At 37.7% G+C, this 288,358-nt stretch overlaps 6 protein-coding genes and 2 pseudogenes across 18 annotated transcripts in view; 4 read left to right on the forward strand and 4 right to left on the reverse strand.

Annotated features, from left to right (window-relative positions):
* Positions 1-31,961: 31,961 nt before the first annotated feature.
* On the reverse strand, positions 31,962-49,792 carry LRIT3 (leucine rich repeat, Ig-like and transmembrane domains 3; the record flags this gene model as incomplete). Its single annotated transcript, XM_081304707.1, has 4 exons — positions 31,962-33,043; positions 34,421-34,726; positions 45,220-45,692; positions 49,677-49,792. The coding sequence occupies 4 exons, from the start codon at positions 49,790-49,792 to the stop codon at positions 31,962-31,964; spliced, it is 1,977 nt and encodes a 658-aa protein (XP_081160833.1).
* Positions 49,793-53,934: 4,142 nt separating this feature from the next.
* RRH (retinal pigment epithelium-derived rhodopsin homolog) lies at positions 53,935-118,353 on the reverse strand. Of its 9 annotated transcripts, none has more exons than XM_081303080.1 (14): positions 118,200-118,353; positions 110,563-110,702; positions 80,270-80,368; positions 79,727-79,946; positions 78,388-78,542; positions 77,685-77,744; positions 74,680-74,824; positions 72,827-72,892; positions 64,684-64,874; positions 62,965-63,064; positions 62,292-62,445; positions 61,096-61,264; positions 56,427-56,605; positions 54,057-55,004 (listed from the first exon to the last, which is right to left on the reverse strand). In XM_081303080.1, exons 4-14 carry the CDS (start codon positions 79,932-79,934, stop codon positions 54,890-54,892), a joined length of 1,542 nt encoding a protein of 513 aa, XP_081159206.1. In that variant the 5' UTR covers positions 79,935-79,946; positions 80,270-80,368; positions 110,563-110,702; positions 118,200-118,353; the 3' UTR covers positions 54,057-54,889. The 9 variants fall into 9 exon arrangements, 8 of the variants coding, with proteins under 8 accessions (XP_081159210.1, XP_081159206.1, XP_081159205.1 ...); XM_081303079.1 differs by lacking the exons at positions 110,563-110,702; positions 118,200-118,353 and adding exons at positions 95,530-95,589; positions 95,839-95,888; XM_081303078.1 differs by lacking the exons at positions 110,563-110,702; positions 118,200-118,353 and adding an exon at positions 80,588-80,946.
* CFI (complement factor I) lies at positions 88,031-127,278 on the forward strand. The gene is made up of 13 exons (XM_081303085.1): positions 88,031-89,758; positions 98,928-99,207; positions 101,185-101,338; positions 103,997-104,178; positions 106,333-106,446; positions 106,790-106,900; positions 111,976-111,996; positions 114,343-114,378; positions 116,183-116,286; positions 116,458-116,561; positions 121,087-121,367; positions 125,066-125,170; positions 126,771-127,278. The coding sequence occupies exons 1-13, from the start codon at positions 89,702-89,704 to the stop codon at positions 126,986-126,988; spliced, it is 1,767 nt and encodes a 588-aa protein (XP_081159211.1). The 5' UTR covers positions 88,031-89,701; the 3' UTR covers positions 126,989-127,278.
* A 1,231-nt stretch (positions 127,279-128,509) lies between these two features.
* LOC308654701 (COMM domain-containing protein 8-like) lies at positions 128,510-130,803 on the forward strand (annotated as a pseudogene). Its single transcript has 2 exons — positions 128,510-128,828; positions 130,600-130,803. The product of its transcript is annotated as a COMM domain-containing protein 8-like (transcript).
* Positions 130,804-139,506: 8,703 nt separating this feature from the next.
* Positions 139,507-155,771, forward strand: PLA2G12A (phospholipase A2 group XIIA). Its single transcript, XM_081304271.1, has 4 exons — positions 139,507-139,874; positions 150,779-150,855; positions 151,821-151,986; positions 154,646-155,771. Exons 1-4 carry the CDS (start codon positions 139,670-139,672, stop codon positions 154,762-154,764), a joined length of 567 nt encoding a protein of 188 aa, XP_081160397.1. The 5' UTR covers positions 139,507-139,669; the 3' UTR covers positions 154,765-155,771.
* Positions 155,772-163,108: 7,337 nt separating this feature from the next.
* Positions 163,109-176,141, forward strand: CASP6 (caspase 6). Of its 3 annotated transcripts, none has more exons than XM_081302986.1 (7): positions 163,109-163,401; positions 168,620-168,662; positions 169,534-169,680; positions 170,164-170,240; positions 171,512-171,687; positions 174,339-174,495; positions 175,515-176,141. In XM_081302986.1, the coding sequence occupies exons 2-7, from the start codon at positions 168,634-168,636 to the stop codon at positions 175,754-175,756; spliced, it is 828 nt and encodes a 275-aa protein (XP_081159112.1). In that variant the 5' UTR covers positions 163,109-163,401; positions 168,620-168,633; the 3' UTR covers positions 175,757-176,141. The 3 variants fall into 3 exon arrangements, with proteins under 3 accessions (XP_081159112.1, XP_081159113.1, XP_081159111.1); XM_081302985.1 differs by lacking the exon at positions 163,109-163,401 and adding an exon at positions 163,534-163,647; XM_081302987.1 differs by lacking the exons at positions 163,109-163,401; positions 170,164-170,240 and adding an exon at positions 163,417-163,647 and having other exon boundaries at positions 171,564-171,687.
* A 113-nt stretch (positions 176,142-176,254) lies between these two features.
* Positions 176,255-288,358, reverse strand: part of MCUB (mitochondrial calcium uniporter dominant negative subunit beta) — a 117,133-nt gene continuing 5,029 nt past the window's right edge. The window contains 8 exon segments of the mRNA XM_081302984.1: positions 176,255-177,054; positions 177,056-177,106; positions 178,292-178,408; positions 178,950-179,153; positions 180,357-180,517; positions 207,533-207,637; positions 212,025-212,195; positions 212,811-212,886. Of these exon segments, the coding sequence (XP_081159110.1) occupies positions 177,028-177,054; positions 177,056-177,106; positions 178,292-178,408; positions 178,950-179,153; positions 180,357-180,517; positions 207,533-207,637; positions 212,025-212,195; positions 212,811-212,886 (912 nt within the window). The 3' untranslated portion in view covers positions 176,255-177,027.
* LOC308654066 (torsin-1A-interacting protein 1-like) lies at positions 266,166-267,942 on the reverse strand (annotated as a pseudogene). The gene has a single exon. The product of its transcript is annotated as a torsin-1A-interacting protein 1-like (transcript).

Below are 288,358 nucleotides of genomic sequence, written 5' to 3' on the forward strand. Positions count from 1 at the left end.
TCTTGGTTTTATTTCTTGAGCTTTAGGGATCTTATTGAGGAAGACAATAAGATATAATTTCAAGGTTTCTGGTCTAATTTCTAAGCCTTTGATTCATTTTGATTTCATTTTTGTGCAGGATGAAATATAGGATCTAAATTTATTCTTCTCCTATATATACATCCACTTTTTCCAGCTCCATTTACTAAAAAGGCTATCTTTGAGATAAAATATTTGAATATGTGATATGTTTCTAAAATTTCAAAAAATAAGAAAAATTATTAAATTATTTTTATTTGACATTCCTAGCCTGACTTCCAATTATGATGAGATTAATTTTTTATTAAAGTAAAATTTACCTAAAGTGAATAGATTTTAAGTGTAAAATCTGATGATTTAACCAACACTTCGATCAAAATACAGAACATTATGCTCCAAAATTCCCTATGCCACTTTCAGCACATCCTGCCATTAGGTAACTATTGTTCTTATTTTTCTCATCATAGATTTGCTTTGTCTGTTCTTGAATTTTATAAAAACACAATCATACAGTATGTTCTTTTGTGTCTGGTGTTCTTGAAATTCATCTGAGTTGTTTTTATCAATGCTCCACTTCTTGTTGCTGGGAAGTATCCTTTTGTATATCTGTTATCATGTTGATGGACCTCTGGATTGTTTCCAGGTTTGGCTCAACAAATGCTTTCATTTCTCTTCAGTTAATACCTAATAGCTGGTGCATGGGGTAGGTATATGTTTAACTTTATAAGAAACTGACTAAAGTTTTTCCAAAGTGACTGCTCTATTTTGTATGCTCTCCAGCAACACAGATGAGTTTCAGTTGTTCCAAATCCTCACCCACATTCTTAATTTTAACCATTTTTGTATGAGTGACATAATATCACATAGCAACTTTAACGGACCTTTTAGGATGACTGTGGTGTTAATCAACTTTTATATGTTAATTGACCATTCGTGCATCCTCTTTAGTGAGACAACTACTAAAAATCCTTTACACCTTTTTTATTGGATTGTTTGACTTTTTGTCATCATATTGCTCATAGCAGCTCTTTGTATAAATTCTATATTTTAATCCTTCATTGAATCTATGTATTATAAATAGTTTCTCCCAGTTTGTGTTTATCTATTCATTTTCTTTAAGTGTCTTTCTAAGAGCAAAAAATTTTAATTTTAATGAAGTCCAATTTATCATTATTTTTTCTTTTGTGGTCAGCATTTTTTGTGTTCTAACAAATCATTGCCTACTCTAAGAGCTCAATGATACTCTCCTAATTTTTTTTCTAGGCACTTTAGCATTTATGTTTAGGTTTGTAATTCATCTTAATCAATATATTAATTATTATATTAATAATTATATTATATTATAATTAATATGTAATAATTATGTATTATATGACATATAAATAATGTATTATATTTGAACATATTATAATGTAATGATACATTATAATATAATTAATAAATATATAACAATTATATTAATATATTAATAATATATTATATTCATTACAATATATTATGTAAAGTTCAAGTTAATTTTTCTCTACGTGGGTATCCAATTGTTCCCAAGTCATTTACCACGAGTTTTCTTTCCTCCTGAATTGCGTAGACCTTTCTCTATTGACTATGCTGTTGATTGTCTTTTCACATGTTAATTGATCATTCATGGATCCTCTTTGGTGAGATATCTACTAAAATCTTGAATTGTTTTGATCCTCTTTCTATAATATCACCTGACCATCTATGTATGTATTTGTTTCCAGACTTTACCATTTAAGTGCTCTATATCCCTTTATATCAATACCACATTGTCTTGACTCTCATTGCTTGGTAGAAGCCTTAAAATCTGCTAGGTTACATCCTCCAGCTTTGGTTTCTTTTTCATTATTTTTGGCTCTTCTTGGTTATTTGAAATTCCATATAAACTTTAGAATTAATGTGTTAATTTCTACCAAAAAAAGTTTTTATGAGTTTTGATTGGGATGTCTTTGAATATATAGGCCAATTTTGGGAAGAACTGACATCTTAACTATATTGATTCTCCCTATCTATGGACATATTATGTTTCTTCATTTATTGAGGTATTCTTTAATTTCTCTCATTAATCTTTCTGAACTGTTGAGTGTAGAGCATTACATATCTTTTGTTAAATTTATTTTATTTTTTGTTTTTGAATGCTTTATAAATGGAATACTTTCATCAATTTTATTTTCTAATTTTCTGCTGGTCTCCCAGACAAATAAAATTAGGTTTTGCCTATGGGCCCTTATCTCTCTACCTTGCTAAGTACTTCATGTTTAGAGTTTGTTTGGTAGGTTCAAAGTCTAACATTTCTCCCACGATATCCAAAGTAAAATAAAAATGATGGGTTATTCTTATCAAGCTTTTTCAAACACCAGTCACTTTTCAAGAAAAGTGCATTCAGGACTCACCACCAGGAAGAATGAAGAAGGAAAATCTATCCTCTAAAAAAGTAAGCATTAACCCCAGTTTATGGAAAGTAAATCTGAAATTTGAAAACTTAAACATCTTGCCTCAAGTTCTCACAATTATTAAGTGATAGAAAATGACAAATCCAAGTCTATGTGTCTCCATAACATGTACTTAAACCACATACCCCTGGACTTCTTTTATTTCACTAATAATGCTAAAAGCACATTCCCCCACGCCTGCTCCTGAGACCAGCCTGCCAGCAAGATAAAGTGGGACTTCTCATCCATTCTTCTGCTTCTTACCAATTCTTTTGCTGTCTTTTCTACATTTCAAATTCTGTATCTAAGGTATCCCTGTCTGCTGGTGAGTACCTAAGTAGTGGTGTTTAACCAATGAAGTAGTCTTCAGTGATCCATAAACATGTGCCAGCAGATAATAAGAGGAAGTCATTAAATTAAATAAATAGATGTCTGGTCTTCAAGGAAGTGTCTGTCAGAATTTGAGACAGGGAAATAATATGTGAGTGCAAGAAAACAACTCCAAGAATGAATGCAGGTAAGAGTCTTATTTCTAGAATAGCCAGTAAATAGCATTATTTTAAATTCTACACACACACACACACAAAATTAAGAATACTAGAGAAAGAGAGGAGAAAGGAATTTAGCCACTTTTGCTTAGACCAACAGACATCCTGGGGCAGTTTTAAAACCCTGGAATCCAGACAAATAAGTAGCTCACCTATTTGAAATCTGTGTTATAAAAAGAGTCTGTCCTTTCTGAAGTCACCTGAGGCTCCAGTTTCTGTGGGCGCATTCACATATCCATCTTTGCCCGTCATGAAATCCATCTTGGTTCTTCTAAACCAAGAAAAACAGAATAGTGCAACTCTGGTTTTATGCAGATGAGACTTCTTGTAGGTAGAACTATAATCTATATAGAACTATAACCTATATCAGATTCCTATTGCTTTTTAAAAAATATTTATTCTTAAGCTTTAGGTGGACACAATATCTTTATTTTTTTTACATCTATGTGGTGCTGAGGATCGAACCCAGTGCCTCACGCATACTAGGTGAGCACTCTACCACTGAGCCACAACCCCAGCCCTCCTATTGCTTTATTATGAGGAAAATTACATTGTTTTCAAGAAGTTAGAACCAGTTGTAATTCTGATTCTTAATGCCCTTAGATGCAGGAGATGATGAAATAAAATGAGGTTCAACATGTGAATACACAAGTAGAATTATAGCCTCAGCCCTTCTAGATATACACTAAGGCTGAAATATTTGAAATTCTCATACCCAAGGCTTGGGCTACAGCTTGTCCAAAGTGTAAATTCCAAAACAAGACATTTACTTTACAATTATTACCAAAATGAACAGAACAGAGGTTTGTGACTGCCTGGCTCATTCACAACATGACAGGCTTTGGCCCAAGTCCTAGACTATACTCTGATTTGGTAAGTTAAAAAATGATATATTTTGCTTCTCACTATCTGATAAGTGGTTAGTTTTATATAACACAATATTGGTCTTATATCAAAATAAGTCTGATGTTTAAAAGCCAGATAGCATTTCATATATACCTTTCAGCAAGCAATTTGGTAACACATTTCAGAGCCATAAAAATATTTATAGGTGTTGACCATTTAATCTCATTCCTGGAAACTTCTCTCTAAAGGAATAATCTCTACACTAAAAAAAAAGAAGTTATAACCATACAAGTATGTATTGTAATATTATTCATGGTAGGTAAAATTAGAAACAGTTTTTATTTACAATTACAGAAATGATTAATAAATTGTTACAAAAATGTGATATTGTTACTAAAATGGAAATGTTTGCCACAATATTAATAGAAAATATCAAATCTTGTCTCCCCTGTGGTTATAGTATTTATTATTTTTGTATATGGCTAAAAACATGGAAAAATTGAAAAAGTTATTTGATTAAATAGATTATGAATTTTTCCTTTTTGATTTTTTTTTATTATTTACAGTTGTAATTTTCAATGAGACTTCCTAAACCACCCACTGACCTTCCAGGAAAGAGAATTTTGCTCAGTTCTCTATTAACCTTAATACCCTGCCATCAAGTCTGCTACCCAGGACTGTGTACCTCCTGTCCTCCATCATCTGATTCAGTAGTTCTCAACTTCATCTAACTCAATTTCCCTCTGACATCCTTAAATGATATTCACAGATGATTTACTTCTTACCCATATATATATTAATTATATATATATATAATTAATGTAATTGTTAATTACATTATAAATGAGAAATTATGCAGGAAATAAAAATATTCTTATCAATATATAAATATTTGGTCATGTTGTAGTAGTAGAGACATATTAAGGGTGTCAAAAACCTACTCACATAGGTGAATCACTGTGAATTAAAAAGTTACCAATAACAGATAAATTGAATTAGTTTCCCAAATACCTTTAAAGGTATTGTCATTGTTAAAATCCAGTGGCTGGATTTTCCAAAATGGTGAACAGCTCTCAGAGCAGTTCTAAACAAATCAAAATGCTTTCTTCAACTAACATGGCGTCTCATTAAAAGAGTCATTGGGCATAGCAACATGCAAAATGTACTTTGTTTTTATATGCAAAGAGTTAGGCTCTAGGTTTTAGGGATTGTAAATTATGACTGCATACTGAGACCACCTGGGAACCATTAAAGGTCCTGTTGCCCTGGTCAATAAGTGAAATCCTAGTGTGTGGAGTGAGACCCAGGCATTTGAGTCCTTACATCACCAGGAACTTGTTAGAAATACTGACTCTCAGGCCCTACTCCAGACATACTAAATTAGAACCTGCATTACATAAAGATTCCTGAGTGATTCATGCACCTATTAAAGTTTAAAGAAGGCAGGTGTAGGTCAGATAATTACAAAGCAAGGGTTCTGTCAGCCTGAATGTCCAGCAGAGTATTCAATGGCTGTGTGAGGTTTGGAAAATTCCCTATAGTGTGTAAGACTTTCTAATACATTAGGACATCTAGCATTCCTGTCTCCAGCCCAATAAATGCCAGTGTCTTAGTTTTCTGTTACTATAACTGAGTACCACAGACCAGATAATTTATAAAGAAAAGGAATTTCTTACAGTTCTGGAAACTGGGAACTCCATGAGCATAGCACCAGCACCAGGTGTGAGAGCCTTATTGCTGTATTATAAATATAGTAGAAGGCATCACATTGAGTCTGAGCAAGTGAGCTAGTTTGGGTCACTCTTCCTTTCCTTATAAAGGCACTAATGCTATCATGGAGGTCCCACCTTCATGACCTCATCTGATCCTAAATATCTCCCAAAGGCCCCACCTTCACTTATAGTTCTTATATGGGTTTGGGAATTAAATTTTCAACACATGAAATTTGGGAGACATTCCAACCATAGCAGGCAGCTATACCTTTTCCAATCTTTTTGATCACTGAGAGCACCTCCAAATTCTCAAAGATACTTCTTCAAGAGTTGTAAGTATTAACCCAGGAAGAATAACCCTATTATTTTAAAAGGTCAAGGTTATTCTCTTTGTTTGCACTCCCAAACTGCCTGATTCTCCCTTAACAGTAAAACCATCACCTCAGAATTCCATAGTTACAATCTATGACCACTTCACACCCTCTTTAAACTCACAGAAATTCTTAAGACATATTCCTCAATCTATCCTTTATTTACTCAACAAACGTATTGAAAACACTTCATATGTGTTTATAGTTATTGAGTTAATGTCATTCACTCAACAAATATTAATTTGGGCATTTCACTATTCTAGATAAAAAGATGAGCAAGACCCAGTTCATCAGTGCCTTACCCAGGAGGGAAGAAAACATGCCCCAGAGACTGCAATATAATAACATAAGAATGGTAATGAAAATGTATTTTTAAAGTTCTCTGGAAGAGAAGAATGAAAGGATAAAAGAACATTTATAACTACTGACATCTGGTAGCACAGAATTCATGTGTCCAAAATTTTGAGAACTTCCCTTTCTCAAAAAAGAAAAAAAAATGATTTTAAGAGATAAATAGGACACGGCAAACTTTTTCATAATAATTGGCTCAGCAAAACTATCCTTCAAAAATAATATAACAGGCTGTCTATCCTTATGGAAATAATTCATGTTCTCCCTTGAATGTGTATTCCTTGATTTCTCCCAAAAGACATCTCTCCCTTGAGAGGTCTCCCCTGTATTCTTCCTTGAATGTGCATCTGTTTTCCTAAATAAATTTGTCTAAACAAACAAGTGAACAAACATTACAACAGTAAAAACCATTCCAGGTGAGGATATGGGGAAAAAAGATACACTCATACATTGCTGGTAGGACTGCAAATTGGTGCAGCCAATATGGAAAGCAGTATGGAGATTCCTTGGAAAATTGGGAATGGAACAACTCTTTGACCCAGCTATCCCTCTCCTGGGTCCAAAGGACTTAAAAACAGTATACTACAGGGAAACAGCCACATCAATGTTTATAGCAGGTCAATTCACAATAGCTAAACTGTGGAACCAACCTAGATGCCCTTCAATAGATGAATGGATAAAAAAATATGTGGCATATATACACAATGGAATATTACTCAGCAATAAAAGAAAATAAAATTTGCAGGTAAATGGATGGAGTTGGAGAAGATAATGCTAAGTGAAGTTAGCCAATCCCCCCTCCAAAAAAAAACCAAATGCTAAATGTTTTCTCTGATATAAGGAGGCTAATTCATAGTGGGGTTGGGAGGGAGGAGCATGGGAGGAATAGACGAACTCTAGATAGGGCAGAGGGGAAGGGAGGGGGCATGGGGTTATTAATGATGGTGGAATGTGATGATCATTATTATCCAAAGTACAGATATGAAGACACGAATTGGTGTATGTATACAACCAGAGATATGAAAAAAATCGTGCTCTATATGTGTAATAAGAATTGTAATGCATTCTGCTGTCATATATAAATAAATTAATTAATTAAAAAAATAAAAATAGAAGTTCCATTTAAAAAAAAATTCCAGTCAGAGGAAGAGTTTTACAATTTCAATAGAACCCAAAGTAATAAAACTTCTTTATTCTAGCACTGATGAATAATTTCTCTTTAAATGTCAAGAGCTTGGGTATTGGTAATTGTTAGTAGAAAAAAAATTAAAAAGAAGACTTTTTAAATTATTTACCTGTCTCTAGCAGACTCATACCTAAACTACTGAAAATTCCATCTGGAATTAAGACTTCATAGGTAAGGATGCTATAACCTTGTTCAAGTCAAGTCAAGTTCAAGTCAAGAACATACACTGTTTAAAAATTGAGATATTAAGATAAATTCATTCTCCAAATGATGCATGGTTAAAAAATTTGAAATATTTACTTTGCCCATTTTTGGCAAATTAAGTTTTATCCAACACACCACATATTTTCAGTAGGAAGTGAAACATGGAGCCTCAGTTGGACAGTTTTTCTCAGATAATTTTTAAGGAAAGAAGACATTTACTTAATATAAAGATTAAAACTAGCCATGTATTAGTGAATACCTTTTCGTAACCTGTTTTACCTGATAATTTTCAATTTCTACCTTACTTAGGTAGTTTCCCTTCCGTCTGTTTTTTGAAATATGTGTGTAGATTTATTCAAGCATTTCCTTCAAAAGTCCTTTCAAGAATATCTGGAGTTCACTCACTACCATGAGTCGTCAAAATGAGACTTTCATCACTTCCTGTCACACTTGTTTGTCTGATAGCATTACATGTTTCTCTTTTCTTCTAATAAGTGTCCAAGTGATATCATAATGTAATTATGAATTTTTAAATAAGTCTTCATGTGGAATGCTTCATGTGTAGCAAGCATTAGATATATAAAAACAGTTTTATCTATATGTAGTCTTCAACCAGAATAGCCAGAAGAGTCCTTCTCTTGGGTCTCCGTTCTCTGAAGAAAAAATAAATGCCTAGAGTTGTAATAGCAATAGAATATGTAGGCCTCAGAGGTTGATCAAGTCTGGGTTATATTAGCATAGGAAGTAAAGGAAGAAGGCAGGGCTTTGGGCTATAAATTAAAGATTTTTACATTTCTGGAGAAAACATTTAAATTTTTCTGTTTAAGCAATGCATTAATTGTGCATATTAATGGGGCTTCATGTGATATTTTGATACCTGAATACAGAGTTCACTAATCAAACCCAGCCTGCCTTTTCCAGTCCTCCCTCCCCAGTACCTTCCCAACTTTTAATAACCACTATAGTGTATTCAGGTCAACTTTTCCATTTTTTTAACTTTCACATCTGGGAGAGAATAGGTAGTACTTGTCTTTCTGTGTCTGGTTTATTTTACTTAACATAATGGCCAATCCATTTTGCTGCAAATGACAAGATTTCATTTTTCTTCATGACTGAAAAATATTTAATTCTGTATATACAAAAAACCCCATATTTTAATCCCCCACATTTACTGAGAGTAGTATAGAATTAAGTGAAAAGCTACAAATAATTTTATCACTGATAATTCACATGTCTTCTGGATTGATAAAACATTTGAATAGCCTTTGCATTTACCTGAAGGGATTCGTATAGTTTGAACTGTTCTTGCAGCACTATGGGAATCAGGTTCTAATTCCTGAGCCAGAGAACTTCTTTACTCTCAGGAAAAAATCAACCACATTCATTAACTCATGATCGCATAACTGAGAAAGCTTGTGCTAGAAACAGAACCTGAATATTATAAATTTCCTGTTTCCTTTTTTGAGTCCCTAAAATATATTACTGCTTGATGACTGGCTTATTTTTATTTAAAGTTCATTATCTCGGAGAAAGCTTCTCCAAAATGCTCCTACCAGATTCCTAATACAGAGACAATGCCTGGAATGGCCTTCAGCCTATCTTGGCCAAGTAAATAAATGAATGAATAGGAGGTTCAAGTAAAAACAAGTGGAGGAAAATATCTTGCTCTGTGTGTGTGTGTGTGTGTGTGTGTGTGTACAAACATAAGTATAAATACTCTCAAAAAATTGACCCACCAGCAAATAGTTTTCAAATACCCAATAATAGCAAAATTCTCCATGAGGCTGATGGTAATATAAAATACCTTTCCTTCCTGGAAGTCATAGCTCTGATATAGCATCAATCTAAGGTAAAACCCCAAACTCATATTTGGAAACTATGAGGAATCCCCAAGGAGAATGGAGATAAATCACTTCTACCCTAGAAGAAAAGGAGGCCAATTGGAAAGGGCAGCGAGAAGCCCTGTGACCCCACATAACCTCTCAGCTGCCCAGGGAATGAGGCCAAAGTGTGGCTCTCAACCTCAAATGTCACCATGGGAGAGAAAGATTCTAGAGTGTGGCATCTGAGTCCTGGAGCCAGGGACGCGCCCTATTTTCAATCACAGCTGTCCATGCTGTTCTTGGATGGGAGGGACAAAGAGGAGGCCAACTGAGAGCAAAGTCAGAGGACTTTGGCTAAGGTCGGAGGAGTGAATTTGGTGGCTGGGCTCACCATCTGAACAGATTGATCTTTACTAGAATTAATTGATTTTAAACTGGAACTTCATTGGATGAGGCCTTGTTCCTATGTTTTTTCCAGCATGCTACACAGCTTGGGGGCAATTCACACTTACTAATTGGGTACTCAACATTCACCTGGAAGTTACTGATTATAAAGTTACCAAATCAAGAATTAGAGAACACTGAGCTTACCAAAATCCATAACCTAGTGTGGCCTATAAATAAACATGTTGTTTTCTGAAATGAATAAAGGAAAATTTTAGCACCTTACAGTCTATTTTCAGTGCCTTTTTATGTTCCCAAACATCCACCTAATTGCATTCCTGAGAAGCGTGACTTTTCTAGGGCACAGAAAGAATGGTATTCACAGCTATTTCTCCAATCACATTTTCTACCTAGTGCCAAGAATGTCCAGTTGATCCTCAAGGGAATGTGTCTCACCTGAGATCCCCTTGGGTTGCATGCATTAATTTTATGCCATTAAGCAAAAATTCTGTTAGACATTTAGTCCAGCAACTCTTCAGCAATTTCTAGTTTAACTCTCAGCTTTGAGTAATTCACATGCATGAAAGTGAGGAAGCTGTATGCCCACAGTGTCTCTAATATGGCATATATTGGCTCACAAGTGGGATATGAAGAAGGAGAATGAAAAACGACTGCATCTGTGTTTAAAATTTTGTTTTACAAAGTCTTAAAATAGTTACCCATTTTGACTCTGTAAGGAAATCACAATAAAAGGTGATACTTCTAAGGTAAAATAAAAAATTCACTACTGGTAAATTTCTTTGAAATTTTTAATGAGACATCAATTCTTCAATTCTCTTAAATTCATTGTGTAGATTCATAAATGTACCTAGAAGGTTGTACAGATTTTATCAATCCAACACCAATGCCTTAGTGGTTTCCTCAGAACAACTGATGACGGACCAGAGATAGGAGAGTTTTAGATCTGAAATTTAGAAAAACATTAGTTGAATAATGGTTAAATGATAACAAAAAATATGAGATTTTATTAGGAAGCTCTAAGGGAGTGGTTTTCAGCCTTACCCGGGTGCTTTGTAATCACCTGGGGAGCTTTTGAAATTCCAGACAGCTAGGCCCTGACAAATGAAATCAGACTCTCTGGGGTCTGGATCGGCATTTTAAAAAGCCAATGAGTCCAATATAACATGCAAGGTTAAGAACTCTGCTTTAGGGGAGAAACTGTACCTGCAGCCAGTTATCTCATTCTCCCTAACTTTTTTTTTGTAAATGTATAACATTTTAAGCATGAATACCCCGATCTTTCCATAGTTACAAGAAATATTTTTAAGTTTACAAAATTGATTTCATTTAGTTCACCCAAATTTAGCATTATATTGGCCCTCTACTTCACACCATGCATAAATTAAAGTTGCATATACATTAAACACTTCAAGGGAAAAGTAACTATGAAAAGTTCAGAACATATGGAGAATGTATATCCAATTTTGTGATGAGGAGACTTTCTCAAGCACAGAAATCATAGACATGAATGTGAACTGGGCTGCCTAAACAATTACTCAAAACACCATAAATAAAGCAAAAAGACAAAGGGAAAAGAAGACCAGAGTATTTTGAGATATATATATTGCAGGTGACTAGTTGATACACTTAATAATTAAATGTTTTTATAAATTAAAAAGGCAAAGATCACCAATATAATAGAAAAATATGTAAAGCCCAAAAGTAAGCTATTCACAAAAGAAGCATAAACTATTAAGTTATATGAAAAGATGCTTAATCTCAGCAAAAAAAAAAAAAAAGTTCAAATTAAAAGGAATGTTTGACCACTGACTGAATTGGCAATTTTTTGTAATGTTCATTTATTTCAATGATATGAATATACACTATTGGTATTCAATCTTTCAGATGAGATTAGTTTAGAAATACATATCATAAATTTTGAATAAATAGAGTTTGATTCCAAAATTCTGTTTCAGGAACTTTAACCTGTGAAAAAAATTGGAAAAGTTATCAAAGATGTATAAAATGTAATACTCACCAGAGTATTTTTTATAATATAAAAGATAGAACAACCTCATTATTCATCAGAAGAAATTTGATTAAATTAATACGGTTTGTCCTTGTTAGAGAAAATTATACAGTTATTACAAGGAATGAAGTTGGTTCCTATCCATTGACATGGAACAGTGCCTTCAATATATTGCTAATTTTAAAGCTGGTTTCAAGAACAGAGCCAGTAGCAGGGAAAATCCTCTGGTAATTATCTTCACATTGACACACCAAATAGAAGCTATTCACCCAAAGAATCACCTTCACAAGAGCTAAGAAAACCAGATAAGAAATCATAGTGCCTGCTTTTAATATAACAAAATGAAAAGACAAAAAGATATATTAAAGAAGGCAGGAAGAAAAGAGTTGCCTGAGTCACCTCCTCCCCAACCCCAAGCAGCCCAGCATGGATACTCAGGAAGGGAAGACAGGCTTAGGTCCAGGTCTCAGACTTGAAACCCAGTATCAGGCCAGCCATGGTGAAACTCAGTGCTGGGCACAGACCCATGACCCTTACTGCCATGCCAATCCCTATGGACTTAGCCTTGGACCTGGAATCCAATACTATTCCTTCTCCAACCTCCAATGGCAGACCCAGGAGCAGGACTCCACCCACTGGGGAGCAGGACATGATAGCTAGCACAGGTTTTTGTCTCAGAGTACAGTGCCAGGACCACTGCAGGGAGACCCAACACCTGATAGAAACTAAAGGCCCCACAAGAAGGTCAGAGCTCACAAATAAAGGTTCTAAACTGGTTCCAGCATCAGATAGAGTCTTGTTTGCTGATGGGACTAACTCAAGTTTCTGCCTGCACTATTACCAATATTGGAGAGAGCTGGGGCCATACCCACCTGTCCTGGGACAGTGCAGGCCCTTGTGGCTATGAGACTCAGATGTAACCCAGTTTAACATTAGCCTTGGTAGCCAAGAGACACCACCCAGTCCCCCAACATGGGGTAGGCACAGCAATCTCCAGGCCAGTTCTTTCCAGTCTCTAGACTTGCTTGAGCACCAGGCAGAGGTTTGTGCTCCTTTGGGACAGACACGTTTCATTCTGCATCCCTGTCAACTGTGGCATAGGCCGCAGTGCACCCCTGAGACTGTGCAGGTCCTCGTGGCTGTGAGAATCTGAGACCCACCTTAGTGTCAAGCTAAGGGGATGACTGCATTCACCAATACCACCCCAACCTTGAGCAGCATAACATGGTGCATAGCATAGCATGGACCTCATTTGTTGGGGAAAAGACAGGGTAGTAAGCACAATACTTTGCTCTGGAATTGTAGTGCTGGTCTGTAAAACCTAATGGGAAAATCCTAATGGCACCCAGTCCACCTGTAGACTGAACCTTCAGTGCCAGGGGAAGACATATCACCTCTGCTGAAATCCTATCCCAACTAGCATTGCCTGTGACTGGTTGCCGTAGTCTTGGGCCACAAGACCACCTCAGGATAGAGCAGTGTGGGATTTGGTTCTACCCCAGTACTCTACTAGTCTTAGCAGACTGTGGTTTCAGGGTATTAACTTGGCAACACAACCTGGTGACCACAAGTGTAACATAGGAGTCTGGTACTGATCCATCCAGGGTGATCCTGCCCACATCTTGGAAGATTCCTGCAGTGCCTGACCACAGGCTGGTAACAACTGTAGATGAGGCTTGTGGGGAAAGACTGTTCTTTCTAGCCACTCTTCTGGTTCTTTCCCAACAATACACCAACAGAATATTTGGGACAAACCAGACCCTGGATTGCCCTCTCTTACCGAAACAGTGACAACACATCCACAGAGCAGACTCTTAGCAAATCTGGAACGGGGCATCATCCAGTCCTAAATTAGTGGAAGTGACTATAGGCTCAGAGAAAGAAAATAAGCAGTCTGCTTAGAATTTCTGGAAACACAGGCACCAAAAAGGCAGATGAAGAAGACTAGAATAAATACTCAATCCTCCAATGCCCAGATGACGTCGCATGTCAACAAGCACCAAGACCTTTCAGGAAACCATGATCTTACCTAATACTCAAAAAAAGATACCAGAAACTGACCAGGTAGTAATCAGTATGAGAAAACTCTCAGAGTTTTCCTTAAACAGCTGTTTTAAGGAAACTCAATGAGCTTGAAGAAAACACAGAGTAACGTTTCAATACTCTATCAGGGAAACTTAACAAAGGAACAATATTTTAAAATCAAATTCTTGAGCTGAAAAATAAGCTCAGTGATATTAAACATGCTATACAAGGCATGAATAGCGTAAAAGATCAAACAGGAGAAAGAATTACTGATACTGAAGACAGGATATTTGAAAATGCACAGTTGGAGAAGAAGAATGAAGAGGAATTAAGATAGCTTATGGGAACTTTGAGATGGTATTAAAGCAAATATTTGCGTTACAAAGGTGAAAGATAAAGAGAAGTTTCTCAAGGCTGTGAGAGCAAAGAAATAGCTTCCAGGGGTGTCTCCATTTGCCTGACAGAAGACTTCTCAGCAAAATCCTCAAAGGCCAGGGGAGAGTGGCATGAAATTTTCACAGTACTGTAGGGGAAAAGCTGTCAAATGAGAATACTGTACTCAGCAAAGCTATACTTTAGAAATGAAGGAGTGATAAAGACATTTTCCAGACAAACAAAAACTGAGAGAATATATCTCCACCAGACCTGTTCTACAAGAAATGCTAAAGGAAGCTCTTCAAACTGAAAGAAAGAGACATTAATGGGCGAAAAGAAAACATGGGAAGGTATAAAACTCATTGGTAGAATGATTATATAAACAAATTCAGAATGCTGTAATATTCCAAGTATGGTGTCTCCTATCTTTTGTGTGGAGACTAAAAGAATAAAACAATCAGAAGTAACAACTCCATTAAAATGTTAAGAGACGACACAGAAAGGTGTTAAAAGAGATATCAAAAATTCAAAATGAGGGGAGGAATGGAGTACAGGGCAGAGTTCTTATTAATGAATTTTCTCTTTCTTTGTTTCTGATCTGATCTTTATGCTCATGTTGAGTTGCTAACATCACAAAATAGCTTGTTATAATAAAATGATTTTGGAAGCCTCATGGTAACCACAAAGCAATGATCTGTACTTGAGAAGCCACAAATAATAAGCAAAATCAAAACACACTGCTTCAGTAATTCACTTAACTACAGAGGAAGACTAAGAGGGGGAGAAAGGAAGAAACAACAACAAAACTCAAAAAGATGCTCCGTAATGGCCATTGTAAGACATTACCCATTACTAATTTCCTTGAATGTAAATGGATGAAATTCTCTAATTAAAAGACACAGAGTGACTTTATGGATGTTTTAGTCAGCTTTTACACTGCTGTGACCCAAGGACCTGACAATAACAATTTTAGAGGAAGAAAAGTTTATTTGGGGGCTTGTGGTTTTAGATGTTGCCGTCCATAGTTAGCCAACTCCATTCCTCAGAACCTGAGGTGAGGCAGAACATCATGGCGAAGGATGTGGCAGAGGAAATGACTCCAGGAAGCAGAGAGAGAGAAAGAGAGCTCTACTTTTTTTTTTTTTCAGTTGTCACATTTTATTTTTTGTTAATTTAGTCATTTTAATAATTTTTTTAGATGCAAACTATTATTTATTTACTTATTATTTGTTTTAATTAGTTACACATGACAGTACAATGATCTTGACATTTTAATAATATTTTTCAAAATTGCATAATTCCCAATTGAGGATATCAAAATATTTTCTAATGAATGTATCTATTAGTGTATTCTTTTTGCTTTTCCTTTTTAAATTTTAGTTTTTTTATATGACAGCAGAATGTATTAAAATTCATATTACACATATAGAGGAGAGTTCTACTCTTTAGGGACAAAATATATACCCCAGAGTCATGCTCCCAATGACCCACTTCCTCCAGGTACACCCTACCTGTAGTTACTAACTAGTTAATCCCTATTGGGAGATTAATGTAGTGATTAGGTTAAGACTCTTATAACCAAATCATTTCATTCTAAGCTTTCTTGCATTGTCTTACACAGGAGCTTTTGTGAAACACCTAGTATCTAAACCATAAAAATGGATAAAATAAAAAAAAACCAACTATGTGTTGCATATAAGAAATCCATTTCACCTCTAAGGACATTCTTAGACTGAAAGTGAAAGGGTAAAATAAGATATTCCATGCAAATGAGATCCAAAAGTAAAGCAGGCATAGCTATATTTACATCATATGAAATAGATTTTAAATCAAAAGCAGTAAAAAGAGATAAGGCAGGTCATTATAAAATAATAAAGGAATCAATTCACCAGTAGCAAATAACAATTCTAAATATATATTCACCCTATATCAGCACATCCAAATATCGAAAGTAAAATTAATAGACTTCAATACAATCATAGTTGGTACTTTAAAACGCTACTTTCAGCACTGGACATACCACCCAGACAAAAAAATCAACAAGAAATATCAGAGTTAAACTGCATCTTAGACCATATGGACCTAACAGACATGTATGGAACATTCCACTAACAGTTACCAAATAAACATTTTTCTCATAGCACATGGAATATTCTCCAGAATAGATCATATGATAGACCACATAAATTTTTAAAAATTAAAACTTCTGCCCATAATGTAATATATCTACAAATCAATAACAGAAAATGTAAAATATACAAATACTCAGAAATTTAGTTCCTTGTTTTGAACAATAAGTGGATCAAGAAAGAAAATTTAAAATTTCTTGAAACGAATGAAAATAGAGACACCTACCAAAACCAGTGTGATATGCAAAAATAGTAGGAAAAGGGAAACTTATAGCAGTTGGTGCCCACATCAGAGTAGAAAAATCTGAAATAAACAACTTATTGCTCCTCAAGGAAGTAGAAAAACAAGAACAAACCAAGCCCCAAATTAGTGGAAGGAAATAAACAATAAAAATCAGAACAGAAATAAATGAAATGGAGTCTAAAAATACAAAAGATTAACAAAAGTGAGCTGGTTTATAAAATTGGCAAACTATTACCTAGACTAATAAAATAAGCGAAAAGGGAGGCATCACAACTAACATCACAGAATACAGATGATGCTTAGAGATTATTGTGGCAACTACACTGCAAGAAATTTGATAATCTATAAGAGATAGACAAATTCCTAGATACATACACCTTACCAAAAAATAGAAAAACTGAGCAATCCAATAACAAGTAACAAGATTGTATCAGTAATAAAAAAAAGTCCCTATCAAAGAAAAGCCTAGTATTAGGTGGCTTCACTGCTGAATTCTATGAAACATCCAAACAAAAACTAATACTTATTTTTTTTAAATCATTTTTAAATCTAGAAAAGGAAAGAGTTCTTCCAAATGCACTTTATGGGACAGCTTTATCCTGACACCAAAACAAGATAAGAACATACACAAAGGAATGGAAAGCCACAAGCCAATATCCTTTCTAAAAAAAAAAAAAAAAAAAAAATTAAATTGAAGATGGACACACTACTTTATTTTGTTATTTATTATTTATATGTGGTGCTAAGAATTGAACCCAGTGCCTCACACATGCTAGGCAAGTTCTCTCCCACTGAGCTGCAACCCCAGCCCAAGTCAATATCCTTGATGAACAAAGACATAAAAATTCTCAACAAAATACTCAGAAACTGAATCCACTGCACATTAAAAAGATTGCTCATCATGGTCAAGTGGAATTCATCCCGATAATGCAAGTAGTTCAGTAATTCAATAAGTGTAATACATCACACTTATGAAGGGCAAAAACCATATGGTCATCTCAGTAGATACAAAAAAAAAGCATCTGATAAAACTCAACATCACTTCACACTAAACAATTTAAAGTATAGAAGGAACATAATTCAACATAATAAAAGTCATTTGTGTTTCTCCTGTTCATAGATTAGGTTTGAACTGTCTTTCATCTGAATCTCTTTCTCTTTTAACTCCAAAGGTTTATGGAAGGCTGGAGCTACAACTTCATCTTCATTTTCATGGAGAAAGCTACAACTCATGTTGGGTCTATTGGATAAATCATTGTTCTTCATTTGTACCCATTCTACTCCACCTATGTTTTCTCCTTCCTTCTTTTCTGTCAGAAGAGCTCTTGTCATGCTGAGTTTCTTAATTGCATGCCATGAAATTCTTAATATTGTGTAAGCATTAATCCTTAATTCAGTGTCCCCTGGAGCCAAATTAAAGGTACATTCAGTTTAACATGCAACGAGCTCCTGGTGCATAAAAAGTACTGGCATAGAAGCTTTGGAATAGAGAAAGGATTTGGATTTCAAGGCTGCAAGAGCATAGGATCTATGAGAGTATATAAATGGATCCATCAAATGCATCAAATTGTTATGAGATATAAAGAGAACCCCTCCCCATTGAATCCAAGGCATTCAATGATAGTCTTCATGAAACAGAAAAAACAATCCTAAAATTTTTATGAAAATATACACACACAAAAACCTGGAATAACTACAGCCATCTGGAGCAACAACAACTACCTGACTTGAAAATATACTACAAAGACACAGTAATTAAAACAGCAAGATTACATGTAGTCATCAAATAGCAATGTCATTTAATGCAATATTATTGACATGAAAACAGACATATAGACCAATGGAACAGAACAGTAAGGTTAAAAGTAAGACCATGTATCTATAGCCAACTGAGTTCTTACAAAGGTGCCAACAACATGCATTACAGAAAGGATGGATTTTTCAAAAATTCTAGAAAAATTGAACATCCACATGAAGAAGAAAAACTAAACCCCTGTATCTTTTTAGTTGCAAAAATCAACTCAATATTAAATAAAGACTTACATGCAATACCTGCAATCAAGAAATTACTGAAAGAAAACAAGTGGAAAATGTTTTAGAACATTGGAGTGGGCAAGAATTTTTAAGACAAGATCTTAAAAGCACAAGAAACAAAAGCAAATATAGACAAATGGGATTACATCAAACTAAAAAGCTTTTGTACAGCAAAGGCAACAATCACCAGAGTGAAGAGCCAATTTACAGAATGGGAGAACATATTTGTAAACTATCCAGCTGAAAAGGGGTTGATATCCAGAATATAGAAGGAATTTTTAAAAATAGCAGAAAAACAACCTGATTGAAAAATGGGCAATAAATCTAGACATTTATCAAAAGAGGACATGAAAGTGGCCAATGGGTACGTGAAAAAGTGCTAATCATCAGGGAAATGCAAATCAAAACCACAATGAGATATGATCTCACCCCAGTAATAATGACTGTTATCAAAAAAGACTAAAGATAATAAGGGCTGGCAAGGATATGGAGCAAAAGAAACCCTTGTATGATGTTTCTGTAATAGTAGTACAACCATTATGGAAAACAACATGGAGTTTGCTCCAAAAAGTTAAAAATAGAACCATCATATGACCCAACAATCACATTCCTGGGTATATATCCAAAGGAAATGAAACCAGTAAATTGAAGCAACGTCTGCCCTCCTACGCTCATTGAAGTGCTGTTCTCAACAGCCAAGAAATGGAAGCAAATTAAGTGTTCGTTACCTGACGAATGGACAAAGTGGTACATATATACAATAGAATATTATTCACCCATAAAAAGAAAGATATGTTGTCATTTCCAGCAACATGGATGGAACTAGAGTTCATAATTATAAGCAACAGGAAGACATATCACATGCTCTCACTCATACAAGGAATCTAAAAAAGTTGACCTCAGAGATGTTGAGAGTAGAATGGTGGCTACCAGAGGCTGGCAAGAGAGGAAGAGTTTGTCAATAGGTACTAAGCTACTGGTAGATAGGAGCAAGAAGTTCTGGTTAATATTGCATGGTATGGTGGCTTTGGATAACAATAAGGTACCATCCATTTCAAAAAACTGGAAGAAATGATTTTGAAATTTTTTACCATAAAGAAATGATAAATATTTGAGGATATAAATATATTTAACCTGATTTAAATATTTTGCCATGTATACATATATAGAAACATTACATGGTACCCCATTAATATGTGTCATTTTTATGCTTTTTATGTATCAGTTGAAATAAATTTTAAAATATTTAAGATGGAAAAAAATCTGGTTTCAAAATAATATGTTATAATTTCACTTCAATGTAAAAAAGTTGATATTTAAAATTAAAAGTCTGGAAAGCTATATACAACTTGTTAATGGTTATTATCTTTGAGGAGGCAAATAGACAAGATGATCTTTTATTTTTGACTAAAGTATATGCATTTCCAAGTTGCTTGAAAAAAAAGTATGCATTACTTTTACAATTATCAAACACAATAATGTTGTTTCCATTTGGGGGGGAAAATCTGTAATATTCTAGCCCAAGTGCCTGCTCCCTAGAATCCTTGGACCCCTTTTAAAGGAAGTGGATACTGCTAATAGCCTCACTGTGGGGACCACAATTTCAATAACTGAGCCTGACAAAGGTTGTCAAATTTTATGGAATTAAATCAATCACATGCTTTTGAGCCCTTCTCTGTGCTCCTTTGTATTCAATGGAGAATTAATTATAAAACTTATATAATCATTCATTTTTGTACTACAAAGCAAAACTGGTATTTGTGACTGATTTTTAAAAGGAGACCAGCATTATCTGTCTTTCCTTCTGTAACCCACAGTAATATAAATGATGAATGAATAAACCAAGTTATTCTATCTAATTACTGACTAAAAGAGGCCTTGATTCTCTTGGTGGGGAAATAACTGATTCATTTTATTATTTTATTATTCTTTGTAAGACTCTTTCCTGCTATTAAGTAAAAAAGATAATAATTGATTTATACTACTTAAATATATTAGTGAATATTTGAGCCACAAATCTGTCATCTCTGAAAGGGTGTCCTTAGTCAGCATAATAATGCATGTCAAACAACCACATGTTGTTTTGGCAAAGTGACAGAGAGAGTCACTTCTTTTGGAGAGTCTGGCCTCTAAAACATGACCACAGTCAATAAGCTTGTAACCATACATTAAGAAATCTATTTGAATCCCAAGAAAGAACTGGAGGACCAATTTGTCAAGGAGCAGGCTGTCATAAATGCACACACAGATAAGTACACATATTTAAAGAAGCCAAGAAGTTGGGACACACCCCAGGAGCAACACTTTGAAAATAAAAACCCCAGGTGTCCAATTTTGCAAATGTGCAAATTGTTAGAGTGAAATACGATTCTGCTGAGGGTAAAAGGACATTAGGATTGGCAAGGGTGTGAGGGAGGGGATCGAAAGGAGCCCTGAGGAAAGAGAATTCAATGAATTTGAGTTTGTAAGTATTTCCCAGGGCTAAAAAAACTACTCCATTAGTTTAGAAGAGAACCAGCTGCTATGTTTGGATGTTGGCTATTAAATGACATAGATCATGTTTAAACAAATACCAAAAGTGCCTGCTTAAAGGACTCATATTCTTCACATTGTCTTCCCCCACATTAAAATAGTCTAATATTCTAATAATATGTATGCCAAGTGGAATTCTATCTAAAGATGCCCTTTCATTGCATTAATGTCAAAATCAGTTTTCAATTTTCACTATTTCTTCGTCAGTATTAGTCTTTCTTTAACAAGCTGAAGAACCCACCACTTTTGTTCATTGAGGTGCCAATGTTTCCACCAGCAGACACTGAATATCTGAAAAATGATCATAAGTACAAGCTCCGCCAGTCTGAGCAAAAGCAGTTTCATAATAGATTTCTGTCGGTAATCCATAGATGGGACTTTAGCCAGGTTTTCATTTCCCACCTTCATTTTTTAGTTTTTCATCTACTATTTTATATATTATTTTTACTTTTCATACTTGAGAATAATTTTAGACTTACAGAAAGCTGCAAGTGAATTCTAAAATGTACTTTATACAGATTCACCAGATTTTACTACATTTGCTTCAATAATTTCTCACTGTATATGTACGTTTAGAAAATAGGTTGCATGCATCATGATACATCATGCCTATTTGTTTCTTAGTATTATGTGTGCATCTCCTAAGAACAGGAACATTGACTTTAGTCTCTTACATAATCTCTGTACATTCTATTAAATTCAATAAATTGAACATTGATATACTTTTACCTAATCAACTTTCCTTATTCCAATTTTCTCAGTTATTTTAATAATATCCTGTTTGGATTTTTCTACTCTAGATTGATAGTTTGTTATTTCATCCCTAGTCTCCTTTAATCTGAAACAATTGCCCGGTCTTCCTTTACCTTAAATAACAGATATTTTTGAAGAGTACACTCCAGTCATTTCATAGAATATTCTTCAACTTGCATTTGTCTATTTCCTCCTAATTAAATTCAACTATTACATCAACAGGCAGAATACTATGAAAGTGATACTGAACCATTCTCAGAAAACTACATCCAGAGGCACATTGTATCTGTTGTCTCTTCATCTGTGATGTGGATGCTGCTTTCCCATTAAAAGATTGTTTTGCTTGTCTGTTGTACAGTTGCTATTTTTTTTCCTACTGCAATAATGAGCAATCTGGGGAGGTGAGCATTTGGAGAAGCATGTAAATATCCTGATCCTCCTCAAACTTACCCCCTAGATATGTCATCATTGATGGATCTTGTCCTAACCAATCGTCACCACACTTCAAAACCATCTCATTGATCTACTGCCATCCATTCCTCCCTCCATTTATCTTTTTACATATCTATTTGCATATTGCCTATTTTTAGTAATGACTCACAGACTCTTATTTTATTCAGTGGGTTATAATCTCTTTCTGTCTTATCTCTATGCTCAAATTTCCCCAGATTTAGCTAAAGGGAGTCCCTTCAAGCTGGTTTCAAGAGGACTTTTGACATTGCCCACTTCACTAAGCACTTCCTTACGTTCTGTCACTACAAGATGTTTCAGGTTTAATTTCTGCCTTTCCTACCACAATCTAGAAATCAGTTACTTCTATAAGGAAAGCATGTTCCTTTTAGTGGAAAATTATATTTAGAAAGCAAAATTTAGGTGCTTGATGTGCTTATGACCATTGGAGTATAATTGCATCTAGCCCTTTCCAAAGTAGAACTAAAAGGGAGAAACAGCGCAGGTGATAGACAGATGATAGACATTAGAAGAAAAAAAAAAGAGTTCATATCCTCAGTTCCAAGTTCCAGTACAATTTCACAGGGCTCTTCCTTGCCTTTTCCTGTCCCATACTTGTATCTTCCTTCTTCCTCAGTAAAAGTCCTGGTTCCAATAATATCAACACATTTATTCATTTGCTTAACCCTAAGATGGTCATTAAATAATTTCAGAATTGTGACACGGGTGACAGCTCAAAAAAACAAATCAATGAAAGATATTCAAGATTTATTTGTGTGGTTTGTTGTTTTTGTTGTTGTTCCCTTTAGACTGAGGGTATATCATTAATAGAAGAAGGAGGAGAAGGAGGAGGAGGAGGAGGAGGAGGAAAGAAAAGAAAACTATATTCAAAGTTATTCAACTAGTTACTTCTAGCAAGATGAATAAACTTTTTCTTACTCCTATTCAACTAAAGCCTCTGGACTTCATATATAAAATAAACCCAAGAAGCCTGAAAGGTGGAGAAAAGAAGGCAGAACAGCCAGGGGAACTCGAGACCCAAAGAACAACATGATGGTGAGTTCCCTAGGTTTTCTTTGTGCGGCACATGTTCTAGACTCAATGCTGAACAACCCAGGAGTGCCAACATGCACAGACAACAGCAGCAGTGTGCAGGTGTGGATGTGAGGTGTCCCTCAAAACTCCTGTGTTGATGCAGCACCATTTGGAGGGGATGATTAGATTATGAGAGTTGTAACCTGTGTGGTAACTGTACATAGATGGGGCATGGCTGAAGGAGGTGGGCCACTGGGACATGCCCTGGAAGAGTTCATCTTCCCTGCGGCCTCTTCCGCTTTCTGTCTCTGCCTCCTGACCCCACCATGAGCTGAGTAGCTTTCCCTCACTGAGCCTTTTGTCCACGATGCTCCACCTCATCTCAGGCCTAAAGCAAGGGAGCAAGCAGAGTGTGGATTGAACCTCTGAAACCCTAATCCAAAATAAACTTTTCTTCCTCTAAGTCATTCTCGTTGGCTATTTTGTTCACAATAACAAAAAGCTAACTAACACAAACAGCAAAGGATAGGAAAAGGTCAGCCTAGCAAGACAGCGCTTGGACAATAACCACTTTATTCAGCCAGATACCACAGAAAAACTGGGGTCCCACCCTTAACCCAGGCCTGCAAAGTCCAAGCAGGGAGCTGAGATTTCACCCTGGCCAGGCTCTGATGAGATGCCCTCCCCAACTATAGCTTCAAGTGAATCCCAATGATCCTAAAATAATAATTTTCATTAAAAACAAAAATGAATTATTCATATTATTTCTTCCTTTTTCCATTTGATACGGAAGTACAACTGGCGTTTATTTGTTTTCATTTAGTTTTAGTTTCAATTTTCCCATGCTTGAGGTCTCAATATTAATTTTAAAATATGTAGAACTTATTCTTTTGTTGAGACCATGGGGGAATTCTTTCATATTGCTGGAAAGAATGCAAAATGGTAGGAGAATTTGATAGTATCTAACAAAATTTCATATGCATATAGCCTTTGAACCATCTATCCTACTTCTGGAAATTTACACTAAAAGTAGACCTTGAACAAATTAAAAATACATAAAATTATTTTTTCTAGCATTATTTATCATTACAAATTTTTTGATATTACCTAAATGCTCAATATGGCAAATTAGTTGAATGAAATATGAGACACAATAGAATATCCTGATACTGAAGGAAGGTGTCCATAAATGATGCCAGGTGATTTTTCAGGATATATTGTTATTATTCAGTAATTCTGAAATTTTTGTTTACATTCTGGCTTTCACCTAAAAGTTTGTTTAATGAAAGTTTTTTGTTTTGTTTAAATTTCTTTCTTTTTTTAGTTATTTTTAAAATTTATATATGACAGTGGAATGCATTACAATTCTTATTACACATATAGAGCACAATTTTTCATATCTCTGGTTGTATACACAGTGTATTCACACCAGTTCATACATGTTCTTTGGATAATAATGACCATCACATCCCACCATCATTTCTAACCCCATGCCCACTTCCTTCTCCTCCACCCCTCTGCCCTATCTAGAGTTCGTCTATTCCTCCCATGCTCCCTCTCCCTACCCCACTATTTCCATGTGGGAGATCTACTTAGCAAATTGAAGATGGCTATACATCGATACATTGTCTACTCTTCTCTTATCAAGAGGTACAATCTACTTACCTTGAGTAAGCAAGTTAAGTAGATTAAGTTTGGAGATTGAAACTGAGATGAGGAAACATGGGGTCTGCAAGTGCATAGTGGACTAAGAATAGGTGATGTAAAATCTCTAGACCAACTGGCATTCAGTGAAGAGCCTGGAGCCCACCTAAGCCTAAACCCCACCTCCAGGAGTTCCACTTATGGGATTACCTCTCACTAAAGCAACCCCACCCTGAGGGTGGAGCAAGCATCAAACTACAGCAGACCCCACCTAACACTGCTGAGAAGACAAGCTGAGAATATTTTGAACTCCATCAGAAACAATTCTTTAACTTTTCACTGAATTTTTCTTTTCTCTGTTTAATTTTGACCTTAATGGTTCATGGACATTTATACATATTCATATCTGGCTTCTTTTCCCCCTCATTTTTAGCATTTTTGAAACCAGTTATTTTTCATGGATCAGTCTTTTGATGGATAGGATATTTCAATTTTGTTTTATATTCTTTAATTTTTATTTTTAATATTTAAATTTTTACTTTATATATATTTTCCTCTCACTCATCAGTTTCCGATGATTCTCTTTCTCTTTTCTTATTCTAACAATCTCTGTTATTCTTTCACTCTTCCTTTTTTTCTTCTATCTTCTTTCCTCCTCCCTCATAATCATCACATCCTACATCAATTCTGTTCTCTCCCTGTCTACCATTTGAAATTGTAAACACTTTTGCAAACTTACTCTTGTAAGCAATAACTGAGCATATCATTTCTGTTAATTGTGACAACTTACATTGTAGATGTCATAGCAGGAGCTATTTTGTTTAATGTTGCATATTGTTTGCATTGGTTCTTTTTATTATTTTTCTCCCCCTAAATGATGAGATACAGGAAACCTTCAGGGACACCACAAGTCTATAAGGTAGAAACTCTAACCACTTCAGATCCACACTGTTAGATGGGTAAACATGTAAACAGCATGAAAAAACAAGGGAAAAAATTGCTCCAAACAAACCAAGATACTTCAATAATAGAATTTATCAACACTACAGTGGAAGAAATGTCAGAGAAAGAATGTGGAATGTACATAGACTGATTTTCAAGGTAAAGGATGATGTAAGGAGTGAAATCAGTTAGAAAATAAAGGAAGTGAAAGATCACTTCAATAAAGATATAGAGATTCGAAGAAGGAGGAGGAGGAGGAGGTCGTCCTCAAAATGAAGGACTAAATAAACCAAATTTAAAATTCAATAGAAAGTATCACCAATAGACTAGACAACCTGGAAGACAGAATTTCAGTAAATAAACCAAGTTTAAAATTCAATAGAAAGTATCACCAATAGACTAGACAACCTGGAAGACAGAATTTCAGGCAATGAAGACAAAATATATAATCATGAAAATAAAGTTTACCATGTACAAAAGATGTTAAGAGACCATGAACAGAACTCTTAAGAAATATGGGATAACATGAAAAGACCAAATTTAAGATATATCAGGCTAGATGAAGGCTTAGAGATACAAACCAAAGGAATACACAATATTTTCAATGAAAAAATATCAGAAAAATTTCCAAACCTAAAGATTGAAATGGAAAATCAAATACAGAAGGCTTACAAGACCCCAAATATACAAAATTTCAACAGACCCACTATATGGCACATTATCATGAAAACACCTAACAGACTAAATATAGAATTTTAAAGGCTGCCAGAGAAAATGACAGGTTGGATTTAGAAAGAAACCAATCTGGATCTCAATTGACTTCTCAACCCAGACCCTCAAAGCTAAGTCTTGGAATAATATATACCAAGCTGTGAAATTGCATTCCTAAACATCAGTGATAAATCAACTGAAAGAAAAATAAAGAAGATTATCCCATTCACAATAACCTCAAAAAAATATTTGGGAGTCCTTCTTTTTTTCCTTTTAAAATATTTTCTTAACTGCAGATGGACACAATATTTTATTTATTTATTTATTTATTTTTATGTGGTGCTGAGTATCTAACCCAGTACCTCACACAATGGAATATTACTCAGTCTTAAAGAGGAATGAAATTATGGCATTCACCAGTAAATGGATGGAGCTGGAGAATATCATGCTAAGTGAAATAAGCCAATAACAAAAAACTAAAGGCCGAATATTTTCTTTGATATGTAGATGCTAACTTACAATAAGGGTGAGGGAGCTAGGGAAGAATAGAGTTACTTTAGGTAGAAGGGAGTGAAAGGAAAGGAAGAAGTATAGGGTAGGAAGGATAGTAGAATGAATCAGACATTAATACTCAATGTACATATATAACTACACAACGGTGGGATTCTACATCATGTACAACCAGAAAAATGAGGAATTATACTCCATTTATATATGATGTATCAGTGCATTCTATTGCTATGTATAACTAATAAAAAAGAAAGAAAGGCATACTATCATGGTGAGACAGGAATTGGTGGCATCCTCAGAACGATCTGCTGGGACTGAACTGCATCAGCAGAGAGTTAAGTCCTGTGTCCAATTAGGGGACAGACCAATTAGGGGAGATAATGAGAATGGGGTTCAGTTGTGGATCTAGGGCAGTCTCACCAATAATAAGAGGAAAGCAGTTTAGAGAGTAAGCAGGACTGGACTCTAAGGACTAGACAAGCAGCAAAGGTTGGTGAAAGCATACCTAGCAAGGGTGAAGTTTGGCTACTCATGGTGGAACTTGTTGGTGACCTCAGTGCCGCGTGATCAGTGAATAGTCTAGAGAAGCCACAATTGGATATGTAATGTCAGGCCACCTGGAACAATGAAAAGAAGTGAGCATTCTGGGGCTAGGAAAAATGGTTACATGGGGACATGAAAGGTGGTAGCAGGCATGGTGTTAAGAGTGCAGAGCAAGAATGCCAGCCAGAATGGAACAGAAAGACCCGGAGAACTCAGAACAAGCAGTAAGGTGTGGGACACTATGTGCACTGGAGATGAGGTCACAGACAAGAGTTTGAGCTTGAAGGTTAGTCCAAATAAGCTGAAGTTTCAAACCTTTTCCATCCTGGATGGCTGCTACACACCATTGAGCCTCCAAGCGTTTCCAGGAGGTACATACCATAGAAATGGTATTTACCCAGGAAGTGGCTACTGGGTAAATACACAGAAAAGGCCTTACCAGGTAGAGATGTAATCAGAGTTGGTGGGAGTCTGCGAGGCCATCCCTGGTACAGGATGGTGATGGATGTTAACAGGGAAGGTGTCTTACAGAAGGTGGAAAAGTCAGTTTTCAACCTGGGAGGATGTGAAGCATTCACCATGCACCTGACAGAGCAGCAGCCCTCATGACACTGATAGGAGGTGCACAGGCAGCAACTGGTCCCAAGTGTGTCTGTGAGGTGAAGCCATAATAGCTCTTCTGCATGAGCAAATCCTTGCAGACTGGAAAGACTTGAACTGGGATCAAGGGTTAAGATGATTGTTGCAAAAGTCATAGCTTGTTTGGGGGCCTCCCCATGTGCCCCTGTCCTGTGGGGTTGGCAGTTGTATAAACCCACAACAGTTGCCCAGTGTCTCAGTTGCCCTCTCCCTTCTTCAGGTGTAGGTAGCCACTTTCAGCCCTTGATACAGGAGGCTCATGCTAGATTGTGCTATTCACCAGGCCATGAGCTGCCATGGCAGCAGCATACAGGAACAGCTTGTGTCTGTTCCCAACTCTGTGCCCAGAGCTCCATCTGATTGTGCTTCGTGGATAAGCTTCACAGGATCTTCACCTAAGGAACTAATCATACCATCTTTGGAGATAGCTTCCGGCTATTGTCTTTCTTGGCCTGTGAGCTATAGAATACTTCCTGCCAGGTACGTATGATATCGCCAGGCAACACCTCTGTATCAGGACTTAGAGTGGACTTTGACATTTCCATCCAGGTCAAGAAGCACAGGTCTTTATGGACTTCCATGCTGTCTGAGTCTATTCTTCCTTATCCAAGGCCATTGTGTAGGTGGCTGCTGCTTTCTTAACTATGGTGACTGGCAAGGCCAGAAGTATCCCAGCAAACTCAGGTTGTCATTCCACAGCCCTTGAGCCTCTGGATCCACCAGGCAGAGTGACTTGGGCATGTAGTTCCAAACAGACATCCTAGGAGTTGTCACACACACTGAGAAGCCACATTGTCTCATGGAGAGAGTTTAAGGGGACAGCCGTGATGTGTATTTAATGATTTTTTTTTAACTTCACTAATGCTGTTAGTCCAGGGGCACATGGGGGATACTCCTCTCATTCTCCCATTGGAGGACATGCAACAGGCAAACTTTCTGCAGATAAGCTTTACCTTAGCCTTCTTGGTCTGTGGCGTTATGGTGCCATGATCCTTCTGAGTGAGGAGCTGGAACAGGAGACAAACCAGCTGGCCACCAGTGCTTCAGGTGGGATGTCTTCCTGCACCGCCTTCCTCCTCGAAGGCTGTCCTCCTCCCTGGGGCAGGGAGCCAGAACAGTCTCAAGAATAATTTGGGCAGGCTTTATCTGGTGACAACCTCCACGATGTAGGCACAGACAAAATGCATGGAGAAGAGCATAATAGACAGAAAGCAGAACAAACCCCCAGGCCCTCTGCAGAGCAGTCCTCAGGGGAGCACCCAGTTTCTTGACCAGAGCCAGTCCCCAGTAACTGTCTCCCGATTTTCCCACAGAAATGACTGTCCTTACTCAATCACCTCCTCAAATCCCATCCGCATTGTCAGTTTTCATGTTCAAGGGTCTCAGGTGGTCCTAGTCAGCCAGGTGATTTCCCCCCTCAGGCCAAACCAAGTCAAAGATGAGTCTCAGGCACAGTCTGTTGCTCAAGCAATTTATTCCAGCAACACTCCACAAGATGCCCAGCGGAGCAGGCTGGTCGCATGGGCCAGATACAGTCATGGGGTCAGATGGCAGACTAACTGAGAAGGTTTCTATTCAGATTGTTCTCAGAGTATAGGGGATCCTTTCCCCTTTATTATATCTGTATTCAATTGAGACCAATTAACATGGGTTTCTTTCATAAAGGGAGTTTCAGTTACTCTTATAAGGGTCAGCTGTTTGCTAAGATTCATGAGAGTTGCATGTGCGCTCAAGTCTCCTGGACTTCTCCAGAGCAAGGGGCATCATATTGCTAAGTGACACACTGTGTCATACCTGCAAGATGCCTGAGTGAGCCTTATGGCTTTCATTAATCATATTAGCCACAATCTCTCTCATGGTATATGCTACATTATGAAAAACTTCTTTAAAAAAACCGAAATAAGCCAGGTACAGTGGAGCCCATCCATGATCATAGAGACTCAGGAGGCTGAGGCAGGAGGATTGCAAGTTTGAGGCCAACCTCAGCAACTTAGTGAGACCCTGTGTTAAAAATAAAAAGGGCTGGGGTTGTGGTTCAGTGATAGAGCACTCCTGGGTTCAATCCTTTGTGCCACACACACACACCAAAAATAAAATAAAATAAAGCTTAAATCTTATTTATAAAGTCTCTTTCCTAAGTATTTATTGACTTACTTCAATTTCTCTGATATTTTTAATCTAGAAAAAAAGCTTGACCAAATGAATCTACTAAAGCTTCTTTTTCAAAATCCTAAAATATCCTCTTGGGATCTAAAAAAGGAATTTCAAGAAATAGTTAATAATTTCAAAGCCCTTCCCTTTATCCAGAGAATCAGAATAAAATGTGGCAAAAGACAGTGTATGGTACTTAGCCTATCTGTACATCTTCAGACAAAGCAGAAGTTTAAAAAAAAAAAGGAAGGGAAGAAGAAGGGAAGAGGGGAAGACAAAGAGAAAATAAGAGCAAATGGCCAAATATTAAAGAGATTGTTTTAAATTTAGCACATTATTTTAGAACACCCACATGATCTACTCGTAGTTGTGTTAAAATCCAACAGTTATCATTATTTAGAAATGGCTTATTGGTCATGATCCTCTTTTTCCATTTGTTTTTGCTGATACTAATATTTTAAGCACAGGGGGACTTTTTTTTTCACATGAAATATGAACACCTCCACAGCAGTACAGTGCATATGATAACAACAGAAAGAACCCTCCCTCTCCACTGAGGTGGATTTAAACCCTAGTGAGCACAAAATTCTTTATGATCCTATGCTCACACACTGACTGGGTAGTGGCCACAAATGTCCACAGCAAATGCCACAAAGCACTTTGTACATGAATGAGCATCAAGGCATAGGTGATTATACTAATCTATTTTCATTGCTCAAAAAAATTTTAAAAATGCAGAGTTCACTTGTTATAACTATTTTCACATGAATTGAAGAACTAAAACATCACACTAAAATCATTAAGTACCACCCTAAAAATTATTTCTGTGAACATTCTCCACACAATAAACATCAATATTATTTGTCTTTTCCGTTAAGAAGTCTCATAATATTTTTTTGAAAAACACATTGGAGGGCTGGGGATGTGGCTCAAGCGGTAGCGCGCTCGCCTGGCATGCGTGCGGCCCGGGTTCGATCCTCAGCACCACATACCAACAAAGATGTTGTGTCTGCCGAAAACTAAAAAATAAATATTAAAAAATTTCTCCTCTCTCTCTCTCTCTCTCTCTCTCTCTCTCTCTCTCTCTCTCTCTCTCTCTCATACCTCTCTCTTTTAAAAAAAAAAGAAAGAAAAAGAAAAACACATTGGAAAACACTTCCATTTGGGATATTTTATATAGTATATGAAAAGCTGTCCAAAAGTCACCCAAACAGAGGGTCAACTAAACCACTGGATGCTTTATTTTGTAGCTCACACATACCTGAGCTGCAAAACCTTAACAATAATACTCAGGTTTAGAATTGTCACTTTTAAGAAGTCATCTAAGATTCCACACTTGACCTAGAACACAGCAGCAACTTTTCTGAATCGTCTCTGTGCCTTCTTGTCCAGAGATCCCCTAGACTTTGAGACCTGGGCGACAGGGTCTCAAATTGGATATAAGTCTCTTTTGCCAAATCATCTTCCCAGAAAGATTCTGACTTACATTGCAGTTTGCAAACTTTATACAATAAAAAACAAATTAACGGCAAGACAATAACACAGGCAGTACTGGTCACCACGATGAGGAAAGACCATTGTGAATCACCTTCGTCGACACTGTCAGTGGAAAATGTGATGCACTGGTCCTTCTGGGGAGGCACTCCTTTTGGACAGACACATGCCACGTACTGTCTTCCAGGCTCCAAGCCATCTAGGGTTACTTGGTTCTTGCTGGGGTCTGCATTCAACAGCAGCAGATCCTTCTCACCATACTTGGAATATAGCACAGTCAGCCCAGAGCTATGTGTGGTGTTAATGGTGTTCCAGGTTAAGGTCACACTCTCTTTCGTCTCGATGACCACCCTAAGGTCTTCTATTGTGGCATTGGTCTCCAGGGGCATTGCTTGATCCAACAATGCCAGCTCTCCTTTCTTATTGGTACTGGCAGGAGGAAGCTTCTCCACCTTTACTTTTCTTTTCCCATCTGGTCGGAGCTGGAGCGGCTGCCTGCTGGCCCTGGTGATGCTTGCTGAAATTCGAGGTGTGGTTGAAACAATGGAGACAGGAGACAAAGAGGAAGAAGCAACAGAGGCAGGAGACAAAGCAGAAGTAGAAAAAGAAGAAGAAGAGGAAGAAGAGGAGGAAGAGAGAGACCAGGGAGATAACAGTGATGAAGGTGTGGATGTCAGTCTTCCAAATTCCAGCTGCACCTCCTCCTCAGGCTGATCTCCAGTTCTCCTTTCCGAAGTGTCTGATGCTATGGTGGTTGTGACAGTGCCAACCACTGTCACGGTAACCACAGCTTCTGACATCCCAGCCAAATTTTTGGCCTTACATTTGTAATCCCCAGCGTCCTTGTAAGAAATGCCTGTCAAGCTTATTATGGACCATCTGACTCCTTCCTCTGGAGACTCCTGAATTACTGGAAGAAAACAAATATATGCTCTGAGAAAAAAAGAAAAAGGAAAAATTTGAGCAGTCATGCCAGCTAAGAAGGAAACAACTACCTGTTTTATATCCATCCCTCTCATATAAGTCAAGAAGTAAATGGTACTTTACAAGTCTCTGATGGAGGCTAATGACTCTGCAGATGGTTTTTATGAACTCCAGGACCTGCCAGGTGCTGTGAGATCTGTATGGGGGATGATATTTTATTTTTAATTTAATTAAATTTAAATTTTTTGGTACTGGGGATTGAACCAGGGCTTTGAGTTGGCTAGGCAAACACTCTACTGGAAATTTGAATTCTAGCAAACTTTTGTTTACTAAATAGTATGTAATTTTAGATAAGTCCATTAGTGTCTTTAGACATTTTCGAAAAAAAGAGGGTAAGATGGTGATCTTAGAGGTCCCTTCCAATTTTAAATATGATTCTATAAAATGTTTATCAAAAGACCTCATTTAAATATTGCTCAACATATTTTTTTAATTGTAATAAAATGCATTTATCCACATATCCAGAAGATAGTCCATCATTCAGGGTCATGGAAGAGTTGTCATTTGTATTCTAAATCCTTTATATTTAACTTAGGCAAACCAGTAAGCTATAGATGCTTTTGCTTGCAGAATAATATATAGTTTTTACAAAATTATAATTTTGCTTTCCTAAACACTAAAATCTAAACATATTTCCATTCTGTTTTGATTTTAGAAGTTTTCTGAAATATACCAATAGCCCAAAAGTTAGGTCACCAGTTTAAACTGTGGGCTCTTTACTAGTTATTTGAGGAATTTGAAGCCTTGACTTTTGTGATCCATCAGGTTTCATTATTTAGACCTCAATTTTAATTCATTTTGAAGCGTTTCAAAATTATATACCTTTAATCATCAGAATATCACTAAGTCACTAAAGTATGGGTTTGGAAAGATCTGAAAAGTCTAGGTAATCAGCATTTCTAAAATTTATGCTTTTGCCTCATAATAAGGTTTCCATTTAATTTATTTAAATAATCATTCAAAAGGATACTCTTGTATGAAAATCATTTTAAAAATTTTTTTGATGGTTTTACATTTTCAAGTGAGCCGTATCCTAAATGATAGAGCAACAACAAGGGCCTTATGTCCATCCACTGGACTTCTACTTAAGAAAAAAAAAGATTAGGTTGTCTAACTTTATCTAGATCAAGATAATCTGAGAAATATATTAATCAATAAATAGCACCTTTCAAATCCCTTGCATCCAACAATTCTCATGTGTTTTATTAGAGTTAATCTGCCAATTTCAAATTATACAGGAACATGAGATTAAATTCAGACTTTTGCAAACTCCTGGTTTCATAGGGCTGAATGAAGAAAATACCTGTATAATTAACTGGTGAGCTGTCAGATCTGGTCCATGTGAGCCGTGGGGTGGGGTAGCCAGTGGCATCACACCGCAGCAGAACATTACTTCCCAGAGCTGACATGATTTTGGTGGCCGAAGTCATCACGGATGGCTTCAGACACTGTTCCAACTCAGCCTTCTGAAACAAAATCCCTGAGAGGTGCTCAGGGTCACTACACACCATCATTGGGTCAAGAAGCACTATGGTCGGATCAGCAACCTTTGACAACTCAATTATTTTGGAAATGTGACAGTCACAGAACCAAGGGTTGTCCTGCAGACCTAAAACAGAAGGGAGAAAAGGGATAATCAATGATATTCTGACAAATTCAGATATCACAGCTTCTTGAGAAAGGAGGTGTCTATAGTCTCTCTAATAATAGAAGTGCTTGAGGGACCAAATACAGTCAACTGGATATCAGTTGTGCCCTACAATTCAGCGACCTTGAAGAACACATCTTGTCTGTTAGTTCAGATCATTAATTATCATAGTTTATATTTACTGAGCATGGACTCTGTTCTGGGTTCTACTCTAAACACTAACCTGTATTATCTCATTTAATCCCGATAATCCTGACCAAGATAGTATTATTATTCCCATTTTAAAGATTAAGAAGCTGAGTCACAAAGAGACCAAATAACTTGGTGGTTGAGGTCATCCCTACATGAGTGGTGATGAAGTGAAGGGAGATGCAGGCCAAAATCCTTGACCAAGATTATTCAGATTAGAGCCAAGATTTGAATCCAAGTATCTGAGAATACTGTTAATACAGTGATAGAAATACTTCTAGGGTAATGTGAAAGTACTCATAGCACCATATAGGGGAGAGTCATCTAACTCAGCCTGGAATATGTCATGGTTTTGAGTGATTTGAAGACATGTTGAGGTAATCAAATTTTGTGTAGCAAAACCATAGTGTGAAATGCAGCCAGTGGTAGGAGATGAGACTGGAAAGGCTGGAAAGGGCAAACATATGACATGGCCTGAGGGTCAAATGGAGACTCTGTGAGGTGTTTGCTCAAATCTCTCTTCAAGAGAGAATCACCTACAAGGAATGCAGTTAGATGACCATTTCCAGTTGCAAACACCTTTGGGATCTGCTTCAGCCTTCAGAACTGTTAGCAGAATTCTTTTGGCCTCCCAGGAACTTGTTAGTGAGATCTTAAAGGAAGTGAGGAAGAAGTTACTGGAAACAAGACAGTGGATCCTTGCTTTGGAGTGGCAAAAAGTGACACGTTTAGCAACACTGTCACCTGTGGTAAGCATGAAAAGCAGAGTACACACTCAATGAGAAGAGTGATGTACCAAAGGATAGTTCCACAAAACATGCTGAAACTGCTGCCTGGTAGCTTCTTGCTGGTAAAATGCAAAGGAAAAACCACAGCTAGACAACTGTTAATGAATAAGAACCAAAACTGTTCCCCAATCCCAGCCTCTCCAGAGTACTCAAATTAAGAAGTGAGTTCAGAGCAAAAACCAAATTCAGGGTCAGACTACAAAATTATTTACTGAAATCTCAGATGGATCTAAGATGTGTTTCAGAGCACTACGGCAGACAAGTCTCTCTGAGGGCCTCAAGGGTGATGTCCTGGAATACCCTCACAGAAAGCCCAAGACAGAAAAGGCTGCAATGCAGAGATTAGTGATCATAACGATTTACTAATGGATTGTGGAATATAAACAAGAAGACAAACTGTAATTTAAAAATTTCTACCCAGGGTGGAAATTTAACTGCTAATTTGTGCAGTCTATATTTCTGTTTATGCCTTTTGTTATTATAGTAGCAGTTCATGACTAGATTATTTTTCCGACAGGATTGGTAAGGGTTTTCTTTTTAAAATCTTCTATTCTAGAAGTTTGCTTTTCTTCCATGAGCATATAACCTTGAACTTTTTCCTCTTGCAATAAGTCCTGTGAATCAATGACTAATTAATTAATAGTCATTTGAATTCTGTTCTCTTAAGTGTTGATTCTTTCACCCAGTTTAATGCCACAAGCAGACTCTCTAGTTTATTTTTATACTGAATGACTAAGTGTGGCTCTGAAACCTAATGTCTGGACTGAAATCCCAGTTCTAGAAAGTTCCACAATAGTGGAAGGTATCTAACAACCTCTCTCAGTCTCATCTATAAAACATATATAATGGCAGTAATTCATTCATATAGGTGCATGAAATTTTAATTAAATAATTCGTGTAGTTTTCTTCAAATGATCATGATAAAAATCTCTGTAAACTTTAACCAATCTTGCTAAACAATACTTAAAGCATCATGTTAATATGGTTAAAATTTCAAACTCTAAATAAGCAGTAAATTTCACACAGAGAAAAACATTTTTTACATTCTAGTCCACATTTTCTTCCTGAAAACAAAGAGACCTAACTTATGAAATCCATACCTATATTAAAAAACAAAGTCCTAGTGGTGATGTGACCTGATAGATACTGAAGCACCTAGAATAATGAAGTCAGTTAATAGACATTCAAAATCCCACTTCACATTGTAAAACACTAAAAAAAGAAATTGAAAAAGACCTTAGAAGATGGAAAGTCCTTCCTTGTTCTTGGATAGGCAGAATTAATATTGTCAAAATAGCCATAGTACTAAAAGCAATATACAAATTCAATGTAATTCCCATCAAAATACCAATGACACTCTTCATAGAACTAGAAAAATGAACAGTCCATAAATTCATTTGGAAGAATAAGAGACCCAAAATAGCCAAAGCAATTCTGAACAAGAAGAGTGATTCAGGAGGCATCACAATATGTGATCTTAAATTTTACAACAGAGCAGTAGTAGAGCAGTAGTAACAAAACCAGCATGGTATTGAGGCAGAAAGCTAGACCATCCATAGACAGACAGGATAAGAGTCTCAGAGAAGGGAAAGAAGGAAAGAGATCATGTCATCCTGGAAGAGGACATTGGGCCTAGAGAACATCTTATTGCTGCCGCTGCAGCTTCAACCACAATGGTGCCTTCTTAGCTAGAACACCTGTTACTGTTCCTAACAGCTCCAACTACAATGTCTATTCTTTATCCAGCAGGATTCTGAGCCCTAACAATGGCCAGCCACAGAATCTACCCTTACCTTTTTTCAATAGACGTGTCCAACCATGAGGTTGGACTCATGTTCTTAATTATGTAAATAAGGGATTGAATTTATGCACTTATGACTGCCTTATTAAACTCAGACCTTGAAGAGTTTGATTGGTCCCTCATTAACAGGGTCCCTCATTAACAGGGTCCCCACCAATCACCTACACTAGGCATCAGATATGCCTTTAGAAGCCCCCAGGCAAAGAACAGGCTGTGATACCCTCCCTTGGGATTCCTCTCCTACTGTGGGAACCTATTTCTGCCTTAAATAAATCTTATTACTCTACTCTCTTGCTTCTCTGAGGATCTCATTCTTTGAATTCAGGAGATAAAGAACCCATCTGACATCTCCATGTAACAGTACTGACATCAAAATAGACATGAAGAACAATGAAATAGAAAACACAGAGTCAAACCTACAGACTTACAGCCATCTTTACAAAGATGTGAAAGATACTTTACAAAGATGTCAAAAATATAATGTTGGAGAAAAGATAGCCTTTTTAACATATGGTGATAGGAAAACTTGATATTCATGTGTAAAAGAAGGAAATCAGATCCCTCTCACCCTGCACAAAGGTCAAATCAAAATTGATCAAAAACTTAGGAATTAAACAAAAAATATTGCAACTGCTGGAAAAAAAATATAGGGCCAACACTCCATCATATAGGTACAGGCAACAACTTCCTGAACAAGACCCCTAAAGTCAAGAAATAAAACCAAGAATCAGTAAGTGGGATGCCATCAAATTAAAAAACAAAACAAAAAACTTCTTCACATCAAAGAATTGATTAGGAGCATGAAGAGAGACCTAAAGAATGGGAGAAATCTTTGCCAGCTGCTCCTCTGGCAGGGGATTAATACCATAATATATAAAAAACTCAAAAAACTTTTAACATCAGTCAGGTGTGATGGCACATGCCTGTAATTCCAGCAGCTCAGGAGGCTGAGGCCGAAGGATCGTGAGTTCAAAGCCAGCCTCAGCAAAAACAAGGTACTAAGCAGCTCAGTGAGACCCTGTCTCTAAATAAAATATAAAATAGGGCTTGGGATGTGGCTCAATGGTCAAGTATCTCTGAGTTCAATCCCTGGTACCCTTCTCCCCGAAAAGTTTCGAAAGGTTAAAATTTTTGAGTTTTCCATCAATTGGTATTGTCAGAATTATGATGTAATTAAATTAGTAAGAAGTCAATGAAATGAAAATATGGTTCCCCTCTCACAACTGATCAGTTCTCAAAGTGAAGATCCAGTCACACACTTGCTCACTGATTTAGGAGAAATAACACTATTGAGAAGAAGAGCACAGGGGGCAAAATGACAAGTGCCCTTCAAGCAAAGATGTGTTATCCTTGCACTTAAGAGGATGAAAAGAAATATTTTAAGGTAGATAAAAATAAATCAAAATATTTTAGAACAAAACATGTGTATACCCACCTTAATATAGTAAAAATTCAGAAATACAGTACAAAAAATAGTTATATCAAAATAAAAGGTGAATTAAATTTTATATGTATACATTTTTGTCAACCTAAATATAAAATCTCTGTTCACCATAGCAATTTCATTATTTGACTTTAAGATTAGTTTCTAAGTCTGCCAATGAGAACATCAAATAAAATTAATAATAATTATGTAGAATAATAGATAATAATTCCATAGAATGCCTTAAATTTTCAAGCCACCTGGACTTATTAAGATAGATTTTTTCTTTGATAATACTAACAAGAAGTTAAAAAATATTATTTCCTCTGTGGAAAATATGGCACTTGTCAAGAACTGTAAAGGCTCTAAGAGATTATTTTGGTTCAAGGAATGCCAAACCCACTGCAGTTTGTCTAAGACTTCCCTGATATGAGCACTGAGAGAACCACATTGTGGGAAACCCTCATAGAAAATAGAAGGTGGCTTGGCCACAGTTCATAGATCATTCAGTACTGGAAGAAACCATCATCTTAGTAAGCCTGCCAACCCTTTGCTCTGGAGAGAGGCTTAGCTCTACTTTCCAAATCTGTTTTCTTAACAAAAATCCTTGCAAAGACAGTGCAGAATAAAAGGCAATGTTAGTATCTACCTCTGCTCACGAGACATGAAACAGTCTAGAGAGACATGGAAAGTTATCTCACAACAGCACTAAACATCTAAGGAAGGCTCTAACTCAGTCCTTACAATTGCATGTTGTGAAGATGAGAAAACCAAGCTTTGGGAAGGTTAAGGAATCTGTTCAAGGTCACACAATTGGGCAGCCAGGATTTGAACTTAAGTATCTAGATTTTAAAGCACCTGCCACACAACCTTGTTATGTCTTATGCCACCACGTTGTTTTGTAGCAACTCAGGGAGACAGTATTGTTCTTCCAATTTCACGCCAGAGGAAACCAAAGAACAAAGAGATCACTACTTTGACTTTGTAAGTGGATTAAAGTCCTGAATAACTCCCAGACTTTTTTTTTAGCCTCCTAATCTAATTCTTCTTATATCATAACCCATCTCTGTCACCTAAAAACATGGGTGGCAGCTGTAAGTGCTATAATCTACAAATAAAAATTATCCAAGCAACAGCACCTGAAGTAAAAATGTCTATATAGAGAAAGATTCAAGAGCTATAACATTAACAGTTTCATTCATACTTTGGAACCAATATAAAAATGTGTTAACAGGGCTGGTGATGTAGCACAGTGGTAGAGCAGTTGCCTAGCATATACATGAGGGCCTAGGTTCAATTCCCCAGCACTGCAAAAAATAAAAATGGCAAAAGTATGTTAACTATGAAATAAAATTCTTTAAAAAATTAATTAATGTAAGCCAGGTATAAATTTTTAAAAATATTTTCAAAAATATAATATGTATATAACTATCCTAATTTTAAAACATCTAAGGTACAATTTTTAAAACCTGAATAAAAAGTAACTCAGGAACTGAACACATTTATTAGTTTTTTTTTTCTTGTGGGGACAAAGGTACAGAAACTCTATAAAGTTAAATTGTTACTTGTACTGCATTCCTTCAAGGTAGTACACCAGCTACAATCACAATAATTTGAATTAATTTATTTATTTCATATAACTGTTCTTGGATGGGACAAGTGAGCTTTGATTTATTCCCTTTCTAAAAGAGTAATTTTTCTTGGATTAAAGTGGTTGGATTGAATATGATGTGTGTGTGTGTGTGTGTGTGTGTGTGTGTGTTTATAAAAAGTCAGGAATAAATTCTTGTACAGACATAAGTCCTTGAAGGTGAAGATAATGCCTTACTCAGCTTTGTGGAAACAGTTATGGTTAGCAATTGAATGGGAAAGGAAAATCTTTTCAATAGACGATGCTGGAATAACTGAGTATCTGTTTGGAAAAAATTAATAAACTTCAACTCCAACCTCCCACTAGCCTCAAAAACTATTTTGAGATGGATAATAGTCATAAGTATAATATAAATACTGATTACTAATATAAATGTACAGGTAAAAACTGAATATAAAAGCTAAAACTATAAAGAAAACAGAATATCTTCATCATCTTGAGGTAAGCAAATATTTCTTAGATGGTACACAGAAAGCACTAACTGTAAAAGATAAAACTAACAAACTAGATGTCACCAAAACTTAAAAGACTTTCTAACCAAATGCTCCATGAAAAAGTGAATAGACAAACCAACCTTAGAGAAAATAGTTATATTCCTTATAACTGAGAAAAGACTTGCCTTCAATAGTAAAGAAAGATAAATAATCCTAAAAAAATTAGACAAAATTCATGAACAGGTATTTCATAAAAGAATATATACAAATAAGCCAGGCACAGTGGTGCACATCTGTAATCCCAGAAACTAAGGAGGCTGAGGGCAGGAGGATTGCTAGTTCAAAGCCAGCCTCAGAAACTGTCACAAAATTAAAAATAAAAAAGGACTGGGGGACTGGGGTTGTTTCTCAGTGGTAGTGCACTCATCTGGCATGTGTGAGGCACTGGGTTCCATCCTCAGCAACACATAAAAATAGATAGATAAATAAATAAATACATTAAAAAAAAGACTAGGGCAGTGGTAAAGTGCCCCTCGGTTCAATACCTAGAAATCCCTAGAAATATATATACTTCTAAACTAAAATCACAATGTGATACTGCTTCCTGAGCAACTTGCTTAGGAATAGTTATAGAATAACTAATATGAAAAAGACAACATGAAGTATTCAGGAGGATATGGATCAATCAGGCTGTCCTAAGTGCTAATGGGATTGTATAAAGTTATGTAACCTTTTTGGAAACCTGGAAGTTCCTTAAAAGGTAATACCTATAGCTGTTCTATAACCCAGAAATTTCAATCTTAGAGATTTATCCAAGAGAAATGAAAACATGCCACAAAAACCTTTGCACAAGAATGTTAACAGAAGCCTAATTCATAATAGCTCCAAACTAGAAACAGCTCATGTGTCCAACAGGGAGGAAGGCTGAACAATGGATTCATTCACACATTTGAATACGATCCTGCAATAAGGAACAACTGATATGTGCAACAACACAGATGAATCTCAGAAACATGCTGCTGGGAGAAAAGAACCCCAGCCCTGGAATGCATGCTGTATGATTGCATTTCTATGGCATTCTAGAGCAAGCAAAATTAACCCATGGTGATAGAAATCAAAATAGTGACTGGGATGAGGGGAGATTGACAGGGAAGGGGCTCAGGGGAAATTTCCAAGGGGATAACAATATTCTCTATTATAAAGGTGTGCGTTACACAGGGTAAACATTTACCAGAATTTACCAAATTATACACTTTGATCTTGCTTTTCACTGTATACAAAGTATATCTCAACCTCTTAATTAAAAATTATAGTTTAAAACTTAAGAGCAATGTCTCTGGAGAGGGACTGTGAATTTGGAGCTTGACTCTATGTCCTCACCAGCTGTAAAAAGAGGGTGTTGGTAATTAAAGACACCTTGTGGAGCTCTTCTGAGGGCTCAGCAGATGTATGGGAGGAGAGCACCTAGGAAGGTGGAGACTTAACAATTTGAATTTGTCTTCTGCAGTTCTAGCAAAGATCCTAGTGAAGTGCCAGCCATATGGACAGAGAGGGATAAGTGTTGCCTGAAGTAAATTAATGCCATCTTAAAAATTTCTGTGGGAATACTCAGGCTGCCACTGCCCTTCAGGCAAATTCCATCATGAGTAGAAGAAACCCATGTTTACCACTGAAAAATCTGGGCACCAGTAAAAAACATCCAATAAAGTATTTATGCCTTCTCCAAGCGCAGGTTTTTTCCTTCAAGATAAACGGTGGTAGGCCTTACAGAAGATGCTTGTGTAAATATTGGCTACAACTTAAGAAAGAGACCATGGAAATTTACTTGTATTACAAATCAAAAAATCAAGTTTAAAAAAAAGTCAAGTGTTCATGGTTCATTTAAATGTTTACTTGCAGGACACTCGTTTATGGTTTTTGTGGATACATGAAAGAACAATTTTACTAAGTTGATATTTTCACTCATGTTGAAGAGAGCAACTGAAAAGCCTGCCCCTGAGGTTTTTTGTTTGTTTTGTTTTTAATTAAATAAATACATGATTTAATGAGATCCTTTAAGTGATGTGTTTATGAGGACAATAACTTTGGTATTATTACATACGTTGTATTACAGAGGAGTGGGGATGGGGTGGTCCCTAGGACAGGCAGTGTTCACACCTCAGCTTCCCCACCACATGGTGCATGAACTTGGTCACGTGGCTTACCTGTGTGCTGTTTGTCTTCATTTATAGAATGAGGAGGAAAGGGTACTTCCCATGGTGTTAATAAGGCCAGAAGAACCTACTTATGTTAAATATTAGAACTAGGCCTGCCCTGAGTAGCTCCCTCAAGACCAGCTATTACTATTATTATTGCAAATAGAACCTCCATCTACTAACCATAATAAGGGTAATAAAAAATAAAAGCAGGACATAGCCCACTGGAAATTCCACAGGGCACCTGCAAAGATGTAATTGGTACAGGCAAATAGTAAATTCTAGAAAATCTAGACCAGTTCTTATCACTATATTTCAATAATGCAACTGGAAGACTCACATACTGTGGAAGTGACAAAAAAGCTGAATAGTGTCTTTACAAGACACTCCTACCCCGTCTCTTCTGTTATGCTAATCTATAAGCATAACTTCAGAGACTGTGCACTCCATCTTCCAAAGAACTGTCACATAAAATATCTCATTTCATTCTCATCATAGTCATGCAAGCAAAATAGAGTCAGGTTGAAATCCCCATTTTCCAGGTTAAAAAATGAGGCTTTTGTGTAATTCATACACATCAATTAGTCTTCTCTTGAGAGGTGACACTTCTATTCCCTGTGTAACATAGCGAACATGGCTCCGCATATTTCATACAACTTGCTATTTATTATCATGGTTATTATCATTATAAAAGTAATACACAGGGCTGGGGTTGTGGCTCAATGGTAGAGCACTTGCATAGCATGTGCGAGGTCCTGGATTTGATCCTTAGCATCCCATAATAATAAATAAATAAAATAAAGGTATTGTGTCCATCTACAACTAAAAAAAATTAAAAACTTAACTATATATTTTATTTCAACAAATCTGGAGCATGTGATACTGGTCAGCAAGGCTGCATGGCACACATTTCATATCTTTGTTGACAAGACACTTCACTGACCCAGAAGTTAAATACAACCACTTCTACAGTTATGAAGACATAAGCTGGGAATTGACAACTTATTAGGTGAAAAGTATAACAAAATTTTGACAAATCAAACTGCTTGATCAAGGCTTCGGGCTTATGTCTCAAACAAAAATATATAAGACTTCATTGCCAAAAAAATACCCATGAGAAAGGCCTTTGTTCATTGTTCTCAATCAGGCTTTCACCACGCCAATGAAACAACTGGTGTCTCCACATTTCTGGAAACTATTCTCCATAACTAATTTAAGTACTGGCTCTCTCCCACTCCTAAGAAGCCTGGAGAAGGGTTGAAAAGTTAACAGAGTAGAAGGTTGAATGATCTCCAAGTTTGGAGATCAGTGTGTTCACAAGAGTCAGGGCAGATGGTAGATTATGCCTCTCAACTTGAAGCCTGTTTAATGAGGCTCATTCTCCCCATCACTACACACACACCCCCACGCCCCCATACACAATACATCTTGCAGAGGGAAAATAGCTAGATCGAGTTTAGCTGATAGGGAACTATTCTATTAAAACTGTGGAATGGGATAGGAAAACTTAGTGGAATGAAACTGATTTAACTCTCCTATGTACATATATGAATATATCATAGTGAATCTCACCATCATGTACATCCACAAGACACTAATTTAAAAAATAATAAGTAAATAGCAGAAAGATCAGTAAAGGGAAGGGAATGGGGTGGGAGGAAGGGAGGGAAAGGGGAAATACTAAGGACTGAATTAGAACAAATTATATTTTATGCTTCTATAATTATCCATAGTATATTCTATTGTCATGTGTAACTAAAAAGAACTAATTTCTAAAAAGTGCAAATAAAGGCTGGTGATGTATCTCAGCAGTAGAGCAAATGTTTTGTATGTATGAGGCCCCAGGGCTCCGTCCCCAGTATAACACACACAAATGCAAATACAAAGAAACCAAATCCAGTAGATTCTGGACCACTAAAGGAATGTGTAGCAAGGTATCTATATATGAAAATCCCAGAGACTTATGAGCTCACCAAGAATAATTCTTCTTGGTAAAAGATCTGGGCCTCTAGATGGTGTTGTAACTAAGTGAGACCAGCTCTCCAGGAAATCGGGCGGCAGTGTGGTTAGTCTGTTGCTTGATAAATCCAAGTAGGTGAGGTTCTTCAGATACCTGACCGCCTCATTTGGCACACTGGTGATTCTGTTATTGTGCAAATCCAGGGTCCTCAGGTGGGGCATGTCCCGCAGAGACACCCAGGGGAAGTTGGCCAGAGAATTCCCGTCCAGGCGCAACTCATGCAGCTGCTTTAGGTTGTAAAAGCTGCTGGGGTCAATGCTGGCCACAGAATTGTAAGCCAGCCAGAGGTACTGGAGCTCCACCAGGTAATAGAAGGCCTCAGCTGGAATTGTGCGGATGACGGTTTTTTCTATGCGAAGTTTTGAGGTATCCACAGGGAGGTTCATGGGGACTTGGTTCATATCCAGGTCATTACATAGCACCAACCTAGTGTCAAACAGTAATGCAAGATTACAATCAAAGAATGTTGTCCATGTTGTTCCTGTTTTGTAATTTAGTTATGGTTTAGGGCAATATGTGGACCTTTATTATCATTATTCCATGGATAATAGGAAAAGATACTTCGTCTTTTTAGTATATAGTATTTGATTTATACTAATTAGATCTACTGAATCTATTTTCTATATTATTGTATCAATTATGTTACTTATGTCTGTGATGATCAGTTCTTCAGCACTCTGACCAAAATACCTGACTAGATCAACTTAGAAGAGGGAAAGTTTATTTTGTGTTTCAGAGATTTAATCCATGGTGGGCCAACACCTAACTCTGGGCCCAAGGTGAGACAAAACATCATGGTGGAAGGATGTGATAGAGAAGTGCTGCTCCATTCGTGACTGCTGGAAGCAGAGAGAGAAAGCGAAAGGGCCTCAAGGAAGGATGAAACACTTCAGGACCCACCTTCTCCAGCCATGCCCCACCTGCTTGCAATGACCATCCCCTCAGTCCACTCAAACTAGCATGGACTGATTGGGTGACAGCTCTTATGATCTAATCATTTCAGCTCTGCATATTCCTGCATCAACACAGGAGCTTTAAGGGGACACCTCTTAGCCAAACCATAATAATATCTACTTGAGATTATTTTCTTAAATTCATTCTCAGTTTTTTCTACATCATCTTCCACAACTCATTTCTATTGTTTTTCTATTTTTCCTGTACACTTCTTGTATTTTGACTTTATGAATATTGATGTCATGATAATTGGTGCTTAATCATAAATATTACATATTTGTTATTACTTATTTTTAAAAAAATTAATACAAGGAGACCTCAATAATTCCTACTCCAAATGTATCAATTTTTCATTCCCTACTTGGTTTTCACAAAATACATGTTCATTCTGGTAAACCTGTTCATTAACAATGCATTGTCTTCTTCATCTTTACCATTATGACAGCAGCAACTATGATGCTACATCATATGAAATGACCATTTTTGTAGTAAGTAATGATCAAATATCAGCAATTTCATGTGGTCTGACCTTATTTTTAATGGAGTTATTTCCATGCCAGGGCCTGTGCAACTCTATTTAACCATCACAACAGCCTGCTCTGGGCTAATCTTGGTTCAGTTCTAAGCTCTGTCATCTCCTCTATAGCCAAGGAAAGCCTCTTCATCAGACCCACAGCCTCATTTTTCCATATGGCACTATTACAATGATTAATTTAAAGAGATGTAAAGGTGTTGAGGGTGTAGTTCAGTTGTAGAGCACTTGCCTAGCATATGCAAAACCTTGGGTTTGATCCCTAGCACTGCAAAAACAAACAAAAAACCAAACAAATAAATAAATAAGATACAAAATTCTACATCTTTCTGGATACAATAAGCACTCAGTAGGTATTTCTTTTCTTTTTTGTTCTTTTCTTGACAGGGTCTCACTAAGTTGCAAAGGCTGGTCTCAAATGTGCCATCGTCCTGCCTTAACTTCCCGAGTTGCTGGGATAATAGGTGTGTACCACCATGCCTGTGAAGTCTGTCTCTTAACCACAGACTCTACTACCTGTCTGTCATCAGCATCTCCAGCCTTGAGCCACACAGAGTGATCAGCTCACACTTTCTTTGTTGTTCTTTGAGCTCCCTCAATAGATGTTTTCTGCTATTAACAACAATCCAATTTTACATCTAAAATAACAGAGGCCCAACAACATTAGGTGACTTTCCAAGGTCACCCAGCTAGTGGGTTACAGAGCCACCTTTCACACCCACTCTTTCCACCTCCAAAGTGCACGTCTTTAGGAAATGGTCCATGTTAAAAGAATACCCTGTTAAAATCATAAACTGACCCTATTTGAAAGGATTACTTTGTGGGGGGTATCAAGTGTTTACATAACCTGTGAATGGCTTTCCACCTAAGGAATAAACCAGAAACTGAATTATTCCCTTTGGCACTCTCAAACATAAGTGACCTTGAGCAAGTCACATTGTGGTCTTGTTTATTGGCACAAGTAAAACAGGCATAGAAAAACAAGTCTGTCCCATGAGTTTAAAGTAAGAGGAATTTGAGAACCTAGATTCATTTAAGCCTGAAAATAAAGGCCATTTTTCTTCCATCATATATTCATCTGAGTTAATAATAAATAGCTTTGCAAAATGTCATCTAAATTATGATATGCTATATATTTAGTAAGTCAACAATAAAATGGCCACTTAGTAAAACACATTAAATCAGTTCATTGTGAAAGCCAGCCTATAACCTAAACAGAGGTAAGAAGAACAAAGCAACAATATCCTGAGCATCCTCTCCTTTCTAAAACCTTAGGAGAATAACTTGTGGAATCATTAGAATTCTCTAGGGATGCCTGTTACTCATCTCTAGTTTATTTTATCACATATTCCAGTGTTGTTTTATTTCACAATAATAGCAGTCCTACCCAATGAGTATTTCAGTGTGCCACAATAGAAAAAAGCCTAGACAGGAACCCACAAGGCCTAGCATCTCAATCAACCACTCTAAATCGGCAACCTAGCACAAGTCCTTTCATCTCTGTCAGTTTAAATTCTGTACTTATAAAATGACAGAGGATCTTAATTAGAATAAGTTGTATTCCATGTATGTACAATACGTCAAAATATACTGTCATGTATATCAAAAAAGAACAAATAAAAAATAAAATAATAAAATGATAGGGGTTGAACTAGATTACTTGTATATATCTTGCCAAGCATTATTATTATTATTCTGTGCTTTTTGTAAAAGCCTCTGGTAATGAGGCCACTTTGGGGAAAGAAACATTTCTATGATAGTTTTATAGCTAGTACTCTGGTCTGATCATTAACTATTGCATATACTTGGGCAAATAGGTCTTTAACTTGTGTTCTTTTCATTGTCTTTAACCACCTTATAAACATCTCAAAAAGATACCATGAATTAGTTAAATAAAGCTAATATGTTAACAAGACAAACTACTCACAAATATGGTTTAATTATTATTATTCTTTGGTTAAAATGGTGCTGGGTTTTTTCTTTCTTTTTTTATAGTTAATATCTTTATTTTATTTATTTATTTTTATGTGGTGCTGAGGATCGAACCCAGTGCCTCACACATACAAAGCAAACGTTCTACCTCTAGCCACAACCCCAGCCCTGGTGCTGTTTGTTTTTTTTTTTTTTTAAATAGATTACTTTGTTTAAGAGACTCACTCACTGCTTATTTCAACCACCAAATCAAAAATAATCTGATTTTATTATTAAATACCATTTCCAAAACCAAAAAAGATCTACTTCATTTAGCTAATAAAGAGTTCTGTTTTGCATTTAACTCATATCTGAAAGTGTTTGTTGTCCATAAATTCCTTTTCTTACTGCACAGGTAGATGTTAAAATAACCTTGAGATTAAATAACTTCAGTGATGACCTATAATCATTACCTTGTCCATTTCATTAGTCAAAATGAAAAATTCTAATTATGAGCCTCTCTGGCTTCACATTTATGATTATTCTTTCTTTTATCCAGTTGTTGGCATGAAGAATCATCAGAGGAAACAGGGAAAACACCCTGGCAGCCAATGACATGCCCACATCCCACAGGTTTCCCAGGGGAGCCCTCTTCGACTTTCTAGAATCAAGGCCTGAGCTCTCTACACACACTTAAATGTCTCAACCTCCTGAAAGGGACATTTTATGAATATGAGTGTAGTGAATATTTTTGTAACACATTGTGTTTGGAAATTCCAAATCATGTGAGGCTTTTGAGAGTTACACTGCTCAAAATGAGAATAATAAAGCAGTGGGTGATCAGTATTAACACAATTAAACTAAAGTGTATATAAATTAAACCTTCTCTGATTTCTTTTTTTTTTTTCCTTCTCTGATTTCTGAAAATAAATTTGCTTTCAAAATAAGGCTGACTTGTTTGGGCTTTTTTCTTGGAATAATTAGAACCTTTAGTAGCAAGGAGAGGAACATACCTTGAACCTGAGTCGTCATCTCTGCCACGAAGATCACAGGTGCACTGAGAAGGACACGAACACCTCACTACTTCCAAAAAGCTGAGCACAATGCACAGATGTGCAAAAAGAAGCATGGCTTCTTCCAGAGGTAATTTGAACAAAAGGTAAAAACTAAATCCTAAACATTCAGAAACTGGTGTTCCAGGAATGCAAGCCGTCATTTAGCAACAGCAGATTACAAAGGATTAGCTGAGATCTGTAGTTACTTAACCTTCAAGTGTATCTTACAGGGAATCAATAGACCCAGACTTTGAATATGGTTTTATTAGCAAAGCTACACATTCTAAGGAGAATAAAATAAACCTGCCAGGACAATTTCAATAGTTACCCATATCTAAATTTGCGAGGAAATACCCAAATTAAGTGTCTTTCCTATCGATACAATTGTCAGTACAATTTAACACCATTAATGTTGAAAAAAAAAATTCAGTGTTAGGTTGAAGGTATAGCTCAGTGGTACAGTATTTGCCAAGCATGTGCAATGCCCTGAGTTCCACCCCAGCACTAATAATAATAGTAATTCAATGTCTTAGCAAAAGCTAGAATATTCTGTAGCTTATTTACATGTGCATTATAAATATTTTTTTTGCATTTGCTTTTAACCATCATGTATAACATCGCTTTGCAAAATTTAGTTTTAAAGATAGAAGCCCTGGGCTGGGGATGTGGCTCAAGCGGTAGCACGCTCGCCTGGCATGCGTGCGGCCCGGGTTCGATCCTCAGCACCACATACAAAGATGTTGTATCCACCGATAACTAAAAAATAAATATTAAAAAAATAAAATAAAAAAAAATAAATAAAAAATTAAAAAAAATTAAAAAATAAAAAATAAAAAAATAAAATAAAATAAAGATAGAAGCCCATGGCATAAAATTGATTTAAAATAGACATCAATGTTTCCACATACTAGTTATCTGCAAAAACAAAGAATAACAAATCTTGGTCATATATTTTTTAGGGAAAGCTCTTCAATCTACCCCTGATGTTTCAGAAATGAGTCTCCAGTGAAAGTGTGTCCTGAGAGTCTTCCAGATCATCTCAGTGAGCATAAGGTTTATCCCAGCATGTTTATTTTTAATGAAGGCAATAACCTCTGTTCAAGAACATATTTTATTCCAAGCTAGTTTCCCAAGTTTGGGGCATCAAAACCATATTTGAATATCACTCTTCATGTCTTTTAGTAATATTAAACTCTAGCAGAAAATAAAAATCTTATTTAATTTAAAACTCCATCAACATCCACAAAATGAAAAATCTGCAGGGACAATCAAGGATTTAATCTTCATATCACATGGTTCTGTCCATCACCTTTAAAGCAAAAACTTTGAAATAAATCAGTTATACAAAACAAGAATATTGTAGAAAACATTACTGAAAACTTATATACATATAGGGAAGGGAAAGGAAAAGTTCTGGTGACTAAATTAGAACAAGATATATCCCATGCTTCTATAATTATGCCAAAATGGCTTCTACTCTCATGTATAACTAAAAAGAACTAATTAAAGTGCTAGGAGCCACAAGCAAATATACGATGTATGGCACCTTTGGTTGTAAAGTGACGCCAGCTAGCCACTGAGATGATTATGTTAAGATTTACATTCATATGGAAATTGGACTCCCGCTGTTCACCTTGGCCTGCTACCGGACTCATGTTACGGACTCATGTTACCAGACTCTTGGAGAGTTCCCATTGGTTGGGGAAGGATAGTAGGAGGGAATTCCGGGGGAGGTCCCAGGAGACCGGCGGTTCCGGTTCCGGGAGACGCGCGGTTCTGGTCAGACGCCCGCGTGGGAGGACCGGTTTTGGCTTGCTGGCGCTGAGAGTGTTGGCGGCTTTTTCAAAATAAAGTTTTGTTCCTGCTTGAGTGGCTCGTGATTCTGTGCCCAGCCAAGACTGCGGCATTAAAGGACTAGGGTTGTGGCTCAGTGGTAGAGTGCTCACCTAGCATGGGTAAGGCACTGGGGTTTGATCCTCAGCACCACATAAAAATAAATAAAAATAAAAGCATTGTGTCCACCTAAAACTTTATATATATATATATATATATATATATATATATATATATATATATATATTATATATATATATATATGAATTTTAAAAAGAATTTACATAGAAATAGTAGAGTCTGAAAACTTTGCTAAATTAAACACTGATTTTCAGATTCTGTACAATTCATTTATTCATCAAATATGACTTCCTCTGTACTAAGCTAAACTAAGTATTAGGGGGCACAAAGATGAGTAAGCACAAAGAACTCACCTGATTAAGAGAGGCAGAGTAACAAAGAAGCACAAAAGATCACCAAACCCAGCCTTTGCAGGTCAGGCAAGACTTCCTATGGTGGGTGGCACCTGAGCTGCCCCTATGTGGTGCACACTGAGATATTATGAGAAAATCAGGAAAGAGGCACTGCAAGTAGAGGTAACAGCAGGAGCAAAATGGGGGAAGCAAGAAACAATATGGTGTCCTCAGAGAACTGCAAGCACTTTCTGTGGCTCAGGCCCAAGATTCTGAAGCAGGAAGTTAAAAATGAGGGGAAAAGATAAAGCTGGAGAGGTAAGACAGGACCCCGGTTATGGAGCAAGGGACTTAGATTCCCTCTGAAAGAGCTTACACTCAGCCTGTAGGTAAGGCTTGGGAGTGACACATTAGATCATCATTTTAGGTGGAATTTTATGGCCACCGAGTGGAGGAAAGGTTTTGACAGCAAATGAGAAGCGAAAAGGAGGGTTCAGGTGGACAGCTGTGGTAATGTCCAGGTGAGCAACCCTGTGGCTCCAACTTGGACTGCAGTGCCAGTAATGGCACAGAGCAGCTTCAGGAAACCTCAGGAAGACAGCAATGAGTAGGTGTGGCAAGGAGAAGAGGAAGGGATCCAGAGTCAAACCCATAGTGTCCCAGTGCTGGAGACATAGTAATAGGTGGTACCTCAGACTGAGTTTTTGAGGACCAAAGGAGAAAGAAATGGTGGTAGGTAGAGCTCTAATTACCAAGTGACCACATGGGGCTTTCAAGGATGTTATGACCTACATGGAAGCAAAACATGCCCAATTGAGAATGGAAAATCTGTTTAAATATAAAACATCAAATTATAAACTTAGAGGCTAAAGGAGCTGTGTAATCAAACCCAGAGCTTCCTCATCTTATATAAGAAAATAAACTGATAGATGTAGTATTAAAATATTATCACATTGTTGAAGTCCTTTATGCTTAAGGCACCATTACTCTTTGTTTATTGCTGGAAATGAATCCAAGGTTTTACAAATTGGAACTCGGAATCAATTTTCTAAACAAATACTGTCTCAGCCAATTAACGGCTCTGTGACTTTGGACACAGAACCTCACTGGGCTTTTTCTATAAATGGCTCAGCTATAGGAAACAAGCAAAGAACTACTGGTACAAAGCATCCTGAGCTCTCTAAGAACATTAGACATTTTAATTTGGCTATTGGAGAAAGACAAAAAGCTAAAAAGTCTCTTTGGGGCCATATTGAAGAGGGTCCTGAAAATCTAGCTGAGAGCTTTATACATGGAATCCAATAGAAAATGTTTGAGCTGAAGATCTGAGGGATGGAAATTTTTCTTTTGAAAAGATTAGTTATGAAATTAATCTATGGATTGCAGTAGGGAAAGCTGAAGAGTAGGGAGATAAACTATGAGGTTGTTGTTATTTGTCTTTGCTATGCTGGGGATTCAACTCAGGGCTTTGTACCTGCTAGGTTTCACTCTACCACTGAGCAACATCCCCAGCCTTTGTCTAAAATTTTATTTTGAGCCAGGATCTTACTGAATTTCCCAGACTTGCTGTCCTTGAATTTGCTGTCCTTCTGCCTCAGGTTCCCAAGTAGCCTGAGATTACAGTGTGTGCCATCACACCTGCCTCATCTAGCAGACTGTCAAGGAAGTTTACTATTCCATATACACGGAGAATTGTATATATAAAACTAATACCACGTTTTACTTAGTATGCAACCAAGGGAGCTAGACAATTTACAAAAAGAAAAACAAATCAAGATAAGAAAATACAATAAGTAAAGCTACATAGCTTCACTAGCACTTAAAGAAAGATGAAATATAATTTATAGTAGATAACCCATAGTTGAAAAATAAAACAATATAGCACCATCAGCATTTGGTGAAAAATGCAGTTACACACTGTCAATGCAGTGTAAATTAATTCTTTTCCAGACAGTAAGCTAGCCACAGTAATATTATTTTATGTTTGTATCCAATAACTCAAGTCTGGAGAAACACTCAAATAAAAATCATCTCTCAGAGAAAAAAAAAAAGATATTTGTAATAAAATGTTCCCAATAGTGCATCCATGAAAGTAAAAACTGGAAGCAATTTAGATGGCCATTATTTAAACAATGGTATATTGTGCTATTATTAATATTCATTTAAAATGACAAATTTTACAAATTCATTCAGCATTCAACAAATATTTATTGAGTGCCTACAGAATGGATCTACATGCTAAGAATATATCAAAGAACAAATGTACAAAAACTCCCACTCAGATTGAACTTGATTTTAACAGCAAACATGGAAACACATATGCAGGAAAATGGTAATTAAAAATTGCAAAATACATAACAAAATGAACAGATATCACATTGCTAGATAAACTATATATTTGCAATGATCAACATGATTTGAATATAAGTTTAATGCTTATTTGATTATTTTTGTTAAACAATGTTGTCAATAATTGGTTCTAAGTATTTAAGTTTTAAAATGATAAAATGGTTTCTATTTTAGATTTAAAAGTCCAACCACTCATTTCAGTAATAATTTATTGAGGATTGTAAATTATTATTATTAATTTATTATAATATTAAAACAGTGGCTAATGGAGAACTAAGGCAAGTTGTAAGTCATCAGTCTGGTGTAATGAATGTCATGATAAGAAGAAAGAAAAGCAACAGGATTTTAATCTCATATATCTAGATGCATCAAAGGAGCTGAGGAATGAGTTCACGTATAAAAAAAATAGAGACACATGCACTATAACCGCCAAGGCACAAACAGAACAATGAGCCAGTCTAACAGGACAATTACTATGTCTACAGTTGATCCAAATGGGCTTGTATTTAAAATAAAATTGAAGTAGTAAAAAAAAACCACAACTACAATGCTTTGCCAGTGTGATTTTCTCTTATTTCAGATTCTTCCAGAAGCCCGTGGGCTTTGAGATACATCCATTGGTAAAACGCTTGTCACAGGCATTGCTTGATGAGTCTGACATTTGAACATGGCAAACATAGCCCTCCGAAACCTATAATAAGAAAGGGAAAATCTGGCTTTATTCTACAGGGACCTAGAACTGCTGAAGCATTTTCAAACACGACTAAGGTGGCACTACTATGAATTGACATTTCCAAATATATTTTCTGCCTACGACTTTAGAATCTACTGTTGGGAGTCTTTATAAATGTATAGAGTATATGGTACAAATAAGATCAATTTTGCACTATTAATTGAAGACACTGAATAAAAATTAACAATTATGAATATTTAAAATAACACTTCAAATGTCAAGTGTAATGAGTTATTTATTTGAACTAAAGATGTGTGTTTCATGTTCTTGAGCAAAGGCCAGTTCAATTGAGGTAGGTGGGGCTTGAGTCGGAGGCTTGAGCTCCAAAAGAACTACTAACAGATTCTGAATTTAAATGTGCTTTTTATTCTTTTGATGTGGTCTGTTTGGTCTTGACTTTTGTATGTTCTTTGACATACCTGCTGCTGCAGCTGTTCTTCCTAGCATGTGCATTAATACATGTTTTAATAGAAGCAGCACTGGATCCAATTACCTGACCTCCACTGAGATTTTCTGGCCAAATATTTAAGCATAGTAGATTGGTTCATCATTCAGCACTAACAGGAAATTAAGAAATTAAAACTTCACTGAGGAGTCAGGAAAGGAACTCCTTGCTGAAAGTCTCAAAAAAAGGGAGGAAGGAAGAATTCACTATTACCCTAGATAACTAGCCACTACCAATGTCCTTTATGTTAATACTGGATATTTCTCTTGCATTTGAAAATGTTTTCTGTCTGGAAAGTATAAAACTATGCTTTCTACTAAAAATAAGGGCCAACATTGCCTGGTCTATTTTCTGGTACTAGAATCGTTCTTTCCTTTGGAGACCACTATTCCATGTATTTCGAGGGTTAACCACCCCAAACCAAGCTGACCAATGACCAACTAGGGAATTTTATGCCAGGAATCTCTGGGATAAAGCTTGCCTTGGAGGATACCTAGCTGGTAGAATTTGAGTCTTACATTGCCAAGATCATCTCTGCCACCAAGTGGGAAGAGTCTGTCACAAAACTCTGGGCATTTAAGGTCATAGATGCTGCTCTGGTTGCATAAGCCAAATAACCTTACACTAGATTTTGTCAACTCTTGAAAAGTTTTAGAATATTATCAACTGCCTTTTTTTGTTTCCTGGTACTAGAGATTGAATCTAGGGGCGGTCTACAACTGAGCTACATCTCCTGCCCCCTTTTTAAATTTTATTTTGAGATAGGATCTCTCTAGGTTTCATAGGCTGGCCTTGAACTTGCAGTCCTCTGGCCAGAGCCTCCCGAGAGTCTGGGATTACAGACGTGGTCACCATGCTTGGCTTCCCTACTACTTTTTAAGCATTATTTTTGTGTCAATTTTCTTTTATTCAGAAACAATTTAGAGCTAACTTACCTTTTATTAGCAGCCACATAAATACAAGGGTTGTAGAATGTAGATGATTTTGCAAACAGTGGAGCTATGATGGCCATTGAAGGAGGAATCTTCTTTGGGTTACCAAAAGAAGCCCATAAGCACACAATGGAATAAGGAGACCATGCCACCAGAAACATCAATATCATTATCACAGACATCTGAAAAAAAAATAGGTATTTGCTAAACGAAACATCTAAAATATTTAAATAGTTAATATATCTAAAATAGCATAAAAATCTACCTGTTGGAATTGAATAAGTTTATGTTGTTGATGACAAAGGAAATAGCTGTTTTTAACAAAGGTGTTCTTAACAAAGGTGTCTGAAGTCATCTATGTTAACTAGAGCCTGAAAAATAGGTACGTTCATCAATATATGGCACTGCCTTTAAGAATGGTACAGGCATGTGAAGGATGACCTCTTTCTTATGATGTGCTCAGGAGAATACAAAAGATGGCTTTGATGAAAGATGAAAACCCACTCCAACATACTTCAGGTAATTGTGCTATGAGCTCCTGACATTACTTTTTCTTCTCTCTCTTTTTCTTTCTCCTTCCTTTCTTCCTTCCCTCCCTGCTATTAGTTTGGATCTGGAATGTCCCCAAAGGCTTATGTGTTGGAGGCTTGGTTCCCAGCTGGTAGCACTATTGTGAGGTGGTAGAAAACTTTTAGAGTGTAGGGCCTAATTGGAAGAGGTATGTCACTGAGGTGTGCCCTTGAATGGGTATATTTTGTCCCTGGACCCTTCCCCCCCCCTCTCTGTTTTGTTTTCTGGCTACTGAGAGGTGACCAGCTCTGCTCACCACATGTTCCCTGCCATGATGTTCTGCCTCACCACAAACCCACAACGATGAAGTCAAGTGACTAGGGACTCACACCTTAGAAAACATGAGCCAAAATAAATCTTTTTTTTTTTCTTTATGTTGAGTTTTTTTCAGACATCTGTCACAGCAACAGAAGGCTGATGAAAACACTTCCTCACTGTGCTTATCAGCTAATCAAAAAAAAAAAAAAAAAGAAACTTTCTAAACTAAATCTGGAAATTAAAAAAATAAAGTCCTATCTTGAATTTAGTGGATTTTACCATAGGTCATTTGAGTTGAATATATTTTACATACAGTACAGAAATTTTTGTAAAGAAGCTCCTTTGCATTTTGTTTAAATTAAAAACATATAATTTTTACATTGCTCCCTCCTGATTGCCTACTACAATAAAGAAACAGATTTTAAAAGACATAAAAACTTGTCAGGACACAAAATCAGAGATTAGATAATTGTTTGTTTGTTTGTTTGTTTGTTTTAACGGAAACAATAACTGTTGGACGAGTGGCAGATTACTTACCAGGCATGAAAATGATTAAAAAATAGGAAGAAAAAAATTTTTTAATAGTAATGAGAGAAGCCCAAATACAGACTAATCCATTCTACAGAACTATAGAAGTCTAGTATTCTAAGGTTCCAAAAAGCTCTGAATGTAGGGGTGCACATGGAACTCAAAACAGGAGAATTGGGGGCGGGGGCTGAGGTTGTGCCTCAGTGGTAGAGCACTTGCCTTGCACGCATGAGGCACTGGGTTTGATCCTCAGCACCACATAAAAATAAATAAAATAAAGATATTGTGTCCATCTACAACTAAATATATATATATATATAAAAAACAGGAGAATTGGTTGAAATTTGCAAAAAGAAGCAGTTAGACTCCTAGATCTCCTTTGCAGGTCCATTCAGTCTACTCAGTAACTGTCTCTTCCTCTCCCTACAAGAACCCTAGAGGCTCAGCATAAAAATGGCTAATGCAGGAAAGATCAGGATTCAGGGAGCCCAGACGCAGCTAAGCACTGCAGTACTGTACTAAAAAGAGGGTTTTTGTTTGTTTGTTTGTTTTTGCATGTTGCCTTCTCCCAGCACTGGGCTTGAGAGTTCTGACAGTCATGAACCTTCTACTCAGGAACGTGAAAAAATCGTCTCTTTGGAGACTGACCAGCCCAGTATGAAAAACTTGGAGGTATAGTCAGAAATCCCCTCTAATGAGCACCTCTGAGCTTACTATCACATTTTTAGTGCACCACTGGCCAGTACTGATCACCAGACAATGAGAAACTCTCACACAGGCAGAGAAAAACAGCACAGCAATGTAGTGTACCACAAAAATATGTAGTGACCAGAAGAAAAGTGTAAATATATACAGAATGCATCATAGAATAAGAGATATACCTAGACAACAAGAGGAGGTTATTAAAAGAGGACAGTATATAAAATAATTATTTTTATCTAGAAAAAGACTGTTTTATGCTATCTATAAAGGTGAGAGTAGAAACATAAAAAATGTCATAGGAAGGTTGAATAATATTGCCAGCCTCGATTTAAAGAAAGGTGGGAGAAGTAGTTTCTATAAGTACAGGTCAGCTATTTATTTAAAATTTTATATTTTGTTCAACATAATTTTTTTTATGGTTCATCTTTTCCAGTTTTCGAATTTTGTTTTTTTAAAGTTTTTTTCATTTTGTTTTTCCCCCCACATTTTTATTGTTGCATTACAGTTGATATGATGGTAGGATTTGTTATTACATATTCATATATGCATACAATATAATTGGGTCAATATCATTCTCAGCACTCCCCCCTCCCTCCCCACCTCCCAACCCCAGGATCCTCGTCCTTTACTGATCTCTCTTGAATTTTCATGAGATCCCCTCCAAGCCTTTCTTTTCCTTTTGCCTCTCTAGCTTTCACATGAGAAAAAAACATATGGCCATTTTTTGGCTTATTTCACTTCACATAATGGTCTCTAGTTCCATTGATTTTCCTGCAAATGACAAAATTTAGTTTTTCTTTATGGCTGAATAAAATTCCATTGTGTATATATACACATTTTCTTTATCCATTCATTTGTTGATGAATACCTAGATTGGTTCTGTAGTTTGGCTATTGTGAATTGTTCAATATAATTTTTACACTAATTTTGATTTTTTAAATTATTGTATTACACTATTTTTTATATGATTTATTTATTTATTTGATGGGAATTAAACCCAGGGGCACTTTACCACTGAGCTACCTCCCTAGCCCTTTTTATTTTTTGAAATAGGATCTCACTACGTTGCTGAGATTGGCCTCAAATTTATGATCCTCCTTCCTCAGCCTCCTGAGTTTCTGGGATTACAGGTGCACCCCCACACCCAGCACAAACATTTTTTTATTATTATTGAGTATTTTGGTGCACCTTTAAATTTTGCACTTAAAACTTGGGCTTCATTATTCTCACCCTCATCACAGATCTGAATACGGTTGAGGAAATCTTCAGAAACTAGAAACAGACACAAATGACAGCTTTAAAACAAACAAAACAGAGACAATCTAGCAAAAAAAAATTTAAGAAAATCAGAAGATAATTCCAGAAAATTAAATATCTGAATAAATGGATTTCTAGGAAAAGAGAATAAAGAAAAGAGAGAGGCAGGAATACCAAAAAATAATACAAGCAAGCTCCCAAAAGAGGCAGAGTTAAGTCTCCACATGAAAGTACTCATCAGGTACACGGTTCTGCATGAGTAAAGACCACACCAAGGCACATCAGTATGAAATTCAGAAAACAAGATTCAAAGAGAAGAGCCTATGTGCTTTCAGAGAGAACTCACAGATCACTACAAAGAATCAGTCACCAGCATGCCAGTGGTCTTTGCAATAGCAATACAGAAAGCTAGGCAACTCCATAGAGCAAGACCCTCAAAATTCTTTGATTGATATTTTTGCACCTAGAATTCCAGAACAAGCAAATATAGTCCAATACAATAATAGAATAAGACATTTTCAGTTATGCAAAGTTTTATAATTTTTACCTCCCTTGAAACTTCAGCAATCTACTGAAGAATGGGCTCCATCAAAATAAATAACACCACAAAGACAAGCAATCCCCAAAACTGGCCATCTAACCCTGAAAAGGAGAAAAAGGCAGTCCCAGGTGGTGAGGAAGAGAGAGCGAAAGATGAAGGCTTCCTGAGCATCAGTCTTTTTTTTTTTTTTTAAGAGAGAGAGAGAGAGAGAGAGAGAGAATTTTTAAAATATTTATTTATTAGTTTTCGGTGGACACAACATCTTTATTTTTATTTGTATGTGGTGCTGAGGATTTTATTTTTATGTGGCCCTGAGCAGGCCAGGCAAGCACGCTACTGCTTGAGCCACATCCCCAGCCCCTGAGCAGCAATCTTAGAGAGCAACCACCCCTGAAAAGAGCAAGAGGCTCAAGGGAACCAGGAAGGATGCCTCCAGGAAGTAGATGAAGTGAATCTAGTCTGTAATGTGTGTGAACACACTGAGAGGAGGGAGAAAGCCTTTCAATCTCACCAAACATTGCTAACATACTGAGAGATAAGGAAAGAGAAAGGTGGAGGGGAGGTGTGGAGCGGGCTGGTGGCTTAAGAGAAATAAATCCTTTTCGTCCATAATAGGAATTCCAATGATGATAATCAACCTAAATATCCAAAGAGCCAATGAGCATATCATTTGGGAATATAAAGAAAAAAAAGACCTGGGGCGTGAAATGGGAGGTGGGGGGAAGGAGACTGAGGCAAGTCATGAGACTCAATTTCAACTATGTGTTTGTAAAAGTGTGATTACAAAACAACTTTTTAAGAATGTTGACATCTTACCTTTGTTACATCTACTTGGTCTGACCAGTCTCTGTTTAGGTATGCAGTGCAGTTACTAGCAGCATGGTGTTTAATGGATCGAGTGACGTGGTAGTAGCAATAAAACATCACTGTCAAGGGCACAATAAAATTTACTGCAATCACTGTCATCGTGTAAGACACAAAAGATCTGGAAATAGGAAAAGACAATGACAACTCACTTAATATCCTAAATGGGAGAAGGGGGAAAAGAGATAACTTATTAGAAATAATAGTGACAGTCATCTTATTGTTAAAAAGTTTAGGAATTATATTTGACTTTCAGTTCACTTAGACCAGGAGTTGGCAAGTTATGGCCTGTGGGTCATGCCAGCTGTTCAACTAACTTTGTACATAAAGTTTTACTGGATCCAGCCATGTACATTCATTTACATACTGTCTACGACTTAACAGTATAACAGTTAAATAGTTAAAACAGAAACAATCTGGCCTATAAAGCTGAAATAGTTGTTTTTTTGTTTTTGTTTTTACTCTTTTCAGAAAATGTTGTAGATGGAGATTTAGAAATTTTCTATTTGTTTTTTTGGAGTCATCTCTCATTTCTCTCAATGAACTAAATTATCCTTGTTACCCTGGAAAATATGGAGGAGCATCACCGACTCTTAGGCCCTTGTAATGACTGCACTTTTGCTACAAAGCTCTCAGAATGTGCCTGACCACCAGATCAACTTGGAAAGACAGCAGGAGGCAGCTTGGGCTTTTGCCAGAGGTGCCTGCTCTAGAGCTTCATTAACACTTTGCTCACAATCGTAACTCTGAGATGAGAAACATTGGCAAGGTGATTAGTCTCCCTATGGATGCCTTAGAAAAGGACAGAAGAAGGAAGAAAAGGACAGATTGGGGTGCAAGGAGACCAGGTAAACTTAACTTTCAAAGAAACATAATTCATCCTTCTATTTTTACTCCGGCTTGGATCATATCATCATTACCAAAGAAGCACTTTGCCACACTCTGTATGAGAAAACTGATCTGACCTTAAATCTGGAACTTATTTATTTTTATTGCAGTGGTAGGAAGCGAACCCAGTACTTCCCTCATTCATGCTAGCCAAGCACTCTACCACTGAGCCACATCCCCAGCCTAGTATGAGCTTAAATTTGAAGGGTGAGAAAATGTGTACAAAGCGTTTGATTATAAAGTGTAGACTTGTTTCTTACGTATCATTTTTCCTCCAATTTATGGTACAGGTAGCCCCAGTAGGATCTGGGGCATAACTGGCCCACCCTGTGATGGGCATCACAGCCCAGAACAGGCCATTGATCCAGGCCCCCAGAATCATGCTGACATAAGTGTTGGTGGTCATTCTTCTTCCTATCAATAAGCATAAGAAAGGTTAGCAACATGTGCAATGATGGGATTCACTTTATTTTCAAATTTTATCTTGATTTTATCAAGTTTATCAAGATTTTTTACAGAGCACTTTAGTTCACTCAAAGCTTGTTCACATGACTCACATTCTGTGAAACATCACAGATTAGCTGAAACCTGAACAATAAAAAGGATCAGCCAGAGGATGAGCAAGAAGAGCTTTTCAAGCCAAGGAAAACAGCATATACAAAGACCTCAGGGAGAAAAAGGGCCTGGCCAGTATCCCAGAATGAGAGTGGCCCTGGCCACAGCTGGAAAGGTAGCTGGGTCGGACCAGGCTGTCTTAGCAAATTTGGCTTTTACTTTAAATGTAATAGGAAGACACTGAAACTTGAATACCAGAGAAACAAGAATGACCCTGATTACAACCACTACGTTTATATGTTAAAGGGAACATACGTTGAGTGAACATTAGGTAATAAATGGCTTCACTGAGAAAGCAGAGGAAAGACTATGACATACCCACATCCGGGCGACAGATGGTCAGGTATCTATCCACGGCCACCACTGTGAGCAATCCAATGCTTGCCATTCCAAAAAAGATATTCAATCCAGCATAAATCTGAAAATCAAAATGGGAAAGAATCCACCATTCTAACACCCATCCAAGAAACATTTAGATTTTTGCCTCATTCTTAGAACATACTTAAAATATATTAAAGCTTTTTCATTTAAAGTACATCTTCTGTTATCCAATTGTAACTACTTTAATAAAAGCAGTTATGAAAAGTGTTTGAGATTTCATTATTTCTTTTTTCATTTTAAGACTTAAGGTGCAACATTTACACAACATATTCTATAAACAAAGTGAAAAGCAAGCCATTAATTAGGGTAAAATGCATATAAATCAACAAAAGCTTAGCATTCAAAAGGATGCAACAGGGGTGAAAGGTAAACTCAATGGAAAAATGGCCAAATGATGAGTGGGCTACTCAAAGAAGCTGATTTACATTTGAATATTGATGATATAAGATAGTTTATGCAAAAAACACAAATTATAAATTCACATACACAAAAATGATGAAAATTTAAAAGCCTAACGATCCCAAGTGTTGAGGAGAGTGTGGAGTAAGAGAACTTCTTTTGCCTGGAATGACCATTTTGCAGAGCAATCTGGCCACATCTAATAAAATTGAAGGTATTCCTACAATCTAACCCTTCTTTCCCCAGGCAGGGTGTCTAGAGACACTCTCACATGTTGCAGTTGGGAACATGTATAAGAATGTTTTTTGAAGCTTTGTTTATGAAAGGAAAACATTGAGAGCAAATGCTTAGTAGCAGGAAAATGAGAAAGCACATTGGACTATGTTCATATGATGGAATATTATACAGCAGTTAAAATAAGTGACTTATAGACACATTCATCAACATGGATAATCTCAAAAACATAACAGTAATTAAAGAAAATTGCATAATGCCAACAATATGATATCATTTACACAAAAGTTAAACCATTTGGACAATATCTGTTTATGTATACAAAAATATAGAGTAACAAATATGCTCCTGGGAGGGAAAGGAATAAGATTGGGGATGGAATGCAGTGGCCTTCAACAATATCTCTGAAGTTTTATATCATCAAAAAGAATAACAACTATAAACACAGATCGAAAGCCACTAATATTTGACAAAACTAGTTGGTACATTTATGACGTCTAGTATTCTCTATAATTTATGACTTGCAAAAAATAGGACATATGTCATATTTTTCTATTAACCTAATGCAAATTAATATTAGTTCATTTCCTTATCAGTAAAATAACAGTAAATAAACAAGTCTTACAGAGGACTTTTTATAGGAAAGAAATATCAACATGACAGTGTAACTTGTCACCAAATATTTTGTTTCAAATGAAAGTAGAATATTTCCTTTTGAATTTGCAATTTGTAAATTTTTATTTGAATATGCAGATTATGACTCCTTCTCCAGTAGAATATTAGTTGCCTCGTTAGTTTTCCACTTTGAGTTGGGAGAATTTTTAATATATAATGGTGATGAGTGATTTTATTTCTCCTCTTAAAGAACGTATCTTCAGTCACTTCTGAAGCTTGTTTTCCATAAAAGTACCATATCTATTATCCTGCAATTTCTTATTTGATTTAAATTCTTGAGATTTTTATTTAAATTTACATCTCTTTAATCTACTTTATTTTGCTTTTATTCCAAAGATCTCCAAATACCTGACAGCCTGTATATCCAAATTTCCAACTTCCATACAGATCTGAAGCAGCAGACATGGGATAGCCAATACTACTGACCCCTATATCAGTGAAAGCCAGGTTAATAATGATTGCATTCGTAGGTGTCCGAAGTTCCTTGTACTTAATGAAGATGCCCAGAACTATTAGGTTGCTGAGAATACTTATCACACCTGAGAACACAAAAATGTCATGTACTTTTTAATTTGAATGTTTAAAATAAAATCAATAATATACAAGCCTTTCAAAAAACATAATAAATTCATTTTAGTCATTGAGTTCTTAATGTTCTTAAAATTGTCACATATTCACAGCCCTGCTGAGAAAAAAAATAAGGAAGTGAAAATAAAGAATCTGCTGATTGCATAAGCCAACACTGAAGGTCGGTTTATTTTTTTTCTTTTTGTAGCAGGTATTAAACCCAGGGGCACTCTACCACTGAGCCATATCCCCAGTACTTTTTTGTATTTTATTTAGAGTCAGGGTCTCACTGAATTGCTTAGGGCCTTGTTAAATTGCTGAGGCTGGCTTTGGACTCAGGATCCTCCTATCTCAGCCTCCCTACCCACGGGGATTACAGGCATGTGCAATCGTACCTGGCTGAATTTGGTTTTAATACCACCACTCTTGATCACACTGTCCTTGAAACTCTCCCTTTGGCTTTCATGACGCCATCCCTGATTTTTAGGATGCAGGTAGACTTACCACCTCCTTGCTTTTGGCAGTGTAACTTCCTCTCCTTTCCTGAAGTTCTTCTTTCTGAAGCCTAGACTATCATTCTATTCTAACCACACTTTTGTCACTGTTTTCAGCCCTGACACATGCTTGTTTCCACATTTTCTTTTTATTTAACTCATTGACATTAAACACTTATTAAACATCTACCATGGGTAAGTTGTGTGAATTTTTCAAATGTCTTGAAACCCAGCGTGTCCAAATCTGAATTCTTCATCACACACACACACATACCTATAGATTAATGCACATTGCAAGACTTAACTGTCTGGACAGCAAGTGGAGTCAACTTTTTGATCCATTGGGATCACAGGTGAAATCACTCTAGCCAGGATTCCACAATCTAAGATATGAGTCTCAGCCTTGCAGTCTAGAACTCAATGTTTTCAGTACCCCAGAATCAACTGAACTGAGGTAGATTGATGACCAAACTTGCTGATCAGAGAGCTGATGCATTCTACAATGAGATATTGTTGGATAGACTGGATGTGCATGTTAACCTGATCAGCAACACCCATATATGCTGCAAGGAATGTATGAGTTTTCCATAAGCACAGGTATGCTGCCCTGGGATATAACAGTGGAGGAGGAGCAAGAGCAGATTTCAGTGGAGAGAAGTTAGAACCATTACCCGACTCTTGGCAACTAAAGGAGGGTTATGCAACAAACAGGAAGAGTTGTTTCCCATGAAGGAAATTACTTGGTGAGCAATCCACAGCTATAACAAGAGCCAGGGAAGGTTCCAAGCACCAACACACAAAAGGATCAGCTAAGTAGGAATTCCAAGTGTATCTTGGCACCGCAGTCAAAACTTCCATCTTCAGTATTATACTCATCTTCCAGATTCCTTTTCTTTTTTTTGTTCCATGGTGCTGTCAGAATATGCTTGCTATAATAATCATGTCTCTTCTTCTCCTCAAAACTTCCAATAATTCCCACTGCCTGTGGGATAAAAATTCAAACTCCCCAGCCTGATCTGACTCTTTGCTAAGGTCTGTTATTATCTCTTAAGTTCCCCATTTGTCAAACAAGCCCTCCATTTTAATTATTTATCAAACATGTCATGTTTGTTGAAAATCCTGATTCATACCGTCCCCACTTGAAACATCCTGCTCCTTGCTTTCCCATTTCCAAATGCTAACATCCTTCCAATTTCAGATCAAGTCCAATTCTGCCCTAAAGCTGCTTTCTACCCACAGTACTGTTGTATGTGCTTCCTCCTCAAATCCCCAAAGTACTTATACTTAATCCCAATGTTATATTATCTCTTATGTATTCTGTCTTCTCATGAAGTTATCAGGCCCTTTATGAATTCTATATTCTTTGACTATGTGACATGTAGCAAAGCTATTTAATAAATGGACCACAACTAATAAATTAAGTTTGATTTCAATTATTCCTTTAATTAAGCTTAATTTCTATTGTTCCTTCAAGCTTAATTAACACAAAGTAAATTCAATAGCTCTTTGGCCTCATTTTTAGCATCTACTACTGTATCATGCATATAAGAAATACTGAAAAAATACTGAAATACTGGGAAAAAAAAACAGTGAATCTTTCTGGGCTACCTACAAATCTGATGATTTTAAACATCAGATAGTGTAGTAAATTGCTGCCTAACAAGTACACAATCAAAATAAAGTACCTATATTTTGGGGATAGTCTTAGATATAATGTGTGTATTACATAAACAATTTGGCCTTCTATCTGTTCTTTCTATAGCTGTCTTAAGCACTGTTTTTATTTTCCTAATTGGGAGTGTTTTCTAATAAGTAGGCAGCTGATCACTTCAGTTAGGTCTTGTTAGGGTCCATTTCTCAGTCAGTCTACACTGTAAGCAGCAATGTAGACTGAGATTGATCATCCTTCCCTCTTGAAACATCCACTTTGGTTTCTGTGGCTTCCCTCCAATCTTACTGGCAGGGCCTTCTTAATCTACTTCCTTTCTTCAGCTCTACCTTATTAAATATGTGTGTACTGTCCAACTTTCTGTCCTAAACTCCTTTCTTTTCTCATTCTACACATTCTGCTGAGTGATTTCTATCCAATATCATCAGTCTCGTGCAACTCAAGCTTTTAACTGCATATCTAACTGAACCCAGGTGTCTCCTCCTGCCCCAAACCTAGGAGACATCAGCTCCTGCTCTTTCTTTCCCAGTCCCCACATCTAATCAATTCCAGCTTGAGTAGTCTACTTCCTTCTGCCATTAGTAACTCTTCAGAAGCACTGCAGTGGTCTCCTACATGGTCTCTTAGTTACCACTGTAGCACATTTCTGAAAGGCAAATCAGATCATGTAATTCCTGTTTAAAACCCTTCAGTGGCACCCTGTCGCCTCAGTTTACATTCCTTCATTGCCCAGTACACACAGCCTCTCTTTCACCTTTCATTTTACAAATCACCCATAGTAATTTCAGATCCTTAAATTTACCACACCCTTTATTGGGGGAGAGTGTTCAAGTAAATAAACAGAACATTGATAGCAGTGAAAACTGGTAAGTTTATAGGACCAAAAATCTAAATGAAAGATTAAAGTTAAATCTAAAGTTAAAACAAACAAACAAAAAAAAGCCTTGGCTCTTGGTAAAAGTAACAAATGTTTTGCACCATTTTCCTCATATTTCTGATTTTGATTTAGGAGTTTAAGTGGGCTTTGTTAAAGGAAGAAAATCAGGGATCTAAAGAACAATATATGCTTGATACGGGGAAGAACAAAATCTATTTGTAGAGATTAAATATGCTCCCTTCAGTTCATCTACCAAAAACTTAAACAACATATACTCATGATAGTCCTTAACCAAAATGACCCTCGTAGTTGTATTTCCATGTAATTCCAATAATGAGATTGTCTTTTTGCAGAAGCAGCAGCAGCAAAAAATTTAAATATATATATATTTTTTTCCTAGGATTTCACACACTAAAAGTATCCAAATTAATGAATTAACATTCCTGAAATTACTAAAAGTAACTAAGAAACTTGCAATTTTTAACACAAGAAATTGGAACTCTAATTATGAATTAGAAGGGAAAACTAAACAATTATAAACTAGACAGGAATATTTGTTATGCTTTTCATTCTACTTTGGAACATGCTTGAGTTTTTCATAAGTCAATTCAAAAAATAATGAACAGTTACTTCTAAAACTTGCCACTAAAGTTGGAAATTGGTCAGTATGTTACATCACAATATATAAAAAAGCCAATATTTAAAAGATAATCAAAGAATTTGCACTGTTATCTTCCCCAACGCTTTGTCTGCAAACAAGCCATTATATTAATCCAGTATTTGTATCAATAAGTGTGTACATGGAAAGAAATTGTCCCCTCCTAGTGTGTCATTTAGGTTCACTTATATGTCGTTTAATTTTACTCTTCACAATAACCATAGTAATTTATTCTTGTCTTCACTTTATAGATAAGAAAATGGAAGAGCAAAAAGTGAAGGAACATGGTCTTGGTTTCATATACTAAAAGATGAATCCAAAGCTCAAGAGTTTTCCAGTACAGCATTCTGGAAGGAGTTGAATGTTCAAACTTTGTCCTCAATGACAATACTACCTTCTATTCTTTTCAAGACTTTTTCTTCCAGAACCTTTATATCTTTAGCTAGATTACACTTCCAAGAAAACTGTCTAGGAATAGTAAATGATATAAGAATACATTTTTGTCACAGCACACACTCTCCCCCATAAGCTTAATTTGACAATGCAATAACCACATTTAATGGTTGACCTTCATTTAAAAACTATTTTACAGAAAATTTTTCAAAGCCCCACTTCACCGTCTCACATTATTTATCAAATTATCCTGGGGCATTTACTTATATCCTCATCTTTGATCCTTACAGCCCAGAAACAGAGGATAATACTCATAAGCAAGCCAATTCTATCGCCTTGTTTTGAAAACTGTACTTTGCTTCCACCCATTGAAAGCAAAGTTAATGGAGAAAATATCCATACCTGCCAGAATCAAGTAAGTTGCAACAATGTTGTGTTCAGTCTGCGAAAAGACAGAGCCATCTTCATTTTTTGAGTCTGAACTGTTATCTAAATTATTCTTTAGCATTTTTGGAAGGAAGATATTGACACAGCCTTCATAATAAGCCTTCAATAATTATGAACTGTTTCAAGGGCCCAGGAGGAAAGATTTTTCAGGACCAATCATTTCCAGTGAGAGACCTCAAAGAAGGACCTTTTCATAGAGGTCTTCCCTTAACAAGTATAATTGGGCTAAAGAGGAAGGGATTTTAATTCCCAGAGCAAGGGAAAAGCTTATTAGCAAAACAAAGAAATACCAAGTACCACACATTTTAACCAATTTAGGCATCAGTCTTATATTTAAGCAGATTATCCAGCACACACATCCTATTTCAATAATAAACTCAGAAAATCAGTGCAGGAGCTGACTTAACTTTTTTGTCTGAAATCTACAAGCCAGATTTAGTCCTCTGTAACTGCTCAGACTAAGGATCCTGTTTTCTTGTTGACCCTTTGAGATTTTCCATCTCAGTTCCCTGTTTTCCTTAACAATTTAAATAATCAGAGATAAAAAGTAGTCTCCCCCCATACTTCCAAATCTCACTCCACTAAATTTAGGTATCAATATTGTTTGGTGTGCATTCATTCTTAAGCTTTTCTTTGCTTATATAAACATGTTTATATAAAAGAGTCTGAGGTTTCTCACATTTTTTCCCCTTTTAAACAAAAATGTGATCTATGTATATAAATATATAAACATTATGTATATATATGAACACAAACATCATATATATATATATATATATATATATATATATATATATATATATATAAGTATTATGTAATTTGTTTCCATAAATGCCACATAATAAGTTCAAGGTAATAAACTTATTAATAGATACATATTCATAGGATGGATCTACTCCACCATCTACCTCTGTTTAATTACCCACTTTGATATGCACAAGAGTAATCAATAGTATCTGGATTCAGTCATTCATTTTGTAAAGGTTAATTCTAATATTCTGGATTACCATGTTATAATCTGAAAAACAAGTTGCAATATGAATATGTACTGCTAAACAAAAGACAAGGTATCAGTACTTTTTTTTGTATTTTAACCACTACAACATTAAAATCTGATTCTTCGTAATAGTGAACTTCAATCAAGAGAAATGCTTAGATACACCAAAATTAATAGTGTAAGCATGTAACAGAACCACTAGAGGGCTATATTTGTCCATTTACTTACTTTAATTCAATGATTGGCATAATCTTCTCACCTCAGTTCTCACATGAATATAAACAGAAGAACACAGGTTGATTAATCTGTTCCCATTGATTTAGCTACTAGTACTCAAATTCTTATAAATATAAAGTAATACTCTGCAGAGTACCTATAATAGAAAAATTATCTTCAGTATTCCAAAATACCAAAATATTTTCAAATAACACTAAAAAGTAAATAATACTATGAAGAACTCTGTTAAAAGCCTGTGGTTATTGGATTTTAAGGTTGTTTCCTTGCTTAGGAAAAAGACTGAAAACCAAAGTTGAAAATGGTCAATGACCTCAAGATATACATAAGGTAAAAGGTGAAATCTCTTAAGTGGTTTGTCTACTATTGCATACATTACTTTCATTATTGCCATTTTAGGTTTTTTTAAATACTAAAAAGAAAAAAATAAATAGTGTTACATTACTTTTTAGTAATGTAACACTATCACTTGTCCTTCGGTCAATGCCACTGCCCCTCTGGTACTAATACCATTTAAAAATCAAGAGCAAAATCTCATCCCAAAGACTCTGAATCAAAGAGCCATCTTTCCTGAGCTGTTATGCACAACCACCTCTTTGCATGAAAGAGAAATTTCATCATTTATGGCCTATATGTTGATTAATCTTGCTGTAATTCCATTAATTAAAAAGGATAAGTAAAACCCAAAATACTGATAATAAGCAATTACATGCTACTTAAATGAGCATTAAAGAGTTAATCATTCATGCTAGAAAACTTAATATAAATATTTCCTGCTGAGAAACAACAAGTGAGAGAAAAAAATCTCAAATGATAGTTGGTGAATGGTCCCATGTCATGGTATTCTAACTTACTACCATGGTTATTTCTTGATACTACTATACTAACAATGGTGACTAAAACCAATTTCATTTGTAACATCCCTACCCAAGAATATGAACATGCGAAAGACAATTAAATCATTTATGGTGAATAACATCTTAAACCTTTACAGTCCTCTAAAAAAAAGGAAAATTTAGAACATTTACAACTGTTAATAACATATCTATGTTCAATGAGAAAAGTTCAATAAGAAAAATTAAGCATTTCTTCAGAAATTTCTTTAACTAGTTCTCACTTGAACATAGCTACTCAAATTTAAATAGATTCATAGCAAGATTTTAAAATTATTAACTACAATTAGAGAAACTGCTTTACTCTATGTACTAACACACAAAAAAGAAAAGGGAAATAAAAGATGCTAATGTTCTCATACACAAAAGGCAAACATTTGGAAAGAGGTACTAATTTATAAATGATCTTAAAGTATTACTCCAGTAGTATGTTTCTTTAGAATATCAGTAATTTATATAAACAAATCCTGTTTTGTTTTTTTCTATCTGTAATTCACTGGGTTTAAGCTCTAGTTGTTCCTTCAAATTTCAAAAACTAGATTTGGTTCAATAAACACACTAAAGAATTTAAAGGAATAAAACATTTTATTTAAAAAATTCATATATGCTTCAAATGAAAACTCCTTTCCATTTATTAAGCACCCACAGAGTACCAGGCACTATACAAAATATAAAGACTTATTTCTGCTCTTTCAGAGCTAAAATGATGGTTCTGCTGCACTCATTTATGCATAACACTGACACACCAACTCCACTGTCACAAAATGACTACATCTTCCAAGACTTGCTCAAGACATTCAGTTTCCAATCCAGAGCAGAAGCAGATCATGCAGTTAAAGCAGAAGTCAACTGATGAAGTCTGTCAGATGCTATATCTAATGTCCTCTCCCTGGGCAAGAGAAAATTAAAGTGTTAACGGAACAGAAAAGAGATTTTTAATAAAAGTATTAACCAAATCTCAGATTTAAAATCAGCATTAGTCCTATAATTTTAGTAAATTTACCTTACCAAATGTAACTGTCATTCATACTATACCTTTCTTTGATTTTCAAATTAAAAATACAGCAAAATGTTAGAAATACAGGAAAAAATTAAAAACAGGAAAAAAAAGGATATAAAATGAAGCCAAAAATTAGTCTAAAGCAAAGAATACCACAATGTTCTATTTACTTGCTAGCAGAGAGAAAATTAAAAGAAGAAAATGGCAGATAGTATCAATCCTAAAAATTCAGGCATTAAAGACATTTTTTTCTCATACTCACCTCGGAAACCACCACCCCCTCTTCCTCCTCTGAAGCCACCACCTCCTCTTCCACCTCTAAATCCACCTAAAAGGGGAAATTTTATTAAATAATGTAGCTTCTCACTTGCTGATAAGCCAACAAAGATACAATTCCTATAATTAAAAAGAACAAATGCAGATTCACCTATTTTATCTTACATAAAATTTTTTTCGAAGATAAAAATGGAGAAACTTAGCAGTTCTCCAATCAGGCAGGAGGGCAAACCCCAGATTACCAACTTTAGACAGGACTCCATCGTTATGAATCAGAAAAACTTATCAAAGTATGATTTAGCACTATTGCTAAATGTATGATTATCTCAACTTTTTAAATATTTTTTAACATTAAGTTGTTAATGGACTTTTATTTATTTATTTTTATGTGATGCTGAGAATTGAACTCAGTGCCTCACACATGCTAGGCAAGTGCTCTACCACTAAGCTACAACCCCAGTCCTTACCTTAGCTTTTGCTTATATAAATACTTTTAATTGAACTAAGGATAGTTTGATTAAAACCATTTATTCTAAAAACAAATGGGAGCAGGTATGGGTAGTTTTGCTCTGGAGATACTATAGAAAATATCATGTGGAAGTTTAACCAAGCTGCATATGTACCATAGGTGATGCTCGGGTGCTAATAAACCTTGAAATTTCAATAGATACTGTACAGCGTACTGTGTTGCTAAGCAATGATGTATGGCAGGTTAGGTATACTAAGTGGATTTTCAACTACATTGGAAATCTCCAATTTAGGCTGGGTTTATAGGGATGTAACCCCATTACAAGTCAAAGAGCACCAATATTACAAACAGTTCCCAGCATGACATCAAAGCCATGGGTTTTAATTCTGGGTCTGCCAACTGATTATGGCAAATGAACTTCTAAGAGACTCCATTTCCTCATACACAAAATCAGAACATCACCTACCTCAAAAATCTTTGCTAATTATTGAAGAATGTACATGGATAGTAAGAACAAGACCAGCTCTCAGCATACAGTCAATATACAATGACAATTATCTAAGAAACTAAACTTCAGTTAAGATAATCTTATACAGTCATATAGTGCACAATGACATTTTGGTCAACAAAGTCCATGTATAAGACAGTGGTCCCATAAAATTATAATGGAGCTAGAAAATTCCTATTGCCCAGTGACACTGTAAACTGATGCATTATTCACATAATTATGGTGTTAATGATATAAACAAACCTACTGTGCTGCCAGTAATATAAAAGTATAGAACATACAACTTAGTATATACTTGATAATGATTATTAACATCTGTTATTAGCTTATGTGTTTACTATTCTTTTTATTGTAATTTTATAGTATACTCACTCCTACTTATAAAAAAGCTTACTGTAAAACAATGCCATCTGACACCAGCATTAGCCCCATACATCTCATGTTTACCATCTCTCAACTGTGTCAAGAAGCCACGTTGGGTGACTGACCTATACTATCTAGATTTGTGTGAGCACACTTCAATATTCACACAACAATGAAACTGCTTGATGAGGAATTTTTCAGAATTTATCTGCCATTAAGTAACAAATGACTGTACTTTACGAAACTCCCTAAGAAAACCAAGAGATAAAATAACCTAAGAGTTAAACATCGCTCAAAAGTGAACTGTTAAGGTTTTTTTCTTTTTAAGTAACTGAAACAAAGCATTATTACTATGGACAATCTGCCAATACTTGAAAGAAGTTTTACCAAAATAAATAAATATAAGGGAAGTTTGCCTACATACAAAATTAAATTGTACTACATGAATCAGCTGTGGCTATGAAGTCTCATTAGAAATTTTCTCCCATAAGTAACTTACCACCTCTACCGCCGCCTCTGCCGCCACCTCCTCCCCTTCCTCCTCCTCGGCCTCCCCGGCCACCACCTCGTGGAGGTCCTTTCTCACCCGGAGGTCGAGGTAAAAACCTCTGCAGTGGCAGCAACTTAAATGGGTCTATATAAAACTGGAAATTTAATACAAACAATTTGTAAGATAACCTGGGGGACAATACAATATAATGAAAACTGCTTAGGTTCAAATTTTATTCTTACCACTTATTACTGTGTAGTTCTGAGCAAGGACTTACTTTTCTAGTACCTTGGTTTTCAGTAAAATGTAGATAATAAGGCATGATTGTGTGAGGATCAAAAAGTAATGTACATAAAGCACCTAAGAAGCATTACACACATAAAATTCAGCATAAAATTTAAAATAAAGCATTGGCGTACCAGCTTTCAAGACTTACAAGACATCAATGTTTCCTGAACATATTGAGTAATGAATGATATACAGAAACTAACCCCATCCTTTTTCTGGAGTTAAGGACGTTTTGGAGCTGATAAAATTTTAAGGAAGCATGTTCTCTCCCAGGTCTTCTACACAAAACACAATCAGAGGCTTCAAAACTGTAACATATTAGTTATAATAATATCTGTAGCCCCCTCTACATGTCCCTTTGTTACCCTTCTCTTTGTGGCCCATCATCTCAAAACTATTGTCTAGATCTACATTATGCAGTCTGGCAGCCACTAGCCACATATTGCTATTTAATGATTAAAATGTGAGAATAAAAATTATGTTCATGAGTCTCGTAAGTCACACTTCAGGTGCTCAATAGCTATGTTGTGGCCAGTGGCTACTGTACTGGGCAGGAACTTCCATCATCACAGAAAGCTCAAGTAGAGACTTTATCCCAAGTTGGATAAAGAAACCCTGAACTTAAAACATAGATAACACTGGACTGGAAACCAAAAGAAATATAATGTGCCCAACTTAGTACCTGTGATTTAGGGGAAAACACACACACTACTAAATCCTCAAATTAATAATACTTTAAGAAACAGCAAGGATCTGAATCAATTCAAGTGACTATAACAGGTACTTTTCTTTACCCAGGTTGCTAGATGAGAAGCCTATCTCAGCACAGTTTCTTTCTAGGCTCTTCAGCTCCAGGGACCCCCTAGCAACAAGGCATAGTTTCCATCTCATTTCCTATTCCAATCTGGCTTCTGGGTCTACTATTCCACTGGCTACTTGAATTCCATGTTGCTAAACCCAAAGAAGACTTTACAGCATTTTGCCAGAGCTGAGCAACTCCTCTCGTAAACACTCCATTCTCCTGAGATACTACTTTTGAAACATGCTTGTAGTTTGACTCCCTTTCTGCAGAAAATATTTCTTAATCTCCGATAGGACATTTACATTTGGGAAGCACCCTAAAGCTCTTCATCCGTGCTTTTTCTTCTCATTCTTTTAGACTGTTTTATACACTGCCTGTACACTGACAACTTCCAAGTTTCATCTCTAGTTCACACCCTTCCTTTAAACTCCTGACCATTGGACTATTTCACAAGTACCTTAAACGCATTATGTCCAAAACCACTCCTTATTTCCCCTTAACTCTCCCTTTTCCAGAGTTGCTCATTTCAGTAAATGGTGCCACCATCTAAAAACATGCTGAAGTTTTTTTTTTTTCAACTTTTTCAACCTCAATAGCTAGTCAGTTACCAAGTCCTATTGATATGATGACCTAACATTTCTCTTAAATCCACCTATTCTTCTGCATTTCAACTGTCTTTCCCTCAGCCAAAAATACCTCTTCCAAGACTACTGTAACAACCTACTGGGCCCCTTCACACAAAGTAGTGATTCTTTTCCAATGTGCTTTTCTATTTTTCCATAGTGACTTTTTTAAGAATAAATTTAACTGTTATTATCCTATAATTTAAAAGAAAACGAAGGTAACATTAACTGTTATTATTCTATAATTTAAAAGGGGAAAAAAAAGTTAAAATCTGAACTCTTTGTGATGACCTAGAGTAATCAAGCTCCTTCCAATCTCACAATTTTACTTCATATCTTTCCCCACCCCTCCTAGAGGTTCTATGCTCACACCATAGGTCCACCTCTTTTTAAATACTTACGTGGCTTACTGAGATTTTGCAGTTTACTTGGACTGTACTTCATCCTCTTTGATTGCCCAGTGGTTCCTAAGTGCATTGTCTAACTACATCAAAATTATCCTGGAGCTTGGATCTGACCCCTACTAAGAGCAACTGGGTCAAATTTCTAGGAATGGGACCTAAAAGGACATCTTAAAACCTCCCCCTTAGATAACTCTGAAGTGCCATCAGTATTGAGACTCATTCCTAGTCAACTTACAGGTCTCAACTTTGAGACCATTCTAAATCTCGTCCCACTAATAAAGATTCTAATGGGAACCTATATATTTCCTGCATAACATTTATTTTGTTATGAAAATACTTGTGAAATACTTTTAATATCCATCTTTTTCCAGATGTTTTACAATGTAACATTTTACTTAGAATGTTTGCTCATGCAACTTTTTTTTGGGTGGTGGGAGAGGAAGTTGGGGATCAACTGAGGGCCTCACCCATACCAGACAAGTATTCTACCACTGAGCTACATCCCCAGCCCTTAAACATTTTAATAATTTTTTTTAAAAATCCTCTGGAGTTATAGATTTTGCTAATATGAGCAAGGAGTACATTCTGAAAGGATCAGTAAGCTCAGTGTTTATAATACAAAACACTTCAGTTTAACCCATTTTGTCCCACTGTCCCAGATGGAGAATAGCTATAAAAAACTTAAATTAAGCAACAAATACACCACTGATGGTAACTTCAAAGTAATAGTCAAACATTTATTATGTTTGCAGAACTGAAAACTTGGTTTAACTGATTAGGTTAAGAGCTTCACTTGTGATACAATGGAGGAGACTGAAGTGCACCAAGTAGTACTATCCAAAGGTATGTCATTCCCTTATAAAACCAAGGATCCTAAGTATTGTAAGCTTGACTCACCTTCTGTAGTTTTTTAAAGGAAGCTGCCTTCATGTTTTCTGACAATTTAACTGAAAAATACTATTGATTTTATTAAGGAATAAAAAATTAAGATGAAGATACTAAACTTTCTGAATTCATTTATCATTTTATAAACAAAGTTACAAGGTACAAACATATATCAAAAAGAGAAAAAATAGATTCCCAGAGGAAATGGAAGTTTTCTTTCAAAAACAAAACATACCATACCATTCCAGCAACACCATAATATGCAATGCAACCAATTTAATCCTGTAGCTCTTATCTAATATTCCATAATTTCTAAATTTTCCAAAAAGAAAGTCATTTTTCTAGGGCTTTATTTCAGGACATATAAATGAATACTTTTTCCCCTCTTCATTCTCCTTATGATTTATTCATGTACGTGTATGTATTTTACTTTGGGGGATTGAACCAAGGGTTGCTCTGCCACTAAGCTACATCCCTAGTCCTTTTTTTAAAAAATTTTTGAGACAGTCTCAATAACTTACCCAGGCTGACCTTGAACTTGGGATCCTCCTGCCTCAGCCTCCCAAGGTGCTAGGATTATAGGCATGGACCACCACACCTGGAAATACTATCTTAATTAAGAAGTTAAATTTAATGACTATTTAATTGCAAAGGGGAGATAGAAAATAAATTCATGGTCAGTGAAATTACCAGGTTATCCAATTAAAAAGGATACAAAATCTCTAAGTTGTCCAAATATTTCATCCACTTTTCCAATTTGTTCTTTGTTTTCTAAATAAACAGGAGCATTAAAATAAGGCACCTTATTTTCATCTGTGGTACATTTACAAACTATGTCATCTTCACAAGGATGCAGGAACTCGCCTAATACTGAAATAGGACAAGAAAATATGAATATATGAAACTATTTCAAAGGATACTGGCCAATGTGTCTGATTTCTTAACTGTCTGAAATTTCACTATACCTGTTCTCTTCTGACCGAAGAGCACAGTCATTAACAGTGTGGACTTCTTGAGCTGACATGCCCACTCCACAACTTACAGCTAGTAACCGCAGCTACTAGTTAAGGTGACCTAGGGAAAGGTCTTCACTTTCTCTCTGCTTTAGTGTCCTCTTTAATATGGGGATAATAACATATAAGCTGTATCTACACCAACACACGATTAACTGGAATAACAAATGTCAAGAGTTTAGAATAGTGCTTGACACACTGAGACCATTCAACTGTAAGTAATCTTATTATAACTATTCCAATTTCATCAAACACCACGCTTTATTTTCCTGATTTTTTTCCTCTTTCCCTCAACCCTTAAATATAAATCAATCTCCATTCTTATCTTTTTCCCCCTCCTTTCCTAGAATCATTCCCACTACCACCTCTTTCCCAATGATTCTTAATCATTTTCAGGCAAGTATACAGCCCCAAAATATCTAACTCTAACTATTACCCCAAATAAAACACTCATCACATGCCTGCAAAATTAACTCTCCTTCCCTATCCAAGCTCAAAACCTTTCATTTCTAGTATCAGTCAAGTTCTACTCACTTTTTTCCCTTCAAATCTTTTCCACCTAAGCCTTCCATTTTTTCCTCACTGTTGTCATCCTAAATCAAGACCTCGATGTCTCATGTAAGGATTGTTATAACAGCCTGTGAGCTGGGACCACTGCCTTGAGCTATAACCCCTCTTGAACCATCTCCACACGGATCCACCCATTCTTAGTCAGGCTCTTTTCATTTAAAACCCTAGCAAAGAAACTTAATTCCGAATCAATTTCCTCATCTGTAAAAAGGGGTAAGCATCCATTACTGCCTAATTAATCTTATCTTTTCAGCCTAAGCTCAAGTTCCATAGTACATTCTCTAATATCTTTTTAACTACAATACCATTTTAAGTCAGTTTCCAGCACCTCCCACCCCAAGCTGCATACTTCTTTTCGGAAGTGCTGATCTATCCTTCAGCACCCAACTATCACTCAAACTTGCTGATAACAAACCCACAACCAAACCCCAATTCTCCAAACAGGCTAAATAAACTTTGAAGACGACATACAGACTACACGTTCCGGAGGTCCTTGATCTTGGCTTTTGTTAAAGCCTCCGCGGCCACCCCCTCGTCCAAATCCTCCTCTGCCGCCGCCTCTGAAGTTGCCGCCTCCTCCACCTCGAAAGTGGTTGTTGCTACTGCCACCACGGTTGAAGCCGCCGCCGCCACCACCACCTCGGTTAAAGCCCCCACGACCTCCGCCTCGAAATGACATGATCTTTCCTACCTGGTGGAAAAAAACAGTAAGTATCTTATGATCACTGTGGTCTACGAATACACATGTGATATCCCTGCGCCTCGCTCAGAACACCATAAAAAGGGACAATTACAACAGCATCCCTGACATTTCGCCCACACCGCCAATATTATCTTCCCACAGCCCCAGGAGCGCCGCGCGACCACACACCAGCCTCGCCGCCCGCGGTTACTACCTCCTTCCCAAGTAGGAAGCAAAGTCTTCACGCTGCATTCCCTTTCTTCCTCCCTCCCTCCCGCAGCTGCGTTCTGCTTCCCACATTCTCTGATCCTTTTGCTTCTCTGACCACTCACCGCCGCCACGTGCACCTTTGGCCCGGGCCTTTACGTTCACACCCACCCGCAGGATACTTCCGCCGAGCTGGAACCTCCTCGGCCACCGTACGGCATAGACTTAAAAAAAAAAAATACAGACTCGAATTACTGGTTTGCAAAAAGAGCCAGTCACGGAGAGAGGCAGCGACACTGACGCCTTTCTAAACCAGCCCCCAAAGCCGGAAAAGAAGCAACCATATCTAACTCCAACCAGGAGTTTACGACAGTAAGATCAACTTGCTTAGCAAGAGAAAGCGGAAGTAAAGCGAAACGGCATCCATTACGTCAGGACGTTACCGGAAGTATTGCCGACGTGTTGCCCTAGGAGATAGCGGAGTTAGGGACCCGCCTCGTCTTCCCAGAAGTCGGGCGTTTAAGTGTCAGGCGAGGTAGCGCTCCTTCAGTCTTTGCTCTCTGGTGTGGTTCTCTTCCCACCCTCAGCCTGGAAAACCGGTCTTTAACCTCGTTCATCCGTTGGTCGCCGACTCTAGAAGTGTGGCCATGGTTCCAGGCCGCGCTCTGCCCAGAGGTGGGTCTGGCCATATTAACCTGTCACAGCTGGCGGAAGTGTTTGCATTCTTTCGAGGCCCTTCTTTGTTGAAGATCTTTTGAAATGTACGCCCTTGTGGGCTGAACTGTGCCTCTCCATTTGTCCTCTGGTTTCATTAAAGAAAGAAAAGTGTATGTGTTTAAAGAAATTATTATCTGATAGGAAGCCAAATCCACCTTTTAATCTTTTGTACAGTATAGTTGATTCATTCATCAAGTACGACGTTTTGAGCACAGATGGGAGAAATAGAAGTTTCTCCTCGTTTTTCCGTAAGTTTTTGGTATCTGACATAATCCCCACATTGACCAAAATTCCCTCACTAGTAAAGATAGTGATCTCTATTATATTTGGTTGACCTCTTTTTTTATGTTAAACATCTATGATCTTTCCTTGATATTTGACACAGTCTTCTGCCCCTTTGAAAGAAGGTGGAGATTGGTACCCTATTTCAGAGCGTTATTGTAAATGGAATTTTGAAAGACGGTTTGTAAACTTTACTATGAAAATATTGGGAATCCCAGTATGTCTACACTAAATATAGTGGGCACCTAATAGCCCTCAAAAGGAATTTGTTGAGTGTATTTTAATTCAGATTTTATAAATGCACTTTAAATTCTGTGCATCTTACAGGTATAGAATTATTCATAATTGCCCTGCCCTGTATATTTTTTTTTCTTTTTGGTACCAGGGTCTGAACTCAGGGGCACTCGACTACTGAACATCATATCCCCAGCCCTTTTTTGTATTTTATTTAGAGTCAGGGTCTCCCTAAGTTGATTAGTGCCTCACTATTGCTGAGGCTGGTTTTGAACTCTGATCCTCCTTTTTCAGCCTCCTGAGCCACCTGGCCCAGCTTCCCTGCTCTCTTTTGTGTTGTGCAATTTAACATTAAGTTTAGTGTTTCTATTTCCATTTGGTGTCCTGCTATTATCTCCAACACCAGTATGATAAAAACCATTGAACTTGTACAAGACCTTTAAGATCACCTGTTACCTTACATTCAGAGAAGTGAAATACCTTCACCAGCTAGTAAGAACAACAGACTAGAACTTTGATTCTCACAATCCTAGTCTTTTATTGTCCTTCCTACCTCCACCCTATCTTCTTCCCAAATTGTTCATCATTCCATTTCCTATATGTCTTCATGGTAGCATCATACTCTTGGTTTCTAATCTCTGAACCCAGACCTTTGAGCACTCTCCTCCTTCCTTACCATCACTACCACCATCCCTACCCCAGCCTGGTTGCAATCTCTTTTATCCAAAGCTATCAATTTATTTTCATTTCTTCCAAAATAGCTTTGTCTTTGTCAGCAACTGATTATAGGCCTCTTGACACTCATGCTTCCTTGTCTTATTCCTGCCCTGAATAATCCAATACAATTCTACAAGAATTCAAATATTCAGAAATAATAACAGTGAGTAATGGCATCTTCTCACATTATGAACATCTTTGTTATATTAAATACTTTCAGGCTTAACTTCTTCCTCCCATCTGTACTGCATTTGATGACATATTGAACTTACTAAGTTTCCTTATACCATTCCCATGATAGTTCCCATTTCCTTTAGCAACAAATCTAAGTAAAACCTCTCTATCAATTATGCCTTCTATGTAGTTAACTTTTTCCCCCCTGTGCCGTACACCATCCCTTTGTCCCATCAAGCCAGCATTGCTGCCTTGCTTCTCTTTCTCTGTCTTTGTCAATTGCTTCCTTTTGCTCGCTAGAATAAGTTCCATTTCCCATCTACTAGACCAATCTCTATTTTTTCACCCTGGTGGAACTCCTGAAATAATTTTCCTGACTCCAGAGCCACTTAAAAAAAAAAAAAAAAAACTACACACACACACACACAAACACGTGCACACACATCACACAAAATAGCATGATGAGCAAATCAGAAACAATGATCAGATAATAATTGTCAATTCTTTTGTTTTAACTGTGGCAAAATACACGTAAAATTTACCATCCTCATCATTTAAAAATGTATAGTTCAATGATATTCAGTACATTTACGTTCTTGTACATCTCTACTCTTTTGAATACAGAATGATGTTTTTCTGTGAATCTGCTTTATCTGCCTACTCTATAAGCTAATAAGAATAATAACTCACAAAGAATATTAACTAATGCAAAGTAAATGAGAGAGAAAACTTCAGCTTTTTATTTTAATTTGGTAAAAGTTACAATTTTATTTTAATGAATGTTGATTTGGTTTTTTAAACCTGGATATGCACAAGAGTCATTTTAAAATGAAAATGATGAAATGTGTTTGTTCAGTGTGAAATCTTTACTTGTCTTTTGTTGTGTTTACACTCAATTCTAAGTTGAACTTGAAATTGGCACATAGATTTCATTTTTAACTGAAATGAGATAGTTTCTGTCTTTACTCATGATGCTCATTCAATAACAACAAAAAAGCTTTCTCATACAAATAAAAAGTTGAAAAGTATGGCAAAATGATCATTCCTTTCCTAATGAACAACCGAATGCTTTTCTTTCACAGAAGAACAGAGTTTAGAGAAGGGAAAATCAGTACATTTCATCTGTTTACAGGTATAAACTTATAAAAGTTCTTCCCTTTCTGTCAAAGTCAGGTGCTCAGGATGATAAGATTCAGGGAAAGGGGCAGTCATCCAGTGAAACAATGTGTCAAAGGAGAAGGAAAATATTGTTTAACCTGTTCAATTTTGTTCTGCAATCTTCCCAAAGTGGTTTTCAGTAAGATTTGAGACTTCCTCGCTCTCAAATCCAAGCAGCAGTGGAAGCATTTCAAGATTTCTATTTGCAATATGACTTTTCCAACAATTTGATTTCCATTTAAACCTAGGAATCTTATCACTGTGAGTCCAAATATTTTCTCTAGAGCTTTGAAAATACTTGTTCAACTAGTTCATTTGATGAAAGATGTCTGCTAAGTAGCTAGTTTCTGCAGCCATTCTTCATCTTCAAAGCTGACAAAAATCTGTATTACTTTTTTTTTAATGATACTGGGGATTGAATCCAGGGCCTTGGGCATGTGTGTCAAGCACTCTACCAACTAAGCTATATCCCCAGCCCTCACCTTCTATTTTCTGAAAAGTACTTCTACAATTCATTTTCCAACTCAAGCATCCAGTTAAGAACCAAAATCTGTATTAGTACCTTTTCTTTATAATAAATTACCCAACAGTTAATTATTTAAAACAACAAAAATCACTTTGCACAATTTCTGTAGGTCAGAAATTCAGGCTAGATGTAGTGGCTTATATCTGTATATCATCTCTGGAGGTTAAGGCAGGAGGATCACAAGTTTGAGGCCAACTTGGACAACTTAGCAAGATCCTGCCTTAGAATAAAAATATAGCTCTTGCTACAAGAAGGATCTGGGATCTGGACTCAGTCGCTGGTACATGGGAGTTGAGGGGCAGTGTTTCAGATCCTAGGGGTTTGTTTTGTTGTGTTATGTTGTGGTTCCAGGGACTGAACTCAGGGCCTCTTGTATGCTAAGTATACTCTCTACCTCTGAGCTACAGCTACAGCAAAAAAGGAAATAAATCCAGGAATGTCATTAGCTGGATAGTATTTGTATATTCTCCTTTACTATGATTTGTAATTCTCCTTTACTATGATTTGTAGTTAAGTGCTTTTTCAGTTTTGCTGGAGCCATTGCTGCATTTATTAGTTGGGGGTTCTTCATCACAATTCTATGTTCTTTATCAGAATTACTGAGGCTTAGAATTCTCTCCCACTTCGTCCTCACAATTCACCACATTGGATTGTAAGTCACTGTTGTAAAACACAGGTGGTAATCAAGTACTATGAACCTATAAAGCAAGTCAAAGCATACTGAATATGAAAATAGTTTATTCAAGACAATATGAAGATGATCTTCTGGTAGTAATGAATTCTAACAGCATAGAATTTGCATTTCCCCAAATGGTGTCATGTGAGGGATATTGGTTTTTACAGATTCTTTTTTAAGTACAAAGAAGGAGGTTACAGCAAACCATTTATTAAGACTACTTTTGTTGACAAGAACAGCACAGGACTTTGGTTGTTGTCCTTGGTAAAAAGTGCAATAAAAAGGAAAAAACTTTTACTAAGGTTATTTGTTACCTCCAGGTGGTCAAAAAGTTTGAAGAAACCTGGGATTAGAGTTCTGGAACAAGGCCATATCATCTGCAGCAGAGAATTATACTCCATTTGAGAGTGTAATTGTGCTCTTCTGGTCCCTGATAAATGTCCATGCCCCTCTTCAGCTCACAGGATCTGCTTTCCTTATTTTTTTGTGTGTGTGTCCATGTTTTATTAACATAGGTACCATTAAAATACAGTATGCCTTCAGGGTCACATTTCTATAATTAAGCATTAAATACTGATCTCTTCTCCACCCAACCGCCCACACCACTCTCCCAAAACCACACACAGCAAACTCCTCTGCAACCTCACTTTAAACCACAAGGGACACTTGCTCCTGGCCCAACCTGGACACTACTGCATGGCTTGCACCAGAATGCTACAGGAACTGCTTTATAGAAAATCTGATATAACTTGTGAGGGAGGAATAAAGGGAGCATGGGACACTATGTCACTATGTGGCCAGAACTGCTTTCTGTAGTACTTGGGTCCTCACAGATTTACAAAGCATAAGGTTAAGGAGACATAGCAACAATGTATCTTTTTTTATTGTTGGTTGTTCAAAACATTACATAGTTCTTGACATATCATATTTCACACTTTGATTTAAGTGGGTTATGAACTCCCATTTTTACCCCGTATACAGATTGCAGAATCACATCAGTTACACTTCCATTGATTTACATATTGCCATACTAGTGTCTGTTGTATTCTGCTGCCTTTCCTGTCCTCTACTATCCCCCCTCCCCTCCCCTCTTCTCTCTCTACCCCCTCTACTATAATTCATAAAAAGAGCATGCTACAGGGACACTGCTACATCGATGTTCATAGCAGCACAATTCACAATAGCAAGACTGTGGAACCAACCTAGATGCCCTTCAATAGATGAATGGATAAAAAAAAAATGTGGCATTTATACACAATGGAGTATTACTCTGCATTAAAAAATGACAAAATCATAGAATTTGGAGGGAAATGGATGGCATTAGAGCAGATTATGCTAAGTGAAGCCAGCCAATCCCTAAAAAACAAATACCAAATGTCTTCTTTGATATAAGGAGAGTAACTAAGAACAGAGTAGGGACTAAGAGCATGAGAAGAAGATTAACATTAAACAGGGATGAGAGGTGGGAGGGAAAGCGAGAGAGAAGGGAAATTACATAGGAGACCCTCAGGGTTATACAAAATTACATACAAGAGGAAGTGAGGGGACAAGGAAAAATAAAACAATGTGTATCTTTTATTTTTATGTTTTCCAGTGCTGGAGCTGGACTGAAGGGCCTGGCATATGCTCTGTAAATGCTATACCAATGAGCTACATACCCAGCTGCAAAAATGTATTATGACATCCACAACCAAATACAAACACCACCAGAGGCTACAGGCAAGGTACATTTAGCAGGTATCCCAGAACCAGTTGGGGAATCATCCAAATGAATGCCCATGCCCCTCCCTTTCAAGTCACACATATGGCTATATGGGGAATCTACTGAAGGAGGAGAGAAAAACCAACTGAAGGAGGAGAGAAAAACTTGAAATTGGTTTATAAGTGGGTTTGCTTAGTATGCAGGTACAAGTCAAAAATAGGCAGCATCTGTATTACAATCACATGGGTACTTTAGAAAGACAGTGGTGAGGAAAAGTCCTCCCTAGAGGCAGAACTTAAGGGAAGCACACTTGATCATCCACTCCAAATGAAAACAAAAGTGGACTGGGGTCAGACTATATATGGAGCCTTAGACAATTGCCTGACCATCTTTGTTTTGTAGAATGAAAAATATTTGAAGATCAAGAACAAAAAGTTCTGGGATTGAAATATGGATGTATACATGGGAGTTAGCAGGAAATCTTTGTAACACATGTTAATGCTCACTGATGCATCTGCTAGAGAAAAAGTCAGTAAATAATTTTGAAAATGTCAGTTTGGTATTAACCATTCTCAGCCATCAGTTCCCCAGTGCTGACATGATGGGTACAAGAATGAAGTGATGATGGAATCAGGGATGGAGGGGACCCATGAAAACTGTAGCATGGACCTCCATGAATCATTGAGCTCTGCCATCAACAAATGCTCCACCCAACAGCAAGAATCCAGTGCTGTGCCCACAAGATGGCACAATTTTATCAAGGAGACCAACTAGCCATTTGGTGGCAAACTAACTACCTATGATCCTTTCGATCTTAGAATGGACAGTGGTGTGTTCTCGCAGGAATAGACATATATTTGAGATGGTGAAAGCAGGAGCTGTCATTAGAACCTCCATTGCAACAATTCTGTGTACAAAGCATCTGATGGGCCAAGCATATGAACAAGCTGGTGAACATCCTGATCCATGATTAGCATCCTGACTGGACAGGGGACACATGATCACTGAGTGTCTCATTCTGATTGGATGGAGAAACTCCTCAAAAGTCAACAGCCAATAGCTTTAAAGGTCTCCTTCAGCAATACCATATAAATCTCTAGACAGCAGCAACTCAGAGGTAGCCCATTTGGGACCCTGCCTTTATGGGAGCTGCACTTCTTATCTGTTTAAAGAAAAACTAATTTTACACTCCATTGTCCATGGGTCTTACTCAAAGAACTTACACCTTACCACTGTGCATCTCAAAGTGGGTGTCCTTTTTCTTCCCGCAGGGGTTCAGTTAGTATCATGGTGACAGAGTGTCTAATTTTCCAGCAAGGGATCCCAAGGATCTAAGGAAAGTACATACTTGATAGCAAAAGAAATGCAAGAATTGGCTTATGACCATGCAATCCACTATCATATCACATATCACACTACCCTAAGTTGGGTTAATATTGGAGTGGCCTCCAGAATGCAAAGCTGGGGCGCTACTTAAAGGCAGTATCCTGTAAGAACAGTGTGCGGTCCTATAGGAATATATATATATATATATATATATATATATATATATATATATCAAATTTTATATATATATCAAATTTTATATATATATCAAATTATATATATATATATATATATATAAATAAAATGTATAGCATTGTATTACCAATAGAATGGATACATGGGTCTAGTAACATGAGGGATAGAGGTAGGAATGACCATGTTTACCATCATTCCCAAAGACCAACTGGGGGCTCTGTGCTTCCTGACCCCAATAGTATAGACTCTGCAGGGTTAGAGGTCTTGATCCCCAAAAAAACACACTTTCACCAGGAGCACAGTAAGAATCCTGTTGAACAAATATAACCTAAGGCTTCTGCCTGATGCACATTGGGATCCTTGTGTCTAGAGACTAGCAGGAAAGAAAAGGAGTCACTATATTGATGGGTAATTGACCCTGTTCATTCAGAGGATGAGGGCTACTGTAATCACAATTAGGGCAGGAGGAATACGTGTGAAATCTACCTGCTCTGTCGGGGCGTCTCTTGTGACAGTAAAGGAATAGTAACAGCAATTTGGTCTGAGAAAAGAATACTACCCAAGGACTTTGACAACTCCTAGAAGAGGTTGTGGATTATACCATCAGGTAAGCCATTGAAATCAGCAAAGGTGGAAGCTCAGGGTGAACGGACTCTGGAATGGATAGAGAGGAGACAGAGGATGAGTATCCATGGTAGCCCAATATCAACTGCAAGAGCAGGGCCTATAGTTTTTTCTACTAATTCCCTCTTCTAAGCTTCCTTTCAGGAAAAGAGGGCCACAGGAATTTTGAAAGAGACACTCTTGGAATATGTATGAAAAGTAGATCTAAAAGGTACAAGATTTTCAAAGGTACAGAAATTAGTTTCTAGATCCCTCTTCAAAGAAAATCTTGCTACCTGGCTGTGAAGAGTATGGTTGGAATACACCTCCTCCTAGAGATGGGGATGTGGCTTAGTGGTAGACCCTGATTTCAATCCTCAGCACAGTAAAAAGACACTTCCTGACACAACAAATAATTATCACATCCCTCAGGTCTTCCTCAGCTACAGAGAACTGCCTCACCTTAGAGTATGCCCTTCCTGGTTCCAACATCAGGTCACCATTATACCCTAATCAAATCAAGATATAAAGCCCCTTCCATTTCTGCCAGACTCGGGGACACTAAAAGATCACACATTTGCTCTACCAGCAGGCCAAAGCTCTTTTGAAGCTGCATAGAAGTTCTTCCTCTGCTCTCTCTTGCTTATTATCCCACCCTTCCTTCTACAGGTATTGATCCCTAATAATATTCTTATACACCAAGCTCTGTCTCAAAAGTTTTTCAGTGCTTAGGGAATATAACTTGGTCACAACACAATAAACACATAATAAAAGAGTTGTGTTTTTGAGAATTTTGCTTGTATGTTGCATAGTTTTCAATATGATAAAACTTTTATTTTTACCATCTTCATGTCATCAACTTTAAGGAAAAAAATTGAAATTTTTATTTTACAAAAAAAAAAAAAAAAAAAAACAAGAAATTTGCTTCCAGTGTAGTTTTTGTCTCCCCAGAAAACAGAAGTGAGGCATTTGTTCTTTAACAAGGTGGAGCAATCACTCCCTTCTGGAGGAGGAAGTTTCTATTGGTCACCTCCTTCAGCTATTTGCTAGGGAGGCCATTTTTGGTTTCAGTTACGGTAAAACTCTTTGGATTTTAGCCAAATTCTTTCTGGGTTCAAAAGTACAAATCTCTTTAAGAGAATTGCTCTTTTTAAATATTTTTTCAAAGGTTAAAAATTAAATTTCAAAAGACTCTCTGGGATGGACAAGAGTCTTCAGCAGAGACATAGACCCTGGACACCTCCAACATGAAGTTTATTCATGTTGTTTTGTTACTTTTGTGCTTCCACTTAAGTTTTTGCAAGGTAAGTAACTCAGTATTTATATAATTTATTTTAAAGATTATAAAAACCGAGAAAATCTTAAGATCTGATTTGGACTTAAATATTGCATAGTTTAGTTATCAAGAATGCTAGTAAATAGTAACTAGCAAGTATTTTATGCTAATATTTTGTTAAAAATTTTAAGAAAATAATTTTTTATATGCTTGGATAAGCACATAGACAGTGAATCAAACGAGAATTTTACTAATACAAGGCTATAGTTTACTGTCATTATATTAAATCAATAAACATATACCATGCTTCTTCTATATATTAGGCATAGTGCTAGGAAAATAGTAAGACCAACCTCTGTTCAATAGCCTTTTAGCAAAGTTATAGAAAGATGTAAATATGTCAACATGAGAATAATAAGAAATCTAAATTATATTTGAATATTCAAGAGAAGGGAATATCATAAGATGGAATATCCTGAATAAGTTACTTATGATTAAGTTAAGTCCTGATTAAACCCATCATAATTTGAAAATATAAGTAAAAAATGCATTTAATACATCTGAACACCATAGTATAACCCAGCCTACCTTAAATGTGCTGGAAACACATTAGCTTGTAGTTGAGCAAGAACATCTAATACAAAGCCTATTTTACAGTAAAGTGTTGAATATTTCATGTACTTTACTGAGTACTGTGCCAAAATGATGGACACTTTATAGACATGATGATATGCCAAAGCACAATATCCAAAAAACACTGGCAATCCAAAAGAGCATTATGTGCCTTGTGGTTGCTTTGGCTAGCTGAGAGCTGCGGCTCACTGCCAATGCCCAGCACTGCACAAGTGTATTCTACTATATATCACCACCCCAAGGAAGAGTACTGAGTTCTCCTGAATGTGTATGGCTTTTGTAGCATCAGAAAGTCAAAAATTCATAAATTGAACCAAAATTATAAAAGACTTAATGAGAGGACAAATCACAAATGCTAAAGATCAGAAAGAGATTATGGATCATGTGGAATTTGAGTGGAACCTATAGTTCTAGATTAGATTTGATTCTTGGTGAGAAAAAGTGATGCTTTCCAATCCTTACAGCCAGGAAAAGCAGCAGGTCCAACTATAGGGAAAGCAGCAAAGTACCAGGTTCTGCTAATCTACCCATCTGATCAGAGGGAAGGCTTTGTGGGCTACTAAGGAGGTTAAAACTGAAATGACGTGTTGTGACAATGTTGGGGAGTTGACTATTAAGATTAAAAATGTTGACACTATTTTAAATATCGATTGGTGAATGCTAGCTTTTGTGGTCAAGGCACTTTGAGATAATATTCCAAGAACATTTTTTTCTTAATGCCAGCTTGTAGAAGCAACTATTTAAAGAAAACTAGTTAAGAAATCAGAATTATATAGTTTACATTTGTTGTAACTTCCAAAATGTGTTATCATCATTGCAGTGTTTCACAGAGCAGAGAAATAAATACTCTTTGATAGAAATTGATTAAATAATTGTACATCCATAAGTAAACCATTATGTGGCCATTGAAATGATAAATATTTATTAAAATAAAAATCCCTATTACAGTCTTTCTTATTAAAGAAAAAATGCATATACATACATACATATGCATAGATATATAGACATACACAAGCAGACTTATAACTACTTATATATGACAAAATTAAAAAGTTAATGTATATTATAAAATAGTGGGTAACAGAATTGCTGGTGATTTTATCTTCTAATTTCTATATTTCTAAATTTCAGAATTCAGAAATTTTCATTTATTTTATTAAAATATGTGTATTTTTAATTAGAAATTTTATTTTTGAAAATAAGAAGTATTTCAGGCCCCTTTTTGATTTCTAGAACAAAAACAAGTTAAAAATAATAAGTTGTAGTAATATTCACTTATAGAAAAAGACTTTAATATTATTAAAGAGTCTTCCAAAAATAAATCCTTTAAGAAATACAGTTTAGGAAGGTTAATATCAAATTTGTGAAAATTTCAGAACTTCTTAAAATATTAATTTATGAAAGAAAGTAAAATTTTTTATACCACCTTCTGGGAAGTAAACACTTTTTAAAAGGAGTTTGTATAGAGACAACCTAAATGTGTTCAAATAGTTTAAAGATATGCCTATGTTTTCAAAATGAAATAAAATATATACACCAGGGGAAAAATTTTTGTTATTCTAAGACTTGGAGGCAGGTTTCTTCCTAGAGGATTAAAAGCACCTCTCCCCTCTTTAAAAATCAAAACACCTTGATAGAGATGGATTACTTCAGTGAGTAGAGTGAACTGGAAGTGAGATAGAATTGAATTGCTCTCAATATTAAAGTAAGAATGTCATCCCACCAGGTCCATTTTACCCATTATGCGGTTTGCTGATTACTGAAATAATGATTTTTACAAAAGATGAAGAGTTTACTCACAGGCAGATGAGTGTGGAGATGGAAAAGCAGGTCTCAATCTGCCTCCCTGAAATAATGTTGGGGGATATTTGGGCAAAGACATAGGGAAAGATTATTGAAAGTTAAGAAGTGACTTTTTCCCTCCGGGACTCCCAAGTCTTCTCTAGAATATTAGGCTTCATTTCACAGGAGCTCAGTTGGAGTGAAGTTGGAGCTTACGGCTAGAGGCCACCTCATCTGAAACAAGGCAACTGATGATGCTTACTCCCAAGTTAAATTGGATTCCAGCAAATTTTAGCTAATGTCTTTTTAAGACTGTTAGTCGGCTTTCTGCCACTGTGACAAAATACCTACCGGGAGGAAAGATTTATTCTGTCTCACAAAAGTTTCAGTTCATCATTACACATAAATTTGATAAGTTTGAACAAAAAGTATACATCATGATAACAATAGAACAGTATACACCAAAAGCATAGCCATCATCTAAAAGTTTTCTCTCACTCTTTTTATTTATTTGTGTGTGTGTATGAGAGAGGGGGGCAGGTGGACAGAGGCAGAGAAACTCTTGACAAAAGATCTCCCTCTTAGCAAGTTTTCAAGTATACAGTACAGTATTATTAAGGTACTGTGCTGTACACATCTCTAAGAATTATTCATTTTGCATAACAGAAACTTTATACCCTTTGACTGGTACTTTCCTGTTTCTCAACCTTTGGCAACCACAATTCTCTGGCTTCTAGGTGTTTGACTATTTAGATTCCTAATATAAGTGTTATCAGGTAGTATTTGTCCTTCTTTGTCTGGCTTATTTCACTTTGATTAATGACCTCCAGATTTACCCATGTTGTTGCAAATGGCAAAATTTCCTTCTTTTTCAAGGCCAGCTAATATCCCATCCTTGTATGTCTGTATCATATTTTCTTGATTCCTCTAATGATAGCCATTTAGGTTGCTTCCATGTCGTGGCTATCGTGATTAAAGCCACAATGGATGTGCGTTTTCAAGACCTGGTTTCAATTCCTTTGGATTTGCCCAGAAGCAGAATCATGAAACCATATAGTAGTTCTGTTTTTAATTTTTTGAGGAACTTTCATGCAGTTTCCCTATTGTGGCTGTACAACATACATTCTCACAAGTGTACAAGAGTTCCCTATCTTCATGTCTTCATCACTATTTGTGATGTTTGGTTGTTTTGATAATAGCCATCCTACCTGCTGTGTGGTTTTGATTTTCATGTACTTAATAATTACAGATCATAAACACCTATATCTCTGTTGGCCACATTTTGTTTTGCCTATTTTGGAGAAATGTCTATTTAGCTTATTATCCATTTTTTAAAATCAGTTATTTGTTTTTCTTCTATTGAGTTGTATAAATTTCCTATATATTTGGGGTATTAACCCCTTATCAGCTATATGGTTTGCAAATATTTTCTCTCGCTTGAAGGAGGTAGTTTTGTTGTTGTTGTTGTTTTGTTTCTGCTGTTTAGATATGTTCTTATGGTACTGGGGATTAAACCCAGGGGCATTCTACTACTGAGCTACACCCCAGCCCTTTTTCGTCTTTATTTTGAGATAGAGGCTCTCTAAATTGCTGAGACTGGCATCAAACTTGGACTCCTCCAGCCTCTATATCCTGACCACCACACCAGCTTCCCATCTCGTATGCTGTCTTAACATTTTGTTGATTGTCTCATTTGCTGTGCAGTAGATTTTTGGTTTGATGTAGTCCCACTTCTCTATTTTGTCTTTCATTGCCTCTGCTTTTTGTTGTCATATTAAAAAAAAATCACAGCCAAGACCATAGTATTTCTGTGTTTTTTTTTCTGGATAGTTTCTATTGATATGTCTTTAAATTAGCTAATCTTATATTCTGCAATGTCTAATCGGTTGTTATTTCCCTCCTGTGTATCATTTTAATCTCAGATATTGTAATTTTCATCCCTAAAATTTCAACTGGATATTTCATATCTCCCATGTCTCTATTTAAATTTTTGGACGTATGAATATAGTTATAATAATACCATTGCCAGTTAACTCTAAAATCTCTGTTAGAATTTTGAGTATATTTCAATTTATTGATTTTTTTCCTCATTATAGGCCATATTTTACAGCTTCTTTGCATTTTTAGTAATTTTAATTAGATGTGAGATATGGATTTCATGTTTTTAGTGCTGCATTTATTTTTGTTCCTACAAATACACTAAGCTTCATTCTGGGATGCAGTTTAGTTACTTGGAAACAGGTTGATCCTTTCCCCATATTGCTTTTTGCTTTTTAGATAGCATCAAAACAGTGCTTAATCTAGACCTAATTATTTCTTACTCCTGAGGCAAGATCCCTCTGTGTACTCCTCTTGCCACTCAAATATACTAGGCTTGCCATTTGTCAATAGACAGTTTTGACAACTTATATTCCAGACAAAGTCATGGTTTCCTTAATATAAAAAGAATTTTTACCAAAAAAAAACAAATCCAATTTATACCAACAAAAGATATAGTTCGAATGGGAGAAATAAATAAAAATCTCTTAAAATGTGAGCACTTTCATAGGGAAAGATGCAAATAGAAGTATACTCTAATAACATTTTACATATCAAATTGGCAAAGATAAAAAAGTACAATATGGTATACACTCTGTAGTTAATGGCACAGGAAATAGGTATATATATATATATATATATATATATATATATATATACTTTTATATATATATATACTTTTATTTTAAGAGAGAGAGAGAGAGAGAATTTTTTAGTTCTTGGTGGACACAACAGCTTTGTTTGTATGTGGTGCTGAGGATCAAACCTGGGCCGCACGCATGCCAGGCGAGCGCGCTACTGCTTGACCCACATCCCCAGCCCCTAGGCACTCATATATTGATGATGGGAATGTAGATTAAAACAATCTCTGTAGCCAGGTGCGGTGGTATACACCTGTAATCCCAGCTATTTGGGAGGCTGAGGCAGGAGGATCACAAGTTCAAGGCCGACCTGGGCAACTTAGTAAGACTTTGACTCCAAATAAAATTTTTAAAAAAGGCTGTGGATGTAACTCAGTGGTAGAGTACTTGCCTAGCATATGCAAGGTCTTGGGTTTAATTTCCCAATACCACAAAAACAAACAAACATAAAACACCTCTATAAAGAGAAATTAGGCAATACCTTTCAGTATTAAAATTATTCATTCCTTTGCTTCAGTAATTTTACTCCCAGTTAACTATGGGACAGATATAATATGTGGGAAATTATATATTTGTATAAGTAAATTCATTACAGCATTATTTATAATTGCAAAACATTGAAAACAATCTAAATCCCTTTTAGTACGCTGGTTACACATTGCACTGGTATTAGTGAGTGGAACTGGAGAGTAAAACATGAACTCACATATACATGACTATCTCTGGAAAGACACAGGAACTGGTAAGTGGTTGCCTCAGGTGGGAACTGATGGGTCAGAGGATAAGGGAAGAAATAAAATATAACTTTTCCAGGAATCTTTATAAACCTGTCAGAACATTTTCTATATTTCCTATTTTAAAAATCAATTAAATGTTATTAAAAATAAACAAAGTTTCAGACACTTCACACTTATTATGAAAAAAAAAAAGGCCAAGAACTAAGACAATGATTTCCCAAAACAATATTTCCAGTTTTTACAGAGACTAGAGATCAGAGTACAAAAGCCCACCCTACCTGCCAGCACATGTGTCTGTCTTCCCACAATTTCCAACCACATTCTGATCCTGGGAAAAGAGGGATACTTATTTCATCATTCCAATATAATAATAGTTTTCAAAAGGGACTCCCCTTTTCAACACGTGTGCCTTTCTGAATCTACGTTTCTATATGTTGTACTATCATTTCTCTTATAATTTCCATAGTATTTATCCTAACATTCATTAATTGTTTTACCTTGTATCTCATCTGTGTTCAGTCATTGATTCTATATGTTAAGAATATGTATTAAATACATAGCTGAGAAATAATGTTGGTGAATTAAATATAATGTGTTTATATTTCCTCAGAAAAAATTCACAAAAATAGTTTTTTTTAAATGTGGAAACATATGCCAAAAAGATAATGAGAGTAGAGACAACCACATATATATTTTAGGGGATGGAAAACATATAGATATATAGCATCTTATTTAACAATCTGGAAAATTGAATCCCTAATCGGCGACAGAAAGGCTAAGAAACAATCTAATTAATACTGAAGAATACCCCTTAAAATTAAAAATTTGTAGTGCCAGTTTTCTGTTGGATGTAAAAGCAAGGTAGACTAAAAAGAGGATGATTAGTTGAAAACTTTTAAGTACAGTTAAAACTATACTACTTAGAAGAGATAAGATAAAATACAGATAACAACATGTATTGACAAGGATATACATTATAAGGATATACATTATAAGGATATGCACACTTTGAAAAGCTGATGGGTTCTTAAGAGTGCAAGCATATACCTAGGCAAGAGAAATGGATGTACATGCCCATACAAAAATTTGTACATGAACGTTCATGACAACTTTACTGATAATGGCCAAAAACTGGAAATAGCTTAAGTGTCCATCAGTAGTAAAATTGATAAAGTTGTCCCATTTACATAATGGAATACTACTCAGGAATAGAAGTAAAAAAAGATCACTGTAAATGCAACAACTTGGATGAATTGCTGTAAGAAGCAAAGCACAAACTATTACAAACTGTGTCCCATTTACATGCATTGCAAAATCACATGTGGTCACTGACTGGGGTAACGACTGAAGGAAGATTTGACAGAAAGGGACCTCAGAAATCTTGGTGGGTGGCAGATATATTCTATATGGGTGGATATTTGGTCATAGGTGACTATGGTCAAAATTCACTAGATGGTGTCCTTTAAATGTGGTTTACTTTATATATAAAAAAACAATGAAAACAACAAAAGAGCATTTCTAATTTTTATGTGGATTAAAATAATGATTATTAGGTATGGGAAGAGAAGCATTTCCTCTCTATTTTTTAATCTGAATGGTTAAGAAGTTGTGGGGGTGTCTTGGAATGGCTTTATATCAGAATAATCCCAGCAGCTTGGAAGGCTGAGGCAGGAATATTTCCAATTCAAAGCCAGACTCGGCAACTTAGAAAGACCCTATCTCAAAATTTAAAAATAAAAATAAAAAGGACTGGGGATGTGGCTCAGTGGTTGAGTGCTTCGTGGGTTCAATCAAAGAAGGAGGAGGAGGAGGGGTGGGGGGAGGAGGAGGAGGAAGAAAAAGAAAGGAGGTAGAGAAATGTTGGGCTACATGCAATCTACCACAATCACCATCATATTAGAATTTATATAGAATCTTAAATGTCTGTGCTTTCTCATGTATTTTCCCATTTGATCCTCACAGTAACACTGTGAGAACATTATCTGTATTTTCCATGTTTCCTAAGAGAGAAAACAGGAACCCCATCAATGTGCCCACCAGTAATTCCAGCAATTTGTGAGGCTGAAGCTGGAGGATTGCAAATTTGAGGCCAGCTTGGGCAATTTAGCAACTATCTCAAAATAAAATAAAAAGGGCTGGGATGTGGTGGTGTAGCACAGTGGTAGAGCATTGTCTAGGATGTTCTGTTTCAATCCCCAACACCTAAAAATAAAGTAACAGGATCAGAAAGGAAAAATCACTTACCCCAAATCACAGCCAGTTAGCAGTAGAACAAACTTTTTAATAACGTTCCTCAAAAAAGGGAAGGTGATGGACTTTGGTCATAGTTGATCATTTTTTCCCCATTGTTTGTAGGTTAAAGGTGAAAAAAGAAAAGGGAAAGTGACAACGAAACCTTAGGTAAAGCTAAATAGCTGTACACTGGGGCTGATAAGACCTGGAGCCGGAGATAGTTTTGTTTCTTGTTTGTTTTCTAATGACTAACTATCTAAAATAATTTCACCATACTCCTGCCTAGGGAAAAAAATACAAAATTCACACACATAAAAAGCTACTTCATTGCAAGTACCAAAGAAAGGATTGGGGAAGGGGGGAAGCCCACATATATAAAGCAACAGCGCTGAAGGAGATGGAACCAGATGACTAGGCTATAATAATAATTGCTAGAAATTTTTGAGCCTGTACTCCCAGTATATATGAACATATTTATTCCTAAAAAATAAATACACTGCTGTACAAATAAACATACCTTAAAAACAAAATTTTAAACACACAAATAGTATTTTAATAATTCAACTGTTCATCTTTTGTGGGATAATATTCATCACACTTTATTATTTTTGAAATTTTTCATTTGATTTTAATGGCATGGATACAATACTACACAAAAACATCATGCAGAATTCATGGGGAGACATTTATCATTAAGGACATCACTTGTAAATCTAGATTTCTCATAATATTTTTAATACTGCTGATTGGAGAGAAAAGCTGATCTAGCATCATTTATTTAGTCAGCAGCACAGCCCAGGACCTACCTTCAACCCCTACATGGAGCAAAGTATAGAATCCTATTGCTCAAGGAATTTTCTGGATTATTGTACACATGTTATTTCTAATTCTTACAATAAACTTTTAAAAATCAGAATTATTGCTCTTATTTACAGAGGAGGAAATTCACGTTTACAACGGTAACTTGCCCAAAGCTACATAATTGTAAGCTCTCTTAACTGGGGCTAGAAATTAGGTTTGTCCCATCCTCATCTGTGCAGTGGGTGATCTGTTTTGTTGTTTTTCTTGACTTCTTCATCTTCAAACAAAAGCCTTTAGTTAGTTGCTTAATTAATGTTTATTTTGTGTTTTATAGCTCACTTCAACCTCAGATACATCTCAAGAGGATCTGGTGGAGGAAAAGTGCTTACTAAAAAAATACACACATCGCTCCTGCAATAAAGTTTTCTGCCAACCATGGCAGAAGTGCATTGATGGGATCTGTGCTTGTAAACTCCCTTACCAATGCCCAAAGAATGGCACCTCCGTGTGTTCGACTAATGGGAAAAGCTACCCGACTTACTGTCATCAAAAGAGTTTTGAATGTCTCCATCCAGCGGCAAAGTTTTTAAATAATGGAACATGCAGAGCTGAAGGTTGGAAAAGCCTAGTTGTCAAGTTATTCTGTGATATGAAGGCAACTGTATACCCTTCTTTTTATTAGAAAACATTTTCCTGTGAAATATTATGACAACTCAAAAATTTCTAGACCTTCCATAGTGATTGAGGTGACTAATTCAGTAGTAGCTGAGCTGCACAGTACTTTAGAGTCATCCCCATTCTTGCTTCTACTTGGTTAAAGGGATTATTCCCAGGGTGGTCCAGTTGGTTCAGAACCCAGTGCAAAACTGATATGTAGTCTAGTCAGTCCTCAGCTTCTCCTTTGGACCTTCAGCCTCAATAATTTCTTCTAATATCTGACCCCCAACCCCATCCAGAATCCCACTGGCCCTGATTTTCCAAGGGAGTTTGAGACACGACTGACAAACTTGACAGGTCTACACTCCATCAGGGGCCTAGTGCAATGAGGAGACTGGACCCCACCATATACACTTGGAGGAGTGTTGAAGATTAGGGATCTCAATGCAGGTGCAGGCGCAGCAGCTCCCAGTGATTCGGAGATAAGAAGATCATTAAGTTCAAGGCCAGCCTTGACAACTTAGTAAGACTCTGTCTCAAAATAAAAATAAAAAGGGCTGAAAATGCAGCTAAGTGGTAGAGTACCCCTGAGTTCAGTCCCCATTTCCCTGGGGGGGAGGGCAGGGATTAAATAAAGAAAAAAGATTAGAAATCTCACAGTTAATCAGATTGAGTTTCAAATTCCTCCAAGCCCCAGCTCAGTTATTGACAAGCTGTGTGATCTCTCTGGACCCCAGTTCCCTCACTTGTAAAATGTGAATAACAGAAGTTCCTAAGTCACAAGACTTGTGGAAATTAAATAAAATGATGCATGTAAAGCTAACTCTTCAGACAGTGTTTGGTACATAAAGTGCTCATTAAATTTTAACTATAACAACAAAACTAAGGCTCATTTCCTTCTGATATCAAGTTATTACTGATACTTCTGAACTTACAAAGGAATTTTTAAATGTTTTTCTTTTTATTTTAAGAGACAGGGTTTCTCTATATTGCCCAGGCTGGCCTTGAACTCTGGGGCTCAAGCAATCCTTCTGCCTCAGCTCCCAATAGGTGACAACAAGTGCATCCACTGCACTGGGCAAAACATTATTTTCAAAGGAACTGTGGTGTGCACCAGCTCACAGTGGCCTATATAATTTTGTGGTGCTGATTTAAGATAGTGAGGTTCTCTGTAAAAGGAGGAAAATATTCCCTGCTTGAGCCCATTTCTATTATCCATTGGAGAGGAAGATGGCAAATAGTCAACCATATTTTATCAGTGTCAGATTTTCTTCTCTTGAGGTATTAAATGCTTTAAGTATTTTGAGAATACATAAACCTTTTCTTTACTTTCATTATTTGTCTTCTAAGAGTGTGGACTTCAGAGTAATAGAGCAATTTCTGTGGTATAGCCAATAGCTTAGTTTCTCTTAGATTTAGGTTCCTCATATAGAAAAATGGGGATAAATATGGGCTTAATCTTGTGTGTGTGTGTGTGTGTGTGTGTGTATGTGTGTTGCTAGGATACTAGAGATTGAACCCAGAGTCACTTTATCACTAAGCTACATTCACAGCCCTTTTTAAAAATTTTTTATTTTTTATTTTGAAACAAGGACTTACTAAGGTGTCTAGGTTGGCCGTAAACTTGCGATCCTCCCACCTTAGTGCCCAGAATAGCAGAGTTTCCAGGTGTGGAATGAAGCCCACACTTGGCTGGGCTTCATCTTTATAGGGCCAATGTGATGATTTAATGATCTTCTGTATAACTGGGTAGTGCAAGCACTGACACATAATAAGCACTCATAAAATCATTGCTGATTATTTATTAAAATCTTCATGGTGTCCAAAGTCAATTTGAAATTAGGTATTTTAATATTGTAAAGGCTCTTTTTCATTGAAAGGGAAAAAGCGGAAGCTTAAATATTGCTCATCCTTTTGGGTTTTTTTTATTATAGGAAAATTTAGTATTTCCTTAAATTATGGAAGTACAGATTCAAGGGGAATTGTTGAAGTAAAGCTAGTAGACCAAGATGAGAAAATGTTCCTATGTAAAAGCAGCTGGGGCTTAAGAGAAGCCAACGTGGCCTGCCTTGACCTTGGATTTCAGCAGTGAGTATTAGTAGATTTTTCTCAGGGCTGATTTGATTGTTCCAACTATTTGCTTTTTGATGACCTAATCTTTCTGGGCCTTAGTTTCCTTATTTGTAACCTGAGAAGATTAACTACCCACCTCACAGTATTGTGGTGAAGATTAAATGTGCTCACATTTGCCTAGCACTTGGCATCCTGCTGTGAGCACAGAGCACCTTTAGATTGAACCCTTTGGTGAATTTCACAGTCATTACCCCTAATCTCTGCTCATCTAGAATTATGACCACTTTTTCTCATCCAATATTGTTCAGGTCTTTTCTCTTTCTTCTTTGATCAACTGTCTGTTTGGTCCTTTTGTAAATGGTCTCTCTCATTTCCTTATTGTCAACTTCATCAATCTTTGCTGTTATCTTTTTTTTTTTTAAGTATTTATTTTTTAGTTATAGTTGGACACAATACCTTTATTTTATTTATTTTATATGTGGTGTTGAGGATCAAACCCAGGGCCTTGCCTGTGCTAGGCGAGCACTCTACTGCTGAGCCATAACCCCAGCCCCCTTTGCTGTTATTTTTGACTTTTGTCCCCTTTATGATTTTTTCTAATTTCTTGAGCTGAATACTTAATACAATCATTTGTTTTATTGCTTTCCTAATGTAAACATTTAAGGTACAAATTTATCTCTTAGGTAATGTTTTATCTGTTTGCCATAAGCTTTCATAAGTGATATTTATTATTTAGTTCAAAGGAAGTTCAATATATTTTCTTTTTTGACCCATATTCAGTTTAGAAGTTTCTTTCTCTCTCTTTTTTTTTAACTTTCCAAATATTCGTGTTAATTTGCTTTTAGTTAACTTTTTGTTCTTGATTTCCTATTAAATTGCATTGTGGTCAGAGAATATCCCTGTATGATGATAATCTTATGTCAACATTTATTTTTATTTTTATTTTTTAGTTGTAGTTGGACACAACACCTTTACTTTGTTTATTTATTTTTATATGGTGCTGAGAATCGAACCCAGGGCCCCACACATGCTCCGCGAGCGCTCTACTGCTGAGCTATAAACCCCAGCCCCTCAACATTTTTTTTTAATCTTCTGTCTTGCCTCTCGTACTTGGTTTGTAAATTATGCAATCTATTTTTATTTCTTCAGTGGTTAGCTTTGAATTTATACCATAAATCCTTGACTTAGGAATTCCTTACCTTCTTAGGAACCCCATCAAGTTGCCGATATTTAATTCCACCTTATTTTTATATGTACCTGAAGTTAATCACCATCATTATATACTAAGAAATTATTATTATTGTTGCTTAGTTGATGCTCACTCAGATTTACTTCATGTTTATACCAATTTTTTGGTTTGTCCCATCTTACATCTCACATTTCAATCTGGTCTCAATTTTTTTCTTCCTAAACTACACTTTCTAGTTCATTACGGAGAGTCTCTTATTATAAATTGAACCATGGGATACTGTAGATTTAATCTAATGGTAAACTCTCTCAGCTTTGATTCCTCAGTATTTTGTTCTTTTCATGTTTTGTATAAGTTCATGGATAGACTTCTCTGATTCAAGCTAAGGGGGATTTCTCATACTTCCTTAAGAGCTCATTGAGTCCATTTATTATACTTTTGTAGTATTTTTAGATATTTTTAGGTTGTGAGGTTTTTCAGGCTTTTCAGATTATTTGCTTATCAAGGTGTTTGAAATGGCTCTTGTTGTCACGGAGCAATTTCATGACTACTATTATCATTAGGGATCTGAAATAATTAAAATAACCCTCCTTGTTCACTGTGCCTTTCACTCTAATTAGTCTGATGTTTAAATTGCCATTTCTGTTTTATTTTTTATTCCATTTGTCTACTGCATCTTGGCTCACCTTTTAAATTTGAACTTATTTTCCTTGTTCATTTCTAAAGAGAAGCAAGGAGCAACTGAATGTCCTGGAAGAAGAGTTCACCTTAATTCGTCTCTAGGATGTTGGGTAACTTAGGCAGCTTCTTCTCTGCATAAATTCTGAACAAATTCAGACATCCCAGCACTGGTATATAGGTGACAGAATACCACCATAATACTGCTGAGGCTGAATTGAGATGTAGCTTATTGTAAAAGCAAATGAATCTGCTAGAATTAAACCAACTTAATTTCTAAATCTTAAGCAGTAAGGGAACCAACCAGGTAAGCCTTGCATAATATGGCAAGCAAAGAAACACCCAAAAGGAACAAGTGAAAAGCTGAGCTAACCAGGCCTGATTTATATATCTAAAATCCTCCAATCAGAGTAATCTACTTCCTTTCCCACAGAGAAAAATCAAACAAAAGAGAGAGTCCAGGAACAATGCATCTCAAATTGAAAGGAAATATCAGGAGTATTTCTTCCTTTATAAGAAACAGGGAAGAGGAGGCCAATGTTTGCTGAGTGCTTGTCATGTTTTGAACCCTAGCTAATCAGTTTAAATTGATGGTTTAGTTAATTTGTGTAAGACTCGCTGAGGTAGTCATATTCCCTTTCATAGGTAAAGATATTGAGGCTCAGAGAATTTAAGTGTCTTGCCCAGTCTGTAACTCATATGTTAAAAATGAGAGGAAATTACCCTAGGCCCTTATTTCCTAGTATAAGACTATATATAAACATACTAATTGTTCTACCATCATGTTTTATTTATTCTATTTGCAGAGGTGCTTTAAGTATTGAAGAAAGGTTTTATATTCCTGAAAATCTCCACATAAACTCCACTGAATGTCTGCATGTCCATTGTCATGGATTAGAGACCAGTTTGACTGAATGTACTTTTGCCAAAAGGAAAACCAAGCGTTATGAGGGTCTTGCTGGCGTGGTGTGTTATACACAGAATTCAGGTTGGTGGAGTACTTGCCTGATACTTTACAACTTCCTTCAAGATTGTTCATACCATGCCTAAATAAATAAGTCAATGATTGATACCCAGTCATTGAGGCAAATGATATGGATCGTATCATGTTTGGGGAGAGACTAAATTAGTGATTTTCTCCTGTCATTCCTTATTCCTGTCAAATATTACTTGCCTCCACTTTCCTATACGGGAAGAAAATTGCCGGACACCTCTTTGTTTCCTTGAACATGTGGATTAAAGTTATGATAGCAACACAAGTCAGTCAAGCAAGAGAAAAAAACAAAATCTCCTTCAAGAATTCCAACCTACCCATCATTATGTACAACTATAATGTACCAATAAAACTATGGAAAGAGAAATAAAATTCCGGCTTATAGGACATTCCTTTAAAATGTTTAAGTGACCATATCACTACCTCAGTTTCCAGGCAGTCATTGATGCTTTGCTCCTTCATCCTGACATTGGTATATTTTGGCCATTTATGGTATTAAAAACCAAAGCTGTATCCTTTTCAGTGCTAAATAAATATATATAAATAAATACATATATTATATAAACAAATAATAATACTAAATTTATTTTTATATATTTATATAAATATAAATATCCTTCCTCAATAGGACTCTTGACGTTCAGGAAATAATACCAAGAATTAACATATGGGATGGCATCAAATTAAAAAGCTTCTTCACAGCAAAGAAAACAATTAGGAACATGGAGAACCTACAGAGTGGGAGAATTCTACTACAGAATGTCAGCTACAACTCTGATAGGATATTTAGAATATATAAAGAATCCCAAAAGCGGGGCCAAGGTTGTGCTCAGTCATGTAGCAGTTGCCTACAGTGTGTACGGCACTGGGTTGCATCCTCGGCACCATGTAAAATAAATAGATGGAGTGAAGGTGGGGTGTCCATCTAGAACTAAAAAAAAAAAAAAATTTAAAAACCTTACCACCAAGAAATAAAATAACCTAATCAATAAATGAGTAAATGAACCAGAAATTTTAAAAAAGAGAAATACAAATGACCAATAAATATATGAAAAAAAATGTTCTACATCTTTAGCATTCAAGGAAATGCAAATTAAAACTACACTGAGATTTCATCTCACTCCAGTTAGAATAGCGGTTAAAATATAAGGATGTGGGAGAAAATACTTTCACACCATTGGTGGGGTTGTGAGTTAGCATAACCACTATGGAAATTTATATGGAGATTCCTCAAAAGACTGGGAATGGAACCACTATATGTCCCAGCTATAACACTCCTCTGTATTTATCCAAAAGAATTGAAGTCATCATACTACAGTGATACATGCATACCCATGTTTATAGCAGTTCAATTCACAATAGCCAAACTATGGAACCAGCCTAGATGTCTGTCAACAGATCAATGGATAAATAAACTGTGATATACATACACAATGGAATTTTATTCAGCCATTAGGAAGAATGAAATTATGTCATTTGCAGAAAATAGATGCAACCTGATAGCATCATGTTAAATGAAATAATCCAGAATTAGAAAGCCAAGGGTTGTATGTTTTGTCATATGTGGGAAGCTCAAGAAGAAAAAGAAAAAGAAAGGTGGGGGCCATGAAAATAGGAGGGACGTCAGTAGAGCAGAAGAAGAGGACTGGGGAAGGTGGAGGGATGGGAAACAGGAGGTACTGAAGAATTAAATTGACCCCAAATTATTTTGTGTATATGTACAAATATGTAACAATGGTGTCCAAAATTATGTACTGTTATAAGGCACCAATAAAAAATAAGCTAAAAAATGTAAATGGCACTGCCCATGTGTCCTGGGAGTGGAGGTGGGTTAGTGTAGTAGCAGGAGAGAAATGCAGGAGCACCAGCACTTGCCATGTCAGCTAGTGCTCCTACTCCTAACTCCCCATCTCAAGACTACAGACTTCCACAGTCAACACTGGTTTTCAGAAAGGGCCTCTATAAGCCAGCTTTGGCATTTATTTTCCTTATTGGTCATGTATACTAAGTTGATATTACTAATACATTTTATATCTTATTTTCTTTTTTGAGATCTGATTTATCTTAACAACTCCATTATCCTAAAAAGGAGATGAGGATGTTATGCCACAACTCCATAACTAAATTTCACAAAAATGAAATTTACAGATTCTCCAACAGATGAGTCCTTTCAGTGTGTGAATGGGAAATACATTCCTCGGCAGAAAGCCTGCAACGGGATTAATGACTGCGGTGATCAAAGCGATGAGCTGTGCTGTAAAGGTAGACATAAATCTAGCTTTTAAATCCTCTGATTCATTCTTCTGACTAAAAAGATAAAAACAATTTTATTATTGAATTGAAAAGCTGACCTCATTCATTTTATTTTTTTTTCATTTTTCTACATTTGTACTAGGGATCAAAACCAGGGGCACTTTATCACTGAGCTACATCCCAGCCCTTTTTATTTTGTATTTTGAGACCGGGTCTCACTAAATTGCTAAGCTTGGCTTCCAATTTGTAATCCTCCTGCCTCAGCCTCTTGAGTTGCTGGGATTATACAGGCATGCACAACCTCATTCAATTTTAAGAAATGAAGGAATCTCTCCAACTTGTGTTTGTATAGGGTGCCGTGGTGACACTTTCCTTTGTAAGTCGGGTGTTTGCATTCCAAACAAGTATAAATGCAATGGTGAGTTGGACTGCATTACAGGAGAAGATGAAGTCGGTTGTGAAGGTAATTTAATTTTGTGATAACTTTTCTTTCATTATGGAATCCACAGATTCTGAAATTCTTCTTTGGTAACATGTTAACATTACTAAACAGTAAGAACATTAACTATTAATATTAACATATTAATAGTACATCAACATATTAATTAACATATCAATTACCATAATATAATAATTAACACATTAATAACATAATGGTAACGATATTATATTAATCAATTAATAAATAGTATATTATACAATAGTGACAATATTAGTATTATTAATTAATAATAATATCATAATAATAATTAACATGTTAATTAACATATTAATAATACATAATTAATAAAAGTAAGAACATTACTGAATGAGCATTTGAAGATCTACATCATATTTTTACCTAGTAAATATCTACTTGTCATTTCAGAACATTTTATTATAAAAAAAAAATCTCACATACACAATAAGGATGGTCTTAAAATGGCTCCCTATGGATGCATCTTTCAGCTCAACACTGATAGTTTGAAGTCTTATTCATCTGTCTTCCAGCTTTTTATTTGTTGGAGTATTTTAAAGTAAATTTCAGATATCATCTCATTTCACCTATTTACATATCTAATAATGAAAACACTATGTATATTAAACCATTCTCTCATTAGTATACCTAAAAATAATGGTTCCCTACATTTAATAACCTCCATGATTCTCTATCAATATTTACTGACTGCCATATTCAAATTTTCCTACCTCAAAAAATGTCTTTTTCAAATTAATGTGTTCAAATCAGGATCCAAAAGAACATGAATGTTGTATTTGTTTTTGACCTTTTCAAGTGATAACTTTAAGGTCTGCTTTATTCTTTAAGCCACCTATCCCATCTCCTCTCCCAATTTTTTTTCTATACTATTGATTTTTTTTTTTAAGAAGAGCTGATCATGATGGGATAGTCCTTATTCTGGATTTACAGAGACTTGGTTAAATGCAGAATTTAATATTTTAGGCAAGAATTCTTAGTGCCTTTTGTCTTCTTGTCTATCTTCTAGTATTGCTAAGATCAATCCCTGGATAAGTTTGATGTCTCCATTAAAATGTTCCTCCATAATCTTTCACCTAACAATTTTATCATACTTAGTAATTGTTGCCTACATACACTTTATCAGTAAGGTCTATAAAATGTCAATTTCTAATTTTAACATTCTTCCTATACTTATTTACTGAAATTATACAGGAAAAAATTTTCCTTCATCAACCATTTTATTTTCATAAAATGTAAAACTCATAGAAGAAAAGCAGGATGATTTTTTATTTCTTTTTTTCCCCACAGTTTTTATTGGTCCATTGTAGTTGTACATAATGATGGGATCTGTTGTTATGAATTTGTACATGTACACAATATAACAGTATAATTTGGCCAATATCCCTCCCCCCAACTCCCACTCCTGTCCCTTTCTTCTTTTGAGAGATCACCTTTCTTCTCTTTTTCCCTCTTAACCTTCCACCCATATATGAGAGAAAACATATACCCTTGACCTTCTGAGCTTGACTTATTTTGCTTAACATAATGGTCTCTAGTTCCCTCCATTTAAAAAAGCAGGATAATTCTTTTTTTCTGTTTTTTTATTTGTTGTAATTAATTATACATAACAGTAGAATGCATTTTGATACATCATACATAAATGGAGTATAGCTTGTCTTTCTTCTGGCTGTACCTGATGTAGGATTACACTGGTCATATAATCATATATGCACATAGGATAATAATGTTCAATTCATTCTTCTATCATTCCTACACCCATACCCCCTCCCCTACTTTCACTCCCCTCTGTCTAATCCAAAGTACCTCTATTCTTCCCTACCCTCCACTTATTGTGAATTAACATCCACATATCAGAGAAATCATTTAGCCTTTGGTTCTTTGGGATTGGCTTATTTCAAAAAGCAGGATAATTCTTAAACCTCTCCCTTTATTTATCAAGTTTCAAAGTGATGAGTTTGGACAACCTCAGGACAAACTTAGGACAACCTCCAATGATAAAAATATCATATACTTGTTCTGTATGACACAGACTGACTTTTATTCCCATCAATGCTTTCAGGAGGAAAAAGATCTCTTTAATTGACTATATTCATTCACTTACTCAGTGACTATTAAGTTCCTACTCTGTGTACCAGGTCCTATTCTAAATATTAGGGTTACAATAGTGAATGACATTTTAAAAATACCTGCCCCTTTATGCATCTTACCTTCCAGTGGGTGAAGCAAGACAATAAATAAGAGAAAAAGTAAAATAAAAAAGTACTAAGAAGAAAAGTAAAGCAAGGAAGGAGGGTAGAAACTATTGGGGGTAAGTTTTGAAATTTTAGGTAAGGTAGCCTGAGAAGGACTCACTGAAGTTACTGTTAGAAACCCATGTGGAGAGGGCTGAGGATACAGTTCAGTTGGTAGAGTGCTTGCCTTGCGTGCACAATGCCCCGGGGTTTGAACTCCAGCACCAAAAAAAGAAAACCCTATGGAGGAAATTGTGGAGCAGCCTACAGAAGGATGTTCCAGGCACTGCCACTCACAGGACAGTGTTTCCAAGCAGGAACTTTCCTAGGGTGCTTGAGGAATAAGCAGCAAGGTGGCTAGTGTGACAGATGGTACAGGTGATGGTAGGGAGACATTAAGAGAGATGCTGTAGGAGAGGTGGAGAGGTGGAGTAGAAGGTATTGAACCGACCAACTACGGCCTGTTAGAGTGGAACAAGGGCTTTGAACAGAGTGAAATGATCTGACTAAATTTTAAATTAAGTTTACTCTGGCTTCTGGCTCTATAAGGAAAAGGGAAGAAATGGGGACCCCATTAGGAAATCATTGCAGAGAAGAGATGAGAGTGACCAGGACAGGAGGGTAGGAACAAAAATGATGAGAAGCAGTCAGATTCTGGATATATTTTAAAGGCTGAGCCAATAGATTTGCCAGTTGATTGGATGAGGGTTCAAGGTAAATGAGCAGTGGAGGGTGGATGCACCCCATTTATGGAACTTATCCATGCTGTTAATGTTTAACAACTGGCTTCAGAAAAGGAGAGGGAGGGGAAGGGGGGAGGGGGAGGGGAGAGGGGGAGGGGAGAAGGGGAGGAGAGAGGGGGAAGAGAGGGGGGAGGGAAGAGGAGGAGGGAAGAGGGGGAGGAGAGAGGGGGAGGGAAGAGGAGGAGGGAAGAGGGGGAGGGAAGAGGGGGAGGGAAGAGGGGGAGGGAAGAGGGGGAGGAGAGAGGGGAGGGGGAGGGAGAGGGGAACTTTTGTTTCCCTCTCAGTGGTAGAGTGCCTAGTTTTATATAGCTTTTGCCAATTTCTGTGGTATAATTATTCCATCATGAGGGATTTCAAGCTACTGATATGGAACATGAGCCAGGAACCCCTGGCTGGGTACAATGAGTTCTTTAGACTGGCCCAAAGCAGCATCATCACAACACTGAAGCACTTTCCACTGTTTCCTTCTCTCTCTCTCTCTCTCTCTCTCTCTCTCTCTCTCTCTTTTAACAGTAGACATCTTGAAAATAGAATCTTTTTTTTTTTCATTGCAAATGTCCCAGAACAATTGTCTTACACATAGAAATTAAGTAAATGTTGAAAATAATGTGTAAATAAATGAATTGATATTAATTACATTTGACATTACTTGGTATGCTAGTATGAGACTTACCGAGATTTTGTTTAGTTTTCCATTGAGATCAGCTCTTAAGTGAAAGAATATTCATGACACAGTGGCACATACCTGTAGTCACAGCAACTGAGGCAGAAGGAATGTAAGTTTGAGGCCAGCCTTGGCAATTTAGCAAGATCCTGCGTCAGAATAAAAAATAAAATATATATATAAAAATAAATAAAGGCCTGGGGATGTAGCTCAGGGATAGAGTACCTAGGTTCAATCCCCAGTATTAAAAAAGAAAAGAAATATCCTTTTTAGGATTTCAAATCATATGATTTCTTTTAAAGGATATAGAAGCAGTTGGGCAGAAGTGCCTTTATGTTTGTTAAGTTCAGTTCAATCCTTAATAGAGAGAGGAAGAAAGAAAATTTTTTCAGGTAGGACAGTGAATCATGAGGCTCTAGCTCTACAGTGTCATCTCCCTTCTTTATTGTGAGAGTAGTTTGGGCTTTTTCTTTCTCTCTTTCTCTTCCTTCCCCTCCCCCTCCTTCAATTTAAAATGCTAAACTCTAAAGTCAAGGGACACAATTTGTTTACTGGGTGTGTGTGTGGGGGGGATCCTCCTGCAAGAAAGTAACTACAATATAAAGCTTATTGTCATATAAATTTCTTGAATCAATATCAAAACTACACTTAGTCAACTGTCATTGTTAGTCAGTCCTTCAGTTTATCCTTTGGGATGAGCTGTGCCTTTTGTAGCTCATTAGGGGTCATAATGTTCCCCTCTAAGAAAGAGAAGTGAGAGCAGAGATATAAAATTAATATATACATTGACTTCCACTTCAAGTGGCCAGGTCATAATCACTAAATCAAGGGAGGTTTGGATTATATTTTGATTGCACTTATCTTTTAAAAGCCCCTCTTTTATTAATATGTTAAAACAATTACAAATTTTATATTAAATGGTAAGTTTGCTGTTGAGTATGTGTTCAAATGGATCTTAAATTCTAATCTCTTTTTAAAATTCAAGTTAAAATGATTTCCTTGCTGGGTGAAATTGGGGAGTGTTTAAATGTAAGATGAAAATTTTGTTATTCATTATTAAAACTCAAAGTAAAATGGCATACTGTCTGGCTTTTTTTCTTAATTTTTTATAACTAGGACTTATCAGTTGTTATCCTATTTCTGAAATAATGATTTGAGTATATTTTATTCAAATGAAACTGATGTCTTTGCTATAGTGAGTTTTTTATTTTGCTTTTAAGAGCCAAACATCCTTCAATACAAGGTAAATCTATTTTTATAGTAGAAAATTTATATTACAGATGAATATAAGTTGTTCCTTATACATGTTATAATATATAGAGAGATAGTTATATAATAATATGGTGTGGGTTTTTTTTCTCAATTAAAAATTATCCTTTGCTATGGTAAATATTTTTTATTTTGCTTTTTGTTTTTCTTCAGGCTTCGCACCCAAGGCTCAAGGTAAAAAAAGTTTATTAAAATTTTGAGATACTAAAAAATTGAAATAAAACTAAGGATCTATTGTGTCATCAGTAATCCACTTTTAACATTAGGCTGGCACAGAGGTTTTGTTCGTTTTGTGTGATAAACTTTCAGTCTCATGGACTGCTCACCAGAAAACCATTCACAGTGGACTTTCCCTGCACATTTCTCCTTTGCCAAACATCTTTTTCTCTTACTCTAATTTTTTCTCAAAACCAAGGCAGTTCTGAAGAAATTGATACCAGAAAAGATTTAATATGTTCATTTACATAAGCAGATGTCCCCAAAGCCTCCAGCTCTTTGGGGCTACCCTTTTCTTAAGTATTCAGATAAAATGACTCAAGCCCCCAGCCCACATAATGCCAAAAGTTCATGGTCCTCCTCAGAAATTCTTAGGATTCCTGGGAGACGAAGTAGCTCAAGATTACCCATTTCTCTGACTATCTATTCTCAATTAGTTCCTTCTATTACTTCTCACTTTTCATTTACCGGTTTTGGAGCTGCTGTTCTTCCCCCCCCCCCATTCATTCATTTCCTTCTTCCTCCCCATCCTCCTTTCTTTGTCACTTACCTTCCTAGTTTTGGACTTATGATTTGACGATACTCCTCAGTTCATTGAATATGATCATCATTGGTTCCAGCCAGGCCCTCTCTGGCTTTATCCCTGTACCTTACTTCCATTCTCCTCCCCACATAGTCAAACATTTTAATATGACCTAAAGTGTATGTCATTTAGTTTGTAGCTTTCTTATCTAATGTGCATTGTTATTATGAGCATAACATCCCCCCCATTTTTTATTGGTGCATTATAGTTGTACATAATGATGGGATTTGTTGTTGCATATTTGCACATGCACACAACATAACAATATAATTTGGCATGAGTATACATTTTTAACTCATATAACATTGTGTTATGGATCTCATATTTTCTTTCTTTCTTTCTTTCTTTCATTCATTCATTCATTCATTCATTCATTCATTCATTCTTCCTTTCTTCTTGAAAGCATTACATTTTAGAGATCTTTCCATGATGCTATGTGTTCATTAAATCTCTTGCTCTTAAATCACTGCATAGAATACTCTGCCATGATATCAGTTTGTAAAATGTGTATAATGTTAGTAGGTGTTTTCTGCAAGGAACAATTGAATTACCTTCTGTAAAATACTTCTCATGGTATATGGAATATGAATTTTTAATTTGTTCAGTTTGGGGCAAGAACATACTTAGATATGTAATGAGAATTGTCAAAATAAAATAACTGAAAAAAATTCTGACATGTTCATCTTTTACAATCTATTACCCATTTGTCTGATAATTCATGGTGAGATTTGTTGAATAGAGATCCTTGGCTTTTATGTTACCAAAGATATAATTATTTTTCTTACATTTTTCCTTTTGAAGTTTTGTGCTGCTTTTCTAATACCCTCAGCTACACTGGACTTTCCCTACCTTCCTTTTGAGACTTATATAATTCATAAGGGTGCTTTTATGAATGCTCCTGAGCAGAGCCTCTCTTTCCCCAGAAAACAACTTAGTTGTGTGGCATAACAGATATATATATGTTTGCCTGACCCAAAGAGAATGTGGGACATCTAGGGAAAAGAACTGGGATTGCTGCAGGAAAGTCACATTGCTTTCTTGGGCTATGCTGTCATGTCCTCATCCAAAGTGGAGTAATGTGTTAGATGGAATCTGCCATCTGATCCTCAGGCCAAAGAAATAATAATCCTGTGCATGGAATGTTCTAGAATGGCAGAGTGAAGAGGGAAAAATCCTGAATAACTTCAAGCAAAAGTCTAAGGAAGAAAAGATTTTTTTTTTCCTTTTGACTTCTGCATTCCAGATGCCTAATGCTAGCAATATCTAGCACTAAAACCAATGAGATATATTTGTGTACATTACCCCTGTGAGAAGTGCGTTCTTGCCAGTCACTGTGGCTCACACCTATAATCCCAGCAGCTTGGGAGGCTGAGGCAGAAGAATCTCGAGTTCAAAGCCAGCCTCAGCAGTTTAGTGAGGCCCTAAGCAACTCAGCTAAACCCTATCTCTAAATAAAATATTAAATAAAAGGACTGGGGATGTGGTTCAGTGGTTGAGTGCCTCTGGGTTCAATCTCTGTTACCAAAAAAAAAAAAAAAAAAAAAAAAGCACCTTATTCACAAAAAGAGAGGAATCTTTTTACACAGTCCTTCTTTTAAGGGAGGACAAATTTTAAGATAAAATTATTATAAAAGTTTAAATGATTTTAATGATCTGATTTTCTCTATAAAAATAACTTCAAACAAAAATAACTTTAAAACAAAATTTTTGTTTTATCATAGATGAAATAGAAATTTTGACTGCAGATATGAATGCTGGTAAGTTAACATTTTTTTTTTTTTTTTTACTGGTGGTATAGTGGTTTAAGCTTGTAATTTAATGTCAGTTATTAGCTAGATAATCTTAGGTGAGATACTGAACCTCAAATACAATTGGGAATAATAAAATAATCCCCTGTTTTATAGAGATTTAAAAATGAAATTTATGTAAGACTCAACTTGGAATTGCCAGGCACCAAAATTAATTAACAATATTTTAAACTAACCAATGAGTGAAAGATTTAGATCTCAAAGTCACAGATATCAATCAAGAGGAATTTTCAACAAAGCTCTTTATTTTCTACACATAATAACATTAATTTTCAGATATTTCCCAACCTCACTTCACAGTCCTTAATGGATGAGGTCTCTCTTATTCCAAAAGTCCAAGCAAAAACTTAAGATTTTCACCATCACACTATACCCCCTACCTAGATTTTAGGATCAGTAGGACCAGGTCTAGGTTTGGCTCAGAGGTAGAGCACTTGCATGTGCAAGGCCTTAGGTTTGAGCTCCAGCTCTACAAAAAAGAAAAGGAAAAAAAAAAAAGGTAAGACCAAAAAAAAAAACTATACACATTCATTTACAACTTCTCTCCCTTCGGGGCCTATCTCCTCTTTGTATGCCCCAAATGTTAAGAGTTGGGGGCTGGGTTTGTGTCTCAGTGGTAGAGCGCTCACCTAGTATGCATGAGGTGCTGGGTTCGATCCTTAGCACCACATAAAAATAAAATAAAGGTATTTTGTCCACCTACAACTAAGAAAAAAATATATATATAAATTTTGTTTTTTGGGAGGATACTGGGTATTGAATTCAGGGCCACTCAACCACTGAGCCACTTGCCAGCCCTATTTTGTATTTTATTAGAGACAGGGTCTCACTGAGTTGCTTAGTGCCTTGCCATTGCAAAGGCTGGCTTTGAACTCAGGATCCCTCCTGTCTCAGCCTACTGAGCCATTGGGATGATGGGTGTGTGCCACGGCGCCTGGCTTAAAAAAATTTAAAAGAGTTTCCTTTCTCATTTGAGGCTAAGAAACAAGTTTACAAAAATTTCACAGCATAGTAAATAGAATAAAGAGAGCATCTTTTACTTTCTTCCTTTGTCATGATTCTCTTACAAGCTCATGTCTTAAGCCTTGCTCTACCATGTTTCTTTCCTCAGTGACACATGTGGTGTGTCTAATTGCTCACAGAGAGATTAGGGAAACATTGTCCAGCGCCAGATGTGGCCTGCTGTCCAGGGTTCCCCCAGCATATTATCTTTTAGGGTTAATATAATGAGATGAACTATATACAAAGTGCTCAGTATTGGGCCTGGCATCTACAAAGCATTCAATACTAATATCATAATGTTAACATTATATTATTGAAAAGAGTTCTGTATCATCAGCCTCTATAAACCAAAAGCCACGAGAGTTAAGATGCAATTCTCCATATTGTCAGCTTATTCTGATAATTTCAGAACATGATCCCCTCCCAAGCTATCACTCTAGTAATGCTTGAACAAGTGGCATCTCTCATCTGCCAGAGCCTGGTATATGTTTAACACCTTGCCAGCTTCTTTCTACTAAACCTTTAGGCAGAACTTCAGAGAACCAAGCCAATTTTAATATTAAGCCAGAATTTTAAAACAAAGTGAACAGTACAATATAACATCCAAAATAATTTACTAATGAATCTGGAGTGTTTCTTATTAGATGTGACCTTTCTATTTTTGTGACAGAGACAATAAAGGTAATATCAATCAATATGTCCACAAGGTAATAGGTTCAAAATCATGATACAATCTCTTCCTTTCTTGAAGAAAGAAAACGGATAAAGTCATTATTACCTAAACTATCCTGTGGAGTCAAAAGAAACATACACACTAGAAGGAAACGAGTGGTTGGAGGAAGGCTAGCAAGAATGGTAAATCTGCATGAAAAGTTTACTTCCGACCAACAGCCTGGGGGGGAGGGATGGGGAAGGATGTGATTACCCCGGACTGGGAATCCTCCAATGGAAATACAGTAGGACAGAGCCACCTGTTTGCACCACTATCTGGCAGAATGGCTGTGACCACACAAATGTCTTTTACAGGGAGACTTCCCATGGCAAGTGGCGATTAAAGAAGGCAAAAAAATCAACTGTGGGGGAATTTATATTGGTGGCTGTTGGATTCTGACCGCTGCACATTGTGTCAGGTAAAACAAAGGTCTTCAGTATGTTTTCAATTTCTTGAAACAATGAAAATGAGTAATAGAGATGGTGGTAGATGATAAATAAAAGTATATCAGAGAAATCATTAAGTTTCCTCTATTAACTGTTAAGTGCTTTGTTTGTATTTGTGATCAGTACCTCAGAGGTCCATCCCTCAGAACTCACTGTGTTCTCCCCAGATCAAATTGCTGATCCCACCGGCAAGGACCGTTAGGTACAAAATTACTTTCACTTGGCTCATTGCATGGTGCTAGGTCCAAATCTCTTGGAAGAGTTTATGTCTAAAAGTTTATAAAGGGGTAATACTAACCAGATGTCTTCTCTAGTCTCACCTCAACAAAGATGTTTAAAGAACTGACTTGACTCCTACCAACACACAGCATGTGTGAATCCATGTATCCTTAAATATATTTGATGTGTGTTCCTGGCAATAAAGGAACTGTTCGAAGCTCAATGCTAATTATCTCACATACTGCTCCAGCACCAGCTTGCTTGCTCTGTGAGTCTGGATAACTTGTTTACATGGGTCCATGACTCAAAGTTATTTTCGAGGCAAGGCCACTGCACTACTTCACACAGGGGCACCACTCATATTGCATTTTGTTGTTTGGAAGTTCCTTGAGCTGTAGCAGATTCTGACTGATGCATTCTGAGTCACTGAAGACCACCTCCAAAGAGGAGACTTGCTTTCTGAAGAATAAGTAATATTATTTCTCCCTTTGACAGTGTTTTAAAATTCTCAGGTTAGAGAATTGGGGTGGGCATTATGTGAATTCAGAACTAGCATGTGACAATATGTCTCATAACTACCTGCAATTAGGAAACACCAGTTGATGCAAGCTCAAGAAAGCAAGTTATAAACGGCAGTTTGCCAATGCTGCTGTAACAAAATAACATGGAGTAAGTGTCTTCAGAAACAGAGATTTCTTTTTTCACAGTTCTGGGGGCTGGAAGTCTAAAATCCATGTGTCAGCAGGGCTGGTGTCTCCTGAGACCTCTGTCCTTAGCTTGCAGGTGCCCTCTTCTCATTGTGTCTTTATGTGGTCTTTCCTTTGTGCATTTATATCCCTGGTATGTCTCTGTCTTTTTATAAAGACACCAGTCTTATTGGATTAAGACCCCAGCCTTATGACTTCATTTAACTTACCTCTTCCAAGACCCTATCTCCAAATAACAGTCATTAGGGCTTAGGACCTCAACATATGAGACAGATACAGTTTAGTCTACAATAATGACTGGATTGCAATACCCAAGAGGTATTGATTAATAAATAAATCAATGTCAACATGGAGAAGGGCAGAGCTCAGGGTTCTTGCCTCAGTTCTGATAGAATGAATAAAATGTGATTTATTGAGCACCTCTTACAGACCAGGTACGAAGTCAGGTCCTTTCGTATATTTATCTTTTTTAGTATTCTCAACAGTCCCAAAAAGTACATATTATTCTTCCCATTTTATAGATACGTGGACCAAGATTGAGAAGTTATGTAATTGCCTAAAGCTACATGACTAGTCAGTTAGCAAAGCCAGGATAATATGAGGTTCAACATGTTTGACAATAACTTAGATGAAGGCCTGCTTAGCAAATCCTTAGGTGACCTAAAGTTGGAAGGGGTAACATACATGCTGAATGATTAAACATGCTCAAGGAAGGACCTCATAAAAATCTTCATGGGGCTGGGGATGTGGCTCAAGCGGTAGCGCGCTCGCCTGGCATGCGTGCGGCCCGGGTTCGATCCTCAGCACCACATACAAGGATGTTGTGTCCGCTGAGAACTAAAAAATAAATATTAAAATTAAAAAAAAATCTTCATGGATTGGAACAAATATTCTATCTTCCTTCTTAAAGACCCTTTCCTCTTGGCATCTGGGACACAGCACTCTCCTGGGTTTTTTACCAGCTTCTCTGACCACACCTTCTCTGCTGTCTTCGGCAGTCGCTCCTTCTGTGCTTAAGGATCATTACTCAGCTGAAGCACTGAAGTTTCATTTAGCCTGATTTCCTCTCTTCTTCTTACTTCTTCTTCCTAAAGTTATCTATAGTTTAAAATACCATTCTAACCAGGTTCTGTGGCACACACCTGTAATCCCAGTAACTCAGGAGGCTGAGGCAGAAGGATTGCAAGTTTAAGGCCAGCCTGGGCAACATAGAGCAATCCTGTCTCAGTAAATAAATAAATAAATAAAATACCATTCTATACAGACCAAATGATAGCCACAGGTTGGGGCTCTCCTCCAACCACTGACCCTGTAGTCACCTGCCTATCCACACTTCTTAGCTACATCAAAAGTATATCAAATTCAAAATGTCCAAGACTAGGCTCATAATGTGCCATTTCCCTAAATATGGTCTTAGGAGTCCTAGTGTTTCCTGTCTCTGCAAACAGCACCGTTTATCTCATTACACAGGCAGAGATCTTATTTCATTCCCTCCGCTATACACAGCCCAAGCACAATTTCACCAACTCTAGATGGCATTTTAAATTTTTAATTATTTAATTCTCCAAACTTCTTTCCTTCTCCACATTACCCTGCTTTCACCTCTCATGGATTATAGTCTCCTCCTAATTGACTTTCCTGCACTCATTCTGTTCACCCACCACCCCCACCTGTCTGTTCTGTACTACGCAGCAAGGGTAATGTTTCCATACCTGGGTTCAGTCACCTACTACTTAAATTCAGTGACCCATTGGTTTCCTCGTAGGATAAAAATCTAAACAAATGACAATATGGCCCATTAGGCCCCAGGTGATTTGGCTGCTCTGTGCCTTTGCCAATCTCATATTGCCTGGCAGCACTACCTCCTGCTCTCTGGCCCACCTGCTCTGGACTTCGAGCACTTCAACAGCACTTACTCCCTCCTACAAAGGGATCTTTGATATATTGTTTCCTGATTTTCCTTGCTCTTTCTACCCAGTTACTGCTAGTCTTGACTCAGATCTCAGGTCAACCTTTACTTCCTTGGAAAAACTTCCCTGACTCCCTTCTTCTTGGTAAGTTCCTAAAAGTCCATGTACTGTCTATTTCTCTCACTTTTTATAGTAGAGTGCCTAGCTTTATCAGTGTGCTTATCCATTTAATGTTGCATCTTTCCCTAGATGCTGAGCTCCATAAAAGTAGAAATGATTCTGATTTTGTCCATTGCTACATAAAGTGCTTGGCACAATGATGTTTACACAGTAGATCACCCTAAGTATTTGTTGAGTAAATTGAGTGAAAAGACAGAGTTAGCCCTTAAGCAATATCCAGGACCTCTTATCCTATAATACAACCAAAATTAACATTGCGGACAGTCTTATTAGAATACTAGTATAAATAAAAGTTTCCAAACATCTCAGTCTATCCTAGGACACCACTGCTTAACTGTAAGGTGATTACCTGAATCATCATTATAGAAGGATAAATTCTCTTCCGTTTATGCTGTTTGAGAAAGTAGATGACATATGCATAATATATTTTAGAAGATTTTCACTAAAATGTTTAAAATAAGTTTTGTTGCTTATGGGAAATTTATTTTATGAACTACTTATTTTATGGGAAATGTGAGACTATGAGGTCATTATTCAGCACCTTATTTTTAAAAAGTACACCTAAGCTATAATATTTTGCCAAAGTGCTCTCAGTACTCTTCCCTGAGAAAATGATGGTAGGGGACCAGTTTGCTTAACTCATGCATGATTTGATAATTGGTAATGAAAATGGAAAGAGGCATAGTAACAATAATTATTAATAATTAGCTCAATCACTATTTCAGGGGAATTTTTAAATAGCTACCATGTTCCAGGTACAATAACAGCCACCAGGGCTACAGTTCATCTCTGATTTCAAGCAACACAGTGTAGCAGGAAGAAAAGTGGATATAGAGATAAATGCAATGCAATATGAGGATGAAGTCTGTCTGCAGGGTGAGGATGGAAACTACTGCAGAGGTGCTCTCCCTGAGAACCTCTGCGTTGGCAGAGTAATAAGAACCTGCAGTCCAGTTTTCCAGTTCCTCAACCACAGTTCTGACAAGATGCTATCTAATCTCTGTTGAGGCACCTACTCCAGTAGCAGTAGCTCAAGTTGTTAGTGAGCTATTTTCCTGGCATTGAGCAGTTGGATGGAATATTCTGCTCTTCATTTGTCATTGACCTAATTCTGCCCTAAGTAAATTTAGTCACAATGCTTCATAACAGCAAGGATATAAGTGGGGGAGGGGAGAGGAAGGGAGGGATGGATGGATGGAGGGAGAGAGAGAGAGAGAGAGAGAGAGAATATGAATATATAAAAAAGTTCTTAAGGGCTGGGATTGTGGCTCAGCGGTAGAGTGCTCGCCTTATCATGTGTGAGCCCCTGGGTTTGATCCTCAACACCACATAAAAAAATAAATAAATAAAATAAAAGGTATTGTGTCTAACTCAACTAAAAAAAATTAAAAATGCTGAAAAGGGAGAATATAAAGTAGCAAAATCCCATATTTACATACTTTTTTCAATTTATTTTATTTCCCTTTTCCTTTCTGTTATAGAGCCAGTAAAGCTCATCATTACCAAATATGGACAGCATTGCTTAACTGGATAAGACCTAACTACACTGAGTTAGCAGTTGAAAAGGTGGATAAGATTATTATCCATGAAAACTACAATGGAGCCACCTACCAAAATGACATAGCTTTGATCAAAGTGAAAAAACATGATGACCAAAAAGAATGTGAACTGTCTCATTCCTTCCCTGCCTGTGTTCCCTGGTCTCCATATCTATTTCAACCTAAAGATAGATGCATCGTTTCTGGCTGGGGTCGAGAAAAAGGTATATGTTTTATGATTAATTAATCAGCATCCAGGGGTTGGAAATGAATGAGAATAGAAATTCAAAGGAGCTAATTTCCTCGTTCTCAGAAAGAAACAGTATCATAACCAGAAAAGTAAGCATCCAGCTAGAGCTGCCTACCTGTGCTTGCCACCTGGCAATTGCCCAGCACCCTGTGCTCAGAAGGTCCCCAGGCATGATTTCCTGCTCAGCTGTCACCACTGTGAAATTCTTAATAATTTTTGAAGGGTCTCAGGAGACTGAGGCAAAAAAAAATGCAATGTCAAGGTCACCCTGAGCAACTTAGCAAGACCCTGTTTCAAAATTAAAATTTTTAAATGGGCTGAGGGTGTAACTCAGTGGTAGAGTGCTTGCCTAGCACGAGCAAGGCCCTGGATTCAATCCCTAGTTATTTTTATTACTGCAGAATAATAATAACAATAATAATTTTTGAAGGGGTCCCATCCCACATTTCCATTTTTCACTAGATCCTGAAAATTATGTAACTAGTCCTTATCTAGATGTTCAAAGGACAAATGTACTCTGTGATCCTGAAGTTAACAATGAGGGGTGAATATTCAAGGAAAAAATATAGAGATAGGGAGACACACGGCATGGACTTTTTTGATTTGTTGAAGAGGTGTGGGTAGAAGATAAAAAGGTTTACAAAATTGGAATGAAATATTGGTCCACAGAGACTGGAAGGGACAAAGGAAGAGGGAGGATGGAAAGACGTTCAATAAGGGGCACCAACATGGAGTCTCTTCTGGTTCTTCTTTAGCACATAGGGTGACTATAGGCTAAAACAATCTAGGATATATTTTAAATGACTAAAAGAAGAGTACAAAATTCCCAACACATAAAAATAATAAATGTTTGAAGAGATGGAAATGCTTATTACCTTGATTTCTTATTACACATTATATACATATATTGAATTACCACCATGTACCCCATAAAGATATATGAATATTATGTCTCAAAAAAATTAAAAAGTAGCCGGGCGTGGTGGCACACATCTGTAATCCTAGTGGCTTGGGAGGCTGAGGCAGGAGGATCACGAGTTCAAAGCCAGCCTCAGCAAAAGTGAAGTGTTAAGCAACTCGGCAAGACCCTGTCTCTAAATAAAATACAAAATAGAACTAGGGATGTGGCTCAGTGGTCTAGTGCCCCTGAGTTCAATCCCCGATACCAGAAAATAAATAAATAAATAGCCAGACATGGTGGCACACATCTGTAATCCTAGCTACTTAAGAGGCTAAAGCAAGAGCATCACAAATTCAAGGCCAGCCTAGGCAATTTACAGTTAGCAAGTCCTTTTCTCAAAATGAAAAATAAAAAGGGTCGGGGAGGTAGTTCTTCCTTAGAACCCTCAATACTGTGAGGAAGGAAAAAGGTAGCCCATAGATAATAGGAAAACCAACAAAGATTTGCAAAGAGATAGTCTCCATGTTTTGAATCACTCACAGATCACTACATTCCTCCTTTCTCCTTCCCATTCACCATACCCCACTCCTTTACAAAGAGAAAGAACAGGTGAATTTTATTCTTTGAACTTCTAAGACTTTTGGTAAATACCTCCTATGAATAGGAGATGTGGACACTTGGAAAATAAATATTAGAAGAACTGATGAATTAGAAGTTAGATGAGATGAGAATTAAACTACCTAACATGTTTCCCATCATCTGGAAGATTTTTTTTCATAATATTCTTTTTTTTCTAAATATACTCTATTTTATTTTATTTAAAAAATTTTTGAATTTGTTTTAATTAGTTGTATATGACAGTAGAATGCACTTATGCTGTTTGATATATCATACATGGATGGTATATGATTTCTCGTTTTTCTGAGTGTACATGTTGCAGAATCATATTGGTCATGCAGTCACATATATACATACAGTAACAATGTCTGTTTCATTCTACTGTCTTTCCTATCCCCACATCCCCTCCCCTACCCTCCCATCACTTCCCTCTACCTAATCTAAGGTAATGCTATTCTTCCCTAAGGCCCCCTGCCATTGTGAATTAGCATGTGCATATTAGAGAAAACATTTAGCCTTTGGTTTTGTGGAATTGGATTATTTCACTTAGCATGATATCTCCATCTCCAACCATTTACTAGCAGATGCCATAATTTTACTCTTCTTTAAAGCTCAGTAATATTCCATTTGAGATATATATATAATCTCACATTTTCTTTATCCATTCATCTATTGAGGGACACCTAGGTTGCTTTCATAGTCTAGCTATTGTGAATTGAGCTGCTATAAACATTGGTGAGGCTGTATCACTATAGTATGCTGATTTTAAGTCCTTTGGGTATAAACCAAGGAGTGGGGTAGCTGGGTCAAATGTTGGTTTCATTCCCAATTTTCTGAGGAATCTCCATACTGCTTTCCATAGTGGTTGACCTTAAAATTTATCTTCCCTTTCACCTTTTAACTCTTTGTTGACAGAAATCCTAAATAACGTCATAGCATTGATTTTATAGTCTCATGTTCTAACATATTCTTTAAATAATTCCCACATTGAAAATTGTAAAATATATGTATAAATTAGGCTGGATTTGTAGTGTGTGTGAATACACAAGACTTATAAAATACTGAATTTTATTAAGGAACTAATTCATCCAGAAGGAACGAATTCATCCTTATATTTGTTCTATTTTTAAATATCCCATTTATTATATACATTTAAAATATACATATTAGTAGAAGTTAAAGTATAATACATCCTTATTATTCATCACCACGTTCCCACAGTTATCAACATTCTGTCATTTTGGTTTTTTTGTTTGTTTGTTTTTGTACTGGGGATTGAACCCTGGGGCACTTTACCACTGAGCAACATCCTAGGTCCTTTCATTTTTTTTTATTTTGGAACAGGGTCTTCTTGCTAAGTTGCTGGCTTAGCAAGAAGGTCTTGCTTGAGGCAGGCTTTGAACACTTGTAATCCTCTTGCCTCCACCTCGCAAATCACTGGGGTTATAGGCATGCACCACTGCACCTCGCTGTTTTATCTCCCAATATCCACCAGGGTGAAAAACAGGAGGGTGATGGGCAAAGATTCACTCCTCATCTTTGAAACATATAATCCTGAGTTCATATGTTTTTCTGATCTTCCCTAGACAGTACCTGGTCCTTCTCCTTCCATAGACCAAAGAAAACTTTCATTTAAATATAAAGGAAATTCTAAATCGGCCTTTCAATCACTTAGGAGATGTATTTCCTCACAGACACACAAAAATGCATATACACTAATAACTCTATATGTATTTTCTTTAAAATTATTCATTCCAACAAGCACTGTAAAGGAAATAGGAAACTATGATAAGATAGGACACATTTGTGTGAGAAGACTCTGCACTAATTCCTATCCAATTCCCCTACTGAACTCTACAACCAAAGGGGAAGAAAGTATCTCATTCATCTTTGGGTATCAGCTTTGTATTAAATGAGTGGGATTTCAGGCTGTATATTCAATAATCCTCCTCCACTATCCATCCAAGTGTAGAAAGAAAGTTATAGAAACTAGGGATTTAAGAAGAGTATATTAAATATGCTAAAGAATTATCTTCAAAATTTTATATATGTATCTGAGATCACTCATGTTCCTAATGGTTTACTAAGTTGCAAGAGTATTTATTTAGACTTTTTATTTGTGACTTCTATTTTTTTTTTCTCACTCTGTTTAGATAACCAAAAGGTCTATTCACTCAAGTGGGGTGAAGTTAACCTAATAGATAACTGCTCTAGATTTTACCCAAATCGCTTCTATGAAAAAGAAATGGAATGTGCGGGTAAGTGCCAAGTAGTTTATCTGAGATACATATCGTCTTAGTCTATTTTTTAGTTACTTTAATGAAATACCTGAAGCTGGTTTCTTATAAAGAAAAAAGGTTTATTTATCTCATGTTTTGAAGGCTCAGAACATGATGTTGATAGTAGTTCTGCTCTGGCGAGGACTTTCTGGGGAGTGGGCCCCAGAATGGCCGGGGGCATGTTCTGAAGTGACAGAAGGAAGAGCTAACTTAAAAAATCAGGAAGCCAAAGAGAGGGGGAGAGCTGGGTTTGCTCCTTTCCTAACAACTCTCTCTGGAGAACTAACTCAGGGTCTCGGGAGAACCCTTCAATCCCTTGGGAGGACACTCCCTTCTGCTCACTGACTTAAGGACCTCCCATAGGCCCCACCTCTTAGCATCACCTCACTGAAGACCAACCTCCCAGCACATGAACCCTTGGGGAACAAACTCAAAACTTATTTTAAACTGTTAGAAATTCACAAGAGTAAGAAGAAAGTGCCCTCCCATTGTGAAACGGGGTTCAGGATTACAGACAAATGGATGAGTCACACAAAATCGGCCAGTCCACAGACAAGGGATGAATAGCTGCAAGTTTGAAAGATGAAGGCCAAATCTCCAAGGGCTTACCATACTGAGGAGTCATCAGACACAAGGCAAGTGTCACGCTTAAAAAGACGAGCTCTGGCTGCCTCAAGTCCAGGCTCTGCCACTTGTTTGCTGTGTCACCTTGGAGACTTATAAAATACTTATAAAAGACAAGATAGTGACCTCTTTGTGTCTTCTTTGTTTCATCTATAAAATGGAGGAAATAATGATACTAACCATACTTACTCTGTAGGATTGTGTGAGGATTAAAATGATGAATGACTAATACCTATTAAGCACTCAATAAGCACTAAGTGTTTTGTCATGTTCCTTGCGACAAAAACACTCAGGGTCCCTCCAGGGGAACTGGGCTGCACGAAATAACCACACAAGAGACAGAGATACCTTTTTCTTTGGGGTCCTGTGCCGGCTCCTCTGACCTTAAGGGTCCACAGAAAGAGAGAGAGCGGTGCTGACCCCTTTTATTGAGGAGAAGCCATTCAAATGAGGCAGGGGGTCAGGTTTCAGGGGGTTGACTCTAGCTATGTGATGTCTGCTGTCAGCAGGGTGACTGACATCTAGGAAGGCCACACCCAAAGGCAGAGCAAGAGAAAGGGACACACAAAGAGCGTTTCCATGGAACATTCTATCCCAAACAGGGCAAAGGGGTAGAATCACAGAGGTACCGGTGAGTGTAGCTCAATCCATGGGGTGACACGCCTACGTCTAAAGATGCGTCCCTCAACCTCCAGGACGGGACAATGTCCAGGTCACTACAAGATGTAGCGATGGTCAAAGCCTCTCTGCTCTGGGAAGGATAAAGTGAATCATTCAGACTGGCTCCAACTCTGCAAGCCCTACAGGGACCCCTAGGGAGGGAGAGTCCCTGTTACCACTGCCTTTTAGGAAAGCACAAGAAAACTAGTCATGTCCTTCTCTGGTGACGGAAGTAGAGATGTCAGCATGGTGACCTTGACAAACAGGTGGCAATATGCGCTTTTCTCTTTCTCAGGTACATCCGATGGTTCCATTGATGCCTGTAAAGGAGACTCTGGAGGCCCCTTAATCTGTACGGATGTCAATAATGTGACTTACGTTTGGGGCATTGTGAGTTGGGGTGAAAACTGTGGAAAACCAGAGTTTCCAGGTGTTTACACCAAAGTGGCTAATTATTTTGACTGGATTAGCTATCATGTAGGAAGATCTTTTATTTCTCAGTACAATATCTGAAATTGTGATCTCCTGCTCTTTTGGTGATCTTTCTGTCCTTATTCTCTCTAGAGTTTTTTTAATTGAAATGAAACTATACAATTATTACTACTCTAGGGGAAAATTAAGCAAATGTTATTGGATATTTTTAAAGGTCTTTTAAAAGTTTATGCCATCTTGGAATGTTGCTGTATAATTCTCAAATAAATATTTTGGTCAAGCATACTAGATTGGTTTGTTTGTTCTTTGGTTTGGGGGAATGAATACAGGAATTTGTGTGTGTTCAGCACCATGGAGCTGCACACTCAGGAAGTTTTATTTATCAGCAAATGTAATTAAATTATCCTTTATGCAAAAGTGATATACCGACAGTAAGAAGTTTAGGTAGTTGAATGACACTGAAGTCACTCACATAAGCCTATTTCTACTACCCGCAGAGTTAGACCCCAGGCAATTTATTACCTTTTTTTTTTTTTTGTATCTCATTTTCCATCTATAAACATGGAATTGTATGAAAATGAAACTACATACTTATGAACAGTGTTTGGCATGACACTTATTACGGGTTATCACAGGATGATAACTGGCCTCATAGATCTTGACCCATTCCCCTGCTTCTTTTTTTTGTTTGTTTGTTTTATTGTTTTGATTTTGCCATGCTGGGTGTCAAACCCAGGGCCTTGCATATGCTAGGCAAGCGCTCTGCCACTGCAGTAGGTTCCCCCAGCCCTTTTCTGTTTAAGTATTAAAATTTCTCAAAAAATAATTGTCTTTTCTCCCTCATTTTGCAAGTTCCCCTTGACCCTTTCTCTAGATCTTTCCACAGATACTACAACACAATCCTTGATCTCCATGCTGTTACCATTCCCTGATCTGACTAGAGGACCTAGGAGAATTTCTACCTGTCCCTAGTCTTGCTTATCCTTGAGGACAGGAGTTTCTATTCAGCAGGGCTGGCTGAAATAGCTGGATCTCAAATGGCTGCCAGACAACCTCTAATTTCATCTGTATGTTAAATGACACACCCCAGCACCAGGACGTTGACAGTTGCCATGATAACAACCAGAAAGAACCATAAATGGAGAAAAAAAGGATGTGGCACCCAAATTCCTGGAAATTCTCCACCCATTCCTAGAAAATATATGACTATTCCTCTTCTTCATTTCTTTTATCCCGTATCTATACCCTCCCCAACCCAAGGTGGGGTTGAATTTCAAGTGTATCTCCTCCTACTTTTCTTAGCTAAGAATTAAGTACCCTGCGTGGCTCAGTCAGTGCTCCATCTTGGTATTGGTTCCACAATTCAGAGAGGGGAAAAAGGACTGAGCCTTTGGGACCAAAAATTAGTAACAAAACTTCAGAGTCTCTTAACTGTCCTCATCTCAGCAGCATCAGGCTCTCACCCTGGCTGCTGTTCTCAACCTCCTTCCCAGTCTCTCTCATTTTGCCCTTTCCCTGGTGTTTTCTAACCTAGACTCCATTTTAAATCCCAACCTTACAACTTTACACAGGGATGGAGTTGGGAGCAGAGATGCTCTTGAAATGGTTCAAGAAGCTGTGCACCCCGCCCACCAGGTGGGTACACAACTTCTTCACAAAATAATTGATGGGATCTGTTTATCCACCAGGATCATCACAGTGTCTGGGATTCAAAAGAATGGATGCATGTTTTAGAAGATGTGACCAAATGTTTTAAAGCCACAGTTGGTAAAAAAAAAAAAAAAATGATGAAAAGGCACTTCAACAATGGAATCAGTTGAGTTCATTTCCTCAAGAAGCTCTCATGAAATGCTTGAAAAATAGGAAAGATGAAATCAAGCAGGTTCTGGTAGGAGACATAGCTGATATTTTCTCTGCACAGCTATAGGATTTGTTTTGGAGATAATATGTATTTTTAGTTGATCTAATTAGTTATAAATGACAGCAGAATGCATTTCAACTCATTGTACACAAATGGAGCACAACTTCTCATTCCTCTGGCCGTACACAATGCAGAGCCACACCATTCATGCAATCACACATGTACATAGGGTAACAATGTCCATCTCATTGTACTATCCTTCCTACCCGCACACCCCTCCCCTTCCTCAGTCTCTCCTGTCCAACCCAAATTTCCTCCATTCTTCGTTAGCACCACCCCCCCACTGTGGATCAGCATCCACATATCAGAGAAAACATTTGGCCTTTGTTTTTTTGTTTTTTTGCTGTGGTGGGGTTTGGCTTATTTCACTTAGTATGATATTCTCCAGCTCCATTCATTTACCTGCAAAAGCCATAATTTCATTCTTCAAGGCTGAATAATATCCCATTATGTATATATACCACATTTTCTTTATCCATTCATCTGTTGAAGGGTATCTAGGTTGGTTCTATAGTTTAGCTATTGTGAATTAAGCTGCTATAAACATGGATGTGGCCGTGTCACTGTAGTATGCTGATTTTTTCTTTTTTTTTAATTAGTTATACATAATAGTAGAATGCATTTTGACATATTGCACACAAATGGAGCACACCTTCTCATTCCTCTGGTTCTACGTGGTGCAGGGTCACTCCAGTAGTGTAATCATACATGTATATGGGTAATAATGTCTGTCTCATTCTACTGTCCTTCCCATCCCCACAGCCCCACTCTTCCCCTCACTCCCCTGTACACAAACCAAATTTCCTTCATTCTACCCTTGAATTGAACTGCTGTAAACATTGTTGTGGCTATGTCACTATAGCATGCTGAGTTTAAGTCCTTTGGGTACAAACCAAGGAGTGGGATAGCTGGTTCAAATGGTGATTCCATTCCAAGCTTTCTGAGGTATCTCCATACTGCTTTCCATAGTGGTTGTACCAATTTGCAGTCCCACCAGCAATGTATGGATGTATCTTTTCCCCCACATCCTCGCCAACACTTATCATTGCTTGTATTCTTTTTTTTTTTTTAAAGAGAGAGTGAGAGAGGAGAGGGAGAGAGAGAGAGAGAGAGAGAGAGAGACAATTTTTAATATTTATTTTTTAGTTCTCGGCAGACACAACATCTTTTGTTGGTATGTGGTGCTGAGGATCGAACCCGGGCCGCACGCATGCCAGGCGAGCGCGCTACCGCTTGAGCCACATCCCCAGCCCCATGCTTGTATTCTTGATAGTTGCCATTCTGACTGAAGTGAGATGGAAGAGTAGTTTTGATTTGCATTTCTCTAATTGCTAGAGATGATGAACATTTTTTCATATGTTTGTTGACTGATTGTATTTCTTCTTCTGTGAAGTGTTTGTTCAGTTCCTTAACCCATTTAATTTATTGATTGGGTTATTTATTTATTTATTTGTGTGTGTGTGTGTGTGTGTGTTAAGTTTTTTGAGTTCTTTATATATCCTGGAGATTAGTGCTCTATCTGAGGTGCATGTGATAAAGATTTTTTTCCCATTCTATAGGCCTCTCATCACATTATTGATTGTTTCCTTTGCTGAAAAAAAGCTTTTTAGTTTGAATCTATCCCATTTGTTGATTCTTGATTTTACCACCTGCGCTTTAGGAGTCTTGTTAAGGAAGTCAGTTCCTAAGCCCACACGATGAAGATTTGGGCCTACTTTTTCTTCTATTAGGCACAGGGTCTCTGTTCAGCTATAGGATTTTTTTTCCCCAGCTACAGGATTTTGATTGGCAGTGAAACTTTGCACTTTCTAGTGACAAGAGTGTTACTTTATAAATGCCACTTTTAAATCTTCATCTAGATAAAAAAGAAAGTTGTGATGTAAAATCATATTCTGTTGAAATGCATGGAGAAGAGCTGCAGAATCTAATGAATTCCTTGGAAGCAGCTAATAAGGTGGTCCTGCAGTTGAAATAACAACAAATGATGAATACCAATGCTATCAGATTCCACTGCAAAACTGGTATGGCAGAGTGAATACTGTGTGTTCTGAAACCCTACAATGTATTGATGCTACACTAGGGTAAGAGAGCAGCAGTGTTGAGATACCAAACATAAAAAATATGTCAACCTCCCTAAGGAACAGGAAATCACAATGATTGATAGGAAACTCATAAGAAAGATGAAAAAGCTATAGTAGCTGTTTATATTTTCATAATGATTATTTTGTTTCATTTATTAAGTACTTGAGAAATCTTTATAGATACATTTTTAAAAGCTAAAAATAGATTCTAAAATAATGCAAACATAGGAAGCACAAACATGCTTGAATATTGCATAAAAATTTATGTGAACAGGAAGAACATGTACTATGGATATATGATTAATTTGTGATATTTAAAAATGACTTTTTTACAGAATGTATAAGCTGCATAAGTAACTCTGGAGATTTCATGTATTTCTCATATTTCAAAAGATTATAAAAATTTACTAGAGAAAAGCTCTTTATCAACATTAACATCCCTAACAACTCTAAACTTGTGTAAGCAGTTTAGTTTATGAATTGTAGCAACTAAAATCTAGAACACACAAAATTAGAACTAACATTGTTATTTCTGCATTTGTGTCTCTGATTGGGATTCTATATCCTGATAATATGTCATTGTATAGTGTCTTAATTGTTATTCAACTATGAAGTAAGACTATATACAGGCCCATTTTTGTTATAAATTCTTTTTTGGGGATGGATGGGTGCTAAGGATTGAACCCAGGGCCTTGTGCATGTGAGACAAGCACTCTACCAACTGAGCTATATCCCCAGCCCCTATTATAATTCTTAATAAGGAACTGAACACTTTTGAATGTTAAATTCATTGGAAAACAAACCATTTTTAAACTCAGCTAATTTTAAAAATAAGTATTATGAGCAAATAAAAGTGCCATATTTTAAAAAATAAAAAATAAATCCCACCCACAGGTCAATGACTCACAAATCCATCTCTCTGTCCCTGACCTTCCCTAGAACTCCAGACTACTTACCATATGCTAATAGAACTCTTAACACCTCCCTGTGGATATCTAAGGTCCTTCTAAAAGAAATACAGCCAACCCCAAGTTCATGACTGCTCCTCTCTAAACCTGCTTCTCCCCACCTCAGTTAATGACACTACATCCTCAAAGGGCCACAGTAAGTTCCCAGTCTTTATCGCATCATCTGCTTTAATCTCAGCATAGCATTTTTTCATTTCCCCAAATATTCCATTTTTATTGGTTTTCCTAACTCTTCCCCATAATCCTGCCCCAACCACATGTGAAACGCTTAAAAGGAAGCCCACATCTGCCTTCCTCCTGGCTGTAGCCTGAATGCTTGGTTCACTGAGGGTGCTCAATGAATAGGCATTAGCTGGTTTTATTCTTCGGTTTTAAAGCACGTCTATCATCATCTTGAAAACAAAGGTGTATTTCTCACATAAATATTACCTTTAAGATGACATTGGGTTCCAGTCTTGGATAAAGCCCAAATGTTTTAATAATAGAAATCCCCATTTCTACATATATTCTGGGAAGCTGCTGCTCAGATTTTTTTCCTTTTTTGAAATTGTGGTAAAAAAGACATCAGGGCTGGGGTTGTGGCTCAGTGGTAGAGCACTTGCCTAGCATGTGAGAGGCACTGGGTTCAATTCTCAGCACCGCATATAAATAAATAAATAAATGTCCATTGACAACTAAGACAATATTTTTAAAAAATCGTTCTTAATTGTATAAAAACCTAAACCTCTTCGAAAGAAATAAAATAGTCCCTTGCTTTTGCATTTCTACTACCAATGTCAGGAAACTATTTATAAGATACAGTTTCAACTTTTATTAAGGGTTTAGAGACAGGCTTTTTTTTTTTTTTCACTAAAGGAAAGTAAGAAAACTTATTTTGGCGTGTGCAGTAGATCAGGAACCCAGATTATAGTAACACTTGGACATTTGCTCCCATGGACTCTTTAAAAAATTTTAATTAAATCTCAGGTTTAAGACTAGTTTTTCCTGATGCAGCTTGTACTTTTGCATATTTTGATATGATTAGACTTTGTGTAACAACTATTTAGGCCTAAGTGTATAATCAGCTGGGACTCTGTAAATGATGTAAACATGTGTTAAAGTCAGTTTAAAATGCATGTGAAATTAATTGACTAAAACAAGGAAGAAAATTTAAATAAATAAATAAATAAGACATAACATAAAATAAATAATTTTTATTATTAATTAATTTTAGTTTCTTTTTAAACACAAATGGAGCACACTTTTCATTTCTCTGGTTGTACATGATGTAGAGTCACACCATTCATGCAGTCACACCCATACATACAGATCATTCTACCATCTCCAGCCCCCTCTTCTCTCTGCTCAATCCAAAGTTCCTCCATTCTTCTCTTGTCCTCTCCCCTCCCTGCCCCCATTGTGGATCAGCATTCACTTATCAGAGAAAACATTCGGCCTTTGGTTTTTTGGGATTGGCTTACTTCACTTAGCATGATATTCTCCAACTCTGTCCATTTACCAGTAAATGCCATGATTTCATTCTTCTTTAAGGCTGAGTAATATTCCATTGTGTATATGTACCACAGTTTCTTTATCCATTCATCTATTGAAGGGTATCTAGGCTGTTTTAACAGTTCAACTATTGTGAATTGAGTGGCTACAAACGCGAGGTGGCTGTATCACTATAGTATGCTGATTTTAAGTCCTTTGGGTACAGACTGAGGAATGGGATAGCTGGGTCAAATGGTGGTTCCATTCCAAGTTTTCTAAGGAATCTCCAAATTGTTTTCCAAAGTGGTTGTATCATTTTTCAATTCCACCATCAATGAATTAGTGTACCTTTTCCCCCACATCCTCACCAGCACTTATTGTTGCTTGAATTCTTGATAGTTGTCATTCTGACTGGAATGAGATGAAATCTTAGAATGGTTTTGATTTGCATTTCTCTAATTGCTAGAGATGTTGAACATTTGTTGATCAATTGTACATCTTTTGTTGAGTGTCTGCTCATTTCTTTAGTTCATTTATTGATTGGGCAAATAAAACCTTTTAAATCATTTAAAGGGTAAAGTTCAGTGGCACTAAATATACTCAACTTGTTATATAATTAACACCACCTGCCACCTATAGAATTTTTCAACTTTCCAAACTGAAACTTTATACCCATTAAACAGTAACTTCCCACTCTTACCTCCCCAACGCTGCTCAGATTTTAAATTCCTTTGTCTTTGAATGCAGGAGAGTATTTGGTCATCTATTGCCATGTAAGGAGGCCCCTCCAAATGGTGCTTTAAATAAAAATTATTTATTATTTTGCTCATGAGTCTGAGGGTTATCAAGGCTTGCATGGCCAGCTTCCCTTCCAATTCTCATGCACTTGCAGTCAGACAAGGATAGAGCAGTTATTCCAAGGGTTTCTTCACTCACATGTTTGTTTGGACTGGGAGAACTGAGTCAGCTGGGGCTCCTTAGATAGCTCAGTGTGGTCTCTCTCCACATGGAGTCCAAAAATGGAGTCCAACTCAGGGATGCCAGACTTCTCACACAGCAGCTGATGAATGTACCAAGAGAAAGTGCAGAACATGTATAGTTTTTTTCTAACCTACCTTGGAAGTTTATTCTCATCTCTCTACCTAGTGTTCAAGATCCCCAGGTTCAAGAGAAGGGGACATAATCCATCTCTTTCTCTTTTTTTCTTTAACATATTTTTAGTTGTAGACGGACACAATACCTTTATTCTATTTATTTATTCATTTATTTATATGTGGTGTTGAGAATCAAACCCAGTGCCTCACACATGATAGGCAAGTGTTCCACCACGGAGCCACCATCCCAACCCCCCAAATCCATCTCTTGATGGGAGGGGTGTAAAAGTGTTAAGGTTTAGATATTAGGGGTCCCCCAAAATTTCATGTGTGAGATAATGCAAGAAAGTTTAGAGGTGAAATTATGGGGTTGTGAGAGCCTCAACCTATCAGTACATTAATCCACTGATAGGGATTAACTAGGTGATAGCGCTAGGCAGTAGGGTGTGGGTGGAGGAGATGAGTTACTGGGGGATGTGTCTCTGGGGTTTATATTTTGTCCCTGATGAGCCTAGCTTAGTCTCTCTGTTTCCTGATGGCCATGTCCTGACCTGCTTTCCTCCACCTCTTTCTTCTACCATGATATCCTGCCTCATTTTGGGCCTGCCTGTGGAGCCAGCTGTCTATGGACTGAGACCTCTGAAACCTTGAGCCCCAAATAAGCTTTTCCTCCTCAAAAACTGTTCTTGTCAAGTATTTTGGTCATGGCAGCAAAATAGCTGAATGAAGCACAAAGAATTTGAGAATATGTTTTAAAACCATCAAGTCCCGACTCAACAGTTCTGGCACCTTAGAAGATGTCTGTATATGAGACCATTAAAAAGAACTGAAGTCTGTAGACTGGGAAAGCATTAGTATCTTGGCTCCTCAACAGACCAGGTGAGTCTGTACGGGAATAGGAGGGGTGTCAAAGTTTTAAGGTTAAGCCCCCCAGTACTGGGGGCTTCAAAGCAGAGTTGACTAAGGTGAGGTCCTAAAGGACAGCTCTCCAAAGTGGCTCCATGTGGCAGATATCAGGTAGAGCAGTACTGGAATGACCTGACTTCAGGGTTTTCCCAGGTTAGAGATCTGACTCAGAACTCCTCTAATCACAGACTATAGAAGCCAATCTAATTGGTATAGTAAATAATAATAATATAAATAATCATTTGGGGCTGGGGATATAGCTCAGTTGGTAAAGTGCTTGCCTCGCATGCACAAGGCCCTGGGTTCAATCCTCACCACCAGGAGAATGAATAAATAAATAGTTTTTTTTTCACAAAATCTCCTAGACAGCCACAGAATTGGAGTCTATGCATCTAGGAATAATGTTCAAAGACCACAGGAGGTTGCTCCATCAGAGATTTCTACTGCTGCTAAAAGGCCCACTATCCTTGCATACATTGTACTGCAGAGGCTGAGCACTGAAGGATGTTGCTATACTGTTGGCCACTGCTGCATCTCTGAGTTAACTTGGACTTCACTAAAGGTACTCAAAGAGCAGAGCTCACTGGATGTGACATTCTACCATCACATTATGGTTAACCCTACTCTTTGAGCTCACCATCTTAGGAGGTAGACAAGAAAAATAAATTCTGAAGCTGCACTTTGCCAGGAACAATAGCAAGAAAAACTCAAGAGAAATCCACCTGAAGTGTCAGAGAGGGCCTCTGAGCTTAATCTGAATCATGAAAGAATTTCCAGGCAGACGCAAATGCAAAGACTTTGCAGTTTAAAGAGTCAATCACACACAGGAACAGAGAGCAGGTCAGTGTGTCTAGAGCCAAGGGTGCTGGTTAAGAGCTGGAAAAGGAGAAAAGAACATAATGTGATAGTAGGAGCAAATGTGACTCCATTTTGTTTTATGACTTCATCCTGTAAAACAACCATGCCAAGTAGAAGAATCATGACTGGGGCAAGATGTTCTTTTTCTTTTGCTATAGAAACCTTTAAGAACACAGAACTACCTATGGGGTATTGTTTCTGTAACTAGGGTAAGGGGGCTCTGTTTTTGTAACTGGGGTAACTGGGGTGACTGGGCTAACTGTGATTGGTTAGGCTTCCCTCCGCTTGACTGCACTCTCCCGCTTCTGTAACTTGGCTTGCTTGCAATGGCTGGACCCCCAAACATCCCTTTTGTGTTTTTCAGGCTTATAAGGAGTGCCCTTGCAATTGTTCGGGGCTGATCAGGGGAACAGCTTTATGTTCTGGTCAGCCGCCATCGGTGTGCTTCAATAAAGGCTTGATTCGATTATATGTGAGTGGTCTGGAAGTTAGTTTATGAAACCCCTGGACGAAGCTTTAACTATAACAATATCAAGGAGGGCAAATGCCAAAGAGTTGGGACTACTGAAGGAAACTGGAAAGTTTGAGTTGAAGGCAGTGAGGAAGATGTGTGGAAGACAGGGTTAGAATGAGACAGGAAAGACAGAAGACAACTGGGACATCCAAATGAAAACTGATAAAGGTAGAAACTAAAGAGGATGACCCTGATGTTAAGGAGTGAAAAGACCACATCTAGGGACAAAGTAGATAGCAGGGTAGTAGGAGAAGGCTTTGAGTCTAGGGTAGTCACTAGATGTCCTCTTAGAGGATGAGGTGATTGGTATTGCCATTGATTGCAGAAATAAAGGGAACAGGAGAAAAGAAGAAGGTACATTTTATTTATTTTTATTTATTTTTTTTTTAAGAATTTTTAATATTTATTTTTTAGTTCTCGGCGGACACAACATCTTTGTTGGTATGTGGTGCTGAGGATCGAACCCGGGCCGCACGCATGCCAGGCGAGCGCGCTACCGCTTGAGCCACATCCCCAGCCCAAGAAGGTACATTTTAAATTTGTGGTGTGTCGCAAGGGGACAAAATTGCAACCTATGCAGTCGAGGGGAGAAATAAAGAATGCCCACGTGCTTCTGTCCCTTTCAATACTTTATTCACTCAAATTGCTCAATACAATTTCACTCTATAGGTTCTTAATCAAGAAAACGACAATCCTTGATGCTAGGCATTGGAATAGACATAATCAATTCACAGCAAGCAATTTTAGATTAATTAATACAGGAAACAATTCTAGATTAATTCTAAGCATTGCAAAACACACTTAATCATAACAGGCTAATGACAGACATTCCCTCTGCAGGCTAAGTACAAAAGTCTTAAGCCTTAGGCTTTATGTCCAGTAGATGCACACTCACTCAGACCTTGGTGACCAGTGACATCATTTACCCTGGGGTCAGAAACATCTGGTCTGGTGGACTCCACCCTGATCTTCTCGCCTGATAAGTGAGGACAGCCTGCTAAGGGCTTCACTCTGTTTATCAGGGTGAGGGGAAGTAACTTGTTTGAGAGGCCAACTGGAGGGGTCTAAGGGTGTGCCTGGTGAGACTGCAGGTTTCAAACTGGAGTTTTTAAAAATGGAGTTGCTTAGGCTCAGGCCTTAGGTCATCCTCACAGGTGCCTCTGGAAGCTCAGTGAGAAGATGTAGTTTTCAGTAGAAGAGGAAAAGTATGTAGTTCCATTAATCAGAGAAACTGGTGTTTGAGAATTTAATCCCTAAAGAGAATTGAGACACAGGACTAAATCTGTGTCCTCACAGCAGAAGCTGCTCCCCTTCTTTCTTAATGTGTTGAAAGGTACTGTCAAAAAAAAAAAAAAAAGAGAGAGAGTTTTTTTTTTTTTTTTTTTTTGCATATTGGGAGGCCTTGGTTGATAAGTGGATATCACATGATTTCTCTTCACCTGGAATTGTTCACTGTTAAAAAAATAAAAAGGAGGATAATACCTCCCTGGGCACATTCCTTCCCTTCATCCAGTGTGATGTGAGCTGATCACATATCAAAGAACCTGGCTTGGGAGCTGAGTGCGGACAAAAGTCTGACTGATCTTCACTAACTCTGAGTTTGGGCTAATCTCTAGGTGGGGAAGGACCCCTTTCTTTAACTGGTCAAAGACTGTGTCCTATAAAGTGGGGTTCTAAATATGAGAGATCATGTATGTGAAATGCCCAAATGGCACAGAAGAAGCATTCCACAAAGGTATGTGATTCATATGAACTCTGCACATTGATTACAAGCTTGGAAAACTTAGTAGCAAAATGCCAAACTAGAAAGAACACACCTCTTCTCAACAATTGCAACATTGCCCTGGATCCTACTATACAGTTCTTGGCAACTGCTGAGATAACCAGGAGAATCAGATATTTATAGCTCTGGTAAAAAGTACTGCAATCGTTATTTATGGATCCTGCACAGTGCCTGGGAAAAATACAGAGAAATGTCACTAGAACTATCAAGTTTCAAAATACTTTGCCTAGGAAAACCATGGTTTCTTTAAGTTTCATTTTGCTTTACTGTATTTAAGCGTAGGCTACTGAATCTGCCTTACCTGCCCAAAAGGCAAAAAACAAACACAAAACAGAACAAAAAAACTTGTGGTTTTTACCGTCAAACCATTTTCTTCTTCCAGAAAATCCAAACCAGCATCTAGCTCATCCTGGTTACATTGTTACCCCTGAGGACTTGGATTGACATCTCTAACTAAATTCAGCTCCTCCAATGGCAGGCACAGTGGTCTGGAGGTCCGGGTGAAGACTTGGGAAGACAAAGCCAGGCTTTCCCAGGTGACAACCGCACTCCCCGATACTGAGCTGGACCCTGGCATCACTCTCTGCAAGAGGTTACGGAATTTCATTTCTCTCAAGTTGTCCAGACCCCCTCCCCCCCACACACACACATTTTTTCTTTGGGGGAGGCAGAGCTGAAGCCCGACAACCCAGGAGGGTCTATGGGGTCATTCCCCATAGTGACCACACGGTACAACCACGCGGATGGCTTTTAAAAAGTAGTAGTGTCTACTGCTTCCCAAACCAGGATAATTTGACTACTTTCTGGGTAGAGGCCCGCTCAGGTGGTTCTCACACCCGCCCGGGCGGAAGGTTTCGGGAGCGCGCTGGCGCTACCACGTGGGCGCTGGAGCCGTCGCCGCGCGCGCTCGCGCCTCTGACGCGCCACGCTGTGGCGCAGGCGCGCACGTGAGCCTTGGGCTCAGAGCTGGCAACTCGGGACGCGGAGACTGCCTCCTCGCGGCAGCTGTGCGAAGGCGGCTGGAGCCAGCCAGCCAGCCCGCCGAGAAGGAGGCGTCGGCATGACGCCGGGAGCCGACGAGCCCGGAGCCCGCGCCGTCGCCTAGGGCGCCCCGGGGGCTCCGCGGACGGGTGGGGCTGGGGCTGGACGCGGCCCAGCACTGCGCGGATGGCCGTGCTTCGGCGGACCGCACTTGTCTTCCTGCTCCTGCTGGCCGCCCCTGTCAGGTGCCAGGAGCAGGATCAGACCACCGACTGGAGGGCCACCCTGAAGACCATCCGGAACGGCATTCACAAGATAGACACGTACCTGAACGCCGCCTTGGACCTCCTGGGAGGCGAGGACGGGCTCTGCCAATACAAGTGCAGCGACGGTGAGAGGGTACCCAGGCCCGGCGAGCCGCGTGCTTCTAGGGGAATTGGGGTGAGCTGGGTCGTGGAAGTGCGAGAGTGACAGATGCAGGGCAGACCTTGACGGAGTCCTTTGGCTGTGGAAAAGATTACCCACTGCTAGAATCTTGCCATTCTTGTAATTGAGTAACCTGGATACAAGTCCGCACCACTGTTGTTAGGATAGGAAAGAGGTCGCGGGAGTGCGTCCTGTTCCTGTGTACTCTGTTCTTTCATTGCCACTTTTTTTTCCCCCTGGGCAATTGCACAGAATTGCCTAAGAACTTACTGACGTATGAATCCTGGGAACTGAGTGGAACAGACTGATTTTAGCTCTGTATGTTGGCGCTGATACACTAGTCAGCTGAACATGCAGAGCTAACCGAGAATTTTAAAATCACGCCCTATTCACTTTTTCGAGAGTTAGTATTAAATGGTTTTTATTTTTTTTTCTGCAAAGCTGCAGAAAATAAATTGCGACCTTTGATCAGATTTCTGGTGTATTCAGTTGTTGAGAGAGAGAGTTCGGATAACTTCTAGAAAATAGTCTAGTAAAACTTTGACAGCTCTCTTTCTTTGGATATCACGGATCCCTTCTAACTGTTGGTCAATATTAATATGATTTTTCACTAATTTCATTTAAAAAAACCTGGGCTGGGGATGTGGCTCAAGCGGTAGCGCGCTCGCCTGGCATGCGTGCGGCCCAGGTTCGATCCTCAGCACCACATACCAACAAAGATGTTGTGTCCGCCGAGAACTAAAAATAAATATTAAAAAAAAAATCTCTCTCTCTCTCTCTCTCTCTCTCTCTCTCTCTCTCTCCTCTCTCACTCTCTCTTTAAAAAAAAAAATAAAAAAATAAAAAAACTTTAATTCTGTTTGAAACTGAGAACTTGTGGCAGTGTAGGGAATAAAAAACTCACTTTAGTCAGAGGTTTTGATTTTTATTTTAATCACTTGACTGCTTAAATATTTTAGTAGTTCACGTAAGCATTGGGACTTCTGTTTGGAGATTCAGAATGTTAAGATAGCACAAGATATGGGTCTAGTTAATGCTGGTATCTGAAAAACAATAGAAAACTTCGTCACTTTAATGGTAAAACTAGATTGTATGTATAGGTGAACTTAAAACCTATATCATGTAAAACTGTGATGCCACCTGCTGCCTGTAATTCTCCAAATAATTTCTAGGTTTATGTTAACTAAGATAAAGAATGAGCTACATTTATATGTGTTAAAGTGCTGAACAGGTACTGAGACATGTTTTGTTGTTGTTGTTTTGTTTTTTAGTTGTAGATGGATACAATACCTTTATTTTATTTATTTATTTTCATGTGATGCTGAAGATTGAACCCCGCACCTCATACTTGTGAGGCAAGCTCTCTCTGCCACTGAGCCACAATCCCAGCCCCTGAGACATGTTTTATTTATTGCTTGTAAAATTTATGCCTAAATGTTACTACCAGTATGTATCAGGAAGATGTTGTAGAGCTTATTGGAACAAGTGAGTAATTTAAAGATTAAATGATAGCCATTCCTGAGGCAAAAGTTATGATTTTACTTGGTCATTTTTACTCAGTACACAAATTATTAGGGTCCTGACTGTGTCAGGTGTCATTCTACTAATTGTTGTGATAGGGAGAGACCATCAGAAAACTGATAAGTGAAATGAGTCAGATATGGCCTTTATTATGCCAGTGTTTTGAGAACAGTAAGTCTGCGAAGACAGCAGTGGCTGAATTGAGTGCAGTTTGATTTTTAAGCAGGATATTCAGGAAAGCCCCCACAGAGAAGAGAATATTTTAGAAGAAATATGAAAGTGGACATGGTAACATTGAGATAATTTGAAGAAAGAACATTACAGGCAGAGGGAACAGCACAGAAAGACCAGTCACAGATGACTCTGAAGGTTTTGGCCCCAGCCAAAAGGAGTGTGCAGTTGCCATTTACAGAGATAGGAAAGACTTGGAAAGAGTATCTTTGTAAACTTAGTTAAAAAAATACTTAGTTATAGTAGAGTAGTAGGGCTGGGATGGTGGATCAGTAGTAGAGCGCTCACCTAGCATGCATGAGGCAGTGGGTTTGATCCTCGGCACCACATAAAAACAAAAATAATGTGTCCACCTAAAACTAAAGATACATAAATAAATAAATATTAAAAAAGAGTAGAGTAGTAAAGTTTAGTTACATTTAAAATATCTCTGAAGTTGAATGGATACTATTTCTATTAAAAGATTGTCTTCATCTTTCCTTTTACCTTTACTGTCTTCATCTTCCACCAGCTTCACAAAATTTGCCATTTGGAGTTTAGAGTAAGGTCCTTTTGTCTCTTAGTAAGTAATGTCTTTTCAGTGGACATGTGATTCAGAGCCAGCATACTGACAGTTCCAACTCAATGAAAACTATTCTTTTAATTGCCGTTACTTGAGAAATCTTCCTGAAACAATGAGTCAATTTTTCATAGGTTTCGCACGAGACCAAATCAGATTCAAACAGAAAGACAAATCCCAAAGGTAGGGGAGCATAGGGAATAAGGGATGTTTTTCAGTTGCAATAAAGAGATCAAGGAAGCTTTAAGGAAAAAAAGCAGGATGAGGGAGTTAATAGTAGGGGAGGGCGGTCAGATTAAAGTACACAGACTTGGTGCATTCAGCCCTGCTTGCTTTACCTATGGGACTGGCATTATGGAGACTTGCTCCTTTACTTTTGGCCATCCACCTTTGGGTGGGAAAAAGGCTTTATTGAGAGTAAAGTTATTTAGGGGAACAAATTGGTAGTTACCACCCTTTCTTAAATTTTTTCTCCTTGATACCTGAGAAGATTTGAGGAAGAAAAATTTTTAGTTTCCTTTGGAAAATAGAAAAATTGTTTTCTAAAAAGATTTTAAAATTATGAATGTCATTTTTTTCATTAAGTGAAACACAAACATACACACATATCTTTTGCAGTATGAAGGATTGAAGCCAGGGGTCTTGAATCACTGGGTTTCTACCACTGAGCTACATCCCCAGACCTTTTTTTTTTTTTTTTTTTGCTTTGTTTTGTTTTTGAGACAGAGCCTCAGTAGTTTGCTCAGCTGGCCTTGAATTTGGATCCTTCTGCCTCAGCCTCCCCAGGTGCTGGGATTATAGACGTGTATATTTTTTGTTTGTTTCATTTTACCCTCCCCTCAGGAATTATTTTAATTTTTTTACATATATAATTTTAATAGTGCATTATAATTATATGTAATAGTGGAATTCATTATGCCATATTTGTATATTCACATAATTCGATCAATCTTCTTCCCTAGTACCTTCCCTTTCCCTTTCCACCTCCCTCATGTATTGGCTTGCTCTACTTTTTTTTTTTTTTTGGTCTTAATTTTTTTTATTAGAGCATTATAATTATACATAGTATTTGGGTTCATTTTGACAAAATTACATATACAAGGTGTTTGATTTCAAACCCCATCCCCATTCTTCCCTCGGGCTTTTGTCTTGCTCTACTCTCAGATATCTATATTTTAAGAGGATCTCTCTGGCTGTTTTACTGACAATTAAAAGGGTCAAGCAAGGTGGGGACCCACAATAGAAACTGGTTGATGCTTACAGGGAGTCTAGATAAAAGGTAGTGGTGGTTTTGTCTTTGTTGGTAGCAACAGAGGCATGAGCAGTGGTTGGATTTTAGATATATTTTGAAGGTAGATTTTGCTGACAGCTTGGAGGTAGGGTGTGAGTAAGGTTTTTTTTTTTTTTTTTAATGATACCACAATTTTTGGCCTGATCAACTAGTACAGAGTTGCCATTAGCTGAAATGAAAAGAATAGTTTGGGACATTAGGAAAGATAATAGAGTATTTGTGGGCTTTTGAGAATGATTGAATAGAAAGTAGAAACACTTGAGAGAATTATTGCAGTCTAATCTTGGGTAGGTGAGAAGTATGAGTTTTAGTACATAGAGGGACTGGCCAAGAACAGATAGCAGTTAATAGGATGAAGGTCGAAGATGTGGGTTTTGATGTCAAAGATGTGGGTTTTGATGTCAAGTGGGTAGGTGTTCAAGGTCATCCACTGAGATGATGGGAACAGAGATGTTGGAATTTGAGAAAAATAGAGAAGTGAATGGACTAGAAAAACAAAGAGGCATACTGACCCTGTGGAGATTAATGATGATGGATTTAGTTTCCAGTGTTTGTGAATGCAGGTTGGGATTCTACCATTTTACTTCCTACAAAACAGTGGTGAGATTTTGTGTGACCCAGCTGCCTTCCCCTTCTGCTTCTGATGCTTCATATTCTTTCAGGTGAAAAAAAGTTGATCTGTTTGGGGGTATTTATGTTAAATCTAGGAAAAAGTATGTAGAAAAGAACTAATGTCTCAGACCATGTAAATATTTAGATTTCAGTTGTCTATACATATGATAAGACATCAAGAAAAGGAAATACTGCTTAAGTAAAAAATGAAATTAATGAAGTCTCCCATGACTGGTCTTTCTGTGCTTTGTTTGCTTTTAATTCCTCCCCCTGTCTCTTCATTTTCTTAGCTTTATGTATGTACTTACAAAGCTTAGGGTATAGTGGCACCCGTACATTGTGATGTTTTGTTTTGATTCTAATTTCCTTTCTTCTGTTATTGAGTTTTTGTTTGCTTTGTAAAAGCTAGCACTAGTAGAAATGCTAAACTTTTAAATGTTCAGCAGCTTAAAACACTACTTACAACAACATTTAAAATTAAATTAATATATTTATAATTTTGGTGTCCAAATGAACTTTAACAAATAATGAATAATTTATTCAGAAATAATTGTTTCAACATGAAGGTGAATTTAGAACTTTAAACCAATTTAAAATGTTTCAGGAAACTAGCAATTTTGTGTTTTGCTATGGCTAAAGAATATTTTAATTTCAGCAAAGAATATTTCCCATTTTTTTTATTAAGAAATTTCTTGGGTGCTCATTAGTGCTAGGAATATTCTAGGTGAGGAAGACAAAGTTCCTGTCCTGTTATTTTAATTTGGTTGATAAATGCCTGAAAGAAAAATAAAGCCAACCCCTGTATGTAAAGTGGATATGAAAGGGAGTGGGTGTTATTTTAAATGGGTGAGCTTTTGGAAGGTCTCTCTGAGGAAGTGAAATCAGTAGGATGCTTCCAAAGAAACAAAACACTAAACACATTTTGCTTCTTACACTAGGGAACCGGTTTTACCAGCATTTATTTTATAGTGTTAGTTTAGTCAGCTTTTGTCACCATGACCAAAATACCTGACAAGAACAACCTTAGAAGAGGAAAAGTTTATTCTGATTTCAGAGGTTTTGTCCATAGTCTGCTGTCTCCATTGTTCTGGGCCCAAGTTGAGGCAGACTGTCATGGTGGAAGGGTGTGGTGGTGGCAAGCTGCTCTATTCTTGGCAGCCTGGAAGAAGAGGAGAAAATAAGATGTCAGAGACAAAAGATAACGTTCAAAGGCATGTCCCCGGGTGACCTACTTCCTCCAGCCACACCCTACTTGTCTGTAGTTACCATCCAGTATAGATATCCTTTTGGTGGATAATCCACTGTTAGTTGTAGCCCTCATAATCTAATCATTTCCCTTTTGCACATTCTTGCATTATCTTACATATGAACATTTGGGGGACACCTCATATCCAAATCACAACAGAGTTATTATCTAATGTTTCAAATCAGTAGATATTGAATCTTTATTACCCAGTTTTATATTTTTTCCTCAGAACAATTATAAACACTCTTCGATTGAGATAACAATCTCCTAAACTCCTAGCCTCCATGTTTGTTTTCACCTGTTGTTACTCTTTATATCTATGTCACTCTTTATTCCTTTAGAGTGGGTGTGTTTATTTGCTTCTGATCATTCTCATATTTAAAATGAGAAATATATACAAAATAAGAACATGTCTATGTATATTAATATAACATGTATATGTGTATCACTATCATTACATCTCATTAAAATGTCAATGACTGTTTTTATAGAATTGAAATAGAAGAAAATTGTATGGCTTTAAATAAAATACCACGAGAAGAAAATGTATAAGTACTGCTATTGGTGAACGTTGAGGAAAATATCTTCCCGGTAAAAAGGGGAAAAGTAGACACTTGAGACAGTGCCTTCAAAACTCTAGCCTAGTGTCAGTTGCTGAGGATAATAGTATTGTTCGAACAGAATAGGAAGAGGTGCCAGAAATCTGTAAACTGGTAGGTGGAGGGGGAACTTACCAGGTGTCTGAAAAGTTGAACACATAGCAAATCAGTATCACTTTCATACAGTAAGCTCAATCCTTTTTTTTTTTTTTTTTTTAATTTTCCTTCAATTTCCAGACACCATTTTAGGGAAAACACTTCAAAATTTGAACCATTAAGTCTAATTGTGAACCTGAGAAATATGAATAGTAAACATCTTATTTTTTCTTTTTCCAGGCTTTCTGAACGTGCTGGGTGTTTGTTGTACTCTTCAGATTCACAATTCGACCCATTGCTTAATGTGTATCTCTAGAAAAGTTGCTAAACATTTTGAACAGTTGGTTGTTAAAACCCCTGACAAGAGGGAGCTTTCTGATAATGTTTGAGGAACTGAAAGTATTTCCCAAGAATATGACAGCCTCTCCCTGCTATGATTTGAATATGGTTTGTCACCTCCAAAACCCATGTTGAAATTTATTTCCCATGATGAGATGCAGTATTAAAAAGTGGAACCTTTAAGAGATGATTAGAGCTCTGCCCTTGTGAATGGGTTAATCCATTTCTGCAGTTAATGGATTGATGGACTAATGGGTTACTCAAAAATTCAATTGCTAAAGGACTGAGTCTCTAGCAGTAGATATTAAAAGTTCATTTTAGAAAGAACTAATGTTATTTTTGTTCCTTCTTTTATGCATGTTAGTTCTGAGGCACAGCTGAAACGTGTGCTGTCTTGCTGTCTCAGGCTCTATTAATATGAGTTTTTTTTTCATAATTGTCTCAAAAGGGTAATAGGAAGATGGTGGAATGAGATGGACATCATTATCCTAAGTACAAGTATGAAGACATGAATGGTGTGAATATACTTTGTATACAACTAGATATGTGAAAAATTGTGCGCTATATGTGTAATATGAATTGTAATGCATTCTGCTATCATATATAACAAATTAGAATAAAAAATTAAGATTAAGGGCTGGGGATGTGGCTCAAGCGGTAGCGCGCTCGCCTGGCATGTGTGCGGCCCGGGTTCGATCCTCAGCACCACATACCAACAAAGATGTTGTGTCTGCCGAGAACTAAAAAAATAAATAAATATTAAAAATTCTCTCTCTCTCCTCTCTCACTCTCTCTTAAAAAAAAATTAAGATTAAAAAGGGTAATGTATCAGATGCATGCTTCCAATCCCAGAGACTGGGAAGGCTAAGGCAGGAGGATGACAAGTTTGAGGCTAGCCTGGACAATTTAGTTTCAAAATAAGGGGAAGGGGTTGCTGGGGGTGTAGCTCAGTGATAGAGCATCCCGGGGTTTAATCCTCAGAAATGCAAAATAAATAAATAAAAATCCAAGGGGTGTGATAGGCCCAACAAAGCTAATGATGTTCAGTTTGGGGTGCCACATTTTTGTTGTTGTTATTATTAAATATTTTTTAGTTGTTGATGGACCTTTATTTTATTTACTTATTTACTTTATTTTATTTACTTATTGCTGAGAATCTAACCCATTGCCTCGCATGTGCTAGGCAAGTACTCTACCACTGCTGAGCTGCAACTCCAGCCTCTGGAGTGCCACATTTTAAAAAGATTAGAGGTCATGTGTGTTACAAATTATATGGTCAGGAAAGGCCTTGCTGAGAATTAAACGTGTTAGTGTATTTGGAATACTGTAAGAAAATGCCATCAGCTGTGTGTCTTATGAACAACAGAAATGCATTTCTCACAGTTCTGGATGTTGGAAAGTACAACTTCAAGGTACTAACAGATTCAGTGTCTTGTTAGGGACACCAATTCCTGGTTTTGAAGGATGGAATCTTCTTGCTGTGTCCTGACATGGGTGAAGGAGCAAAGCAGTTCTTGAGCCTTTTTTATAATGGGACTAATTCCATTCATGAGCATTCCTCTCTCGAGAACTACTCATCTTGCAGAGATCCCTCTTCCTAAGACTATCACATTTGAGACCATAGCAATGAAGGAACAGATTGCTAATATCAGGAGGAAGAGCATCTTTAGCCCACAACCAGCACCGGCTTCATGAATGAAGGTTCCAAACGTGAGAAATCTCTAGGGAGTTTTGAATTAAAGAGACAAGACTCTAATTACCTTTAAACCAGCTCCAGGATGGCTCCTCCTAGCCCCAGCCTCCAGCCACCTATTGTGGTAGTGAGGTTTACTGAAGAGGGGAGGGAGGGAGGGAGGGAGGGAGGGAGAGAGAGAGAGAGAGAGAGAGAGAGAGAGAGAGAGAGAGAGAGAGAAACACTCCAGGGAGTGGACTTTTATTGGGGAACAAAAAATTCTGGGGAAAATCCCATCCAATGAAGATTAAGGGGGGCAGCGTCCCAAGGTCATGGGCGACGATTGGGTCTTCAGGATAGTGGCCAGATACGCCTCCACACGGATAAGCCCTTGGACCTGAGCAGGGTGGGGAAAGCTCTGGACACAAGATGTGCCTAAAGTGCCTCTCGCCCAGCCAGGGAGGAAACCAAATCTCGTGCGAGGATGGCCTCCCACAAGCATCTGTGTAGGGCAATAGCAGGTTCAGATGTCCCCAGGCATCAGGAGTAGACCAGGAGTGTCTGTAAAACAGCAAAAGATCAGATGTGATGGAATGGAAAGAGAAGGAGAGAGAAGTAAGGAGATGTGGTCAGAAGTCATAGAAGGCCAGATTATATAGAGTTTTTAAGGTTTACAGACTTTGGTTTTTATTCTGAATAAGATGAAGAACCACTGGAGAGATTTTGAGTACAAGAAAGACTTGATCTAATGTATAATCAGTGAGATCACTCAAGATTCAGTGCTAAGATTGGATCATGGTTGGGAGTGGTATGAGGTGGGGAAACCAAAGTCGAGCAATTATGGCAATAATCTGTGGTGGTTTGGAATAGGATGGCATTAGTGGAATTGGTAAGAATTAGTTAGATCATGAACATTTTGAAGGTAAAACCAACAGAGTATGTTGAATTGAATGTGGGATGAAAGAAAATAGAATCAAGAATGGCTAGGATTTTTTGCTGTAAGCATCTGGAAGTATGGAGTTGCCATTAACTGAGAAGAGAGAAATGGATGGAATAGTTTTGTGGTGAATGTCAGAAAAGACATCTTTAGAGGCCCATTAGACATCCAAGTGATTAATATATCCCCTTATGTAAGTCCTTTTGAATGGGAAGCTAAATCAGTTTTCTTAGAAATGAAGGTAAACTCAGGAGATAAGAGTTGAAGGATCATGACTGAGGTAATAATCTGAGGCATTTACCTTCAGCTTCTGAGGGCCCTGAAACAACCCCTCTTCCTGAATGGGGCTGTAAAAACTAGACGCCAGTTCTGTCATCAGACTCCGTTTTCTAGACTTATTTTAATCATTCCATTTTGTACACATTGTTTCTTCAAAATGGGTGGAACAGGCTGTTGTTTTGTTTCTTTATGAGGTTATCCTCTCTTGAAGCTTCTCTGTCATCTCAACTTAGCATGAAACTTCTTAGCAACTCAAACCATTTTTCAATCATTACTTTGAGTGAGTTACTTATTCAGATGGTTGATTACCAAAAGAGTTGCTTTTTTTCCCTCCTTCCTTTACTTTGGGAGGGTAACCTTCTCTTTATTTTAAGTCTTCTAGCAATAAATGCTGCTTGAATGAAAGTTAGTGGAATACTTTAGGTCTCTCCTAAGTATTCATCTTTGAAGTATGTTGTGCTTTGGGTATGAGGTGTCCCCTGAAAAGGTAATGTTTTAGACAGTGTTCAGAGATGGTATGATCATGAAAGCTGTAACCTCATCAGTGGATTAATCCGTTTAATGGATTAATAATACCAGAAGGCAGAAGAACCAACATGTTAACAATTGGTGCCATTCATAGTGGAGTAGGTTATTTCTTGAGGTAGGAGGTCTGTGGGAAACATTCAAGGAGACAGTTGGTGACTATCTGGTATGTTGAAGTGATTTCTGTATTACATGAGGTATTTCTGAAGTACCCTTCAAAATTTAAGATTGGTTTGATAATGTCATCTTTCTCTTTTTTACTGAGCCACTGGTGCTATTAGGAATTATAGCATAGCTAGAGTAATATAATTCCCCAAATGCCCTCTTGACTTTTTCATTAGCTGTAATATTCGTGAAACAGTTGGCCGGAGTGGGGGCAGTCCTGTAATATCTTATAATGGTATTAAAGTTATTAAGTGATCATTGAATGACCCTGTCTTCCTTAGCTTTAGGCTCTGCCTGATTAAACCTGTTAGTGGTTATTGAGGTTTGTGTGTAGGGAAGCATTTTCTGAGGGTTGAAGAAATTTTTGCCTTACAAGATTTTATCCTAAATAAGTCAAGTGTTGAAATGCATTGGAAAATAGGCTGGCTTTATCTTTTATACATATGGACCCAACCTGGAACGTACCTTTGAAATCTCTAGAAGTCCAGGATAAGTTTTTCTATGTTTTTTTACAGCATAGGTTTATAAACAGTAATTGCATTTTATAAACTGCTTTATTTGTGTCTATGTATATATGTGCATCTTTGTATATTATATGTTCCACATTCTTCACCAAAAGAGAAATAACAAAATTAGTATTCTTAGTGTTTATCAAAATAAAAACATAATCACTGATGTTGCCATCCAATTAAACACTAAGTATTTCCAAGAATTAAGTACATTGCAGACCTTTTAAAGTATATATTTTATTTTTGTTAATATTGAAAATTAATTGTGATACCATTTATATTTTATAGGATCTAAGCCTTTTCCACGTTATGGTTATAAACCCTCCCCTCCAAATGGATGTGGCTCTCCGCTGTTTGGTGTTCATGTAAGTATTATTTTTTCTTTGGTAAGTATTATGACTGGTGGTTTTTGTTTTAATAATTTTGACAATATAAGACTTTGTGTATTCCTAGGCTTACAAATAATTTTGCTTGTTGTAGTAATGATTAGGTTTATTACATTCTTTTTTGGTAAAATGTTTAACTCTTAGAAAAAACGAAATGGTGTAAAATTGATCTTGTTTACATTAATATCATTTAAATTAAATTATATCACTTAAATTATATTTTAAAACGCAATTTTAAAGTTTAAAATAAAAGAGTAATACTAGGGGGGAAATATAAATAAAACATGTGTTCTATATAAAAACAAGGCTCAGTGGCAGTTGTTGGGGACACTGGACCTGAGCCCATAATTATAGGAAAAAAAATGTTTATGAGAATGATTCCTACACAAAAAAGTTTTGTGAATTATTTAAAATAAATAAGAGTTGTACATTCAAAATAGTGATGTTTGTGGAGAATGGATAAATATCAAAAGCTTAGGAAACAACCAGTATTTGAGTTCTAGATATTTAAAATTTTCTGTGAAATTTCACAAAAAGCACATTTTATTTGTTAGGAGGTTAAAAAAAAACACTTTGAAAATACTAAAAAATCAAACTTACCTAGCTTTTGTAGAAATCCCTTAATATCTTTGACCTTATCTTTTTCTTTTAAAGTTATGTTTTATGTTTGGACAGTAGGAAGTTGTTTTTGTTGCTGGTGGGAAATTGAGTATTCTAACATTGAAAAATAGAGAGCAGTGAGGCATGCTAGAGACACCGTCCCATAGGTGGGTCTGGGTAAAAAGGTTTGTTACATGGGACACACCTGAAGGCAGAAATGGGTTTGTGAGTTTTCTACATAGTAGTCATTGTCATTTACTTCTATTAAGTCTATTTGAATGTAGTACTTTAGGAGAGGATGTTTGCATTTCATTAACAATAATCCACTTAAATGCCTCTTTCAGCTTAACATTGGCATCCCTTCCCTGACAAAGTGCTGCAACCAACACGACAGGTGTTATGAGACCTGTGGCAAGAGCAAGAATGACTGTGACGAGGAATTCCAGTATTGCCTCTCCAAGATCTGCCGAGATGTGCAAAAAACACTAGGATTAACTCAGCATGTTCAGGGTAAGAATGTTCTGGTGGTTTAGGGATGAAAAAAAAGTGCTAGGAAAACTTGGAGGAAGGTGTCTGAGGCAGAAAGAGAGAATTATTCATCCTTGTGCCTTGGAATATGACTCTAATCATTCAGAACCTAAATTGAAACCCGAAGCCAGTTGTCTTAATCCACTGGGTCTACTAACAAACAAACTACAATAGACCTAGTAATGTAGAGACAATAGAGATTCATTTCTCATAATTCTGGGGGCTGAGAAGTACAAGATCAAGGCACTGGCAGATTCATTGTCCTGTGAGGGCCTACTCCCTGGTTCCAAAGGGTACCTTCTAGCTGTGTCATCACATGGTGGGATTAGGCAGTTCTCTGGGGCCTCTTTTTTAAGGGGAGTTATGCCATTTTGGGGGGATCCACTCTTTTGACCTATTCATCTCCCACAGGGCTCACCACCTAATTCAACATCTTGGAGGTTAGGATTTCAACACAAAAATTTTTAGAGGAACACAAATGTTCAGATGATAGCACTAGTGAATTTGAGAGCATTAGGACACTGATTTTGGAGAAGGACATTCTAGAAGATTTGAGTCTTACCTTCTTCTTTTGTATCCATGTTGAGAGGGTCCCCCCAGACCACACCCCTAGGTTCAGTGATATTCTAGGAGGACTCACAGGTCTCCTCGAATAGTCATAGGCACCACTGTGATATATTGTGGTGAAGGGATGCAATGCAAATCAGCAAAGGGAAAAGGAGCTTTTGTATCCTCATTTATAAAATAAAGAGTTGTCATAGGGGAAACCTAAAATATTTGTGAAATGTAAATCAGTATTAAAGTAGTAGTTGTAGTAGTAGGTATAAGATTTCTCTACTGTCAAGCTGAAGAATGTGCTATACATTGAAATCAGAAGAGAAAGGGCAATGAGAGTGGCAGGAAAGGAAACTAATATTTTTAATCATTTACCTTAAGATACTATACTGGATAGTATCTTCATGTTTCCATTTGATACAAAAATCCAAAGAGGGAGGTGGTGTTATCCCTATTTTTCAAGGAAGAGAACTGAAATTCAGAAAGTTAGACTTTAGACTATCTGACTCTGAGACTTGTTTTGTTTTAGAGTATTCCCATAAATAGTCATAGCTTTTATCCCTAAATCCTAATAACTGTACAGGATGAAATCTCTGTACCTGGTGAAGCTTGAATTTGCACCTCTGTCCCCTTGTATGCTTTTGGCTAAGGTAAACTAGTGCACAGCTGAGGCGTAGAAGATGGATGCATTTCCTGTTCCCTAAGGAGGACATAGGAATGTGGCTAAATGATGAAACCAATTTTCTTTCAATCTCCTTAATAGTCTAGCCTTTGTATTTCCTTGGTTGGTTGTGCTCCTTAATGGCACAATCTTTTGGAGAACTTTAAAAAATAAAGTGTTATGATTTTAATAAAAATATTCTTCCTTATCATGAATATTTGAAACTGAAAGTATTTGAACACCAAAGCTATCTTGTACCACATCTCTGTAAATGTTGAAATAATCTCATTTGGATGTTTCCGTTTTCTTAAATAAGAAAAGGAATGGTATTGGGGATTGATTCTAGGAGCATTCTATCACTGAGCTACGCCCCATCCCTTTTAGTTTTTTTATTTTGAGACAGGGTCTTGCTAAGTTGCCCAGGCTGGCCATTATTTTGGTGATCTTCCTGCCTCAGCCTCCCAAATTGCTGGTATTATAGGAATGTGCCACAACATCTTGCTTCCATTACCTTTTTTATAGTTTCCTTTTTTTTTTCTTAACTTTAAAGAAATTTTAAAATCCTACCAAGGAAGAAACACTTTTGATTCCTGTGTCTACTGACCAATAAACCGAATTTGGTATTAGTAAAGAAAGAGACTGGATTCCATTTACTTTAAACATCTTTTGGTGTATTTTGTTGTGATTGTGGTATGGGGGATTGAATCCAGGAGTGCTCTTCCACTGAGCTACACCCCTGGCCCTTTTTATTTTCAATTTTGAGACAGAGTTTTGCTAAATTGTCCAGGCTGTCCTCAAACTGATAATCCTCCTGTCTCGGCTTCCTGAGGCTGGGATTACAGGTGTACTTTAAGTGTGTTAAGTGATGTGTGATCGTTTTTAAGAATCCACTGGCCATAATGACATATTTTGAAGTTTTTGTTTAAACTTTATTTCTTCTGCACCTAATACATCTTTCCAGGGCTAGGGGAAAGATGTATTATAGTTCAGTGGTAGAGTGTATGCTTAGCATGGGTGAGGCCCTGAGTTTGATTCCCAACACTAAAATGTAAAAAAAAAATATTTTCCTTGAAATGCGAATTTAGGAGTTATCAGAAATCTCTATTAGTGATAAATAAAAAAAAAGTTAACCTTGATTAACTGATCAGTGTTTTAGTAAAGTTCATTACCTGTCTAGTACAAAAATATCGGTTTGAACAGTTAAATGCTCCCAAAAAAAGAAGAAGAAAGAAAAAGACATGGAAAAGAGACTAAAACTGAAAGTCTGCAGATATGTCCTGCCAGTGTGAGAGGGTTGAGGTGACTTTCACCTAAGTTGTTTGGATGCGCACTAGGAATGTAAGTGGCTTGTGTTTAACAAGTAACAGTTGAAAAAAGTGATGCTTTGCAATTGCCCAACAGTAATCACATTTTCCTCTTTTTCAGCATGTGAAACAACAGTGGAGCTCTTGTTTGACAGTGTCATCCATCTAGGTTGTAAACCGTACCTGGACAGCCAACGAGCTGCATGCTGGTGTCGTTATGAAGAAAAAACTGATCTTTAACTTTAAAGAAGATTCTGACATTTGGAGGCAAATGAGGATGAAAGAATATAACCTTTGCCAAAAAAACCCTAATGTTTTCACAGCATAAGCTGCCTTATTTTTGTGAAAGGGTCAGTTGAAGACCTTACGAGACTATATTATAACCTTAAAACCTCAAAGTAAAAAAAAAAAAAAAATGCCTCTCAGGTGGACATTACTGCCTTACTGGACAAACTCTTGATCAATCTCAAAAACAGGTATGTGTTAAGGGAAAACTTTTTGAAATAAGTATGTAACTCAATTTTCACAACTACATTTACAAAAAAAAAGATCAAACGTAAAATGAATTATAAGGGCTATTCAACATCATCTTATTTGAAAATATGGAAAAATCTTCATTTAAAGTATCATTTATCATGACACTGGTGTGTGTGTGTGTGTGTGTGTGTGTGTGTGTGTGTGTGTGTTGCTGGGGATTGAACCCAGGGCTTTGTACATATGAAGCAAGTACTCTACCAACTGAACTATATCCCCAGCCCTATCATGACATTTTAAATACACATTTATTTCTGGAAGAAAATGACCTTATTCTTTCTCTGTTTTAATTACTGAAGCCCATTAAGCCTATAAATGAGTCACGCAGTTACAAGGACAACATTTCCTTGTCTATTTCCTTTATAAAATTGGAACTATCATCTGGTAAGCTCTTAGGGAGCAAACCTAGAATATCTAAGTATTCTGTGATGCCTAGAAGGTAACGTGAGCAGGGTTCAGAAGCACAGCCATTCCCATTTAACCAACCACCCTTACAACAAATGTCATCATTTACTATAAACTCTGCCCAAATGGAGAAAAGATGGATTTAATGAAACAAATGAAAAGTTATTTAGCATAACACACCAAAGCACTACATGCTGTTGTTTCAATGTTTATTACCTAGTACTCATTCCTCCTCATAGTAGACTCTGGAATATTTTAAAGACTATAACTTTTCCAAATTGTGGTCTGAATAAAAAAATTATTCTCCATATTGTTTTTTTTCTTTAATTCTTTAATTGTGGAGTCAAAAGGGGTAGAAAAGGCAAGATGCAAAGAACTGTCTTTTATAGATCTCTTTTTTACACTGGAAATTATTAACAGATCTTTAAGAGCAAATCTCAGAAAACTTCGGCTGCTTCTGACAATGTCTAGGAATGGTTTTTGTTGTTTTTATTTTGAGATTGGGTCTCGCTGAGTTGCTGAGACTCATCTGAAACCTGTGATCCTCCTGCCTCAGGCTCCTAAGTTGCTGGGACTACAGGTGTGGACCACCATGTCCAGCTATGTCTGTTGAAAACTTTTCAACTCCATGGAATGTTCAGCTGTGTTCCCATACTGGTCTTTGCTTACCACTGACTGTTGACTTTCCCTCACCCAGGACCCCGAGCCATGTATAAATTGCTTAGAAAGAAAAGGGCAACACAGAGATGTTCCCTTGTAAGTCATTATAGCCAGAACTGGGCAGAAGGAAAATTATGTTCTGGAGAAAGGGCCACATTCCTAACTTTGAATATGTGTTATTGCTGAAAATCTAATGTCTTCCTAAACTTGAGATGGTGGTAGCAATTCTGCTAAAAGATGTATATCCTGTTAGACAAGTCAGGTATACACCTTGTGGCTAAATGAGCAAACTGGGCTTCAATTTGAGTGCCTAGAAATCTTGATTGATACTTTATTTCAAAGTTTTGTAGAAGGTACAGTTTTGCCATCCATTATCACTTTTTAACTTTTTTTCACCCTCGTGGTATGGGGATTGAACCCAGGCTTCACACATGCTAGGCAAGTGCAAGGACCAGCAAAGCCTATAAGCTGTTTAGTTTATGGTCATAAAATATACAAAAAATAATAGAAACAGTTTTTGTATTTTTAAAAAATAAATTTATTTTGGAATAACTTTAGACTTAAAGAAAAGTTGCAAAGATAATTTAGAGAGTTTCTCTATACCATTCCCTCAGTTCTGCCTGTTATTAACATTTTCTACAATCAAACATTTGTCAGGACTAAGAAACCAACATTGGTAATTACTGTTAACTATACAGTATTCTTCAGATTTTCCCATTAATGTAATTTTTCTTTTACAGGTCCAATCTAGGATACCACATTGCATTAGGCATGAGTCATGATGCCAAATTAGCCTCTGGTCTGTGGTGGTTCCTCAGTCTTTTCTTGTTTTGCATAACCCTGACAGTTTTAAGGAATACTGGTCAAGTGTTTGTGGAGTGTCCCTTCCTCTGGGTTTATATGATATTTTCCTCATGATTAGATTAGGGTTATGGATTTTTAGGAAGAATACCACAGAGGTAAAGGGTCCTTCACAATGCATCCTATCAGGAGTTACATGCTACCAACTTATTGTATTAACTTGGGACATTCAGGTAAGGTCTTAGGTAAGAAGTTGGGTTTCTCCAATGTAAGTTACTATTTTCCCCTTTTGATATTTTGTTCTTTGGGAGCCAGTCACCAAGTCCAGTCCTGTGGGCAAGTCCAGTAGGGGGTGGGCAGGGTTATGTTCAACCTCTTAGAAGGGGGACCATCTGAATGTAGTACTTGGAATTCTGTAGGAAGGATTTGTCTCCCCTCCAAATCAATTTGATTACTTATTCAATATGTGTATCAGTGTAGACTCATGTATTTATTTTATACTTTGGGTGATATTTTGTTGCTCATTGTTCCATCTTGGTTTTTGGGAATTGTGTTAGGTTGGCTGCTTTGTCCCTTTGACAAATCCTCTTGATTTTTTTAGCACTGCCTTATTCTCTGGCACTATAAGATGCCCTGAGCTCATCTTTTATATTCCTTGCCCCAGCCTTAGAATCAGCCCTTTTCTAAGGAACCTACTTCCTTTTGTTAGTACTTCAAAACCAAGATCTGGGCCTACAATCTAACATGCTGACTACACCTGATCTTGCTAGCTAAGCAGAATTAGATGTGGTTAGTATTGGATGAAGAAACCAAAATCTGGACACTGGAAGTGCTTCTTACTATTGAGACATCACTACCTCTTGACATCCCAGTAGACAAAGCTATAAAAATGTATGTATATTTATCCATGTATATGTATGTGTCTAATTATTTGTGTGTGTGTGTGTGTGTATTAAGCTCAACACAAGCTTGTACTATATTCAACTTGAATCTAGGGCATATATTTAGATTTCAGTGTTGCTATTTTTCCTGTTCACAGACTAAATTCATAAAAAGATAAGCGAAAAAAAAATCAAAACCCCAACCAAATTTTAGCAGCTCTTTGCAAAAAAATATATTGATATATTTAAGTAATAAAATATATTGCCTCCAAATAATGTCTGTGACTTTAAAATATTTATATACACTTTTCCCAGGGACAAATAAAACAAATTAATTTCACAGATTGAAAAAACTGAGCATAGAGACAGAATTAAGATAAATAAGGGCAAGAGCAAATTAAACACATGCAAACGGCTTTTTTTTTTGGTGTGGGGGGGTCCTGGGGATTGAACCCAGGGGCACTTAACCACTAAGCCACATTCCCAGCCTTTTTAAAAAATATTTTATTTAGATGGGCTGGGGTTGTGGCTCAGTGGTAAAATAACGTGCTCGCCTAGCACACGGGAGGCTCTGGGTTCCATCCTTGGAACCACATAAAAATAACATAAAGGTCATTGTGTACACCTACAACTATAATAAATGTTTTAAAAAATATATTTTATTTAGAGACAGTTTTTTACTGAGTTGCTTAGAGACTGGCTTTAAACTTGGGATCCTCCTGTCTCAGTCTCCCAAGGTGCTGGGATTAAAGGAGTGTGTCACTGTACCAGCCATCAGGCATCCTTTAAAGAGGGATTTGTCTAGACTAGTAATACTAATAAAAATTATTTGTTTTGGGGCTGGGGTTGTGACCCAAGTAGTAGAGTGCTTGCCTTGCACACGTGAGGCACTGGGTTCAATCCTCAGCACCACATAAAAATAAATGAATAGTTAAAACAAAGGTATTGTGTCCATGTTAAAAAAAATTATTTGTTTTATTAACTTATAACTAATTCTCCCTATATTGAAAATATGGCTGTTTCTGCCAGTATTTATTGAAATATGAGATTATCAGGAGGTTTGATGCAAAATGATAATTTTATCCTGGTACAAAACAGATAACGTCCTAACAGTGAAGATGATGGAATCTTTGTATAAAAACAATTGTTTAGTGAACTGACTTCAGTAACTTTTTTTTTTTTTTTGATACCAGAGATTGAATCCAGGGGTGCTTAACCACTGAGCTCTATCCCCAGCCCTTTTAAAAATATTTAATTAAGAGACAGGGTCTCGCTAAGTTGCTTAGGGCCTAAGTTGCCAAGGCTGCCTCAGCCTCCCAGCCCATTGGGATTACGGTCATACACAACTGCCTGTCTTCACTTCAGTAATTTTTTGAGACTAGAATGAAAATCCTTCCACATATACAATGATGCATTGTTAAGAGTTCACAGAAATTACCCACAATGTGTTCATTCAAGTCTTGTAAAACAACTGGGGCTATAATTGAAGAAACACTTTTAATTTTCTGTTTTTCCTCACTATTTAATTCTACAAACCCACTATGAAAGAGCAAGAATGAGTTAGTGCAACAAGTATATTTTTTAAAAGTAGATAATAATATTAACAGCATTAATAAACTAAAAACCAGTACTGTTGTCTTTGTATATTTGCCATAGTCATATTATACTTCTTGCTTCAGACTTTTTATTTTTCCCTCCAGACTAGGGATTGAACTCAGGCTTCAAAATGCTTGGCAAGCACTCTACCACTGAGCTAAACCGCCAGCCCTTCAAACTTACTTATTTAATATCCATAATATCCTTCAAAATCTCCTTGCAGACAACTTTACAGACATCTCTTTGTTGCTTTTACATTTTCTTAAGTTTAGGAATCAGATCAGAATTTTTTATGATTTATATAAGAAAAAAATTAGAATGTTAGTGAACTCTAAAAACACCAAAATTTAAATTTTAGAATTATTTCAACTTAATTTTATTCCATATATTTCCTTCCTAGGATGAGTGACAAGCTCTAAGACCTCCAGTTTTGCTAAATTCAATAAATAATAATAAATAATAAATAAATTCAATAAAATTTGGATATAGGAAAAATCAAGTTACATTTAGCTTTTGGTTCTTAATCTGAATTATTTTAATAAAATGTATTTGCTTTTTTTGGGGGGGTCTTTTTTTGGTTTCTTTTTGTTTTCTTCTTTGAGAAGGATGAGAGAGCTTGGTAAGATTCTAGGCTAGTTGATTCTCAAACATGAGTACATCAGAATCACTGAAGGGTTTGCTAAAAGACATTGCTGGCCCTCACCCCCAGTTTCTGATGCTATAGGTCTGAAGTGGACCCAGGAATGTGCATTTCTGACAAGTTCCCAGGTGATGTTAATACTGCTGGTTCAGAAGTCACAGTTTGAGAAGTAGTCTAAGTAATTTTCAGTAGCTAAAAGAAACTAGCATACTGAAAACTTACTGTTGGCTAGATGTATTAGGAGTTTGACATTTATCATCTCAAAAACTCTTTGGAGTAGATTGGGTCTCCATTTTGCAGAGAAGAATTTGAAGCTGTGAGAGGTTAAATGTCTCAGTTAATAACATGGAGCCAGGATTAGAACCCAGTGCAGCTTGCTTTCTCGTCCTAGGCACTTAACCAATTACTATGCTTGGCTCTTGCTTTAAAAATCTAAAATCATATATTTATAATTCTGAAATAAGTACTGCTGTAGTTTGGATTTTGATGTGCCCCAAAGGCCCCTATATTGAATGCTTGGTCCCCAGTCCATGTCATTACTGGTATGTAATGAAGAAACCAAAAAAAAAAAAAAAAAAAAAAAAAAAAAACAAACAAAAAACCTTCTTTCAGTGAGTATAAGGATATGGTGATAGAACAATAACCTCTATACATGAGCTTTCCACATGGTAAATACTGTTCTGAGTATTTTGCAGCCATTGAATCTAATCATCACAACCACTGCAGGAGGGAAATACTGATATTCCATGACTTCATTGTATAATAAGTTATTAGGACAATAACTTATGGAACCTAAGTTTCTTTACTACACACTCCAAAAGGGCCCAATGAGTCAAGGAAAAGTTGTTAGGACAAGGAAAAAAATTATTCAGTAAGCCAATTACAAGATGAACTAACATCCTGAAAGACCATCTTGACACAAGTTTTAAACTCCTTTTACCTTTAGGAGGAAATGATTTGAAGAAACATGGTAGCTGGTAATCTGTTGACTTGCATCAGTCTTGAAATGGGAGGAGGTAAATTGGAGCAATTTGGGCTGAATCAACCTTGTGCTGCCAGTTCAAATGATTAATGAGGGCTTCCTACTCAAGGAAACATTGGCTTTTCCAGCAAAGAACAACCCAAACACCACTACTTGACCTCTGAAATAGTTTATGTATACAATGAAATGAACAGGAAATGACTTGGTTTGAATAAAAACCCTTCTTTATTTTTACACTCTAATGCCCAAGTCTTTTGAAACAAGCATGTTTAGGGCAAGTTGTCATCACATTAGATTTAATTTCTCTCCCTCAAAATAGAATAACATGAGATGGATCCCTTATACTTAAGCATCCTATATGTTCATTAAATGTATAAGAAATGATGACTTAACACATTTTAATCCCCTCCTGTCTTAAAATTACTTTTTAAATGACAAGGTCCACAGGAGTTGCAAAAAATTGAGGCCATCTTTTCATCTCACATGAAAGAATTGTTAGTTGAAGTAACTTACACAATAGCTGGACAACTATGCAAGGAGGAGCTAAATTAAATTTGTTCTATTTACATGCCGCAATACACACATTGTTTCAGTAGCATTTAATTTGTGAAGACACATACTCTGTCTTCAAATTCTGCATAGCTCTAGCCATGAAAGCCAGACTTGAAAATGTAGTTGCCTTAGTTATACTACAGAGCTACAGTAACAAAAATGGCATGCTACTAGCATTAAAACAGACACATAGAACAAGGGTACAGAAGACAGATAAACCTAGGATCCTTGAAAAAGGGACCCAGAAACATACACTGAAGAAAAAACAGCCTTAACAAATGGTGCTGGGAAAATTAGTTTGTCCACATGTAGAAAAGTGAAACTAGACCCTTATCTCTCACCTGGCACAAAAATCAACTCAAAATGGATCAAAGACCTAGGAATTAGATCAGAAAATTTAGAATAGAAGCAATGTAGGGTCAACACTCCAGCATATAGGCATAGGCAACGACTTTCTCAATAGGACCCCTAAAGCTCAGGAAATAATGCTAAGATTCATAAATGGTATGGCATTAATTAAGAAGTTTCTGCACAGCAAAGGAAACAATTAGGAATGTGAAGAGAGAACTCACAGAATAGGAGAAAATTTTTACTAACTACTTTTCTGACAGAAGATTAATACAATAATATATGTTAATTATATATTAATAAAAATATATAAAGAACTCAAGCATTACCATCAAAAGAGGGGGAAAAAAAGCCCAAGCAACCCAATTAATAAGCAGGGAAATGAATTAAACAGACATGTTTCAAAAGAAGAAATACAAATAGCCAACAAATATATGAAAAATATTCAAACATCACTAGTAATAAGGGAAATGAAAATCAAAATACTGAGATTTCATCTCCAATTAGAATGGCAGTCATCAAGAATACAAACAACAATAAATGCTGGATAGGATGTGGAGAAAAAGGAACACTTTTACTCTGTTGGTGGAATTGTGAATTAGACCAATCACTATGGAAATCAGTATGGAGGTTCCACAAAAGACTAGGCATGAAACCACCATATGACCCAGCTATACTACTCCTTGGTATCTATCCTAAATAATTAAAGTCATCATACTGTTGTGATACATGCATACCCGTGTTTATAGCAGCACAACTCATACTAGCAAACAAAGCTTAGGCGTCCATCAATAGAGAGAGAAAGAAAATGTGGCATATATATACACAATGGACTTTTAGTCACCCATAAAGAAAAATGAATTCTGTCATTTATAGGAAAATGGATGAAACGTGAAGACTTTATGTTAAGCGAAATAAGTCAAATTCATAAAGTCAAGGGTGGTATGTTTTCTCTCTTGTGGAAGCTAAAGAGGAAAAAAGGAAAAGAAAGGTTTGTTGGGAGCGGGGATCATGAAAACCAATGGGAGATCAGTAGAACAGAGGAAAGCGGGGAGGGGGAGTTCTGGGGAGTGATATTGGCCAAATAATGTTGTTATATCGTGTACGTGTACGAATAGGTAACAACAAACCCCATCACTACGTACAACCACGATGCACCAGTAGAAAAAGAAGTGGGCCCTCCACAGTTGCCTCTGGTCATATTTAACTCCACATCCACTGGACAAACAACAAGCATTAAATTACTTTATTACCAGCCCTACACAGTCAGGCTCCGGGACGTGTGTGAACGAGCGCAGAGGCCGCCCTCTACCTGGAGGGAGCGGGGGAGAGCGGTCGCTGGAAGCTGGGGGAGGGCGGGCTGAGCTCCCCGAGGTGATCTGCGGAGGCCTGGGGCTTGGGCCCCGGGGCCGTCGTGGGTCCTCTGGGTGGCAACGGGGATTTCCGCAGGGCGAGGTTCATCTCTGGCTTGGAAGTTGGTGAGAATTTGTGGCTCACAGTTCCCCGCCCCACAGCCCCAGGAACTCGGGACCGACGGGAAGTGGCCAGAGAGCGCTTCAACTCCGAGGGGAGCGCGGGGGGCGGCGGGGGCGGGGCCGGGGCGGGCGGGGCGGGGCGGGGCCGGCGCTGCGCCCGGGGCTCCAGGAAGCGCGACGCTCGGCCGTCTGGCAGCGCGCTGGGCGCTATGAGCTCGTCTCTGGGGTCTTGGGGTCCCGGCCCAGCAGGTAGGTGGGGGCGCGTGTGCAGACCCGAGGGCCCACGGGCTGCTCCGGTTTTGCTGGACGACCTCCGGTAATTGCGGGTCTGGGGGCGAAGCGCTCGGGTGCGGTGCCGCTTTGCCTTTTAGCCCAGGGAACCCCCTTCTCGAAGCCTCGGTAGCGGCGCCCGGGGGCTGGGCGTGTTGCTGCCGCCTTTGTCCTCCTCGGGGATCCCTCTCCAGGCGTCGGGGCCATTTAAACTTTAAAAGGCTGCGGCCCGCACACGCGGCGCCTGGCCTTGTGAAAAGTTAACTTTGGAGGTCAACTTTTGATTCTTGTTTGTTCACTTTGAAGTAAAAAGAAGTGGTCTTACCGGGTATCGCGGGAGCATAGTTAGCCGGCGGGTGCCCGGGCAGAGGCCCCTGGGGTTGCCTGGGCTTAACCCGAGGCAGCCTCCCGGTCTCCTGCTTCCAGGAAACCTGCTACTATTGGACGGTTTGGATGGAAATCACAATTATTATTATTATTTTTATTATTATTTTTACAAAGTAGTCAACTGCAAATCGTGCTTCAGGACGTTCTTCTGTCACTCATTTTATTACTGGCCATCGTTTTTAAAAAGGTGAAAATGCTAACAGCCGGTTGCAGAGCATCTTTATTTCAGAGCTTTCTTTGCTGCATAAAGGAAGCTTTACTCCAGAGGCAAGTTGTAAAAGTCACCGTGGTTGTGGGGTTAGTGGCCTTGGATTGGACGGACCAGCTTTTGAAGAGGGGGGTGGGGGCAGGAGCCAGCAGCTGAGTGGGAAGGCAGCAGGGGTCCAGGATGTCTGGGCTCTAGTCACTGCCACCCTTCCCCCAATCCTTTTCTTCGGATTTCTCACCGGCTTCCTTTCTCCACCCCTGCCTTTTCCAGTGAGTTCTAGGCCCAAGGTGGTTTATTTAATGTAGAGTTAGCAAACAGGTGGCTGATGGAGAATATGGGTAGGTTTGTTTAGACGACAGAATGTACATCTAGTTTGGGAAGGTAGTAGTTCCATCTCTGGTGGGAGGGAGCCTGGTGATGTTGTGCACCGACTTTGGAATCCAACTCCACCTGGCTTTCAATCTTCACGGCAGCGCTCTGACCTTGAGCAGACCAGTTCCACTTTCCTATCCCTATGGCTATGTAGCTGAGTGAGATAAGGTATCTCTTGTGCCACCAACCCATGGACCAATGGTAGCTGGTAGAATTATCTGAAGCAATTATGAAATTAGGGTGAGGGAAAAAAGGAGTGGTATATTTGTAAAAAATTAATCTGACTTAAGGAACAAGGAGGCAGGAGTTACATTATGGTGGAACAGAAAAGGAGAAGTGAGAAGGTTTAATGATAGAAACATTTTTGATAAATAGATACAGATGAACAGGAATTTATACATCATATAGGGCATCTCATTAAAATTTGTTCTCTTGTCAATAAAGTAATTTATAGTTTTAGGCATTTAAAAAAATTTGTGGGTAGGATAAGGATGTTAAGTGTGCCCTTCTTAGAAGCTTTGATGGCTTGTTCTTATTGCTCAGGGTGGCCAGGATAGTACTCATGATGTATTACGTTCTCTGGAATCCGTGGCTAAAGTTTATCAACTCCAGAAATGTGTTGGAACTTAGATCTTGACATATGTCTCTATGGCTGATTGGCTGCTCACTAGATTGATCATTGGCCCTGGTTATTACTTGGTATTACAGGACAGTGTGCTATTTATATTAAAGCCATTCGGGATGGTGGCACATGCCTGTAATCCCAGTGGCTGGAGGCTGAGGCAGGATGGCAGGTTCAAAGCCAGCCTCAGCAACTTAGTGAGGCCCTAAGCAATTCAGCAATACCCTGTCTCTAAAAAAATACGAAAAATGGCTGGGGATATGACTCACTCAGTGGTTGGATACCTCTGCATTCAATTCCGAGTACCAAAAAAAAAAAAAAAAAAAACCAAAAAACAAACAGACAAAAAAAAAAAATTTAAGCGAAGGTTGAAGTGAGCCAGGATTCGAACCAAAGTTTCCAAAGCTGAGTTTCTTTTTATACCTATAGAATTAACAACATCTAATTAACTAACTTACTTTCTTTCACAGTACTGAGGATTGAATCCAGGGGTGCTCAACCACAGATTACAGAGAACATTATTACATCATGATTATTGTCCCAGCCACCTGAGCTACATCACCAGCCCTTTATTATTTATCTATTTTGGAGGTACTGGAGATTGAACTCAGGGGCACTCAACCACTAAAGCCACCTCCCCAGACCTATTTTGTTTATTACTGAGTTGCTTAGCCTTGCCATCCCAGAGGCTGGCTTTGAATTTACAAGCCACTGGGATTACAGGGGAGCACCACTGCCCCCAATTTATTATTATTATTATTATTATTATTATTATTAATTTTGAGACACTGTCTCACTAATTTGCCCAGATTGGTCTCAAACTTGAGATCCTCCTGCATCAGCCTCCTGAGTTGCTGGGTTACAGGTGTGCCCCACTGTACTTGGCCATAAAAAACTTTTTAAAAATCCCTTACTGAGATTGTTTGATTTGTTAACCTTGAAATCGGATGCCATTTTAAACAGATTTTCTTGAGCACTTAAAACTAACTAGCAGTTCCTAAATCTATAGGTCTTGACTAAAAAGAGGGAAATATTCAAGACAACTGAAACCCACATCTTAAGTTATACCATTAGGAAGAATTGTGAAGTTCCTTTTTGAAGAATTCTGAAAAATAGGAGCTTTAAATAGCCAGTCAAGAATTCATCTCCCGGGCTGGGGTTGTAGCTCAGTGGTAGAGCGCTTGCCTAGCATGTGTGAGGCCCTGGGTTCGATCCTCAGCACCACATAAAAACAAATAAAATAAAGATATTGTGCACAGCTGAAGAATAAATATTAAAAAAAAAAAAAAGAATTCATCTCCAGAACTTTCACTCTCAGGGACTTGGGTTAGTTGATGACTGGCCATTTGGCATAGCTTCCTTCAGGTACACTTTGAGCCACCTTAGAGTCAGCACTCAGTGGCTACTTGGGCAGATGAGCTACAGGGTCTGCCACCTCCTTCTCCACCAACACCGAGACTGGGTACTTTCCAAGCTGTGAAGAATTCTTGGGGGTGAGAAAGATGATTGGCTTTCTGACATGGATTTCATTTGCATAGTTGAAAGTGATTCAATTGAGTCTTTTTTCTTTTAATATCTTTATTTTATTTATTTATCTTTTTTATGTAGTGCTGAGGATCGAATCCAGGGCCTCTCACATATGCACATACTAGGCAAGTGCTCTACTGCTGAGTCACAACTCCAGCCCTCAATTGAATCTTTATAGTATAATTGGCTAAAAGATAAGAGGTGAAGTTATCTAAAGAAAATAGGTGCAAGACAGCTTTTGAATGTGGGAGAAACAAAGTCCTGAATTATTTCCACAAAGCAGTATGTGGAGTAGAAAGTACCTGGTTCCCTATGGTGAGATCAGATTGAAAAGCTGTCTTATCTGTGGGCTACTGCCCTGAAGGACACCTCGGAAGGGTGGAGATGATAAGGTCAAGGCTGCTTTTAGCTCTCTGGTGTAAAACTCACCTTGTTACAACTGCAGTTTGTCATTCCATGCCTCCAAGATCCTGATTCTACAGATTCTGGTTTGGACCCAGAAACCTGCAAGTTAACATCCACACCGGGAACTTTAATGCAGGTTGAAAAATCTGACTTAGGGACAGGGGAAAGAATGCCTTTGTGGGGTCTCCTTTGGTTCTGATTACTTGGGTTAATTCCAGGAGGGATAGGCCAAAGGGAACTTGAGCCAAATTCCCCACCTTTCACTCTCAGGGTGTTTCTTCAGCGAAAAGTGAGGTTAGTACAATTAGGTGTTGGTGAGACCCTCTAGGATGGAGGGGAACATAACACTCTTGGGTAGGAGTCCATGCCTTAGGGTTATTCTGCTGCAGCCAATAGGTGCGGCTTTCTACAGGGTAATATTTTTGCAAATTCATTCTCATTTATTGTAGAAGGTACTACACTTGTTGTATTGAAGCCACTGCCCACAAGTGGCTATTTATATTTAAATTAATTGAGAGCTGGGTGGTTGGTGCAAGCCTGTAGTACCTATATTCTCAGCTGCTCCAGGCTGAGGTAGGTGGTTTCCTAGAGCCTGGGAGTTCCCTGTTAGTCTGGATAACACAATGAGTCCCTAGGAAAAATAAATTTAATTTAATTGAGAGTCAGCGTTGAGTTCTTCAGTTTCACTAGCTGCATTTCACATGCTTAATAGCCACAAGTGGCCAGTGGCTACCACATGGGTCATTGCAGATGCAAAACAGTTCCATCAACAGAGAAAGTTCTAACATATAGCGCTGCTCTAGAGAGCAGGAAATAGGAAAGGATGCAGTGAAAAGCTGCCTACAGGGTGGGGAAGTGGGATCAGGAGTGGAGAGGGGAGTGGGCATGTATCCCATTTTATCAGTGCTGATGTTCATTCAGGAGAGCCAGGATCTGAGCCTTTACAGGCCTTACCTTTCCTTTCATCCACCCAAACTTTTGTATCTTCCATCTAGAAGGGTAATCAGCATTGACCACAACCTGGATTTTCGTTCTCTGGTATGATTCAGTTTGTTTCAGAAAATATTTGTAAAAACATTTTCTATATAACAAAGCAATTACGTATTTCATTTGAGTCCCATCATCACAGAACTGTGTGACTCTAGGCATATTTTGTGGTGGATGCATCTGGGAAAAGTTTTCTCCATTTCTGTCTGTAAGATGATTGGCTATTTTGCAGGTAAGAGTTGGTGAGAAAGCATTGCACTGTTTTAGCTCCTTTGTTTATTACTAAGCAGTTTTCTTGCCTTCTAAAGGTCATAAAGTTTATAAGTTAGAAGGGGGATAGCAGTTCCTGCTGTGCTTTTCTACCATAAGTCAAAAAGTATAATAAGTAAAATAATCAACAAAAATAAACTTTTTTTTTTTTTTTTTTTTTTTTTTTTTAACAGGTGGGGAACAAAACATGACAGAAATAGATGCCTACTATAAAAGGTAAAAGTGTGTTCTTCTCAAATAAAGGTCTTGTTACGGGCAGCCAAGCCAAGGAATCCTGTGTGGATCCGAGTTGGCTGGATTCAACCACCTGCATAATAAATAGGCAAAGGATGGAAGAGGAAAAATGAATTTTATGCAGTTTGATCAAACTGGGGAGAAACAGCTGGATTGTTTTTCTGCAGTCCCACAGAAGCAGTTACGATTTATAGTAACAGGTGATATATATACTTGTCAAAGTTAGTAGGCTATGTTAATCAGAGAACATGTCAGTCTTAAATTTCCTTGGCCTCTGTCCTCAGCATGAGGAAGTCCAGAAGTTAAAACAATTTGGAGCTTTTAATTTCAAAGGGGGTCTGTTTCATTCTCTTCCTTTGTTAGTCATGGTTATCCTGCAGAGTAAAAGCAAGAATGGATTCTGGGAGCTAGAGCATACATAGAGCTGAGTATATTAAAAGTGTTAGCCTTTGAGGAGTTGATTTATCTGAGGGTTAGTTGCTGCCCCTGGTTGTTAGAGGACCTTGAGTGATGTTCAAAATGTTTAATAACTTATATGAGCCTAGTGTTAGAGCTTGGCCTTGAACCAGACTGTTGTCCTTGGTGGCTAAAGATGGGGAGGGTTGGGGGGGGACATCGAAGCCAAGTGATTGGGGTGGGTGTTCAGGATGACACATGGCTGTGGCCTACTGATGGGTCTAGAAGTAGTTCAGCACTTTTCTTGCCAGTCCAGCCTTCTTCAGGGGACACCAGTGGAATTTCAGCCTGGCAGGTGGAAGCAGCAGATATCTATCTACACATTGACCTTGGCCTTAGAAGGGCTTACTATTTAATATGACTTGAAGTGATTGCTTTCTAAATTTTTCATTAACAGTGAAATGTTTGATCCATCAGAGAAGTACAAAATGGACCACAAGAGGAGAGGACTTGCTCTAATCTTCAATCACGAGATATTCTACTGGCAGTTGATGCTGCCAGAGAGGCGAGGCACCAGTGCAGACAGAGATAACCTTACTCGAAGGTAGTTTGCTGTGTGTGTCCAGATGACACAATTCAATTAAGTGGTAACGAGGAAATTGTTACCATAACTCATGAGCACTGATAACAGATCAAAGGCCTTACTTGGCCACAGTTCATGAAGCAGGAAGTGCGGGCTCAATCCCCAGTATCTCATAACAAATCCCCCCCAAAAGAACACCTTCCTAAAGTGCTTGCCTGAGTTATCTTAATTCTCCTGTTCTATTAAATGTTAGCAGGCTTTGCATTGTTACCAACATTCTTGCATGGCAGGTGGCAATATTTAAAATTGAATTGGCTGTCATTATGTAAAGCCTTTGCAATAGTGGATGATCAAGGACGACCATCATTATTATTTTTTTCTTTTCCCCTTAAGAAAAGTTGATTTGCATGTCATAAAAAAATGTGTATAGACTCCTCAGAAGTAAGGGTATTTTGACAACTGAAAAATGCTCATAAGCTAATATTCAATTTAATATATCACCAGGTTTTCAGATCTAGGATTTGAAGTGAAATGCTTTAATGATCTTAAAGCAGAAGAACTGATGCTCAAAATTCAGGAGGGTAGGTAGTTTTGCTATAAAATAGCTCACCTTCCTCTGACGGGACTTTATACTATCTGTAAAGACAAATATAAATTACTGTGTGGCAAAAAAGTGCTAATAATTTAGTATCGATTATGGTATTTGGTTATACCCCTCTATATCACCCACTAAATCCAGACACCTTACAAATCACTTTGCCTCTGAAGCTTATATTTAGCATATCACTAGTTACAATTTGTTCTAGAAATGAATGAACTCTAAATTCAGTGGTGAAAGTCTAAAATGCAAATTCTACAGATACTGGTGCTTCAGAAGGTTCATTTTTAACTGATTCCTTTCATACCCCAGATTTTCACTGCCTGTGAAATATTTGCAATATGTGTTGATTTGCAAATATTATATCTCAATATCATTATTCATTGGGTATTGTAATATAACTTATAACCATCTGTATGTCATGGGTTTTCAACTTACTTGCTAGTGGGCTATTAGAATATTTGTATTATAATTATTTCAAACTTTCTTCAGACTTGTAATTAAATTGCAAATCACTTTACTGGCTGCTTACTAGGTTTTCTTTTTGCTCATTGACTCACATCTTAACTCTTCTGGAAGCCCTCAGTGGTACAGACAGAGCATGCCTGGGTTGGAGGTACAACCACATGTGGGCAGTTGTTGAGAGGTAGTTTCTGGATCTTTCCAGTCTGCTCTAGGAAGGTTTCTGCTGACTCAAAAAAACTTTTAATTTATTATCAGAACAATTTCAATCTTAAAGGAAGAGATGTCATCATCATTTCATTATGTTTTATGCATCATTATTCTGTGTTTAAGAAAAGCTAATGAAATTTGGTCAATCTCTTTGAACTTCAGTAATTCACATTTTTAAGATACAATTTGGTATAAATTATCCCATTTAAGTAAAGATTAAAATAAATTATTTCATCACAGATTCTTTACATTTATTAAAGAATACCAGGCTGGGCACAGTAGCACATGCTTATAATCCCAGCAACTCAGGAGGCTGAGACAGAAGAGTGGCAAGTTCAAAGTGAGCCTCAGCAATTTAGCAAAACCCTAAGCAACTTAGTGAGACCCTGTCTCAAAATATAAAAAGGGCTAAAGTTGTAGCTCTGTGGAAAGTGCCCCTGGGGTTCAATTTTTAGTACCAAAAAAAAAAAGAATACCAAGTCCCCCTCATCATGACTATCTTTCTTCTACTATTGAATTTTTACGTGTAGATAACAAATATCTTGTGCTCAATTCTATATGCATTTTTGGGGTCCTGCACAGTGTCAACTTCCAGCCATGTAGATGCCGATTGCTTTTTATGTGTCTTCCTAAGCCACGGCGAAGGCAATCACATTTATGCACATGATGGCAAAATTGATATTCAGGCACTGACTGGCTTGTTCAAAGGAGACAAGTGTAAGAGCCTGGTTGGAAAACCCAAGATATTTATCATTCAGGTAAGACTGATCATATTATCCTCTTAATTGTAAATCTATGGTTCAGTACATGTGATTGTAAAAAAGCCAATTTTGAAAGTATCTTTCTCTAGTAATTGGTCAATCAGAATTGCACTTTGGGCTGTGATATTTCTTTCTTAATATGGTCGGTGTCTTCATTACAAACGAAATGGTATTTGGATCAACATTTGAAATGATATAAAATGTACGCTCCTCTGGCCAAGCTTGGTATAGAGGGAGCATCGCTGGAAAAGGATCTGCTCTTTGACATGACCAGGCAAAGCAGCTTGATCAGACTCAACTTGGTCTGCAGGAGCTGGAGAGCACATAAGACAGTGGAGAGAATATGAGAATAGAGAGTGTCAGTCTAGCCTGTCTTGATCTTTTCCTGTTTCCCCTAAATCCAGGATTTTTTTTTTTAACTCGGGCACTCAATCACTGAGCCACATCTCCATCCCTGTTTTGTATTTTAGAGACAGTATCTCATTGTGTTGCTTAGTACCTTGTTTTTGCTGAGGTTGGCTTTGAATTCTCGATCCTCCTGAGCCACTGAGATTACAGGCATGCACCACCGTGCCCAGCTAAATGCAGGATTATTTCCTTCTTGCCAAATTGGATTTAAGGATAAAAATATTTGGGGGCATGAATAATATCATTTGGCACATCAGTAATTTTGAAGGGAAAAAAAGGAAACCATCCAGGTTTGATGGCCCCACCTGTAATCTCAGCAACTCTGGAGGTTGAGGCAGGAGGATCACAAGTTCGAGACCAGCATCAGCAATTTAGCAAGGCCCTAAGTAACTTAGCAAGTCCCTGTCTCAAAATAAAAAATAAACAATAGAAAGGGCTGGGGCTGTTAGCTCAGTGATTAAGTGTCCCTGGTTTCGATCCCCAGTATTTAAAAAAAAAAAAAAGGCAGGACTTGGGGTGATAGGATATGGAAACCTGATGGTCCAGTGCTATAATTCTGTATTTTCATGAATGGCCTAGAGGGCATGGAATCAAGTGATACCACATGTTGCCCTAAAGCCTTGAAGATGGAGGTGGCTATAAGAAAAGCTAACGATGGTTTGGACAGTGCACTGGAGTGTGTGTCTGTCACAGAGTGGAGGATACAAGTCTAAAATCTAGGCAAGTAGCCTGGGCTGCAGAAGTAAACTTGGGAGTAATCAGGAAATGGTTGGTAACAGAAATCATGGAAGTAGGTGAGTTTACCAATGTTGAATGTAGCCTGGAAAATGAGTGTAAAACTTGAAGGATACTGGTGAGTAATGAGCTGAGGAGGATGGCCCTGAACAGAAAAATGAAGAGAAAAAATGACTGATGAAAAGGGGAGTGGCCAACTCTAAACAAAACAGAACTGGAAATAAATAACGAGCTACTAGAGGAGGAGAGCCCTCCCACAGAAGAGCCAAGTTACCGTCTTTCTCTCCACCTCAGATTTGTTTTTGTTCTTTGGGACTGGGTCTCACTATGCTGCAGTCTGGCCTTAAACTTGGCACGTGATTTCATCAAGTTATTGGTATTTAATACTAAGATTTATCTCTGTAAAAATAGAATGTTAGGGATATCTTCTGTTTATATGCCAACTCTGAAATCACCCAGGACTGTTTCTTTTGATGATTGTGGTTGTTTAGTCATTTCAAAATTAATTGATGCATTTTAAATGGTACGACAGAATCTTGTTAGGTCACTATCTAGTTTATGGGGCTGTCGTAACTAAGTACCACAGACTTTGTGGCTTAAACAACTGAACTTTTCCTTCCTCTGTTCTGGAGACTGGAAGACTGAGATCAAGGTGTTGGCAGGGTCGGTTTCTCCTGAGCCTTTCCCCTTGACTCATACATGGCCATCTTTTCCCTGTGTCTTCACGTGAGCTTCCTTCTGTGTGTGTCTGCATCCTCATCTCTACTCAAAGGATACCAATCATACTGGACTAGGGCCCCCATATAACTTCATTCTAAATCACCCCTTAAAGGCCCTGTCTCCAGATACAGGCACATTTTGAGGTACTGGGGCCAGGAATTCAGCATATGAATTTGGGGGAGTGGGACACAAGTAAGCCTATAATACTTAAGAGTAGAATTTAAGGTTAGCTTCTGAGTGAGTCAGAATTAGTAGAGGCAGATTTGTAATCTCACTTCAAAGTGAGAACAAAAGAAAGGTATGATGACAGGCTCTTCTCAGGTCAGGGGGCATCATTTTGACTACTGACAAATGATGGTGGCTGCCAACCAATAGGAAAACACCATCTGGAAATATATAACCTGATTTAAAAATTAGGTAAGTATTATAACATTTAATAGAATGTGACTCTTGGTGCTATGGATGTGGTTAATGTGTAAGAAATTTTAAAACTGTAACATGCATTTTCCTTCTCTACAGTGTATACCTTTCAACAGTTTGGTGTGTACTTGGGGATACTAATTACTTTTAAAACATCAGCTAAAGGAAATGTAAGGGGAACTAAACTTGGTCAGCTTTAGTTCCCTTGATCCCCTCTAAACCCAAATGCACAGTTTTTCAGCTGTTCATAGTGTGGTTTCAGTTACAGATAGGAGAGGTGCTGATTTATATACATTTACTCTAAATGTTGAGTCCTGGGAAGGAAACAGTTGATAAAGAAGGTGGTTTCTTTTTCTGCTTTGTAGGCGTGTCGGGGAAACCAGCATGATGTGCCAGTAACTCCTTTGGATGTGGTGGATCATCAGAACCACAAGCTCGACAATGTAACTGAGGTGGACGCTGCCTCCATGTACACGCTGCCTGCTGGAGCAGACTTCCTTATGTGCTACTCTGTTGCAGAAGGTGAGTGGGTGTTTTACAACATAGAGTTGGCTGTCCTAAGTCTCAGATTGGAGTTGGATCAGGGCTTTGAGGCTCAACCACCATGTCCAACAAAGACATAGAAGTGATCTAACACATGGCATAGAGTAGAAAATGAGTGTGTAAAATACTTTATAGAAGAATTGTTCCTGAGTGCTATGGCGAGCAAAACAAGTGTAATGATACCAAATACTAGCAGCCTGCTCTCATTGATTGATGGTGGTAATGCCATTGTGGTAATATCCATGGAAAGCATTGCTGAAAATTGTTTTATAGCAATTCTTCTTTGCTACTATACTTACTGATTTTGACGTCTTATTTTGCACCTTAAGATCACTAGCTACCATGTTGAGTTTTGGGTTTTTTTTTTTTTTTTTTTTTTTTAGCTAATGGAGAAAACTATATAGAAATAACCTCATTTATATAAAACTAGAATTATCTGGGCCTGGTGGTACATGTCTATCTCATAGACTGAGGCAGGAGGGTGGTAAGTTCCAGGAGAACTGGGAAAGTTATCAAGACCCTGCCTCAGAGAGTGCTTACCTAGCATGTGCAAGGTCTTGGGATCAATCCTCAGTACTACAAAAATGAAATAACAATAAAGTAGAAATATAGAAATAATATATTCTCTTACATGAGAATAGTCAACAGAAAAAATTTCAAACCATTATCATGGACATGACTTAGTCTTTTCCAAGGATTTGGAACACACACTTCTGTACCATGAATCATAAAGTGCTTTTATTTTTTCCCCCCCAGTACTGGGGATTGGATTCAATGGTGCTCACCACTGAGCTGCATTTGATATAGAATCTCACTAAGTTGCTCAGGGTGGTCTTGAACTTGTGATTCTCCTGCTTGGCCTTCCGAGTCTCTGGGATTATAGGTGTGCATCCAACTACAAAAGTGGGTAGTTTTCAATCACTTCAAGTCGAAAGAGAGAAAACTACAGTGTCCTTTTTCTTCATAGTTTTTAAAAAAATTTTTTAAATTTTTTTTAGGATATTATTCTCATCGAGAAACTGTGAATGGCTCATGGTACATTCAAGATCTGTGTGAGATGCTGAGAAAATATGGCTCCTCCTTAGAGTTCACGGAACTCCTCACTCTGGTGAATAGGAAGGTTTCTCAGCGCCGAGTGGACTTTTGCAAAGATCCAAATGCAATTGGCAAGAAGCAGGTTCCCTGCTTTGCCTCCATGCTAACTAAAAAGCTGCATTTCTCTCCAAAATCTAGTAAGTAGGAGCCACTTTGACTTACTGTATGTATTCTGTATATATTTCCCTTTTTACATAAAATAGCATCACTAAATTGGAGAAGTTTAAAATGTTTCCAGGCTTAATGCCCAGTAGAGAACTGCCTTTTTAAAATTTTTTTAAAAATCATGTTGCACATGGTGAAAGGGTTTGAGAAGAAATCCTTACGAATTTATTATACATAAAAAAATGTTTTTTCTTATTTTAGTAAACTGCAAGGTTACCAATAATATTTAGCTGATTTAACTTGTATTTTGTGACTTTTTTTATAAAGGCTCATTGCATAATATTTTTGAAACCTGAGAATTAGGTAAATTGGTTTTCCTTGATAAGATACTTGAAATTCATGTTTTATTAAATTTTTCTGAGTCATATTCTTATTTGTGCAATTGTAGTGGACTTGTTTTACTTGGTTATATATGTTTACTGTCTCATCTAAATAGGAATAACTACATTTTTAAATATGACTTTAACTCCCATTAAAAAAAAAAAACCTTCAAGAACTAGTTTATGAACTTATGAGGGTGAATACAGTTCACAGTAATTCTTGGGCTCTGTAGGATAAACACCTGCAAAACATGATTTGGCAGCATCTTCCACTTCCAGTTACATTGTTCGATCATCATCAGACTCATTCACTGACTGTCACATTAACAGAATAACATATTACTTTTAAAGCTTAGTTCTTATATAAAATTTGAATAATACTGTTCTGATAGTAACTTGTTGGGATGAAGAAGATTAAATGTTTGGGCTTTGAGAACTGGGACATGTGAGCTGCTAGTTCAAAAGCAATACTTAGCTTGTATTTCAGTTGCAGTTCAGAAAATACCAACTGCAGTTAGAGACAAAACATACCTTTTTGATAAAGGTCTTCTAATTACTGAGTGTGAAAAAAAGGAGTTAATGACAAATCAATTCCAAACAAAGCCTGAGATTGAAAGTGGATGCCAAGTACACAGACTGCTTTTCCTCCAAAGGGATGGACACAGGTCAGGGTGGTGAGGATTTTTAGCCGACTGCAGCAGCTGCTGCTTGGAAGAGGCAGACAGGCCGTCTACAATAACAAGTCACAAACATCTACAAACCAAGAATGTCAAGTGAAAACTTCTACAAGTACTTCTGTTTTACATGAATTTATTAACTAAAAAGATTAGACAGTAAAATTAAAATGAACTATGAGACTCAAAAACATCCAGTTTGGAAATTACAAAATCAATACAAAATGGAAAATCCAATGGTGTTTAAAAATGTGAGATTAATTCTTTTCACTGAGTTCTTCTACTTGGCATCCTCAAGTAGAGAGAATGGCGCACACGTTTCAGGGCTTCTTTAGCCTGTCATGGGAAAAAGCAGAAGCACAAGGTCAGAGAAGAGAAACCGGCATTAATGCCTGAAATTCTATATAGTTAATGTCTTCTTTGGGGAATGAGTATTTAAACTGTTAGCACAAATGCAATAGTTATTTCAATTTTATATGAATCCTTTTTAAAAGATGAGTTTATAGTTTCTACTTCATCCATATGCTTTAAAATATTAGTTCATTCCCTTTGAAATGTTTTTCCAGTTCATATTCTAAAAAAATAAAGTCTTGTGACCTATAAGTTTCCCCTTTTCTCTTCACTTTATTACCTAAAAATAATATAATAAATACTTTACAAGATGATATATTATATCTTAAATGCTGGAAGAAGATTCCTTAGCCTTGGATTGTTTAAATGTTAGGGAAACTACAAAATGAAAAAAAAATTATTATATTTTTCTATATAATGATAATATGAAATATTTTTTAAAGTTCTTTAATTTTGGCTTACAAATTCTAGTAATTTTTCTTTTAATTTCAAGGGTGGATAGTTTAAAAGACACAGATAAAATAAAAGACAGGGAGGATATTTTTATCAAGACTTTGTTTAAAAAAATTACTAAGAAAAGTGAAAAATCCAGTTATGTGCTGAGAAGTGCATCCGAAGAAAGTTAGTACATTGGGAGGCCAGAGATAAAAGCTGCCTAAGGAACAGATGGTGAAAAAAACACTTAAGAACTGACAGGCTTGAAGTCTGATAGGCTCACTTGCCCTTCTAGAAGTGTACACTTGGGTAAGTAACTTTAAGGCCTGTTTCCTCATCTGAAAGGGGTGAGAGAAGGAATACTATAATTCTTCTACTTAAAGGGAAATAAACATAAATAAATGCCTTTAGAGTTTAAAATTCCCATCAGTGTTTATCTTTCTACAGTTCTACTTTCTATATGCTTAGAAACAGATTTCTAGTGAAAACTTTATTTTTTCTATTTCAAACTCTTAAGACATTTTCACATACATTTAAAACTATCCCCATGTATAGTACAGAAGAATAAAGCTAGAATGTGAAGTTAATATCAGATATGTCAACCATTTTGTGGACCAGTCCTGCTATACACAGAAAGCTCTCTAGATACTAGCCTGTGAAGAGGACCCAACAATTGCATTTCCCTCCCTCAGTCCTTGGTCCCCAACATAACCAGCCGTGAGATGTATTTTATACCGTAGCAAGGTCGTCTTTTAACTTGTTGTATTGTTCCACATCAAAATGCTGTTGCTCTGATTTCTTATGGAAGAACTGAAGCAATTGCCTTCTGCTAATCAATGTGTAAGTATAATTCTAAAGAAAAGAAAACAGCATGTGTTGAGTGAACATACTGCCTCTTGAGGAAAGATATTTGACTTAGCAACACCAAAGCAAGGGGAAGGCAGAAGAATGAAAAAAATATTTGCAGTGGCTACTAGAGCAAACATAAGCCAACACAACTAGAACATTTAGTCTTGTTTAACATCAGCTGCTCCTTTCACAAGCAAGCAAGTTGGTAAGAGAAATTAAGAATAGGAGAAAAATGCGAAGGGAGATTTTTGGCAAAACTACCATGAATTACTTGGTATTTTGCAATGCAACTTCAATTTTATTTTATGAATGAAGTCATGAAGAACACAAATAGGACAAAAGATCCCAATGGAGGAATTTGTGTTATTCATTCGAGATTTTATATAGTTTATTTGTGCTGTAATTCTCCATCTAGTCTGGTGAAAATAACAAAAATTCGCCAGCTCATGAAGACCCAGATGGCAGTACTCAGTAAAGGTTTTATTGCTTGGCTTGGGTAAGAAATTCCTTGCAAAATGTTTGAACTTACTTCCTAACTACTCACCTGTCGAGTTAGTATAAAGTATGCAAAGTAGATCATGGAATTTGTAAATGTGAGGAAGTATGTGACTGGTTCCATGATATCCCAGGAGTACACCCACCAGGTGAACCAGGCCAGTGCCCCACCCTGAACTGACAGCAGAGCTAATCCAGCCCATAGGAGTCCTCTGGTTTTGGCCTCAGAGCGAGCTTCAATTCTAGCTTTCACCTAGAAGGCATGGGAAGGGGGAAGACCATTAATTCAGTGTATAGGTGCATCAGCTTAAGGGGAAAAAGCAAGAGCAATATTTAAACCAGTGCATGCCTGCATTACTTTATAAAGAGATCAGGTATATGGAGAGATACTTTATAAAACATCATATTAATTACTCATTTCCACATCAGTTCATTAATAGTTCTCTTTTAAATTATAAAGGTAATAAACAAAACCAAAACCCTAGTATAAAAGGGCATACAATGGAAAACCCAGAAGTCATCCTTTGAAACCTAAGTAAAATTATAGGCCCATTTTCTTTGACCTAGCAACTCTGCTTCTAGGAATTCATCCAGAGGCACACTTGTACACGAGACTCAGTGCAGATTCATTTCTTAATGCAAAAGGCCAAATTAACCCACGTTGCATCAGGTATTATGTGACTACAATGAGGCTTTTATGTGCGAACTAGAGAGTTCCAGTGAAAGGTAAGAATATGTAGAGAGAAAATAAAAAATGAGCCATAGGTAGGAGTACAGTAGCTCAAAGCTCAGGACAACAGGAAAAGTATCCATGGGCACCTTTTTATATCTTTAAAAAAATAAAAGTATGCATAAGCAATCCAGAAAAATAAAATGAAAGTTCCTCTCTCTGGCATCCTCTAAATACCCTTAAACACTATTAAAAATTATATCTCAAGAAACTTTATTTGTGGACAAGATACACATATACCCTCCCATTTAAAAAAAAAAATGAAAATGAGATTTTATCCCCTGAAACAAATTGCTTCACCCTACTCTGCAAATAAGTCAGTTATTATTTTTTTTCATCACAGATTAATCTCAAATGTCAGGAAGCCATTGCTAACTTCCCAGGCTCAATTTTGTTAAGCAGAACAAGAGCCTGTGAGGTAACACTCCCAAGTAGTGCATCCCAGCTCATATACTACTTATTTACAGGGCTGATCCTCTCCAGGCAGCTCAGTGGTCAGACTGCCCAAGTTCATGTTCACACTGGACCACATACTAGTTGTATATCTCTATCGTCCAGTTTCTTCATCTGCATATAAGGAAGAAAACTGAACTGAGACTCATGAGAATTAAAAGGAGGAAACTGAGCATATGTAAAGCATTCAGAAAAATGCTCACACGAGGGACACTTAATAATGCACAATAATGTCAGTCTGGTGTTCAAATACAGGCTATGAAGCTTCCTGACCTGCTCAAGGGGCTGCAGCTGTTCCTTCAGGTGGTCAATTTTCTCCAACAAGTGTTGTTCTCTTTTCTTCTGAGAGTCTTCTAAATGTAGGACTGTGAACAGTCTGTGAACCAAGGATTTCACACTTTCCATCTCAGTCATGTGCACATAGCTTGATTTTTCTGGGGTGGGGAAGGAAATATGATGGAAGTCACTACACTATTTCCTTCTGTGGGAGTCCAAGGAGCCAATCTGAGTCCCAGTGCCTGGCTATCTGCATACCGCACCTCCTAGGGAGGCATCTGGTGTTGGTCTGTTCTATTTTAGATAATTTGATTAGTCGATCCTAATAAGGCAGTCTATAATGATAAATTATAAGACAGTTGATTTAAATTCATTATGTTTTGTCTTTTGTAACATGACTTTTGCTATTGCTTTAAAAATATACATTCAGGAAGTGTAAGATGACTACCTCACCTTTATGGGTTTATGGAGTCACGGGCTCACTTTCATACCTGAGCTCAACCTCACATCCCATATCCCACTCTCTGTCCCCATCTTTCCAACAGTTATGTCAGAATCCACAGGGGAAGGAAGCTAGGACACAGCCAAGTAAACAAAGGTAAAATACACATCTGAAAAGCAGTTCAAGTGTAAGTTCTTTTCAGCAAATGGAGTCATAATAAATGTAGAACTGAAAGGCAATTCATATATGCATTTTTTTTTGGGGGGGGGATGAGTGTAGGAGATCAAAATTATGCCGTCTCCAAAATGTGCCACTTTGCCTTAAGGATTATTTTAAGCTGAAGGCATGTAACGAGCAGACACAATAAAAGCTCTAGTCTCCCTCTAAAATCAAAAGCAACTTCTTCAAACTGAGAATAAAAACTACCTCCTGCCCTGGCTTTCTGTCCCATACTCTGTGTTCTCTTAATAAAAGCTTTTCTTGACCTAGAGTTCTTTGAAGATAGTGATTTGAAACAAACAAACAAAAGTTTCCTCTATCTTCCTGCAAAGCTGGCTTTGAATGAAGCCCATTTTCCTGCCAACTTGACCCTTGAGTGTCTATGGAGTGGCAGCAGTAGAGCCCTGCCTCTTGCCCCTTGTACAGTAACAGTTCCTCAGGGGGACACCTCTGCTTGCCAAAATACAGGCCACAGATTTACAAAGGTCTCCTCCCCACTCCACCAGGCAGAACAAAGGTGGGTCACTAAAGACAAATGTAGACCCTTTTCAGCCCAGAGATGGCACTGGAGCGATCTCCCTGACAAATCTTATTAGATTTTATCTACCATTAACTAGCTTACCAGCCTTCCCACATTTGCTGTCCCAAGAGACTCAGGGTCCTTTTCATTTGTCTTGGCACTTTTCTAAAACATGTGTTCTTTGTTAAAGATGTTATATAGGCAGGAATGCTGAGCTACCTCTCTGAGAATCACTGTGTATGAAATGTACACATTAATAAACTACTATTTGTTTTTCCTAATCTGTCTCTTGTTACAAGGGGTCTATTTTCAGATACGAAGAGAAGAGGCAAAATTACTTTTTTCAATCCCCACAGGAGTCCCAGTTTCAGAGTTTTTAACATAGTGCTCTTTTGATTATGGATTTCACATCTTTCCTCCTCTGTGGTTTTATAAATTCACATAAAATTAGGCTGTGATGATACCTTTCTGTTCACCAATGCTACTAAGAGGGAGAGCAGACAGACCTGCCGGCCAGGCAGCAGGAAACAGCTGCACATGGGGAGACAGGTGGTCCCACAATCAGTATCAGCAGCTGGTTTTCCATTCATGCCAATAGTTGTGGAGTTATTTTTCTTCCACTGCCACCTAGTTATTCAAGTTTTGATGTGGTTTTTAATTTCTTCCATGTTCTAGGCTAAAGTTGTCACAGAGGGGTGCAAACTAGCTTGTAGCCTTCTGAAATCCACACAAGACTCAAAAGTTCTTTACCATGAAAAACATCGTCAATTAAAAGGTCTGAATGCAAAAGGAAGATACAGACAGGCACAACTTTGTTCAAAGCCATGGAGTATAATAAAGACCAACAGAACTGGATATTAATGAAGTAAAGATACATTTATTTACTTTTGTACTGCTGGGGATTGAACCCAGGGCCTTGCACACGTTAGGCAAACACTCTACCACTGAGCTACATCCCCAGCCCGGGACAGATTTTTATTAAAAACTACTACAATAGGGATGGGGGCCCAGCATGAAGTGAACTGAACCCGACTTCAATTTATATAGAGGTTGCTAGATGTTTTAAAAGAAGAATAAAAGAATAGGGAGGGAGATTAGCAGGGGTCTGAGCAGTCAGGAAAGTAGAAATTTATAAAAAGAGGATGGGAGTCAATATGACTAGGCATGGGGTTTGTTCATTGCACCTATTCAGAGGAGAAACAAATTACATCTTCCTGACAGGAGGGCCTGGAGCAAATCAGAGCCAGGGCAAGAGTTAAGTCCCTGAATACCTGCATTTCAAAGAAAGCTCTCAGGTCCTGAGAAGACAGGTCCAGGTGGTAGATGTACACTTCTAAGGGGCAGAGAAGGGTTTAAAACTGCAAGCATCTAAAGTAACTGCTCTAAGAGGGCTTCAGGGGCTTATTGGCCTATCACCAGGTTTTGGTGGGAACAAACCAAATTCTCCTGACAGTGTTGAGCTCTTCCAGCTAGGCATTTTAAGGGGGCTGGAGTATTCTAGAGATGAGACTATGAACTGTCAGAAACTGTGCAATGTTTGTTCAAGTCTTAGTGTAAGAGGGAGGGAATGCAGACATGTATATGTGCATCACATCACTTGTGCTGAGAATCTGCAGCAGTTTATATAGACCAAGACTAAAGCCTAATTAAACAGAGGGCTTGAAAGGGCCTGACTAGAGTTTGGTCAAGGTGTCTTTAAAATGCTTTTCTAAATAAAAAGAACAAGTGAAAAAGAAGAATGCAATGATTCAAAACAAAACAAAAAATGCTTTTCTGAGTTTATGACAAGTGCCTTTGGCCCTGCTTTTCCACAACTACAAGCACTATATACTTTATATGTTAAAATACCAACCTAACTGTGGCATCACCTTATAAAGGTCAAATATGATCCCAGCAGCTTGGGAGGCTAAGGCAGGAGGATCATGAGTTGGAGGCCAGCCTCAGCAACTTAACGAGGCCCTAAGAAACTTAGACCCTGTCTCAAAATAAAAAATAAATAATGGCTGGGGATGTGTGTATCGCTGGTTAAGTGCCCCTGAGTACAATCCCCAGTACCAAAACAAAACAAAAACAAAGTAAAGGTCAAACGACATAATTATTATTTTTCTTCATGGCTGTTTATTCCTTTTATAAGTGTCTTTCATGTGGATTTCATTTTCTGAATTTTCAAATCCAAATTTGCCAGTATTTTAGGGAAAAAATCATTTAAATAATTTTTGAATTTCAAATTTATTTTATAAATTTAATTTTCAATTAATCTGGTATAATTCCTCTGTCATTTTCCTTCCAACCATGTCTGTGTTCCCATTAATTCACCCTGTGAGATGGGTCAAGTCTCTTGGTTAGTGTTAGGTGGAGCATCTTGTACATGAGAACATTTAGACATGGGCTCACTGGCCCCTGGGGCTCATTCCAACACACAGCAGGGAGAAGGGTCTTCTAATGAGCAGGGAGGAACTGCAGGCTGTGGATTAGTCACCTGGACTAAAGCTTATATTTCATGTTGGGATTTGGGGAAGGGGAAGGTCACAGCACTGATTTTTTGAATTATCAGATTAGCATATTAAAAAACTGTGATTAATATGTGAAGTCTCTAATGGAAAAAGAGGCAACATGCAAAAACACAAGGGATATAAATGGAGAGGTGTCAACTCTAAGAAAGAACCAAAAGGAATTGCTAGAAATAAAAACCAATATGACAAAAATGTCTTTGACAGGCGTTATGAGCCATCCATGGGCTGTGTGAGCTATGCACATTTGAGCAGTATGAGGGGACTAGTCTGACACTGCTGCCTGATTGGGCTGTGTGATGTATGTGTGCCTTTCCTCTCGCTCTGCCCCTGAGATGGGCATAATTTGCCAAGATGTCAATCAACCTGCTGACCACAAGACAACACCAAGTAAGACTCCACCCTTCGAAACCCAATCCCTTGCCTTATTTGGGTGGAACTTTCTATTGAATGTCCTTTCCCCCCAAAATAGAGGGGTTCCGGGTATGCTTGCTCTCTTGCTTGCCTCTTTTGCCCCCCTACCCCTCTTTCCAGCGTGGGAGCTGATCTTTGAGGTCGCAGAGCTGTCCCTGATCCCAGCAATTGAGAAAAAGGTATTTTCATGTTTGTGTGGTTTCTTTGATGTTTTCTTAGTTATTAATACAGCCAGATCCTTGAACCTGGCCCATCTCGTCAGCCTGGCAAGCTGGCGACAGATAAGCTCATCAGTAGACTAGATGGTGGGGAGCAAAGAACCAGTGAGCCTGACCATATATCAACAGAAAGGTCCACAGAAACTTCCCAAACTGAAAATTAAAGAGAAAAAAATGGGCAGGGGGACCTACATAACTAAGACCTATAGAACAATTTCTAAAGGTATAAATATGCATAATGAGAATAGTACATGGAGAAGAAAGGAACAGAAGCAGTATTTGAAGTAATGATAACTAAAAATTTTCCAAAAGTATATTGCTAATGGCTACAATAATTCAGAATGACTGTCCCCTATCCAAAATGCTTGGGATGGATGACTCAAGATGGTGGATTAGAGGAAGGCTTCATTCCCAGCTGCTCTGTGGCTCAGGATTCAGGCAGCAGTAGTACTGCTTCTCCATGAGGTGGGTGAAAGAGGAATTTAACTAAAATTCAATAGTGAATAGTTAGAACCTCTTAAGAGACTAGAAATCTGGGTACATTAAACATAAGAAGAAAGACTACATTGGAGCCAAGCCATTTGTGGCAGTGGGAGTTGTTCTGGTTCACCCTGGGGGTGGGGGTGTTTGGCACACACACAAAAACATAACAGATTTGGTATAGAAAAACCAGATCAGAAAAGCAGACTGAACTTGGTTGGTCCAGAGGGTACACTGTGAAACAGTGTTTTAAAAGTGCTCCCTGGTTCTCTGGTACTCAACTGGGCACAGAGAGCTGAGGTGGAGCCAACTTGAGATGTCCATGCTGCAGGTACTGCTGCAAAGCTGGGAAATCACAGCAGACACTCCCCTGTCTCAGCCAGCACTCACTGTGTAGCCTAGGTTCTGCCTACCAAAATGTGAGAGAAAGGAGCACAGAAAAGATTGTATCCAGGGAGATTCAAGTCAGAAAAACAAAAGGGAGCCCAATTCACTTCTCCTTTGAGTCTGGAGTTCACAGGACCAGTTGAAGTTGGTTAGGACTCGGAACGGGTGGGTGTGAGTACACCTAGGGACAAGGCCTGGGAAGGCTGTGTTCCTGGCAGCAGAATGTGTGGAGGATTGGCTCCCCTGCTCCTTGAGCAGAATTCTTGGGGGCTCCTGAGATCCAGGCCCCCAACAGAGAGAAGCACCTACCTGGTCTAGAGGTGTCTTGATCTTACCTTTCTAAGCAGAGACCACCCCTCCCCCCCAAAAATAAACCCCCAGCATTGGGAACTCCTCCCACAGAACTCTTCATCAGCCCCACCCACTCCATCCCACCTTATACTGGTAAGTAGAGAAGTTGAGGGGTTGTGGCTTGGTGGTATAGAATTCACCTAGCATGCATGAGGCACTGGGTTTGATCCTCAGCATCACATAAAAATGAAATGAAGATTTAAAAAAAAAGAACAACCCCAGTCATTGCTCTCTTTCTCTCAATACATAGCCCGAAAAGAAATGGGAAGGACAGTCGAGCACAGGCAGTGAACGTTCATTAAGAATCTTTTTTTTCTTTGTGTGTGTGTGTGTGTGTGTGTGTGTGTGTGTGTGTGTGCTGGTGTTCTTGCTGTGCTGACTGGTTCATGGACATGTATACAAATATATATATATATATATATATTTTTTTTTTTTTTTTCTCATAGCTCTTTTAAAATGTTATTTTTCCTTGCCTTATATCTTTTGAGGGTTAGGGTTTGAGGTTTGTTTATTTTTGTTTTGTTTTCATTTTGTTTCACTTTTTTCTATTTTTTTATTTTAATTTTTTAAATTTTTATTGTTGGTTGTTCAAAACATTACATAGTTCTTGACATATCATATTTCACACTTTGATTCAAGTGAGTTATGACCTCCCATTTTTACCCCGTATACAGATTGCAGAATCACATCCGTTACACATCCACTGATTTACATATTGCCATACTAGTGTCTGTTGTATTCTGCTGCCTTTCCTATCCTCTACTATCCCCCCTCCCCTCCCCTCCCCTCTTGTCTCTCTACCCCATCTATAGTAATTCATTTCTCCCTTGTTTTTTTTCCCTTTCCCCTCACTTCCTCTTGTATGTAATTCTGTATAACCCTGAGGGTCTCCTTCCATTTCCATGCAATTTCCCTTACTTTTTTCTATTTTTGTCTTTTCTTCTGCCACTAATACCCAAATTCTTTTGTTTTCTCTATTTTGCTCCTTTTACTTTGTTTTTCCTATTTTTCTTCCTTCCTTTTAACCATCACCTACTATATATCTTCTGCATTGTCTGTTAACTTTTGAAATTGTAAACTCTTTTCTACCTTCCTATCACATTTTCTTTTCTCTTAATGAACTGTATTTTTATCATCTTTAGAATTAATTAGTTTACATAACTCTGCCCCCACCACTCATGCTATTTCAATTATTACTGCTGTGGATGACACAGTTGACACCTGTAGTTTGCTTCTATGCCAGATCTAGTTCATGGTTACTTATGGTTTTTGCTTTTGGCAATCTCTGACCACAGCATTCCTATTTTTTTTTTTTTGTGGTAATTAACACTATAGATGAAATAGGAGGAAGATACAAACAATAGAAAAGACAAAAACCCAAACTAATTCCATAAGTAGAAATTGCTAGGGATGGGCCTTCAGGTTCCACTCATGTATATTCAAAAACAGAGAGCATCAACATAAAGGCTGTGGATACCATACCTACAGAGGAATCTCAACATAGATCACTCTAGGACACTTTGGTAACTGAAGGCCGTACCCTTAAGAGGCCCACACTTACAGTGGAAGAGAAATACATTCTAATAGATGCATAAAACCCAACACAGGAATACAATAAACATGAATAGACAAGATAACATGACACCTCCTAAAGTTCATAATTTACTGGCAACTGACCCCCCCAAATAAGTGGATGAAATACCAGATAAAGAATTCAAAAGAATGATTATAAAAATTATAGAAATGATTAACAAATTCCAAGAAAACAGAAAAACAACTGAATGAATTAAGGAATTCAGAACAGGACATGAATGAAAAATTTAATAAGAAAATAGAGATGTTGAAAAAGAAATCTTGGAAATGAAACACAATAAATCAAATAGAGGGTTCAATTTAAAGTCTCTCTAATAGAATAGAAAATGCTGAAGACAGAATCTTACAGCTTGAAGACAAAGTGGCCAGCCAAGAACATTCAGACAGGATTAAAGAAAAGAAAATAAGTAACCATGATCAGAATATACAAGAACTCTGAAACATTAAGAGACTAAACAAGAATCATTAAAACTGAGGAGGGTTGTGAGATACAGGCTAATGGATTAGACAATGAGTATTCAGAGAAATGATAACAGAAAAATTTCCAAACCTTCAGAATGAAATGGACATCCAGATACAGGAATTATTCAGAACCCCAAATAGACAAGATCAATAATGAAACTCTCCATGACATATGTCTAACATACAGAATAAAGATAGAATTTTAAAAGCCTCAGAAAACATCAGATCACATTTAGAGATAAGCCAATCAATATCATTGTTTCTCAGCACAAACTCTAAATGCCAGGAGGGCTTGGAATGATCTGCTTCAAGTCCTAAAAGAAAATAACTGTCACAAGATTGCTATATCAAGCAAAGCTATCCTTTAAAATTGAAAAGAAAATAAAAAATCTTCCAAGATAAGTAGAAAGTAAAAGAATTCATGACTACTAAGCCAGCACTATAGAACTTACTTAGAGAAATACTTCACATAGAAGAAATAAAAAACTAAGGTAACTCATACAGGTAAAGATAACAATAGATAGAGAAGAGATAACAATAATAAATATTTATGCCCCAAATGTGGGTATAACAAATTACATAAAAGAGACACTACTCAAACTGGGTGATTTTAGGATACCTCTCTCATCATTAAGATAGGTCATCCAGACACAAAGAGTCAATAAAGAATCTTTGGACCTGAAAAAAAATATTATCAATCAAACGGACTAAAAAGACATGTATAGAATATTTCATCTAACATCAGGTGAATCCACTTTCTTCTCAGCAGCTCATGGAAGCTTCTCCAACAGAGACCATATTATATAGTCCACAAAGCAACTTTTAGCAAACAAAGAAAAGTGATTCCTTGCATCTTATCAGATTATAATGAAGTAAAATTAGAAATCAACACAATAAAATCCTACAGAAACTACACAACCAAATGGAGATGCAACAATACACTTATGCATGATGAGTGGATGATAAAAAAATCAGAGAGAAATTTAAAAATTCTTAAGAACTCAAATGAAAATATTGATACAACATACCAGGACCTCTGGATTACTATGAAGGAAACTCTAAGAGACAAGTTTATAGCTATGAGTGCTTACATAAGAAAATCAGACAAATACCAAAAGACAACTTAATGATGCATCTCGAGGCCCTCAAAAAAGAAGAACAAACCAATTTCAAAATTAGTAGAAGGAAGATTTTTTTAAATAATTAAGAACAGAACTGAAATCAATGAAATGGAGAATAAAAAAATATAAAGGATCAATGAAATGGTTCTTTGAAAAGATACACAAGACTGATAAGTCCTTAGCCAAACTAATCAAAAGAAAAAGAGAGAAGACCCAAATTAATAAAATTAGAGACATAAAAGGAGAAATCACTACAGGCATCACAGAAATCCAGTGGATCCAGTAGGGACCAATCTGAAAACTTAACTCCAATAAACTGGAAAATGTAGAAGAAATAGATACATTTCTAGATAAATATGATCTACCAAAATTCAATCAAGAAGACATACAAAAGCTAAACAGACCAATAATTTGTGATGACATAGAAGCAGTAATAAAAAGTCTTCCAATAAAGAAAAGCCCAAGACCAGATGGATTCTCAACTAAATTTACCAAATAACTTAAAGAAGAATTAATGTAATATTCCTCAAGCTATTCCATGATATAGAAAGGGATGGTCTACCACGCGGCCTGCGCAATGGTTTCATTAATGAGGTTCTAGGCATAAAGTTAGCTAGATGAGATCAAAATAAAACACATAGACTCAGTTACCTTATTTATATTGCTAGGTCCGAGACGGCTCCCCTCTCTGGTTCCCTCCCCTAACCACCCAGCAGGGCAGCAAGGATTACTCAGGGCTAGCAGGAGAGAGAGAGAGTGAACACGCCGGGGAGTAGCCTTTTATTGGGGAACAAGAGATTCAGGGGAGAATTCCATCCAATGAAGGTTGAGGGGGGCTGCACTCCAAGGTCAGGGTCAGTGATTGGGTCACCGGGGTCAGTGGTCAGGCACACCCCGACACGGATGGGCTCTCTCATCAGGAAAGGGTCGGGAAAGCTTTGACACAGCCAAAGCGCCTCAGGCCCTTAACGGGAGTCACCCAATCACATGTCAGAATGGCTTCCCACATATCTCCCCTTTTTTTTCTTAACAATGAGGCAGCGGTTCACTCTCTGGAGTTTCTGGATCCTTGATTGGAAGACTCGCCATCCTATGATTACAACACAAAAGAGAATTAACAGCAAGGAGAATAATCCAATAATGTACCAAGCGGAGTGCTTAAGAATATTTCCAGGGTTGAATCCATTTAACTCCTTCAATATTTGGTTAGCCAAAGAAGAAGGATCTGAAAAATCAGCTATATTATTTTGAATGTCTTGGATATGGTGATGAAGTTCCAGAATATCCAAGCTATTATTACTATTTTGCCAAATACCTAATAAATGGTTTTTAACCTTCTCCCAATCCCAGAGAGAAGCATTGTACTTGGCAGCTGTAACACATACATACTTATAATTAGCATGGCATTTAAGCCTTTCTTTAAATTTTAAGGCTGAAAGTTCATTACCTATGTCTATAACAGTCGCCTCTAAGGCGTTTAATTTAGTCTCAATCCTTTCATCAATATTTACTTGATTACGCAGAGCGTTGGAAGTATTTTGAGCTACATTATTAAGAAATTTTGCATGCTGAATATTCTGAGACAACGTCAGAGACGCAGAGACAGTTGAGGCAATAAAAGAGACCAGCGCTAACACACCAACAATTATGACTCCAATAGCATGCTTAGGTCTTGTTAGCTGGGCATGAATTTGCTGCAAGACTTGTAAACCAGCATCAGCATACCATGGCTCTGAAATATTAGCAGGTAATAAAACGAAAGAGGGCTGATGAAGTATCAGCACTCCTTTTCTTCCATTATACCTAGTAATACAATTGGTTAGGTTGCACTTATTACAAGTAACAATATATCTGTCATCTATCCATTTAACTTTTACATTTCCAATAATTAAAACATAAGGAGATTGGACACAAGCTCTTAAGCCATAGCAAGATCCCTCTTTACAGTTCTTGCCAACAAATTTTGGTAAAGGTTTATCTGTAAAATGTAAATACTCTGAGGCAGCAATTAAACGCCAAATATCTTTTTGAACACCTCCTTCACTATAAGTCAAAATATTACTAACAAATCCTGCAGGTGTCATAGCAGAATTTCTTCGTAATTGTCTCTTATCAATTTTTGGAGACCAGTCTAAAATATACCCACTATCTTTAAACACCTTATGTTGTACAGGAAAGGTATTTACACAATCCATCCATTTAGGAAAGGTGTCTATCTCAATTATAGAACTATTTGGACAGTGGGGTATCGGTGGAGGTTTTGCAGAAACGACTGGCTTGTTATGGGAAAGTCCCATCTTAATTACTGATCTAGTATTAGGTTTTAAGTCCCCATAAATAGAATTATTTGTCAGTCTAGGTCTACTAATCACTGTCTTTTCTTCGAATGATACTTTCAGACAGCCAACATGTTTATCATGTGACCAACACAAAGGTAATTGGGCACTGTAGCCAGAATAATTAAATCTAGTCACATGATTGGGAGTAATATGAGTATCTGTAAATCCTCCCATCATGAATGAGTCATTAGTAAATACTGGAATAGATTCTCCAGTCCACACAGCTGGGTGTACCAGGGGTGGATCTGGGAAATATGTCCAATAAGTGTCTATCTGATTCCCCTTTCCCTGACAGCCCAGTAGGGCAATTACTGTTGCTACCATCATCACTGGGGTCCTGCTCTTTCCTAGGCGTCGAAGTATTCGGGAAGCCTGGATTGTTAGCTTCTTCACATCTTTCCACAAAATCAGCTTTTCGGCTGGTTCAATCTGGTCTTTCTTCATCTTTTTCCGATATCTCCTCCTTCTGGGTAGTGGCTCCTCCGGGTCGATCAACAGTCGCTTGAATCTGGGTTCTATCTCTTCCATGTCTGATAGCACATTCAGGCACCCAAATAGGACAGAAAACACCTTCTGGGAAGATACAAGCATGGCCTTTTCCCCACATTATTACCGGGTCCGGACCCTTCCACTGACCAGTCTGTAAATCTTTTCACAGAACTCTGCCTAAGGGGCCTGTTACTGAGGGAGACATTTGCCTCTCAGCAGCAGTGTGACCTTCTGTGTCACAGTTTAAAAAATTTAAAACAAGGCATGATTAAGGCTATTTTGGGGAGTCACAATCCTATTCCCCCCTTCTAATTTTTGTAATTGAAGCTTAATAGATAAATGAGCTCGTTCCACAATGGCTTGTCCTTGGGGGTTATAAGGAATTTCTGTTTTATGATTAATTTTAAACTCTTGGCAAAATTGTTGAAAAGAAGAGCTTCCATAAGCTGGAGCCTTATCTGTTTTAATCTGTATAGGGCACCCTAAAACGGAAAAAGCTGCTAAGCAATGAGAAATTACATGTTGAGTATTTTCCTTAGTACGTGCTGTGGCAAAAATAAATCTAGAATAAGTGTCCACTATGACGTGCACATAACATTGCTTACCAAATTGAGGAATATGAGTTACATCCACTTGCCATATTTGATTTGGTTTTAATCCATGGGGATTTACCCCTGATGGCAGAGATGGAGTGTGAATAACACACTTAGGGCATTGGCTTACAATCTGACGAGCTTGTTCTCTGGTAATATTAAATTTTTTACGTAAGCTAGAAGCATTTTGATGATGTAAGGAATGGGAAGCTAGTGCACAGTCATACAAAGACATCTGTTGACAAAAAGCTACTAACTTATCAATTTTGTCATTACCTGAAACTAGAGGTCCAGGAAGATTAGTATGGGCACGGATGTGTCCTATGAAACATGGGTACTTTCGCATTAGCACTGTCTTTTGTAAATTATGAAATAATTCAAATAACTCCTGTGATGAAGTAAACCCAATAATTGAAGTTTCAATATTTTTGGTGACTCCAACTGCATATAAGCTGTCAGAATAGATATTAATAGGCTTATTTGAAAAGTAATCTAAGGCACAAATCAGAGCTTGAAGCTCTGCTCTTTGGGCAGAAGTATAAGAAGTTTGTGTGAACACAGCTGAAAAAATCTGTCTTACCTGAGTTGTTACCATCCGTGAACACCGATAAAGCTTCCTCTATTGGATAAGCACGTACAATTTTTGGAAAAATAAGTGACGTTAATGATGCAAATTGTACAATTTTATCACGAGGATAATGGCTATCTATCTGGCCAGGAAAATCTGCAAAGGCTATCTGCCATGAGCTAGAAGTTTGAAAAAGCCAATTAGTTTGTTGAACAGAAAATGGAATAATTATGATATCAAGCTCAGGTCCAATTAATTGTAAAATCCTAGTTCTACCTTTAATTACTAATTGAGCTATAGAATCATGAAAAGGAATTAATGTTTTTTGAGGGGAGTGGGATAAATAAATCCACTCAATAACTCCTAATCTTTGCCATATGGCTCCTGTTGGGGTATGCTCAGTTGGAAATATTAATAAATACACTATTTTTTTAGGATCTATTTTAGTAAGCTGTGTATTTTTAATTGCAATTTTAACTTTTCTTAGAGCTGTTTTGGCCTCCAGGGTTAGCTGACGTGGAGAGGTTGGAGAAGGATTTTCTTGTAATATCTGAAATAAAGGACTTAACTCAGAAGTAGTTAGTTTTAAGGATGACCTCAGCCAATTAATATCTCCTAATAGTTTTTGAAAATCATTAAGAGTATGTAACTCCTTAACTCTTATCTGAAGATTTTGAGGACGGACTGTACGTCCTTGAATTATCTGACCTAGATATTGAAAAGGAGAAATTTTGAATTTTTTGAGGAGCTATACATAAACCCATTGCTGTAAGTGAAGTCTCTAACTGAGTACAAATTTCTGAAAGTACCTCTGGATTAGCATGAGCCAATAATATATCATGCATAAAATGAATAATATATGCATCAGGAAAGCTATTTCTTATGGGATCTATCGCCTGATCAACGTATTTTTGACACAGTGTAGGACTATTACGCATTCCCTGGGGAAGTACCTTTCAGCAATATCTTTTAACAGGTTCTTTAAAATTAATTGCTGGGACAGTGAAAGCAAATCTTTCACAATCTTCAGGATGTAACCTTATAGAGAAAAAACAGTCTTTTAAATCTATTACCATCAAGCTATAATCTAAAGGAATGGCTGTGGGGGAGGGAAGTCCTGGCTGTAATGATCCCATAGGCTGAATTGCATGATTTATCACCCTTAAATCCTGTAGTAATCTCCAATTTCCTGACTTTTTCTTAATAACAAAAATAGGTGTGTTCCAAGGACTAAGCGTTGGTTCAATATGACCAGCCTGAAGTTGTTCCTCAACTAATCTATGAAGTATTTTAAGCTTTTCCCCTGAGATGGGCCACTGAGAAATCCATATGGGCTCCTCTGTGAGCCACGTGACTTTTTCAGCTGTCTTAGGGATCGGGGAAGTACTCAGAGCCCCTAGTAAAAATTTTGGTTTGGAGCATTTACTAATCTTTGTCGTGGAGACTGGCTTGTAAACAGATACTCTTCCTGAAAGGTCTCCTTATCATCTCCAGGAAAATACCTCTGATTAACTTCCTCAACTGACCTTATAGAATTTGGAGTAACTAATAATAATCCCATTTTGGCTAAAATATCTCTTCCCCATAGGTTAGCTGGTAAAGACTCCAACACATAAGGCTTAAATACTCCACTGTTCCCATCGGAATCTTCCCAACGAAGATAGTTGGCACTTTGAGCAGGCTGTGAAACCTGTCCTATTCCCTCTAGGTTAGCTGGTGCTACATGCAAAGGCCAGTTCCTAGGCCAAAATTTACTGGACAATACCGAGATATCAGCCCCTGTGTCTATTATTCCTAGGAAATTTTTATTATTAATTCTAAGTTTTAATAAAGGGCGTTCTTGCCATACTGTGACCAGTATACCCTGTCCGGTGGTTCAGAAACTGAATCTACCGGCAGGTGCCTTTCTGAGACATAAGGCAATAATATTAATTGAGCAAAAGTATCCTTTGGGGTGAGCCTTAGGGCATAATTGGATTTTACAGTAACATATAACTGTCCTTTAAATTTTGAATCTATCACACCAGGTATTACCTCAATGGCTCCCTTTAAATTATTACGTCCCAAAATTAAGCCTACAGTATTATCAGGAAGCGGCCCAAAAATCCCAGTAGGGATTTGTTCCGGCCCCGTTTCAGGATTTAGCTCAACTGTCTTTGAAGGTCCTAAGAAAACTGTCTGCGATCTCTGTCCCGGTAAAAATCGCTGGCTGTCCTGGTCGGCGCCAGTGATGTCACACTGTGCGACCTTCCCTGAAATTCCCCGTATTGTTGCTTGGCTCCCGCTAGGAGGAAATGATGGCGGCAAGAAGGCGGGCTGATCCGCGCCATCTGAATCCTCCGCATGGGGCTGCGAGTTTAAGTTCACATTTCTAACCTTTGGCTTGGCCCCTAGTGCCTTTGTTTTTAAAGGGCTTAAGGGAAAGGGAATTAACTTAGCCTCAGGCTGATTTTCCATTTGAATAGACTTAACAGCTCGTTGAATGCCTTTTAAAAGGTCCTCAGGGGGCCACGAACTCTGGCCCATATATTCAAAAAGACAAACTTTTAGAGCGATCCAAGTTTTCTGAATATTTTCTATGCCTCCAGGTAGTTCATTAGAAAGACAGATTCTCTGTAACTTTCTTCCTAATTTCTCCCAAGTAAGTAAATTTGGAGATTCTTGTTGACAAAACCAAGGACAATATTCACCTACAATCTTTAAGAATTGTAATAACTGAGTTTTCTTTATCTGTTTTCCTTTCTGATTAATTATACTGTCTAAAATAGTCAGATACATTTCCTTATCTGTAGAAGTTGAATTTCCCATTTAAGTAATTTAACATCTCTTTCCTTCAATATCTCCAGGTACTTTTGTGACCCAATTGTCACCTCTTCCTTTATCTTTATTTTTTCCTTATCTTTATAGCGCGCTCCCACTCAATCTAACTAATCTAGAATGCCCCCCTCGTGGGCGCCAATTCTACCACGCGGCCTGCGCAATGGTTTCATTAATGAGGTTCTAGGCATAAAGTTAGCTAGATGAGATCGAAATAAAACATACAGACTCAGTTACCTTATTTATATTGCTAGGTCCGAGACGGCTCCCCTCTCTGGTTCCCTCCCCTAACCGCCCAGCAGGGCAGCAAGGATTACTCAGGGCTAGCAGGAGAGAGAGAGAGTGAACACGCCGGGGAGTAGCCTTTTATTGGGGAACAAGAGATTCAGGGGAGAATTCCATCCAATGAAGGTTGAGGGGGGCTGCACTCCAAGGTCAGGGTCAGTGATTGGGTCCCCGGGGTCAGTGGTCAGGCACACCCCCACACAGATGGGCTCTCTCATCAAGAAAGGGTCGGGAAAGCTTTGACACAGCCAAAGCGCCTCAGGCCCTTAACAGGAGTCACCCAATCATGTGTCAGAATGGCTTCCCACAGGATGGAACACATCCATGTTCATTTTTTGAAGTCAGTATCAAACACCAAAACCACAGAAGAACACAGCAAGGAAAGACAACTCTACTCCAATATCCCTGATGAACTCAAATGCAAAAATTCTTTTCTTTAAACCAATGTATAAACTTTACCTGATCTTGAACAAATATAGAGACCGCAATTGGGGAAATTTGATCACTGACTAATTTTTTCAATGTATTAAGAACATTGATGATTTATATATTGATGCTTAGGATTGAACTTAGGGCCTTGGGTATACACATGTGTTCTATCACTGACTTATCAGATATGAAAATTCTTAATTAAATGTTAGCAGTATACAAATTCAAAATACCAATGATATTCTTCAAAGAAATACAAAAAAAAAAAAAAAAGTCCTAAAATTCATTTGGAAGAATAAGAGCCCAGAATAGCCTAAGCAATTCTAAGCCAAACCCATCCCCTTCCAAAATGCTGGAAGCATCAAAAAACCTGACTTCAAATTATACTACAGAACTATAGTATTAAAAACTGCATAGTATTAGCATAAAAACAAGACACATAGACCAGTGTACAGAAGATAGAAACACAAACTCACAAATATATAGTCATCTGATCCTTGAAAGAGGTGCCAAAAACATACATTGGAGAAAAATACAGCCTTTTTAACAAATGGTGCTGGCAAAACTGGTTATCCATATGTAGAAAAATGACACTAGACCCTTGTCTCTCACAAAAATCAACTCAAAACGGATCAAAGACCTAGGAAACAGATCAGAAAATATGCAATTCCTAGAAAAAATGTAGATCCAACCCTCCAACATATAAGCATAGGCAGTGACTTTCTCAATGGGACCTCTAAAGTTCAGGACATATTGCCAACAATTCATAAATGGGATAGTATAAAGTAAAAAGCTTCCACACAGCAAAGAAAACAATTAGGAATATGAAAAGAAAACTTACCGAATGGGAGAAAACCTTTGCTAACTACTAGTCTGACAGAGGATTTTACCCAGAATATAAAAAGAACTAAAAAACAAACACACACCAAACCCCCAAATTTCCCAATTAAAAAATGGGCATGTGAATTAAACGGACACTGCTCAAAGAAGAAATACAAACAGCTAAAAAGAAATATGAAAAAATGTTCAAATCCTTTCTAGCATTTATTATTGTTTGTATTCTTGATGGCTTCCATTCTAATTGGAGTTACATGAAATCTCAGTATAGTTTTGATTCATATTTCCATAATTACTAATGATGTTGGACATTTTTACACTGTTGTTGGGATTGTAAATCAGTACAACAAATATGGAAATAAACAGGACCCTCAAAAGACTAAGCATGGAACTACCATATAATGTGTCTATACCACTCCTCAGTATTTATTCTAAAGTATTAAAGTTATCATACTATAGTGATACATGCATGTTTCTGACAGCACAACAGCTAAATTATGGATCATTCTACATGTCCATCAACAGATGAATGAATAAAGAAAATGTGGCATTTACATACAATTGAGTTCTATTCAAGCCATAAAGAAAAATGAAATTATGTCATTTGCAAGAAAATGGATGGAACTTGAAGCAAAATAAGCCAAACTCAGAAGGTCAAGGGTCATACGTTTTCTCTCATATATGGAAGCTAGAGAGGAAAACAAAGGTCAGGGAGCAGAGATCTCATGAAATCAAAGGGAGATCAGTAAAGGACCAGGAGTTGGGAAGCGGGGAGGGAGAGGAGAACTACTGGGGAGTGATATTGGCCAAATAATACTGTACTATTATATGCATGTATGAATATGTAAAAACAAATCCCATCACTATGTATAACCATAATGTACCAATAAAATAATGTGGAAAGAGAAAAAAATGCTTGGGACTAAAAGTATTATAAATTTTGGGTTATATTTAAATTTTAGAAAATTCACATAGATGTAATAAGATATCTTGGGTATTGGGTCCAAATTAAAAAATAAATTTTTTTTTCATATACACCTTATACACGGATGGAAGGTAATTTTATACTATATATGCACACACACGTGCATGTATAACACACACACACACACACACACTCTCTCTCTCTTTTTTAAATAGTGCTGGGGATTGAACCCAGGACCTGTAACATGTTAGGCAAGTGATTCTACCACTGAGTTACACCCCTGGCCCCTACATGGTATTTTTAGTGCACCTGCGTTTTGACTACAAGCTTTAGCAGGAGGTCAAGTGTGGAATTTTCAATATATGTCATATCAACCCTCAAAGTTTTACATTTTGGAATGTTTCATATTTTCATATTAGAGATGTTCAACCTGTTGTGAGAAATGAAGAGGAAAATCTCTTTTTAAAAAATTAAGACTTCCAGCTGGGCACAGTGGCACACACCTTTAGTCCCAGTGACAAGGCCAAGGCAGGAAGATTATAAATTCAAGGCCAGCCTCAGCAATTTAGGGAGGTTCTAAAGGGTTATGAAAAATTAATATTCCTATAAAACAGCCCTGGGGGCAAAATGGAATGACAGTGTGGCTTGGAAGGAGGGAGGGAAATTAGCCAAACATTAAACCTCGCCCAGTAAATCCTTTCCCACTAACAATCTTCACTCCCCAGGGAAAATGCAAACTATCATCCCTTCCTGGGTTCATCTTCAGCATCCCCACCAAAAGCAAACATTCATCCCTTCCCAATCACAATGGGTCCTGTAGGGAAGAGGCAGATATTGAAACACGGCCCTGGACTTTTACCTTTTCCCATTGCAGATGAGTCCTGGAAGGAAAAAAGCAAATAGAAAATAAGCAGTGAAAAAAATTCTGAGCTTTTCCCAGTGACGATGAGTTCTGGACTTCTTACAACTTCTTTCCTAACTATCCAAACCAACATGTCTGAAGTTGCTAATGATTAAACCACTCTCATTGTAAACTATAAAACTCAGATTCCTTCTGTAACTGGCAGGCCATTTTCGTACCCAGAAAATGAGCCCCTTTTAGTACATGATTGACTCTGCTGTGGAATAAAGGGAAGCTGCTGATCTGTTTGAGGTTTTCCATCCTGGCTATTTGTATTTTCATAATGGTGCCGAAACTGTGTTGGTTATTTTTGCTTACAGATCCTATCTCAAAATAAAAAATAAAAGATACGGGATGCAGTTCAGTGGTAAAGAACCCCTGGGCTCAAAAATCCGTACCAAAGGGGGAAAAAAATTCTGATAAGGCTTCCAGTTTCCAAACTGGCATTTATAGGAGTGAGAGTCCTCACTCCATCGTAACAGTAAATAAAAATCTAAACAAATGAAAATCAACAACTCTAGAACAGGTCCAGCAGCCTGCTGAGGGGCAGGCCCGCCCCCTCCCCCAGTGCCTGCAAGGTAAGCGGAACTGTGACCACCGGCAGATCAGGCCCAGCGGCCTGCTGAGGGGCGGAGCCGCCCCCTCCCCCCGTACCTGCAAGGTAGGCGGACCAGCGACCCACCAGCAGGTCAGGCCCAGCAACCTGCGGAGTGACAGAGCTGCCCCACGCGCCTGCAGGGTAGGCGGACCTGCGACCCACCAGCAGAACAGGTCCAGGGGCCTGCTGAGGGGCAGGCCCACCCCTCCCCCAGTGCCTGCAAGGTAGGCGGAGCTGTGACCACCGGCAGATCAGGCCCAACGGCCTGCTGAGGGGCGGAGCCGCCCCCTCCCCCCGCACCTGCAAGGTAGGCGGACCTGCGACCCACCAGCAGGTCAGGCCCAGCAACCTGCGGAGTGACGGAGCTGCCCCACGCGCCTGCAGGGTAGGCGGACCTGCGACCAACCGGCAGAGCACTCCTAGCGGTCCGCCAGCGTGGTAGACAGATCACCCCAAATGGAGGAGGATCACAGCCATTACCTGCCCTGCAAGGGAGATTTTTCAACTATACAAGAGCAATATAAATAAATAGAGGGAAAATTTCAAAAACACAACAGTTTCACCAAGCAGAAAGGAACGCGAGCAGTATGAAAAGACAAGGAAAGAAAGGACCACAAGCAATGCAGGTCAACTCTAGAAGAGGTAATAGCTGCAACAGATGGAATGTCAGATATAGAATTCAGGATATACATGCTTCAGATGATCTGGAGTCTCAAGGAAGACATGAGACAGCAAAATCAGACAATGAAAGATCGCTTTGACAATGAATTACATAAACAAATCCAAGAAGCAAAAGATCAATTACACAGGGAGATAGAGGTAATAAAAAACAAACAAATAGAAATCCTAGAAATGCAGGAAGCAATAAATCAACTTAAAAACTCAATTGAGAATACTACCAGCAGAGTAGATCACTTAGAAGATAGAACATCAGACAATGAAGACAAAGTATTTCAACTTGAAAAGAACATAGACAGCTCAGCAAGACTGCTAAGAAACCATGAGCAGAACATCCAAGAAATATGGGATAACATTAAAAGACCAAACTTAAGAGTCATTGGGATACAGGAAGGCACAGAGCTCCAAACCAAAGGAATAAACAATCTATTCAATGAAATAATACGAGAAAACTTCCCAGACTTGAAGAATGAGACAGAATCCCAAATCCTAGAAGCCTACAGGACGCCGAATGTGCAAAATCATAAGAGATCCACACCTAGACACATTATAATGAAGATGCCCAACATACAGAATAAGGAGAGAATTTTAAAAGCTACAAGAGAAAGGAAGCAGATCACATTTAGGGGTAAACCAATCAGGATAACAGCTGATCTCTCAACACAGACTCTGAAAGCTAGAAGATCCTGGAATAACATATTTCAAACACTGAAAGAAAATGGGTTCCGGGCTGGGGATGTGGCTCAAGCGGTAGCGCGCTCGCCTCGCATGCGTGCGGCCCGGGTTCAATCCTCAGCACCACATACCAACAAAGATGTTGTGTCCGCCGAGAACTAAAAAATAAATATTAAAAATTCTCTCTCTCTCTCTCTCTCTCTCTCTCTCTCTCTCTCTCTCTCTCTCTCTCCTCTCTCACTCTCTCTTTAAAAAAAAAAAAAAGAAAATGGGTTCCAACCAAGAATCGTGTATCCGGCGAAATTAAGCTTCAGGATGGAAGATGAAATTAAAACCTTCCACGATAAACAAAAGTTAAAAGAATTCGCAGCTAGAAAACCATCTCTTCAAAAAAATCCTTGGCAAAACATTACAGGAAGAGGAAATGGAAAATAACATTGAAAACCAACAGTGGGAGGAAGGACAGTAAAGGGGGGAAAGCAATCAAAGAGGAAAACAAATCAGGTTTAGTAACATTAATAAACAAATATGGCTGGAAGAACAAACCATATCTCAATAATAACCCTAAATGTTAATGGCTTAAACTCACCAATTAAGAGACACAGGCTAGTTGAATGGATCACAAAACAAGACCCAACAATATGCTGCCTACAGAAGACGCATTTGATAGGAAAAGATATACATAGACTGAAGGTGAAAGGTTGGGAAAAATCATACCACTCATATGGACTGCGGAAACAAGCAGGAGTGTCCATACTCATATCTAATAAAATAGATTTCAAGCCAAGGTTAATCAAAAGGGATAAAGAGGGACACTACATACTGCTCAAGGGAACCATACACCAACAAGACATAACAATCATAAATATATATGCCCCAAACAATGGTGCAGCTATGTTCATCAAGCAAACTCTTCTCAAGTTCAAGAGTCTAATAGACCACCATACAATAATCATGGGAGACTTCAACACACCTCTCTCACCACTGGACAGATCTTCCAAACAAAAGTTGAATAAGGAAACTATAGAACTCAATAACACAAGTAACAACCTAGACTTAATTGACATATATAGAATATACCACCCAACATCAAGCAGTCACACTTTTTTTCTCAGCAGCACATGGATCCTTCTCAAAAATAGATCATATATTATGTCACAGGGCAACTCTTAGACAATATAAAGGAGTAGAGATAATACCATGCATCTTATCTGATCATAATGGAATGAAACTGAAAATCAACGATAAAAGAAGGAAGGAAAAATCATGCATCACTTGGAGAATGAACAATAGGTTACTGAATGATCAATGGGTTTTAGAAGACATCAAGGAGGAAATTAAAAAATTCTTAGAGTTAAATGAAAACACAGACACAACATATCGGAACCTATGGGACACATTGAAAGCAGTTCTAAGAGGAAAATTCATTGCTTGGAGTTCATTCCTTAAAAAAAGAAAAAACCAACAAATAAATGATCTCATACTTCATCTCAAAATCCTAGAAAAAGAAGAGCAAAACAACAGCAAAAGAAGTAGAAGGCAAGAAATAATTAAAATCAGAGCTGAAATTAATGAAATCGAAACAAAAGAAACAACTGAAAAAATTGACAAAACTAAAAGTTGGTTCTTTGAAAAAATAAATAAAATCGACAGACCCTTAGCCATGCTAACGAAGAGAAGAAGAGAGAGAAATCAAATTACTAGCATACGGGATGAAAAAGGCAATATCACAACAGACACTTCAGAAATACAGAAGATAATCAGAAATTATTTTGAATCCTTATACTCCAATAAAATAGAAGATAGTGAAGGCATAGATAAATTTCTTAAGTCATATAATCTGCCCAGATTGAGTCAGGAGGATATAGACAACCTAAACAGACCAATATCAATTGAGGAAATAGAAGAAACCATCAAAAGTTTACCATCTAAGAAAAGCCCAGGACCGGATGGGTATACAGCAGAGTTTTACAAAACCTTTAAAGAGGAACTAATACCAATACTTTGCAAGCTATTTCAGGAAATAGAAAAAGAGGGAGAACTTCCAAACTCATTCTACGAGGCCAACATCACCCTGATTCCGAAACTAGACAAAGACACTTGAAAGAAAGAAAACTACAGACCAATATCTCTAATGAACCTAGATGCAAAAGTCCTCAATAAAATTCTGGCGAATTGGATACAAAAACATATCAAAAAAATTGTGCACCATGATCAAGTAGGATTCATCCCTGGTATGCAAGGCTGGTTCAATATACGGAAATCAATAAATGTTATTCACCACATCAATAGACTTAAAAATAAGAACCATATGATCATCTCGATAGATGCAGAAAAAGCATTCGACAAAGTACAGCATCCCTTTATGTTCAAAACTCTAGGAAAATTAGGGATAACAGGATCATACCTCAACATTGTAAAAGCAATCTATGATAAGCCACAGGCCAGCATCATTCTGAATGGAGAAAAATTGAAGGCATTCCCTCTAAGATCTGGAACATGACAGGGATGCCCTCTCTCACCACTTCTGTTCAACATAGTTCTCGAAACACTGGCCAGAGCAATTAGACAGATGAAAGAAATTAAAGGCATAAAAATAGGAAAAGAAGAACTTAAATTATCACTATTTGCAGATGACATGATTCTATACCTAGCAGACCCAAAAGGGTCTACAAAGAAACTATTAGAGCTAATAAATGAATTCAGCAAAGTGGCAGGATATAAAATCAACACGCATAAATCAAAGGCATTTCTGTATATCAGCGACAAATCCTCTGAAATGGAAATGAGGACAACCACTCCATTCACAATATCCTCAAAAATAATAAAATATTTGGGAATCAACCTAACAAAAGAGGTGAAAGACTTATACAATGAAAACTACAGAACCCTAAAGAGAGAAATTGAAGAAGATCTTAGAAGATGGAAAAATATACCCTGTTCATGGATAGGCAGAACTAACATCATCAAAATGGCGATATTACCAAAAGTTCTCTATAGGTTTAATGCAATGCCAATCAAAATCCCAACGGCATTTCTTGTAGAAACAGAGCAAGCAATCATGAAATTCATATGGAAGAATAAAAGACCCAGAATAGCAAAAACAATGCTAAGCAGGAAGTGTGAATCAGGTGGTATAGCGATACCAGACTTCAAACTATACTACAGAGCAATAGTAACAAAAACAGCATGGTACTGGTACCAAAACAGGCGGGTGGACCAATGGTACAGAATAGAGGACACAGTAACCAACCCACAAAACTACAACTTTCTTATATTTGATAAAGGGGCTAAAAGCATGAAATGGAGGAAGGATACCATCTTCAACAAATGGTGCTGGGAAAACTGGAAATCCATATGCAACAAAATGAAACTGAATCCCTTTCTCTCGCCATGCACAAAAGTTAACTCAAAATGGATCAAGGAGCTTGATATCAAATCAGAGACACGGCATCTGATAGAAGAAAAAGTTGGCTACGACCTATATACTGTGGGGTCGGGCTGCAAATTCCTTAATAGGACACCCATAGCACAAGAGTTAACATCTAGAATCAACAAATGGGACTTACTCAAACTAAAAAGTTTTTTCTCAGCAAAAGAAACAATAAGAGAGGTAAATAGGGAGCCTACATCATGGGAACAAATCTTTACTCCTTACACTTCAGATAGAGCCCTAATATCCAGAGTATATAAAGAACTTAAAAAATTAGACAATAAGATAACAAATAACCCAATCAACAAATGGGCCAAGGACCTGAACAGACACTTCTCAGAGGAGGACATACAATCAATCAACAAGTACATGGAAAAATGCTCACCATCTCTAGCAGTCAAAGAAATGCAAATGAAAACCACCCTAAGATACCATCTCACTCCAGTAAGATTGGCAGCCATTATGAAGTCCAACAACAACAAGTGCTGGTGAGGATGTGGGGAAAAGGGTACACTTGTACATTGTTGGTGGGACTGCAAATTGTTGCAGCCAATTTGGAAACCAGTATGGAGATTTCTTGGAAAGCTGGGAATGGAACCACCATTTGACCCAGCTATTCCCCTTCTCAGTCTATTCCCTAAAGACCTAAAAAGAGCATGCTACAGGGACACTGCTACATCGATGTTCATAGCAGCACAATTCACAATAGCAAGACTGTGGAACCAACCTAGATGCCCTTCAATAGACGAATGGATAAAAAAAATGTGGCATTTATACACAATGGAGTATTACTCTGCATTAAAAAATGACAAAATCATAGAATTTGGAGGGAAATGGATGGCATTAGAGCAGATTATGCTAAGTGAAGCTAGCCAAGCCCTAAAAAACAAATGCCCAATGTCTTCTTTGATATAAGGAGAGTAACTAAGAACAGCCTAGGGAAGAAGAGCATGAGAAGAAGAGCAACATTAAACAAGGATGAGAGGTGGGAGGGAAAGGGAGAGAGAAGGGAAATTGCATGGAAATGGAAGGAGACCCTCAGGGTTATACAAAATTACATACAAGAGGAAGTGAGGGGAAAGGGAAAAATAATACAAGGGGGAGGAATGAATTACAGTAGAGGGGGTAGAGAGAGAAGAGGGGAGGGGAGGGGAGGGGGGATAGTAGAGGATAGGAAAGGCAGCAGAATACAACAGACATGAGTATGTCAATATGTAAATCAATGGAAGCGTAACTGATGCGATTCTGCAATCTGTATACGGAGTAAAAATGGGAGTTCATAACCCACTTGAATCAAAGTGTGAAATATGATATATCAAGAACTATGTAATGTTTTGAACAACCAACAATAAAAAAATAAATAAATAAATAAAAGAAAATCAACAACTCTTCTTAGATTTGTAAGAGTTACTCTGGATACCATTTGACCCAGCTATCCCACTCCTTAGTCTATACCCAAAGGACTTAAAAACAGCATATTATAGTGAGGCAGACACTCAATGTTTATAGCAGCTCAATTCACAATTGCTAAACTCTGGAAGCAACTTCAGTAGATGAATGGATAAAGAAACTGTGGTACATATATACAATGGAATATTATTCAGCATTAAAAGAGAATAAAATGGGGCTGGGGATATGGCTCAAGCGGTAGCGCGCTCGCCTGGCATGCGTGCAGCCCGGGTTCGATCCTCAGCACCACATACAAATAAAGATGTTGGGTCCGCTGAAAACTGAAAAATAAATATTGAAATTCTCTCTCTCTCTCTCTCTCTCTCTCTCTCTCTCTCTCTCTCTCCTTCTCTCTCTCAAAAAAAAAGAGAATAAAATTATGGCATTTGCAGGTAAATGGATGGAGCTGGAGGACATCATGCTAAGCTAAGTAAGCTAATCCCCAAAAATCAAAGGCTGAATGTTCTCTCTGGTAAGTGGATACTGATACATAATGGGGGGCTAGGATATGGGATGAGTGGAGGAACTTTGGATGGGACAAGGGGGGGAAGGGGGTAAGGGGGTAGGAAAGATGGTGGAATGAGACAGACATCATTACCCTAGGTACATGTATGATTGCACAAATGGTGTGACTCTACTTCATGTACAACCAGAGAAGCGAAAAATTCTGCTCCTTTTGTGTACAATGAATTGAAGAGCTTTCTACTATCATGTATAACTGATTTGAACTAATTAAAAATTTTTTTTAATTTAAAAAAAAAGTTATTCTGGAGATCTGAGGAGTATCAAAACTTAAATGCTTCAGCAACTCAACAAGACCCTGTCTCAAAAAATAAAAAAGGGGTAGGGATATGGCTCATTGGTAGAGTTCCCCTGTGTTTGATCCCCAGCACCCCCTGCCACACACTCACACAAAACTGAGAACTGAGGTTGCAAGACAAACCACTGTCCCCCAAATTGAGGAGAGAGGTAGATACAGAGAATCACAGCACGGGAGAACAGAACCATGAGCAGAAACCTGCAAAGAACTGATACCAGAGTGGAAACACCTGACTATAACTGAAAAAGTTCTGGAGCCTCAGTGTAAACAACTCTTTTGAGATTTAAAAACTCAACAGGCCCAGTCTTGGAGGTCATACCCACATTTTTGTGAGTTTTACCTGTTGGAGCTTTACCAGATTCTCACAGTAAACATCAGAGAAAAACTATCCAGCTTAAGGTAAGAGAAAAGTCACATTGTGGAATACCTCAGGGAATTCTGGGTTTTGTTTGTTTGCAGTCCTGGGGGTTGAACCTGGGGCCCATGCCTGTTAGGCAACACTTTACCTCTGAGCTATATCACTAGTAAGAATTCTGTCTATAACAAGTTCTGCTTAATACCCTGTAAAAGTCAAGGCTAAAGGGAAAAGTTAAGGTAGCTGGAGAACTGTTGTTTCTTACCTTTTTGAGGACACTGTACATCATATTCTATCTTGTTAATGACTAGCTTAAAATCTTTCATTAGCAAAACATCCATCAAAGTTGAGGCTGGAATCTCATTGCCATCTGAAAGGGAAGACATAACGCAAAAATAAGTTTTTGTTTTAGAACAACACACAAAAAACAACTCACTCAGGTTTTTACAATATAGTAGTGGACGTCTGCCTTTTGGATGATGCCCCTAAACTCACACTACTGTCACTGAGGGAACTTCTCCTTTGCTTCAGCTCTCATTTCATAGAACCAAAAGAAACAGGCAGGTGCTCTTCTCCCACTGTACCAGCTGGATTGGAGCCCAGGTTAATGTCCTTGGTTGAAACTGTCTCAGCAAATTCATGCAAAGATTCAGGGGAGGTTGGAACTCTCAGCAGGACTGGGGAGGTAGAAGAGGCAATATCTAATGGGTGTGTAGGGATTCAGCTTGATCTCCCTGTGGCCACCTTGAGGTACAGCCTCCAGTTTGCTCCTGGGCAATCTTGGTCTGTTTTCCCCACATGTTTCCCACATGCTATAAATAGACAAAACCACTGGGTGTGGTGGCTCTTGACTCTATTCCCTGCTACCTGGGAAGCTGAGACAGGAGAATGGCAAATTTGAGGCTAGCCTTAGCAGTTTAGCAAGACAGCATCTCAAAATGAAAACTAAAAAGGGCTGGGGATGTGACCCAGAGCACTCCTAGGGTTGGAGGAGCTGTTAACAGCAGCAGGTGAAACCAATGAAAGATTTTCATATTCTTGAACATATACTAAAACCTTGATTTAAATCCTATTACAGGTGATCACCTACAGCTACCACATATTATCCTACTCCCTTTTCTACAGTCAATGTTGGTTCAACTTAAACAACTTAAACTTCCTCTCCAAATTTTTATTATAAAAGTATTCTTAGTTCTAGGCTCAGCAGACAATTTTCCAACCACTCTCTTAGCTTTACTGCTGGTACTTACAGAAATCTGTCCTAGGATCTGGTCCTTTTTTCTGGCAAACATCTGCATCAACTTAATAAACACTTTTATTTTAGAAATCTCTTGGTCTCAAAAGTTTTTAGTTTAGCACTAGCGACATTTCAGAAAAAAATATCTTGGAAATTTTTAACCTCATGTGCTTTTGCACAGCTTCTCATATAGCCAATCTTTATTTTATTTTATTTTTTAACTAAGCTTTAGTGCAACTCAGGCGTTAAGAAAGCAAATTCATTGAGCAATAAGCAGAAAACTGGTGCTGGGTAGAGACTTCTCTTTCTAGCATTTTTTTCCTACAGAAAAGTCCACATATACTACATTACATATAATAAAGTCCAGGAAAATGCTGGATGGATATTTTATCCTGGCCAGATGTTGGCTTGGCTGCATTCAACCACAACTATTTCAGCAACGTTAATATGTGTACCAGCACAAACGCTGCTAGTAAAATCAGGACGAACCTGATTGCCTGCTTCCTATCTGACTCTCTGTGGTTCTTTTGTTCTATAAGGCAGCATGTCAAGTCTACACCTGGGTCTGTTTCTAGAATTTGGCTGTTTGGGTTCCTGTTCATCAGTTGGAGTGAGATCATTTTCCTAAGAATTGCCAAATAACGCAGCCCACATAATGGGCAAAACTGTGACAGGCTCAGAACACTCTTTTCAAGCCCAAATTAAACACAAGCAAATTCCACCCACAGAGTCTCTTAAAAAAAAAAAAGTAACACGCTAATTGTTTTATCTGACTTTCCAAGTGTCATTTAAAAATTTATATCTAAATTTTACATTTAAACCAGTTTCTGAAAATATTACTATAAAAAGAAATCAACTGAATATGGTTTCTCAGATGAGTTACTACATTATCCTTTATGCAAACGTAAGACAGCACAAGATTGACAAGAAACGTTTTCAAGAAGCTAATGACAGTATTGAATTTTTCATATATTCTTGGGCACTATCCACTTAAATCTCCAATAATGTGTTTTCTCTAGATCCAAAGAGCCCCCTTTTCCTCAATCTCTTAGAGAAAAGTCTTAAAGTCTCTGCTTTCAAAGGTATTCAAATTAATTTCTGGAACAAATCAGGGTAAACATGGTTCATTATTTTTACCTCTCATTTCATTCATTTAACAAATACTTATCAAGTACCTATCACCAGGTAAGCGCTGCTCAGAGCCAACACCATCTGAGTTTTAGGTGTGCATCTGCCTGTCCCTGGAAGCTCAGGAAGGCAAGCCTACCCTGCAGGGAAAGCACGGGGACACCAGGGCTGGGGCTGGGCGGTTGGGGGAGTGGGTCTGTCTATACAGGAATGAAGTACTGAGAAGTTCACTGTGGCCTCAAGGCTTAAAAACTTACTTTCTGATCCATGTTCTAGCAGGCAGAAAGCTCCCCATCCACTTAAATCTAAAGTCCTTACAACAATTGACAAGCCTTTCCCAACCCTTCTCCTTCCACCCAGCTCCCTCCTTAGAGCCATGGAGGAGTCTCCCCTTCAGAACTCTCCACTCATCTGCAAGGGTCCTCATCTGCCAGTCTTCACTCAGATATGACCTTGTGAGAGCCCCACTCTCCTGCACTCCCACCCCCTACTTTTCTCTCTCCATTACAATTATTTAGTATAATATATAGTTTATTTATTTATGTTATTTCTTTCTTCTCCTAAAATGCAAGCTCCAAAGGGCAGGAGTTTTTAATTCTCTTGTTTTCTATCTCTAGCATCCAGAACAGTGCCTGGCCAACAAATATTTGTTGAATGAATAAATTCTTTAATCTCTATTTTTCTAACTTCTGTATCTATCCCTTAATTGGTTTTAAACTTAGATAAGAAAAATGTTCATTTTCTTTTAAAAACTGCAACAGTAATTTAATTTTTAAATAAGTTTACACTAAGCATTTAATATTATAATAAAATAGCCGCAAGCTAGGAGCAGTGGTGCATGCCTATTATCCCAGTTGCTTGTGAGGCTGAGGCAGGAGGGTGTTGAGTTCAAAGCCAGCCTCAGAAAAAGCAAGGCTTGGGGCTGGGGATGTGGCTCAAGCAGTGGCGCGCTTGCCTGCATGCGTGCAGCCCGGGTTCAATCCTCAGCACCACATACAAACAAAGATGTTGTGTCCGCCTAAAACTAAAAAATAAATATTAAAAAATTCTCTCTCTCTCTCTCTCACTCTCTCTTTAAAAAAAGAAAAAGAAAAAGCAAGGCTCTAAGCAACTCAGTGAGACCCTGTCTCTAAACAAAACACAAAATAGGGCTGGGGATGTGTCTTAGTAGTTGAGTGCCCCTGAATTCAAGCTCTGGTAAGCCACCCCAAAATAAATAAATAAAATAAAATAGCTGCAGATTAATCAACTCATCTATATCTGTACCTCTCAAAGTTGGACTGGGGCAAATTATTCTTTATTTTAGGCAGCTGGTCTAAGACCATTTCAAACCATGAGAACATAACAGACACAGCCAAAACTTAAAAAGTCTAAATAACAAATCACTTCTCCTAGTATTAAAATATATATGTATAGTTTTTCCCTCAGAATGAATTTTATCAAAAAAAATACTACAGGGCTGTGGCTTTGGCTCAGTGGTAGAGTACTCACTTCGAATATGTGAAGTACCGGGTTAGATCCTCAGCACCACATAAAGATAAATAAATAAAATAAAAGTATTCTTTCCATCTACAACAACAACAACAAACTAGGCTGAACTGGGATGTGGTAGTGCACGCCTGTAATCCCAGCAACCTGGAGGCTGAGATATGAGGATCACAAGCAGGTGAATCACAAGTTCAAGGCTAGCTAACAACTTAGGGAGACCTTGTCTCAAAAAAAAAAAAAGGGCTAAGGATGTAGGGAAGTGTTAAAGCATCTCTGGGTTCAATTCTCAGTTCCTAAAAACAATAAAACCCCCAAACAAAACAAATACTAGGCTATAATTGCTTTATAAAAAAGATAAATATGCTATTTGTGTATTTTTTATTCATAAGCTATTTTCTTTTTTTAAAGAGAGAGAGAGATAGAGAGAATTTTAATATTTATTTTTTAGTTTTCGGCGGACACAACATCTTTGTTTGTATGTGGTGCTGAGGATCAAACCCAGGTCGCACGCATGCCAGACGAGCGCGCTACCGCTTGAGCCACATCCCCAGCCCATTCACTAGCTATTTTAATCACTGAAGCTATATTTCATCCTAATTGTTCAAATTTTACTGAAAATTTAAAATACTGGAATTTTTTCAAGAGAAAAAAAATTCAGGTTAAGTTTATGAAGTAACTAAATTTACATGAAACTTATTCCATGTTTTTTTTTTTTACATTCACTGAAGTTACATTTTAAAATAGTAAGGATATGTAACAATAAAGGGCTCAGTAAAGGCTAACCACCTATTATATAATGAATTAAATTATGGAATTCTGTCTAGAAAAGTAAAGAACCAAAACAAAGTCTTAGAAGAATAGAGAGAAGCCTTTGGATAAAGTTGCAAAACAAACATGTATCTACCTGCTGTAAAGACAGCTGCAGTTTTGACACCTTTGTCTTCATTTTGTATGTCCTGAAGGAACGAACCAACTGTTGACAACATCGGCCTGACTACAAATTGACAGCGCTCTCTTCTGGATGGCAAAGTCAGTGTTATCAAGGGAAGACCGTGTCTATAATGAACTGTAATTTCTGTTGAGGAAAAAAAAAAGATGAAAATAGAGGAATTCATAAAATAGACTTTTAAAAAGAACTTTAAAATAAAAGAATTCTAAAGGGAATACTTAAATATATAATTTGTAAGTCTCTGAATTTGGGCTGGGGATGGTGCTGAGTGGCAGGGCACTTGTTTAGCAAGTGTGAGACCCTGAGTTCCATCCCCAGTTCGGGGGTGGGTGGGTGTGGGTGTTGGGGAGAGTGGGGGAGAGAAAAAATGAAAGGAAGATGGAAGAAAGTCTGTGAATTCCCATAAAATTATGCCTTACTGGGATAGCACCTTCAATGTCCTACAGTCTACACAGGCCCCACCCCTTGTACCACACTGGACTGTAATGATCTGCTTAATGTCTTCACATTACATAGGCAGAGTTAAGTTTTCAAGAGCAGAAACTTTCCCACTCATCTGTAACTCCTGATTGCTGGGGTGTCGGTCTGCCAAAAGACATCACTGGAGACATTATGGGAACAGAACCTAGTGGTAGTGGGACAGGTGCAGGAAAAGTCCATTTTGCTCAAACCTCTCCACTCCTGCTTTATTTGAAGGAATGGAAATCAGTTAATGAGTCAGAGAGTGAGAGGAAAGCTTACCATCAGGTGGCTCTCCTGTGCTATAAAGGCACCGTGGGTAGGAGTTCAGATTTTCATGCATCTTCACACAAAAAACCTGTAGGAAAGATTATTTTCTTTTTTAAAAAGTTGGAAAGCTGAAATAAGTGTCTTTATTAGGAAATCATTTTAATCTTATATGATAAGCATAATAAAAAATTCAATTTCCTAAATATGCCCAGGTAAAACTTTCATTGAGAAAGCTGGGTATGGTGCACATGCCTGTAATTCCAAAGGCTTAGGAGGCTTGAGGCAGGATCACAAGTTCAAAATCAGCCTAAGCAACTTAGTGAGGTCCTAAGCAACTTAAAAAGGCAGTGTATCAAAATAAAAAATTAAAAAGCTGGGGCAGAGCTCAATGATAAAGCACTCTGGGTTCAATTCCTGGTACCAAAACAACAACAATAACAAAAACAAAAAAACCTTAGAACCAAGCTCACTGCTATGGTTTAGGCAAGTACTCCCCAGAGGCCCGCACATCCACCTAGTACCACTGGGGGGCAGTGGGACTTTAAGAGGTGAGCCCTACTGAGATAGGTCTTAGGCCCTCAGAGGCACACCCAGGAAGGGCATTGTGGGGTCTGTCTCTTCCTCTTTCAAATCCTGGCCATAAGGTGAGCAGCTGGCTCCCCCAGACTCCTGCCATGATGTACTGTGCTCCCACAGACCCAAAAGCAACAGGTCCAACCTACAATAGACTGAAAGCTCCAAACTATGAACCAAAATAAACATTTTCTCCTGATAAATTTCCTTATTTTGTTACAGTAACAGAAAGCTACACTCACTAAATCTTTCTGGCATTTGTAATGCTTGCTAGTGTGTATGCTGTAGTAGGAATGCATCACACAGGGTTCTCAAACTGGGGTGTGAGCAACCCTAAAATATCCTAGAATTCCTAGCAATTCTTAGAAATTTGGAGTTTCCTTTTAGGTGATAATCTACAAATAAGTACAACCATATGCATTCCAGCTACCTAATTCTCAAAGTATAGTTCCATACCAGAAGCATCAGCATGCCCTTGGAACTGATTAGAAATGCATAAGAATCTTGGGACTCAATCCAGACTTAGGGAATTAGGATCTGCATTTCAACAAGATCCCTAGGCTATTCCCATGCACTTCAGGGTATGATAAATATTGCTCTAGCTTTGCTTGTCCAATACTGTATCTGCAAGTCATCACATCTAGCCACGTTAAATTACGCTTTACATTAAAAAAATTCAGTTCCTGGGGGACCTCTGCCACATTTCAAATGCTCAATAGCTTCATTTACCTCCCGGCTCCCCTGTAAGCAGAGAAACAGAGCATTTCCTTCATCATAGAAAGATCTACTGGACAGCATTGATGAATCTACATCTGAATGGCCACCCTTACTATGGCACCTATAGTTAGGGTTTGCACTGGTTTTTGTGTTTACAACTGAAGGCCAACTGACATCATGGTGCACTGTGTGAACAAAGACACTGTGGTAGTAGGAAGGGCACTGAAGAATTGATTCATAGGCATTTGGAACTCAAAGAATTTAGGCCAGAGGAATTAGTATAGTCACAACCTGGTGGCTATTTCATATCAATTCATTTTTTAAAAATGCATTGCCTTCTAATAGTTTATAAGCAGTAAACTTGTAAGGATTATGTAATACATAATTTTTTTTTACAGTTTTTTTTATTGGTTGTTCACAACATTACAAAGCTCTTGACATATCATATTTCATACATTAGATTGAAGTGGGTTATGAACCCCCAATTTTACCCCAAATGCAGATTACATTTCTCAAATTTTCAAGATTTGAGAATTCATTATTAAGATAATAAACCAATGGTCAGGGTATGTTATTGTTTTGATATAAGGTGGGTATGGTGCACATGCCTGTAATTCCAAAGGCTTAGGAGGCTTGAGGCAGGATCACAAGTTCAAAATCAGCCTAAGCAACTTAGTGAGGTCCTAAGCAACTTAAAAAGACAGTGTCTCAAAATAAAAAATTAAAAAGCTCATGTGTGAGACAATGCAAGAAGGTTTAGAGGAGAAATAATTGGGTTATGAGAGCCTTTACCTAATCAGTACATTAATCTACTGATATGGATTAACTGGGTGGTAAATGTAGGCAGGCAGGTTTGGCTGGAGGAGGCTGGTCTTTGGGGATGTGCCTCTGGGGTACATTTTTTTTGTCTCTGGAGAGTAGAATACGCTGTTTCCTGGTGGCCATGCCTAAGCTGCTTTCTTCTTCCACCACAATGTTCTGCCTCACCTTGGGCCCAGAGCAATAGAGCTGGTTATCTATGGACTGAGACCTCTGAAACCATGATTGTCAAATAACCTTTTTCTCCTCTAAAACTGTTTTTTCAAGTCTTTTGATCACAGCAGAAAAAAAAATTTGACTAAAATCAGGATATAATACACTATTAACAAAAATAAAAAAGATAATGATACTGACTCAAATGATGTTTCATAATGTTCAAAATCAAGAGTCTGATTAGTACATCAAACAAAACATTCAAATACATATTTCTAGTATTAAACACATCATAGGCAATTAGTTGCAGCAAAACATCATCTGTCACATTAATTTAAGACTGTTCATTTGAATTTTATTTCTAAAATTATAACACACTACCAAGATGAGAAAGAAAAAAGCTGATTACTTCTTAAAATAGATGCAGCTCCCAATAAATAAACATACATAAGAAGTCTCCAAGTTTGAATTATGAATATTGTGATAATCTTACTTTTAGTGAAACCCCATAAAACAGAGAAATGTAGCCACTGCAAACATATCAGGATTAATTATTGAGATTAAAAAAAGTTTAATTATATGAATGATTATGCATGTATAAAAGTCAAATACAGAAACATTAGGGGGGTGGTATAAAATTAAAGCCCCTCCCTTTACTTCTCCACAATCCCACAGCTTTTTCCCCAGAGGTAGTCACTTTTAGTTAGTGGTTTGGTACTCATCCTTTCAGACTTCTTTCTGTACATTACCACCTTTACATGCGTTAAATCCTATGCTAGAGTCTGAATAATGCTAAAGACAGTGCGTATCATGTTCTTGGATGCTAATGATCTCTCTTTCCTAATCACAGTAGTACTCAGCTTTTACTGTGCTGGTGATGTTTCTTGGTTACTATTGAGGAAGTCATTTTAAAAGGCTCTACCTGACAACTAGAAAATGATGAAAGAAGGCACAGTGGCCAGAAAAAATAGCAGGACTTTCTCAAGCTTTTGCATGTCTTAAGAATCACATGGAGGTCTTGTTAAAGACAGATTCCTAGGCCCCAATCTCAGGGATATTTTTTCCTCTAATAGGTCTGATGTAGGGATGTGAATATCTGCAATTTTAAAAATAAGCTCCAAGGTTATACTGAAGTTTTAAGTGTAAGAACCACACTTTGAGTAGCGGGGCTGTGGTAGACCCTCCACACCCTTCAGGGCACTATGCTAAATTTCTGCATGGATTAGAATTTTGAATTCCAGATTGTAGTGCCTGGTCAACAGCTGCTGCCTTCAAATGGTATCCAGATATCAGAGCCAAAGATGACTCAGCTTCTCTTTTATCATATATCTTTGCTAAATAAAATTCTAATCATTTCACAGCTGAACTTAAAACCCCTTAGCCTTTTTTTCTACTTACATAAAGTAGAAAGAACTGTGATGTTAGAATTGACATGGCAGGTTCTAAACTCAATTCAGCCACTAAACTTCTGAGAGGTCACAAATAAGTTATTTGACCTCTTTGTGCTTCTGTTTTCTCAAGGAATTGAATGGGTGTTTCAGTCTATGTAGCCTACTATTTTATCATAGCATGTCATAAACTGGGTGGCTCACGTGAAACAAAAATTTATTTCTCACTGTCCTGGAGGTTGGGAAGGCAAATATCAAGGTACTGGCAGATTCAGTGACTGGTAAGGGCCTCTTTTCAGTTCACAGATGGTGCCTTCTGTGTCCTCCCATGGTGGAAGGCACTTGGAAACTCTCTGGGGCTCTTTTATAAGGGCCCTAATCTCATTCACAAGGGCTGACTTCATGACCCAATCAACTCCCCAAAGTCTCAACTCCTAAGGCCACTAATTTCACATATGAATTTTGGGGAATCAAAGATTCAGATAGCAATGGAAATAATAGTGTCTGTCTTACAAAGCTGATATAAAGACAAAATGAAACAAAGTACTAAGTACCAAGTACAGTTTATGAGTCCAGCAGGTACATCATGGGTCAATTACCTCCAAACCTTTGTCTGTGTCCTCAAAGGCACTTAGCGCAGGAACCTGGGCCCCAGCCAAATGAACTACTTATCCATTGACTTGTTAAAGTGACTCTCTGTCCAATCCTGCCTAACAAAATCCTGTCTTTCTTTCAAAATCCAACTTTAATATCATTTCTTCCTTCTGTATTTGATGATAGTCCTTGTAAAGAACATAGGTTTTGCAGTCAGAACCAGGCTGGAATCCTGACTTCAAGATACCCCAGTGGCTGTGATCCTTGATAGGCAGAGGAGGGCTCAGGAAGATATGGGATGTAAGAAAAAGAAGAGAATAAGTTTGGCAATGAAAAAGTGAGCCAGGGCTATCATTAGAAGAAGGTGGAAAGGAAAATATTAATGTGGAAAAAAATCTCTTTGAGCTTCACTGTAAAGGAAGACAGGTGTGAGAATTTTCAGTACCAGGTCATTTATGTCAACTCCAAACAAAATGGAGCCAGAGTCCAGAAAGGGTTGCCACACACATATGCCTATGATGAAAACTGTGTAAGGAACTCCTTGAAACTGCAGAATCCCACATGAACTACTTTGACAAGGACACTTGCCTGACAATGGCCGTCTCTATCAATGAGCTGACCCTGATTCTTGCAACAAGCCCCTGCAACTAAAGGTCTTTGTTTCAAAATGGCCTGTGCATATTTCTCCTTTTTGTCTTTAAAAAGAGTGCCCCTTTTGCCCCAACTCCCTTGGTCTGCCACAGCATGTGTATCCTGGATCGCCATGCCTTTCAATCCCAAATACTCTTTGCTTTGGAGAGTCAGTTGGTCTGTCATTTATTTTAGGCTGACAGAGGCATTAGTAGAGAGATGTATAACGGTCACATGTTGGGGCCAATGACTAAGATTTTGATTGGCTTCTAGATCTATATCATATTCTTAAAATTTATTTATTTATGTATTTTGGGGAATAAATAAATAAATGAATAAATTTTATACTGGGGAACTGAACTCAAGGGCACTTTACCAACTATCTTCCCAGCCCTTTCTATGTTTTATTTTGAGATAGGGTCTCACTAAGTTGCCAAGGCTGGTCTCAAACTTGTTGTCCTTCTGCCTCAGCCTCCTGAGTCACCAGGAGTACAGGCATGCACCACCATGCTCTGCTCTACATTGTATTTTAGATCAGACGTCTTCTTTATTAATTAAAGATACAATTTCCACTTAAGATGGTGGGTAAGTACACACATAAGAGCCTCCTCTGTTCCATGCTCTGAAAAGACATTAATGTGACCTCAAGGCCAAAAGCAAAAGAGAAACACAGTGGAAAGCAAAACTCAAGTGAAGGTTCAGTTGGGTTCTTGTTTCTACAGAAAAATATGTTTCAATGGAAAATTCTGCATTGTCCACAGCACAGCTTTCCAGGTTTTCAAATCCCACCCTTCTTTATCAGCTTAGAGCCATTTTGCAACTATTTGTAAACTACAGGTAACTGATAAGTTCGTAAATCCTAGACAGTCTGGTAATGATGTAACTGACTTTCCTTCTGTGGAAACACCAATTTTATCTCTATTTACAGTTCTCCTTAACATTCCCATCTCCATATGAATTTCTATTGTTTTTAATTTTTCCTTTTAACCAGACAGACTATCTATCTGGCTTCTTCATACCATAACTGTAGAATAAATTCTTTAATCCATGTTCATTTTTATATTATTGGCATAATAAGAAATAAATATCTGATGCCTGAAATCCCAGTTACTCAGGAGGATGAGGCAGGAGGATTCCAAGTTCAAGGCCAGCGTGGGCAACTTCATGAGACCCTGTCTCAAAATAAAAAATAAAAAGGGCTGTGAAGTTCAGTGGTAGTGGTGCCCCTAGTGCATTCCTCAGTACCACAGATAAAATAAATTTATCTTGTCCTCAGTTCCTGGCAAAGAGTCTGTAAGATGTTTGTAATTTCCTTGGTGCTTGGAGCCTCTTGTGTTCTAATGAGGCAACTCTTATTGGGATCCAAGATAGCTTTCAGGATGGGGGCTGGCTGCCAGAAAAACCAAGCCTTGATTAGAAACCTCAAACTTTCAGTTCTACTCCCCCAACTTTTAAAAGGGAAAGAGGTTGGAAATTGAGTCAATATATCTCTAATATCTTTGTGATAAAACCCACATAAAAGCCCCTTAGATATCAAGGGTGAGAGGACTTCTGGGTTGGACACTCCATGTGCTAAGGAGTGGGTACCTTGCCTCACAGCACAGAGACTCCTGGGCTCGGGCCCTTCTGGACCTCATCTTAACTACCTCTTCATCGGGCTGTTCATTTGTAATTCTTCACAATATCCTTTATGACAAACCAAAAAATGGACTGAATTGCAGGATCCCCATCCTGTGGCTGGGGAGCTGGGGAGTTTGTTGTTGGTGTGATGGAAAACCCCACACATGTCAGAAATGTTCTACAGATAGAAACAGATCATAGTCATCCCTATGGGGATTGTGATATTTCCGAAAATTATCTTTTAATCTCACAGAATAGGAGTAATAGTTTGACTCTTTGGAGATAGCAGACACTAAAAGTGGCCCACAATGAAACGAAGCCAAACTTTCCAGCAATTCTATGGCTTGATCTGTGACATCTCCAGTCACATCGCTGCAAGATCCCAGGACAGGGACCACAGGCTGTCGATCTAAGAACTTTTTCTTCCCTCAGACCATATGGGTCCAGCTGAAGCAACATAAAATTATTGGCCAGGAATGGACAAATAGAGGATGAAAGACAAACTTACTAAAAGTCTGCAGTCCAGAATTTTAAAATATGAAATTAAATGCTAAGAAAAAACAACATATTATTTTTAAGGCCAATTCACTTTAACTAAAACAAAACAAGAGTTATACAAAACTGGCTTTAACATAAATTATATGTAGGGCTTTCACAAAGATAAAAGGGAGAATTGGTTTTAAAAATGAGTGACTCTGATCAACTAAGCAGGATTTCTAGAAATGAAAAATATAAGTGTAAAAAACCTGAATAAGTACTAGATAAATTCTAGACAGGATTAAGTAAGAAGAAAAGAAAACTAATATTTCAAACTAATATTTCAAAACTAATATTTCACCAGGGACAGAGAACACAGAAGTTTGTAGCAGGAAGTTTGAGAATACAAAAAGCAACAAATTCTTGTACATTGCTGGGGAGAATATAAAATGATACAAGCATTCTGGAAAAGGTTTGGCAGTTTCTCATAAATTAAACATACGGTTAGATGTGACCTAGCAGTTCCACTCCTGGGTGTTGACCCCTGAGAAATCAGCAAAAATGCTACTTCATTTCCTGCCACTAGAGTGCATGCTTTCTGGGCGCAGTCTGGGAAGCTGGAACCAAGCCCTTACAGAAGGAGCTCAGTAACTACACATTGAAGGAAGTAGCAAAACTTCCCTAGAAGGACTTGCTAAGGAAAATTACTTAAGGCTGAAGGAAATGAAAGAACTTTTAGATATAGAACTTTTAGGATCATAGCTTCTTTCCCACAGATCTTTAGCTAAGAAACTTTGTGGTTAGAAGGAAACTAAACCCAGGTGTTAGCAGAACGCAAGATGACACTGTTAGGGGCCAAAGTGTGCCCTCTCCTAATTCATACAAACTCCTAGACCCCTAGTACCCGATAATGTAACTGTATTTTAAAGAGGTTATTAAGTGAAGGGCAATGGTAAGGTCCCTAATGAAACATGACTGTGTTCCTCATAAGGGGATTTGGACAGAGACATGTGTATCCAAAGAAGAAGGACCATGTGCTGATAGAAGGAGAAGGCAGCCATCTATAAGCCACAAAGAGGCTCTGTGACACCTGGATCCTTGACTTCTAGTGTCCAGAACTGTAAGAAAATTAATTTCTCTTGTTAAGCCACCTGGTCTGTGGTATTTTGCTAAGGCACATACAAAGTTGTAAAATATGTTGGTAAACTATGAACTATAAGGAATTTTAAATAAAATTTCTGTGTTAAAATGAAGAGTTGGGATGTAGCACAGTGGGAGGATGCTTGCCTAGCATATGTTAGGGCCTGGGTTTGATCCCCAGCATCACATTAAAAAAAAAGAGGAGAGAATTAAATAAGATTTGGTATGTTATATCCAGTGGATCCCCAGAACATGTGAAGGTTCTTGCCATATTTAGGAGAAGGGCAAAGATAATGAAAACTTGAAATTATGAAAAAACATTATAATTAAGTTTGTGTATATGTTAGTATAGTTAATAGTATAGTATATGTATAGTTTCTTTTTTTTTTATTGGTTGTTCACAACATTACAAAGCTCTTGACATATCATATTTCATACATTAGATTGAAGTGGGTTATGAACCCCCAATTTTACCCCAAATGCAGATTGCAGAATCACGTCGGTTACACATCCACAATTTTACATAATGCCCTATTAGTAATTGTTGTATTCTGCTACCTTTCCTATCCCCTACTATCCCCCGTCCCCTCCCCTCCCAACTTCTCTCTCTACCCCATCTACTGTAATTCATTTCTCTCCTTGTTTATTTTCCCATTCCCCTCACAACCTTTTATATGTAATTTTGTATAGCAATGAGGGTCTCCCTTCATTTCCATGCAATTTCCCTTTTCTCTCCCTTTCCCTCCCATCTCATGTCTCTGTTTAATGTTAATCTTTTCTTCCTACTCTTCCTCCCTGCTCTGTTCATAGTTGCTCTCATTATATCAAAGAAGTCATTTGGTATTTGTTTTTTAGAGATTGGCTAGCTTCACTAAGCATAATCTGCTCTAGTGCCATCCATTTCCCTCCAAATTCTATGATTTTGTCATTTTTTATTGCTGCATAGTACTCCATTGTGTATAGGTGCCACATTTTTTTTATCCATTCATCTATTGAAGGGCATCTGGGTTGGTTCCACAGTCTAGCTATTGTGAATTGTGCTGCTATGAACATCGATGTGGCAGTATCCCTGTAGCATGCTCTTTTAAGGTCTTCAGGGAATAGTCCGAGAAGGGCACTAGCAGGGTCAAATGGTGGTTCCATTCCCAGCTTTCCCAGGAATCTCCAAACTGCTTTCCAAATTGGCCGCACCAATTTGCAGTCCCACCAGCAATGTACAAGTGTACCCTTTTCTCCACATCCTCGCCAGCACTTGTTGTTGTTTGACTTCATAGTGGCTGCCAATCTTACTGGAGTGAGATGGTATCTTAGGGTGGTTTTGATTTGCATTTCTCTGACTGCTAGAGATGGAGAGCATTTTTTCATGTACTTGTTGATTGATTGTATATCCTCCTCTGAGAAGTGTCTGTTCAGGTCCTTGGCCCATTTGTTGATTGGGTTATTTGTTATCTTATTGTCTAATTTTTTGAGTTCTTTGTATACTCTGGATATTAGGGCTCTATCTGAAGTGTGAGGAGTAAAAATTTGTTCCCAGGATGTAGGCCCTGTTTACTTCTCTTATTGTTTCTTTTGCTGAGAAAAAACTTTTAAGTTTAATTAAGTCCCATTTGTTGATTCTAGTTGTTAACTCTTGTGCTATGGGTGTCCTATTAAAAAATTTGGAGCCCGACCCCACAATCTGTAGATCGGAGCCAACTTTTTTTTCTATCAGACGCAAAGTCTCTGATTTGATATCAAGCTCCTTGATCCATTTTGAGTTAACTTTTGTGCATGGCGAGAGAAAGGGATTCAGTTTCATTTTGTTGCATATGGATTTCCAGTTTTCCCAACACCATTTGTTGAAGATGCTATCCTTCCTCCATTGCATGCTTTTAGCCCCTTTATCAAATATAAGATAGTTGTAACTTTGTGGATTAGTCTCTGTGTCTGCTATTTTATACCATTGGTCCACCCACCTGTTTTGGTACCAGTACCATGCTGTTTTTGTCACTATTGCTCTGTAATATAGTTTGAAATCTGGTATCGCTATACCGCCTGATTCACACTTTCTGCTTAGAATTGCTTTTGCTATTCTGGGTCTTTTATTTTTCCATATGAATTTCATGATTGCTTTATCTATTTCTACAAGAAATGCCGTTGGGATTTTGATTGGCATTGCATTAAATCTATAGAGAACTTTTGGTAATATCGCCATTTTGATGATGTTAGTTCTGCCTATCCATGAACAGGGTATATTTTTCCATCTTCTAAGATCTTCTTCTACTTCTCTCTTTAGGGTTCTGTAGTTTTCATTGTATAAATCTTTCACCTCTTTTGTTAGGTTGATTCCCAAGTATTTTATTTTTTTTTGAGGATATTGTGAATGGAGTGTTTTTCCTCATTTCCTTTTCAGAAGTTTTGTCGCTGATATACAGAAATGCCTTTGATTTATGCGTGTTGATTTTATATCCTGCCACTTTGCTGAATTCATTTATTAGTTCTAGTAGTTTCTTTGTAGACCCTTTTGGGTCTTCTAGGTATAGAATCATGTCATCTGCAAATAGTGATAATTTAAGTTCTTCTTTTCCTATTTTTATGCCTTTAATTTCTTTCGTCTGTCTAATTGCTCTGGCCAGTGTTTCGAGAAATACATTGAATAGAAGTGGAGATAGAGGGCATCCCTGTCTTGTTCCGGATTTTAGAGGGAATGCCTTCAACTTTTGTCCATTCAGAATGATGCTAGCCTGAGGCTTAGCATAGATAGCTTTTACAATGTCAAGGTAAGTTCCTGTTATCCCTAGTTTTTCTAATGTTTTGAACATAAAGGGATGCTGTACTTTGTCGAATGCTTTCTCTGCATCTATCGAGATGATCATATGGTTCTTATCTTTAAGTCTATTGATGTGGTGAATAACATTTATTGATTTCCGTATGTTGAACCATCCTTGCATCCCAGGGATGAATCCTACTTGATCATGGTGCACTATTTTTTTGATGTGTTTTTGTATTCGATTTGCCAGAATTTTATTGAGGATTTTTGCATCTAGGTTCATTAGAGATATTGGTCTGTAGTTTTCTTTCTCTGAGGTGTCTTTGTCTGGTTTCGGAATCAGGGTGATGTTGGCCTCATAGAATGAATTTGGAAGAGCTCCCTCTTTTTCTATTTCCTGAAATAACTTGAAAAGTATTGGTATTAATTCTTCTTTAAAGGTTTTGTAAAACTCCGCTGTATACCCATCCGGTCCTGGGCTTTTCTTGGTTGGTAGTCTTTTGATGGCTTCTTCAATTTCATCCATTGATATTGGTCTGTTCAGATTGTGTGTATCCTCCTGACTCAGTCTGGGCAAATCATATGACTTAAGAAATTTATTGATGTCTTCACTATCCTCTATTTTATTGGAATATAGTTTTTCAAAATAATTTCTAATTGTCTTCTGTATTTCTGTAGCATCTGTTGTGATATTGCCTTTTTCATCCCGTATGTTAGTAATTTGAGTTCTCTCTCTTCTTCTCTTCGTTAGCATGGCTAAAGGTCTGTCGATCTTATTTATTTTTTCGAAGAACCAACTTTTAGTTTTGTTAATTTTTTCAATAGTTTCTTTTGTTTCAATTTCATTGATTTCCGCTCTGATTTTAATTATTTCTTGCCTTCTGCTACATTTGCTGTTGTTTTGCTCTTCCTTTTCTAGGGCTTTGAGTTGGAGTGTGAGCTCATTTATTTGTTGTTTTTTTCTTTTTTTGAGGAATGACCACCAGGCGATGAATTTTCCTCTTAAAACTGCTTTCATTGTGTCCCATAGATTCCGATATGTTGTGTCTGTATTTTCGTTTATCTCTAAGAACTTTTTGATTTCCTCCTTTATGTCTTCTGTAACCCATTGATCATTCAGTAATATATTGTTCATTTTCCATGTGATGTAGGATTTTTCCTTCCTTCTTTTATCATTGATTTCCAGTTTCATTCCATTATGATCAGATAAAATGCATGGTATTATCTCCACCCCTTTATATTTACTGAGGGTTGCCCTATGGCATAATATATGGTCTATTTTTGAGAAGGATCCATGTGCTGCTGAGAAAAAAGTATAGCCATTTGATGATGGTTGATATATTCTATATAAGTCAGTTAAGTCTAGGTTATTGATTGTGGTATTGAGTTCTATAGTTTCTTTATTCAACTTTTGTTTGGAGGATCTGTCCAATGGTGAGAGAGGTGTGTTGAAGTCTCCCATAATTATTGTGTTGTGGTCTATTTGATTCTTGAATTTGAGGAGAATTTGTTTTATGAATGTCACAGCACCATTATTTGGTGCGTAAATATTGATAATTGTTATGTCTTGTTGGTGAATGGTTCCTTTTAACAGTATATAATGACCTTCTTTATCCCTTTTGATTAACTTAGTCTTGAAGTCGATTTTATTCGATATGAGGATGGCCACCCCTGCTTGCTTGCGAGGACCGTGTGCGTGGTATATTTTTTCCCACCCTTTCACCTTCAGCCTGTGTATGTCTTTTCCAATCAGATGTGTCTCCTGGAGGCAGCATATTGTTGGATTTGTTTTTTTAATCCATGATACCAGCCTATGTCGCTTTATTGGAGAGTTTAAGCCATTAACATTCAGAGTTACTATTGATATATGGTTTGAACTTCCATCCATGTTTGATTGTTTATCCTTTTTAAAAAAAAATTTTAGTTTGTTTCTCCATGATTGTCTTTCTCCTCGCCCTCTGTCTTTACTGAGGCACTTCCCACTGATGGTTTTGGTTATTGTTTTTCATTTCTTCTTCGTGTAGTGTTTTGCTCAAAATGCTTTGCAATGCTGGTTTTCTGGCTGCAAATTCTTTTAACTTTTGTTTATCATGAAAGATTTTTATTTCATTGTCATACTTGAAGCTTAATTTTGCTGGATACAGAATTCTTGGTTGGCATCCATTGTCTTTCAGTGTTTGAAATACATTGTTCCATGACCTTCTTGCTTTCAGTGTCTGTGATGAAAAATCCATTGTTAACCTTATTGGTTTACCCCTAAATGTAATGTGTCTCCTTTCTCTTGTAGCTTTTAATATTTTCTCTTTGTTCTGTATATTGGATATCTTCATAACAATGTGTCTTGGCGTTGGTCTATTGTGATTTTGTGTGCTCGTTGTCCTGTATGCATCTTCAATTTGTATATCTGTTTCCTTTTTTATTTCTGGAAAGTTTTCTGTAATTATTTCATTCAGCAGGTTTCTCATTCCCTTGGTTTGAATCTCTGTACCTTCTTCTATCCCTATGACTCGTAAGTTTGGTTTCTTCATGTTATCCCATAACTCTTGGATGTTTTTCTCGTGATTTTTTACCAGCCTTTCTGAGTTGGCTAGACTCTTTTCAAGATGGTATATTTTGTCTTCATTATCTGACGTTCTGGTTTCTACTTGCTCCACTCTGTTAGTGATACTCTCAATTGAGTTTTTAATTTGGTTTATCGTTTCCTTCATTTCTAGAATTATTGTTTGATTATTTTTTATAATCTCTATCTCCTGATATAGATGCTTAACTTCTTCTTTTATTTGTTTATGTAATTCATTCTCAATGTGTTCTTTCGCTGCTTGAATTTGCTGTCTTGTATCCTCTTTAAGGTTCCATTCCATCTGTCTAAGGTGTTCCTTGAGTTCTTTATATGACCATTTTTCTGATGACTCTAGGTCCTCCTGAATATTTAGGCTGTCCTGCATTGTTTGTACTCCTTTTCTTCCTTGTTTTTTGAAGCTGCTCATGTTACTTCTTGTTCTGTTTGACTGCTGAGTTACTGTTTACTCCTATAAATTAATTTGATGCTTGGGAGGAAAGGTATTTGAAGGGAAGGGAAGAAGTCACTAAAGAGAATGAGAGTGGGCAGGTAGAATTCAAGGAAAGGGGGGATAAGAAAAATGAAAAGACTAAAGAAGAAAAAAATAGGAACTAAAAAAGAAAAAAATTAAAAAAATAATAATAATAATTAAAAAAATTTAAATTAAAATTAGTAGAAAAAAAATTAAAAAAAAATTTGTAAAAAAAAATTAATAAAACAACAAGAAAGAAAAATGAAAATGAAAGAAAAACCCAAATCAAAAAAAAAGGGAGAAAAGAAAAAGAAAAGAAAAAAAAAAACCTAATAAATGCCGTCTTAGAGTTTGATTAACTTCTCTTCCAGTAGATGGCGCTGTGCCCACCAGGTCACGTTTCTCCTGTCAATACGCGGGAACCAATCACTGTGCAGCAGCTCCTCCCAGACTGGGCGAGTCTCCAATCCTGAGTGCCTAGGGCCTCCTCTTGAGTCTAGTCACTTCCCACTTTTCCTCTAGCCAGGCCCCTCTCACGGGTGCCACTCACCACAATACTGGCTACACGCCAGGTCTGCTGCTCCCGGGAGCCCTGTTTTCATGAACGACTGGGCACACTCTTCCAGTTTGCCATTCCCTCAGACCCTAAGTTTGTTGAGCTTGGGGCTGAGAATCCTCAGCGGATTTTACTTGCCCTCCGGTATCCACTTCCCCGTAGCTGGTGCAAGAGACCTCAGCAGTCAGCCCTGGTGGGAGCGGTAGTTCCGCGCCGCGGGTCCCGCACCACCTCTGATTCCCTCGGGCTGGCTGTAGCACTCACGGGAGAGCTGGGAGGGGCCCTTACGGGAGAGCTGGGAGGGGCCCTTAAGGTTTCCCCAATGTGTGGAGAGGGAAGGCTAGGGGCTCACACACCTGTAGCTGCCGGTTTCAGCGAAGTTATCTCCTCCGCAGCAGTCTGATGACGTCGTTTCCCTTTGCCGGGGGACCAATGCAACGGGTGGGTTCTTCTCTCCCAAGCCCCGTTTCAAACCTGTGGCCACTACTTATGAAGGCTCGGTAGGCATTTACCTTCGTATGATGAGAAGGGCTGACCAGTTGTTTCAGCCGGATGGATTAATGCCGATTCATAGCTGTTTGTCTGCGGGAAGCAGGTGACCGGGAGTTTGAATTCAGCCGATCAGGGCTCAGTGCGTGTTCTCGGATCACTTGGATTTTAAATTGTCACTCATCTTATCAGCTGTTTCATTTAATTCGGCAGCTCATTCGCACGGTGAAGAGACTGCTCTATGGTACTCCGCGGGAGGTGGTGGCGGCAACAGCGGCGGCAGCAGCCTTCGGGACCCCCAGGGAGGGGGTGCGGGTTGGGGGAGGGGAGGCGGCCCCTGGGGCCTCGCGGGCCGGGTACCGGACACGCGGGAGAGCGGGCGGGGTGGGGGAAAGAAATTGAGATCTCGATTTAGAGACTGAGCTTGGGAGGAGAGACAGCTGGGGAGAAGCAAGGCGGAGAGACGGAGAGGAGAAGGAGATGGGGCCGATAGAGCCGTGCAGCTGGGGCTGCAGCCTTACTGCTCCTATGTATAGTTTCTAATAGGATAGAGAAAATTAGTAGAACAAATATTTTCAAGGAAAGAAGAAAAAAAGGAGAAAAACATATGCAACAAAAATCATTTTGGAAAATAGAGAAAATACGTATCCACAATTCCACCAGCCCCTGACTTTTTATGCCAACTTTCTACAGATGGCTAGGCTCACAGAGTCATATGGTCATAGGAGAGCTGATCATTACATTTGGTAAGTATCTATTCACCTTGTTAAAAACTTTTCATAAAATAATAGCTCTTTCAACTCTTCTTCTATGCATGTAACAGCAGTTACTGTTTACCTGTTGGACATTTCCATTACTACTCCTAACTTCACTATTTTCCTCATCAGAAAGGAATAGATGCTCATTTGAGAGCACTTGTGAAAAAGACAACAAAAATGATTAACACCATCATCTAGAATTATTCATTAGCACCGATGGATATCTTCCAGTTTATTTTCTATTCATTTTATTATTTTTTTTACCATTACAACAAAATTCTAACATCTTTGCATATAAATGCTTGTTTACATTTTTATCTTTTTAGGTTAGATAGTAGAATGATTAATAGGTCTAGAACCCTAATAATGTATCAAACTTTTTGGAGGCCAGGTGTGGTGGTGCATGCCTATAATCCTAGCAGCTCAGGAGGCTGAGGCAGGTGGACTGTAAGTTCAAAGCCAGCCTCAGCAACTTAGCAACACCCAGTCTCAAAAAATAAGGGGGGATGGGGTGGAGATGTGGCTCAGTGGTTACATGCCCCTAGGTTCAATCACTGCTACCAAAACAAAATAACTACACTTATTTTGGGAACATTTCCTTTATTTTCATGTTGTTTTCTCGATCCTATGCCAGGTTAGTAGTAGTCTGAATTCAAACAAACAAATCTTCATAAAGTTAAAAGTCCAAAATCAAACAGTAACACACACTTGAGCATCTTTGGAGATACAAGCCTCCCTCTTGGTGCCGCCTTCCCAGACAGACCCACCAGCTGTTTCACTGGACAGTTGTTGATTCTCAACAAACACCTCCTAAACCGACTCACTTTTCCCTCCATAGACCTGATCCTCCCTTATGTCTCTGCTTGATGAACTGGAACCACTGATTGCCACTATTATAGTAGTCTCAAGTTGAGGATCTGATAGTTGAGATCAATTTATCTGTCTATTTATCTATCTATTCAATCAGATAAAACCTATCTTTCTGGTGGTATCTATCTAGAGATTGTGAGGCCAGAGAGAATGGATTCAAGAAATCTGTTTTTTTTAAGTGCTTTATTTTTTAGAGAAGTTTTCAGTTCACAGAAAAACTAAGCAGAAAGTACTAAGAGTTTCTATATATCACACCCCTACTCTGTCCTAGCCTCAAGTACCATCAACACTCTGAACCCAAGTGGCACATGTATTACACTCAACAAACCTACATTGGGACACCATTATCATCACCCAAGTCCACTGTTTATGTTAAGGTTGACCCTTGGGGTACCCAATGTGTCCTTGGTGTAGTACATTTTACAGGTTTGGACAAATGTATAATGACATGTATCCATCACTATAATATCACACAGAATAGTTTCACTGCCCTAAAAATCCCCTGTGTTCTGCCTGTTAATTCCTGCCTCTCCTGTAACCCTGGCAACCAGTGATCTTTTTATCATTGTCATAAGTTTGCCTTTTCCAGAATGTCATATCATTGGAATCATAAAGTAGGTAGCCTTTTCAGACTGGCATAACTTGGCAATATACAATCGATGTTCCTTCCTTTCTTTTTTTAAAATTTTATTTGTTCTTTTTAGTTTTACATGACAGTATATTTTGACATTTTATACAAACATGGAGTATATCTTATTCTACTTAGGATCTTGTGATTGTATAGGATTTGGAGATTCGTACTCATATATGTACACAGAAAAGTTGTGTCAGCTTCATTCCACTGTTATTTCCCATTCCTATCCCTTCTCTCTTCCCTTTATTCCCCCTTGTCTAATCCAATGAACTTCTATTCTTCCTTCCCCTGTCCTTATTATGTGTTAGTATCCACATATCAGAGAGAATATTCGATCTGTGGTTTTGGGGGATTGGTTATTTAGCTTTTAACATGATAGTCTTCAGATCCATCCATTCCCTGACAAATGTCAAAGTCATTCTTCTTCATGGCTGAGTAATATTCCACTGTGTATACACACCAAATTTTCTTTATCCATTCATCTGTTGAAGGGCACCTAGGATGTTTCCATAGCTTAGCTATTGAGAATTGAGCTGTTATAAACATTGATGTGGCTGTGTCATTGTAGTATGCTGATTTTAACACCCTTGGACATATTCCAAGTCAAATGGTGATTCAATTCCTAGTTTTTTGAGTAATCTCCATACTGCTTTCCATAGTGGCTGTACCAATTTGCAGTTCCAGCAGCAATTTATAAGTGTACTTTTTTCCTTACATCCTCACCAACATTTGTTGTTGCTTATATTCTTGATAATTGCCATTCTGACTGGAGTGAGATGAAATTTCAAGTGTAGTTTTTAATTTGCATTTCTCCAATTGATAGAGATGGTCAACATTTTTTTCATATATTTGTTGATCATTCATATTTATTCTGTGAGATGCCTGTTCAGTTCCTTTGCCCATTTATTGACTGGGTTATTATTATTTTTTGGTGTTAAGTTTTTTGAGTTCTTTCTATATCCTGGTGATTAATACTCTGAGGTGTACATGGTAAAGATTTTCTCCCATTCTGTAGGCTCTCTCTTCATGCTCTTATTTCCTTTGTTGTGAAGAAACTTTTTAGTTTGAGACCATCCTATTATTGATTCTTGATTTTACTTCTTATGCTTCATGTTGGCTTAGGAATTGACTTCCTCAATAAGACTCCTCCAATTCTTTTCATTGTTTTATTTTTACATTGTGCTGAGGATCCGACCCAGTGCCTCACACATGCTAGGCAAGTGCTTTACCTCTGAGCCACAACCCCAGCCCCTACAAACAATTCTTAAGAAACCATACTGATGTAATGTTGAAGCCAATTTATTAATTGTAAATAATGCCTTTTATGGCGGTTTACTCTAACATTTCAAAATGTATTCTGGAAGGCCACAGCAGGACACGAAAATCAGTTTGCATTCTTCTCCCTTTCTCTATAATCCTTCATTCTTTTTTTAAAGAGAGAGAGAGAGAGAGAGAGAGAGAGAGAGAGAGAATTTTAATATTTATTTTTTACTTTTCGGCAGACACAACATCTTTGTTGGTATGTGGTGCTGAGGATCTAACCCAGGCCGCACGCATGCCAGGCAAGCGCGCTACCGCTTGAGCCACATCCCCAGCCCTATAATCCTTCATTCTTTGTGCTCAGAAATATGTCCCTGTTGAAAAGAAGGAAGGGAGGGCAGATAACATATTTATACATGAATATAATTTGGGGGGTCCTGCCAAGGTCGGTCTGAAGGAATGACCAACTTAAATGCACAGGGCTTATCAGGAGGGCTATGACAGGGGCCTGGCTAAGATGAAGGGGACTCGACCTCTGGGGTCATTATTGGTTACCATCCAGGTGCTACTGTCTGCATCCCTTGTTTCTGTTTGGCTTCAATCATGTCACAGATGAACTACTATTCTTGGGCTGCCAGACCGAAAAGAGAAATTTGTTTCCACTGTGATGATACATATGGTACCTTAAAGAGATTAAAGTATTAATTAAGATAACTGCTTAGTGTATGCTACAAAATGCAGATTTTGTCAGGCACATTGAAAATATATCTGCAGGCAAGTGAGAACAGTTTATCAAGAGAGAGCTGCTCTATAGCTGTTTGATTTGATTTTCCCTTTCTTTTGAATAGTGGAGCAAAAAGAAGTCATGAAAGCTTGGAGCTTGCTGTGCAGTTCTGCAAAAAATCATGATGCACCACAGGGTAGAAAATTAATGAACCCAAGGCCGAGCTTCAAAGCAGAACAATTATCTACCAAGGAGTTGACAAAGCAGATGAGTCCAAAATCTCTGCTTGGTTTGCTTCCTATATCCCACTGAAGCACTAACAGTAAGTGGCACATAAAACAGGGTTCTAAATGATTCTTATTCATTTCATGTATATATTTTACCAGTTTCTTTGTTCGGTATTTATTCTGTATTCTCTTTCCTCTGGGTTACCATTTTGTTCACTATGGCTATGCAAAGTGGCTGTGGATGCCTTCAACAAGAACCTGTATCACAGTCAACAGTTTTGTTCTTTTAACTGTTGAGTTTGATCTGTTTACATTTATTGTGATATCAGATAAACTTGGGTATCTACCTCCTTATTTTGTGCTATATATCCTGATTTTTCTTTCTTCTTTTCTTTCTCCTTTCTTGGCTTCCAAAAATTTGTCTTTTTCACTTGCCTTTCTATAAGTTTGCATATTTTCCTATATCATTTTAGAACTTGCCTATTAGGTTCTGAGACATTCTTGCTTGGCTTTAGAATATAAAGTTAACTTCTCTATTCTGCTGTTGAACAATTAGGATTTTAGAATGTATCAGTCAAATTTAAGAAGAAATTCTTTCTTTTTTTTTAGAACTTCCAAATTGTCATCATGACTACTGATTTACATAATGACTGTTTCTTAAATTCACTTGGAAGTTTTCTAACTCTTTTGCTCTCCATTCTTCTGACATCTTGTCTTTTAATGTGTTAAAAAAGAACACATTAGGGGCTAGGGTTGTGGCTCAGTTGGTAGAGTGCTTGTCTCACAAGTGTGAGGCCCTGGGTTCCATTCTCAGCACTGCATATAAACAAATAAATAAAATAAAGATATTGTGTCTGTCTACAACTAAAAAAATGTTTTTAAAAAAACACTAAGATCTTTCAGTAAGGGCACTTTAGTCTCCTAATCTTTGTTTTGCTGAAACTGACAGTTTATCTGGATAAATAATTCCAGGCTGTTATCTTCCCTCAGACCTTTGAAGATATTGCTTTGCTTTTGGCTTCTAGTAATTCATCTTCTCTATCTCTACTTGGTTTCCCTTTTTATCTGGATAAATAATTCCAGGCTGATTGCTATTTTCCCTCAGACCTTTGAAGACATTCCTTTGCTTCTGGCTTCTAGTAATTCATCTTCTCTATCTCTACTTGGTTTCCTGTTGCAGGCAAGTGCTCTTTGCCTTTGGGAATTTTGAGAATGCTTACTTCTGGGTTCTGCAGTTTCATCACAGTGTGGCAGGTACAGATCTAACTTAGGATTTATTGTACATCTTAAATCTAAGGCTTCATTCTAAGAAGGACACTCACAGCAGGGGGTGGGCATCTGATGCGGGCATTCTGTACCCAAGTATGGTGTGGAGGGTGTCCACACAGAGCAGCCAGCCTGGGGTTGGAGCCTATGCATGGCAGAGGGTAGTCCACATAGTGGAAGGGCAATTAATGTAGGCTGGAAAAGCCTAAATGAGATAAGGAGGGCATCTGCATGGGAGACAGGCTAGAAACGGGATGTTGGGAATCAGAGAGGGTGAGAAAATAGGGGAAGAATGATGGCAGAGATGAGGGATGGCCACATATAGGAAAACTGACTAAGCAGATATGTTAAGAATAAAGGAAGCCTGATTTATCCTGTCAAAGAAGGGGGCTATGCTACGGAAAGGGAGAAAAAGAGAATGAACCTGTAGTGCTGGCTTGGCACTGGCAGTACTGGTAAGAATTCATGGCTTTTAATACAAATACAAAGAAATTGTTATGGTTTGGATGTGAGGTGTCCCCCAAAAGCTCTTATGTGAGACAATGCAAGACAGCTTATAGAGGAGAAATGATTGAGTTATGACAGTCTTAACCCAAGCAGTGAATTAATCCCCTGATCAGATTGAGTGGTAACTGAAGGTGGGTAGGGTGTGGCTGGAGGAGGTGGCGCATGGGGCATAGCTTTTGGATACATATTTGTGTCTGGCAAGTGGAGATCTTTCTTTCTGCTCTCTGATCATCATGTGAGCTGCTTCCCTCTACCACACTCTTCCGCTATGATGATCAGCCTCACCTCAGGCCCCAAAGAATGGAGCCAGCTTTCTACAGACTGAGACCTCTGAAACTATGAGCCCCCAAATAATCTTTTCCTCTACAGTTATTCTGGATGGGTCTTTTAGTCATAACAGCAAAAAGCTTACTAAAATATAAAGAAATGAAAATTAAACTTTTAAAAGAAACAAATGTTTAATGTATACATGTGTATAAAGGTTTTAAATTTTACATCTTTACAAACGTGTATTATATATACATGTGTATGCACATTCTTTCTGAGAGGGTCTTTGGGCAGTAACACATCTAGTAATAAGCACATCTATCATTCAGATCTTTACACATTTTTTTGGGGGGGATGCTGGGGATTGAACCCAGTGGCGCTCTACCACTGAGCCACATCCTCTCCCTTTTTATTTTTTAATTTTGAAAAAGGGTCTCACTAAGTTGCTGAAGCTAGCATCAAACTTACAGTTCTGCATCAGCCTCTTGAGTTGCTGAGATGAACAGGTGTGCACCACTCTGCCCTGCTCCCCAATACATTCTCATTCAAGAGGAACCAGAACTCCTTGGAGAAATGTTAATTCTGGGACTGAAAGGATGATTTTAGCCTGGAGCACCTTGCTATGCTAGAAAGCAAGGCAGCACTGAGTGAATGATGGGTGACACATCATGAGGATGCAGAAGTCACCTTGAAGGGGGTCTCAATGATCAAATCTGAAATAATTTGTAGGATTCAAGTAAATAGATTATATATAATCCAGTGAAGAAAATAGGAAATCATAAATCTATTCTAATGTAACTGAGAGAATAAATTTAAGGTATTTATATAGTTTTAAAATGCCTTCCACAAAAGCACTAATCCCAAAGAAAAGGCAGTAACTTCAGAGGGAAGCTTGGTAGACACCACCTTAACCAAGTAATTAAATTAATATTACCAGCAATGGAGCCAACTGAAATAATGCAATGAAAATACATACAACACTTTTTAAATACTCTTGACAGATGTAAAACCTGAATCAAACCACAAGGATACACTAGATAAATCCAACAGAGGCATTCTACAAAATAAGTAATCATTAAAAGTCAAATTGTGAAAGTTAAGGAAAGACTGGTATTGGTCCATAGTGAAGGAGACACGACAACTATGCAACTGTGATTCTGAACTTTTTCCAATAAAAATTATCATTGGAAAAATTAGCAAAATTTAAATGGTGCCAAGAATTAGATGGTGGTAATATATCAATGTTAATTTTCAGATGTTGATGGTTGTTCTGTGGTTAAATTGGAGAATGTTCTCGTATTTGAGAGGGACTGGAATCCTGTCAACTTATTTTCAAGTAGTTCAGAAACAAAACATCTGACTGCATTTACAACTTTTCTTTCAACTATTTTAAAATTCTAAAATAGATTTAAACAAACACCAAAAATATATACAAAGAGAAGAAATTTATTAACAAGAAATCAAATATTAGATAAACTTTTTTTTTGCATGCCAGTAGGAAATAATGCTTCCTTAGGGGAACTGGACATAAAAATAACTTTAAAAAGCACAAAAACTCATGGATCCTTTACAAATTCCTATTTAGAAACTCCAAGAATATTGGTATCCCTCAGATAAATTAGGCTTACGAGAGAAACTATCACACTTTTCTTTCCTACAGCAATTCTTTCCTAGAGGGATCATTTTAAAGATCCTTCTAGAAATCGTACATGAACTCCCAGGATGTGTGAACCACTTCAAGAGTGACTCAACCAAACTCAGATGTTTTCAGGGTATCCCTACCCATCTTGAGAAATATGTCATTTACTGATCCAGTTAGGGGGATCGCATTTTCAGGACAGCATCAGTTATTTATAAAATAAATTAACCTTCTTAGTCAAATTTGAATATTACTGCTCCCTTGCACATTAAGAAATTATAAGTAGTTTTCAGTTTTGTTTGTTTGTATGTGGTCCTAGGGATTGAACCCAGGGCCTTACTCTGAGAGGCAAATGCTCTGCCACTGAGCTTCACCCCTTTGGCCCTATTTTCAGCAGTGTGATCTAGCTGGGAGCCTATCAGTAACTCTGTGACATGTAATTGAAAATTTAACTGAAAATAATGTCAGAGAGTGTGATAGAAAAAAAATTCATTTAAAAAAATTCACTATTTTTATTCCTAAAGAAAAAACACTGGCTTTTCATCATCCAACCTTACTGTCTGGATGCATTAGGAAAACGTCAAATAGCGAGAAATAGAAAGTACAGCCTACAGAGAAGTCCAGATCAAGCTGAAAATGAAAAGGATGGGGCAGCATGAGTCTCAAAGAAACAGAACTTTTCCACCTTGGGAGGACAACAGCAGGGTTGAGCATAATTTACATAATGAAGGTAAGTCAGGAAGTTTGTGTTGAAATTTTTAGTTGAAAGGCAAGAGTGATACATTAATATAGAAAACTAATTTATAAAACAGTATACTTCTAAATACATTCCCTTTTAGGATGACTTTAATTACTCTGCTGCAAAAATACTCCATCTTGCACTAGTGTCAGTGTGAAGCTTTCAACAATAACATGGTGCTACAATTTTCCCCTTCTGCCATCCATAAGAACTCCATTATTATTGCTCTTTTCAGGAGTTGCTCAATCGTATTCTCACATATCATTATATCGTGTAATTTACTTTAAAGCTGAGAAATATTCCATTGAGTATATATACTACATTTTCTTTATCCATTCATCTATTGAGGGATACCTAAGTTGGTTCCATAGTCTAGCTACTGGGAATTGAGCTGCTATCAACATTGATGGGGCTGTATCACTATAGTATGCTGATTTTAAGTTCTTTGGATATAAACCAAGGAGTGGGATAGCTGGGTCAAATGTTGGTTCCATTCCCAATTTTCTGAGGAATCTTCATACTGCTCTCCATAGTGGTTGTACCAATTTGCAGTCCCACCAGCAAGGAAGAGGTAAAAATTAGAGCATTTGCCAGTAAATGGTGGGAGTTGAAGAATATCATGCTAAGTGAAATAAGCCAATCCCAAAAACCCAAAGGACAAATGTTTTCTCTAATATGCACATGATAATTCACAATAAGGTGAGGTGTACTAGGGAAGAATAGAATGACCTTAGATTAGGTAGAAGGAAGTGATGAGAGGGAAGAGGAGGGGATGTGGGGATACGAAAGACAGTAGAATGAAACAGACATTATTACTGTGTATATATATATATATATATATATATATATATATATATATATATGACTACATGACCAATATGATTCTGCAACATGTACACTCAGAAAAATGAGAAATTATATCTCATCTATGTATGATATATCAAAGTGCATAAATACATCTACTATCATGTATAACTAATTTAAAAAAATTTAAAAATTAAAAAAAGATTTAAGACACAAGGTAAAACCAATAAGATTTAGTGTCTATAACATATGGTTTTTCAAAATTATCAAATTCCCCTTGGAAGGGGAATATACAAAATAATATAGCTCAAGGTCTGAAAACAAATCTAAAAATGTAGTCATAATATTTTTCAAAATACAGTTATTGCATAAATTCAAAACAATTATCTATTGTCTCAAACTGAAGAAAACATTAGATATGAACTTACACATATCTGTTCAAAGTCTGTACACTAGGATCTAGTGTCTGAATATTATTTGTATATATAAACACATTTATTCAAATCAGTGCCCCTGTTTATAGTCACCACTTTTAAATACTGCAAAAGTACTCGAAGACCTGTCCATGACAAAATAAGTTTAATACTGGGAAAGAAATAAGAACTATATAAAGGTCCCACATCTGGATTTCTTTAGCATCCATGTAATTACAATCTATTATGCATGCTGTTGTGGTAGGCTTGGAACATAACAGATCCCTTCACTAGAGATCTGAACACACAGAGAAATGATAAATGCAACTGCAGTGAATAATGCCTGTAGACATAAAGTCATTCAGTCAACTATTCATCTAATATTCACTAAGCACTTACTATGCTCTGACCAATCCCTGTTTAAAACTTATGCCATCAAACCAATCATCCTTCTCTGCTTGCTTATTGCTACAATGGAAGAAGTCTGTGCCCAAGTCTAATACAGTTCACCTGAGCTTGGGATCCTACCCACCCCTCTAGCCACCCTAGGGACCTCACTTTCTGGATATTTTTCAATTAGACCTTTCCATAAGCAGTAAGCATGCTCAGTCTTCTATTGCCCTCACTCCATGTCCACTCCCATTTTCTTCCTTAGCTGAATGACTTGAAGAGGTTGGTCACATTTGCCATCTCTACTTCCTTAGCTTCCATACATCCTTACCCACTGCAATCTGAATTCTGCCCCATCTTTTCACTAAAATTTACTCTCAGAAGGCCACTGACCTCTCATCTCTAGATCAAATGGAAAATCACTGACTTTTAATCACTTTTGATCACTCTCCTCCTTGAAACACTCTTTCTTGGTTGGATCTTGATCACACCTGCTTAGCCTCCTTTATAGATTCCTTTTTTCTGCCTTTTTTTTTGGGGGGGTTGCGTACTGGGGATTGAACTCAGGGGTACTTGACCACTGAGTCATATCCCCAGCCCTATTTTGTATTTTATTTAGAGACAGGGTCTCACTGAGATGCTTACTGCCTCACTTTTGCTGAGGCTGGCTTTGAACTTGCAATCCTCCTGCCTCAGCATCCGGAGCCTCCGGGATTACAGGTGTATGCCTGGCTCTTTTTTTGGTCTTTTAAGTGTTGGTGTTTTCCTGTTTCACCAAAGGCTCCCTTTCTTGTCCTCTTCTACAGACTCTCCTTGGGTGACATTTGGTCACAGAGCTTTAACTACGTGACTCTGCTGTTGACTTGAAGAGTTATCCCTAACCCAGAGCCTCTCCCCACACATCTAATTTGTGTGTCTGTGGTTGAAGCCTTTCACAGTATCCACCCAGCTCATACAATCCTTTATTTTTTCAAAGGTCTCTACTTTCACCAAGAGGATAACAGCTGTGGGCCCCCCAAAACGATGCCTGAACTATGTGACCTTTGCCCCCTCACTGTAACAGATCAGCCACTTGCTCCCTACTGAACCAATCATATTCCAATCCTAGGAATTTGACTAAGAATCTATGCTCAAACTGGAACTTTTGCACACTGCTGGTAAAAACATAAACTACCTCTTTGAAAACTGGTAGTGTACTTTTAACATACAAATACCTAGTGACCTAGAAATTCTATTCCTAAGTATAAACCAAGAAAAATAATAATACATATCATCAAAAGATAAATATAAGAATGTTCACAGCAGCACTTTTCAGAACAAGCAAAACTGGAAATTACATGAATCTTCAGCATCAATACAATGAATAAATCATGGTATATTTATCAGATGGAACAGTATAACAATGCAACACAGATGTCTGCATAAATATAATAAGCAACAGATGGACACAAAAGAGTGTACTCTATAAGATTCCATTGAGCACACATCTGCAATCCCAGTGACTTGGAACACTAAGGTAGGAGGATCACAGCCTCAGCAACTCAGCAAAATCCTGTCTCAATCAATCAATCAATCAATCAATCAATAAATAAATAAGACTGGAGAGGTAGCTCAGTATGGTAAAGTGCCCCTGGGTTGAATCCCCTGTGTGTGTGTGTGATTCCATTTACATAAATTTCCAAAACAGAGAAAAGCGTGGTGTCAGGAGCGTAGTTATATCTCAGGTATAGGCACTAAGAGGGAGAATGAGGAAGACTCTAGGGTGCTGGTAATATTTTGTTTCTTGCCCTAGGTTCTAATCTGTGTGTGTGTGTGTGTGTGTGTGTGTGTGTGTGTGTGTGTAGTACTAGGGATTGAACCCAGGAGTATTCTACAACTGAGCTATATCCACAGCCCTTTTTATTTTCTATTTTGAAACTGGGTTTCACTAAGTTGCCCAGGCTGGCCTCAAACTTGCCATCCTCCTGCCTCAGCCTCTCAAGTCACATATTTCAGGTGGTTCCACTGCATCTAACTTGCCCTGGGTTCTAATAATATGGCAGGTTCATTTTTGTGAAAGCTTGTTAAACTAATGGATTATGCATTCTTATATGAATGCTATATTTCAAGAGTTTCAGCTAAATTTGGACTGGACTCTAGAGCTGAGATGTAAATTATTCTTTGTGATAATTGTTTATAGTAATAGGATCAGGACAGTATAATACAATGATAAAGTATGGTCATGAAAGTAAAAAAGGCCCCAGAGAAGAAATAATTTAGGGAGGTACCTCTCAGCTAAGCATACAGACCAATTTTTTGCTTCTAACTTAAGCCAATCATTGTCAAGACTTATCTCAAAGGAAAGAATCAGCACTTTGAGGTCTAGCCAGATGGTAGTATCAAAACTGTTTTCCTTGCTTTGATGCCTGGGTGTCTGAGATGATAGAAGGCTGAGAGTCTCATGGGGAAGCACAGTTGGTAACTCTATTCAAGTCATGCAAACCAATACATAAAATGCTTTACATTTATTCCATTGCAGGCATATCTAATGATAGTTTCTAAAAAACTTCCTTATAAAAATATTATATATTATTCAAATAAATGCAAAACTAAGACTTCAACTAGAAGCTCAAATTATTTAAACTTCATTTTTTTAAATAGGTATTTCTTCATTTCTAATGTTATGTATTTATAATTTGATATTTCAATTTAGATACCTTCCTAAAATATAATGTACATATTTCTATCTTACTTGTGCCCCTTACATCTCTACTTTATAACCTTATATTTTATTGTCTATAATTTGTTTCATAGCCATTAGTTTGAAGCTTAAGCATGAAGGCCTGACATTGTCTTGGCTACCACACCCTGACACTATTAAGATGGTGTGTTTCTACTATGGTCCCACACTGGCAATTGCAGAAACATAATAAGCAACAGATAATAGGGGCTGGCAGCATAGCTCAGAGTGGTTGAGCACTTGCCGAGCATGTGTGAGGCCCTGTTTAATCCCTAGCACTACAAAACAACAACAACAACAAAAATAGTAATGACAGAAGATGTACAGGGAATAAAAAAAATGCTAAAAAAAAAATCAACCCTACTTAGTCATTTATGAAAATAACTATAGAAAAAAAAATCTTATGGTAAGATGCTCTTTTAGGTTTACTGGTGCCCAATAATTTTCTTAGGGGAAAAAAAGGAAACTGATATAAAAATCTACTTAAGCTGAGAAGAGATTTTTTTAAAGGTGGTTCGCTGAAACAATAATATGCAACCTAATGGCAAATAATCAAACATACAGTGGCAGAGTGAATACATGAGTGTGGGACCCCAGTAGGAACTCACCCAGAGCAGGACATATGAGCCCTCAGCCAGCCAAGAAAACAATAAGACCCTGGATGCAAAAGAGATGCTAAGTTGTCTGGGGCAGATTACATATGCAACAGTCATTCAGAGGAGAAACAATTCATTGAACATGCTGGAGGTCACTGTGCTGGGCCTTCAAAGTCAGGGGCAAGGTATCAGGTGGAGGATCAAAAGGGCCAAAAGATGGGAAGTGGACATTCCCAACAGGGGTATGCAGAGCCAAGCACTGATGGGTCTGCCGAGGGAAAAGATGACAAAATATTAGCGAAAACATGACTGAGTTCAATTTCAACCTATCACAAGGCCAAAAGAGCTCTACTTTTAGCAATATAAACTATTTTCAGTATAGTAAAACTTCATTAGATTTAGATGTCATTAATTTTGAACTTAGCAAGATCATTTTATTTTAATGAAATATAAGATCAAAGAGCTTGTAAAGAATGGGAAAAATGAATTTTATTAGAAGCTTTTTAATCTACTGAAGAGAAAGATCATGGTGCAACAGAAAAACCCTGTGGGGCATCAGGTCCCTGAGGCTTTTATCCCATAGGTTCTCATAGACTCTAGCTTTGTTCCCGTGGCAAATCACATTCCTTCTTCTAGTATCTGTTCATGGGTATAATTAGGAGTTGTATAAGGTAAGTGGTTTCAAATTTGTTTTTAAGTGTTGTGAAACCCTTGGTTGTCCAAATGTATGCCTGTCCAGGAGGAGTACATATTCAGACTCCTGGGAAGCTGCTCTGGAAGGCCACAGCTGCAGTGGCCACCCTTAAACCTCTCTATCCACTCTACCACGTTCATTCCCCCAGTAATGGAAACCAGAGCTGCTTCCTCAGGAATACAGGCTATCCATCCCTTGACTACAGATTTCCAAAGACTTTTCTAGTTTGAGATTAGGGCTTTATCTTATCAGGTGCAATTATGCAGTAGTCAGTAAATTAACAAGAGGAAGCACACTGAGTAATATAAACATACTTTAAACACTTAATTTTAACCCAAAATGTACAGACATTCATTCTTTTGCCAATATCTTGTTGTAGGGCTGAAATCTTTTCTTTGAGAGGGAATCAACTGACTGGTACTCTGCTATAACCATATCCATAAGGCACCATCTAAAATCTCCAGCCTGTTTCTTTACAGAAAGATCTTTACGACACTTGAAAATCACTCTCAGTTCAGAATTTTTCTAGATTTTCAGGATTTGTGTTTCTGGTCTTTTACTGTTGGCTTGCCCACATCTAATGACGCAATAAATTTAAGTAACTCATATTTAACAAATGGTCTAAGTACTTGACTAACTTTCATAGAGATAACTCTTGTACTTATATTTCTTTGGTTTATATGCAATACTATTTAATTAAAGTACATAATTATAATAACAAATGCAATTAATATAAATAGACTTGAAAATGAACAGTTGGTTCTTAGTGAACAACTCAACTGATGGGAACAGCCTTGAGAATTCGGCATGCCTGTGTGTTTTCCAGATGGAAAGAGGAGTGTTATGTGGAATTCTGTTAAAAGGAATTTCATCAAATGAGTGGTTGAGAACATTTTTACTTTACATAATTCTATCTAACTTAAGCACTTTAGGAACTGCAATTTATAGGCAATTTTGTATAATTATAGGTTATTTTACTAATCGAATTTCTAAAGCACTAGGCTTCCATGAGTCTTACTTATCAACACTACCAAGCATCAATGAATACATCATAAAGTTATTATTTGTAAAAACCTTGGGGTAGTCAGCTTCCAAAACAGTTCCCAATAACTTGTGTTTCCTAATATTCACACTTGTGGGTAACACCCTCCCACACTGAATCAGGGCTCATGCATGTGGCCAACATAATTGTAGGAGTGATGGTACGTGACTTCTTTGTTTTTAAATATTTTTTTTAGTTATAGATGGCCACAACACCATCATTTTATTTTTATGTGGTGCTGAGAATCGAACCCAGTGCCCCACACATGCGAGGCAAGCAGTCTACCACTGAGCCACAGTATGCCCCAGCCCAAAGTATGTGACTTCTGAGGCTCAATCATAGGAGGAATGGTACCTTTGGGAGGTCTCTTGGATCACACTCTCATGGGGAAGCCAGCAGCCATATATTATTAGGATATTCAAGCAGCCCAGTGGAGAGGCCCACATGAAAAGGAGCTGAGTCTTCCAGTCAACAGCCAGCCACATGGGCCTTCATATGACTGTACCCCTAAGCAGCACCTGCAATCTATGAGACACTGAGCCAGAACCACCCAGCTAATAAGATGCTCCCAAATTCCTGTACCACAGAATTTTCCTTCCTAAATCCTTTCTGTAAGGACCACTGGGGTTCTGCACTGACTAAAGGGAGGGAAGAGAATCAGACCGGGAAGGAAGTGCCTTCCTGCTGCTGCCACTTCCATGCTCTCCTGTTCCACCTTGGTAAAGCTGCTGCTGCGTCAGCTGGCAAAGGAGAAATGTTCACAGGGTCCAACTCCTATTTCACAAAGCTAGGCAAAGAAATGAAAATTTGAGCTGAGTGATAATAAATTGATAAGTGACACACTTCTGAAACCATACTTCCTCTTTGTTTTCTCATCTATTTTATCCTGCCTTTAAAAAAATCACATAAGCACATGTTGCATCCAAAGTGTTGTGTTTTTTTTAAAGCATTTTTTTTTTAGTTGTAGGTGGACACAATGCCTTTATTTTTATTTACTTCTTTTTATGTGGTACTGAGGATCGAACCCAGTGCCTCACGCACACTAGGCAAGCAATCTACCACTGAGCCACAACCTCAGCCCTGTGTTTTATTTTTTGAATACTGGGGATTGAACCCAGAGGCATTCTATTTCTGAGCCATATCCCCAGCCCATTTTTTTATTTTGAGACAGTCTCACTAAGTTTGAGCCCAGGCTGGCCTCAAATTTATAATCCTCCTGCCTCAGCCTCCTGAGTAACTGGGATTACAGGTGTGTATGCCACACCACATCTAGCTCCAAAGCATATTATGATATTCAATACTTACCACTATATTTAGTGTACATGCCACAAAAACTCAATTTTACTCTATTGTGCAATTTATTTTCTGGGTGAAAAAGAGCTATAGTGAGTTAAAGGAATCTCACATTCCTAAACAGTTAACCAATATCTGGAGGAGTGAGCATGGGAAGAAGTGTGATAGCTGAATAGAATTTTTAAAAAAACCCCAAATTTCTAGAGTCCTAAAGTATATGAGTAGGTAATGCCTATAAATTAGAAATGTGTCATTTTTCATCAAAAACTACAGATTAGCCAGGTACAATGGTTCACGCCTGTAATCCTAGTGACTCAAGAGGCTAAGGCAAGGACTGTGAGTTTGAGCCCAGCCTGGGCAATATAGCAAGAATCTATCTCAAAAAAAAAAGGCCACAAATCAAGCACCTGCATGCAATGTGATGGTAAACTTTACACCAAGAAGCACTATACAGGTCTGGTGTGCACTCAGTTCTTACTGAGCAGAAGTCATTTGCATAACTTGCTTCCTCTGACAGAGTATCCTCTGTGACCATTACACTAGTTCCCGTCTGAGGAGCCACTGACCTCCAAAGATCAAATATCCTGACACCCCCCCCCCCAAAAAAAAATGGTGAAGAGAATAAAATACCTATACAAAAAATTAAAAGGAATCCTATATGCTATGAAGTCTATGAAAAATGATAGTCAGGAACTCTTCACATAACAAGACAGGAGAGTCCAGGAAAGGTGATACAGACAATGCAGGGAATAACATGTGCAGCTGGAAAGTGTATCATCGGACTCAAAATAGCTCCAAGAAGAAAATGTTTAGGGCATTCTGATTAAAGAAAAAAAAAAAGAAGCCATGTTCCTCAAATCAAATTTCCAGAACAGTCCAGGTTGGATGAAAGCTCTTACTTAAACTCTTTAAAGTACTTACCAGGTACAGTGTCACACACTACAATCCCAGCTACTGGGAGGCTGAGGCTGGAGGACGGTAGGTACAATGGCAGCCTGGGCAATTCAGAGAGACCCTACCTGAAGATAAAATTAAAAAGGGCCTGTGGCTCAGTGGTACAATCCCTAGTACCTCTGACACACAAAGTTCTCTGAGATGATAGTAAATAGCATTAACATGTACAATTAATAAGCGTTAATAATAATAAAAAGTTCTCGGGACACACTGAATTTTAACTTGGGGACATCTAGAAGGAAAGATGATTTTGGTTTCTCTATGACCTTTTATAAACAGGGTCCACAAATAATTTTACCCAAGCAAGGAGTCCCAGCGGCTGCTCAAAATATTTCACACCTTGCTGGCTCTCCATCTTTACCCATGTCTCCTTTGCTTTGAATGCCCTTCCTCCCAGGCTCTAGTCAATTTATAATCCCAACCACAGAGTCAAATAGAAAGGGCACAGATTTCAGACTCAGATTGCTTGAATTGAGTCCTCCTCCTACCTGTAGGACCTGGGTCCATGTTTTTAATCTTTCTGAACCTCACTTTCTCTCTGTCTCCTTCAAGAAAATCTCACTTAGCAGAAGGGAAGATATCATTCTCTCCCAAATCAGTCCTTCACCCACTTTTTCCCATCTTAGTAAACAGTCCCACCTATCTGATCAAGCCCCAAACCAAGGATCCCTTCTTCATTCCCCTCTTTCTTTTCAAACATACAATCCCTCAGCAAGTGCTCTCAGCTCTGCTTCCAAAATAAACTGCAAACTGTTCAAATTTCTTCCATTTCCACGGATTCCACCCTTATCTAAGTCACCAGTGCTTCTCTCTGGCTACTTTAATGACCTCCTAACTGGTTTCCTGGCTTCCACTCCTGCCCTCTACAATCCATGCACTATATAATAGCTAATGTAATCTAAAAGCACACTTCAGATCTTGTTACTCCCTTGCTAAAAACTCAATATCCTACCATTACCACTTAGAATAAACTTTAAATAGGTCTTTAAGGCCTTCACTAAGAATGAAATTGGCCAGCACATTGCCCTTAGACTTCCCAGTCTCCAGAACTGTGAGAAATAAATATCTATTTTTAGGTCACCCAATCTTGGTACTTTGTTGTAGCAGACTAAGCAGACCAATATATCATAAAACCAATGAAACTGAAGAGAGAAAAATATTATGAATGATCTCTTTTTTAAGTGAGTTATTATAAAATCTTCCTATCACAAGTACAGTTAAGGATATCAAGAGAAATTCTTTTACAAAATGTTCTTTCATTTTAATCACTTGATCAATGCAGCATAATCATAGTGCTTCATTTGTTCTTATAGTTTTAACTACAAGTGAAATTTAAAATGCCCCAGTTTGCCATCTGCTCCTTTTCACAAGCATGAACCATACCAATAAAAAGTAATAGTTTTCAAATAATCAGCCTCTTTTCAACAGAAAGTAAAAGAAATACAGGCTTAATGTATGGGTTCTATTTGAATCACAGTGACCCTGATTTTGAGAAATCCTCACATCCTCACTTGTATGATATCAAAGCAATGGAATTACTCTTATAATCTCTATTAAGTCATTATATCTATTTATCTAGATCTATATAAATGAATAATAGGGGCTGTCAGAATTGGGTAATATCCATGGTAGATGTGGGAAAATAAAACCTCCCTGGATTTCTCCGTATTCCTGAAAAAGTCCCTGCCCCCTGAGACATGAAATATTTATGATAAAGTAGAGAAGGTAGAGAAACCTTCCTTCACTTCCTCTAGAAGTTCTTACTTTTTGCATACCCTTAAGGATTAGATCCATAGCCAAATGTAATGATAAAACTTCTCTGATCTTTACAAGTTTGCCAAGTGGCTACAGTCTAGAACAGACCCGTAGGCTACAAGATGGGGGCAACTTGGCCTGTACTCTTGACTCATGCCCTTGAAACCTGAGGGCAATACACAAATACAGGGAACACTGGTGTGAAATTATGTGGTTCCACCTCTAGTCCAGGCCCCAGTAATGTTCCTGTATAAATATTAACACACCCATATAAATGGGTTTGGTGACAGCCCACCTTCTCTCCTGAATGTGTATTCTGGGGTTTACCCAATAAGCATCTCTCTTAAGATCCCTGAAATAGGCATCTATTTTCCTAAATAAAACACTCTGTGAAATTGAAAGAGAAAAATATTATGAATGATCTCTGTTTTATTTAGGAAAAACAAAGTGACAGACAAGAGCTTCCTCCCTGGTATTTACAGAAGTCCAGACCATGGAGACATCTGGTCCTCATAACCCCTTCTGGCCCTTGGAAAAATGTATTTATGCTCCAGAAGGTTAATAAAAACCCCAAATTCTTTCCATATATCTTAAAGGAACAAAGGATTTTCTCCCTTCTTTTAATGGCTGTCTCTCTGCTGTGTATAAATGGCAAAATACATTGTTCTCTGCCTTTTATCTGCACAGAGAAAATCCATTGATTCTCATCACATTGCCTGTGAATCTAGGTATGCAAACTGATGTTCATTTTTCTGCAGTACTTATATACATGTGTACATACATACACACACACACACACACACACACCTCACACAACTTTACAAGTAGGGTAACATCAAATCCTTCACAGGTTTAATAAAACAGTAGGGAATAGCAACATCAAACAAGTTGGAGAGGGAGCATCCACTAGGAAGCAAACAAGATTCCTCCAATATATTTACGTCAGCCTTAAAGAAAAGAGGTGAAACACACTTATAGGATTATTACATTAAAAGACAGACTAAAAACAAATCTCCTCCACTTGCCCCATGGCAGGGCTATGGGCCTCTTAATTCCAGCCCATCCTAACTAGATCCTACTCTCAAAGCTAAGCTCAGGAATCAAAGTTTTTTCTCAGCCCCCATCAGATCTACTCTACCATTAGCTGACATGAACCTAGGAATGTCTAATTGTCTAAATCAATCACATTTAAGTCAGTGTGTTTCCCCAGGCTTTCAGATGGCTGACTATGTTAGACAGGTCTTTAAAATTACTTTTAATCCACGAATCTACCGTTTACCAAAACAACAAAGAAAAGCACAAAGTAGAAAATGTAGGGTACGCATAATTTGGAGAGCTGGGGATTTGTTACAGGCATTGAGCATCAATAAGGAAAGAAAATGCTGCATCTGAGGTGCAATACTCATGGACCCAGTTCTATCTCTTCTTTCTCAGATGAGGGCACCACTGCTCAAAAAAAGTGAAAGAATTGCAATGGTGGCACAGGTAATGCTAGAACTAAAATTAGAACTAAGATTTCTATCAATGTCATATACTTCTCTCATTTAATCCCCCAAAATATCCATCTCCTACAATGGAAATGGGTTGATCCTCAGCCTAGATGTCCTACCCACAAGAAATTTTGACTGATTTGCATGTCCAAGATACTGCCATCCTAGGAAAGTAAAACCCTGCATATGACATATCACAATATTTAGGATACAATTCATATTAACGAGGTGTAAGTCTGGCCAGCACCACTCAGTTATCACTAGGGCTGAACCATAAAGGGAACTGATAAAATCAAACTTCTAAGTCCTCAAAATCACTGGCAGGATCCAGCAGAGAACATTTTAAGGTAGAGTCACATCCCAGGACCTTCTGGATAGCCTTCCTCCAACATTACTGCACAGAAAAGCTGTAGATGCTCCAAACCCATCCACTTCAGAGCTAAAAATATTTTTTAAAAGTGTAAAAGCTATTTTACACTTTTAAAAAATATTTTGTTTGAATATTTTGTTTGAATGTTTCACCAAAACTCAAATTAAAATCTAATCTCCATCATGAGGTATTAAAAGGTGGGACCAGGTAGGCCCTTTAAGAAGCACTGAGGTTATGATGGCTCTGCCCTCCCAATGAAACCATGAGTTAAAAGGTCATCTTGAGGGTGGATCTATTATAATAGCCAGTTTGGCTCTGTCTCTGGTATGTGTTCCTCTTGTCATGTGGTGCCCTGAGCCAGCTGGACACTCCACAGAGAGTCCACACCATCAATAAGGCCTCATAGATGCTGTCCCTCAACCTTGGACCTCCCAGCCTCTTCAATTTTAGCTACAGAAACACACAAAGGCTACAAAGCCATCCCTGGCCATTCTGGTTATTTCCATAACTCCTCAAATGTTTTTAATTATATAAGACCTACAGGCAAAAGAGGTCGAAGAGGAGGAGCAAACAAAGATAGAAGGAATGGGATGGGATTTTGAATGGAAACTGTGTAAAATGAGTTTCACCTGATTTGACATTCAAACTTAAGCAAAGCTCAGCACTTAATTAAACCAGGCTTCAAATTCCTCTCTGTAAGCCACGATATTTAATTCTGTTGTCATACCACAAAATTTAATTAAATATCATTGTTAAGAATATCTTCTCCACTTTCACCTTTTCCCCCAAATGAAGTGATATTTTTTAAAAAGTATTAAGTATCAAGGACATTCAATAAGTTTTTCATATGAAATTAAAATTTAAGCACCCTTCAGAGATGATTAATGCCCAGTCTATTTATCCTGACACAATGCTTGGCTGATACAAAATAGCTGACTTGATTATATTCTGAACAGCTGAATATATTTTGGCCCATTGAAGTAATTTCACAATTATTTCTTTCAATGTCAACTCAGAGAACAAAATAAAATTAAACATTTGACTATGAAAAGAAAAACTGCCTACATGTATTTTAAAAGTAAAGGAATTCATGGGATGCCTGTTTGAGGTCCTAAACAATCCTTTTAAGCAGGCCTCACTGGCAACATGAAATATGAATGGCTCAGGTCATAATTTGACCTAATTTTCCTGAGATTAAACTCACTCCAAAAGACCCTCTTTCATATCTACAATTACGGTCCACTCTGTCACTATGTATCTACTAGAGAGCTGGGGTGGGATGTTATCAGAGTGATCATGCTTTGTGTCCTGGAGCAACCCCACCACCACCACCCCTGCCTTTGCTCCAACGCGGGAAGCGTGTCCTCCTGGTCTCTCCCTCTTCCATCCACACCTCAGGCTGAACTGTGGGTCTTCCTTAGGTGTTCTCTCCAGGGATCATTTAGGGGCTGCCTTCCCTTTTTTAATGTAATTTGACAAAAGACCTGGGTACCCCTCATAAGCTCTCTTAGAAAGGTTTGGGAATCTCATGCAAATGGCTACTAGGTACTACTGTGACATTCCTAAAAACATGTGCAAACTGGACCCCACCAAAACCCTCAAAAGAGAGTCACACTTCTCAACAATCCACAGAGACTCTATGAGGCAATTCTTTAGACAGATAATTCTTGAGTACCAAATCTCACACATGGTGAGTACGCTCTATTTCAGAAACTCCCAGGGATCTGTTGAATTTAGAAGAGTGACAACCTCCTGGGCAGCAGGTGTCATTAAATATAAATGGAAGCACCGAGCTATACCCAAAGTAAGGCTATAGCTCTTCCCTCAGGCTTTTCTTCTCCTGCGAGACTGAACAGCACTTTGCCAATTACTCCTGTCTGGGAACAATTCAAGTTGACAAGAACTTTTAGAGTGCTGACATTATCCTTGGACTACAGCATTCAAAATGCAGACAGGCAGCACCCCTGAAATTTACCCAGACTTAAATTCTTCCCTCTGATTTTGTATCTCTATAGGGTGCCAGAGAGTAATTGAGCTAAATGATCTGGGAAAAAAAAATATTTACTATACTATATTACTAAGGATAACAACATAAAAATAGCTAAAACTTTGAATGAGGCATCATTAGCTTATCTTATGACTAGATCCAAAGTAGGAGATATAAGTGTACAGTGCATTGGCAACCTTACAAAGTCAAACTGTCTGAACTATAGAGCCAATTTTCAAATTGGCTTTTAGTCTCTTGGGGGAAAAAAACAACAATATTCACTTTAGTGTTCTAAATAAATTCTGCTAAAAATAATCATTTCATATTTTGGAATTTTTACCACCTGATTGTCATATATACAGTCACAGAAAGAAGTTGGACACACCTCCCAGAGTACCTGGAGTGACCTGAAATAACCACCCAGTGTTGGAATCACTCAGTCTTTTTTTTTTTTATATTTTTAGTTGTAGATGGACACAATACCTTTATTTTATTTATTTATTTTCAGTGGTGCTGAGGATCAAACCCAGTGACTCATGTGTGCTAGAAAAGCACTGTACCACTGAGCTACAACCCCTAGTCTCTGAAATCACTCAGTCTCAGAGATGCCTGAAAAGCCAGAGACTGCACCAAGTGTTCTCCCAAGTTGCTTTTCCTTAGCCAATGGGAATATCAGAGATAAAGGGAAATGAGTATCTTTCCCCATACTTGCTTTACAGCAAACCTTTGGACAACAGTGTTTCTTATTATTCCAGTGATTCCTTGCATACTGCCTCCAATCTTCAGGGAAAACTCCTATTTTTTTAATTATGTAAGAAATATTGATAAAAAGATTCCTAAAATACTGTTGGGTATTACAAAAACTGCCCCCTTTCGCCACCCACACAAAGAAAAATGTATGTATACATTTATATTTGTACATTCAGAGAGCCAACTTGCTCTAGTCTTGAAGCGAACATTGACACTCTCAGCAATGAAAGAAACTATTATTATCTATAAATAAATGAAGAAAAAATAAAACATTAGTGGAGTCTCTCGAGCAAATGCATAAAAAGAACAAAACATAGCTTAAAAATGTTTTCTCCTGACTCTCTTATTCTCCTAATATCCATGTACTGTGTATGTCACTACTTTCAAATTCTCCTGCAACTGCTGAGAAAAAACACAAGGGAACTTCCTACTGTAATGAAAATATGTTAGAGGGGTATGTCACACAAGTTAATGTATTTTCAAATTTATGAAAGTGTGCACAGAGGATTATTATTTCTTTGCATGTAAATTTTATTAAAAATTAATTATATCCCATCTATGTATGATATATCAAAGTATATAAGTGCATTCTACTGTCATGTATAACTAATTAAAACAAATAAAAAATTAATAAAAAATAATTATAAACAAATATGGAGCTCTCATGGACAGGTCTACTTTTTAAAATGACACGGAATAATGATTTTAAAACTATTTTCTGTGTATTTTGCTGGAACAAATGATCAAATGTATCGAACTCATAGACAGGTTCCTCACTGTTAGAGAAGTCAGTTAAATATATATGGAAATGGGGAAGATGAGAATGTAAGCTTTGATGTTACATTAGAATTGTTGGTTTTAATAAGAACTTGTAGCATGTGTGCATCATATAAAATGTATTCGGTGTGTTATAAAATACAAAGAAATAATACTTTAAATATATATTATATATTTAAATAATAATAATATACATTATTTCACTTATTTCACGTGGTCTTCTGAGCTATGCTACAACTAGTAGCAAGCTGCACACCTAGCTAGCCAGATGCAAGAAACCATCACAAGAAACCTTGGCTCTTTGGAGGAAAAGCTAATTCTAAGGTTGGGGCTGGAAAAATGGAAAATGAGCCTGAAATATCCCGTTGCACCAGAAAATAAGGAAGTACTCAAAGAATGATAGGAAGGGGTAGTGGGTAGTTCAGTGGCAGAACACTTCCCTGGCATGTGTGAGGTCCTGAGTTTGATCCCTAGTACTGCAAATAAAAAATAAAATAAAAAGTGTACATGAAGACATAAAAAAGATGAAGAGGGGCTGGGGCTGTAGCTCAGTGACAGAATACTTGCTTCACATTTGTTTGATCCTTAGCACCACATTAAAATAAAGGCATTTAAAAAAACCATTCAAGAGTCAAATTGAGGGGTCCTGAGTAGCCAAATCTAGGACACTTTCAGCACCTCAATAAATAATGATAATAAATGATTGGCCATTTAATTAATAATCTGTAAATTGATACTGGCGCTCAGTACTTTAAAGTTTGGAAATGCATCTGGGCATGGTAGCGCATACCTATAATCCTAGTGGCTCTGGAGGCTGAGGCAGGAGAATTGTGAGCTCAAAGCCAGCCTCAGCAAAAGCAAGGCGCTAAGCAACTCAATGAGACCCTGTCTCTAAATAAAAAATACAAAATATGGCTGGGGATGTGGCTCAGAGGACAAGTGCCCCTGAGTTCAATCCCTGGTACAAAAAAAAAAAAATTGGAAATGCAGATTAGGAAAAATGCACCTATTTTTCAAAGGGTGTTGGCTGTCAGGTAAACTTCATCTAACTGTATAGTTTCCAATAAGCTGTTTCAGTACCACACATTAAACATAAAAGCCGGAGCAACAAGACCAAAAAAAAAAAAAAAAAAAAAAAAATCTGGAGTAAGCAAAGGATAAGGAGGCAGAATGAAACCTCTCATTAATATCTTTAGAACTAAGACATGGCCTCTATAAAGCAAGAACAAGATTTTTAAAATTTGTGTGTGTGTATAAAATACCTTTTCTTTTTCTTTTGGGGTGGAGTCTTGCTATGTTGCCCCAGTCTGGTCTTGAATCCTGGGCTGAAATACTCCTCCTTCCTCCATCTCTGAGCAGCTGGGATCACAGGTACACATCACTGCTCCAGGCCTGTGGTTACCCACTGCCTTCTCAAGCAGGGAAGTCAAAAAATACAAGAGTTTTTGGAAATTAAAGAATTAAATAGCAGAAAAGAGAACTTCAAACAAACATTTAAGAGACTGGGTTAAGAAACTCTTCCAGAAAGTAGAAGGAAAAAACCAAGAAATACAAATTTAAGAGAAAAAAGATTAGGACAATAGAAAAGAAAGAAGATGAGCCCTGGAGATCCACTATCCAAATAAAGGGGGTTCTAGGAAGCTCAATTACAGAAAAAAAGAATGGAAAAAATTATCAATTCAACAAAAAAACAGAATTCTCCCACAACTGCCAAGATATGTTTCTAAACTAAAAGGCCCAACCTAGGCCAGCAAAATTATGGAGACAACACGCACAAGTTGCATCTTTAAGAACTTTCTGACCACCATGAGTGGCCTCATACTAAGGATCAAAAATCAGAAAGGCACTGGCTTTAATAATAACAAGGAAGCTAAACTATAATGGAGGAATGCCTCCACAATGCTGAGGAAAAGGCTCTCCCATCTCAAGTTGAGCATGCAGCCAAACTACACTCTGCGAAGTCTTCAGCACATGCTCACACCCTCTCCACTGGAAGACATGCTCTGCCAGTTTAAATGGTTTAACCAAGAAAGCTGTCTGGCATCGGAACCCAACATGACAAAAGATGATGGTGAAGGGGGACAGCAAAGTGGCAGCTGAGCAGTGGATAGGAGGCAAGTCAGAGGCTCCAAGAAAAATTCTTAGTTGAACTAATGATGAACTCTTAGAATTTCTGATGAGTTTCAATGTACTTAAAGGAATTTATATAGCTGAAGGAATGCTTGAGATTGAATTACTGAGAAGTATGAAGAAAACTAAGCACACTAGGATATGCTGTGCACACATATCAGCAATTTCTTACTCCAGACAAGACTTACAGTGTACAGAAAAGAAAGGTAATCATTGTTTTCTGTTGCTCACCAGTGAACAGCATTTACATAGTCAAGTCCAAGTAAAGCCTGGACACTGAGCTAAGCTTTTAACACTTTAAAGAGAAAAAGGAGACTAGGCTCATGCAGAAGTGAAGATAGACCAGTCCTTATCTTCCATAGAAGTTAAGAGAAAACATCTAAAACTGAAATATCAAGTCATAACAAGGGACACGCATCATTTAGAGCCATGAAGGTAAACAAAACTTATTAGCTAAGAATAGTAAGTACTTTCTTCTAGGAAGTACATGGAGGCCTACTATTTTTCATAGTAATTTGGACACATACTTTGGTGCTGAGGATTGAATCCTGGGACACTTTTAACCACTAAGCCACATCCTTAGCCCTTTTTATTTGAGACAGGGTCTTGCTAAGTTGTTTGTGGCCTTGTTAAGTTGCTGAGATAGGCCTCAAAGTTGTGATCCTTCTGCCTCATCCTCCCAAGTCACTGGAATTACAAGCATGTACCACCATGTCTGACTTGTATACTTCTTTGACTCAGCATATATGCAATGTGAATCCAATAAAATAAACACTAAATTTTTAAATACTTTTTTTTTCCAGTACTGGAGATTGGATCCAGGGCTTTGCACATGCTAGAAAAGTACTCCTCTACCACTGAGCTATATCTGTAGCTCAAACCTAAATATTTTTTAGAACTTTTTTCCTTTACGGGGTATTCTAATAAAAATGAAACTCAATTTCAAAATCCCATAAAACAGCTAGATAAGATATGGAAATTGCATTAGATGTAGTTTTCACTTGTTCTAATCAATAATATTTTTAAACTGTAGTATAAAAGACTTAAATTATAAGCAAACAAAAGTAAAAGGAAGTCAATTATACAGTAACAACAAATGAAAGCACCTTATTGTTCATTAGACACTTTCAGTGTACCTCAATTTTTCAACATCTTTGAAGGGTTTTTTATTTTTTTATTTTTTATTTTTAGGTGGACACAGTATCTTTATTTTATTTTTTATGTGGTGTTGAGGATCAAACACAGTGCCTCACGTGTGCTAGGCGATAGCTCTGCCACTGAGCAACAACCCCAGTCCCTTATTTTTATTTTTTTAATAGGTAAAGAAACCGAGGATTAGAGAGTTACAACTTACTGTTAGAATTAAAACTAAAGACAATGATATTCTTAGCATAATTCTAATTTTCTCCCAAAAGAAAATTATTTTTTAAGAATATACTCTCCTCACAAAGTGATAATAATAAAAAAAAACAGATAATCTGTATGAATTACTCTTAATGGAGTATTTCTCCTTAGTTACAGAAAGAAAGAAAATGAGAAAGAAAGAAGGAGAGAAAGAGAGAAAGAAAGGAAGAGAGAAATAAAGAAAGAGAGAGAGAGAAAGAAAGAAAGAAAGAAAGAGAAAGAGAAAGAAAGAAAAGGGAGCTATGGGACAAAATGGTTAATGGTAATTTTTTGGATCCATTTTAATTAGAGGGAAGAAACAAAAAGGCTCCTAACAGCTTATCTAAGATATGATAAGGCAGGTTTTTAAAAAAAATTTTTTCCCATACTGGATATTGAACTCAGGGGCACTCGACCACGGAGCCACATCCTCAGCCCTATTTTGTATTTTATTTAGAGACAGGGTCTCACTTAGTTGCTTAGCGATTCACTTTTGCTGAGGCTGGCTTTGAACTTGCAATCCTTCTGCCTCAGCCTCCCATGCCACTGGGATTACAGGTGTGCACCACCAAGCCCGGCAATAAAGCAGTGTTATAAAGGCCATGGCTGAGAAACAAGTGGAAGGATTCCTGCGCCGCTGGACAGGAGTCAGGTGATTAGTAATATGCACTGAGCCCCTGCTCTGTGCAGGCCCTGTGCCAGACACTGGGGATACAAAAGTAAGCAGGATATAAACCCTGCCCTCATAGATCTTACTGATCAAGGTCCAAGAGATAAAAGCATCACATCATGTACAACCATAAGAACGGGAAGTTATACTCCATATACGTATGTCAAATATATTCTACTGTCATGTATAATAAGAAAAAAAATTTAAATAAGTTATAGTTCAAAAAATTCCTTTTGAAAAAAAAAAAGAAATATGCTAGGTACAGCAAGCTGCAATTAAACCTCACCTAGGAATTCATGGGAACAACACCAATGAAGAGACTCAATTTAATAAAACAGTTGGTATTCAGGGCACAGTGATGCACACCTATAATCCCAGCAGTTTGGGAAGCTAAGGCAGGAAGATAAGTTCAAAAGGCCAGCCTCAGGAACTTGGTGAGACCTTGTCTCAAAATTAAAAATAAAAAAGACTGGGATATAACAGTGGTAGGATATCCTTGGGTTCAATCCCAGTATCATAAATAAATACATAAGTAAGTAAAAACAGTCCATAGCTGTACCTCGGTTTACAATCATAATTCAGAAGGTGACTAACATGCAAGTTATTTGTAGGATTCTTCTCAATCGTTGCTAAACCTAAAAGCTTTCTCTACTGCTTTAAAGTAATGCAAGTGGGATGTGAGCCGAGGTATCTGGCACAGGATCCAGATTTATAGAGAGGGAGAACATTTACTATGCCCAAACACGTGCTGGGTTAGGGTGATCAAGTATTTTTCTGCAGACTTCCTTGAAAATTATTGCTGGGGGTGGGGAGTAAAGTCCACAGTGCAGTTAAGGAGCTAAACCAGCTCTGCTCTGCCCTCTGGCAAAGACAGTTCTTTGGAAACATTCACAGTACTCATTCACACAAGGAGGAACACCTAGGGCAGGCATAATAACCTTCATCTTGAAGTAAAAGAAGAAGACAAAGACCTTATACTTTAGGTTCTATCTTCCAAAGAAATTTAGAGCACATCAGTAGTTATCCTTTGAGGACTATCAGAAGAATGCCAACATGCTTACACAACTGCAAGAAGCACAATGTATTCATGTTAAAAAAGACTGGCGTTTAAGTCCTGGGAATGTCATTGGGTCTGTTACTCTAATGACAACACATTGCTTTTTTTTTTTTTTCACATAAGCAATTTTACCATCAATCAATGGTTTTCAAAGCAAGTTCCAAGAAATCTGCAGAGGGGACCTAAACCTGGTAGGGATTTCCAGAGGAAAAGCTAGATAGACCAGAGTCTGGAACCCCAACACCATTTATCACGGGTGCCTACTTTATGCTTTATGTTGTAGGTTTCATCCTAACACACACCTTGAAATCAAGATTCTACTACTTAAATCTAAACATCTTTCCTGATGGTTTATCACAATAAAAAAGTGGGGAACAAATTGGTAACTACAAATAATTATAAAATGTAGTGTTATAAGTCACTTTGCAAAAAGAACAAACATAGTTGGGCATGATGGTCCACACCTATAAATCCTAGATCCTCTGGAGGCTGAGGCAGAAAGATAAAAAATTCCACACCACCCCTGGCAACTTAGTGAGACTCTGTCAACTTAGTGAGATCTTGTCTCAAAATATAAAGTAAAGGGCTGGGATGTAGCTCAGTGGTAAAACTCCCCTGTATTCAATCCCTAGTACAACAACAACAACAAAAAAGAACAAATGTAGAAAGGAAGGAATTTCTCAACCAAATTGGAATATTAAATGTGAAATTCCAAGAAAGAAAAGTATCTAGATCAAGAGAGTCTTCTAATTATCTGAACCAGTTCAGAGTATAGGTTGATAATATCTAATTTGAAAAACCCCAATGCTCCAAAATGCAAAATTATTTGAACATTCATGTTGATTTTTCAGATTTTGGGGTTTGGGGATTAATCATGCTCAAATGGCAAAAACTGCACAAATATTCCAAAATTCAAAACCTCAAATCTGAAACACTTTTTGCCCTAGGCATTTCAGTTAAGGAATGTTCAATCCATATCACCTTTTAGAAAACATAAATTTACTCAAGAATTTAAAGAATTTTACAGGAGAGCCTGAAATGTAATTGAAAACTATTATCTAAACAATATTACAGCTGCATTATGAAATATTATGTAACCATGAAAATTATGTTTAGTAGGAGTTTCACAAATATGTTAATAACCACACATACCTTTAAAACTTTATAATGGGGCTGCAGTTGTAGCTCAGTGATAGAGTGATTGCCTAGCACGTGGGTTCAATCCTTAGCACCCCATAAAAATAAACAAAATAAGAGCATGCTGTCTATCTACAACTACAAAGAAAATTTAACAACTTTATGATATAACTGGTATAATAAGTTTAATATAAAATTTATCAATTTTATTTTATAGTTCGTAAAGATTGTACTTTTCTATACATTCTTCTAGTAGTTCTAGGTTTTCATATTGAGTTCTTAAATCCATGTGAAATTTTGTGAATGTATGAAAGGAATTTACACTTCTCTATTTCTCCAAATGCACAATCAATTATCCTCAAACCATTGACTCTGTAATCTACCCTTTTCTTACTGATCTGAAATTTCACTTTTATAATATACTACATTCCCATTTATACATAGCTTGTTTCATCCAATTCCTGATGCATCTAGATATTCCTCGATCAATGCTACACTTTTTTAATTGTGTTTGCCTTAGATAACACCTGTAAGAGCAAGTTGCTTCTAACATTGTTCCTTTTTCAAAAACTTCTGTTCTATTTCTTTCCTGATAAATTAGATAATGAAAAATCCTGTTGCAATGACTTTGTAGGTTTGATTATCAATTTTTCTTTAAAAAAGAGGAAATGTTTATTTGGGCTCAGGGTTTCAGAGGTCTCAGTCCATAGCTAACTCCTTAGCTTTGGGCACAAGATGAGGCAGAACAAATAGACAGAAGGGCATGAATGAGGAAAGTAGCTTAGGATATTGCAACCAAGAATTGGATAGGGAGTGTGCTCCCCTCACCAGGGACAAAATATAGACCCCAAAGGCATGCCCCCAATGACCTACCTTCTCCAGACATACCCTACTCTGCCTACAGTTACCACTGGTTAATCCATATCAGTAAATCAAGCCATTAATTAGGTTACAACTCTCATAATCTAATCATTTTATTTCTGAATATTCTTGCACTGTCTCATGAGATTTGGGGGGGCACTGCATATCCATACCTTAACATTTCACCCCTGGCCCCAAAAGTTCATGCCCATTTCCTAATGCAAAATACATTTACTTCATTTCCAAGAATCCCATAGTCTTAAAAGTTGTAGCATTGACAAAAGTCAAAGGCAAAGTCTCCTGTGAGACACAAGACAAACTCCCACTGTGAGCCCCTGTAAAAATAAAAAATAAGTTACATATATTCAATATATAATGGCCCAGAGTAAATATTTCTATTCCACAAGGGGGAAACAGGGATAGAAAGAAGGGATGGAACCAAAGCAAGATCAAAATTCAGCTAGGCAAACAAGTTCTGCAGTTCCACATCCAGCATCTGGGCCATTTGGTATTGTGATGCTTTCTTCAAAGGGCTTATTTACCTCTGCGATTATGGCCTTGCTAGTTGTAGCCCACATGGCCTCCCTCTTGGCTTGTATCTGCTTGATTCCTGCAGCTTTCCTCATCAGATGTTCCAGGTTACCAGCGTCTTTTACTCTGGGGAAGGGGTTTCTCAACTGTAGCTTTGGCTTCCTTCTCAGATCTTCATGCATCACTCTATCAGGGCAGGCTGCAGGGACTCCAACCCTGCTACATTGTGCCTATAAAATCTTGGAGGAAACCTCCATGACCCACTAACTTTAGCATCCTGTCTTCCTACAGAACCAATATCATGTGGTTGCCACCAAGGTCTTTTATCATCTTAAGCAACAGCCAACCCTCTTGAACAATGTTTGTAGCAGCATCTGAATTCCTGGGCAGTTGAGCATGGTGGAAAAACTTCCTGGCACCCTCTGTGCAAGCAGGATGCCCCATGGCCTCTTCTCAAAGGAATTTTTACTTGTAAACCCTTGAGTTGGAGATGAGTATTGACTTGCCAACTGCTGAGAGGTCCTCAAGCCAGCTTTACTATTGTTTCTGGCTAAAGTACTTAGATTATAGCCACTAAAAACATGCTATTTAACAACTATAGTTTCCTTAGCCCCAGTTTTACTTGCAATTTACTGGCCAAACTTCAAGTTTTTCAAATATTTATTCTTTGCTTTCTGTTGTTAATTATCACAGTAAACTTGGCTAAAAGCTGCCAGTAATATTCAGCCACCATGTAAATGCTGTGCTGCCTTGAAATTTCCTCCACCAAATTAGTCCATCATCTTTCAATTCAACCATACAGAAAGTCTCAGGACATGAACAAAATGTAGACAACTTCTTTGCCAGAATATAAAATGAATGGCCTTGAGTTCAATTTCCAATAGTCCTCCTTTTCTTCTGAAACCTCATGGGCCTAGTCTTTATGTCCACAGTCCTATCAGCATTCTGGTCTTCCCATCAGAATCACCCATTGAGCTCCATTTACAATATTCTAAAGCTTTTCCAGCTTGCATCTCTAAACTTTTCAAAAATTCCTCTACCCACAAAGTAGCCCCAAAGGTTTCTGAAGCACGTGGGGTCAGAGTAGTCACAGCAGTGACCCCATTTCTCAGTATCACTTTCTGTTTCAGTCAGCTTTTTGTGTTTCTGTGACCAAAAGACTTGACCAAAAAAAAAAAAAAATTTTGGAGAAGGAAAAGTTTATTTGGTGCTCACATTTTTCAGAGGTCTTAATCCATAGCTGGCTGACTCCATAGCTCTGGGCCCCAGATGAGGCAGAATATCATGGTGGAAAAGAATGGTGGAAGAAAGCAGCTCAGGAAAACAAGAGAGCAGAGAATTCATTCTTCATATCCTACTCAATCCCGACAAAAAGCTTGAGTTACAAAACTTGTAGACAACTATTTAAAGCAGGAGTTAAGGTAGGCGCAGCAGCACACATCTGTAATCCCAGCTACTTGGGAGACTAAGGCAGGAGGGTTGGATGTTCAAGGCCAGACTCAGCAACTTAGTGAGGCCCTAAGCAACCTATCCAGACCCTGTCTTGAAATGAAAAACAGAAAGGGCTGGAGATGTAGCTCACTTGTAAAGTACCTTTGGGTTCAATCCCCAGTACCTAATAAATAAACAGAAACAGGGTTAAAATGAAAAGTCTAGGAACTAGTGGAGTGGGTGGTTGAAAGCTCTCATAGTGACACAGCCCCAGGCACTTGTCTTCTTGACAGCCATGACAGTAAGGCCAAATGACTTACTTCACACTTACAAGCCAACAGAAAGATGTTAATGTGTAAGGAGAGAGATTTGTGTCTGTACTGAAACTGACAAATGTAGCCCTTCATAAGAGATAAAAATAGCAGAGGACTCTTCAATGGGAATGGGATCATGGCTGTCTCCAATACCAAACTTTTCCAAAAGCTGATGGTTTTAGCTGAAGAATACAAACATCAAAGTCTCCACAGAAAACACAGAAGTGTCTGTTTGGTTGACACAAAGTAAAATGCACCGACTTTAGTGGCAGACATGGTGCTCTTTCTCACTGAAGTCAAAGAAGCTTCTCAGATGCTGCCCAAGGAAATAGTTACCTGCCAATACACATCATCATAGCAAAAAGAGAGACAGTTACAGGTTGCAAAATTTCATCCTGACCTCCATGTGTCATCTTTTAACAGAAATATTTTTAAATATGAGAAACAGTTGATACCTTTAAAAAATATATATATATATATTTGCCAGTTAACCTGCCATTAATTCTACCTTGCCCTTCTGTTAAGACACTAAAATCAAGAGGCCATCAAGAATTTGTAATTTGACTTCTACAGCTGAAAAGGTAAAGCTCCTGCTGAACTAAGCAATTAAAATTAGCTCCTTAAACAAATGAACATTTTTAGATCTGTTCATTAGATACCAGATGCAGCTCTAAGGTTTCTGTACTTTAGCTCATATTATAGCCATTAACCACTTGGGATTTTGCTTCTAATTATTTCAAATCAAATAAAATATCTTACAAGTTTTTTATTTTCTTCTGTGAGAATTTTTTCAGTACAATCAAGGCAGCAAAGTCACCACTTAGGAAATATTAAAAGGTACTTTTGAGTTTAATTTTCTATAAAGCTTCTAGCAGAAGCTTGTATCTGTTTTTATATGGGCCCATTTCTTAGAAAAGGTTAAGCTTTTGATCACAGTAACTATGCAACCCTTCCACAGTGTTATAAAGGAGTCATTTAAAGGATATTTCTCATTTAAAATTTTTTTTCTTTGCAGTGCTATGATTTGAACCCAGGACTTCACACATGCTGGGCAAGTATTCTATCACTGTGATACACTCACAGCCCTAGAATCTTGGGCCTCAGGGTATATAGCTCAGTGGTACAGCGTATGCTTAGCATGTGTGAGGCCCTGGGATGGAGACCCAGCACCCTGCTGCCAAAAATAAATCATTTCCCATTAACTTTTATTTCAAACTTGTTGTAAAAGTAACTTTTGAAAAAGTTTTATGTTACTTTATAGAGATTTGTTACTTTATAGAGATTTTTCCCCTCTCATTTTCACTTAGGCTTTAAGTGTCATTTTTATCTTGATCCATTCTCTGAATAAACTCAAAGTTGACTGTAGTACACAAATTTTTTGGTTTTTGATTTTCTTGTTTGTGTGTTCTGTTTTGTTTGGTACTGGAGATTGAACCCAGGGTCGATTTACCACTGACTTATGACCAAGTCCTATTTTTTAGTATTTTTTATTTTGAGACAGTGTTGTCCAAATTATTGAGGGTCCCGCTAAATTGACCAGGCTGGCCTCAAATTTGTGATCCTTCTGCCTTAGCCTCCCAAGTTGCTGGGATTACAGGTGTGCACCACTGTGCCTGGCTACACAAATCTTTCCTATGTGGCAGTGAGTAGAAATTTTACACTCTTATAGGGTGTTTAGTAAATTCAGAACTCTGTTCTCCTTCTTCAAATACATTAATCATCATTTGCCAGAAAAAGTATCATAAATTTACCTATCCACAATGCAAATGCCACCTCTTCCATGAAGCATCCTTGAGCAAGTGCAGAACCTGCACAATTCTATGTGGTGGTCCTGATTTGCTTGACATGTTGGGTTTAATCAGAGTTTCAAATAAATATGCTGTGGAAGAAATCCAATCCACACACTTTGGATTTAAAATTCAAAACTATAAATTTTAAAGTACAAAACAAAAATATCACATACAGTCCCTGACCTCAGAAAATATTCAGTCTAAATGAATTAAAAAGTACAAATCACAGAAAAATCAGTGGTCTTCATAACATAATCAATGGCAATGAAAACAGTCAAATCAAGTTTTAGATGAAGAGTTATTAAGGAATACTGGAGGCTGGACTCTAATGGACAGGATCTGGATATGCAAACAGAAGCAAACTAGGATATGGAAATTCTGATACCTTCAACTAGATGTGTTTTCTAGTGTGTTTTCTAGTTATTTGTTTCATTCATTTTATCATCTAAGAATTAAGTAGATTGCCTTCATAGGATTAATCTTGGGTTTGCCCAAGTCTAGTTTATTTTGGAGCTTTATAAAAGAGAGGAGAAAAATGGGGCAATATAATTTTATTGCCAGTACAGGATTATGAGAATCTGTATTTAAGCCCTGGCTCCACTACTTATTAATTATGTAAATGTTTCAGCATTCTTAGGTTTCAAATTTGCCCATCTATAAAAGATAAATAACTGTATGACAATGCCATGTAGCAATTACATGAGACTCTGAGTATAGTGAGTAATTTGTAATGCTACTCTTAACAAGTTATCACATTTTCATACATTGGTCAACCATTCAGATTTCAAGAACTACATTACTATAAATTAGTTCATGTGCATTTCAGGGAATAACTTCAAAATGTAAGACGCTGGACTATTTTCCTTGCAGCGGCGAGGGTGGGGGCTGACTGACTGAAAGGAGATAACATCTTGCTACAAATACAATACTAATCCCAATTATTTTGAAGTTCTTTGCCCAATATTCTGATTATTTAAAGTTGCACTTGACATCTGACTTTTTGAAGAATTAAAGTATTTTAATTAATTAAAGTTAATTAATTTCCTTTTCTGTAAAACCAACTGCTTCGTTATTGTTCTTTTAAACTAAAAAAAGTAAGCTTATTTAAATTACTAAAATAGCTTTTAGAGTCATTTACACATCAGCTGCTTCAATTATTTATCCTGAAAGACATAAAATTACTGGGGTCAGTGAAATATTTAATAAAAATATTTCTCCATATAATATGCTTGTATAAAATAAGCCTTTTCCAAAACTCCTGTTTCATAGAGGATTCTCTATAAAATAAATCAGATTATCTGACTAGTTAGCAACAAATTAAAATAAAGGGTATAGATTTATGAATACTGACGGTCCTAATGGAAAGAAATTAGACTACTCTCTGCTACCAGTTGTGAGACCCTCAAAGAGTAAATGATAAAATTAGTGACTGCCTTTAATACTCTAAAAACAATCTTTTCATTAAAGGCCCGTGGCCAAAATAGGTAAGTCCAGAATTATAAGATTTTATAAAAATCAAAGAAGTTGAAAGGTTTGAGAAAGCTCATTTAGATGCAGTTACAAATAAAATACTACAGCACTATAGAAATACATCTAACATTCTTTACTTGTGGTAAGTTTACTATCTTTTTGGCTTGAGGCACTCTTAATAAAATTTGTCATGTGAATAGTAAATCTTTAGATTTGTGTCAGAGTGTCACAAAAGGACTTAGACTAAAAAAAAAAAAATGGGCAAACAGAAAATTAAACCCTTCTTCAATAGCCCAGGATGGCTGGTTAACAAACTGTGTGCCAATTTCTGAAACCATATTGCTTATTAAAAAACAAACAAACAAAAAACTAAACTTCTGGTTAAGTCTAAAATAAACTGCTCTGAATTTACATGCCCTTAACAGTCAAATGAACAAATATATTAAACCTCATGGTATATAGGCTTTACAAATCCTTGGGAGAATCAAGAATTTCATCTTGAAGGCTTTTTCTCTTCTGTTGTATTTTCCACAATTCCTCTCTTCTCTTTCCTCCTCCTCACCCTCCAAAAACAAAAGAGAAATACACAACCAGATGACTTCTCATTACTTTTGTTCCTACAAGCAGAAGCTGATTAGGAAACTCACACCTCAACAGTATAAAATGAACCATAATGGGAAAGTCTGTGGTTATAATCAGAGAGCTGCCTTACTAATAACAAACGCGAGAAATCTAAGTTAAAAAGCAGGGACTGTTCCTTGGAAAGGAGCCTAACTCCTCTCACTGGCACACTGCAGCAATAAAGACTGTCCAGAACCAAAACAGATCCTCTACAGGATGCATATAATTTATTCTCCTAAATACCCTTAACACAGCTCTCAATAGAAATAGAGAAATGATTTTCACAAGTCACGGATAATTAGGTTAAATAAATGATTCAGATGATCCATGAACTTCCTTTAAAAAGAAACCAGTTCTTTCAAAAAGTGCTCTGAATTTTGTCTCTGGATACAAAGTATTGAAAAATTCTCAGAACCCGAGACATGATTTTCTCTTCTTTCACCCATTAGAAGCAGATTTCCCTTTTCAGGGCATTTTCTGGTTGACAGGCAGGACTAAGTAAGAAATTCATCTTCAGAGCCCATCCAGTTTGTCTGGGTCCATGTGATTGTAAGATCTGGGTGTGCTAGAGTTGGTGAAATTGACTTTGAAGAAATCTCTCACTTTTTCTTCAATTTCCTTTAAGCCTAGACTGGTTCCAAGTGTCTCCTCCTCCAATAGGACAGTCAGAACAATGGCTACATCTTTGAAGGTTGCATTTTCATAGTCACAATATTTATAGAAGATCAAAGTAGTGTTTGCAGGCAGCAACTTGAAGCGGTGTACCAATGCGGCTTTCTGGCCATTTCTGAATCCACTGCTCAGCTGCCGATCTACCTCTAGTTTGACAACATCACTGTCTTGAGCAGCTTTGCCTGTCCCATCAATCCAGATGGCACGGGCACCATGGGAGGAAGAATAGGCATCTGCAATTTGTTCACTCAGACACTTAAGCACTTCTTGGGCATCTCGAGCAGCAGTGAGCAGCAAGACAGAAGGCTGATTCCAAGGATAGGAACTATTAAGATGTTTTTCCAGGAACGTTTGGCTCCTTTTCCACAGGTTCTCATTTTGACCTTGGTACTTAGTCATAAGTTGTTGCATCTGGTTTTGGAATTCTTGAATAGCAGTGGTTCCTACCTCAGAAGTATGAAGGAACCAAAATCTCCCAAAGGCGAGAGTAACTAAAACAGCCACTACCCCCCCCCCCCCCCCCCCCCCCGTTTCCTCTAGACAAAAGATTTGTTTGTTCAGTCATTTGGTGGCTGGCTGGATGTTGATGGAGAGTGGTTTCTAAACGCTGATTTCTGAACACTGTCATTTTGCATCCTAGTCCTCATTCTTACATTTTATTCAATACATTCCTGAGGATTTTTTTTTTTATATATCCTGAGCTCAGAACTGAAGATTGTTTTTCATAAGCTGTGAAGTTTTGACTTTGTGATAATCTCCAAAGTGATTCTGAATGCTGACCAGCTGATCTCCAGATTCAAAAGAATCCCTGGATCTGACCTTTATGGTAGTGACATCACTGTAAGAGCTATCTTGATCATCATCTTTGGTTTCTCCTTCTTTGGAGAACTGACCTTTTGCAGGACACTGGCCGTTTCTAATTCACTCATTTTAGTATTTCCGTTGGTTTTGTAAGCTGAATCAGATCTTGGGTTTCTTAGAGGGGGGCTACATAGGCTAATTACAGGATCTTCACTTGCCACTGCTGGAGCCTCTTGTATTCTCCTGTCCATTTTCTTTGAGACTGTATGGCTTTTAACAGTTTGGTAAGACGGTTCATCCTTTTCAGAGAACTGTGAGTCCTGTAACCTTCTCCTGGTCATAATTGGTGACATTGGCTATAGCAGAAGCTGTTTTAAGTGCTGCTGCAGAAGGTGGGTAGCTCTTCATCTCTTCATCTTCTTGGCTTCCTGGGGTCGTGGCTGACTCTGCTGTGGAGACTCAAGGTCCAACTGCTTCTTTTGACAGAAAAAAAGAGTACACGTGGAACTTTACTCAGCAGTTTATTTAATTATCTGTTTCCTTGGAACCTCTAAAGTAAATTTTAAGAAATTTTATACTTTTATATCTTTAACATGAAACTAGTATGACTAGGTCATCTTTGTGGTATCTTTTAAAATTTAATTGCATAATTCTTATGGAATTCAAGCATTCATTTTCAAATGTGAATCAAGTTTTAGCAACATCTGAAGCTCTTCTTCAACTGAATCAACATAATCAAAACCTGAAGAGATAATGCTTTGTTTGTTTTCAAAGTAAGAGACATACCTCTACAACAAAGCAGACTAGCTATTGGGGGTTCAGGTCTTACAGGAGACAGGTGGGGTTTGGGCCTTGGTTGCTTCATCAGTTGATAGAAGTACAGCGGTAATACTGGCACTTCCTCCCAGGCAAGAGCTTTTGACAGTGTATGGCACATGCTGAATATGAGCTATCATTATATATTATTATTAAAGAAATGAAGGGGGTGCTGAATTCAATAGCTGGGAATATAATATGTATATATGGGCTTGCTCATTCATTAAGCACTAAAGTCTTAGCCTGGATTCAGAATTTTACAATTTCAGTTCTAATAAATGTTATAATGTTAATGTTTAAAGGAACAATTAATAATTTATGAGTATCTGGCTTGGCCCTTGACTCAGGGTTATGGCCCTAACTCCTTCTGGCACCTCTTTCCCCACCTATATCAGTCCCAGGTTACTGCACCATCCCTAATGGTTCTCCTATACCCTCATCTCTGTGAATAATCCTTTGTATGGAAACTCTTTTTTAATTATCCTAATCTGAGTGGGCCATCTGTTTCCTGTTGGGACCATGAATTATACAATCACTTGACACTCTCCCTAGCAGTCTAGGGAGTTTCCATACCATGCTATCCTTTATGCTTTCACTAGTATCCCTTTTTTTCCCCAATCTGATAACCACTCCCCCCAAAAGAAAATGTTTTCCTTTGTCTTATTGTTTTTGCAATTCTTTGCTACCAATGAGGCTGATCTTTCTTCATATGTTTATTTATCTTTTTCCTCTTTTTAGAATCACTCATGTCCTTTGCCCACTCTCTACCAAGATCTTAGTTTTTTGTCTCATTACTTCACATATATTTATTATTTGTACCACAGGAATAAACATTTACTTAGTTTAAGCAAGAATGGAAATTTACCCAAAGGACACAAGCATGTCTCTCATGGAGCCTAAATAGAAGGATTCAATGAAACCTTGGGAATGGACTGTAATTAGGGACTAGAGAGTAATACTGGGGCAAGGGAGTCCTCTTGATCCATATTTTATTCTCCTCCACTCTGTACATCAGCATTATTCTGCATGCTACTGTGAATTGATTTTCACTGTTCTCTGGTCTGTATGATAGAACATGGTCACTACCTAACAACTTCAGGTAAGACTCCACTATTCAAAAGGGCCACTGGTGGAGTTAGGAATCCTAGACTCAATTCCATATTCCTGGGTCAGGTGATAAATTGAATGAAGGTCATGTTGTACTAAGATGGCCAATGCTGCTGAATCATGTAGATAAGAGTAAGGAAGTTCCCAGAAAAGCAAAGTGACAGGTGGAAACCACAAAGCTGTTTTCTAAAGTTTCAAAATCAAGAACATTACTACACAAAACATTATATCACCAATTTTAATGGTCACTATTGCACCTATGAAAGACTTTTTTATAATGCCTAAAGCTTTAAATACATAGCCATAAATATGAAGATATTTCCTCCTAACCCAGTACATTCCATTGGTAAAATTTCTCTCCCAGAAAGATTTGACTTTGATGTTTTCCCACAATTGCAGGCATTACAATTACTGTTGATTACAAGGCTTACTCACTGGCACAAATGCCAACTTCGTTAATTAAATGGCAGTCTCACTAAACAGAATAAACTAATTAAATGAATATGCTTGGATTCATTATAAAGTGAATTCATATGGAAAGAAGGCCCATAACTTGAGAGCAGAGCAGCCAAGCTTAAGCGACAGTCATGGGCAGAGTGATGACACTGCTTCCAGGCAAAACCTCCCCACACATATTCAAAACCCAAACCTTTCACAGAAAGATTAATAATTCTATAAAAATAAAAGCCTAAAACAAGACCATTCCCACTAAGTAGTTACTGCACTGTAACAATCCAAAACTTTTTCTTGATGGGCAAAGAAGGTGGCAAAGCAGGAGTGGGAAGTGCAAGGGATGGATGGCATCTGGCTAATTTTTAGCTAGGCATCTCAGTGAATCAATTTCTAAACTTCAGTAGCTTTTGACTTTGTGATGGATATCAAAGCTGGGTACCTACGGGACCTCTGAGTACACGGGGGATAAAAGGAAGTGTAGGAATCAAGATCACCTCACCTCATCTTCTTTTGATGTGGGTCAGTCCTAGGTCCCAATTTCCCTTATTCAAATCCTCTTCTTGGCTTCTTCCTATTTTTAGTCTACCTTCCTCACACATGTGTAAACCTCATAATTTTTCAGATCTCCATGTCTTATGTAATCCATGTTTGATTTGGATTCTAAGTTCCTGGAACAGCCAAGTGATGCTTCCTTGATTTCTGTTCTGGTAAACTATCACTCCAATACTAGTGCCCTGACCATGGTCTAGCCTTGTCTCCCATTTCACCTTGACTTGACCATCTTGGCCATGTTCAGGTGCAGCAGTCGCCACCTTCAAGTGCTGCACAGGTGCTGAGGTGGTACCTCACCCCTCCAATATCACTGAAAACCATTAATGGTTACCAATGTATTGCCTGTCCGCTTTAAATTCACCCTTGTGACTGCTCTGTGAAAATGGATCTGGGCCTTTAAGTACTTTTCCTTTGTGGGCTGGCAGTGAAGTCTTGTCAATAGAGGGCACTGGAGGGACACTGAAGAAGGAAAGGGGTTTCTTCCTGGTTCTGGTGTAATCCCTTTACAGGCTCCAGTGACACTGGACCCCACCCTCTCCATGGCTTCTCCAGCACCAGGCTCCCACAGTACTGGTGGGTCCTCCAGTGGTTTCTAGCTTCTGCCTCTGTTCTTCTGGTAACACAGGAGTCCTGTACTCCAAGAAGTAGTTACTGATCAACAGCCAGAAGGACAACCCGTTCCTTACACTGAGCTGAATTCTGCTGACCTATTCTACCCAATCTTAGAGTGGTTTCCTTGCTCTAAAGCAACACAGAACGACTAACTTCAGAGGATACCGTCTCAGACGTCTGAATACAAATAGCTTACTTTCCCTTTGCTTTCTTTTCACCAGATTGAAAACATGCAGCCCCTTGAATCATTTCCTATATGAAACCTCAACATCTTTTTATCGCCTTCTTGACACACCTCCCCCTTCATCGACGTGTCAGTATCCTTTTTAAAGTACTGCCTATTAATAAAACACAACACCCCTAATGCAGTCTGACAATCCTGATATAACATAGTAACGGAACTATCGCCTGCTATGACCACGATGCTGCATTCCCTTTCAATCTGTGAGGTGCCACACTGGTGTTCTGGAACCTCACATTCATGGGTGGCACAAAGGTGAACTGAAACACAGATCCTTTGCACACAATGACCAGGTCAGGATGTGCACATTCTTTTTTTTATTTATTTTTTAAATTTTTATTGTTGGTTGTTCAAAACATTACATAGTTCTTAATATATCATATTTCACAGTTTGATTCAAGTGGGTTATGAACTCCCATTTTTATCCCGTATACAGATTGCTGTATCACATCAGTTACACTTCCATTGATTTACATATTGCCATTCTAGTGTCTGATGTATTCTGCTGTCTATCCTATTCTCTACTATCCCCCCTCCCCCCCTTTCTCTCTTTACCCCCTCTACTGTAAATCATTTCTTCCACTTGTATTATTCTTCTCTTACCCCTCATTTCCTCTTATATGTAATTTTGTAAAACCCTGAGAATCACCTTCCATTTCCATGCGATTTCCCTTCTCACTCCCTTTCCCTCCCACCTCTCATCCCTGTTTAATGTTAATCTTCTTCTCAAGCTCTTCGTCCCTACCTTGTCCTTGGTTACTCCCCTTATATCAAAGCAGTCATTTGGCATTTGTTTTTTAAGGATTGACTAGCTTCACTTAGCATAATCTGCTCTAATGCCATCCATTTCCCTCCAAATTCTATGATTTTGTCATTTTTTAATGCAGAGTAATACTCCATTGTGTATAAATGTCACATTTTTTTTATCCATTCATCTATTGAAGGGCATCTAGGTTGGTTCCACAATCTTGCTATCGTGAATTGTGCTGCTATGAACATCGATGTAGCAGTGTCCCTGTAGCATGCTCTTATTAGATCTTTAGGGAATAGACTGAGAAGGGGAATAGCTGGGTCAAATGGTAGTTCCATTCCCAGATTTCCAAGAAATCTCCATACTGCTTTCCAAATTGGCTGCACCAATTTGCAGTCCCACCAACAATGAACAAGTATACCCTTTTCCCCGCATCCTCTCCAGCACTTGTTGTTGTTGGACTTCATAATGGCTGCCAATCTTACTGGAGTGAGATGGTATCTTAGGGTGGTTTTGATTTGTTTGCATTTCTCTGACTGCTAGAGATGCTGAGCATTTTTCCATGTACTTGTTGATTGATTGTATGTCCTCCTCTGAGAAGTGTCTGTTCAGGTCCTTGGCCCATTTGTTGATTGGGTTATTTGTTATCTTATTGTCTAATTTTTTGAGTTCTTTGTATACTCTGGATATTAGGGCTCTATCTGAAGTGTGTGGAGTAAAGATTTGTTCCCAGGATGTAGGCCCTGTTTACTTCTCTTATTGTTTCTTTTGCTGAGAAAAAACTTTTTAGTTTGAGTAAGTCCCATTTGTTGATTCTAGTTGTTAACTCTTGCGCTATGGGTGTCCTATTGAGGAATTTGGAGCCTGACCCCACAGTATGTAGATCATAGCCAACTTTTTCTTCTATCAGATGCCGTGTCTCTGATTTAATATCAAGCTCCTTGATCCATTTTGAGTTAACTTTTGTGCATGGCGAGAGAAACAGATTCAGTTTCATTTTGATGCAAATGGATTTCCAGTTTTCCCAGCACCATTTGTTGAAGATGCTATCCTTCCTCCATTGCATGCTTTTAGCCCCTTTATCAAATATAAGATAGTTGTAGTTTTGTGGATTGGTTACTGTGTCCTCTATTCTGTACCATTGGTCCACCCGCCTGTTTTGGTACCAGTACCATGCTGTTTTTGTTACTATTGCTCTGTAGTATAGTTTGAAGTCTGGTATCGCTATACCACCTGATTCACACTTCCTGCTTAGCATTGTTTTTGCTATTCTAGGTCTTTTATTCTTCCATATGAATTTCCTGATTGTTTTATCTATTTCTACAAGAAATGCTGTTGGGATTTTGATTGGCATTGCATTGAACTTATAGAGAACTTTTGGTAATATCGCCATTTTGATGATGTTAGTTCTGCCTATCCATGAACAGGATATATTTTTCCATCTTCTAAGGTCTTCTTCTATATCTCTCTTTAGGGTTCTGTACTTTTCATTGTATAAGTCTTTCACCTCTTTTGTTAGGTTGATTCCCAAGTATTTTATTTTTGGGGGGGATTTTGTGAATGGAATAGTTGTCCTCATTTCCGTTTCAGAGGATTTGTCGCTGATATACAGGAATGCCTTTGATTTATGCGTGTTGATTTTATATCCTGCCACTTTGCTGAATTCATTTATTAGCTCTAATAGTTTCTTTGTAGACCCTTTTGGGTCTGCTAGGTATAGAATCATATCATCTGCAAATAGTGATAATTTAAGTTCTTCTTTTCCTATTTTTATGCCTTTAATTTCTTTCGTCTGTCTAATTGCTCTGGCCAGTGTTTCAAGGACTATGTTGAACAGAAGTGGTGAGAGAGGGCATCCCTGTCTTGTACCAGATCTTAGAGGGAATGCCTTCAATTTTTCTCCATTCAGAATGATGCTGGCCTGTGGCTTATCATAGATTGCTTTTACAATGTTGAGGTATGATCCTGTTATCCCTAATTTTTCTAGAGTTTTGAACATAAAGGGATGCTGTACTTTGTCGAATGCTTTTTCTGCATCTATCGAGATGATCATATGGTTCTTATTTTTAAGTCTATTGATGTGGTGAATAACATTTATTGATTTCCGTATATTGAACCAGCCTTGCATCCTAGGGATGAATCCTACTTGATCATGGTGTATAATTTTTTTGATATGTTTTTGAATCCGATTTGCCAGAATTTTATTGAGGATTTTTGCATCTAGGTTCATTAGAGATATTGGTCTGTAGTTTTCTTTCTTTGAAGTGTCTTTGTCTGGTTTAGGCATCAGGGTGATGTTGGCCTCATAGAATGAATTTGGAAGTTCTCCCTCTTTTTCTATTTCCTGAAATAACTTGAAAAGTATTGGTATTAATTCTTCTTTAAAGGTTTTGTAAAATTCTGCTGTATACCCATCCGGTCCTGGGCTTTTCTTAGTTGGTAGTCTTTTGATGGTTTCTTCTATTTCCTCTATTGTTATTGGTCTGTTTAGGTTGTCTATATCCTCCTGACTCAATCTGGGCAGATCATATGACTTAAGAAATTTATCTATGCCTTCACTATCTTCTATTTTATTGGAGTATAAGGATTCAAAATAATTTCTGATTATCTTCTGTATTTCTGAAGTGTCTGTTGTGATATTGCCTTTTTCATCCCGTATGCTAGTAATTTGAGTTCCCTCTCTTCTTCTCTTCGTTAGCATGGCTAAGGGTCTGTCGATTTTATTTATTTTTTCAAAGAACCAACTTTTAGTTTTGTCAATTTTTTCAATTGTTTCTTTTGTTTCAATTTCATTAATTTCAGCTCTGATTTTAATCATTTCTTGCCTTCTACTTCTCTTGCTGTTGTTTTGCTCTTCTTTTTCTAGGATTTTGAGATGAAGTATGAGATCATTTATTTCTTGGTTTTTTCTTTTTTTAAGGAATGAACTCCAAGCAATGAATTTTCCTCTTAGAACTGCTTTCAATGTGTCCCATAGATTCCGATATGTTGTGTCTGTGTTTTCATTTAACTCTAAGAATTTTTTAATTTCCTCCTTGATGTCTTCTAAAACCCATTGATCATTCAGTAACCTATTGTTCATTCTCCAAGTGATGCATGATTTTTCCTTCCTTCTTTTATCGTTGATTTTCAGTTTCATTCCATTATGATCAGATAAGATGCATGGTATTATCTCTACTCCTTTATATTGTCTAAGAGTTGCCCTGTGACATAATATATGATCTATTTTTGAGAAGGATCCATGTGCTGCTGAGAAAAAAGTGTAACTGCTTGATGTTGGGTGGTATATTCTATATATGTCAATTAAGTCTAGGTTATTAATTGTGTTATTGAGTTCTATAGTTTCCTTATTTAACTTTTGTTTGGAAGATCTGTCCAGTGGTGAGAGAGGTGTGTTGAAGTCTCCCATGATTATTGTATGGTGGTCTATTAGACTCTTGAACTTGAGAAGAGTTTGCTTGACGAACATAGCTGCATCATTGTTTGGGGCATATATATTTATGATTGTTATGTCTTGTTGGTGTATGGTTCCCTTGAGCAGTATGTAGTGTCCCTCTTTATCCCTTCTGATTAACTTTGGCTTGAAATCTATTTTATTAGATATGAGTATGGACACTCCTGCTTGTTTCCGCAGTCCATATGAGTGGTATGATTTTTCCCAACCTTTCACCTTCAGTCTATGTATATCTTTTCCTATCAAATGCGTCTCCTGTAGGCAGCATATTGTTGGGTCTTGTTTTGTGATCCATTCAACTAGCCTGTGTCTCTTAATTGGTGAGTTTAAGCCATTAACATTTAGGGTTATTATTGAGATATGGTTTGTTCTTCCAGCCATATTTGTTTATTAATGTTACTAAACCTGATTTGTTTTCCTCTTTGATTACTTTCCCCCCTTTACTGTCCTACCTCCCACTGTTGGTTTTCATTGTTATTTTCCATTTCCTCTTCCTGTAATGTTTTGCCAAGGATTTTTTGAAGAGATGGTTTTCTAGCTGCGAATTCTTTTAACTTTTGTTTATCATGGAAGGTTTTAATTTCATCTTCCATCCTGAAGCTTAATTTCGCCGGATACACGATTCTTGGTTGGAACCCATTTTCTTTCAGTGTTTGAAATATGTTATTCCAGGATCTTCTAGCTTTCAGAGTCTGTGTTGAGAGATCAGCTGTTATCCTGATTGGTTTACCCCTAAATGTAATCTGCTTCCTTTCTCTTGTAGCTTTTAAAATTCTCTCCTTATTCTGTATGTTGGGCATCTTCATTATAATGTGTCTAGGTGTGGATCTCTTATGATTTTGCACATTCGGCGTCCTGTAGGCTTCTAGGATTTGGGATTCTGTCTCATTCTTCAAGTCTGGGAAGTTTTCTCGTATTATTTCATTGAATAGATTGTTTATTCCTTTGGTTTGGAGCTCTGTGCCTTCCTGTATCCCAATGACTCTTAAGTTTGGTCTTTTAATGTTATCCCATATTTCTTGGATGTTCTGCTCATGGTTTCTTAGCAGTCTTGCTGAGCTGTCTATGTTCTTTTCAAGTTGAAATACTTTGTCTTCATTGTCTGATGTTCTATCTTCTAAGTGATCTACTCTGCTGGTAGTATTCTTAATTGAGTTTTTAAGTTGGTTTATTGCTTCCTGCATTTCTAGGATTTCTATTTGTTTTTTATTACCTCTATCTCCCTGTGTAATTGATCTTTTACTTCCTGGATTTGTTTATGTAGTTCCTTGTCAAAGTGATCTTTCATTGTCTGATTTTGCTGTCTCATGTCTTCCTTGAGACTCCAGATCATCTGAAGCATGTATATCCTGAACTCTTTATCTGACATTCCATCTGTTGCGGCTATTACCTCTTCTAGAGTTGAGTTGACCTGCATTGCTTGTGGTCCTTTCTTTCCTTGTCTTTTCATACTGCTCGCGTTTCTTTCTGCTTGGTGAAACTGTTGTGTTTTTGAAATTTTCCCCCTATTTATTTATATTGCTCTTGTATAGTTGGGAAATCTCCCTTGCAGGGCGGGTAGTGGCTGTGCTCCTCCTCTAATTAGGGTGATCTGTCTACCACGCTGGTCGGTCGCAGGTCTGCCCACCCTGCGGGGGCGGGTGGCGGCTCTGCTCTGCCCGCACTCCAATTGTGGTGACGTAACTACCATGCCCTCGGGTCGTTGGTCCTGATCCGGATGTGGGCAGCGGCTCTGCTCGGCCCCTACTCCAATTGGTGTGACGTGTCTACCACGCTGGCAGGCCCCTAGGCCTGTTCCGCTGGTGGGTCGCAGGTCTGCCTACCTTGAGGGCTCGGGCGGCAGTTCTGCTCAGCCCCCACTCCCAATGGGGGTACCTGAGTGCCTCTCCAACGGGTCGCTGGGCCTTTTCCGGACACGGGCGGCGGCTCTGCTCCACCCCCACTCCAACCAGTGTGACGTGACTGCCTCGGTGCTACGTGTCCACCACGCTGGCAGGCTACCGGGCCTGTCCTACCAGTGGGTCGCAGGTCTGCCTACCTTGCAGGCTCAGACGGCGGCTCTGCACAGCTCCTACTCCAAATGGGGTGACTTGGCTACCGTGCAGTCGGGTCGCTGGTCCTGTTCTAGGCGTGGGCGGCTACTCTCTTCGGCCCCAGCTGCAGTTGGGGTGTCGTGATACCATGCCGGCGGGTCACTTGGCCTGCTCTGGGCGCAGGCGGCAGCTCCACTCTGCCCCCCTGGCCCCCACAGCACCCAGCAGGACCCGGACCGAGAAGCAGTCACCGCAGGTTCCCCAACCCTGGGCCAAAGCAGCTTTGGGAGCCAGAACCCGGCCTCTCCGATCCTGGCTCACGCCCCGCTAGGAGCAGGCTCCAAGGAGCGACCCCCGCGGGTTCCCCGGCCCCAGGCCAAAGCAGCTCCGGGAGCCAGAGCCCGGCCGCTCCAAGCTCTCCGAGCTCGGTGCACGCTCCGCTGGGAGCAGGCTCAAAGACGCAGTCCCCGCGGGCTCCCCAGCCCCGGGCCAAAACTGTTCCGGGAGTCAGAACCCAGCCGCCCCGAGCTCAGTGCACGCTCCACTTGGAGCTGGCCTCAACACGCAGTCTCCGCATGTTCCCCAGCCCTGGGCCAAAGCAGCCCCGGGAACCAGATTCCGGCCGCTCAGAGCCCGGCGCACGCCTTTCCAGGAGCGAGCCCCTAGGAGTATTCTCCACTGGTTCTCCAGCCCCGAGCCTGAGCGATCTGTCTGCGAGACGCAGGCAAATACCAGCCTGAAATCACCTGCTCCGTAGCTGAATGAGCTGAGATCAGTAGAAAACAGGGATGATTACATCAGCTCTCCAAGATGGCGGCTGCTGTCCTCCTCCGTGGTCCGACTAGTGTCAAGAACCGAACTGGACCGCTTCTCTCCTCTGTCTCAAAGCCAGAACTCAGTACTAAGCACGGCCATTGCATCACTGGCAGGAGCCCCCAGAATCCGCATCGCTGCACCCCCGCTCCAGCACCTTGCCGCTTCCCAGCGCGTGCCGCAGACTCCAGCTGTGGGGCTATCTGCCGATCAGGCAATGCGACCCTCCGTGCGGAGAAATCGCCCGCGTCCGAGCCCCCGCAGCCGAACCTCGCGCGATGGAAATCCGCCCACTAGATTCTGGAGCACCTCAATTTCACTGGAAATTCCCAACAAGATAGCCTTCAGCTGTTTCACCTCGTCTTTCTCCCGCACAGTGATGCAGCGCACTGGGGTGATGCACTCCCTTCGCCACCATCTTCCTCGCCTCTGCTCATTCTTATACTGTTCTCCCCCATTAAGAGAAACTACCTTTTTCTAGCATTGCAAAGTTGGCTTTCTTTTACGATCTTTAAAGCAATATATGCTTACCAAGACCAGATTACTCCACTGCAGTGTAGGATAAGGAAAATAAGCCTATAGAAAAAGACACATGATCTACAATGATCTTTTATGTTTTGACATTGCCAGGTCAGGTACAGTTTATATCAGTAATAATAGTATACACTTGTAGAATTACATATATATGTATATATTACATAGTATAACCCTTTAGAACAATGCTTTAATTGAAGCCTTGCAACATTTCACAATTATGTAGTGTCCAAATTCAAGGATGTGTATTACAGCAATCTGTCATTTCATTGTATAAAATAATAATTATATGTAAGTACCATGAAAAGTAATAGGAAAGGAAAACATTTCTAATAATGCAAAGTAATACATTTAACGCTGTTAAATAGCGATATCCAAGCCTGATAAATTAAAATTAAAAAGCACATGTCTAAACCTAAAAATTGTGATTAAGTAAACAATGTGGTAAGGAAACACTATACAAGGTTAAGCTAAGAATTCTTTCTAATATACCCTGAACTAGTGGATTAGTTTCGGTTTCATACAACATACAAACATAACTTTTATTCTAAGACACAGTAAGTTGGAATCTTTCAAACAATGTAGGATTTCCTTTTAGACTATGACCTACAAAATGCCATTAAATTCATGCACTAAATACTCATGACACTTTTATAACTTTTACTATTGTTCATTCACCTATTAAGCACAATTCCTGTAAAGGAAGCCCTTCCCTCAAATCTCAACGTCAGCATCTTTTCTTAGCTGTATCTTTTCTTCCTTATCAGGTATCATTACATAAACTTAAATTCTGGCTTCGTGTTCTAACTGAAACATGATAGCTATTTCTCTCTCTTTCTTAGCTTAGAATGTACAAGTGAGACTATCCCCCTTCCTATTAAGTTACAGCCTGGAGGGCAGCTTATAATGAGCCCAGCAAGGTGTCAAATGCTCCTGCTCCAGCGCAAAGTAAAAATGCTGATGTTCCACCATTTCCTTTTTACTTTTTTTTTTTTAGGAAGAAATGAAATTTTTCTGTAAATATCTATTTCTAGGAACCCCTTATAATTGGGGATCAATAGTGCCTTGGAAATTTTGCAATACCAAAAAGAAAACTACCCTGTTTCTGGCTAAGAGGACAGCGGCATATACAGCTAAACGTCCACTGAAATTCATTCTTCTTCCACAAGTTTTACCGGACATGTAATACCTCTCCAAACCTATCCCGTAGTACCTTGAGAGACTAAAAACTCTCTGCTTTTTTAACTTTGGAAGCCAAGTGTAGAATATGACAGAAGAATAGGTCATCTTAGGTCCCTGCATGACTAAATGTGGAGCACAGCTACTGCTTGATCCATAAAGTTCATCTCAGAACCATTTACTAAAAGAGAAAACTTAAGTCTGTTAATAATATAGACTTTTAATTATTATTGAGTCTTTTTTGTTTCAGCAGTGCAGCTTATTCTAAACAATAAAGACATAGAAAAGTCATTTTGGTTAAAAAAATAAAGGCTTGGGGAAGTAAAACCAGGAAAAACATACATACTTACCATAGTTCTAATTTGGGCCCAGAAGAAAGGCAAGTCACATCCCTGGCTTAATAATAATTCTAAAGAGAAATAAACCTATTAGAATAAACACCTGTGATAGTCCACAAATTTCCTCTTAAACATTCTCAAAGCCTTCACCTTTTCATCCATTATGCCACTTTTCCAATAATTAAAACTCAGCACAGGGCTCTGATTCGTCCCTCAACTTTAGACAGCAACTCATTCCACAGCTTAGTCCCAGCCTTCTCATTCTCTTCTCTCATACATGCAGGGCACGGAGGCCTCATGGTTAGGTATAAGCCTAACTACAGAAAACTGTTGAAATTGCCACACATCTCACACTCCATTGTAACTGATTCTTATTATTCCAGCTCCATGTACAGTAACATGATTTGATGATGTATCCTTTTTAAAGTACTCACTTAACTCATCCCACTATACATACAGTGGATTTCTAGACCTGAATAAGTCTTCTGTCATAACACTTCTATCACTACTATTAAAATATATAGAGTCTATAGAGCAGGGGTTGGCAAACTACAGTCTATGAGCCATATCTGCTGCCATTATTTAAAATAAATTTACCGGCACACAACTATGCCCATTCACTTAAGCACCTACTTTTATACTACAATCGCATATTTGAGTAGTTGAGACAAAGGCAGAGGCTGCAACCCCTCCAGTGTTTATCATCTGAACCTTCACAGGACAAGTTTACCAACCCTTGGTATAGATCAACATTTCTCATGATAGCACTCTTCTCATACCTCATTCATTTAACACAACTACATGCACCTATACTAGCAAAACAAATCCAAAAATATATATGCCCAAAGATATAAAAGATGTGATTCCTGCTCTTCAGGAGTTACAATGCATACAGAAAGAATACTCGTGGGAGAGACAGACATGTCTATATAACAGCACACAAAAAACTCTAACACAAAAGAATATTTGAGTACCAAATGAACAGTAAAAAGAATAAACACTATATGCAGACATAATAAGGAAAGGCTTTATTTAGTGAAGTCGTAATGTCAAAGTTGGACTGCTAACCAGAAATGAAATATGTGTGTGGAAGCCAAGTGACCACAAGGTAAATAGTTATGCTCTATAAAATAGCCCACATCCATGTCTTGGTTGTTCTTCTCTTCCAGGTTTTAACTCTGGGTAACCATGCTTGGGGCTTCTGCAGTATCACTTTTTGAGAGCTTCCAATAACATCCTTCTCATTATGTCTCAATTTGTTAGAGACTCTTGACTGGCCTGGTCCACTGCTAGACAAGATACAGGCAAACATGCTATAACACACAGACCTCAAAATACAATGGGACTCAAACAAAAGGGATATTTGTTTTTTGAGTAGGTAGGCAGGTGGGGGCAACTGTGAGATCATCTATGTATCCCTTCTATCTAGTTGTTCTACCATCCTCTGGAGGGTTGTATACCACTTACACAAGGTCCAAGCTGAGTCGCCCCTTCCATATCTTTACCGTGACCCATTAGAAAGGATAAAAAAGAAGAGAAAGATCAGCTTTACAATTGAAAATGTGAACTAGAAGTCATATATATCACTTCTATGTTATGCAGGAGATCCAGAACTTGGCCACATGCCAACATCTGGGTGCAAAGAAGGCTGAGGAATGTAGCTTTGAGGAACATTCTAATCTGCTAGAGACAGAGTGACAAGATTGGTTTTGCCTGAGGAAACAGGCTATGAAGTAACAGGATATCACATAATCCATTCCCAGCCTAATTTCTGAATGTGGTGTTTCTCAAACTGAATTCTATGGACCACCATTCTGGGAAAAGTCACTGGGAATCCTGTGGGATAAAAGAGGTCTGTGATCAAACTATTTTCCATCCTTAGATTGTCCCAATGTGCATAAACAAAGGAAATTTTCCAAAAGTTTGCAGCAGATGAACCTATTTAGCTTAGTATGATTTAGCCTAGAATTCTTCAAACTTATAAAAGGAGAGGCTTTGTTCTCCTGGAATATCCATTAACATTCTACAAAACATGTTCTGCAGCATATCAGTTTGTGACACAGAGTTTAATATAATAAGCATAGTTCCTGTACTAAAAAATTTTAATGTAATATCTAAAATTCTAATGGAAGCCAAATCAAGGACTACACCTGACAGGGAATACTTCCTACAGCCAGATCAGACTGCTCACAGACAACCACTTTCAGACTCCACTCTCTGTACTCTTTGTTTCTTTCTTTTCTTTTTTTAGTTATAGATGAACACAATGCCTTTATTTATCTATTTATTTATTTATTTTTATACGGTGCTGAGGATGGAACCCAGTGCCTCACCTGTGCTAGGCAAACGCTCTACCACTGAGCTACAATCCTAGCCCCCTGATGTTTTTTCTGAACTTTTAAAATATGCCTGCCAAAGCCTTACCCTGCTTTGTTCCTTCTCTGAATTCTTCTAGGATTTATTGTCTCTAATATTTATTTGACCCTCATGGGCCAACTGAAGACAGAATACATCTCTTCTTAATATGTAGGCACCTTTTTATCTTTCATGTAGATTTTAAGGGCCTGAACACAAGCCTTCAGCTTTGACACCAACCACCCAAATTCTTCCACTGAGGCCTCAGGGCATAGGCAGAAGGGAAATAGGAGCAATTAAAAGGTGACAGACTTGGACTTAAAAATGAAAGATCAGAAGCATGAGAATCTGGACCTGAAACCCACAGTAAACCACCAGGGGGGCTTAGAAGCCAACTTTGAGCTAAAACAGTTTTTAGGAAATAAGGCAGAACCTAATCTTAGAGCTGGTCACAGTGGTAGCAGCACAGTGACAAAGGCTCTGGTAACAGCTGAAACCTCCATTGTCATCCTGTTTATCCATTCTGTCCTCAGAGTCATTGTGACCATGACTCATTCCCGAAATACACCCTTTAGATTTATAAATAAATCCCTATTAACATTTAGAGACCTTAGATTCCAGGCAGCTTAAGTAAATGGCTGATGGCAATTACTGTGCAGGATTACCTGTTCAGTACTTGAACTATCATCTGTGTTCAAAAAACTTCCACGCACCCTGCAGGACCTCCTTTCATGGGGTCTAACATTGGAAGACCAATGCATGATACCTTACTCATGCCAACTCTACACACCAAAGGAAAATTTGTCCTCCTTCTGGAGTAGCAATCGAGGCATTGTTACGGAAAGGATCTCTACTGATTTCCTAATTTCAAAAATTATATATATTTTTTTAGGTTAACTGTATTTTCCAAAAGGTCTATTTTATATTTTGTCCAGGAGGTGCATTTTACAATAATTTCTTATAATTGATTTTTAAATTAATGTTCTAAATTAAGTTTTTTGGACTAAACTTTTGGTACTAACATTTTGGGCAATCACAAAGCAGCACTTAATAAATTTTTTAAAAATATGACTTAATAATCTGAGAATCCCATTAGGAAAAGTTCCTTTATATGGATAAAAGTGATGTTTCCCCCACATATAACCAATTATCTTGAATCAATACGGGACTTTTTCAGTAGCCAAGAAAATACTTGCATTCCAGGCCATTCTTCCTTACAGAATTTATATATTGTTAAATCATGTCAATAATTTAATGTTCTTTAAGAAGTTCTTTTAAGATCCTAATATAAAAGCATATCTGAAATAAAATAACCAAAATATGATTTAAGACTACTGTTTGCTTATAATAGAAAATGCAATGTGTATAAAGATTGTTTTACAAATCATCAATAACAAAAGCTTCATATCACAAGAAGTACATAAGCTTCAAGATTTCCCCCTACTAGATTAAATGGAAAAGAGGAAATTAAGAAGGTAAAACCTGAAGAGAACACATCATTAAGGTACTCTATAGGCAATGTCTTTCATTCTCTATCATTCATCCTTTCATTTCTCTATCCAACAGCATTTATTATGTACCTACTGTGTCACAGCAGAGGTGATGAGGGATGAAGAAAGAATAATTATGACTACAATAGTCATTGGAACCCAGGTGGGAAAACTTGTACCAGCACAACTAATTGCAATGCATGGGTGAATGATGTAAGTACTGTGGGGCTGAAAAGGACAATGTAATTAATTCTGCCTGCAGAGATCTCATCAAAACTGGGGTAGGGTGGAACTCAGACTTGAAGGAAGAGTAGAATTCCAGAGAGTGAAGAGGGTTTTGGAATGGGAGGGAAACACTGCTGCCTGAAACACCAATGAGGGGTGGAAATACATGACAAGCCATAAAAAGCAGTATTTTTTAGATCAGCCATGCTGGGTTCAATCCCCAGTACTGAAAACAAAGCAAAACAAAAAACACCATTTCCAAAGCAGAGTTGCAAAAATGAGTTACGGGTCTGTAAAATTTTACCACTAATATATTCTCTAGCAAAGGCTTAGAAAGCCCATGTTATATTGATATGTTTGTAAAACATTTTCCAAAACAAATTATTTTTCCCCAGGTTTATGATCACATTGCTGGCTCTAGAAAGAGCAGTTATTCATCAACACAGTTAAAAATCCCCTCTTCAAATATCTCATTCAAACCACTAGGAAAATTCATATGCCAAAACAAAAACAAAATGTTTAACAAAGAAGAGAGTATCACATGATCACACAAAGAAAAACTACAGATAAGTTAAAAAGAATGGAACCCTCTTCCTTCCTCCAGTGGGGTTCACGGCAGTTATTATTTACTGTTGTGCCCAAGAGGTTGAAAATAAGCGAACTCATCTTTAGGACACCAGAATGTGATTTGAGCAATGCATTCATTATTAAAGTTATACATGCAGTTGAATCTAATAGGATTACCACTTGTGTCTGCAGCAGTTCAAGAAAAATAAAAAAAAAAACAAAAAAGAGGAAAAGGAAAAAACAAACCAAACTAAGCAATATACTTAATCTAGTCAACATCAAGAGAGCTGTAGAGAGGGCTTATTTGCCAGCCTGCAAGACATTTTCTACCTAAAGTTTGCCACAACAAAGCTTTGAGAACCCATCAGTTTCCTGATATGAGGTTGATGTTACACCATTCTTATTTCTGCTTACAGGCTACAGAAATGTCAGCTCTGGTCCCATTTCTTACTAGCCTTTCATGGTTCCTATTTCTTGCCCTTAAATCTATTCCAACAAGTTCTCTTCTATGGACTTTGTTTATAGTGCAGATTTCACATATCCATTCTCCACCACTTCTGTGAGTCCAAGAAAGAAATCTAATTATCCCTTGAAGAGCTGCCAAAGTGGGGGAAAATATCCTGTTTTGCAATGCTTTGTATTCACTTTGGGTAAAAGTATCAAATCAAGTAACACCAGTTAAGAGTTCATGAAATTGGAAACTGCAGGGTAAAGAGATCTATGGGCCTCTTTACCCACAGACCTTAACTGAATTCTGTTTTACTTGGGGATGGTAGAGGCAACAAGGAAATAGAAAGATTTAACTCATGTGAGGGTAAGAGAAAGAAGGGAAAAAGAGGAATTCTTTCTCTGTGTGTGAAGAATGAACAGCTTTAGTATTATCACCTTTCTATGAGAGGACAACACCATCAAAGACTGGATTCAACACAAGATCTACAGAGCTAATTCTATGGGTGAAGCACCAAAGAGAGTATATATGTGAACAAGAAAGAGTGGTCTGCCACACTTTCACCATTTATTACTTAGAGTATATTTGGCTCCCCCAAATTCCATCGCTTTCCCTATGCCGTTGTTCAGTCTCTGTGTTGGATTCCATGTCCCTCAAGATATAAGTCTGGAATCTTCTATGTGTTTCCCAGAGGGAAAAAAATGTGTCCCCAGAATCATGCAGCTCTTAATTAAGTGCATACATGGCAATTCTCTTGATCAGGCAACAAAGGCAATCCTTTATAAGGTTTTCTCACAATCTTCTCCAGTGACAAGGGCCACTAAGATAATCTTACTGCTGTCATGGGGACTCAAGCCCAGGGCTTCATGCTCATCCTCTAAGCTACACTTTCAGCCTTCAATTGCCCAGGAAACAAAAGCAAAAATTGACAAATACGGTTAAATGAAGTTAAAAAGCTTCTGCACAGCAAATAATCAACATAGTGAAGAGAGAAACTAAAGAATGGAAGAAAATCTTTCCCAGCTATTCATCTGACAGAGGATGAATATCCAAAATATATAAAGAAGTAAAAAATCAACAAAAGACAAATAACCCAATTAGTAAATGGGCAAGTGATTTGAATAGATGTTTCTTTCACAAACAAGGAATACAAGCAAGCAATAAATATATGACAAAATGCTCAATATCTTTAGCCATCAGGAAATACAAATCAAAACTACATTGATATTTCATCTAATCCCAGTTAGAATGACATACCAAAAAAAAAGCAAAAAATTAATGCTGATGAGGTTGTGGCAGGGGAAAGGAATCCTCTTATATTGTTGGTGGAAATGTAAACTAGTACAGTCAGGTTGAAGGTTTCTCAAAAAACTAAAAATGGAACTACATGATGCAATTTTCTCACTCCTGGGTATACGTCCAAAGGCAACAAAGTCAGCATACAAAAGAGGACCAGCGCATCCATGTTTATTGAGATATTATTCAAAATAGCCAAGATATGGAGTCAGCCTAGGTGTTTGTCAGCAGATGAATGGATAAAGAAAATACAGTACATGTACAAAATCAACTATTATTCAGCCATAAAGAAGGATGAAATCTTCGGCTGGGGTCAGTGGTAGAGTGCTTGCCTAACACATGTGAGGCACTAGGTTTGATACTCAGTACCACATAACAAATAAAATAAAGGCATTCTGCCAATCCACAACTTAAAAAAAATTTTTTTTTAAAAAGGATGAAATCCTATCATTTGTAGAAAATGAATGCAGCCGGAAGGCAACGTATTGCATGAAATAGGGTAGACACAGAAAGAGAAGTATCATGTGTTCTCTCATATGAAGAAACCAAAAAATGTGGCAGGAGGGAGGGAAAAGGAAAGGTGCACATGATCAAAGCTCAAAATATGTATGTATAGAAATGCCACAATGAAACCCATTAGTTTGTGCAAATTATATGTTAATAATTGATACAAATTTAAAACAATTTTTTATTCTTGTTAGATATACATGACAGTAGAGTGTATTTTGACATATTATACATACATGGAGTATAACTTATTCTAATTAGGATTCCAGTCCTGTGGTTGTTCATGATGTGGAGTTTTACTGGTCATGTATTCATACATGAATATAAGAAAGTTATGTCAGATTCATTCTATTGTCTTTCCTATTCCAATCCCACCTCCCTTCCTTCATTTCCCTTTGTCTAATCCAATGTACTCTATTCTATCCCACCCATATGATGTGTTAGCGTTCACATATCAGAGAGAACATCTGGCCTTTGGTTTTTTGGGCTTGGCTTATTTTACTTAGCATGATAGTCTCCAGTTTCATCCATTTACTGGCAAATGCCATAATTTCATTCTTCTTGACTGCTGAATAATATTCCATTGTGTATATAAACCACAGTTTGCTTATCCATTAATTTGTTGAAGGACACATAGGCAGGTTCCACAGCTTTGCTATTGTGAATTGAGCTGCTATGAACATTGATGTGGCTGCATCACTGTAGTATGCAGATTTTAAATCCTTTGGGTGCATACCCAGAAGTGGGATAACTGGGTCAAATGGTGGTTCCATTCCAAGTAAAACATACAATATTTTAGAAGTACATATTTATTCAAAGACCAAAGTGATTTTTAAAAATTATTTTTAAAAATTCTTATTAATACATCACTGTTTGCCATTAAAAGATGATTATAGAAAAATGGACAATGATATGAATGGAAGAAAAAAGGAAAATAGATAAGATAAAACTGAATACTATCGATACATAAAATACATGTTTTAAGGTTTTTCACATTGGCTAGAGATGGGTAGAAAATCTGATCAGACATTTCCTGGTAGCCAGTGCATAGAGATGACA

This window comes from Spermophilus citellus (genome assembly GCF_964194105.1).
Source record: "Spermophilus citellus genome assembly, chromosome: 8".
Taxonomy (NCBI): Eukaryota; Metazoa; Chordata; class Mammalia; order Rodentia; family Sciuridae; genus Spermophilus; species Spermophilus citellus.

Coding starts and splice junctions, on each gene's coding strand:
- CFI (XM_081303085.1), top strand. CDS start 89,702: ATGAAGTTTATTCATGTTGTTTTGTTACTTTTGTGCTTCCACTTAAGT. Junction 111,997..114,342: donor CTTCGCACCCAAGGCTCAAG/GTAAAAAAAGTT, acceptor GTTTTATCATAG/ATGAAATAGAAATTTTGACT. Junction 116,562..121,086: donor ACCGCTGCACATTGTGTCAG/GTAAAACAAAGG, acceptor TTTCTGTTATAG/AGCCAGTAAAGCTCATCATT.
- RRH (XM_081303080.1), bottom strand. CDS start 79,934: ATGTCATTTCGAGGCGGAGGTCGTGGGGGCTTTAACCGAGGTGGTGGT. Junction 72,893..74,679: donor CAGAGGCGGCGGTAGAGGTG/GTAAGTTACTTA, acceptor TTCCCCTTTTAG/GTGGATTTAGAGGTGGAAGA. Junction 55,005..56,426: donor TATGTGGCTGCTAATAAAAG/GTAAGTTAGCTC, acceptor TTCTTATTATAG/GTTTCGGAGGGCTATGTTTG.
- PLA2G12A (XM_081304271.1), top strand. CDS start 139,670: ATGGCCGTGCTTCGGCGGACCGCACTTGTCTTCCTGCTCCTGCTGGCC. Junction 139,875..150,778: donor CCAATACAAGTGCAGCGACG/GTGAGAGGGTAC, acceptor TATATTTTATAG/GATCTAAGCCTTTTCCACGT. Junction 151,987..154,645: donor ATTAACTCAGCATGTTCAGG/GTAAGAATGTTC, acceptor CCTCTTTTTCAG/CATGTGAAACAACAGTGGAG.
- CASP6 (XM_081302985.1), top strand. CDS start 163,608: ATGAGCTCGTCTCTGGGGTCTTGGGGTCCCGGCCCAGCAG. Junction 168,663..169,533: donor ATAGATGCCTACTATAAAAG/GTAAAAGTGTGT, acceptor TTTCATTAACAG/TGAAATGTTTGATCCATCAG. Junction 169,681..170,163: donor AGAGATAACCTTACTCGAAG/GTAGTTTGCTGT, acceptor ATATATCACCAG/GTTTTCAGATCTAGGATTTG.